The sequence below is a fragment of the Balaenoptera ricei genome, chromosome 13, assembly GCF_028023285.1.
Source record: "Balaenoptera ricei isolate mBalRic1 chromosome 13, mBalRic1.hap2, whole genome shotgun sequence".
NCBI classification, from domain to species: Eukaryota; Metazoa; Chordata; class Mammalia; order Artiodactyla; family Balaenopteridae; genus Balaenoptera; species Balaenoptera ricei.
Genome location: NC_082651.1, coordinates 15987233 through 16273540, shown reverse-complemented (window position 1 = coordinate 16273540; position 286308 = coordinate 15987233). Strand labels below are relative to the sequence as shown.

The 286308-nt window shown below is 46.8% G+C and overlaps 5 protein-coding genes across 13 annotated transcripts; 3 read left to right on the top strand and 2 right to left on the bottom strand.

Annotated features, from left to right (window-relative positions):
• The first annotated feature begins 50416 nt into the window (after nt 1-50416).
• TCF7L1 (transcription factor 7 like 1) lies at nt 50417-210865 on the top strand. 2 transcript variants are annotated; one of them, XM_059942380.1, is made up of 13 exons: nt 50417-50477; nt 51042-51164; nt 51248-51311; nt 51550-51677; nt 185572-185655; nt 203609-203741; nt 204703-204805; nt 205110-205193; nt 205943-206086; nt 206824-206983; nt 207070-207177; nt 208090-208165; nt 209452-210865. In XM_059942380.1, exons 4-13 carry the CDS (start codon nt 51612-51614, stop codon nt 209883-209885), a joined length of 1392 nt encoding a protein of 463 aa, XP_059798363.1. In that variant the 5' UTR covers nt 50417-50477; nt 51042-51164; nt 51248-51311; nt 51550-51611; the 3' UTR covers nt 209886-210865. The 2 variants fall into 2 exon arrangements, with proteins under 2 accessions (XP_059798363.1, XP_059798362.1); XM_059942379.1 differs by lacking the exon at nt 50417-50477 and having other exon boundaries at nt 50928-51164.
• Nucleotides 210866-217919: 7054 nt separating this feature from the next.
• On the top strand, nt 217920-226481 carry TGOLN2 (trans-golgi network protein 2). Of its 2 annotated transcripts, none has more exons than XM_059942174.1 (4): nt 217920-217993; nt 218229-218941; nt 220449-220532; nt 226122-226481. In XM_059942174.1, the coding sequence occupies exons 1-4, from the start codon at nt 217948-217950 to the stop codon at nt 226155-226157; spliced, it is 879 nt and encodes a 292-aa protein (XP_059798157.1). In that variant the 5' UTR covers nt 217920-217947; the 3' UTR covers nt 226158-226481. The 2 variants fall into 2 exon arrangements, with proteins under 2 accessions (XP_059798157.1, XP_059798158.1); XM_059942175.1 differs by lacking the exon at nt 226122-226481 and adding an exon at nt 221768-226009.
• RETSAT (retinol saturase) lies at nt 226392-238589 on the bottom strand. Its single transcript, XM_059942173.1, has 11 exons — nt 238326-238589; nt 237126-237308; nt 236558-236799; nt 235494-235695; nt 234711-234908; nt 232828-232947; nt 229318-229456; nt 228971-229083; nt 228729-228895; nt 228374-228533; nt 226392-228114 (listed from the first exon to the last, which is right to left on the bottom strand). Exons 1-11 carry the CDS (start codon nt 238492-238494, stop codon nt 227975-227977), a joined length of 1833 nt encoding a protein of 610 aa, XP_059798156.1. The 5' UTR covers nt 238495-238589; the 3' UTR covers nt 226392-227974.
• Nucleotides 238590-239702: 1113 nt separating this feature from the next.
• Nucleotides 239703-266914, top strand: ELMOD3 (ELMO domain containing 3). 5 transcript variants are annotated; one of them, XM_059942168.1, is made up of 12 exons: nt 239703-239867; nt 240962-241247; nt 245108-245185; nt 245676-245757; nt 249475-249543; nt 250520-250614; nt 251967-252090; nt 252325-252447; nt 255123-255253; nt 265021-265097; nt 265385-265512; nt 265900-266914. In XM_059942168.1, the coding sequence occupies exons 2-12, from the start codon at nt 241194-241196 to the stop codon at nt 266160-266162; spliced, it is 1224 nt and encodes a 407-aa protein (XP_059798151.1). In that variant the 5' UTR covers nt 239703-239867; nt 240962-241193; the 3' UTR covers nt 266163-266914. The 5 variants fall into 5 exon arrangements, with proteins under 5 accessions (XP_059798151.1, XP_059798154.1, XP_059798152.1 ...); XM_059942171.1 differs by having other exon boundaries at nt 239703-239879; nt 245688-245757; nt 265965-266914; XM_059942169.1 differs by having other exon boundaries at nt 239703-239879; nt 245688-245757.
• A 2147-nt stretch (nt 266915-269061) lies between these two features.
• CAPG (capping actin protein, gelsolin like) lies at nt 269062-283296 on the bottom strand. 3 transcript variants are annotated; one of them, XM_059942702.1, is made up of 10 exons: nt 283235-283296; nt 275865-275900; nt 275530-275702; nt 275270-275424; nt 274912-275079; nt 273010-273159; nt 272571-272663; nt 271943-272075; nt 269832-269920; nt 269062-269241 (listed from the first exon to the last, which is right to left on the bottom strand). In XM_059942702.1, exons 2-10 carry the CDS (start codon nt 275885-275887, stop codon nt 269176-269178), a joined length of 1050 nt encoding a protein of 349 aa, XP_059798685.1. In that variant the 5' UTR covers nt 275888-275900; nt 283235-283296; the 3' UTR covers nt 269062-269175. The 3 variants fall into 3 exon arrangements, with proteins under 3 accessions (XP_059798685.1, XP_059798687.1, XP_059798686.1); XM_059942704.1 differs by lacking the exon at nt 283235-283296 and adding an exon at nt 282381-282468; XM_059942703.1 differs by lacking the exon at nt 283235-283296 and adding an exon at nt 281971-281997.
• Between the last annotated feature and the right edge of the window lie 3012 nt (nt 283297-286308).

The window sequence follows — 286308 nt, the reverse complement described above, 5'->3', positions numbered from 1 at the left end:
ATTCCAACTTTCTATTATTCACCACTATTTTCCTATGTCTACAACAATGTTTCTGGCACATAGTAGGTGCTCCATAAATATCTATGGATGAAAGGATGACTATTGTGGGCCAGGTTCTGTTAAGAGTGGTTTTTTGGTTTTTTTTTTAAATAAATTTATTTATTTATTTATTTATATTTCTGTTTGGCTACGTTGGGTCTTCGTTGCTGCACACGGGCTTCCTCTAGTTGTGGCAAGTGGGGGCTACTCTTCCTTGCGGTGTGTGGGTTTCTCATTGCAGTGGCTTTTCTTGTTGCAGAGCACGGGCTCTAGGCACACGGGCTTCAGTAGTTGTGGCACTCGGGCTCAGTAGTTGTGGCTCACGGGCTCTAGAGCGCAGGTTCCGTAGTTGAGGTGCACAGGCTTAGTTGCTCCGTGGCATGTGGGATCTTCCCGGACCAGGGCTCGAACCCGTGTGCCCTGCATTGGCAGGCGGATTCTTAACCACTACGCCACCAGGGAAGTCCCAAGAGTGGCTTTTATGATTTGAAAGGTACACACCAATATAAAATACTCAGCTGCTGTGGGAAAGAGCTTGGCAGTTCCCAAAAGAATTAAGCATAGAGTTACCATATGACCCAACAATTCCACTCCTAGGTATATACCCAAGAGAATTAAAAACATTTGTTCATATATACACTACCAAATGTAAAATAGATAGCTAGTGGGAAGCAGCAGCATAGCACAGGGAGATCAGCTCGGTGCTTTGTGACCACCTAGAGGGGTGGGATGGGGAGGGTGGGTGGGAGGTGCAGGAGGGAGGAGATATGGGGATGTATGTGTGTGTATAGCTGATGCACTTTGTTTTAGAGCAGAGACTAGCACACCATCGTAAAGCAATTATACTCCAATAAAGATGTTAAAAAATAAAAATAAAAAATAAAAGTAAGACTCAAAAAGAAATAAATACAGCTGTAATTAACATATTTTTTGAAAAAAGATGTGACACATATATACAATGGAATATTACTCTGCCATAAAAAGAAACGAAATTGAGTTATTTGCACACATTTTAAATCAACTATGCTCCAATAAAAATTTTTTTCAAAAACCTGATAAAAATAAAGCAGTAACATGTAGACAATAAAAAAATTGTGCCAATAAATTTCAAGTTTAAAAATCAATTTTTAAAATGAGTTGGCATTATAATTATTTCAATAAAAAATCTGATCTTGAGTGTAAAAAATGTAAATGTTAAAATGTTTTCTTAAAGCATATTTGCCATTTTCTAATAGACTATAACTTTACTTCTCTAAGCCTTATTATATTATCACATTAGTTCTTAGTTCTATAAAAAATTTAAATGTTATAACCTTTCTTACTTAAAGCCAGAACCAAAAATAAAATTATTTTTAGAAAATCACAGAAAGTTTTATTGCCCAAAGATACTTTTGAGAAAGTTAAATGCAGTTCAAAGCAAGAATCTATAAATAAAATTACATCCTCTCTTGGCTAAAGTGGTCACAACTGTAGACATAATATAGTTTTAACTTTTTGCATTCAATAGACATTATCCATTAATCCCAATGAAATATATTTTCCCTCTGGGTTTTAGTAGTTCCAAGCAGAATCTTTAAGAAAACAGTATTTAATCTGCTATTTTGTGGTCTTATACTGTTTCAGCAGAGTTGGGCTTGAGGTCAATTGATATGGCAGTTATCAGAGGAACTAATTTTCTACTATCAGAAAAAAATATTTACCTATTCTTATCCAGATTGTATCATGATGTTCTCTTCAACCAATATCTATACTCTGGCTCCCAGTACATCCTATAGAACCATAGCTAAATCTGGGCTTCTGAACTCTTAACATTTTTAAGAACTAATTATGAGTAAGGGAAAAAATAAACTACATATCTGTGTATTAAAAAAAAAATTTGTTCACACAAAAATTTATACATGAGGGCTTCCCTGGTGGCACAGTGGTTAAGAATCTGCCTGCCAATGCAGGGGACATGGGTTCGAGCCCTGGTCTGGGAAGATCCCACATGCCGCGGAGCAACTAAGCCCGTGAGCCGCAACTACTGAGCCTGTGCTCTAGAGCCCGCGAGCCACAACTACTGAGCCCACGTGCCACAACTACTGAAGCCCGCACTCCTAGAGACCATGCTCTGCAACAAGAGAAGCCACTGCAATGAGAAGCCCGCGCACTGCAACGAAGAGTAGCCCCCGCTCGCCGCAGCTAGAGAAAGCCCGCACACAGCAACGAAGACCCAACACGGCCAAAAATAAATTAATTAATTAAAAAAAAAATTTTTTAACAGAAAATCAAACAAAACTTTAATAACATGTATACATGGAAGGGGCCCAGGAAAACTGAGTAACTCGCCGAAATGGCCCCGAAACCCCGCCTTAAATACCATCTTCTGCTAAAGACAAGAGAGGAGGTGGGGGTGTGATTCGTTCTTCTCTGACCTCCTCGAAATTTCTGCCTTAATCTTTATCACAACAAATTCAGAGTCAACTCAGAAAAGTCTCTCTGGGGACAGTTAGACAGTCATCCTTGGGAAAATTTGGGGTAGGACACTTAAAGCCACTTAATAACTTAGAAACACTGGCCTAGGAATACACATACATGTCTTTCTCCAAATTAGAAATTAAACTGGTAGCTTTCATGCTATATTTGAATATTGCCTCCAAAATTGCCCCTGCAGTTTCCAAAGGCTGGAGGTCATCACCCATTAGGAACATGGAGGTCATGGCATGTCACCTAGGCCTTCAGTTGCCACCCTGACCTTCCAGCTGCCTCTTCTGTCCTCGAGATGGACAAGCTTGGCTAATTCCTGTGAAGTAGAGGCAGCAGATCCTGAAAAGTTTCGCTTGTTTGTGGTCGAAGGGATCACTTCAGCAGTGATGGGAGGGATGGAGGTGGTGGCAGGGTTCCCATTCTTGATCTTCGAGGCTGGTGATCAGCCATCATGAACGGGCTCCATGCTGACAAAGAGGCAGGGAGGCCCGGGAAATGCCAGATCGGGGAATGAAGCTCAGCGTCGGGTGAGGTTGGGATTTCACAGTTCCCTTCCTCCAAGCCTGACTCTCCTGCTCTGAGACCCAGACGCTCAATAGCTTCCTCCCAGACCAGCTGTGTCAATGAGCAGATGTCACGTCTGTGAAATCACCTGGCAGTCTCACACCAAGAAGACTCCAACAACGGGTGCAGGGAGGAGAGGTTGGGGGCCAATCCATACTTCCATGACCCCAGCCATGGAGAAGTCTGTCCTTCCAGCTTTAAGAGCAGGAGGGCATTGCCTGGTGAGAGACTTCTGAACAGACCATCTCAGAATCAGGGATCTGGGCCCAAGCTGCCCATCATCTCAGCAACTTTTAACCTTTTATTCAACTGTGGTCGGAGTCAAGCCAGCAAGAACCAAGCTGAGCGTTTTTCAAGGAGCCTTGAAAAGGGGGTGGCCTTGTATTGACTATGGATTCTGAACATTTGCAGGTGACTTGGACCTCACGCGTTGCAGCAAAGGTGCCTCCCTTAGAGAGAAAGGAACTGAGCTTGCCGGCACCGTAGCTAATGTTTATTGGGCCCTTAGTTTGATCCAGGGATATAGTTGTAGTATTTCATCCTTTCATTTAATTCACGATCATTACCCCATTTTAGAAAGGACCTAACCCAGACCCGGAAGTGTTAAGTAACCTGCCCGGGGTCACGCTGGCGGGCGGGGGTGTGCCTCCCAGCAGGGTGAGGTTGGAGGGTCTCCATGACAGGGACAGAATCTGGAAAGCCTGCCGGCGTTCAAGAACAAACAAGGATGAAATTCAAGATGTGGCCACCTGGGGGCAGTGCATCAACACCAAATGGAAAGGCAACCCCCTGCCCAACCCTCTTGGAGGCCTCCAAGGGGTCCCTTTTAACACTTACAGGTTTCCGGAGCAGTAGTAGTAATTGGGTAAAAGTGTAGTGTTTCCTCCTCTGCAAGGGCTCACTCAACAATGGGCCAGGTAAGACTACAAAGCAATAGAGAACAGGTGGCAGCGCTTACCTACTTGAAGCCAGGGGCTTGCAATTATCACAGCAAGCAGCAATGTTGAAGTGGCAGCGGACAATGGGTCGGAGCAGAAGGGAGTTACGGAGATGGTGATAGAAACATCTTGGCATAACCACAGGCAAAATAGTTGCTTAGCCAGCAAGAGAGCTATTCAAATTGAACCATCAAAAGAAATCAATGATGGGACTTCTCTGGCGGTCCTGCGGTTGAGGATCCGCGCTTCCACTGCTTCGATCCCTAGTCAGGGAGCAAAGATCCCGCATGCGCTGTGGTGTGGCCAAAAAGTAAAAATAAAAAAGAAATCAAGGACGATGATGATGATGATGATGATGATGAAGCCACACCCCCTTACCTATTTCTACACTGAGCCAGTTTTCCAGCCCAGAATCCATTGACTAAAGAAGAGGCTGGCAGGAATTCCCTGGTGGTCCAGTGGTCAGGACTCGGTGCTTTCACTGCCGTGGCCCGGGTTCAATCCCTGGTGGGGGAACTAAGACCCTGAAAGCCGCTCAGCACGGCCAAAAAATAAAAGCAAAAAATAAATAAATAAATAAGAGGCTGGAACTCCAGGAGGAAGGACCCGGTGACACATGGCAACTGAACATGGTAATGATTCCTTCTGGCCTTCTCCCAAATGGGACCTAAGGCTATTAACTTGGGTAATTGAGCCTCAGGAAATATGTAAACATTTGGAGGTTATTTGCCCATAGACTCCCAGTTGACTTTGATAACCTGAGACCCAAAGAGTAATCATGGCCCCTTGTTAGGACAGGAGCATGTAAGGCAAGGGAGTAAATGGCATTAAATGGAGTTCTACCCAATGTCCAGTTTGCAGTAGGTCCACTGAGGTTTGTACTACCCTGTGGTCATTTCCCTTGTCCCTGGTGTGTGTTAGAAATAGACGTACTTGATACTTGGCTTAATCCCTAGAGTTCTTTTAATTATAGTGATTTGAATGGGTATATAATGGTATCTCAATGTGGTTTTCTTTTTTGTTTTGGGGGGGTTTTTTTGTTGTTTTTTTGGGGGGTTTTTTGGGGGTTTTTTTGGCTGCATCAGGGCTTAGTTGCAGCACGCAGGACCTTCATTGTGGTGCACGGGGCTCTTCGTTGCGGGACACGGGCTTCTCTCTAGTTGAGACACACAAGCTCAGTAGTTGTGGCGCACGGGGTTAGTTGCCCCGAGGCATGTGGGATCTTTGTTCCCTGACCAGGGATCGAACCCGTGTCCCCTGCATTGCAAGGCGGATTCTTTACCACTGGACCACCAGGGAAGTCCCTCAATGTGGTTTTAATTTACTCTTCTAAATTGACCAATGATATTCAGCATCTTTCATTTGCATATTAGACATTCATATATCTTCTTGGGTGAAATGTCTGTTTTGCCCATTTGGCTTGTTTTTCTTCTTACTGAGTTCAGTTCCTTACATATTCTAGAAACAAGTCATTACCACATATATGCTGTGTAAATAAGTTCTCCCTGTCTGTGGTTTATCTTTTCATTTTCTTAATAGTGTCTTTCATAGAGTGAAGGTTTTTATTTTGATGATGTATCATTTTTATTGATTTTTAAATTCACATAACATAAAATTAACCATTTCAATTGTTTTCCACAGCAGCTGCACCATTTTACATTTGCAGCAACAATGCACAGGGTTCTAATTTCTCCACATTCTCACCAACACTTGTTATTTTCCATTAAAAAAATAGCCATCCTAATTAATGTGAAGTGGTATCTCAGTGTGGCTTTGGTTTACATTTCCCTAATGACGAGTAATATTGAGCATCTTTTCATGTGCTTACTGGCCATCTGTATATCTTTTTGGAGAGATGTCTAGTTAAGCCCTTTGCCCACTTTTAAACTGGGTTGATTTTTTTATTGTTGAGTTGTAGGAGTTCTTTATATCTTTTGGATATTAATCCCCTATCAAGTGTATGATTTACAAATATTTTCCCTCATTCTGTGGGTTGTCTTGATAGTGTCCTTTGATACACAAAAGTTTTTAATGTTGTCTCTATAATCCACTTGACTTAATTTAAAAAAATAAGGCATGAAGTTAAATGAAGTTCATTTTTTTGACATATGGATGTAGAATTATTTCAATATCATCTGTTGGAAATATTATCCCTCCTCCATTGAACAAATGTCAAAAATCAAGTCTCCATTTTTCTGTGGACCAATATCTGGATTCTCTATCCTATTTCATTGATCTCTGTATCTAAATGTTCACCAATAGCACATTGTCTGGGTTACTTTAACTTTTAAATGGGTACTATAATTCCTTCCATTTCATTCCTCTTTTTCAAGATTGTGCTAGCTATTTTTTGCCTTTATTTATTAACTTTAGAATATCTTATCTAGGTCTATAAAAAAATTCTGCTGGGATTTTTTTGTTGGATTGAGTTTAATGAATTTAGGGAGAATTATTATCTTTATTATGTTAAGTCTGCCAATTCATGAACATGATACGCCTCTCTGTTTATTTAGGTCTTTGATGACTTTCATTAGAGTGTTGTAGTTTTCAGCATACGAATCCTGTACATATATTAGGTTATACCTAAGTATTTTATGTTTTTAGTAATAAATGTACTAATTTATAATACTAGTATTTAGTATTATAAATGATTTTTTTTTAACTTGGGTTTCCACTTGTACATTTGCTAGCATATAGAAATATGGCTTCTTTTTGTGTGTTGGCCTTGTATCCTGTGACCTTGCTAAATTCACTTATTAGCTCAAGGATTTTCTTTTCTTTAATTTTTATTTATTTATTTATTTTTGTCTGCGTTGGGTTTTCGTTGCTGCGCGCAGGCTTTCTCTAGTTGTGTCTAGCGGGGGCTATTCTTCGTTGTGGTGTGCGGGCTTCTCATTGCAGTGGCTTCTCTTGTTTTAGAGCACGGGCTCTAGGCACGTGAACTTCAGTAGTTGTGGCACGTGGTCTCAGTAGTTGTGGCTCGCGGGCTCTAGAGCACAGGCTCGGTAGTTGTGGCACACTGGCTTAGTTGCTCCGCAGCATGTGGGATCTTCCCAGACCAGGGCTCGAACTCATGTCCCCTGTGTTGGCAGGCGATTCTTAACCACTGTGCCACCAGGAAAGTCCCAGTTCAAGAATTTTCTTTTCTGGACACCTTGGGATTTTCTATATAGACAATCATGTCATCTGACCATAGAAACAGTTTTATTTCTTCTTTTCCAATCTCTGTGTCTTTTCTTTTTAAAGCTGTTTTTACTCATAAAACTTCTGACACCAAATGTGTGAGTTTTTCCCATATCAACAATCATCTCTGACACCAACTGGGTGTCCTACAATTCAAATCAATTCTGACACTAACTACCCGAAGTTAGCACAGACCCCACAGGTTAAGGGCTCAGTCCCACAAGATTGTCCTTCTCCCCCATCCCAGCCACAGATGCCAGTCACAAGTCCCAGCGTGCCACCTGTACTTCTGACAAACCAGCTATCAATCAGGGGTTTCCATGACCCCCTTATCAGGTTCAGATTTTGCTAGAATGGCTCACAGGACTCAGGAAGACACTTCACTTATTATTATCAATTTATTATAAAGGATACAACTCAGGAACAGCCAAATGGAAGAGACGCATAGGGCAAGGAATGGTGGAAGGGTCTTAGAGCTTCCCTGCCTTCTCCGGGTGTACCACCTTCCCACCTCGATGTTCTCATCAACCTGGAAGCTCTCTGAATGCCATCATTTTGGGGTTTTATGGCAATTTTGTGATGTAGGCACAATTGATTGAAACATTGGCTATGGTGATTAACTCAATCTCCAGCCCTTTTTTCTTCCCCAGATACACTGGGGAGATGGGGCTGAAAGTTCCAACCCCCAATCATGCCTTTGACTTTCTGTGACCAGTGATCCACACCACCCCCCCCCACAAAGCCATCTAGGGGCTGTTGAGAGTTGCCTTATGAAAACAAAAGATGTTGCTGTCTCTCCTACCAGGAAATTCCCTGGAAGCTGGGAACTCTGTGTCAGGAACCAGGGACAAAGACCAAATATATATTTCTTACTGTAACCTTTGTGGCCTGACTTCCACCTTGCGGGTGCCCTCTGGCTCTCTGACTCATAAGGAAAGGCAGCTGCCATATTGTGAGCTGCCCTGTGGAGAGGTCCCTGCGGCAAAGAACTACAGTAGGCCTCTAGCCAACAGCCAGTGGAAACCTGAGACCTTCAGGACAATAGCCTGGAAACAGCTATTTGAGAGAGTTTGGAAGCAAATCGTTCAGCCAGAGCCAAATATTGAGTGAATCCTCAAGTTCATCTCCATCTCCATAGCAGCAGGGTGGGGCTGAGAGAGGATGATGACAGAGCTTAGCCCTCAGGAGGGAACCACAGGCTTCACTGGCAGGGAGGGTTGGTCTTCACACCCAGCAAGGTAGGGAGGCTGGCAGAGGCTGGGACTTGGTCCTAGACCATGTCCCCTGGTGAGGGGTCAGCACACTGGGTGGGCTAAAGGCCTGGCATGGTGTTGTTGGAGGACCAAGCAGTTGCAGTCAAGGTTGGGGATGACAGTCCCAAGGTGGCCCCCGAGGGACAGGGAGGGGATTCAGTGACCCTGGGAAGTCAGATGGGAGGGCAGCTAGGGGAGGATGGCCTGTCCACAGACCCAAGGGTTGGGCTGTGGCCTGAGCCAATAGCTTGGAGTAGTAACCGGAACTAGCACCAATTCTGACACCTGGACCCTGGGGAGACGGGGCCCCAAGTGGGGTGGGAGAGACAGGAGCAGGGGCTGAGATGGGAGTCATTGGACCCTATGACTCGCCTGCCTTTCACTGGCAGCTGAGCTGAATTTTAAATTTGTATTTAACAAATATTTATTTTGGACATACTGTGCATCAGTAAGAACTTTTAAGTGTTTTTGTTTGTTTGTTTTTGCTGCGCTGCGCAGCTTGTGGGATCTTAGTTCCCTGACCAGGGATTGAATCCAGGTCCTCAGCAGTGAAAGCGTGGAGTCCTAACCACTGGACTGCCAGGGAATTCCCAGGACTTTATACACATTAACTCAATTAATGGCCCCTCTGCAACCCCCCTGATGGTTCAGGGCCCCTGAACAATCAGATCGTTTTCTTCACCACAACCCTCTGAGGAAGGAATGATTATTAATTTCCGCTTCATACATGAGAATTCTAAAGCACAAAGAGATAAAGTATTTTGCCCAAATTCACTCAGGAAAAGGATTCAAATACTGTCAGTCAGCATCCAGAGTCCTTGCTCTTGATCACCAGGAGAGAAAATAATGATCTTCCTAATTGGAGGTGTCTATTGTTCTTCCTGAGTCTGAAAGTAACAAAAGAGAAGAGACATAAAAATATTTGAACAACGTAAAGGGTATAAACAGAAAAGGAAAATTAGCCCATGTTTGGACATAGTCATGTCTACAGCTAGTTTTTAACACTATGTATCATAACCAGATCTTTGGAGATGAAATGAGCAAATCAAAACGATGACAGCCAGGCTCAGTATGGCGCAAGACTGAGAAATTGGGGAAGGAGAGGATTTGGATGGGGAGGAAGAAGAGTTGGGAGTGGTACAGAGTAGCTTGTGGGGTCTCTAGGATGGAAGGCAGTGAAGGGCATGTGCCAGGGGGTCTGAGGAGACCCACAGGCCCCGGGATGGGGAAGCTTTGGCACTTACGAATATTCCAGGCCAGCTGCTGGACACAGGTGGGTCTTGAGCTGGCAGGATGCAGAGGACATCCAGCCCAGGAGGACTGACCCCTCTCTCCATTCTCCCAGTCCATTGATGCGTCTGGGGTTGGCAGGGGAGAGCGAGGTCTCCTGGGTCCCCCATCCAGCTTCCCTTAACGAGCCCCATAGGAGCTCCAGCTGTCAATCACCCCAGCTCCCAGCCCAACCTTCATCTTAGGGAAGAGGCTGATGAGAAGAGATGCCAGGCATAGCAGCAGCAGGTCTGACCAGGAGGGTGGTGACTAAAGATTGGCAACGTTGCAGAGGGGCCAGTGACTCCCCCCAGTCCAGGGGATGAGGATCCTGGGCTCCAAGCACAGTCAGGGCCCCTGAACAATCAGATTGTTTTCTTTTCGTGACATTTCCAAGAAGGCCTAGACTGCTTTCCTCTTCAGGATTCCTGCCGAATGTAAAGCTTGCAGACCTAGGACAGATCAGGTGGTGTTCTCACGAAATGAGCAAAGGGAACCTGGGAAGAGGCATGAAGCCATCAGCTGAGTGGCTGGAGGAGAAGCAGAGCCGAGCAGGGTCTCCAGAGCCGCCTGGAGAGATGCATGGTCTGCTCGGTCTTTGCTCTTCTCGGGGAACCTGCTGCTGCAGGGCCATGAGTTGAACCACGACATCCTGGTCCATAGTGGCTGGCTTCAGTGCTGTTGGTTTCAAAAAGAGTCAATGGGTCCAGCAGCCCACATTCAAGGAGAGAGGATTACATGAGACATGAATACTCAGAGGCAGGGAATATTGAGGTCCCTCTTAGAAGCGGCCAACCACAGCCCACCTTCTGGCCCTCAAGGATTCAGGTCCCTATCACATGCAGAATACCTTCTGTCATTCCCAAGGTCCCCCAAAGTCTCCTCCCATCACAGCATCAGCTCAAAGTCCAGAATTTCATTATCTAAATCAGGTCCAGCTCTGGATGAAGCTGCTCAGGTGCAGTTCCAGCCCTTGAATATGGTTCCTCTCTCTGTGGATTTCTGAAACTGAAGAGATGAGTTATTTGAAACCCTCCCCTGCTCCCCCGCCACACAGTGGTGGGACAGACATGGGATAACTGCTGTAGACATTCCTGTTCAAAAATGAGAAAAGGAGGGCTTCCCTGGTGGCGCGGTGGTTGAGAATCTGCCTGCCAATGCAGGGGACACGGGTTCGAGCCCTGGTCTGGGAAGATCCCACATGCCGCAGAGCACCAAGGCCCGTGAGCCACAACTGCTGAGCCTGCGCGTCTGGAGCCTGTGCTCCGCACCAAGAGAGGCCGCGATAGTGAGAGGCCCGCGCACCGCGAAGAAGAGTGGCCCCTGCTCGCCGCAACTAGAGGAAGCCCTTGCACAGAAACGAAGACCCAACACAGCCAAAAAAATAAAAATAAAATTAAAAAAAAAAAAAAAAGATTAGTCCTTCTCTACCTTGGGATCCTGCTGGGGGACAGTGCTCTTAAATGTCCTAGAGATTCTATTGTTTGATTAGAGAGTATCTGAGAGGGACGCACTTAACCTCTTGAAATGGCTTTTTGACTGAATGACTGAATAATACTCTGATTCTTTAAATCTTTCTGAGGTCTTAACAATAGGTTGCATAGTCATAACCTTGCCTTTATTGCCATGTTTTTCTGGGAGTGCTCAGAAGTCATTTCTCAACTTTAGCGTAGTTTGCCATCTAGAGGGACTGAGAACTTTCAGAACCATCAAGTCCTGGCTCTTTTTTTTTTTTTTGCTTTGCTTTTTTTTTGGCCGCGCCATGAGGCATGCGGGATCTTAGTTCCCTGACCAGGAATCAGGGATCAGGGATCAAACCCGTGCAGTGGAAGCGTGGAGTCTTAACCACTGGACCACCAGGGAAGTCCCTTCATTTTTTTAAAATTGAAGTATAGTTGATTTACAATATTTTGTTAGTTTCAGGTATACAGCAAAGTGATTCAGTTTTACATATATGTATATATATTTTTCAGATTCTTTTCCATTATAGGTTATTATAGGATATTGACTGTAGTTCCCTGTGCTATACAGTAGGTCTTTGTTTATCTATTTTACATACAGTAGTGTGTATCTGGCTCCTTTTTGTTTAAAGCCCTTCCTTTGATTTATCCTTCTTCTCTTGCGTTCTACTAGAGCAGCAAGAAGAAACCAGGAAGCACCTTCTACATCTTGCTTGGACGTCTCCTCAGCCAGATCACCAAGCTCATTAGGCACACATTCTACCGTCCACATAATTGCAGATGACAGTATCACAAAGCTTTCTGCCATTATGCAACAACTACTCCCCTCTCTTTTTCTGTAGTTTCTAATAGTATTTTCCTCATTTCCTTTTGAACCTTCACTGGCAGCCTCCTCGAACTCCAGATTTCTATTAACAGCCTGTTCAAGGCAATTTAGGCTTTTTCTAATATGCTCCTCAAAATCTTTCCAGCCTTTGCTCACCACTAGTTTCCAAAGCCACCCACATACCTTTAAGTATTCGTTATGGCAGCCCCATCTTTCCAGATACCAAAATCTGCATTAGTTATCTGTTGCTACATAACAAATCACCCCAAAGCTTGGTGGCTTAAAACAACATTTATTACTGCATAGTTTTGGTGGGTCAGGAACCTAAGCATTGCTTAGCTGAGTTCCCTGGATCAGGGTCCATCACAGGGTCCAATCAAAATGTTAGTAGGGTAAAAAAAAAAAAAAAAAAAAAATGTTAGTAGGGTTGTGGTCTCATCTGAAGGTTTGACTAAAGAAAGATCCCGTTCCAAGCTTACCCACACAGCTGTTGATGGGATTCAGTTCCTCAGAGCATCAGTTCATCTCTAGCTGTTGACTGACAGTCACCCTCAGTTCCATGTCAAGTGGGCCTCTCCATAGGACAATTCAAGCTAGACAGAAGTCACATTCTTTTATAGCCTAAGCTGGGAAGAGACATTCCATCACATTTGCCATGTCCTTTGTTAGAATCAAGTGACTGTGTCTAGTCTATGTTCAATGGGAGGTTATTATACAAAGATATAAATACCAGGAGGTGAGGATCACTGGGGGCTATTTCAGAAGCTGCCTACTAAATAAGCATTCTTAAAATTCTCTTCTTCCATGGATTTGTAAACTCCCCTTGGCAGCCTTCAGAGATGTTGGTGGACCTCAGCTGTCTGCTTTTCTCACACCATACCTTCTCCCTCACTGAACTCAATCTCATTACTACTGGTGACTCTGGGGTTCGCTCCATTAGAAGGACTCAGAGGTACCAATATGGCTCGATGACAAGGCAAGACTTATAAAAAGATACAAAGAATAATAGGGTGAAAAGCCATGTATTCATCACGCAGTTTAAGAAATAAAACAATACTAATTCAGTTGAAGCTCTTGGTTCCCCTCCCCATTTATAGCCCTACCCTTCTTTTTAGAAGCAACTGCTGTTCTGAGTTTGGTGTTGATTGCTATTATGTATTTCTTCATATTCTTGTTATGTACGTATACATTACATAAGTCATATTTACTGTTGTTTTGCATGTTTTAGCCTTTATGCAAACATAATCATATTATATTTTTCTGCAACTTGCTTTTTTGCTCATATTATGAGCAAAAAGCATATATTATGTTTGTAAGATTTATTCATATTAATACATGTAGCTCTGGTTTGTTCCTTTCCATTGCTTCATAGCATTCCAGTGCCTAAATATACCATAATATATGCTCTTAAATGAACATTGTTTCCACTGAGTTCTCTTATAAACAGTGCATGACAGATGTTCTTATACTTGTATATTAGGACATGTGTGGAAGAGTTTCTCTAGAGTATATACCAGGAGTAGAATGTAGGAAATGTGCAACTTATGTTTTTCTAGATAATAACAACTAGCTCTCCAAAATGGTTGTCCCAATTTATGCTCCAACAACTAATGCATAAGGGTTTAATTTGGTCAAGTCCTCAACACTTGAAGTGTCAGGTATTAAAGTGTTTGCCAAAAAAAAAAAAAAAAAAAAAGTGTTTGCCGTTCTGACAGATGTGAAATGGAATCTGATTCTGCTGCCAGCACTGTGGTGGACTAGAAATTCTTAGATGACCTCCCACAAAAACAAAAACCATCGTTTGCGCTGCTTTTCTGGGTTTGCAAGAAATAGAGAGAAACCTTCAAAGGGGAAAATTCCTGAAAGGCAGAGTTGCCTGGACAGTAAATGCGGACAGAAGCCCTGCAGTCAGGAGATTGAGCCTTGGACCAGCAACAAAAGAGGTGTGTGGGGAGCTGGGTCTTAAATTTTAATGGGAGTGTACAAAGGCAGCTGAAGGGGCCCCAGGAGACTGGTTCTCTGACCCCCAGCAGAAAGAAATGTAATTCTACTTGGAGGAAATCATCCCCAGTGTAAGCCGTTGGTATTCCCCCAGATCAAGATAAGTAAATATGGGCTCACAATCTATTATCACTACAGAAACGAGAAAGCAACAAGAAATTGTCCATAACAGGGCAGTTTTTGAAGCAAACTAAGTAGAATGTTTAGAAATTAAAACATTTAATTAAATATAATTAAAAATTATAACTGTTGGGGTGGGGCGAGGGATAAATTAGGAGTTTGGGATTAACATATATACACTGCTATATATATAACAGATAATCAACAAGGACCTACTGTATAGCACAGGGAACTCTTCTCAGTATTCTGTAATAACTTATATGGTAAAAGAATCTGAAAAAGAATGATAATACGTATATGTATAACTAAATCACTATGCTGTACAACTGAAGCTAACACAACACTGTAAATCAACTATACTCCAATATAAAATTTAAATTTTTTTTAAAGTATAATTGATGAAATAAAAACTCAATAGGCAGACCAATAATCCTCATAAATACAGATGTAAAAATCCTTAACAAATATCAGCAAATAGAATTCAGCAACATATAAAAAGAATGGTGTCCCGTGATCAAATGGAGTTCCAGGGGTGCAAGGCTGGTTCAATACTCAAAAATCAATCAATGTGATCCACCATATTAACAGACTAAAGAAGAAAAACCACATAATCATATCAATTGATGGAGAAAAAGCATTTAAAAAAATTCAACACCCATTCATGATTAAAAAAAGAAATGCTCAGAAAAATAAAATAAAGGCATGAATCTCCAGAGAATTATGCTGAGCAGAAAAAGTTGATTCAAAAAGAATACACACTGTATGATTCCATTTATACAACATTCTTGAAATGGCAAAATTATAGAAATGGCGAACAGATTAGTGGTTGCTAGCAATTAAGGAGGGGGTAGAGGTGGGAGGGGAGTGGGCGTGGGTATAAGAGGGCAACCTAAGCAATCCTTGCATGATGGAGATGTTTCTACAGCTGACTGTATCAATGCCAGTACCCTGGTTATGATACTGTGTTATAGTTTTGCAGGATGTTACCATTGGGGGAAACTGAGTAAAGAGCACATGGGATCTTTCTATGTTATTTCTTAAAACTGCATACCAATCTACAATTACCCCAAAATAATAAATGGAAAAAAACTTAATGGAAGGGTTAAGCAGAGGTTATACAAAGATGAAGAAAGAAATTATCCAGAATGAAAAGAGAAAGAGGCAAGAGGATGGAAAATATGAAAGGGAAGTTACAAAACAGGAAGGGTAGGATGAGAAGGTCCAGCACATGCCTATCAGAACTCCAGAAGGGGAGAATACAGAGGATGGAAGAGAGGAATCTTAGATTTTATTATAATTTAATATAATTTTATTTTTAATTTAACTTAAAATGTATTTTTAATTTAATTATAATATAATATAATTTTATTATTTTTTAATAAAAATAGATTTTATTTTTAGAGCAGTTTTAGGTTCACAGCAAAACTGAACAGAAAGTACAGAGCGTTCCTATATATTTTCCCCCCACACATACACCAGAGTGGTACATTTTATTTTAAGATTTTTTTTTTTTTGATGTGGACCATTTTTAGTCTTTATTGAATTTGTTACAATATTGCTTCTGTTTTCTGTTTTGGTTTTTTGGCCACAAGGCATGTGGGATCTTAGCTCTCCAATCAGGGATTGAACCTGCACCCCCTGCATTGGAAGGCAAAGTCTTAACCACTGGACTGCCAGGGAAGTCCCCAGAGTGGTACATTTGTTACAATGTCTTTTCATGGCTTGATAGCTCATTTCTTTTTAACACTGAATAATATTCTACTGTTTGGATATACCACAGTTTGTTTATCCATCACCTACTGAGGGATATCTTGGTTGCTTCCAACTTTTGGCAATTATGAATAAAGCTGCTATAAACAGCCTTTGGCAGGTTTTTGTGTGGACATAAGTTTTCAGTTCGTTTGGGTAGATCCCAAGGAATCCAATTACTGAATTGATATCTTTTTTTAAGTAGCTTTATTGAAATATAATTCACATGACATATGATTCACCCATTTAAATTATACAACTCAATGTTTTTAGTATATGCATAAGGTTGCACAATTATGAACACAGTTTTATTTATTTATTTATTTATTTATTTTTATTTTAATTTTTTAAATTTATTTATTTTTGGCTGCATTGGGTCTTCGTTGCTGTGTGCGGGCTTTCTCTAGTTGTGGTGAGTGGGGGCTACTCTTCATTGCAGTGGCTTCTCTTGTTGCAGAGCATGGGCTCTAGGCTCACGGGCTTCAGTAGTTGTGGCACGCGGGCTTAGTAGTTGTGGCTCGCAGGCTCTAGAGCGCAGGCTCAGTAGTCGTGGCACACGGGCTTAGTTGCTCCGCAGCATGTGGGATCTTCCCGGACCAGGGTTCGAACCCGTGTCCCCTGCATTGGCAGGCGGATTCTTAACCACTGCACCACCAGGGAAGCCCCCAGTTTTATTTTTAAATTTATTTTATTGAAGTATACTTGATTTACAATGTTGTGTTAATTCTACTGTATAGCAAAGAGATTCAGTTATAAGTATACATAACTTTTTTTTTTTTAGTAACCACTGTTTTTTTTAAATTAATTAATTAATTTATTTATTTATTTTTGGCTGCGTTGGGTCTTCGTTGCTGCGCATGGGCTTTCTCTAGTTGCGGCGAGTGGGGGCTAGTCTTCATTGTGGTGTCTGGGCTTCTCATTGCAGTGGCTTCTCTTGTTGCGGAGCATGGGCTCTAGGCACGTGGGCTTCAGTAGTTGTGGCTTGTGGGCTCTAGAGCACAGGCTCAGTAGTTGTGGCACACGGGCTTATTTGCTCCGCAGCATGTGAGATCTTCCTGGACCAGGGCTCAAACCCATGTCCCCTGCATTGGCAGGTGGATTCTTAACCACTGCACCACCAGGGAAGTCCTATAATTTTTTTTTCATATTCTTTTCCATTCTGGTTTATCACAGGATATTGAATATAGTTCCCCATGCTATACAGTAGGATCTTGTTGTTTATCCATTTTATGTATAATAGTTTCCATCTGCTAATCCCAAACTCCCAGTTCATCCCTCCCCACCCCCTCCCCCTTGGCAACCACAAGTCTGTTCTCTATGTCTGTGAGTCTGTTTCTGTTTTGTAGATAAATTCATTTGTGCCATATTTTAGATTCCACACAAAAGTGATATCACATGGAATTTGTATTTCTCTTTCTGACTTAATTCACTTAATATTATAATCTCTAAGTCCATCCTTGTTGCTGTAAATGGAGTTATTTCATTCTTTTTTATGGCTGAGTAATATTCCATTGTATATATGTACCACATCTTCTTTATCTGTTCATCTGTCGATGAACATTTATGTTATTTCCATGTCACACTCAGTTTTAGAGCATTTTCATCCCCCCTAAAAGGAACTCCATACCCATTTTCTTCCTCTTTTCACCCCAGCCCTAAGCAATTACCAATATGCTTTCTGTTTCTATAGATTTGCCTATTCTGAACATTTCATATAAACAGAATCACATAATATGTGGTCTTTTGTATCTGGTTTCTTTCAGTTAGCATGTTCTCAAGGTTCACCCATGTTGAAGAATGTATCAGTACTTCATTTGTTTTTTTTTCTTTTCTTTTTTTTTTCTGAATAATATGCCATTGTATGGATATAACACATTTTGTTCATCCATTCATGAGCTGATGGACATTTAAGTTGTCTCCACTTTTTCACTATTATGAATAATGCTACTATGCACATTCATATATAAGTTTTTATGTGGAAATGTTTTAATTTCTCTTGGAGATATGTCTAGGAGTAGAATTGCTGGGTATGATAACTCTATGTTGAATTTTTTATTGAAGTATAATTACAATCTTATATTAGTTTCAGGTATACAGCATAGTGATTCAGTATTTTTACAGATTATACTCCATTAAAAGTTATTACGAGGGGTTTCCCTGGTGGCGCAGTGGTTAAGAATCCGCCTGTCAATGTAGGGGACGCGGGTTCGAGCCCTGGTCCGGGAAGATCCCACATGCCGCGGAGCCACTAAGCCCGTGTGCCACAACTACTGAAGCCTGCGTGCCTAGAGCCTGTGCTCTGCAACAAGAGAAACCACCGCAATGAGTAGCCCCCGCTCGCCGCAACCAGAGAAAGCCCATGCACAGCAACAAAGACCCAATGCAGCCAAAAATAAAAATAAATAATAAATAAATTTATTTTTTTAAAAAAGTTATTACGAGATAATAGCTATAATTCCCTGTGCTGTACAATATATCCTTGTTTCTTATTCTATGTTGAAATTTTTGATGAACAGCCAGACTTCTTTCCAAAATAACTACACTATTTTATGTTCCACCAGCAATATGTAAGGGTTTCAGTTACTCCACATCCTTGCTGACATGCATTATTGTCCATCTATTTGATTATTGCCATCTTAGTGGATGTGAAGTAGTCTGTTGTGGTGGTTTTAATTTGCATTTCCCTCATGATTAATGATGCTGAACATCATTTCATGTGCTTATTTGAAATGATCTCTTTAAAGTGCTAAGAAGAAAATAGATGTCAATCTAAAATTGTGTACCCTGCAAAGCTACCTCTCACGACTAAGGAAGAAATGGACAGTTTCAGGAAAACAAAAATGGGGAGAGTTGTATATCATGGACCTATACAAAAGGAACTTCTGTAGGATGCTGTCTTAGGTCAGAAACTCTTAGAACAGAGCCTGTGAGGGGGTCCTTGTACAAATGATTCATTGAGGTAGCGCTCTCAGGAGAAGTCTGTAAGGAAGTGAGAGAGCAAGTTAGGGCAGGAGAGGCAGAGAGAGTTTCAGCTGAATCTAGCATCCGACTAATCCCACGGGAAGCTCTGGAGTACAGATAGTCCTTCAGAGTTCTCCCACTTTGATATTTGGTTGATGTCCCCCCCACCCCCAGTAATTGGCAGTTCGTCATTGGCTGTGCCTCCTTAGGCGGGAATAATTTTCCAGGCCCCTCCAGGTAAGGTTGCTCCTCTTGGCTAAGGGTAATTCTCCAGGGCAAGATGCAGCTGTGGGCTTTTGGCAGCCAACACTCACAGCAGCCGTGGGAGGATGCACCAACCCAGGGAGATCTGAGTGGGGCACTGACAGTGTTTACTGCTATACTTCATGAAGAAGGAAAATGACCTGAGATGCAAAAAGAACTGGAGAGCAAAGAAACTTGTAAATATACAGGAAATCTGAACAAGTACTCTCTATAACAATTAATCATCATCATCATCATGCCTAATTTCTAGGGTTAAAAACCACAAAACTACAATACTGGACAAATAAACAAGATCCTTGGATTATTTCAGAAGGAATGTTAAGATAGTAACTTTAGGCTTCCTTTTGTAACATTTTTTGTATTGAAGTATAGTTGATTTACAATGTTATGTTAGTTTCAGGTGTACAACAAAGTGATTCAGATATATATAGATTAGATATAGATATAGATATATATTCTTTTTCAGATTCTTTTCCATTATAGGTTATTATAAGATATTGAATATAGCTCCCTGTGCTACTTTAGGCTTTCTTAAGTGTGCCTGTTGAACTTTCAAGTGTAGCTACTAACAGAATTTTTAAAGTGTATATAACTTGTCTACTAGCAGAAGGAAAAAATAGAATAAGAAAACAAAAAAATTTAAAAGTCATTGTTTTAAAGAGACAAAAAAGGGAAAAAAATAAAACAGTATCTTATTGTGCTTTTAATTTGGATCTCCCTGAATTTTAATGAGAAATGTTTCATATATTTGTGAGCCATTCATGGATTCCTGCTTCTATTTTTTTGCCCATTATTCTTTTGGATTCAAGTTTCCCCCCGCCATCTTATTTATCTGTAGGAGTTCTTTATATAGTTACCCTACAAATCTTTTCGTGGGTATATGTGCTGTGAATATCTTCTTCCTTTCTGAAATTCAACCAAGCAATAATGCTATTGGGTCAAACATTTTTGGAATTACTTTTGGAGGTTATGGGAGTTTTTTTTAAAAATCAAAGTAATATACACACATAATTTTAAGAGTCAAACAATGGCTAAAAGTCTGTACTAAAATCACTAGTCTGCTGGTTCCCCTCTTCTCTCCCTTTTGTCCCCTCTCCAACTCCCTAGAAGCAATCACTTTCAATTGTTTTCATTTTTTGTTAGCATGTACCTCTATATTTTTAAATAACATGCATGCTCTGTCATCTCTTAATAATCAGTTTTATTCATTATTCATTCACTATTCACTGACATCCCATTGTGGCAGAAAGGGACTTTAGCTCTCTCAAACCCACCCTCCCCTGAATTCCTCTACCCTTTTAATATATCACCATTTTTTGGTGAAATCGATAATCAGGTTTTCCATTATTATGCCTCTGAAATACTGTTCACAACTAAGCCAGGTAGAGTATTAAGATTACATTTCCTTTCTAACATAACATTTTGTGTTTGCCTCGTTCTTTCTCGTTTGTTTAGCTTTCTCCAAATCTCTGGCCAAGTCTTCCCCTGCATTCCCACAGCTCTATACAACGCCTCTTAGCACAATTTTCCACAGGGTCGAATGTATCCCGTCCATTGTTTTCACGGAGACATCCATCCCAGAGATCTCTGTTCTCTGCCCTCCAGTCTGAACTTGTTGGTTTCTAGGTGTGATGCACAGTAGCTTTCTGAGAAAGGACACATTTTTTTGTGTGATTATTTGCTGGCTGGTCCATTTTTTACTGTGAGCATCTGAAAAATGTCTTTGTTTCGTGGACACTTCATTGATAGTTTGGCTAGGCATGGAATGAGTTCTTGGGTTAAAAACTTCGTTGCTCAGAATTTTGTAAGTGTAACTCCATCGCCTTGGAGTTACGATCGGGGTCCATCTTTCAATGCTGTCACTCCTTGATAAAATGAAAGACTGTCATATTCTAACTTAATGAATGTAATATCTTATCTTTCTGAGGCTATTAATTACAATTTCTTTGAGATGTTCTCCTGCTCTGCCATCTTGAACTCAGAAGTCTCCTGTCCCACAATTAAAATTAAATTGTAAATAGGCATATATGTTGTTATTCAGCCTCAGGTCACCACCGTGGAGGCGCTTGAAATGATCCTCAAACTTTCGTGTCCATCACAATCCCCTGAGGAGTTTCTTAAAACTGCAGTCACTCCCTCCCACACCCAGATGTGCTGATACAGTGGGTCTGGGGCAGGGCTCAGGAATGCAGGCCCTCAAGGCATTTGCATCTGAGTGACTCCCCTTGGAAGGGGTCCTGCCTCCGGGTGTCATGGGAATGAAGTCAAATTATAGTTCTGGCTCCATCTCAGACCTGCAATTCACTTCACCTTTGTGGGCCTTAGTGACCTGGTCCTCAAAGCAGAGATAATGTCTGCCTGCCTTCCTCATCCTGTGTTATGTGGACCAATAGAGATGATTCTCAGAAAATCGTTGTAAACCACCCGGCCCTCTCGAGATGTCAGGGAGGTGACGATTCGCGCTGCATGACCAGCTGCAGAGTGTGTTCAAGTCTTACCACGGGCCATGTGATACCACGAGGCTCAGCATCTCAGATGATAAGATGTAGAGTTTGGACTCAGCGGTTCTCAACCTCGTCTGACCATCAGACTCACCTGCTGATGACAGGGGCCACCTCCGGAGATTCTGATCTAATCGGCCTGGAGTGGGGCCCGAGCATCCGTGTGTTTTAAGACGCTTCCTTCCTGATTCCTATGTGCAGCCTAGGCGGAACCACAGGCTAGGTGATCTGGAAGGCCTCTGTCAATTCTAAAAATAATCCAGGGCCTTCTGGGGCTTGCCAAGCCAGAGACACAGATGGTGGTACCGGATGGGCTGGGGCTACCACAGCAGTTCTTGGCTCTCCCATCTCTGCTCAACTCCAGCAGGACCCTCTCCCCGACCAGCCAGGCCCTCAATTTGCCATGGCGAGAGCAGTTCAAGCTGTAAGGGGTCACAGCTGTGCACCTGGCAGGCGGCCCTGAGACACAGTTCCACGCAGCTTTTGAGCCGAGGGGCAGGCAGCTGCAGGGTCACGGGATGGGGGTGTCAGCTGTCTGGGGGGCCAGCTTGGTGCTGAAGTGTTTGCAGACCTTGGGGAGTGAGGGGTTCCAGATGGGGGGTGCTGCATTTTTACAAAAGGTTTTAGAAAGTCTTTTCAATTCATTAACGTGACACATGATCATTATTTTTAAAACGTCAAAAATGCATAACAAGGTAAGAAAAAAAGGAAAACCAAAAATCACACATAAAAGTCACACATAATACTACCATCCAGCAATAATCTCTGTTAACATTTTGGAATATTTCCAGGGTCACGTTCGTGTCATGACCCTGACAGAGATGTGTTTATTCCACAGCAGGCAAAAGCTGAGCCTCGCAGGGATTACCTCGTGAGATCGTCACAGGACACGGCAGGTAAGTACTCCTGTGACTCTTGTTCTTACAGGTAATGAAACGAGCAAGGCACCTACCCAGGGTGCCCCAATCTGTCTGGCTCCAGTACCCTACTACTCACTCCCGACCACCGATAAAGCAGATGCAGGGCACATTAAAGGTATCCTTCAAAAGAGAAAGTTCTGTGTCCTTTTTTCCCTTAATATCTCCTGACATTTTACCCCAAATCATTGAAATGCTTCTTTAGTTTACAGGTAATCAAAGAAAAGCAAATCAAAGGAAAATACCATTTTTCACATAGCACATTGACAACACTTTAACATACTACACACATGCGTACGTTCAAATGCCTTGATTCAGTAATCCCATTTCTAGGAACCTATCTTAGGGAAATAGAGAGGCAGTGGAAGGTTTCGTTACAAAAGCATTCATTGCAACATTATTTAGAGCTGTGAAAAATGCTGTGGAAAATCATTTAAATGTATACCATGCAGGCTATTATTTCAGAAAATTATGCCAGCACTAAAAATCACATTAGAAAGTGTATTTACTGGCACATGAAAATATTTCCAGCATATGTAAAGCAAAAAAAGTATGATCCCAATTTGTTAACTTTGCAAAATGAATCCATATTAATTAAACAAAAGTTCAGTTCCCCCTAAAATTAAAAGGGGGCCACAGAGCCTCTCCAAACGTGCAGGGTATGTTTAGGATGGGCTGAATTCAAGTACAGGTTTATGGCATACTCAAAATTCCCTTTGTGGGTGTGAGGGTCTGACAGACAGTGCAGCGATAGGCAGCTAGACAAGTTCAAGGAGAGACCTGTGTGAGGGCCAGAAGGGACCTGCCCAAGTAAAATCCTGAGTCAGGGCAAAAAAAAACTGGTGTCAGACATGTGCCCCAAAGCCACAGTGCCAAGGACAGAGCCTCGGGGTTGCAAGTGCCAGTTTGCAAACAAGTTGCTTCTCCCACGGGTAACCGTGAGGTGCGGTTCCCTGGTGAGTGGCAAAAGGCTGTATTTGTGCAATTATGATTAATGACACCCTGAGCAATGCTGGACGGGCCAGGGTTTGCAAATATGTTCTCGGAACAGCCAAGAAGAATGGATCAATGTTACCAATTGTATTTCCGAGTGGGGGGATTGACCAATAATTTTATATTTTTGGTATCTCTGTATTTTCTACATTTTTAAATTTTGAATACATATTACTCTTATAAAATTCTGCTTAAGAAAAATTTCAAATATACCAAAAGTAAAGAGACTACTAAAATGAATCTTCATGTGTCCATCGCTCAGCTTCAACTACTCTCAATATTCTGCCAATCTTATTTTATCTATGCATACCCCAACTTTGTTTTTTCTGGAGTACTTTGTTTTATTTTATTTCATTTTTTGGCCATGCCTCACGGCTTGTGGGATCTTAGATCCCCAACTGAACCCGGGTCACAGTAGTGAAAGCACCGAGTCTTAACCACTGGACTGTCGTGGAATTCCCTTTCTGGAGTATTTTACAGCAAATTCCATCATTCCACCTCAGGCCAGTGGAAGCCCCTTCAGGTTGTCTCCTGTGCCCTTTTGAAATGGCTCCACTAGTCTTTGACAGCTTCTGTGCTTTCTGACACAATAAGATGTCCCTGCTTATGGCAGACTTTTAAAAACGGTCATAAATTCCTCCCATTCCTGTATGCATGCCCTTTTGTATATGACTTTGCAGCTTCTCCCATCAAGAGGTGGAATCCATTCTCCTCCCTTTGGAGATGGGCTTGCATCTGACTTGCTTTGTCACTGGGACATTATTGGCAGTGCACAGTGTACTGAGTTCATTTGGCTGAGTCCATCCTCAGTTTTGACAGAAAATAAGGGAGACTCCTAATAAAGCATGAACTCTGTATTATATGGAGAGGAGGATGGTAAGCTAATGATGTCAGCCCCAATCTGTATTTGTTATCTATTGCTGCATACAAATTGCTCCAAAATTTACAGCCAACATTTATCATGTCACAGTTCTGTGGGTCAAGAATTTGGGAGAAGCTTAGGTAAGTTGTTCTGCCTCAGGACCTCCCATGAGGTTGCAGTCAAGATGTCAGCTGGGGATTCAGTCATCTAAAGGCTTGACAGGGGCTGGAAGATCCACCCCCAAGATGGTTCCCTCGCGTGACTATTGCCAGAAGACCTTGATTCTTCATCATGTGGGACTCTTCACAGGGCTGCTTGAGTGTCCTAACAACTCGGCTGCTAGCTTCTCCCAGAGTGTGTGATCCAAAGGAGAGAGCAAGGAGGAAGCCACAATGCCTTGTGAGTCCAAATCTTGAATGTCACACACTGTCACTTCTGCCACATGATATTCATTAAGTGAATCACTAAAAATAACTCATACTTAAGGAGAAGGCAAGTAGGCTTCACCTTTTGAAGGGAAAAGTATCAAAAAATGTGTGGATGTCTTATAAGACACCATATTCTCCCACTCAAATTTCCTTCCCCAACTACTCCTTACATACTGCTCTCTTACTCATAGGGCAAATAAGCCTTACCAGTTTAACAGAATATAAAAGGGAAGATTTCATTCTGAAAAAGGAATTGTTAGTGCTGCAACTTAGCTGTCCACCCCTGTCATTTTGCAGTTGTTGTAAATATTGCAAAATGTGTATTGCGTGTGATAAAAGTGATGTGTATTGTGATGCATTCAGTATTTTTTCAGTTTTTTTGTGTAGGTATTTAATATATCCCTCCAGTTATATTACATATTGTGTTAGCACTAGCATTTGTGGTTTACAAACATGTTTGACAGTCCCCAAATGGTAACTTTTGAAGATGCAGTGTGAAAAAGAAAAGCAGGATTCTGGCCTAGGTTTATAAACATTTCTGATTAAGTTAATGATGAAGATTTTCAGTCTTCCAAGTCATTTCAATGCACTAAAGGACAATAGACATAAAAGGCTCATCTTTATAATGAAATATATTTATGAATGGGTTTTACATGGGCCAGTAATTTGAGGTGTTCTGTTCCTTTGTGCACTGTCTGAAGTGAACAACTTACACATTCAGCAAAGGCTCTGTCTTAGTCCATCTGGGCTGCTACAACAGACTATCATAAACTAAGTGGCTTATAAACAGCAGAAATTTATTTCTTACCATTCTGGAGGCTGGGAAGTTCAAGATCAAGGCACTAGCAGATTCAGTGAGACCCATTTCCTGGTTCATAGAGCTGTCTTTTCACTGTGTGGAAGTGAAGGGGCAAGGGAAGGGTCTCTCTTATAAGAGCACTAATCTCATGCATGAGGGCCCCACCTTCATGATCTAATCATCTCCCAAAGGCCCCACATCCAAATACCATCACATTGGGCGTTAGGATTTAACATATGAATTGTGAGGGAACACAAAATATTAGTCTACAGCAGGCTCCAAAATTGAAAGGCACTTTACAAATAACAGCTATTTGACAAGTAAAGGGGCTAATTATTATAAATGGCTACTGGAATCTCTAAACAGAGTAAAGTTTTCATTAAAAAAAATTATAAACAGTGAAAAAGCTCCAAAACCAGGAGCTTGTTGCCCAGAAATAAAAAGGTCACACTGTTGGTGAGAATCTAATAATACCAGATGTAAGACGGGAGTTAACTGAGCTCTAAAACAAGGTACAGTGTGAGAAAATGGAAAAATTCTGTTCCCCCAAAATACAATGAGGCACTGTGCTGATGACAGTCACATGATGCTAAAGACGTTTTATGTAATACACTAAAATCAACAACATCTCTATCCAGGCTGGTGAGTCAACAGACTTCACCAGTAAATATCACCCCTTAACATTTGTGATATTTGTAAATAATGGTGGAATTCAAGACGACTTTTTCTGCTGCAAAGAGCTGCTACATAATTCATTAACAGGATGTAACAATTATAAACACATATATAGCTAACAAAGAGCTCCAAAATATGTGAAGCAAAAAATGACAGAACTGAAAAGAGATATAGATGATTCTAAAATAATAGTTGGATATTTCAATACTCAATTTTCAATAATGGTTAGAACAAGTAGACAGAAGATCAACAAAGAAATAGAGGATTTGAATAGCACTATAAACCAGTTGGACTTAGCAGACATCTACAGAACACTCCACCTAATAACAAATGAATAGAACTTCTCCAATGCACATGGAACATTCTCAAGATAGACCACATGCTAGCCCATAAAACAAACCTCAATAAATTTAAAAGTGTGGATATATAAAGTATGTTCTCCAACCACAATGAAATTAGAAATCAAAAACAGAAAGAAATCTGGGACCCTCACAAATATGTGAAAGTTAAACAACACAGTCCTAAATAACAATTGGGTCAAGGATGAAATGAAGAGGAAAATCAGAAAATATTTTGAGATGAATGAAAACAAAGACATAGCAAACTAAGACTTGTGAGATACAGTGAAAGTTGTGCATAGAGAGAAATTTATAGCTGTAAATGCCTATATTAAAAAGTAGAAAGATCTCAAATGAATAACTTAATCTTCCACCTTACACACTAGTAAGAGAAGTGCATACTAAATCCAAAGCAAATGAAGGAAGAAATTAGCAAATATAAGAATGGAGATAAATGAAATACAGAATTAAAAAAATAAAGAAAATCAACAAAATCAAAGTTATTTTTTTGGCAAAGATCAACAAAATTGACAAACATTTAGCTAGACGACCAAGAAAAAAAAAGAGAAGACTCAAATTACCAAGATCAGGAATGAAAGAGGGGACATTACTAACAATCTTACAGAAATAAAAAGAATTAGAAAAGTACAAGTAATTATGTTCTGACAAACTGTAAACCTAGATGAAATGAACAAATTCCTGGATAGACACAAACTGCCAAAATGGACTCAAAAGAAATAGAAAATCTGAATAAACATATAACAAGTGAAGAGGTTGAATCAGTAACTTAAAAATTTCCAACACAGAAATGCCCAGAATCAAATGGTTTCACTATTGAATTCTACCAAGTGTTTGAAAAATTAACACTGACCTTTCTCAAACTCATCCCAAAAATAGAAGAGAAGGAATACTTCCTAACACATTCTACAAGGCCAAAATTACCCTGATACCAATGCTATACAAAGACATCACAAGAAAAGAAAACTTCAGACCAATATCCTCCTACAAATATAGACACAAATATCCATAATAAAACACTAGCAAACCAAATACAGCAATACATAAAAAGGTTTATACACATCGACCAAGTGGGATTTATCCCAGGAGTGCAAGGTTGGTTCAACAAATGAAAATCAGCTAATATAATACACCATATCAACAAAATAAAGGACAAAAGACATATGATCATCTGAATAGATTCAGGAAAAGCATCTGACAAAACTCAACACACTTTCATGATAAAAACACTTTAAAAACTAGGAATAGACAGGAATCTTCTCAACCTGATAAAGGCCATCTACAAAAACCCCACAGTTAATATCATACTTAATGGTGAAAAACTAGATGCTTTCCCCCTAAAATCAGGAACAACACAAGAATGTTCACTCTCACCAACTGCATTCAACATTGTACTCGAGGCTCTAACCAGGGCAATTAGGCAAGAAAATGCAATAAAACGCAACCAGATGAAAAGAAAGACATAAACTATCTTGATTAGAAGATCTTGCATATAAAAAATCCTAAGGAATTCACTTTAAAAACTATGAAAACTAATAAAAAGTTTAGCAAAGTTGCAGGATACAAGATTGACATGTAAAAATCAATGCATTTCTATATATTTGCGATGAACAAACTGAAAATAAAATTAAGAAACCATTCCATTTTCAATAGCATCAAAAAGAATGAAGTCCTGGGAATACAGTTAACAAAAGCATAGAGTTCATACTCTGAAAACTACAAAACATTGTTGAAAGAAACTAAAGAGAGCTAAATAAAGGGAAAGACATCTCGTGATCATGGATCAGAAGACTTAATATTATTAAGATGACAATATTCCCCCATTTGATCTACAGATGAAATGCAATCCCTATCAAAATCCCAGCTGACTTCTTTGTAGAAACTGACAAGCTGATTCTAAAGTTCATTTGGAATTGACAGAGACCCAAAATAGTAACAACGATCTTGAAAAAGGAGAACAAAGTTGGAAGACCTATACTTCCTGATTTCAAAACTTACTACAAAGCAAAAGTCATCAAGACAGAGTAGTACTGGCATAAGGATAGACATATTGATCAATGGAATAGAATTGAGAGTTCAGAAATAAAACCATTTGTCTATAGTCAACTGATTTTTGACAAAGGCACCAAGATCATTCAATGGGGAAAGAATTGTTTTGTCAACAAATGATGCTGGGACAACTGGATAGCTACACGAAAAGAATAATGAAGTTGATATCTTACCTCACACCATATATAAAAATTAACTCAAAAGGATCAAAGACCTAATATGAGAGCTAAAACTATTAAAGTCTTAGAAGGAAACCTAGGGGTAGATATTTATTACCTTGGGTTTGGCAATGTGTTCTTAGATATGGCACTAAAAGCACAAGCAACAAAAGAAAAAATAGATTAGTCTCCATCCAAATTTAAAATTTTGGTGCTTCAAAAAACACTATCAAGAGAATGAAAAGACAACCCACAGAATGGAGAAAATATCTGCAAATCATATGTCTAATAAGGGATTTGGGGGACTTCCCTGGTGGTCCAATGGTTAAGACTCTACATTCCCAATGCAGGGGGTGTGGGTTCGATCCGTGGTCGGGGAACTAAGATCCCACATGCCACACGGCATGGCCAAAAAAAAAGAAAAAAAAAAAAAAAAAAAGAATATATATATATATATATATATATATATATATATATATAAAATAAGGGATTTTTATCTAGAACAAATAAAGAACTCTTACAACTCAACTCAATAATAAAATACAAATAATCCAATTTTAAAATGGGCAAAGAACAACAATGTGAAAGTATTTAACACTACTGAACTGTACACTTAAAATGGTTAAGATGCTAAGTTTTACGTGTATTATACAACAATTTAAAAAAAATTTTAAATAGGCAAAGTTTCTGAACAGATATTTCTCCAAGGAAGATATAGAAATGGCCAATAAGCACATGAAAAGATGCTATGCATCATTAGTCATCAGGGAAATGCAAATAAAAACTACAGTGAGATACCCTTTCACACCCACTAATATGGCTGTAATCAAGAAGACAGATAATAAGTGTTGGTGAGGATGTGGAGAAATTGTAACCCTCATATACTGCTGGGGGTGATATGAAATGGTACAGCCACTATGGAAAATAGACTGGCACTTCCTCAAATGACTAAACATAAAGTTAACGTATGTAAACTTAAAGTGGAAACGTATGTAAACTTAACATAAAGTTAATTCCACTCCTAGGTGGAAGAGAATTAAAATCATATGTCCACATAAAAACGTGTACATGGGAATTCCCTGGCAGTCCAGTGGTTAGAACTCCGCGCTTTCACTGGTGAGGGCCCTGTTCAATCCCTGGTCAGGGAACTAAGATCCTGCAAGCCACGTGGCCAAAAAAACAAAACAAAACAAAACAATAATGACAACAACAAAAAACTTTTACGTGAATGTTTATAGCATCATTACTCATAATAGGAAAAAGTAGAAAAATCCAAATGTCTATCAACTCACGAATCTATAAACAAAATGTGGTATATCCATATTATGCAATATTATTAAGCCATCAGATGGAATGAGGTACTGATATATGCTACCATGTGAATGAACTAAGTGAAAGAAGCCAGTCACAAAAGGCCACACAGTAAATAACTCCACTTAAGAGATTAGTGGTTGCCTTGGGCTGGAGTGGATGGGAGAGAGTGGGGGTCACAGCTAAAGGGTATGGGATTTCTTTATGAGATGATGAAAATATTCTAAAATTGACTGTGGTGATAGTTACACATATCTGTGAATATACTAAAGACCACTGAATTGTACACTTGCAATGGGTGAATTGCATGGTATGTGAATCACATCTCAATAAAACTGTTTACAATTTTGTGAAAAGGAAAGAAATCAATTAATTTCCGAAAAGTTAAGCTAAGCTTACTTATTTTTTTTTTCAAGAGAGTTTGGCTATAAAGTCATTTTTTTATTTTAGTGGGGAAAAAACCCACATATAACACATACCATACCTCATTATTATCTTGTATAGTTGAAATTTGAAGTAAGACTTTAGATCTTTTTGAATAATGTAAAATAGTCATGTTGGACTTTTTAATTTAATTTTATTTTTTGGCCGCGCTGTGCAGCTCGCGGGATCTTAGTTCCCCAACCAGGGATTGAACCGAGGCCTTCAGCAGTGAACGCGAGGAGTCCTAACCACTGGACCACCAGGAAATGAAGGCTGAAAGTTCCTTTACCTACACTAGTGACTTGCATTGGAGTTGATATCCTTTGTGACTGGAGAAACCACAAAAAAAGAGTGTGCTAATAAGTTAAGCAAAATGCACACTCCACAGGGGAAAAAAAAATTCTCTACTCTAAAGAGCACTGTCAATTATTACTGGATGATTATATCTACATTTTACAAATCATGCTAATGTATCATGAGCTGTAGGTACAATTTTTATGCAAGGTTCCCTGGAACCTAAAAATAATTTCAAGAGTTCCTTTGGAGTAAAAAGATTGGGAAAGACTGCTCTGTAGGTAACCATTTATGCTTTCAATTTTTTCTTACGAAAATATCAGCAGATACATTTATATATTCATATTTCCACAGCATTCTTACCCAAAGGACTGCATACTGTGCACTATTGTGTACCTTGCTTTTTCTCATTTAGCAATATATCCTGGAATCACTGCACAGAGGTAGGTAGGTATCTTAAGCAGCTTGGGCTGCCATAACAAAATACTATAGACTGGGTGGCTTATACAACAGAAATTAATTTTCTCACAGTTCTGGAGGCTGGGAGTTTAAGATCAAGATGCTAGCATGGTGAGTTTCTGGTGAGAGTTCACTTCCTGGCTTGTAGATGGCTGCCTGATCACTGCCTCCTCACAAGGCAGGGAGAGTAAGCCCTTCTGTATCTCTTCTTAGAAGGGCACTAATCCCATCACGAGGGCCACACCCTCATGACCTCATGTAAACCTAATTAACAAAAGGCTCCATCTCCAAATATCATCATGTAGGGGGTTAGGGCTTCAACATAAGAAGTTTGAGGGAACACAATTCAGACAATAGCAACGGGGATTCTTCTCATTGCTTTTTACATCTGTATAGTATTCCATTGCACAGATATAACATTCAACCAGTCCTTATTGATAGTCCTTAAGATACACTCTTTATTATCACAAATAGTGCTGCAATGAACTCCTTGTTTGTATGTCATTCATAGTTTTACCTGTGACTCTTTGTGATAAATTCCTAGAAGTAGGATTGCTAAATCAAAGGGTAAATGCATATTTAATTTCGCTAGATATTGCCAGGTTGCCTTCCATAAAGATTGTATCACTTTGCATTCTGTGAGTAATGTATGAGAGAGCCTAACTCCCTACATCTCACCATCAGAGTATGCTGTCAACTTTTGGATTTTGCCAATCTTAGGGGAGAAATATTATCTCAGGATAGGGGAGAAATATTATTAAGGGAGAAATATTATCTCAGGATAGGGGAGAAATATTATTAAGGGAGAAATATTATCTCAGGGTAATTTTAATAAACACTTCCCTTATTATGAAAAAGATTGCGCATCTTTGCCATTTGCATTTCTTTGTCTATTATGTTTGTATATTTTTCTCATTTTAAAAATCAGGGGGACTTCCCTGGTGGCGCAGTGGTTAAGAATCCACCTGCCAATGCAGGGGACATGGGTTCCAGCCCTGGTCCAGTAAGATCTCACGTGCCACAGAGCAACTAAGGCCACGCGCTACAACTACTGAGCCTGAGCTCTAGAGCCCGTGCTCTGCAACAAAAGAAGCCACCGCAATGAGAAGCCCGCGCACCACAACAAAATGTAGCCCCCGCTCAGAGCAACTAGAGAAAAGCCCTCACACAGAAATGAAGACCCAACACAGCCAAAAATAAATAAATTAATTTTTAAAAAATTAAATTAAATTAAAAAAATAAAAATCAGGAGCACTTCATACATTAGGAGTATTAGCCTTTTGTGATACAAGCTGTAATACCTTTTCTCCATTTGTCAATTTGTCTTTTGAAAATTTATGGTATCCTCTTTCTCTCTGTCTCTTAATTTATCTCCCACAAAGCATATTTATATCTTTATAGTTAAAGTTATCAATCTTTTCTTCTATTTCTTCTGATCTGTGAAATTATGAATGTTTTCCCCTTTCCCAGGCTATAAAGAAATGCACTCAGGTTTTCTTCTAGTATTTATGTATTTTCATTTTTCACATTTAGATCTTTTACTCATTCATCATTTATTTTGGTATATTAAAAGCATGAATCTCATGTTATCTTTTTCTATATGGTCTCAACATCATTTGTTAAAAGTTTGTCTTTTCCCCACTGATTTGAGATACAACCTTTTCTTGTATGCCAAATTTCCTTTTGCACCTAGGTCCATTTCTGGATTTCTATTCAATTCCACTGGTCTGTCTGTTCATGTGTCACTTCTATGCTGTTTTAGTTATAAAAACTCCATAATGTTTTAGTGTCGTTGAGGGCTAGACTCTCCACTTTTCTCTTAAGAAATTTTACTAGCAATTCTTGCTTGTTTATTCTTCCTTTTTGGAAGAATAGACTTTATATAAAAAATTTGTTCAACCCTACAAAACAAACAATCAAAATCTGATGATAATTTCCATTGAGAGCATGACTAATATATCACTTAATTTAGGGAGAATTGACATCTTTACAACACTGAGTCTTCCAATCCAAGAACATGGTACATCTCTCTATTTGTTCCAGTTCATTTTTGTGTCTTTCATGTATGTTTCATAGTTTTTACTCACAGAGGTTTTGCACATTTCTTTTAGATCTACAACAGATATTTTATTCTATTTTTGCTATTTTATTGTTTTGTTTTTTGTTTGTTTGTTTTTTTTGTCTGCACCATGCGGCATGCGGGAACTTAGTTCCCCGACCAGGGATGGAACCTGTGCCCCCTGCATTGGGACCACAGAGTCTTAACCACTGGACCACCAGAGAAGTCCCTATTTTTGCTATTTTAAATGTATATTATTATTATATCTTCTAATTGCTTAGTGTTTGTATATATGAAGGCTATTGATTACTACATGCTAATTTTATATCATGATACTTTACTAAATTTTTTTATCATTTGTGATAGTTTTTCCTTCAATCCTTTTGGGTGTTCCAACTAAACAATTATCTGCAAAGAGAGATAGGGTTGTTGTTTGTTTGCTTGTTGCTGCAAAACATTATTGTTTCCATTTGGTCTAAGGCTTGAGAGAAAGTTCCAGGGTGGTTAAAAAGCTACCTAGTGGCTACAGAGACAGGCTCAGGCTGAAGCTCTGACATTGGGTGGGGAGCAGAGGGACCCCTCAGAGGCTGCTGGGCTCTGGCGGCTCCTGGTCCTGCTTCAGGGTGAGCCTTTCCAAGAGATACTCTCCCAGCTCAGACTAGGGGCTGGACAGCCTGCAGAAGTTAGTCAGGTGGTGGTCCAACTTCTTGATGAGTTTCATTTGTTTATCTAGGAAGTGGTTCTCCAGGAGGTCACAGAGATGGGGGTGGGGATTGTGCAGGCAGAGTCCAGGGCATGCAGATCCCAAAAAGCCTAGTTCAAGTTTTTCTCCAGGGCCACAGAGGCTTCCATGGTGTCCAGGGTTTTACACCTCTCATCTTGAGACAGCTTCTGCAGGTCCTGGAAGAAGGTACAGCCACTGTGCTGGTTTTCCATCTTCAAGAGACATGAGGAACGCTGGCACTTCTCCTGGTCAGCTCTCAGAAGAAGGGCCTCCTACCCTCAAAGCCACATCCTCATGGTCAGAATAGAAGCCCAGAAAGAAGTGGGTGTAGGAGGTCAGCAGATGCAGGTTGACCAGGCAGTAGACAATGGCCTCCATCTCAGAGGAATAATCCTGATGAATCTTGGAACTCCTTGTTGGTGGGCAATAAGGAGCTAACCTCTGCACTGGCTGGTCCCAGAGTCAGGGAATGGCCAAGAAGATGGTCCTGGAGGTTGTGGCTGGAGAGGAGGTTGGAGGGTGGTCAGAGGTTGGAGTCCTAGGTCTCTTCCCTCCAAACACTGTTGAAACAAGGGACAGATCCACAGGCCCACTGGGCATGCTGCTAAACAGAGGTCATTTTTATCTCTTCCTTTTCAATTATATTTCTTTTATTTTTTTAATTTTTTTTTTAGTTAATTAATTTATTTTTGGCTGTGTTGGGTCTTCGTTTCTGTGCAAGGGCTTTCTCTAGTCGCGGCGAGCGGGGGCCACTCTTCATCGCGGTGCGCGGGCCTCCCACCATCGCGGCCTCTCGTTGCGGAGCACAGGCTCCAGACGCGCAGGCTCAGCAGTTGTGGCTCACGGGCCCAGCTGCTCCGCGGCATGTGGGATCCTCCCAGACCAGGGCTCGACCCATGTCCCCTGCATTAGCAGGCGGACCCTCAACCACTGTGCCACCAGGGAAGCCCCTCAATTATATTTCTTATCTAATATGCTTTCCCTTGTAAAATATGTGTTGGCTAATACTGCCAAAATGATGGTAAGCCATAATGGAGATAGTAATTCCTAATTTCACTATTTCTACATTAATTTCACTATTCCTAATTTCAATATTTCTACATTAAGTAAGATACAATGTTAACTATTGGGTAGTATATAAAATCAGGTTTGAATTGTGTCAGGTGCCTTTTTACATTATCTTGTGGGTTCCCCTGAAAACAAACAAAAAGATTTTGTACAAATAGTTTTGGGAAAAGACAATCCCAGGGAATAAGAGGGAGTGAAACAGAGAAACAGGGAAAGCCAGTACACGGATGCATTAACAAATTGGCCACCATTATAGGTAACTAGTGCTTGATTCTGTGGGACCATCTGAGAAGCCATATGATATATTCTGAAGCGTTTACCAGGTAATGAAAGAGAGAAGCTTTTATCCACTGGCTTTTATCCCCCATTGACCAAGATACCTCACACTTCAGGGTTGCACATGCATGAATGCGGAGGTTTCTGCAGGCATCCCATGGCACCATGTCACAAAAGCCCTGGAGCAGACAATAATATTTATTATCTCACAGTTTCTATGGGTCAGGGATGCAGGAGTAACTTAGCTGGGTGGTTCTGGCTCCGGATCTCTCACGTGGTTGCAGTCAGGATATCCACAGATCCTGCAATCATATGAAGTCTTAATTAGGGTTGGAAGATTCACTTTCAAGATGACTCATTCATGGCTGTTGGCAGGAAGCCTCAGTTCCTTATCCCATGTGCCTTTCCGTTGGTTGCTTGCATGTCTGCTCACAACATGACCACTAACTTCCCTGAGAACAAGTGATCCACAAGGAAAGAGAAATTAAGCTCCACCTCTTGAAGCAAAAAATATGAAAGAATTTGTGGACGGATTTTTATTTATTTACTTATTTATTTATTTGGCCGCACCACACGGCATGTGGGATCTTGGTTCCCCAACCAGGGATCAAACCCCTGCATTGGGAACACAAAGTCTTAAACACTGGACCACCAGGGAAGCCCCTCTAGACATATTTTAAAGTCAGCACACTATCATAATATAGTCCAAATAGATTAGGACTATCTGAACATCCTGAAGAACATCACACTGGTCCATTATGTCAATAACATCATGTTTATTGGAGCACATTAGCAAGAAGTGGGAAGTATGTTGGTGCCTTGGTAAAATACATGCTCTCCAGAGAATGGGAGATAAATCCTAGGAAGATTTTGGGGCCCACCACATCACTTAAGTGTTTAAGGATCTGTTGAGAAAGAAGCACAATACTTGGTAGCTTCTTTGGGTTCTGGAGACAGTATGTTTCATCCTGGGGAAAACTGCTCTGACCTATTTATTGGATCACAGGGAGGGCTGACAACTTTGAGTGGGGCCCAGAGCAAGAATAGCCTCTGCAACTGGTTCACGTAACATTACAAGCAACCCTGCCACGCGGGCCATGTGATAGAGGAGACTGTGACAGTAGAGGTTTCTATAGTGAAAAAAAAGACATGTAAGGAGTATATGGCAAACCCAAGACAACTATATGCCACTGAATAGGCAGCTCCTGGTGTGCTCCTGGGCCACAACAGAGATGGAACATGTGGCTATGGGATATCAGGTGACCACATAGCCAGAACTGCCTATCATGAGCTGGTTTCTGTGAGACCTACCAAGTTACAAGATTGAGTGAGCCCAGCAACAATCCGTTATAAAATTGCAGTATTACATAGCAAGTAGGGCCAGAGGTCAAAGCAAGCCACACAAGCAATTGGCCTAGACCACTATGCCATCCTCCACTGTTGTACTGATGCGTCTTCCTAGAACTACTCGCTCATGGAAGAGGCAAAATTCCAAGGTTGATTCCTGGATGAACTGCCTTGATATCTGGTGTAAAAGCCAAAAGTGGGCTGCTGATACAGAAGTCTCACTCAGCGGTGACCCTGGAAGAGTGCTGAGGGGAAATCCTCCCAATGGTCAGAGTTTTGGGTGGCACATTCAGTCATCTACTTTGTGTAGAAAGAGAAGTGGCCCAAGGTAAAAATACATACAGACTTAACAGCAGTGGCAAATAGATCAAGGACCTGAAAGGAAAAAGAGTGGAAGATTGTAGACAGGAGATACTGGAGGTAGGTAGATCAAGAGTCTGCAAACATTTTCTGTGAAGGGTCAGAGCAAATATCTTAAACTTACTGACCATATGGTTACCATTGCCACTCTTCCACTCCACTGTTGTGCAAAAGCAGCCATAGACGACATGGAAATAAATGAGCATGGTTTTGCTCCCATAAACCTTTACTTATTTATTTATTTATTTTTAATTTTTTTTTTAACATCTTTATTGGAGTATAATTGCTTTACATTGTTGTCTTAGTTTCTGCTTTATAACAAAGTGAATCAGCTATACGTATACATATATCCCTGTATCTCCTCCCTCTTGCATCTCCCTCCCACCCTCCCTATCACACCCCTCTAGGTGGTCACAAAGCACGGAGCTGATCTCCCTGTGCTATGCGGCTGCTTCCCACTAGCTATCTATTTTACATTTGGTAGTGTATATAGGTCCATGCCACTCTCTCACTTCGTCTCAGCTTACCCTTCCCCCTCCCCGTGTCCTCAAGTCCATTCTCTACATTTGCGTCTTTATTCCTGTCCTGCCCCTAGGTTCTTCATAACCTTTTTTTTTTTTTTTTTTAGATTCCATATACATGTGTTAGCATATGGTATTTGTTTTTCTCTTTCTGACTTACTTCACTCTGTATGACAGACTCTAGGTCCATCCACCTCACTACAAATAACTCAATTTCGTTTCTTTTTATGGCTGAGTAATATTCCATTGTATATATGTGCCACATCTTTAAACCTTTATTTATAAAACAGGCAGTGGGTGGATTCAGTTTGCCAACTCCTGGTACTGATGGACCTAAGGAAGTGGGCAAAAGTGTGAATATCTTTGTATTACATTTCAATGACCACATGAGAACATCTATCCACAGAAGAGCCATCAGACAGAACAACTCAGTCAGGCGATGTCAGCCAGCCTCTGTTTTCACCCATCCAAGTGCTGGCACAATCATCTCAGGAATGGAATAGGCATTGTGGAAGGATTGGTGGCTATTAATTAGCCCAAAAGCATGAGCTCCCACCCACCATAGCATTACTGCTATGCAATGCCCAATCTGCCAGCAGAGGCCAATGCTGGGTCCCCAATATAGCACCATTCTTCAAGGAGACCAACCAGCCACTTGGAGCCAAGCTGACTATTGCACCCCTCTGGAAGGAGCATTGCTTCATCTTGACTGGAATTAACATATGTTCTAGATATAGTCTTGCTTTTCTGCCTGCGGTGCCTTCGGAAGCGCCCTATCTGATGACTTAAGAGTGATCTACCAGTAAGGAATTCTGCATAACATCACCTCTGATCAAGAAACCTAACTTACAGCAAGGGAGGTGGGGCAATCACCATATGACAATGGGATCCACTGATCTCATGCCACACATACCACAGCACTCAGAAGCTTCTGGACTACTAAAGTGATGGAACAGCCTTTTGAAGGAATAGCTGAGGTATTAGCTTAGAGATGATACTCAACAAGAATGGGACATCATCTTCCAGGATGTAGTATATACCCTAAATCAATGTTCATTATATAGTCTTGTATCCACAATAGACAGACTATATGAGTTTGGAAACCAAGAAATGTAAGTAGGAGTGGCCTCACCTACTATCACTCTCATTGGCCCACCTGGGGGATTTGAGCTTCCCATCCCCTCAATTTTATGTTCCAGAGATCCAGGTTCCCAGAGGGGATTGCTTCCACCGGAGGACATAGTAAGTGTTCCCTATACTACTGTCCATCATCTTGGGCTCCTTGTGCCAAGAAATCAGCAAAAAAGGAAAGGAATAACCATACTGTCAGGAGTAATTAAATGTCTGTGATCATCAGAAGGAGATGGGGTTGTTGTTACTCAGTGGAGGTGGGGAGGAATGCATTTTGCACCCAAGTGATTGATTCACTGAGAAATCTCCTGGTACTCCCTGCTCAATCTTTATGGTAAATGGACAGGGAAGCAGCCAAAGTCCAAGAAAAGTATGGTGACAATGGGCTCAAACTACCCAGTAATGAGGGTCTGGGCTACCCATCAGATAAGCCATCTAGATTGAAGATGAGAGAAATCTGGAATTTGAGACTAGAATGTGGCTAGACTAGAGATTGTGGCTTGAGACCAGCTGAAACAGTGAGGGCTATAGATGGTCCCACTAACCTTTCTCCCAAAAGTCTTCCCAGGAAAGAAGATTATTGAGAACCCTGGAGCTGTTCCCAGATGGAGTGAACTGACAATACAAAGGAAGCAGATCCAAGTGGTGCAAGGGGTAGACTGTAGTGAATGCTGTGGTGTGCCACACAAAGTTCCCTCTTTGGGACTGAGATACTCATTTCCTCAGCTGCCAGGAGTATTGGCTGCCAATGGCTCACAGCTGCATCTTTCTCTAGAAATTGCTCTGGGCTAAAGAGAGCTGTCTTGCCCTACTCTGGTGGCAGCCCATATTCAATGACTAGTCAATGTTTAAGAGTACAAAGTCTGCCCCTCGTCTCACTTGGGGGCAAGTCTAAAGGAATATTCCAGCTCTAGGGCTCCAGATCTAGGCATCAACTGAGTCCTCTGTTGCAACTACTTTGCAGTTCAACTTTTCCATCTAATTCAACCCTGCCTCCCTCCCTAACTTACCGATGTTGCTCCTAAGATCATCCCCTAACAAACCTGCACATAAATCTTCTCAGAATCTGTTTCCTGAGAGCCTAACCTAAGACTGCTCTTGTTGCTCTCACTCTCCCAGTCTCCCTCGCAGCTGTGATACAGGATATACAACCCAGGCTTTGACAAACAGACATGTTCACTTTGGAACTGAAATGAAGATGAAGGCAAAGTAAAGGCAACTACAGAAAACCGAAAACTTCGAGAATTTATTGCCAGCAGACCTCCTCTGGAAGAAACAAAGGGAATTTCTTTCTTTTTCTTTTTTTTAACTAATATTTATTGAACGCTTACTGTATAACTGGTATGGTGCTAAGCTTTATTAAATGTTTATGTCATTTAATCCTTACCATGACTTTATTCTGTGGGAACTTTTTTTTTGGCCGCACTGCCCAGCTTGTGGGATCTTAGTTCCCCGACCAGGGATTGAACCTGGCCCCAGGAGTGAAAGCACTGAGTCCTAACCGCTGGACCACCAGGGAATTCCCCAAAGGGAGATTCTTCAGGCAGAAGAAGAATGATCCCAAGTAAGAGCACGATAAAATAGGAAGTAATGAAAGGCACCAGCATAGGTAAGTATATGGGTAAATAAGTAGAAACGACTACTGACGTTTGAAACAATAATCTAATATTTGGTGTGGTTTAAAATATATGTAGAATTAAAATACATGACAGCAATAGCACAAAAGGCAGACAGAGGATAATGGAATTAAGCAGTACTAGGGTTAGCTGAGACATGGTAAAAGTACTAATTTAAGGTATACTCTAGTAATTCAAGGATGCATGTTGTCATCTCTAGGATGACGTTCACAGAATCATTAAAGAATGTATTACTAACAAAGAAATGAACAATAAAGGAGAAAAATATTAAAGAACAAACGAGAAAATAAATGCTTTAAGATGATAGATCAAAATCAAATGTATTCGTACTTTTACTAAATGTATATTACCTAAATACTCCAAACTTAAAGAATTCCCTGGTGGTCCAGTGGTTAGGACCCTGCACTTTCACTACTGAGGGTATGGGTTCAATCCCTGGTCGGGGAACTAAGATCCCACAAGCCACTCAGTGTGGCCAAAAAAAAAACAAACCAAAAAACAAAAACAAATTTAAAGATAAAATTCTTAAGATTGTATTTTTAAAAAGTAACTATAGGGGCTTCCCTGGTGGTGCAGTGGTTGAGAATCTGCCTGCCAATGCAGGGCACACGGGTTCGAGCCCTGGTCTGGGAAGATCCCACATGCTGCGGAGCAACTGGGCCCGTGAGCCATAATTACTGAGCCTGCGCGTCTGGAGCCTGTGCTCCGCAACAAGAGAGGCCACGATAGTGAGAGGCCTGTGCACCGCGATGAAGAGTGGCCCCCGCTTGCCACAACTAGAAGAAAGCCCTCGCACAGAAACGAAGACCCAACACAGCCATAAATTAATTAATTAATTAATTTTTAAAAAAATAAAAAAATAAAAAAGTAACTATAGGGACTTCCCTGGTGGCACAGTGGTTGGGAATTGTCTACCAATGAAGGGGACACGGGTTCCAGCCCTGGTCCGGGCAGATCCCATGTGCCACGGAGCAACTAAGCCCGTGCGCCACAACTACTGAGCCCATGTGCCACAACTACTGAAGCCCAAGCCCTAGAGCCCGTGCTCCGCAACAAGAGAAGCCACTGCAATGAGAAGCCCAAGCACCAAAATGAAGAGTAGCCCCTGTTCACCACAACTAGAGAAAGCGTGAGCGCAGCAATGAAGACCCAAAGCAGCCAAAAATAAATAAATTAAATAATTTTTTTAAAAAGGTAACTATATGCTTCTTACAAAAGCTACGCCTGTAACATGAGGATACAGTGGGTTGAAAGTAAAAGGATAAAAGAAGATAAAGGTGAAAACACTAACCTAAAGAAAGCTGATTCATCTATAGTAATATTAGACGAAGCAAACTTTAAAAAATAATATTACTAGAAATATGAGAGACATTTCATAATTAAAAAGAGAAAGATATAATAATTCAAATTTGTATTTACCTAATAACATAGCTTCAGAATCTATGCAGGAAAAAAAAACATAACTAAAAGGAGCAATTGACAAAAACTACAAATATAGCTGGCAATTTTAACATATCTCTTTCTCTAAGTGATAGAACAAGACACACAAAATCAACAAGGAAACAAAAGACTTGAACAATGCAATTCACAAACTTGACATACATAGAATATTGCACCAACAACTGCAGAATCTCCATGCTTTTAAGTGCACATGCAAATTTCAAAGAACTGCCATGCAGAGTATGTTCTTTGACCACAGCAGAGATAAGTTAAAAAACAACTTAAAAAAGGAAAAAGAAAATTTGAAAATCTCCAAATGTTTGGAAATTAGGTGATTTTTAAAAAATATTTATTTAGGCTGTGCCAGGTCTTAGTTGCTGCACACGGGATCTTTAGTTGCAGCATGCGGACTTCTTAGTTGAGGCATGCGAACTTCTCAGTTGCAGCATTCGAACTCTTAGTTGCAGCATCTAGTTCCCCAACTGTGGATCGAACCCGGGCCCCCTACATTGGGAGCACGGAGTCTTACCCACTGGGCCACCAGGTAAGTCCCCTAGATCAGGGGTCCCCAACCCCCGGGCTGTGGACTGTTAGCGGTCCGCAGCCTGTTTGGCACTGGGCTGCACAGCAGGAGGCGAGCCGCAGGGCGAGTGAGCAAAGCTTCGTCTGCCGCTCCCCATCGCCTGAACAATTCCGCCCCCCCACCCTCCACCCCCAGCCCATGGAAAAACTGTCTTCCATGAAACCAGTCCCTGGTGCCAAAAAGGTTGAGGACCACTGCCCTAGTTGATATATTTTTAAAGAGAGAAGGTATATCATAGTAGTGAAAGGGGAACATCAGACATTAAACCTATTGACATTTAAAAAGTAAGAGGATATTATGAAGAACTCTGCCAATAAGTTTGAAAATTTAGATGAATGGACAGATTCCTTGAAAAACTCAACTTATGAAAACTGACATAAGAAGAACTGAAAAATCTGAATAGTTTATTTATTTATTTATATTTATTTTTTGACCACGCTGCGTGGCTTGTGGGATCTTAGTTCCCAGACTAGGGATCAAACCCAGACCCACGGCAGTGAAAGCACCAAGTCCTAACCACTGGACTGCCAGGGAAGTCCCTGAATAGTTCTATTATTAAAGGAGTAGAACCCATAATTTCAAAATTTCCCACAATATAAACTCCAAGCCCATGTGGCTTCACTGATCAATTCTTTCAGACTTTTAAGGAAAAAATAATACAATTTGGGGGACTGTGTTCCCCCAAAAAGATATGTTGTTGTTCTAACCCCTTGTATCTCAAAGTGTGACTTCGTTTGGAAATAGGGTCATTGCAGATGTAATTAGTTATAGATGAGATCACATTGGAGTAGGATGAGCCCCTAATCCAATATGACTTGAGTCTTTATAAGAAGACAGCCATGTGAAGACACAGAAAATGCCATGTGAAGATGAGGGCAGAGATTAGATTGGTGTGTCTACAAGACAAGGAACAACAAGGATTGCTGGCCATCACCAGAAGCTAAGGGAGAAATGTATATTAGTTAGGGCTCTCCAAAGAAAACAGAATCAATAGGAATATAAATAGATATAGACATAGATAAATTGTTAGATCAATCGATCTCTCTATCTCTAGATAAATAGATACAGAGAGAGAGAAAAAGAGAGATGATTATGAGGAATTGGTTTTAGTGATTATCGGGGCTAAGACCCACCATCTACCATCTATAAGCTAGAGACCCAGGAAAGCTAGTGGTATAATTCCAATCCAAGTCTGAAGGCCTGAGGACTAGGGGAGCTGATGGTGTAAACCCCAGTCCAAGGGCCGGAGAAGGCCAATATTCTAGCTGAACAGGCAGGCTGGAAGGAACCGAATCCTCCTGTCCCCTGCTTTTTGATCTATTCAGACCCTCAATGGATTGGATGATGCCCACCCACATTAGGAAGGGAAATCTGCTTTACTGAGTCCACCAATTCAAATGCAAATCTCATCCAGAAATACCCTCATGGACACACCCAGAAATAATATTTAATCTGGGCACCCTGTGGTCCAGTCACGTTGACACAAAATTCACCGTCAGACCCAGAGAACAGACTCTCTCTCAGAGCCCTTAGAAGGAGCGAACTCTGCTGACACCTTAATTTTGGACTTCCAGCCTCCAGACCTGTGAAAGAATACATTTCTGTTGTTTTAAGCCACCCAGTTTTTGGCACTTTGTTAGGGCAGCCCTAGGATACTAATATACAATCTTATATAAACTATTCCAGAGAATAGAGAAAGCAGGCATAATTACCAACTCATTTTATAACACAAGATCAATATAACACAAGCTCAATATAACAAAAATCAACTGTATTTCTACATACCAGCAATAAATAATGAGAAAATGAAATAAAAGATACAATTTAGATAGTATTAAAATACAGCAAATACCTCGGAATAAGTTGAACAAAAGATATGCACATTTCTACATAGAAAACTACAAATTATCACCCACAGAAATTAAAGAAAACCTCAATTAATACGAAAAAGTAAAAATTTTCTGGTTTCATCAATGGGAAGACAATATTATAGAATATTAATTCTTTCCAAATTGATCAATAGATTCAGTATACAAAGCCAATAAAAAAATTCCAGCAGATTTTTTTTGTGGAAATTAACATGCTGATTCTAAAATTTATATGTGTATTAATCATGTTTTTTATTTTCTATATTTCATGACACTTTCATATCTTGGGGGCCTTGCTAATCCAGGAGAGACTGCCCTCCCAAGGCAAGCTAATTCCTAAAGATAGCAAATAACCCTCCTATGAATGAGCCTTTCATGTCCAAATCAAACAATCCAACACCCATACCCCCACAACTACCATCTTTACTAGGCTCTCACTGGGCTCTTATACACTAGGCCAATATTTCCTTGCCCTAATCACCCCAGAGCCAGGTACCAGATAACTCAAGACAGAGTCTATACACCAAAGCTTGCTGAAATTATTCAAGGAAGCCAATCTCAAACCTGCTTAGCCTGCTTACCCTGCCTCTCCCCTTCTTTCCCATGAAAACCACAAAAAAGATTCTTGCCCATGCTTTCTCCCTGTTCCTTCTGCCTCCTAATCAACCCTGGTGCTTCTCCATGTGGCCCTGTGTAGGCTGGCATGTCCCGCCCTCTTGGGACTGTGAGTAACAAACTATCTTTTCAAAGGAAGTCATCTCCTGATCTGTTGGCCTCACTATACATCAATAATAATAATAAAACCTACATTTTAAAACAATATGGCATTTAAAAGGCCAAAAATAGCATAGATGATCTTGAAGAACAGTCAAAGGACTTTCACTAAGAGATTTCAAGACTTGTTACACATCCATAATGTGTCATGGGTGCTAGTTTAGGCAGATAGACTAAGGGAAAAATCTAGAGACAGACCCACACTTACACTTATGATAAAGGTGCCACTGCAATGAAAGGGGAAAGGATGGCATTGGCAACCATACATGTGGAGGGAAGGACCGTGACCTCTAATTCAAGCCATACACAAAGATATATTTCAGATTGATTATAGATCTGAACTTAATGTAAAACAATATAGTTTCTAGGACATAATAGAGAATATTTTCATGACTTTGGTGTGAGCAAAGATTTCTTCAACAGGACCCAAAAGCACTAAAATAAAGGGAAGGAGTGATAAAGTGGACTACATTACACTTAAGATTTCTATTCCTCACATGACATCATTAGTAGAGTAAAAAGGCAAGCCACAGGCTAGAAGAAAATATTTGTATTAGACATGTCTGACAAGATCCTCATATCCAGAATATATAAAGAACTCATACAAATCCGTAAGAAAAAAACAGGCAACCCAAGAGAAAGATAGGCAAAAGTCTTGAACAGGTACTTCATAAAAGAAAGTATCCAAATAACCAAGAAGCATATGAAAAGGTAGTCAACAAAATTAGTCTTTGGGGAAGTATAAATTAAAATCATAATGAGTTACTAATATACACCAACCAGAACGGCTAAAGCTATTAAAATATATACTGACAATACCAGGTACGGACAAGAATGTGGAGGAATGGAACTATTGTATACTATTAGTGCAAGTGTAAATTGGTGTATGACCACTTTGGAAAATTCACTGGCAAAATTTAACAAAGCTGAACAAATGCCTATCCCAAGATAAAGCAATTACACTCCTAGGACTCAATGGAAGTGAGTATCCAACGATGTAGAGAACAATGCTCATAGCAGCATCATTTGTATTGGCCAAAAAATGTGAAAATACTCAAACATCCATCAACAAAACAATGGTTACGGAAATTGTGCTGTGTTCATATGACATAATTTATACAGCAACTCAAAAAAGAGAAGAAAAACTACTGCTACATGCGATGACATGGATGAATCTCACAGAAATAAGGTTATGCAAAAGAAGATAAAAATACTGTATGCTTCCTTTTATATGAAGTTCAAAAACAGGCAAAACTAATCTATGGTGATATGTATCAGAATCGGGACTACTTTTAGGGAAAGGTAAAGACTGAGAAGAGCATGAAGAGTGTTCTTAACGCTCTAAATCTTCATCTTGGTGGTGGTTACACAGACGTGTTCCATTTGTGAAAATTCATTCAACTGTGCACTTACACTTTTTTGCAGTTTTGTGCACATATTTTTAACTTCAATAAAAATTTACTTAATAAAAATCTTCCCTCCTTACCGATAACCCCAAAGCCCCTCCTGGTTTTCTTTAAATCAGTGACATATAGTTCTCTCAGTCATCCTTGGCTTAGAACCTGAGTCACACTAGATGATCCCCCTTTCCTCAGTATGCAAGTTCTTTTGACCTTTCCTTATAAATTTTCTTAGAGCCCCAGATCCCTCCCCTCAATCCAATCCCACTGGCCCACCGTAGTTCAGATCAAGCCAAAACAACTACATTAGCCCCTTAACTAGTCCCCTCCCTCTACTCACCCCTAGCCAATCTATCGTGCAATGTCCACTCAGTATAAGATTTGGCTCCAGAGGCAGCACATACATACATGAAAATATGATTCAGTTCAATATATATCAGTAAATGCCAAATTAGTGATACAGACAAAGGGACAAGAGTTGAGAGAAACCATAGTAGATTCTGAATAAATTCTCCCCCACTACAACATAAGTTCCATGAGGACAGGAGTGTTTGTTTGGTTTTGTTTGCTTGTTTGTTTTTTTAATTGAAGTATAGTTGATTTACAATGCCGTGTTAGTTTCAGGTGTACAGCACAGTGATTCAGATATAGATATAGATATAGATAGATTCTTTTTCAGATTCTTTTCCCATATAGGTTATTACAAAATATTGAGTATAGTTCCTTGTACTATACAGTAGGTCCTTGTTGTTTATCTATTTTATATATAGTAGGGTGTACATGTTAATCCCAACTTCCTAATTTATCCCTCCTCCCAGGGGGATTTGGTTTTGCTTTATTTTGTCCATTGCTGTTTCCAGTGCCTCCTAGCACAATACCTGACACGTAGTAGGTGAACAATAATTTGTTGAATGAATAAATTAGTGACTTAATATGGCCATTATTATTATTTCCACCATTCTATAACACCTCAGGACTTCCTCTAAGATGTAAGTTCATTTATACATTTGCTCATTAATTCAACATCTATTGATGAAGTGCTACATATGCACAGGATATGATTTATGCCCCAGGGAATTTGTAACCTATCAGGGAGGTAAAACAAGGACAGCTGTGACTACTGTGGTAGTGCCCAGGCACAGCATCAGCTGACCCTCATTCTTTTTTTTAAATTATTGACGTACAGTTGATTTACAATGTTAGTTTCAGGTGTAGAGCAAAGTGAATCATACGCACGTATGTGTATACATATATATTCTTTTTCAGATTCTTTTTCATTATGTTATTATAAGTTATTGAATATAGTTCCCTGTGCTATACGGTAGGTCCTTGTTGTTTATCTATTTTATATATAGTAGTGTGTATACGTTAATCCCAAACTCCTAATTTATCCCTCCCCCCCTTCCCTCTTTGGTAATCATAAGTTTGTTTTCTGTGAGCTGACCTTCATTCTTATCTTCCTCTGCCCCATCTAGTTCAACTGCAGATCCCGGGGAGACCTGCTGGCCTTCATGCCATGTTAAATAAAATATATAAAAATCATGTTAAATAAAATGATTTTATTTAACATTTCCTTATTTGGGGACCTTGAGGTTATTTCTAGCTTTTCACCGTGATAACGACACTTCTACAGGCTTCCTAGTGTACCTTGTTATTTCCTTAGTATAAAATCCTAGAAGCACAGAGGTGAGTCAAAGGGTTTACACTTCTTAAAAATTTTCATAGGTATTGCCAAACTTCCCTTCAGAAATGTTACACAAGAGCATGCCCAGCAGCTGTATGTTTCTCAGCACAAGGGCCAAAGCTGGCTGTTGCTATTCTTTTCTACCTTTGCCAATCTGATAGATGAAAAATGGTATCTCTGTGCTGTTTCAATTTGTATTTCTTCGAGGTTGATGGGTGTGGTAGGTTGATAATGGCTCACTCCCAAAGATCCGTGTACTAATCACTGGAAACTGTGAATATTACCTTAAAAGGAAATGGGGTCTTTGCAGGTGTGATTAAGTTAACAATCTTGATGGGGAGATTATCCAGGATGATCTGGGTGGGCCCTAAATGACATCACAGCGTCCTTCCTTGTAAGAAGGAGGCAGAGAGAGATTTGACAAAGACAAACGAGAAGGCCATGTGACCACAGAGGCAGAAACTGGAGTGATGAGATTGCAAGAATGCCGGCAGCTACCAGAAGCTGGAAGAGGCAAGGAGTATATTCTCCCTGGAGCCTCAGAGGGAACATGGCCCTGCCAACACCTTGATTTTGATTTAGTGAAACTCATTTCGGACTTCCGGCCTCGAGAACAGTGAGAGAATACATTTCTGGTGTTTTCAGCCACCAAGTTTGCAGTGATTTGTCACAGCAACCATGGGAAACTAATACAATAGGTTTTTCACATGTTAATGGGCCACGTGAAAAAAACCTTCTGACTTTCAAAAACTTGTAAAAATGAAATATCATGTAATAATATGAACAGTATAATTCTATTTTCGTGAAAGTAAACCTGAATAATTGTATATGTGTTTACATGTGTACACAACTGCCTAAGAAGATGTCTGGGAGGATGTACACCAAACTAATAACAGTGATTAACTGGAGGGAGGTGTGGGAAGGAGGTGGGGGAAAGAGAAACTTTTAGTTTTTTCTCAAGATGCATCTCTATTGTTTGAAGTTTTATGAAACTATATTCATGTACTAATTGTGTGAAAATATAGATAAGTCACATCTGCTTGCTGTAAACAATAAAATATGTAGAAAGTAGAAAACAAAACTGTCCCTCTCCTCTCAATTATCCCCCTTCCCAGAAATATTTATTGATCATTTGGCGTGCGTCTTCTCAGACTTTCTTTCCATGAAGAAGCAAACACAGGTATGTCATTTTTAGAGAACAAAAAAGAAGAGTGAGCACCATATACATTTTCACTTACGGGTGTTTCTCCAAAATCATTTTAGGATCCTTACGTGCAGGGGCCTCATTCTCCTGAGCTGGTTGTTGCACAGACTCTCACCGTAAGAAAGTCCCAGAACTCTTTTTTTCACCAACCTCCCTGCTGCTTTGAACTTTCTTGTATCTGTGAATTTGACCATATGTATACACATCCCTGGTAAAACTCCTCTGCCAGTCGCGTTTAAAATAGTTTTTTAAGTACTCCCATTCTGCCTTCCAGTCGGCTTTTAAAACGGACGCTCTCACCAGTAGTTCCCCACCGTGGAGGACACAAGATCCACTTTTTCAAACTTTCCTGAACTGGGTGGAGAGATGATATTTTAATGTTATCACAGGAGGCATTTCTTTAAGCATGAGGCTGGTCGGGCATTTTTCATACGCTCATTGGCTCTCGAGGCAGCTTCGTGAACGCTTCAAAGGTCACCGGGCAGACAATCTTCCCTCGCAACGAACCAAACCCGAACTCTTTCTGAAACCAAGACCGTGAGTTATTCGATTAAGGACCTAGTCCGGAACTATGGGGCGAAGGTGATCTTTGGGATTTCAGCGTGGGTGACTCTGGACACCCGAACAAAGTCGGAAACCTGAACCGGGGCGGGGGGCGCGTTGGAACCCCACAGGAAAGAGGAGCGGGAGGCCGCCCGGCATATTCCGGGGTGCCATACATTTCCCCAATCCTCTGCCCTACGCAGCCGGCGAGGGCGACCAGGCCGGGAGGGACCCAGCGCTGCGAGGACTCCAGGCACCGAGAGTGTCCCCGGCCGGTCTGTGGGTCCGAAGCTTTCCCGCAGGGGGCAGTGCCGCCCGCCAGCGCGCGGATCCGGTGGGAGGGGGTGTGGAGCCGGTGCGGAATTCTGGGGGTTCTCGGCAAGAAAGTTAGGGGATGCCTAGGGGTGGCGGCGGGACCCGAGCGGTCGGCCGGAGGGTGGGGACAGGGCCGCGGGGGTGCAGGGTAGGGCGCGGGGAGGGGGCCTGGGCGAGTCTGGGCGCGAAGGCGGTGCGAGCTGCGGGGAGGCGCAGCCCCGGAAGGTGTGAGCGAGCGGCAGGCGAGTGTGAATGCGAGTGTGTGCGCGCCGGAGCTCTCCGGGTTCTGCGAGGCGCGCGGGTGTCAGCTTGCAGCGGGGCTCCTCCCTCCGGCCCCCCTGGCCCGCGCGCCGGTCCCTCCTCCCTTTCCCCGCTCGCCCCTCCCCGGCGGGCCAGGCGCTGGGACACCCCGGCGGAGCAGGCGGCGGCGGCAGCGAGTTGGGGAGCCCCGGGCTCCGCGCTGCCGGTGGGGCCCGAGCCGAGCTGCCCCCGCCCCGGCCCGGCCGCGCCGGCCCAGCTTCCCTCCGGGCCACGCCCTGTCAAACTTTGTTGCTGCGGCCGCCGCGGCGGCGAGCGGAGCGGGCCGGCCAGCGGGAGGGAGGGAGGGGCGGGCGCCGGGCCGGGTGCGGGCGGCGAGGGGCTCCGAGAGCGGCGGCCCCGGCCCGCGGCCCCACCATGCCCCAGCTCGGCGGCGGCGGCGGCGGGGGAGGCGGCGGCGGCGGCTCGAGCGCCGGGGCGGCCGGCGGAGGGGACGACCTCGGGGCCAACGACGAGCTGATCCCCTTCCAGGACGAGGGGGGCGAGGAGCAGGAGCCGAGCAGCGACAGCGCCTCGGCGCAGCGGGACCTGGACGAAGTCAAGTCGTCCCTGGTCAACGAGTCGGAGAACCAGAGCAGCAGCTCGGACTCGGAGGTGAGAAGGCTTCCGCGGCCGCCCCCGGGGGACCCCAGCCCCGCGCTCCCTCACCCGCCTTCGCCTTTGTGTCTCCTCCGCAGGCGGAGAGGCGTCCGCAGCCCGCCCGGGACGCTTTCCAGAAGCCGCGGGACTATTTCGCCGAAGGTAAGTGCCGGCCCCGGCAGCCCCCACTCCCGGCCCCGCGGCGCTCGGCGCCTCATCTCCGGCCGCTCTCGGTACCCCTTACCCCCGTGGCCGTGCCCCTGCTCTCCGCCCCTGTCGGCCTCAGCAGTCCTGGGGCGCGCGTGGGGGGCGCTCGGGTCCCCGGTTCCCACTCCGGGTCCCCAGCCGCGGGGCTGTCCCGGGGACCCCGACCTCACCCCCTCCGTGGTCTTGCCCGCAGTGAGAAGGGCCCAGGACGGCGCGTTCTTTAAGGGTCCCCCCTACCCTGGGTACCCGTTCCTGATGATACCGGACCTGAGCAGCCCGTACCTCCCCAACGGACCCCTGTCTCCGGGAGGAGCGCGCACGGTGAGTGCCCGTCCCGCTGCGCCGGGGCGGGTGGGCGGCCGGGGCCCGCGAGATGCGCCCCCGGGCTCGGCGACAGGGTGGGGGATGGGGGATGGTGCCGTCCCGTGAGGATCCTGGGCAGAACTTGCTTACGGGGTTGAACTACTCTGGCGGTCGAGGGTTAGGCTGCGCTAGGCAGTGCCTGCATGAAAGGAAAGTGCAGGCACTTTCTCCCCTTTTGCTGGGGAGCGGCTTTGGGGTCCACTTCTGGGGTCCTCCTTGGTCTCCAGAATTCTTTGCTCGCACTAAAGGGAAACTTGGATTTGTGCCGGTTGGGCGGGGGTGTGTATGTGTGGGGGTCTCGCTTCCTTCCTGGAAATCGGTCAGCTTTCCCTGGCAGTTGGGCAGTGGGGCCGGGGGAGCTGGGTTGGGGACGTTGCCCCACGACTCCAGTTTCGCTGGGCGGCTGTGAGTTGGTTCCTAAGAAACCCAGTATTCGTGGCGGGTTATTCACACAGACCCCTCCCCACCCCCAGCCCTCGCGCGGGGGCCTCAACTTTTCTGTAAGGCTCGGGATTTTAAACTCGCCGAGATGATTTCGAGGGCGAATCGAGGCATTCTTCAAGTTGAGGAACTTGGCTTTTTCGCCCTTTGTTGCCGGCTTTTCTCATTTAAAGCGAGCGCTGCGACACTTTAAACCTGTTAATGGGCGCGCATTGTGTGCTGCGCGCTGGCATTTAGAGCCGTGATTAAGCAAATTGACCGGGCCCCAGACGACGTGCAAATGAGGGAGGATTCCTTCGCCCCCTCCCTGGCTCTAACTCCCGCCCCCCGCGTCGCGAGGGGCACAGCCCGGGGCTGACCAGGCTTTTTTTGTCCCCTGAGTTGCCACCCCACCCGAGGGGCCCCTGCCCAGGTGCTAGGTCCGATGGCAGATCTTGGGTGAACACCTGCCTACTATGCGCCAGGCTCTTGCGCGCTCCTGCTTGGGCGCCCGCACGCCGTAGTGGTTCTCTTTGCTCCCTGCCCGGTTTCCCAGTGCCCTCCAATTCGTGCTGTTTTGATTCGGGGTGGAAGGTGTTTGGCGCCTTAAGAACTGACCCGACAAACTCACTTTATGCTCAAGTTGTCCTTAAATAATAATCATAGTTAAAGGGCTGCCTGGGAAACGCTGGTGCTGAATGGACCATCCCTGCTGTCATGGTACAGCGGTCGGTGGAGAGTGGAGACATCTGCCGCCGGTGCAGTGGGGCCGCTCTGCCGGCCGGTTGGGGTGTGGGAGTGGAGGTTGGGGACTCTGGCCAACCGAGAGCAGAGTGGAGCCGCACAGCCCTCTCCTTTCAAGCAGGGAAGACCCTGCACCTTTGGCCCTGCCTTGGTGCATCCTGGGAACTCCCGAACGTAAGTCCTAAATATGAGCTGGATACGGGCATCTGGCTGTCGCTTTTTCTCATTCATATTAAAAGAAAAATGTGTGAGTAAAAGTTGAGCAAAACAAACTGCAGTAACGTTGTTCAGGTTTTCACAGATTATCTTCCGTGTTCGCAGATGTGGCTCAGTTCTGAAAGTTTTAGTAGGGTTTCTGTACCTGTGTGTGTGGAAAGGTAGGTCACTACACTATCAGAGTCCCTTTTCTCCATTTTACCTTTAGTTGTCTGGGAAAAGGAGTTTGGCATTTCTGTGAGTCAGCACCGATCCATGTCCTGGTGCAGATAAAGTCGCCAGAAATGTTCCAAATATGACCAATTATTTCACTCAAGCTAGCTGTTCCTTTCCCCTTTCTCACCAGGGCATTTTGATTCTTCCTCTTTGAATGGTGACAACTGCCTGTCTTCATATGCTGCTCTTCCCCTCCCCCTCAGGAGCCCAAATGGGACAGATTTTGTTTGTGTCAGTCCCCTACTTTCTTCTACCATCTTCTACCACCCTTCATTCTTTCTACCATCTTACATGTTCTTTTGCCTAAGAGCTTCCAAAGGCTGCTTCTTTTTCGTACTGGCGATTCCTGATTACTGCATCCAGGCCTGCATGGGATTTTTGGAGCCCTCCTTGAGGAAGCCAACCTTTCCCCTCTGCATGCTTTTGCCTGTCCCTGCTTATTCCTGCAGCTGTTCCCTGCCTGAGCCCATGTCACTATCCTCCTTTTTGAGCCTCCAAGAACATTCACCCTCTCCCTGTTGATCCTTCATACGGGACTTAGTATGTCCTGTCTCACTCTCCTGTTTCCATCTTGCCTCCCTGATGAATTGCCCTTGCAGAAAAGTAAGTTCAATGCCCCCATTGTTTCTGCGCCCCTTATGTGTCTGTCATTGTATTTTGACCTGCCTGGTTACAAAATTTATTGAAGTTTCCTGCAGTTAGATCAACTCAGTAGAACCTGCTAATTTGACTCTATCCTTGGGCGTCAATGACTGTTAGGAAAGCAAAGGAGGAAACACTTAAGCACTTGATTGTCTGGACTGTAGGATTGAGATGATGCTTTTCCTCTGGATGATTATATTAATGTAACTAATGTGATTCTTACTGTAGGCAAACTATAGGTGCAGACAGAGTGGCCCTCTGTAGGGGTCCCTGCCTGGTAAAAGGAATGTATTGATAGATAGATATGGGGGGGGAGAAGGGGGAGGAAGTTGGCTGAAGGGTGAGGGGGGTGGTGGATTATATGATCTGGTCTCTCTTTTAGCAGCCTAGGTCTTTTTTGGTTTCACGTCTAAATTTCACAACCTTAGTCCTTGCTGCTCTAAGGCCTATAAGTGGTATAAAATTGGGTGACCTTAGTTCTCTTATGCCCTAACACTTTCTGGAAATACCAAGCCAGAGGCAAACGTGAGGTTTGGCTGGAGTGTTCTCAGGGTATTAATTGACCCTAGGAATAGTATTAATTGATCCTAGGAATAGCAGCAGGGCTGCAGCACCCTCACCCACTGGCAAAATTCCTTCTGGGACAACTGGGGGCCGGCCAGTCCTCCAGTCTGGCCATCTCCTCCCCATGCGTTACCTTTGTCCTCCACTCTGGTTTGGCTGGGAGGCTGGGAAGTGGCTTCTTCCTGAGGCTCTTTAGAGAAGAGGTCCCCTTAACCCGGGGTGTGTGCCAAGCCTCGGAGCCGTGATTCATTCTCATCTGGAGCTCTGGGGAGAGAGGAATAACGGCCACAGATCACCTTTCACTCCTTACAGTAGTCACACGAAATTATACATTCATTCATGAAAAGCCTTCACCAGTTCACTAAACCACCTTGGTGCTGTTGACTAGAATTTTGTTAGGAAAATGTAAGTCAGCACAGAAGAAAACGGATGTCAAAAATAGTTGGACTAATCAGAGCCAAAAAGAAAATGCAACATGTGGTTCAGTGAGTGAGCAGCAAAGTGATAGGCGTTTGACCGTGACCACAGTGTGAGTGCTAATGACATTTTGGAAAAGAGCACTTCCAGGTAGAGTTGCTGAGGAAATCTATAGTTTTGGGTCCAGTGTATAAATTTTAGAGCTGCCGTGGTGCAGCTCAAGCACCAAGTTATTCATAGATTTCTCAGACCATCACAACTCAAATTTCTGTAGGAAATTACTCTGTCCTCCAAACATGAGCCTGTTTTTAAGTCCTTCGCATCCCACTGCTTCCCATGGGCAGTCCTGCTGATATCCTGGGTGCTCCTGTTTCCTTCCTGACACAAAGGAGCCCAAGCAGAAATCTTTGTGTACGTATAGAGAAGTTTTCTGGTTTTTAGGAGTTGTATGTAAAAGCCAAGTATTGATAAAACCTCTTCTTTTGGAAGATCAGTATAAACATGCTGCTTTTGGGAAAGTTCTTTTAAGCCATTTCATCTAAATATAACTTCTGTTCTATTTTTCTCTAAATATAACTCAGGGTTTAATGAGGGCTTTTCACATGGAATGAGCATTTACGAGGGCCCTGCCTGCGTTGCTGAAGTTTTGGCACTTAGATTTCTGGGGTGACAATTGATGACAAACTGTGGAGGGACTCAAACCCTGTCAGTCCTTTTTCTTTGGGTGGGTGGATCTGACAGAATACCTGCTTGCTCTGTTACAATTTTGGAAAGGTTTAGGTTGGTCTCATTCTTCAGTGATCTTACTTCTGGGGAATCTTGAAAAAGTAGGCCAGCACATGTACACACACACACACACACACACACACACCTAACCTTCAATACAGAGTGTTCCAGCCTTTACAGTGATGTGCAAAGTTACCCAAAAAATTGTGGCATAAAAAGGAATTTAAATGATTAACTCGTTGGAAAATCCATAACGTAAAGATCCTATATTCCAACTTAGAGTCAATTTTTACTTGCTAAAACTGGGAAAATTCAGATTGGCATCCTTAAGATAAAAGTCATAACTCCTTGACTTCATCTGATATTTATTGTAGGCCTATCATGGGCAATGACTAAGAGACTGTGAGAGTTAGGATGAATTAGACCCAGCTTTGCCCTGAAGGACTTAAAAATCGAGTTAGGAAGAAGTAATGTTAGTACAAACCACTATAACAGGAAGTCCACGTTAAGGGTCAATAAAATTCAGAGAAGAATTTTCAGAATAAAAAGAATAGAAAAATTGTCTTGGGCTGGCATGGTCAAGGAAGGCAGGTAAAGGAAATTGTTTTAGACTAGTCCCTGAAACTCATCACTCTTTAATTCAAAGTAATTTTTGTTAACTATAAAAAATTTAAACAGTACAATGGTTTTTAGAGTGAAAAGTGGAAGTCCTGCACGTACATCTGAAGGTAGAAGCCAGCACAGGGAGAGCAAAGGCATAGAGTGGGGTAGAAGTTCAGGGACATTTGGGGGTAATGGCAAGTTTTTCCATTTGCCTGGAAGGGTAAGGGGCCAGACCTTGAATGCCAGTGAAGGAATCTGGCCTTATTCAAGAAGCAGCAGGGTACCATCCAACGTTCTGCTGGGAAATAATGTGACTCGATAATAGTGATTGTGGGGAGAGGACCTGGAAGGAGCTAGAATGCTTGGGAGACTCACAGGAGTCCAGGGGTGAGGTGAAAGGGGCTTAAGAGCATCTGAATGGAAAGGAAGGGTAGGATGAGGGAGACTGGCATGGTTGCTTGAATTTGTGTGGGAAGAGGTGGTAGGTAGATGGATGGAAGGGAGGGAGGGAGGGAGGAAGGGGCTGATGTCACAGTTAACTCCTGGTGTCTGAGCCAGGGAGACTTGGGGTGTGACTTCTGGCAAGTGGGGCCCTGGCCCTCCATCTTTGCCTCCCCAGTGCTGGATAGATGCTTATGAACTATTTTAGCAATAACAGCCCACACGGTTTGTCAGAGGGTCTCACTTAGAGGAACTGCTAAGTCTCATTGGAGAGGCACTGGGTTTGAGGGGATATTGAGGGAATAGTTGAAACTTCAGCAACAGGATGATGCGAGGGAGCAGGAGAAGAAAGGAAGGGGATGCTCAGAGCAGAGAAGTCACTGAGGGAGGATGGAAAGGAGTCTCTGCCAAGGTGGGAGAGCTTAGGTGCTGCGACTGCACGGAAGCTGGAGGGGAGGAAAGGGGGGTGGGGTGGTCCTTAGTGTCAGATGCCACAGAGAGAGGGGAGAAGAGGATTGAGGAGTCGAAAGGAGCTTTGGGAATTCACTAATCAGGAAGTAATTGGTGCCTGCAGAGAGCAATATTCCAGGCAAGTGATGATGAGAAAGGTAGGCAGGCAGAGCTACTAGCTTCAGGCTTCTCCGTTGGGTGTCAAGGTGCTATAACCAGGACTGGTCCTGCCGCGTGGCCCGTCCCTCACTCCTCAGCCAGAACCCACACCCGACTCCCACACATGGAAGCAGCCTCCTACCTTACACATTTCACTTTCTATCTACCGTAGCCTGGAAGGTGTTGGAAAACCAGACTCTGGACAACCCATTTAAGAAGATGGGCTGTGGCAAAGAGAGGGATGGGAAGAGCTGCAGGCTCCGGAGAGGGTCCATGTACGATGCTGGAGTGGGAGCTTGTTTGTACCAGCGGTAGGGTAGGGCGGAGGGTAAATGGGGAAGAAGAGGAGGAAGAGATGAGGTTGAGAGCTTCGGGATGAAGGCAGTCTTCTTCCCTCATAGCTGGAGGATACTCCATAGCTCCATCCACAAACAGCAGGTATTGTTCTCCTTACTTTGCAGGTGAGCCCAAGCATTGAAGAAGGGGATGTAGAAAAATGCAGAGGTGGAGCTGCAGAAATTGAGGGGGAGTGCATTGGTTGGCTAGATGACTTCGGGATTATCAGTAAAAACCAAGAGCAAGTTGGCTGGGGTTTTGTTGGCAGTAGGGAGACCACAGGCCCTTCCTCTGTACCCAGTTATAAAGCCAAACTTTTTGGGAACCTTTTAGCTACATGTTAATAATGAGATGTTTGTGCATTGATTGAAAGATATGACACACTTGGGAAATTTTTCCTCTTTTTATTGTCTGGAGCTGGCTGACTTTGAAGGGGGATAGAGGTGAGGATCAAAACACAACTCATTTTCAGTCAGGGACAGATGGTGGCATGTGTTAAGTTACTGGGGATGGGAAAGGACTGAAAAAAAAAAAAGCATGTAGAGAATTGCCCCATGTTGGCTAATCTAATAATGTATTTTTAGAGGAGGTTTTTATATGTCCCATGTGTTACTGTTTTCTCCCAAACTGGATTGGATTTAGGGAGCAGTGAAATAATTGCAGTTTCCAAAACCTTGGCATTTGGGAATGAGGGGACATGGGTGGAGTGAAGGGGGCTTGCCTTTTCCTCTATACTCTGTGTGCTGCCCAGGGAACAACTCTGGGGCACTGGGCAGCTTCTTTCTGAGGTGCTGAGTTATCCCTCAATTGCCAGGTAGCTTTAAGGTTCTAAAGGTTTTAGGTTCAGAATCCTAAGTCTTTCCTTTTCATTATGTGTATAGCCTACAGATTTTCATGGGAAAATGACCTTTTAGCTTAGAAATACACTTCAAAGTTTGAAAATTAGATCATAAAAATGTTTTCTTGAACATGACCCTTTTCATGAGATTTTGTGGAAGTAGTAAGGGATGATAATTCCAGTTACCTGGAGTCCTCAGGACAGGAAATGAAGTCACACATACACTTTCAAACTGTTACAGAAGTTTAGAAATCTGTTTCATTCAAGAGGAGGAACAAGAAAGACTCCAAGTGTTCACCCCAATTGTGGAAAAAATAAGTGTAAACAAAAAATTCACAAAAGAAGAAACTACAAATGCCTACTCATTATGTGAAACTACGTTCAGCCTCCCAGGTAGTCAGAAATGTTAATAAAGATAAGCACTGTTTTTTGGCCACCAAATTAACAAAGGTTTTGTCTTACTAAGACTGTTCAGTGCTGGCAAATGTACGGTGAAGTGGGTGCTCTTAGTTGCTGTTCTTGAAGGGTGTTGACAGCTCACCCCATTGGGAAAGCACTTGGCAATGGTTGCTAAAACCTTAACATTTGTCATTGCTTCTGACCTAAGAAGTAGATACTTGCTATTCCCATTTTGCTGCTGGGCAGACAGACTTGTAGAGGTCAAGTATCTTGTTCAGGGTCACGCAGGTAGTCATCTACAGCACAAAGATTTTAACTTGGTTGTGAGTGCAAAGTCTGGGTCTTCCCATTTCACCCTTGTGACTTTCCACGCATGCCTGATGTCACTAGCTCCTCCCCCTCTTGGGAGAAGGGCAGCTGACCTTTGTCTCCCAGTTCAGAAATCCTGACTGTGAGTTACCAGTCAGGGTGGAGGGCAGGTAGATTTGTTCCAACTTTACACATCGGACCTGGGAAGGTACCTTCCCAAATAAACAGTTGTGTAAGTGAGTGAGCGGCTGTGGTTGAAGTTCTTCGTCCAGTACTATCCGTGCTCCACAGGCGTCAAATAACCTTCAGGTGGCAGCCCCAGGAATCTTACTGCCACATTACCTTCCTTCAGAGAAAAAGTGGTTATCCGCTAACGGAGACATGAACTTTTCTGAACTGGGGGACTGTTTTTTCCTGTTGAGATCGGTGAGGTTGGAAGAATACACAAGTGTGTCTTTGGGGTGGAAGGAGGCAGGAGGAGCAAGCTTGCTCGCTACCCCTGCAATTTGGATTACAGCGTAGTTCGGTTAACAAACCAAGCTCTGGTGAACCAAGTATGCAAATATTATTTCCTTATTGTGCGTTTTATAAAATATTTTATAAATTGGTTGCTTTTGTTAAAGTTCTTTATAAGTTAAAAATCAGTCCCAATCACCTGTAACTGAGTAAATTGACTGTTAAAGAAATAAATACTAAATTTTTACACACAGAATTGCAGAGAATGTGTTAGTCCCCACCACCACCCCTTTTCTGTGTGTGTGTGTGTGTGTGTGTGTGTGTAAGATAGTTTGAGATTAGGAATCAGGTAATTTGATACCTTTTTATTCACTTACCAAATTTATCTTCCAGGTGGTCTCTTTCTGAAAACAGTAGCATGCTGGAAAGAGTAATAAGGGGCTTCCAAGTATGGTTAATAGAAGTTGGGGAGGCGCCGGGGGTCCTATCTAAGCCCTCTTGGAGATCTGCGTATTACAGGGCATTAATCTTGGCGAGATAAATGTCTTATATACTTTATAACATGAATGGGGCCGTTATTTGTAGGAATATCTGTAGAAAGTGTGTTGTGTGGAAAAACAAAGATGTAAATCTGAGATAGTAACTGTGATTAAGAAGTAGATGGATCTGATGATAAGGAAGAAAAGCAAAAGAAGTAGGAATGAGCAGTATGAAAAGTTGTTTGTGATTGACATGTACACACTACTGTATTTAAAATAAATAATCAACAAGGAAAAAAAAAAGAGAAAAGAAAAGCTGATCAATTTACGAGTGCAGATTTGTTGGCAGCAGTGATTTCTGATATTTAGGACTATACTGTTTCCATAAATTCCAAAAATGATATACCAGAGTCACTAGAGTCAGCTGGATTTATAAGACATGCCTTCTAGGAGTGCATTGGGGGTTCCTCCCTGAGATTCTTGTGCAGGGACTCCACATGGGTACCCTGCAGCCCTCTGAGCTAGAAGGGACCATCCAGCTCACCCCAGTGGTGAGGAACACAAGCTCAGGGAGATTGTAGACTTGCCCAAGGTCAATTATGAGTGATGGAAACAGGACTAGAGTTCAGCCGCACCCCCTGGAGCTTTACCCTCTCCACTACTCAGGGAGATTCACAGCAACCCTGGCAGAAAGCCATGCTATGGAGAAGATGCACCTCAAAGTATTTCTTTATTAAACTAGAAGACCTGACCCCTGATAAATGATTCATAGACATTTGTTGAATGTTGACAGCATGAATATTTAAACATCAATATTTTAAAAAAACAGCCTTGTAGGCACCTGCAGTGTTCCAGGGTGCTATATCACACCATTTACAACTGTTACCACATCTGCTAGTACAATCTCTGTTTTATCCACGAGGAAGCTGAGCCTGAGAGAGTAAGCGAGGGGTCCAGAGACACCTCTCCAGAAGGTCGTAAAGCCATCGTTCCAATCACAATGCTGCAATCTCCCCTCTACTGAAAGTGGACAGCCAAATTAATGTGAAAATGCTATTTGGAGCAAGATACAAAGAGATGGTGTGCGAATAAAAAATGGCTAATGAGCAACATCTCTGCATTCATTCTCTTCAGTGGCCTTCCCAGCCCTTTAACAGGAGGAACTTTTAATCACTGCTTCTGCCTGGGGTAGAGTCAGAGCCTTAATGGTTGGTGTCTTTATAGTTCCAGAGATGGTATTTATTGCGATCTTAATCTTCCTTTGCTTTTCTGTGCTGTGCAGCTCCATGTAATCTATGTTTTTCCCCTTCAGTTTCCCTTGTGTTTTCTTCTGACATCTTGAGGTACTAAACTTGGATCCTTAGATACCACAATATGCAATATTGGTATGTGCATCTGTTGACTTGGTCTACTGCCTGCTTCCACTCCTGACCAGCCCCACTTGCTTGTACATGTGTGAATATTAGTTTGTATGTAAATTAGATACAGTCATTGCTTATTAATCATATCATCTATTTAAACATTTCCAGGTGGGATACATAGAGGAGAGGTATAGCGGGAGTCTTAGAGATTCGTGAGATGAAAACGCTTCGTACTTCTACTTTACAACATAAGCGTTTCTGTTAATTAAATGATTGTCGGGGAGAGAGACATTGGTCTGAAGCTTTGGAGTGGGAAAGAGATCATCCTCACGGGCATGTTCCCAGGCCCTCCTAAGGAAAGTTAATGCAGGAAGAGGAGGGGATGGGGAGAAAGTCCAGAGGTGGGGAGAACACCTTAGTAAGCTGCTCCTTTGAGCTTGCACCAAAAGAGAGGAGAGAGGAATGGTGGAGAGAAGCCCGAGGCTTGAGGGGTAGAAAAGCATATTCCACTGACCGCGATATTTGTGGCTAAGGGGTCTGGGACTAGGATTTGGCCACAGTCAGTCAGACCTTGGACCCTAGCCCAGCCATGGTTTGGCTGTGTACCCCTGTGCCCCAGGGCGCTCTTAGGCAAAATGGGGATAGTGGTAGTGTTTGAGGGTCACTGAATTACATTTTGGCTGAGTGCACTGTGTTTTAAAACCAGGATTTTTCCAAGGCTAAAACTAAATATCATAGGATGAATCTCTGAGATATAGAAAGAAATCAGAAATGTCATCAAAATAATTTACAGTATTATTACAACTTGATTAAGATGTTTAGTGACCAAAAAAAAATTTTTAAACACATTTTTTAAAATAAATTTATTTATTTTATTTATTTATTTTTGGGTGCATCGGGTCTTCGTTGCTGCACGGCCTTTCTCTAGTTGTGGTGAGCGAGGGTCTCTCTTTGCTGCCGTGCACGGGCTTCTCATTGCGGTGGTTTCTCTTGTTGCAGAGCACGGGCTCTAGGCGCGTGGGCTCAGTAGTTGTGGTTCATCGGCTCTAGAGCGCAGGCTTAGTAGTTGGGGTGCACGGGCTTAGTTGCTCTATGGCATGTGGGATCTCCCCGGAAAAGGGCTCGAACCTGTGTCGCCTGCATTGGCAGGTGGTTTCTTAACCACTGTGCCACCAGGGAAGCCCTCAAATGTCTTTTGTAGTTAAAAAAAAAAAAAACTAAAAAATTTTGCTGGGTCTGGGGGATGTCTGGAATGGCCCCAAGACCTGTGCTATACTTAGTTGTCATGTATCTTTAGTCTCCCTCAGTCTTTTTTTTTTTTTTAGAGATTTATTTATTCATTTTATATTTTATTATTGCTGCGTTGGGTCTTTGTTGCTGCACACGGGCTTTCTCTAGTTGCGGTGAGTGGGGGCTACTCTTCATTGCAGTGTGTGGGCTTCACATCGCGGTGGCTTCTCTTGTTGCAGAGCACAGGCTCTAGGCGCTCAGGCTTCAGTAGTTGTAGCATGCGGGCTTCAGTAGTTGTGGCGCACGGGCTTAGTTGCTCCGCAGCACGTGGGATCTTCCCGGACCAGGGCTCGAACCTGTGTCCCCTGCAGTGGCAGGCGGATTCTTAACCACTGCGCCACCAGGGAAGTTGTAGAACAGTTTTTTGATCTGTCTCTTGTGTTGACTTTTTAAGAATAATTCTTAACAAGAATTCTTAATAATTTTTAAGAATAATTCTTAACAAGAATTCTTAATAATTCTTAACAAGCCATTTACTTTGTAGGACCTTGAACATTTCTTTTTGTTTTTTTATGATGTTTCTTCAAGTAGATTCAGGTTGTTTATTTTGGGTAACAAAACTGCATAATTGATGCAGCATTGATGTCTTTCTCAATGCTTCTAAGAGGTGCCATCTGTTTTTCCCCATTTTGATCACTTGGTTAAAATTTGGTCTATCAGATTTCTCCAAGAGAGTTACTATTTTTCCTCTTTGTAATTAACAAGTGTCTTATGGGGAGATACTTTGAGACTATGTAGATATCCCATTTCTCATCAAACTTTCGCCTGCTGGTTTTAGCATCATCTACTGATGTATCTTGCCAAAAACAGTTATCACTGTGGTAGTGGCCAGATTGGTGGTCAGATTTTTTTGTTTTATTTATTTATTTATGTATTTTTTGCATTTTTTAGTTGAAGTATAGTTGCTGTACAATATTATGTAAGCTACAGGTGTACAATATACCAATTCACAATTTTTAAAGGTTATACTCCATTTATAGTTACTATAAAATATTGGCTATATTCCCTGTGTTGTATAATATATCCTTGTAGCTTATTTTATACACAGTATTTTGTACCTCTTAATTCCCTACCCCTATATTGCCCCTCCCCCTTTCCCTTTCCCTGCTGGTAACCACTAATTTGTTCTCTATATCTGTGAGTTTGCTCTTTTGTTATATTCATTAGTTTGTTGTATGTTTTAGATTCCACATATAAGTGATATCATGCAGTATTTGTCTTTCTCTGACTTATTTCATTTAACATAATGCCCTCCAAGTCCATCCATTTTTCTGCAAATGGCAAAATTTTGTTTTTCTTTATGGCTGAATAGTAGTCTCTGTGTGTGTGTGTGTGTGTGTGTGTGTGTGTGTGTGTGTATGGTGGTCGGATTTTTAAAGTTTGACATTTTAACACAGGAACAATTTCTCAGCTCTGTGAGGTGCTAGATTGTTTCTGTGCTTCTCTATAGCATATTTGTGAATACTGAATAAGATGAAGGAACAAGATATTTTTGGTCTTTTTTAAAAAATAATAGTTTGTTCTTCATAGTTTTTATGGCAGCATCAATCATAAATCAATGATTCATTAAGAAATTACGGTACATGATTTTGAAATCTTGTGGAATATTGAGGTAGCAGAGTTGACATTCTGTTCTGTGTTCTTCATAGGATGTAAAGAACTTCCTAATTAGGATTTTTAGGTTTTTATCTGATGACTGGAGTTTCTCACAGTCTGTCTGGATTTTGTTAAATGCAACCCCAGGGTTTCTTTAGACATGTGTTTCTGTCCCCTGTAGTTCTTGAAAATCATTAGCTGGATTTAGATTCTTGATCAAGCTTCACGGTTCTCTCTCTCTTCTTTAATTTATTTTATTTTATTTTTAATCTTTTTGGTTCTGTAAATTGACTTTTATAGACTTTATTTTACTTTTTAACTTATTTTTGCAAGACTCATTCATAGATGTTGTCCTTACACTGTGAGACAATTAAGGTCTGGTTGTCTCTCTGTGATACTAACAGCCACTGATGATCATCACCCACATCCATTGCTTCCTGAGCAGTTTCAAAATGGCGATAGTCTATTTGTATCGTTACTTCATCTATCAGCTGCAATATTTTTTTTTTTAAAGATAGTAGTCATCTTTTCTTTGTTTAAAAAATATTTATTTATTTATTTATTTTTGGCTGTGTTGGGTCTTCGTTTCTGTGCGAGGGCTTTCTCTAGTTGCGGCAAGTGGGGGCCACTCTTCATTGTGGTGCGCGGGCCTCTCACTATTGTGGCCTCTCTTGTTGCGGAGCACAGGCTCCAGACGCACAGGCTCAGTAGTTGTGGCTCACGGGCCTCGTTGCTCCGCGGCCTGTGGGATCTTCCCAGACCAGGGCTCGAACCCGTGTCCCCTGCATTAGCAGGCGGATTCTCAACCACTGCGCCACCAGGGAAGCCCCTGTAATATTTTTTAAAAGAGAAACTACCCCTCGGGACTTCCCTGGTGGTCCAGTGGCTAAGACTCTGCATTTCCAATGCAGGGGGCCCAGGTTCGGTCCCTGGTCAGGGAACTAGATTCCACATGACACAACTAAGTGTTCGAATGATGCAACTAAAGATCCTATGTGCCACAACTAAGACCTGGCACAGCCAAATAAATAAATAAATACTAAAAAAAAAAAGAAAGAAAGAAGCTACCCCTCATCAACTATTAGTTACCTTAGATCAGAGGTCAGCAAACTGAGGTCCACAGGCTAAATCCAACCCAATATTTATTTCTGTAATTAAAGTTTTATTGAAACAGCCATGCCCATTCATTTGCATATTGTCAGTGGCTGCGTTTGCACTGCAAGGGCTGAATTGAGTAGTTGCCAGTGAGGCCATAATTGGCCAACAGAGCTGAAAAGATCTGGCCCTTGACAGAAACAGTTTGCTGACCCCTGCTCTAGATCATGTGGAAAAAGCAATTTAAATATTTGATTCTTTCCCCAGTTTTCAGTTGGTTTCCAATTACCCTGCAAAGGTGACCACTGAAGTTATTTCTTGAAATATCGTTACAAATTCATGGACTTAAACCTATTTGGTATGTAGTTCAGTCGATTTACAATTATTATCTTTACTGAAACTCAGATTTCCCCATCTTTAGCCAGCGGGAGTCTCTTCAAGATGGCTCCTGAGTCTTTTTGTGTACACAGTCCTAGTGGTCTTGTGGTCTTTGATGCTTCCCTGATTACTGGTGTGGTTCCAAGTTCATCTTGTGGATTTCCTGCTCCAGACCTGGAATCAGCCATTTCTAGGAGCTCTGCTTCCTTTCAGTGAAATACGTTCTTTAGAGACCATAGTCTGAATGCTAAGGGTGCATGTATATATAGCTCCTAAAGGTTATTCTGTTTAATGTATGAGCATACCAAGCAATCAATAGAATTTAAAAGTAGAATATAATATGCATATTGTAATTTTAAAACAATCACTTTTTTTTTTTAAAGGAATTCCTTTATTTTTGTTATTTATTTATTTATTTATTTTTGGCTGTGTTGGGTCTTCGTTTCTGTGCAAGGGCTTTCTCTAGTTGCGGCAAGCGTGGGCCACTCTTCATTGCGGTGCACGGGCCTCTCACTATCGCGGCCTCTCTTGTTGCGGAGCACAGGCTCCAGACGCACAGGCTCAGTAATTGTGGCTCACGGGCCTAGTTGCTCCGCGGCATGTGGGGTCTTCCCAGACCAGGGCTCGAACCTGTGTCCCCTGCATTGGCAGGCAGATTCTCAACCACTGCGCCACCAGGGAAGCCCTAAAACAATCACTATTTTTGTTCTAAAAGTATGTAATGTTCTCTACTTTTAATGTACTTTTAGTCTTAATAATGTTAATTAATCCTCCTATTTATTTAGTAATTGTAGTTGTATGTTAGAATTGTTTTCTATGAAATTAACATCTTTCATGCTCATATTTTATTCTTTCAATAAAATATATACATATCTGCTTCTGCCAACTGTTAGCATTTCAATGGATAAAGCTCATAAGGAGATTTCCACTCAAATTACCTGTGGAATGCTTCCCTGTTCTGGAAAGGGCATGTTCAGATAGTGACAGCAAGGCCAAACATGCTTCATTTACTTATTTCTCACATTGTGACACTAATTAGATATGTTGGTCACCTCTGTGACCACGTGATCATCCATCATGCAGAAGTTCAGGCCTTCTGAAGACTGAAGCCACAGCTGAACAACAGATTTACATTGAATGCTGAGGCCGAGGCCATATTTTTATATTCCTGGAACCTACTTCATGGTTGCAAAGATTAAGTAAAGTTGTACAGGGGCACAAAGAACAACGCCTGGTACATAGTAAGGACTTTGTTAAGGTAAACTCATTATCAGCTTTGGGGGTCCTGGGTTTTCTGGCCTCCCTAGCCCCTGGGAAATGTAGTCTGTATATGGTACCATTCCCTGGGCAAGCACTTATGTTCATTTTTGTATTGCTGGTTTTCTAGAATCCATATTCTTAGCAATCCTGGCTGTCATATTTCCCTTTCGATTACCATTGCCCCAGCACAGTGCCTTGTACACAAAATCTGTACTGTGTGGATATTTGTTTAATTGCATTTCTCTCTTTTTAATATATCGTATATAATAAACAGCAAAAACCTGTCTTCCTCCTGGACATTTTTAGACTAACAAAGGAAATCATTTTTCACTTCTGAGATCTTTCAGGGCGTAATCTTTGATAAGTTGATCTTTGGTGAGTTGATCATTTTAATTTTAATTTTTATCAAGATTTTCTCAGTTAATCCCAGTATTCAGGCTGTACATTCTTTTAAAAATGAAGCAGATTTCTGTGCTGGAGACAGAGTGCCCACTGGTGTGTAGCTGTGGACAGTCAGTCTTTCATCTGTGATGCTGGGAGTATGTTAGCAGTTGTGGAAGCTATATGTTTTTAGGCCTTTGCCAAGGAAAATACTTTAGAATTACATTAGCAACTCCAAGGTATTTTGGCTGTTCTGAATGGACACATGATAGTTTTCCAATTACATAAACTAGAGCTTTTGTTTTATGCTGAACTTTCTTATAGGCTATGGGAACAATAGTGCCTCTATCAGCATTTCCCAGAGTAACATCCAGGGGATGTTAAGAGGTAGTCCTATTGCTTCATTTCTGCAAGACTTCTGGGGCCTTTAACATGCCAGTGTGCACTGCGAATCTCTTAGAGAAGAGTGTATTACGCAGGATTCCTTGGGCTTATTTGATCAAGGCTTTCCTTGTGTTTGGAATACTACCCTCCACCTGGCGTCCCCCACCCCGTGCGTAAGTCTCACTGCATACTCCCTGGCTCCCAGCCTTAGATGTGGTCCCTGCTGCAAATGCTCAGCTCCCTGTAATTGACCATGTTTCTTTGCTGGTAAATATGTGGCTTAACAATGACCTGATACACACTTGTCCTCTCTGGATCCTACCCTCACTGAAGAAGTCAGGGAGTGGGTCCGTTCTGTTCTCTACAGGATTCTCAGCATCAGGCATTTAGAATGGCCCTCCACAAGTATTTGTCGGATGAGTGAAGGGATGTAGACCCCTTTATTTCTGAGTAGCATCTCGCGGAACCAGAGTTCTGCCAAACCCACTTTGGGAACCGTAGCTCGGTCTTCATTTTCAGTGTGAATAACTAGAGTTCTGTAGACCTTCATAATGCTACTGAATGTACACAGTGTATCCAACTAGCAGGGAACTGTCAATACATCTAAAGATGAGGCTCACAGATGGCCAACAAACACATGAAAAGTGGCTCAACATCACTAATTATTAGAGAAATGCAAATCAAAACTGCAGTGAGGTATCACCTCACACCAGTCAGAATGGCCATCATCAAAAAATCTACAAACAGTAAATGCTGGAGAGGGTGTGGAGAAAAGGGAACCCTCTTGCACTGTTGGTGGGAATGTAAATTGATACAACCACTATGGAGAACAGTATGGAGATTCCTTAAAAAACTAAAAATAGAACTACCATATGACCCAGCAATCCTGCTCCCGGGCATATACCCAGAGAAAACCATAGTTCGAAAATATACACGCACCCCAATGTTCATTGCAGCACCGTTTACAATAGCCAGCTCATGGAAGCAACCTAAATGTCCATCAACAGAGGAATGGGTAAAGAAGATGTGGTACGTATATACAATGGAATATTACTCAGCCATAAAAAGGAACGAAAATTGGGTCATTTGTAGAGACATGGTTGGACATAGAGACTGTCATACAGAGTGAAGTAAGTCAGAAAGAGAAAAACAAATATGGTATATTAATGCATATATGCGGAATCTGAAAAAATTGGTATAGACGATCTTACTTACAAAGCAGAAATAGAGACATAGACGTAGAGAACAAACGTATGGATACCAAGGGGGAAAGAGAGGGTGGTGGGATGAATTGGGAGATTGGGATTGACATATATACACTATTGATACTATGTATAAAATAGATAACTAAGGAGAACCTACTGTATAGCACAGGGAACTCTACTCACTGCTCTGTAGTGACCTAAATGAGAAGGAAATCCAAAAAAGAGGGGGATATATGTGTATGTGTAGCTGATTCACTTTGCTGTACAGTATAAACTAACACAATATTGTAAAGCAACTATACTCCAATAAAAATAAATAAATAAATATGAGGTTCAGTGCTAGAAATAACTTGACTCAGTGGCACATGGTGAATCAGGTGGGATTGGAACCTTCTTTTCCTGATACCTGTCCCTGGGCCCAGTACCCACAGGCCGCCTGCAGTCCCTTCTCATGTTGTTAGTTACAGAAATGGGAACTCGTGTTCAGACTGGTGGGGGAAGGAGAAATCAGATGCCCCTTTGTGTACTCATTAATGCAGGTAGAACAAAAGGCCCAGCTTGGTTTTCAAGTTCAGGTTTGGCTCACATGTGGTCCTCAGTGAAGATTATGATCTTGGATAAATTAAAAACAAATGTTACAGAAGTCGTGATGAGGTAGAAAGGGAGTTCAAGATTCTCGTTTTTAAACACTGGGGTAAGCAGAGACCCCTCTTTAAAGCAGACATTCACCTCCCCCTCTTCCACTTTACCTCTCTGCCTATCATGATTACTGTTCATTTTCACTTAAATTAGCAAGGCGGGTAGGTGTGTACATGTGGTCTCACGTCCGTGTCCTCGAGTTTGTTCACCAAGCCCCTTGCTCTTCTGAACCGGGCAGACAGACGTTTAGTCAAATCCGTTAATGCATCCGGTGAAAAGGGAATTGCACATTTGGCAAAAACGCCTCCTTCCTTGGGCAAGACCCCCAGCAGCCTGCTGCCCCAGGCGGCTCCTTTTCCTCAAGCGTGCTCAAGGCCAGCGTGTGAGGAGGGAGCACACAGGGTCCCCCTGTATTCTTCTGCCTCAGGCTGAGCTCCCGAGCACATTCTTGATTGGAGCTGGGAAGTCCTGGGGCCCGGCGAGTTTGCGCACTAAATGGGACTCTGTATGTCTAAGCCAAATTAAGTCTGCGGGCAGTCTTTACAAGCACAGTAACCGTTTTACAGATGTAAAGAAGCTCAAAAGTACTGTGTTTGTAGTCTCAACCCCTGTAAAGTTTCCATGAGCACATTGCAAGGGCTCTGTACACGGAAATTTAGTTCCTCTGTTCTCACCCTGCTTACCTCTTCACTCTGTCAAAGCACGTGTCTTATTAATGTGTGTGTGTGTGTGTGTGTGTGTGTGTGTATACACATGACTAGTTCTCAACCGGGGGCAGTTTTGTCCCCCAGGGGGCATTTGACAATGTCTGGAGACATTTTTGGTTGTTACGACTTGGTGGGAGAGGGATACTACTAGCATCTCGTGGGTAGAGGCCAAGGATGCTGCTAAATATTTTAAAAGGCACAAGATAGTCCGTCACAACAAAAAATTATCTTTCCCCAAATGTTTGTAGTGCTGAGGTTGAAAAACCCTGGTGTACAAACACACATATCATACATGAATAAACCATGTGCATATGTGTTCATATGCATATATGAATATATGCACACATATGTGACTATATGTATACATATATGTGCACGTACATATATGTCTGTACACACACACATACTTTTTTTTAAGAAGGGACATTAGAGATACTGGTTGGATTTTAGTTACAGTTGAAGAAACTGGGTCCCGGACAAGCAAAGAGTTCCTCACCTCACAGAGCCAGTGAGAAACATAGCAGGGGAATTCCCTGGCGGTTCAGTGGTTAGGACTCCGTGATTTCACTGCCGTGGGCGCAGGTTCCATCCCTGGTTGAGGAGCTAAGATCCCGCAAGCCATGAGGCTGGGCCAAAAAAAAAAAAAGAGAGAGAGAGAGAAACATAGCAGGACTGCTACCTGAATTTCTCTTCTTTCTGAACAGTACTTTTTGCAGAGGTAACAGTCTCCTTCTTTGAGTGTTCTGTGTCCCAGAGGAATATTGTGTACATTAACTCATTTAACCCTCAGAATGACCCTGCAGGTGGGGACTGTGGTTATTCCTGCTTTACTCTGGAGGAAATCAAGCCTCAGAGAGGTCAAGATCCTTGCCTGAGGCCACTCAGCCATGCAGGGGCAGGGACTGGTATAGAGATCACATTTGCCTGGCTCTTCCCACCCGGCACCACCTCCCACCGGGCCACGTGGAGGCTTGTGTGAGCTTGAGGGACATGGCCTGAACAGAGGAGATGCTGAATGGGGTGGCCCGTGGGGCTCTGTCCAGCGGTTGTATTCTGAGGCTCCAGTTTGGAAATGGTTCGTAATGCCTGAGTGTTGTCTCTGAGAAGCCCTGAGCTTTGGAACCCACAGAATTTTAGGTCCCACAGCCCTCTGCTGGGTCCGCAGCACTGGGTTGGAGGCCTTTGTGGGGAGAGCAGGAGTGATGGTGGCAAATCGGTCTGCATGGACCCAGGGAGCTGAGTGGGGCAGGACTGGAGAGACCCTGATGGGTTTCCTGCCTTCCCCTCCTTTCTCCCTCCTTCCCTGCTCAAGGGAGGCCTGGGGCTTAGTAGGAGGTGAGGGGCAGTTGGTGGTAATTACTCACCGTTTGCACAGACGGTGGGCAGGGCTTGGTGCCTTCTGGGATAGAGGCTGGGGAGCTCTGTCAGAATGTTGTGTGGAGGACCGAGAGGAAAGCAGGCATTCTGTGGGAAGGAAGAAGGTTCAGAGTCACCTCCTAGGGAGGTCACTTCAGATCCTCAAGTATCCAAAGTATAAACGGTATAAACGAGGCACCAGGCGCACTGCCGTTTAAGCTCTGGCTGCGTGGGCAGCGGCTAGAGAGCTGGCGGCCACGACATCTGCCCAGCGGCTCTCTCAACCTGTCCTCAGGGTCTGAGGAGCTGACCATTGAGCACGCATTTTGCTGCTTTGTCCCCCCTGGCATGGGTGCTCTAGAATGTAGGCAGTCCATTCATTGCCCTCTGTCTGGGACCTCTCTGTCCTTCTGGGTTTGGTGTCTAAGAGACCATCTACAGACTCCATGTGAAGCTGAAACCCATCCAGAGCTCCAGGGTCCAAACTTTCCCGAGGGCTGTCTCAGCACTTTTTAGATGTGTTTTGTTGTGGGAAGGTAAGAACCTGTGTAAAAATAACGTCTTCCCAAACCCTGTGCTGAGAGAGGTTTGAGGACAGAGAGAAAGCCCGCATTGCAAGTCCTGAGGAAAAATCATTGCATTTGAATTGCCAAAATCACTATAGGTTAGGCTGGAGTAGTTTGGAGAGATGATAAAGTTTCCTGTCTCCTTTCGGGAAAAAAACACTCTGGGGTTTTCTGCTCTCGATGTATCTTTCATGCGCATGTCTTTCTTTAATGAAATGTTATTGTGCCTCTCTATAAGTGGATAATTGAGCAGAGCAGCAAGCTAATTTCTCTCTCAGTCAGGCTTGCGGTGAGACTGGTTCTTTGGAGATGGTCCAAAACCAAATAGCCACAGTTCACCTGCCGAAGAGCCTCCTGGCACCGGAACCCCCGCCACGCCTTTCTGTCTCTCCTTGGAAGGTTGTTCTCCACCCTAACAAAGATCTCCGTTATGGAAGGACCTCGCCTTTAAACCTCCATCTCTGGTACAAATTGTCTTCCCTTGGGCGAGTTTCTGTCTCCGAGTTGGCTGTGAGGATGTGGGAGCACAATCGGGCTTTGTGGTGGAGGAGGGCTTTGCAGCGCCCCGGAAGGTGGGATTCAGCCTTGTATAAATGAATAGCAGCAGGCTATCTCTTCAGGAAAAGGGGATTCCTGGAACAAGAGAGAGGCTGGTGCCCGAGACCAGAAACTCTTCCTGGTTGTTTCTGCAGCCTCTGCAGCTTCTTCTGGCCTCATGGTCCTTTCGAATGGCCTATAGGCAGCCCTGGAGCCTGTTCTCCTGGAGCAGCTCTGATTCCCTGAGCTCCTGGACCAAGCACTGACCCTCAGGACCCTGGTCTGCACCTCTTTTGTGGTCCAAAGAAAGACAACTTGCCCCTCGTAAGGCTTGGCCGCTGGGGGTTTCTCAGGAAGCAGTGGGCAGATGCCTGCCCCGCTTTGGCTTTTCTTCACGCTTTTTTTTTTTTTAATTAATTAATTAATTTGGCTGCATTGGGTCTTCGTTGCTGTGCCTGAGCTTTCTGTAGTTGCAGTGAGTGGGGGCTACTCTTTGCTGCGGTGCACGGGCTTCTCATTGTGGTGGCTTCTCTTGTTGCGGAGCATGGGCTCTAGGTGCACAGCTTCAGTAGTTGTGGCATGCGCGCTCAGTAGCTGTGGCGCACGGGCTTAGTCGCTCCGCGGCATGTGGGATCTTCCCAGACCAGGGCCTGAACCCGTGTCCCCTGCGTTGGCAGGCAGATTCTTAACCACTGTGCCACCAGAGAAGTCCTTTTTCTCACTCTTTACGTTGCCGTCATTGTCTGTGTGCAGAGATTCTGCCGTGATGGTCTCCGCACAAAGAACCCTGGAGGCCAAGAAGGGCACAGGTAGCTGCCTGCACTTTGGAGATCTTGTGGGGTATGAAGGGAGTCAGGTTTGGCTGTTCCTACTGCTTTCCACATCAGGGCCTGCCCTCTGACTAGTTTTGGGGCTGGGCCCTTTGCCATCAGAGAAGGGAGAGCCCTGAGGAAATTAAAGATCTTATTCAGGCTTTCTTGGCCCAAGGCCTGTGGAAACCTTGATGAAAGGGATGCTTAGGGAGAAGTGGGACATCTGGCTACTCTCCAAGGCCCCTCACAGCAGGCCTGGGCCTGGACCAGGTATCCTGCTGGCCACGCTGCTCTGGCAGCCTCCTCCTGCCACGGCGGCCAGTTTCCTTCTGCCCCTCGAAGTCCTTCTTTGCTTGCTTTCTCCATCGGCTGTTTAGGGGGGCCAGCTTCCTCCCAGAGCGTCTCTGCTGCTTCCCTGGCGTCTCGGCTCCCTCCTCCCTAGGTGCTCTGAGTGATGGTCACTTGGTTTCTGGGTTTTGGAGCCTGCCTGCCGTCCCAAGGAGAGCTTTGCTGAGTATCCGCACGTGCCCAGATGGACCCGGGGACACCGCCACACGAGGGAGGAAAGGTGTTACTTGCCATGTCCTATCTCTAGCCAACACTCTTCTCCCCTACCTAGAGTCTGTGTGGTTGATTTTTTTCTTTTTCATATTAAAAAATAATAACAGTTCTACACATTTTAACACATATAGATTCATGTAAATAGACTTGTGTAATTCCACCGCTACAGTTCCAAACCCCTAAAAACTCTGTGCCACGACCCCTTTGTTAGTCATGCTCTCCCACCCACCTCTTTCCCCGGCCACCACTGCTCTGTCCTCCGACGTGCTCCCCGAAGATCTGTGGTCCACGTTAACTGCATCGTCCCATAAATTTTACTGGTACCTACTGCCGTAAGTTAAAAGCATGAAAATGAAGTCCACTCTTCTGAAAGCCTTCCACCTTCCTTTGCTTTTGCACTTTATCATGACTGTGCTGAGCCCTGACACCTACTGAGCGCTTCTGCAATACGGACAAGTCAGCATTAACCCAGCCCTCTTCCTCCCCACCCTCAGCCGTGCCTGCACATCAGCATTTTTTATCTGTTGCATCCCGGTTTTCCTGCTCATCGTAAAAACGCCTCCCTTAGCCCAGTGCTTCAAAATTATGTGTAATAGGAAGAAACAGATGAAGTCTAAGTTTAAAAGAATGCTGTCTGTAACAATAACCCTCAGCTGGAGATTGCCAAGGGAGAAAGAGTTGGAAAAAAGTGCACAGGAAACTCTTGACAGTGGATTTGAGCCCATCTTTTATTTTTGAAGTCTTGGTACTTCTTTTTTTTTTTTTTTTTTTTTTAAGTTAAGAGGATTAATTTTATTCCAGAAGATCATTTGTAAGTCATTTGTAGCAAGAACTCACAAATCATTCCTGTTTAATTGGAGTAAGACAGGGTGTGGTTGTCAAGGTCGGGCTGGGCTCCCCAAGCCCGTGTGGAAGAATTAGGGCCACAGATGTGTTCCGTCAGCTCACAGACATATGAATGCCCTTACTGGGCTGGTTTTGGGGAACTTGCCAGTATCCTTCTAGCTAAGGATTTACCAACCACCTTGCCCTCAGAAAAAACTTCTACTTACCCTGCCCGTATCCTTCTGAGTACTGTGACAGCTTTGACTCACAGAGAGGTTTTTCTCATTTAATTAAGTGTTGACTCCAGAGTCTCCAGGATAAGTTGCAGTTGCCCAATTTCCTGGTAAGTTTTCAGATTCTCTGGTGGTTTGGAAGCGTGAATGAGCCCGGGATATTTTTCAGGGTAAATAAAGTCTGTAAAATGTGATCTGGGTGCTTGGTTTTCGGTGCCAGGGCTTGAAGTGATTGGCCCTTGTGAGAGGGGAACAGAGGACAGTCTGAAGGCTGTAGTTTTCTTTAAGGTGGGTTCTGAGCTGTGAGCGAGGGGAGATGTGCCCAGGTGTGTGGGGCTGGTTTCCTGAGCTCCAGGCTCTCCCTTTGGCCCAGGCCTTGCCCGCCTGCCTCCTGGGATGCCTGCCTCCTGGGACTGGATGGTTGACTGCGCAGAGAGGGGACGACTTCCGTGTGCAGAGAATGAATACACCCCTGTTGTCGTGGTCTCTGTGGGGAGCCAGGTTAACGTGTGAAGCACATGGGACATACAGCAGGTCCCGATTTGTACCCTTGTGCAAATTCAGCCTGTGTGAAAAGGTGAGAACAATGCCCCACACTGTGGGCTGAGGGTCTGTGGTGATTCACTTGGGCAGGGGGGTTGTACTCCGGGTCAGCCCCTTGGCCAGGTTGGTGCCAGGACCCTGGCCTGAGAGCAGGAGCCAGAGCTGGAAGGGCACTGGGCCTGGCCAGGTCCTTACAGGGAGAACTCGGGCTCCTGGGTCAGCCTCCCGGGTGGGAGCCAGGAGAGCAGTCCCACGTGGGAGACCGAGGCCGAGGGTCTAACTAGGCAGACCCAGCAAGGCAAGCCAGTGGTGGACCACAGGCCTGGGGGGCTGCCCTCACAAACAGGTTTGGAGATCAGAGCCGTGCGTGCCCATAAGATTGAGAATTACTGGCCCATCAGAATTCCAGGGAACCTGTGGTTTTTTTGGAAAGTTCATGTGCTTAACCCCTGTGCCCAGAATCTTTAGGTTATGGGGTCCTGGAACATGTATTATTAAGAGCTCTCCTTTAAATGTTAGTGCACAGCTCGTGTTGAGACCCCCTGCCTCGGGCAGCAGTGGGGTCCAGAGGCTGCTCTGTGGGTACAGACGGAAGCCGGGCCCAGATGGACAGTGAGAGAACAACAAAGTGGGGAGTGCCTTACCCAAGCCAGGCCACCCCTTCTTAAATCCCTGATTCACAGAGCAGTGGTCCTCACGTTTTCTTGGTCTCTGCAGATGTATCATCTCCTCTGTTCCTAGCTGAACAGTATGCTTTCAGCCCATCACGGATCAAGCCTTCCCATGCTCTTTTGTCCTCGTGCAAGACACTCTTGTTTCTCCTTTAAGATCATCTCCGGAGTCACCTTCTGTTGCTTTGGGGGTGGTGTCTTGACCCCCTGCTCCCTGTATGCACCTCAGCTGGGGTACTCCTCACTTCAACAGCTGTCTGCTTGTTTCTGGAATGAGACTGGGGTTCTGGAGGTCTAAGTATTGGTTTCTGATTCATCTTTGAGTTCCTGGCTCGTTAAGAGCTTCGTAACCAAAGCTTATGGAATGAATGTTTTAATGAAATGGCAAAAGGCATTTTAAACTCCCTCCCCTCTTTGCCACCGTCTCCCTGTTCATCAGAATTATTCATCCGCTCACACCCAGCAAAGGCGGCTGTAGCTGGGCCTGAGAAACCAGCCCCAGGCGGCCTCCAGTACGCTCCTGAAAACCACTAAGATAAACACAGAATGCACTCTCGCCGAACTCCGAGAAGGAAAGGCCTTCAAAGGTCATAGGGTCCAGAGGCTCTCAACCCGGGCTGCACATTAGAATCATCTGGGGAGCTTTTAGAAAATGCTCGTGCCCAGCACCCACCCCCAGAGATTTTGGTTCAGCTGGTCTGGGGTGGGACCCATGCTTGGGTGGAATTTTCTTAAATCTCCACATGGGCTTCTAATGTACAGCCAAGTTTGTGAACCACTGCACTAGGCCAGAGCTCCTCGCTGAATGTTTGAATGAAAGGATTAAAAAGGTCTCTGAGCGAGTTGATGGCTCCCCAAAAGCCCATAGGCTGGTGGTAAGTTCGCCAGCAGTGACCGCTGGATTCCCCAAGCCCCTCCATCATCCAGTCCTGTCATTCTTGATGACAGACTCGGCCTTGATCATTCCTCCTGCCCAGGGACCAGAAGCCAACTCTGAACAGAATCTAATTTCAAACTGATGAGTGGCACGTAAGAAGACCAGGTATGATGGGCTCTGAATTATGGCCTCCCTTTTTCAAGCCATGTATTTGAATATTAATTTGCTAGGGCTGCTGTCACAAAGTGCCACAAACTGGTTGGCTTAAACAACAGAAATTTATTGTGTCACAGTTCTGGAGACTAGAAGTCTGAAACCAAGGTGTGAGCAAGGTTGGTTCCTTCTGAGGCTGTGAGGGAAGGATCTGTCCCAGGCTTCTCTCCTTGGCTTCTAGATGCTGTCTTCTCCCTGTGTCTCTTCACATCTTCTTCCCTCTGTGTGTGTCTGTGTCTAAATTTCCCTCGTTTAGAAGGATACCAGTCATACTGGATTAGGACCCACTCCAATGACCTCATGTTAACTTGATTCCCTCTGGAAAGATCCTGTCTCTAAATAAAGTCATATCCTGAGCTTCTGGGAGTTAAGACTTCAACATATCTTTTGGAGGGACATCCCACTCAACCTCTAACTACTGCTCTCCAAGCTTTCCACCTTAGCTGCAGCTTTTAATGGGTAGAACCAATAGTATAGTTTTTTCTTTACATCTGTTCCCACCCTCAGATTGCTCAGAGCACAAAGCCTAGGACTGGTTGCTTCTCAGCATTCAGCACTAACTTGCCAAGGGACTGACATCTGGTCCCCTGGTTCTGGGTACACTTGGAGGATAAAGGTTTACATTCAGGCTCCCCCAGAGATGGACATATTTCCTGATAGTGGCAGGGGCAGCTGAGAGGCTGGAAGGAGAGGTGAGCTATGAGGGGTGGGCCTCCTTGTCCCAGGTAAAGGCTGGAGTCAGGTGCTGGTGTAAAACATCAGTCTGAGTGGATGCGTGAAAACTCTCTGGATGGAGGGCCTGTGTTGGTGGTGGTACTGCTTTGGAATGTACATACGTTAGCATTGGTGAGTGGTGAGGGAGTGATGAGGGTATAGACAGGAAGCGTGTTTCATGGCTTTGCAGGTCATACATCAGCTGCTCACTCCTGAGGTTCTTTTTTTGGATTTAAAATTTTTTTTAATTTTTAAAAAAATTTTATTGAAGTATAGTTGATTTACAATGTGATTCAGTTATATACATGTGTATATATATTCTTTTTCAAATTCTTTTCCATTATAGGTTATTACAAGATGTTGAATATAGTTTCCTGTGCTGTACAGTAGGTCCTTGTTGTTAATCTGTTTTATATATAGTAGTGTGTATCTGTTCATCCCAAACTCCTAATTTATCCCTCTCCCCACCCCATTCCCATCCAACGTCAATGTCAATGGATATTGACATTGGTACATTACTGTTAACTAGATTACAGACTTTATTCAGTTCTCACCATTTTTAACGTACCCTCATGGGAGGGGGGTGTGTGTGTGTGTGTGTGCGTGCGTGCGCGCATGCGTTTGTGCACTTCTATGAAGTTTTATCCCATGTAGAGATTTATGTAACTACCCCAACAGTCACGATACAGAACATGTTTTTGAAACCTGGTTGTGAGGCACATAGCGTAGTGAATTACTTGTCAGTTGTTCCATTAACCAGAGCACTGTCCATCAGCCTCAGGGCTGGAGGTAGTGATTTGACTTGTCCAGAGGCCTTGTAGCACTTGGACTCCAGTGCTAGGTGTGGTCGCCATTTACAAGGTCCATTCTGGCCCTGGAGCCCCACAGCAGGAGTCTTGGCTGGCGAAAGTGCTCGCAGTCTGTAGGCACAGCACCCTGTGTCCAGGGCCTGAGATCAGAGTGTTTCTCTGGGCTGGGTAGGGGGAGTAAAGCAAGAGAGAGGCAGGGAATGAGGGCAGCAGCCAGCTGCCTGGGGTGTTCAGGCCTCAGGGGGTGAGGGGCCAGGTAGAGACTAGAGAGATGCCTGGGCAGACATGGTGCGGGTTGTAGGGGAAAGTCATAGTAGCTTGGTGAGCATGGGGGTACCTGGGGGCATCCTTCCATGAGCCCCTGAACAGACTGTGCTGAGTACTTCCTCTGCTGGGCGTGGCTTCTAGATGGAGGATGGGAATGTTAGTTGCTTTGCTGCCATTGCTGTCATGAGGTCATGGTAGAAGAGAAGATACTTGATACAAATTCCAGAGCACACTCAAAGGTGGTAACTTTTTCCCCAAGCCAGTCATGTGTTTATTGTATCTTTGGCACTTCCCAGTTACAGGACATCTGATTAGGTGGAACACTCCATTCTCCAACCATGCAGCATAACAGTGCTCACTGTGTCTGGGTGTATGTTTTCAGCTAGCCATTTGGGGATATTGGCGCACATGTGTCTATTTTATTTTTTGTTTGCTGGTTTTTCCAGTTTCTTTGGTTAAGGTTTTCAGCCAAGTACTTAACCTTTATAGTCAAGAGATGGCACCCTGCTCCATCCCTGCAGACACAACCCCCGCTGGATGATTCCAGCATCATGGGGCTGCCTGGTGGTAAGAGCTAGTGCATGGTGCCAGACCACCTCCTGAGAGCAAGTGCTGGGACGCCAGACGGAAGATGCCGAGAAGGAGGGAGAGGGAAGTCTGGTTCAGACAGGCAGGCCCCACGCAGGCCCTGAGGGGGCTCCAGGAACCCAGGTGGAGGTGGGACCAGCACAGTGCCAGGGAACTGGGGGGGGCCTCGGTGCTGCCAGCCTAAGCACCAGCTGCTGACTGGCAAAGCTGGGGTTTAGACGGAACCTGGGAGCTGCAGCCCCATGCAGGTTGTCAGAGGAAGGCCGCAAATGCATGTGGAAATATAATCTTTGAAACCAAACTTAGGGCAAGAGACCAAGGTTGCTACCATCCCAGGAAGGAAATCTGATTGAGATGATGTCCCGCCTCCATTGCCTTCATTCAACTCACCTGCCCAATATTATCAGTTCCATTTTCCAAAACACCATCATCTTGTACCTTCATTTCTAGGAAAGCAGCAATTGCTCCCTTTCCCTTCCACGTCTGACCTCACCCCATCGTGTCAACCTTACTTCTAACCAGTCCCGTCATTCAACAGTCTCTGAACCCCGCCCCTTCCCCACACTTGGGGTGTCTCTGCTTCCCTTCTAGACTCCGTCCCGTAACATTCTGTCCCTTTTCTGACAACACTGGCTTTGATGAGCTGAACTCCAGGTTAGCCCGCTGTCATATTTTCTCCTATGTACCTCACAATCAAACACAATTGGTTTCTGATATAATGGTATTTTTATTGTCAACTTCTGTATGTTACTTATGTCTGTGTGATTAGTGAATAAAACAAAGCATACTGTGTTGTTCCCTAATTGTTGCCATATGTAGGCCTTGTCTCCTAACTAGGGGGAGGGCAGGGAGCCTGTGCTATATATTTTGTCCACCTTGGGCACCCCATGTGGCCATGTACATGTTCCATCAGTAGTTTGCTGAGTGATGGATACAGCCAGTCCCCATCATGAAGTGCCTGAGAGCTCTGGTCTGGGTCCTTATTCTTCAGGCTTTAACAAAGCAAACTGGGATTTATAACTACTGGCTCCCTGTTTTAGTAGTCATTAGCCTGGCATGCAAGGGGCTGGCAATCAGGATATTTTAAGGAATGGTTAGGTCTTATTTGAGTGTGAGATAGTCAGCTAAACTCCTTTTGAGATAACCGTGAAAGATCAGAATTGGACAAAAGAACAATATTTTCTTGGAGTTAAAAGTTGATGTAGCTGAAACCTGCTTTCTGCAAACTCAAGTCTAGAGCATGACAAGGTAGACTTGAAAGATAAGAATTTCAGAGGGAGGGAGATGAGATCCCAAGGGCCAACAGTTTGCTAACTCTCTGGAATGGCTCCCTCTGCCCAGTGAGTGGCGATGTCCACACCGCCTTCCCTTCGGTGTGGAGAGCTGACTTCGTTCTGCTGCGTCGTCTTAGGGTTGGGGCGGAGACCATGTGTTCCCTACGTGGGCTTCATTTTCAGAAGCATCAAGTCTAGCATGTTTAACAAAGTAAGCAATCTCTGACTATAGAATGAAGTCAGTTTGTTGCGGGGGAAGTCATGTATATTTATCAGAAGGATAGGGGAGTTCCCTGATGGTCCAGTGGTTAGGACTCGGCGCTTTCACTGCCGGGGTCCGGGTTCAATCCCTAGTCAGGGAACTAGCATCCTGCAAGCCGTGCAGTGCAGCTGGAGAAAAAAAAAAAAAAAGGAAATCGAGCCATATAGAAAATTGAGATATTAAAAACTTTGAGGAGCAAATAACTCTGCTCCTGGTTTGGAGTGCTGGTTGTTCCAGCTACCACCAAACTCTGTTCGAAAAACACGCCAGAATTTCCAATTATAGCCAGTAGCTCCTCCTTGGTTACTTTGCCACCACCTTCCTGTTGCTGTTCAGACTTCCCTTATCATGAACGGAGAGAGTTCTCTCTGATTCTTCTCACCTCTCTGTCTGCTAACTGGAGCAGACAGATCTTAGTACTGCACATCTCAAGAAAGAAACATGGCGCCTGGGAAACTCACCCAGCGTGGAGTTTTGAAAATTAGTTTTGCCCGTCTGCCCAGGAAGCCAGCGCACAGTAGGTGTGACGGTCTCGTTCCCTGACGGGACCCTCAACAGGAGGACATGCAGGCAACCTGTGGACAGAGAATTCCCTGGGGTTTTCCTGTCCAAGAGCATTTCAGAAAATGCACACCTTGAAGTTAGTTTTGTTTCCATTTGCCGAAAGAATAGTGAGGCAGTTGGGTTTTCAGACCTTGGGGGGAAGGATTGTGTCAGAGTGATGTGGGGCAGGGGGTGGGGAGCTGGGATTCTGTTTTAAAATGCAGCTGCCTGGACTTTGCCCCTGGATGTTCTGATTCAGATAGGCCGGGACTGGGCATCTGGAGGACTCCTAGGGTGATTGTGACGACAGGGACGCCCGGAAGCCTTGTGGTGTGTGCTCCCGACTCACAGGGCCTGACGGTAGACTTGAATGAGAAGCTGTGTCTCCTTTAGGAACCTTCACTGCTTCTGTCGTGGGTCACTATCAGGAGTTCAGGCCTCACTGTATGAAACTGCCCTTCTTACAGTTCAGAAATAGTTGATGATCAGCAATTCCCTATGATTGGACTGAGAGAAAGCCCACAAAATGAGGCCTACCTGGGCTTGGAGCCAAGCATCTCCCATCTGCTAGCCTCCAAGCTTTGGCCAAGTCATTTGGCCTTTCCGGGTCTCTGACTTATCACCTGTAGGATGGGGACTGTAACATCACCTTTGCCAGGTTATTGTAAAGGGTAGAGACCACGCATGCCGAGGGTCTCTGGTACACAGTAGCTCTGTTTTTACCCTCTTGGCATAACTTTCCCCACTTCTTGCTCTGAAACACATCCTTTACTACTGCTTGGGTCCTGGTGGTACCCTGGGGAGACCATTGGTCAGTCTTCACTACTCCCGTGTGTTCTCCTGGACTATCCAATGAGGCGGGTCATGCCATCCCGCAAGGCCTGTTGGAAATGTCTCCTGATGTTGCCTCCAGAAGGCAGATTCCAGTTATGTCTCCACCACAAGTGCCCTCGTGGTGCTTCCTACCCCAAGTCATGCTCAGCTGACTGTCCAGCTTGGTGTACCCAACAGCAGTGTATGACAGGCACCAGGAAATGATGTGGAGGTGATGAGCCGATGTTGAGGTAACAGTGAGGTGATAGTCAGTCCTTCTCTCACTCCAGGTAGAAGCCGGCATTCTTCCTACCTGAGCTGACCTCCCATGACCCCTCTGGCTCCGCCCCCTCACAGACCTTGTGCCATCCATACTTCTCGTTCCCCTCTGGGCTCTCTCTTGTCTCAGGCCCTTTCCACTTGCTCTGTGTACCCTTCACCTAGAATATTCTTCCCTATAACTGCGTGGCTCACTCCCCCCCCCTTCTTTCGTTTAATTGTCACCTCCTTGGTTTCCTGGCCACCCTGTTTCAAACCGCAGCCCTCTTGCTCCCCCTCCCCAGGTTTATTTCACTCCATGACACTCACCACCACCATCTGTCACCGTCCCTCTCCTCTCACTAGCATGTCAGCCCCACAAGGGCACATCCGCTGCTGTATCTTGGCACCAGAGCAGTGCTGAGCACACAGTAGGTGCCCAATAAACGGTTTTCAATAAATGAATAAGTGGTCACAGTATTTTAAAAGATCCAAATCTGCCTCCTTTCCCCACACAAACCTTGCTTCCAGAGAAAAATTAAAGTCATCTAATAAGTCTTCCTTTCCAAAGGAAAACGAAGACAACAGGGTGATATCCCCAGCTCTTTCTACTCAGGGTCAGCAGAGGGGCCTCATCCAGGGCCTGATTGAGACGATTCGCTCTGAGCTTCTGCACAATCAGGGACCTGCACTGAGATGCTGAGATGCGGGGAGATGAGACATCCTGACAGCGGCCAGGTTTTGGCTGACAGCCTGACAGCGAGCACTGGGGGCCCGAGACAGAAACCCAAAAAGGGCACCGTGCGGGGATATTGAGAAGCACTTTGGTGGGGGGCACGTTATTTTAATTGTAGCGCATGGTGCCCATGGATTGATCATTGAAACAGTGACCTTGAAATCTTAGTGAAGATTAAGTTGAATCAAATATACCCTGTGTATGAAGATAGAGGGATAGCAAATATACGTAGAAAAACTCCCGTCAAGCTAGTTTTTAAAGTAACATCTTTACTGAGACAGAATTCCCATATCATAAAATTCATCCTTTTAAAGGGTACATTTCAGTGGTTTTTATTTTTATTTTATTTAATTTATATTTTTATAAATTTATTTGTTTATTTTTGGCTGCGTTGGGTCTTTGTTGCTGCACGCAGGCTTTCTCTAGTTGAGGTGAGCGGGGGCTACTCTTCACTGTGGTGCGTGGGCTTCTCATTGCAGTGGCTTCCCTTGTTGCGGAGCATAAGCTCCAGGTGCACGGGCTTCAGTAGTTGCAGCACGCGGGCTCAGTAGTTGTGGATTGCTTAGTTGCTCCAGGCATGTGGGATCTTCCTGTACCAGGGCCCAAACCCGTGTCCCGTGCATTGGCAGGCAGATTCTTAACCACTGCGCCACTAGGGAAGTCCCGTGGTTTTTAGTATATTCACAGAGTTGTGCAACCATCACTGCTACTTAAATTTGGGACCTTTTTCATCACCCCATAAGCAGTCACTCTCCATCCTCCCTTCCACCCAGCCCTTGGCAAATATCTTCCTCTATGTTCTGGATGTTTCATATAAATGGAATCAGGCAACATATGATCTCTTGCATCTTGCTGCTTTAATTTAGCCTAACGTTCTTAAGGTTCATCTGTGTTGTAGCATGCAACAGCACTTTATTCCTTTTTATGGCTGAATAATATTCCATTGTATGGATATGTCATGTTTGGTTTATCCCTTCATCCATTGATGGGCATGTGGAATCTTTCTACTTTTTGGCTACCACTGAACCATGCTGAAATGTCATGAAAGGCTTGATGCCAATGGGGTTTCCTTGCTCCTAAACTGGAGGTGATGTGGCCCACCTCCCAGGTGGGTGTGAGGATCTGCAAAGCTGTAGACATCTCATCTAGCTGGTTTGTTGTCCACTCTGAAAGTGGACCTTTCTCCCTTCTGTGGCTTTTCTGTGCTGGTGTATGATGTGTGAGATTATCAAAGTGTTCCTCTTCTTTGACCTGTGAGTCAAATTTGAACTCAGTACCCCCACCCCCACCCCCACCCCTCCCTCCAATCTCCACTCCCGCCCACCTGGTTTCTCCACAGTCAGCTCCGAGGGCATCCAGCCCTCCCCAGCTGTGCCCTCCCCAGCTGTATCCCCCCCAGCTGTGCCCTCCCCCCACATGTGCCCTCCGCAGCTGTGCCCTCCCCTGCTGTATCCCCCCCAGATGTGCTCTCCCCCCACATGTGCCCTCTGCAGCTGTGCCCTCCCCAGCTGTATCCCCCCCAGATGTGCCCTCCCCCCACATGTGCCCTCCGCAGCTGTGCCCTCCCCAGCTGTATCCCCCCCAGATGTGCCCTCCCCCCACATGTGCCCTCTGCAGCTGTGCCCTCCCCAGCTGTATCCCCCCAGATGTGCCCTCCCCCCACATGTGCCCTCTGCAGCTGTGCCCTCCCCAGCTGTATCCCCCCCAGATGTGCCCTCCCCCCACATGTGCCCTCTGCAGCTGTGCCCTCCCCTGCTGTATCCCCCCCAGATGTGCCCTCCCCCCACATGTGCCCTCCGCAGCTGTGCCCTCCCCAGCTGTATCCCCCCCAGATGTGCCCTCCCCCCACATGTGCCCTCTGCAGCTGTGCCCTCCCCTGCTGTATCCCCCCCAGATGTGCCCTCCCCCCACATGTGCCCTCCCCAGCTGTGCCCTCCCCTGCTGTATCCCCCCCAGATGTGCCCTCCCCCCACATGTGCCCTCTGCAGCTGTGCCCTCCCCAGCTGTATCTCCCCCCACATGTGCCCTCCCCCCACATGTGCCCTCTGCAGCTGTGCCTTCCCCAGCTGTATCCCCCCAGATGTGCCCTCCCCCCACATGTGCCCTCCGCAGCTGTGCCCTCCCCAGCTGTATCCCCCCCAGATGTGCCCTCCCCCCACATGTGCCCTCCCCAGCTGTATCCCCCCCAGATGTGCCCTCCCCCCACATGTGCCCTCTGCAGCTGTGCCCTCCCCAGCTGTATCCCCCCCAGATGTGCCCTCCCCCCACATGTGCCCTCCCCAGCTGTGCCCTCCCCAGCTGTATCCCCCCCAGATGTGCCCTCCCCCCAGATGTGCCCTCCCCCCACATGTGCCCTCCCCAGCTGTATCCCCCCCAGATGTGCCCTCCCCCCACATGTGCCCTCTGCAGCTGTGCCCTCCCCAGCTGTATCCCCCCCACATGTGCCCTCCCCCCACATGTGCCCTCCCCAGCTGTATCCCCCCCAGATGGGCATCCTGGACATCTTCCACAGACACTGCAGGTGCCTGTGAAACCCGCCTCTCCTCCTCAGGACCATTATACTAAGCCAGCCCCGCAGGCCTTTTTGACATTACTACCTCAAACTGTTACCTATGTTTAAGTGTATGTTTTCTTGTTACTATGTATGGTTTTTTTCCTTTGATGTTTTTCTTGCCTCATGACCTCAACCAAACCAAACTGCAACACGGCCAGACAGTGTCTCGTAACGTCCTGTCCCCGGGCCCCCCAGGTGCAGCTCACAGCGAGTTCTCTGAATGCTGGCTGGTTGGGTGTCTGGGAGTTTCGAGCCCTTTGCCATGTAACTGGAGAGGACGGAAGGGTGAATGGAGGCACCTGCTCAGCTGTACAATGGTCTTGGAGGCGGGATCAGGTTTAAATCATTGTGAATCCTGTTTTAACCTCCCATTGTTGATTCCTGAAAGTGCATGGCTGAACTAGCTGAAAAGTAACCCGAATTTTGGTCAAAACTTTGAACCATGGGTTTTCTTGGTGACCAAGCCCATCTGTGCAAATTCTACAGAACAGCAACTGCTGCCCAGCCACCGTTCGGCAGGACCTTTGATAACTCCCGTTCCCTTCTCTGCTGGCCACAGACTTGAGCATTTAGTTAGGCTTGGGGGGCAGGGGGTGACTCGAGATAACCGCATCCATAACAACGAGGTCCGCCCGTTCTTTGTCCACTCCCGTTCTGTTCTCCAGAAGGATCAGGTAATCCACATTAGCGGGTATCTTAGTTTCTTCACTACCTCTCTGTTGCCTGCGTTCATTGTCTGCTGAGATAATAGTGAACAGAGAAAGAAGAAAGTTAAAATAGGAAGCTGGGAAGGGCAGGAAGAGAATCTGTAGGCCCGGTAAACAAAAGTTGGCTGTAACACGAGCCAGCATGTGGAAGTGTGACCAAGTACTTCTGACTATCTGGGCGCAGACCCTCTGCGCTTTCATTTTGGTTGGCTCGTCTCCCGTCTCTCTGTTACCAGGCATGTTTAGGTCAGCTGTTTTTGGGAACGGGGAGGTGGGGAGCTGTTGTTTCTGAAGAAAAGGAAAGATGATCAGATGGATCTCTTAAAATCAGAGTTAGAGACTGGACAGTTAGATGGGGCAGTTCCAATGAAAACAGACTTCCTTCTGATGAAATATTTACCAGCTTTTGTAGGAAGCCGTCTCCTCTTTGCCGTGGTGAGAGGCACTCTGAACCTTTCCCCCTCATGGCAAGGGTGTAAAATCATGGTATTTGTCGGGTGTACTGGGTTCAATAAAAAGGCTGGAGCCAACCGATTTGCCTCAATTGCCTCGGACATACCCTAGCCCAGTGTGAGGCCACGGACCACCAACTGATCAGAAGCTCTGGTGTATCGGTCCAGGTCCTGGGAGATCTGGGTGTGGGGCTCTGACCCTCCTCAGACTGTGTGTTTACCTTGAAGCAGACGGTGATGAGATCTGAGATGTGCAGGTCCCTGAGCCCACCAGTTCCTGCAGGTAGATGATTATTCAGTACCTTCCTCCCCACACATCTGCATGGTCAGGAGACAAGGGTTTGGCAGTTACTTCCGCTGTTGGACAGCTCCATTTCCAGGGGAATATCTTCCTTGTATTCAGCTATTATCTTCTCCATTCCTCGCTCTAGAGTCCCCCAGGGTAGGTCTCACCCTCCTCTGTATCCCCGGCTATTGGGCCGTGGTATCTCAGGGTAACTGGTCCTCACGTGGGCTGTGCCCTTCTCATCCCTCACCATCCTGTCAAATATGGTTTTCTGCAAGTTATCTGTTCCAAAGGAAGATCAGTGGATCCTGGAAGCCTGGTGTGTGTGTGTGTGTGTGTGTGTGTGTGTGTGTGTGTGTGTGTGTGTGGTCGATATCCACCACATTATAGAAGAAAGAAAAAGGATGATAATCCCGTCACCTAACAAACCTGTTTTCATTTGAGTATTTCCTTTGTCTTTAGTCTGATGAATCCAATTATATAGTTATAATCAGAGTACAGTATACAAAGTTTTGATGGTTTCTTCGTTCACTGTGCAATAATTTCCCCCACAATTCTAGGCATCGTAAGACAAAGACTAAAGAACACAAATATTTTGCGGCTCCAGTGAGCATTGGGATGGGTGCACCTCGTTCAGTGGAACAGATACAGAATTGTGACAGTGGCTAGACAGCAGATCAGTGATGTCGTGGGTCCCTGCCCCTGAGAGGAAGCAGGGGACCTGGAGGGGAGGGGAAGGAATGCGGTGTGAGGTAGGGTCACGTTCTGGGCTCCCAGGAACATCTCCATACGTAGGACAGTGAGCTCTTTAGAGAGGAAAGGAGTAAGTTTTGGAACCGTCTTAACCTTTTAGAAGAGGAAAGAAAACAGTGCCCTTTTTACGTACTTTTCAGAATTTCCTGTGTTTCATGGTAGCTGGTTACTGTTTTGGCTTCCTTTCATGGTAGTAAACACAGTCTGTTTTGTTGAGCAATTTCCTTCCTCCTCAAATACCATCCCTGATCAATTCTACCTTTCCCTGAGTCATACATTCACAAGTCTCTTTGCTTCACCTCTCTCCCCTTAATTCATTTATTGAGCCCCTGCTGTGCACTCAGGGTTCCAGAAGGAGCCGTGGTGGGTGTTGAGGAAGAAGGGGCAGCCTTGTAGCAGAGTGGTAGATGCTGGAATCCCAGCATCCAGATGCTTCCACCCACCTTCCCAGGGGGCTCGCTCCCTTGAGGCTCAAAACTCTGACATTTAATGAGCTCTTCCTAGATAGTGATTTGTCCATTTTATAGATAGAGAAATCGAAGCTGAGTTAGTCGCTAAAGTCAGAGGTCGGCGTGGCCTCACTAAAGCCCTGGGCTTGGCTGCAGTTGCCACCTGTCCTGCCTGAGCTTTGAGAGCCACAGACACAGACAGTCAGGGCTGCATTTTTAAACACTGTTGTCTTGAGTGTGTCAAGTAAGGGGTCACTGTGGAGGTTCAGTCAGCCCTGCTGGGGTCTGTTCTGGGTGAGTGGAGCTTGGGTGGAGGAGACAGACAAGAAGAGGGCTCAGACACCGTTGAGCTGCATTCCCTCCAAAGCCACCTGTGTCCTACGGGCATTGTCTTCTTTTGCTCTGTGACAGCAAAAAGAGAGTAAGTCGCCTTTACCGCCATGTTAAAAATCAATAGAGCCACTCACCTTGAACTCAGAATGATGTTGACCTTTCGAATGAAATTGGGAACACCTGGAGTTTGTTTCCTACCAAGTGGTCACAGAACAGTTTCTGCTTTTCCTTGGAATGAAACACAGCCTGAGTGCAAGAGTACCGGTGCTCCAGTGCATCAGCATCGCCTGCTGGTTAACGCTCATTGCTGGGCACCACCCCAGAGATTCTCACGGGGGTGGGGCCCTGAGAATTTGCCTTTCTAACGAGGTCTCCCGAGATGCTCATGCTGCCACTGCTGGGACCTAACTCCGAGAACCTCTGTACTAGGGCACATCTCAGATTTGGGCCTCTGCTCCCATCTTCACCCCCCAAGACCCAACACAGTAGGTGTGGTAGAGAGCCACTGTCTAGAAGAGAATTTTATTTTCTTGCAGCATAGAGTAGTCAAGAGACTTTGGCTGAGTCCCGGAGCTGCCCCCTGGCCCGGCCGCCAGCCCCCTTCGTCCCTCCCCTGAGGCTGAGCCCCTCCATTTACATGCCACCCCGTGCAGGGGTTAGAATAGGGCTGAGTGAGCTGGTGCAGAGAGGGCCCCCGCTGCGATGTTGCTTTAGCTCCTCTTAGCACGTGAAATTTGACGAGCTAAGCATTTTCCGTGGTAAGTGCATAAAAAAGATTTATCCTTTTGTGAAAGAAAGAAATACAGCATTTCTCTTGAGTCATAACTGTTGTTAGATGCTGAATGAGGGAAGACAGTTAATGCTCTGTTCTTCTAGACAATTTTCTCTGACTTTTGCTCTCAGAAGATCTCTGGAGTTAATTTTTAATGGCTTCGCCTGTGTGCAGGAGTCTCGCTCTCCTGTGAAGGATGTCTCTGGTCAGGACGCAGCTCAGCAAGGCCCCGGAACAGCTCCAAATGGGCCAGGAGGGGCACAGGGGCACCAACTGGGGAGAGGGTCAGGAGACCTCCTTTGGGTCGGGGGAGCTGGGGGGAGGGCGGCAAGAGAGAAGATGCAGGGCTGGGAACCTGGTGTTGAGCCCCGAGGCTGCCGGTCAGCAGAGTGCTCTTTTTGGTTGACTTTGGGGCCACAGCGTGTAAGCCATGGGCCTCTCTGCCAGTAGGGTGTCCGCTTGCCTGGCGCTCAGCCATCTCGGCCTCACGGCCAAACCCAGCTCGTTACCATCCCCTCTCAAGTGTACTTGGAATTCCCATCCCAGCGAGTCTTCTGTTGTCCACATCGCCTTCCCCCTTGGTCCTCACAACAACGACTCCCCGACCCCCCGGATCCCTATTTGTGTTCGTGCCCTCTGCCGCCTCCTTAGATTGCTCTCGCACCTTGCCTAGACTATTACAGTAGTTTGCAGCCAGCCTCCCCTTTCTCACCCTCCCTTCCTGCCCTTCCCACCACTACCATATTGCCATCCTAGAACCTGCTGAGCCCAGTCTGCTCCCCACTCTTCCAGGACTGCAAAACCCTTGATGGCTTCCCATGGCCCGTGAGAAAAATCCCATTTCCTTGGCATCAGAGTTTTCCTATTTGGCCCGTCCTGTCCGGCCAGAGTAAGAGCATGGATGCCGGTGAGGGTCTTGACAATCCCGATAGCTTCTGGCTGTTTCAGCTGTTGAAAGGAGTGTGTTTGACAAGTTGATGGCTTGCCAGAGCACAGCCTCCAGCAAGAACTTTTGCTGCTCTGACCCAAGTATGAAGGAGGAGGAGAATACCGGTGAAGTGGGAGGGAGAGGCCCATGTCATGGAGCAGTGGAGAAAGCCAGGGAGAAGGGCCCAGTCATAAGGACCAGGTTTCTCCGAGCCTGGCTAAGAAAGGCCCCCTTCTGTGCAGACCACCCTCATTGGGAAGACAGCTGGAGAGGCCTGGCTTCTGATGGTGCTCATTCTGGAGCCCCTCAGAGCATTCTGAGATGCTGACCCTTACAGAGCAGGCCCAGACCACTGATAGCCAGCTCTTCTGGATGAGGTTCCCAAATGAGTTGAGGCCTGAAAAACTTTGCTGAAGACAATAAATGGGCTTTTTAGTTTTGTTCTAAGTAGAAATTCAGTGTTCCTGATGCCTGGGATCTGTATGTCATTTTGATAGAGAACACAGGAGCTTCCCCGAATCTATCTCACCTTTGTAAAGGAGGGAAACGGAAACTAACACAGAGGGAACATGGTCTGGTCTGGGTCTGGGAGGACTGTTGGAGGGACCGCCAGAGCGTTCTCTTGCCCCATCAGATCACCTGGGGAAATACTGAGTCGAGGCCGTGACTCAGACTTTAAAAGGGTCTTAGACAACTGGAGGTTGCCTATGGAGGGATGGTCAGGGTGCCATGGGTCCTAAACCTTATCAGAGGAGAAGATGCTTTGCTGAGCTCTGGAGGGGAGGAAGAGAGGGAGGGGACAAGAGCTGGGCCTCGGAGTTGAAGGGTGTCACAGTGTGCAAATTTGGCTCTTTGTAAGGAAGACCAACCCAAAAATCAGACTGTCCAAAGGTGGACTAATAGCCCAGCATCAATAATAATAACAGCTTATTTTTATGGGATATTTTACAGTTTGCAAAGCACTTGCATGAGAGGTGGTAAGCCCTCCTTCTCTGGAGGGATTCAAGTTCAGGAAGGGATGTTGTTGAGCAGATTCAGGCCCTTCTGAGAGTTAGATGGATCCAGATGGGTGTTTTCCAAATGTGTATTAGAATTATGTGGGGTGCTTACAGGTATAGAGAACAAACTAGTGGTTACCAGTGGGGAGAGGGAAAGAGGGGGGCAAGATAAGGCTGGGCAATCCCAATACTGGTCATATACCCTGAGAAAACAATAGGTCAAAAAGAGTCATGTACCAAAATGTTCATTGCAGCTCTATTTACAATAGCCAGGACATGGAAGCAACCTAAATGTCCATCGACAGATGAATGGATAAAGAAGATGTGGCACATATATACAATGGAATATTACTCAGCCATAAAAAGAAATGAAATGGAGGTATTTGTAATGAGGTGGATGGAGTTAGAGTCTGTCATACAGAGTGAAGTAAGTCAGAAAGAGAAAAACAAATACAGTATGCTAACACATATATACGGAATCTAAGGGGAAAAAAAAGGCCATGAAGAACCTAGTGGCAAGACGGGAATAAAGACACAGACCTACTAGAGAATGGACTTGAGGATATGGGGAGGGGGTGGGGTGAGATGTGACAGGGTAAGAGAGTGTCATGGACATATATACACTACTAAATGTAAAATAGATAACTAGTGGGAAGCAGCTGCATAGCACAGGGAGATCAGCTCGGTGCTTTGTGACCACCTAGAGGGGTGGGATGGGGAGGGTGGGAGGGAGGGAGATGCAAGAGGGAAGAGAAATGGGAACATATTGTATATGTATAACTGATTCACTTTGTTATAAAGCAGAAGCTAACACACCATTGTAAGGCAATTATACTTCAATAAAGATGTTTAAAAAAAAAAAGATAAGGCTGGGGATTGAGATACAAACTATTATGTATAAAATAAACAAGCTGCAATGATACATTGTACAGCACCGGGAATATAGCCAATATTTTGTAATAACTGTAAATGGAGTATAACCTTTAAAAATTGTGAATCACTATGTTGTACACCTGAAACTTATAAAATATTATACAGCAACTATACCTCAAAAAATTTCACTGTGAAAAAGGAAAAGAATTATGTGAGATGCTTTAAAAATATTCAGTACCCTGGGGCTTGCTCAGACCTGCTGGATCAGCATCTTTCAGGGAGGGACCCAGGAGTCTGTACTGGGCTAAGGCGACCAGTGTGCCCAACAGCCCTAGGAGAACGTCCACCACACACAGCAGGGACCCCTGCCTGTCACATTCATCACGGGATCCCCAGTGCCTGCCCCACGGCAGGAGCATGACAAATGTTTGCTGAGTCCATGTGCTGACATTTGTCTATGTAATTGCCCTGATCTCTCCTACAGCCTTTTCACCATGTCATCTACAGTGTGGCCACCCCAGACTCCTTACCGCTCTTTCAACAAACACACCACATACATCAACTCTGCCCAGGCTTTGCTCACCCTGTGTCCTCAGCCTGGATAGCTCCTCTGCTTATTCTGCTACGCAAGTCCCACGTTTTTGTTGCACGCTCCATGCTAGATGCCACTAAGCCTTCTAGCCAGCCCGTCACATGCGCTCCCCTTTCAACGAGTCTTCCTTGAAACCCTCTCCACTGGGTCCCCTTAAAAGAGAGAGGTCCTTTGGGCTTCTCTCAGACCGTAACATTCTTGAGCATCTAGGTGACCTCCCTGATGTTGCTCAGTGAAGAATATTTGCAGGCTCAAAGATATCTATATGAATATATATACACATACATACTTTATTCAAAATAAAGAAATCTGCAAAATTGAACTGTGTTGGGGGCTTCCCTGGTGGCGCAGTGGTTGAGAGTCTGCCTGCCAATGCTGGGGACACGGGTTCGAGCCCTGGTCTGGGAAGATCCCACATGCCACGGAGCAACTGGGCCCGTGAGCCACAGTTACTGAGCCTGCGCGTCTGGAGCCTGTGCCCCGCAACAAGAGAGGCCGCGATAGTGAAAGGCCCGCGCACCGCGATGAAGAGTGGCCCCCACTTGCCGCAACTAGAGAAAGCCCTCGCACAGAAACGAAGACCCAACACAGCCAAAAATAAAATAATTAATTAATTAATTAAAATAGCTTTAAAAAAAAAAGAGGTAATAATTATTTGAAAAAAAATTGAACTGTGTTGACTTAAATTTAATGTTTTATTAAATGACTTCTAAATGGAAGGTCATCCTTGCCAGCTTAGTCAGTTGCTACTTGACTTAGCGCCTAGGTGCGGGATCAAAAGGATTGAGCTCCGCCCAGCATTATAATTGTGGAGTTTTCCAGATGCTCTTCCACGGAGGTCATAGGTTCTAGAGGGTTCTGTAGTCATGAGCTCCCCCTTGGCCTTTATCTTCTGGCTCACAGTGGTCTCTGCTCTTTGCCTTGCATATTTTCAGAGGTTAGTGACCTCCTGAAGTGAGGCTTGAGGAAATAATAACCATAATAAGAGTAAGAGCTGGTCCCTGAGGAGCACTTCCTATGCACCAGGCGCCGGTCCAAGTGTCTGTATTTATTCCCTTATGCAATCTCTGCAGCAGCCCTAGGAGGTCAGTGTTACAGGTGGGGAAACTGAGGAGCTCTGAGGCTTCGTGGTTTGCTCAACGTCATGCAGCCAGCAAACAACAAGCAGTTAGCCATCTGCCTGTTTGCTTGCAGGTCTGAAGCACTCGAATCCCAGACCCAGCCCCAGTCCCAGCTTGCTAAGGCTCCTCACAGCCCTTCCCCTTCCGCAGGCATGCGGAATAGCTGCTGCTTAACTGGGGCAGTCAACTGTTTCTCCTGATGGAAAAAGAGAAGAGGAGGCTGGTGGTTTCAGGTTTCATAAATTTCTGAGGCAGCCTGCCCTGTGGTCCTGCCTGGCTGGGGGCTTCTTTTGGGGGTGGGGGGTTGGGGACAAGACTTGCAAAAGAGAGAGGTACAGGGAGCAGGGGGCACCTGAGAGAGGGCTGGATCACCCAGGAAGCAGACCTGCCTAACAGGAGTGGCCAGCATGCATTTGGGGTGGGGGAGGGTGGAGGGAACGCATTCCTTGTCCAGTTTGGTGTGTGGCCAAAAACCTAAGTGTAAGTAAGTAAGCCACATCCTTTAAAATTGCCCAGGGAAAGTCCCTGCTTTGGAAGGTAGAGGACGGATGGGAGGCTCGCAGAGGTATGTGTGCTTCTGTACTGGGCCTGGGAAATAAATAGCTCATAGAAAAAAAGAGTAGATGGCAGGGAGAGAGTTCAGTATAGCAAGGCCAACCTCAGGCAGCTGAGGCTCTTTTATATGACTGAATAATCATAGGGGAGCAAGAGGCCAGCTGGAGGAGAAAGCCTGGGGTCACAGTGCGCCCCCAGCAGAGAAGCCTCGTCTGTGTCTCTGTATCTTACATCTAGGTTCATTGGGCCTGCGGGTATATGTACAGCATCGTCCGCGTGCTCACCTGGGGTTTCCGTTCTCCCCAAATCTCACCCATCATTCAGGAAGCAGGCATTTGGTGAGTGCCAGCGTGATACGAGTGCTCCGTGTCCAGTGCCACGTCTAGGGGTACGTGGGAGGCTTGCAAAAACACAACCCCCATCCTCAAGAACTGAGTTTTAATGGGAAGACACAGAGCTTTGTATAAAGCAGTTAAACAGCGTGGGTGGGCTCGGTGACGTCGAAGGCCACACTGAGAGTGTCAGACATAGAGGCTTCTAAGGACACAGGAGAAGGAGGAGCCAGCAGACTTGCGGACAAGGCAGGATGTGGGGGAGACCTTGAGGAATAAGTGAGATTTCACCTGGAGACGACAGGGAAAGATGGCAAGGAGAGACCAGTCCTCACAACTCAAATCGCGTGTCACGGATGGAAAGACAGCCATCCAAGCCTCTCTGGGCAGCCTGGGACCCGGTTTGTTCTGCCGCCACGGCTGCTGGCCTTGCAGGGGTGCAGGCACAGGGTCCCTGATATTCTCTGTGAATTCGGGCCCAGATGAGGGCTCTGGACGCCCTTAACGGACGAGCAGGCAGGTGCCGGCCTAGGGTGCCAGGAAGCCTGTGGCGGGCAGGAGGGCTGCGGGGCGGCAGGAATGTGTTAACACCAGCAGCTGGCTGCTATCTGATCCCGGCCCCGCGGCGACTTCCGCTTCCCCCATTGTTAACATACCAACCAGACTGTGAATGAATGAATGAGTGGGTAGCAAGGATTCCTGTGTGGGCTCTCACAGCGAGGTAAAATAACCCCAGCCTCCTGGCCGCCAGCCTTTGGCATTGGGAAACCCCAGGTGGGACATGACCCTAATGAGTAGACGGACCTGAAGCCCAGGATGGTTATTGTCTTAATTGGGATGCGAAAACTCCCCAAATGGCTTAACACAATACAGGCTTATTCCTATTCCCGCAAGCCCAGATCTTTCCATCTAAGAGCTCCGCCATCTTCTGGAGCAGTGGTTTCCCACTTTGAGTGTGTATCGAATCACCCGAAGGCTTATGAAAACACAGATTGCTGAGCCCCACTCCCACGGTGGTGGGCCTGAGAATTTGCATTTCGAACAAGTCCCAGCTGCTGCCGCTGCTGGTTCAGGGACCACACTTGGCAAACCACCATCCTAGGGCTTCTTAATTCCCCACTGAAGCTTCTGCATCCAGCCAGGAGCTGAGGGATGACAGGGGGCAGAAGTCAGTCACAGTGGCTGCACTCCAAGAGAGCCTGAGAAATAGAGTCATCTTGTGGGCCTAGGAGGAAGATAAGATGGCATTGTCTGTGCCACAGTCAAAAAGGGCAGCCCAGGTCCTGATCGCGCGGGTGTCTGCCTGGAACACTAGATTTCAAAATGCATGTGTGGAGCAAGTCGACCAAGATGTGCCTTTACTCATGGCACCAGGGCCTTTCAAGAAGGCGGAAAGGACCTTCATGGAGCTCATTATTGAATGTCTAACTGGTCCCACCATGCGAGTCATTTGAGACTCAGGTTCTGTGCTGGATGGTCCTTGGCATCCCTAGTCCAACCTTTATAGCTCAGGCCTAAGGAAGAAACTGCAAACCGCAGCCAAATTGTACATGGTGGGCTTTGCTTTGGATGTCCCCAGTTCCTTCTCGGTATTTGTCTTCATTTTTGTTGCCTGATGACTCTCAGAGCCTGTAACCCTGCTTGCTTGTATAGGGCAGGAGGTGTTTTTTAGTCAGAATCTTAGCCATGGTGAATAGGCATGTCATTTAGTTCAGGCCTGATTTGGGGTAAAATCAAAGAATGAATCAGCAGGTGTTGCATGCCTGTCTGTGCCGGAGGATTCAAGAGAACACGGCTCCAGGCCATCCTCAATGACCTTATCTAGTTGTAGAGGCCAGAGCAACCCAAATACAGGCATTCCTCATTTTATTGCACTTTGCAGATACTGCGGTGTTTTGGTTTTTTTTTAAATAACAGCTTTATTGGGATATAATTCACATATCATAAAATTCCCCCATTTTAAAGTATACAATTCAGTGATTCTTCCCCCCTAGGATTGTAATACATTTTTGTTCAGTTATACATATACATGTATCTATTTTTTTCAAATTCTTTTCCCATTTAGGTTGTGACATAATATTGAGTAAAGTTCCCTATGCTATACAGTAGGTCCTTGTTGGTTATCTATTTTAAATATAGCCGTGTGTACATGTCAATCCCAAACTCCCTAACTATCCCTTCCCGCCACCATTCCCCCCTGGTAACCATAGTTCGTTCTCTAAGTCTGTGAGTCTGTTTCTATTTTGTAAATAAGTTCATTTGTATCATGTTCATTTTGGTAATTCTCACAATATTTCAGACTTTTTCATTATTATTATACCTGTTCTGGTGATCTGTGATCAGTGATCTTTGATGTTACTACTGTTAATTATTTTGGGGCACCAGGAACCGTGCTCATAAAGAGACGGCAAAGTTAATCAACAAATGTGTGTGTTCTGACCGCTCCATCAACGGGTTGTTCCCCCGTCTCTCTCCCTCTCCTCGGGCCTTCCTGTTCCCTGAGACACAACAGTTTTGAAGTTAGGCCAGTTAATAACCCTACAATGGCCTCTAAGTGTTCAAGTGAAAAAAGGAGTCACACATCTCTCACTTTAAATCGAAAGCTAGAAATGATGAAGCTTAGTGAGGAAGGTGTGTCCAAAGCTGAGGTAGGCTGGAAAGTAGGCCTCTTGGACCAAACGGTTAGCCGAGTTGTGAATGCAAAGGAAAAGTTCTCGAAGGAAATTAAAACTGCTACTCCAGTGAACACATGAATGATAAGAAAGTGAAACAGCCTTACTGCTGATATGAAGTAAGTTTCAGTGGTCTGCATAGACGATCAAACCAGCCACAATATTCCTAATCCAGAACAAGGCCCTAACTCTCTTCAATTCTGTGAAGGCTGAGAGACGTGAGGAAGCTGCAGAAGAGAAGTTTGAAAGTGGCAGAGGCTGGTTCATGCGGTTTGAGGAAAGAAAACATCACCATAATATAAAAGTGCAAGGGGAAGCAGCAAGTGCTGATATAGAAGCTTCAGCAAGTTATCCAGAAGATCTAGCTAAGATATTGATAATTAATGAAAGTGGCTACACTAAACAGCAGATTTTCAATAGACAAAACAGCCTTCTATTGGAAGAAGATGCCATCTAGGCATTTCATAGCTAAAGAGGAGAAGTCAATGCCTGGCTTCAAAGCTTCGAAGGACATTCTGACTCTTCTGTTAGGGGCTAATGCAGCTGGTGACTTTAAGTTGAAGCCAGTGCTTATTTACCATTCCAAAAATCCTTGGGCCCTTAAGAATTATGCTAAATCTCTTCTGCCTATGCTCTGTAAATGGAACAACAGAGCCTAGATGACAGCATATCTGTTGGCAACATGGTTTACTGAATATTTTAAGCCCACTGTTGAAACCTAGTGCTTTGAAAAGAAAGATTCCTTTCAAAATATTACTGCTCATTGACAATGCACCTAGTCTCCCAAGAGCTCTGATGGAGACGTACAAGGAGATTAATGTTGTTTTCATGCCTGCTGACACAACATCCATTCTGCAGCCCATGGATCAAGGAGTCATTCCAACTTTCAAGTCTTCTTTTTTAAGAAATACATTTCGTAGGGCTATAGCTGCCATAGATAGTGATTCCTCTGATGGACCTGGGCAAAGTAAATTGAAAACCTTCTGGAAGGGATTCACCATTCTAAATGCCAGTAAGAACACTCGTGATTCATGGGAAGAGGTCAAAATATCAGCATGAACAGAAGAAGTTGATTCTAACTCTCATGGTTGATTTTTGAGGGGTTCAAGGCATCAGTGGAGCTAACTGCAGATGTGGTGAAAATAGCAAGAGAACTAAAATTAGACGTGGAGCCTGAAGATGTGAATGAATTGTTGCAATCTCATGAAAGAACTTGAATGGATGAGCAAAGAAAGTGGCTTCTTCAGATGGAATCTACTCCTGGTGAAGACGCTGTGAAGCTTGTTGAAATGACAGCAAAGGATTTAGAATATTATGTAAACTTGGTTGATAAAGCAGTGGCAGGGTTGGAGAGGATTGACTCTGACTTTGAAAGAAGTTCTACTGTGGGTAAAATGATATCAAACAATATTGCGTGCTACAGAGAAATCATTCGTGAAAGGAAGTGGCAATCAATGTGGCCGACTTTATTGTTGTCTTTTTTTTTAAATTTTTATTTATTTATTTATTTTTGGCTGTGTTGGGTCTTCGTTTCTGCGCGAGGGCCCTCTCCAGTTGCGGCAAGCGGGGGCCACTCTTCATCGCGGTGCGCGGGCCTCTCACTGTCGCGGCTTCTCTTGTTGGGGAGCACAGGCTCCAGACGCGCAGGCTCAGTAATTGTGGCTCATGGGCTTAGTTGCTCCGCGGCATGTGGGATCTTCCCAGACCAGGGCTCGAACCCATGTCCCCTGCATTGGCAGGCAGACTCTCAACCACTGCGCCACCAGGGAAGCCCTATTGTTGTCTTATTTTAAGAAATTGCTGCGGTCATCCCAACCTTCAGCAGCCACCACCCTGATCAGTCAGCAGCCCCCAACATTGAGGCAGAGAGCCTCCACCAGCAAAAAGATGATGACTTGATAAAGGCTCAGATGACAGCATTTTTTAGCAATAAATAGAGCATTTTAAAATTGGGGGGGGGGTACGTAATGCTGTTGCACACTTAATGGACTACAGTATAGTGTAAACATAACTTCTGTATGAACTGGGAAACCAAACAATTCGTGTGACTCGCTTTATTACAATATTCGATTTATTGCAATTGGCTAGAACCAAACCCAGAATATCTCTGAGGTCTGCCGGTGAGACAAGTGAAGGCTCAGTGAGGGCTGTGTGTGTCCAGTGGTCAAATCAGAGAGTCCAGCTCAAGGTAGAGAATGGCCCCAACAGCTCAGTCCTGCTCAACCCACTTCTGGAGCTTCTGGCTCAGTTCTGGGAGCTGCAGTGTCAGCAGGCCTTAGACAAATAGATGATCGGGGAGGGGTCTGCGGGAGGCCCTGGCCTGGGGAGGATGGAAGATGATGCAGCAGGTTGGCCGTCATGAGCTGGGAAAAGTTGGGCTGTAGCTGTAGGAGCAAAGCTGACGAAGGGTGCAGTTTGGGGGGAGAGCTGGAGCTAAGTGGGCGCTAGACAGAGTGAGGGCGATCTTTGACTCGGGGTGTGGAAGGAGAACTTCCACACCGTTGTGGCAGTTCGAAAGCACAGCGCACTACTGCCTTACACAGCACCAGAACTGTTCACGTGGAGTGGGTCAGATTCCACATTCAGACGATGGCTTTGGGAGAGAAATTGGACTAGAAGAAAAACGAGATGTCTCTGGAGGCTAGAAATCTGGAAGGACCGTTTTTGTGGAGCTGGTCTTCAGGCAAGCTATGAAGGCCAGGCAGGATCTGGGTGGATAGAAGAAAGGGAGGGTTTCACAATATATACGTGCATCAAATCATCGCATTGTACACCTTAAACTTACACAGTATGTCAATTGTATCTCAATAATGCTGGAGGGAAGGCCTTCCAGTCAGCAGATGGGCATTGAGGGTGGGCCAATGCCCACCCAAAGGAGAGGGCCCGAGGAATGGGCCAAGCAGGCCTTGACAGCAGGGAAGGGGGGCTGGACCAGGCCTGGCAGAGCCAGTGTTCTGGAAAGTGGAATCCGGCTGAGGATTGTGGGATCTTCCAGGGTAAAGGTGACCTGGAGGTGGTTTTAGAAGTTTGGTGGCGAATGTCCAGATTGGGTTTTGATGGAGAATATAAGGGACAGTGGTTGAATTTAAGAGCCAGCTTATGGGGAAAAGGTCTGTGGACTCTCGCGTGAGTCCTCCCTTCTGATCCCCACAGCACCTCTGCAAGGCAAAGTCTCTCACCATCTCAGAGAGGTCAAGGGCCTGCCCCAAGGTGTCACAGTCAAGTTGAGTGACGGGTCTGCCTGTGTCTCAGTTTCCTGACTTCACATCTGGAGTTTGTTCCAGCTTTCGGCATCCTTCACAGCCCTGAAGAATTTCACATTCCTTAAGAATGCCCCTGCCTGGGCAGAGACTAAGAGATGCCTGGGAAATCAGCTTTAGGCAAGTGCGTGCTAGGGTAATAAGTGAAATCGTGATGACCAGCCTGTACTGAGGGCCAGGCCTGCGTATTGACTCGTGAATCCGTGTCACAGCATTTTACAGACGAGGCAGCTGAGGCACAGAAGGGCGAACTAGGTTGCCTGGCCCCGAGCAGGAGCCAGATGCCAGAGCCCTCACACTTAACCTCGGGGCAGCCGGGGCCCTCACAGAAGCTAGCTTGGCTCAGAGTGGCCTCAGCTCTGGAGGGGGTTGTCCTGTCTGTGCTTGTGCGTTTTCTCCGGAGGCTGCCTTGAGGGAGGGAATGACTGTGTCTCAGCCTGAGGTGCCACCTGCACTAAGGTTGTGGCAGCTCGTGGCCTATGGTGGGCTTTTGTGACTAGCTGGGAAAGGAAGAGTTGTAGAACGGGGAGGCCCTCCTTGTACATCGTTTGTTGAGGCCCTGCTTCCTGGTCTGTTTTCGTGTTCTGCTGCCTCATTTTAACTTGAGGGTCATATCCTCTGAGCAGCCTGGCCAGGAGATAAGCGTTTACCTGCCAGTCAGGAGACAATACAGGGGAAATGGTTTCAGGGCCCAGAGTGGCAGGTTAAAGCTCAGGGCTTGCTCCAAGCAACTGTGGCTCCTCCTTGCCCTCAGGGGGCGCCATTGAGACCCGATGCCTCCTCTCTGAACGTTCTTCCCACATGGATGGGATAAGCAAGCAATGGCCCCTTATAGATCTCATGGACCACACTTCCTAACTGTTGTTTTTATATGCGTATTCCTCAGATTATATGACATAAATTTATCGTTTGGTAAATATGATTTCATGACCCTGTGGCTTTTATGGTGCCTTCTGAATTAGCATAGGTGAAAATTTTGTTTCAACAGAGTTTTAGAGTTAAAAGCATTTAATTAATGGAAGTTGGTGATATGCTCACTGGATCTGTAACTAGAATTCTTCAAGAACGAGTTCCTCAAAAGGCATTTGCCTAAGTAGTTCCATTAAATATCTATATAAAGAAATAATAAACTCAGGAAGGAAAATACTAGATGGATAGTAAATGCATCTTCCATACCATTGTCTTGCTTGGAATATAAATTCCTTGTTTTGCACGAGAGTCATGCTGTACTAATGAGGGAACATCAACAAGCCCCCATCCTCTTATACCTATATATACACGCTATCCTTTTCTTTGCATATACATTGGTAGTTACCTCATATGGATATCTGCTCTTGTTGGGTGGGTGTAGTTTGGTGAAAACCCATCATCACCACCACCACCGCCAATGATGCCAAACCAGATAGAGATTTTGGAGGAACTGACCTTGGTGTTGTCAAGCAGGTGGAACTTGTAAGAACATTATTATTTTCCTCTGACTCCTTTTCATGTTCCACTATTCTCCAAGCACCTAGTGCCTTTTTCATTTCAATTCCTTTTAGAGCCTCCTCTCAGCTGTCAGCTGGAGAGTTCTTGATACTCTGATTCACCCCAAGATTTAAAGCTCATATCTTATCTCCCAAAGGAATTTTGTGGATGAGCCTCTAAGCCAAAGGTATGACTGTCTAATAGTGGAATTTCAGTCATTTGGAACAAACCAGAGGAGATGTAGTGAGAGGCACTTCCTGGTGTTCTATGAATAACTGAGCTCAGATATCTCCATATTTCCTGCTTTTTTCTAAAAGTTTAATAGTGTATGTTTTACATTTAAGTCTGTGATCCATTTTGAGTTACTTTTTGTATAGATGTGGAATTGAAGTTGATATATTTTTTCATGTGGATGTCCAGTTGCTCTAGCATCATTTGTTGAAAAGGCTACACCTTCACCATTGAATTCATTCATTGCACAGTATAAAAAAATCACCTGGGCATATTTGTGTGGCGCTAATTGTGAGTTCTCTGTTCTGTTCCATTGATCCATGTGTCTGGACTTCAACCAGTACCACGCTGTCACAATTACTAGAGTTATATAGTAATCCTTAACATTGAGAAGAGGGATAACTTTATTCTTTTTCAAAATTATTTGGGCTCTTTTAGGGCCTTTCATTTATGTTTACAAAAAAACTTATACATGAATAGTCATAGCACTATTGTTCAAAATAAGCACAAACTGGAAGCTACCCAGATGTTCTTCAGTGGTGAATGTTTGAACAAACCGTGGTACATCTACACATACATGGAACACTACTCAGCAATAAAAGGAACAAATGATCAATACGTGCAACAAGGTGGATGAACTTCAAGGAAATTACACTGTGTGAAAAAGCCAATCTCCAAAAGCTACATACTGTACTATTCTGTTTATATAACATTCTTGAAATAACAAAATTACAGAGATGGGGAGCAGCTTAGTGGTTGTCAGGGGTTAGGGTTGGGGTAGGTGATTGGTGTCCCTATTAAGGAGTAGCATGAGGGAGTCTTGTGGGATGGTACAGTTTAGTGTCTTGCTTGGTTACACAAAGTTGCATGGACACACACACACACACACACACACACACACACTTCCCTGGCAGTCCAGTGGTTAAGACTCTGCGCTTCCACTGCAGTGGGCACGGGTTCGATCTCTGGTCAGGAAACTAAGATCCCACATGCCTCGTGGCGTGGCCAAAAATAAAAATGAAAGAACATTTATAAAAATATAAAAAGTAAATTGAATAAAATATGTTCACATGTATTTTTTTTTTAATAAATTAATTTAATTTATTTATTTATTTTTGGCTGCGTTGGGTCTTCATTGCTGCACACGGGCTTTCTCTAGTTGTGGCAAGCGGCGGCTACTCTTCGTTGTGGTGCGTGGGCTTCTCATTGCGGTGGCTTCTCTTGCTGCAGAGCATGGGCTCTAGGCGCGCGGGCTTCAGTAGTTGCGGCACGCGGGCTCTAGAGCACAGGCTCAGTAGTTGTGGTGCACGGGCTTAGTTGCTCCGTGGCCTGTGGGATCTTCCCGGACCAGGGCTTGAACCCCTGTCCCCTGCATTGGCAGGCGGATTCTTAACCACTGTGCCACCAGGGAAGCCCCTGTTCACATGTATTTAAAAAAACAAAAACAAAAACAAAACAGCACCTGAAGCAGATATGACAAAATGTTTGGGATGATGGGTTTGTTAGTGTTGTCATGTTTTCTCTGTCCTTTTTTAAAAAAAATATGTCTGAATTATTCCATTATTTAAAAAATAAAATAAATGTAAACAAAACTAATAATTATGCCAGGGTGCATGTCTGTCTCCATGTTATCTTGATCTGTTCACTGAATTGGTCTGAACATTTAATGTTTCCTTACTAAAACTTCTTAGTCCCAGACTTCTCCCTTCTTCCTGTGAATTACTAACTCTGGGTCAGGAAGCCTAAGAACGCAATCCATCTTTGTTATTATGACAAGCTAATTTAATTTTAATTGCTCATTATAGAATTGCATTATGAGGAGGAACTGTCTTTAATTATCTTTTGGGGGGGTTGTTTCTGAAGTACTGTGATCTGGGGAGCTGAGAATCATCCTTTCCCAAGTAGCCACCTGACAATGAGCTTAAAATATTTGTGTACAACAGTGTAAATAGACTTCTCTGCCCCTCTGACTGGCAGAGCCTGCCCTCCCCTTGAAGCAATTAAAAGAATTCCAGGTGGGTGGTTCTCCCCTGCCTGGTCCTATTTAAAAATACAAGTGTCATTTCCGAGATTTTTTTTTTTTTCCTGGAAAACACGAAGTGAGTGACACAAGAATGGGACCATGTCTCTCCAATCCTCATTTAAATATTGGCCGTGTCCTTTCGAGATCATTTTTTCTTGGGGACATGTTCAACAATCTCAGGTCAGCCAGAGTCCTCGAGGGTCACCGTGGGTGTCAGGAATGCAGCCTTAACCAATGTACACGGCAGGCGTGAGGAGGCGCCCTACAGCCCCTCTGGCCCAGAGCCCCATCTCTGTTTATTAAAAGAAAAGCCTACTCTGTTTATTTGTTGTTTGTTGGATTTTCATTTCTGCCTTCAGCGATCGCTGCCTTCTCTGCGTAGTGCCATCCTCTGCTGCCGTCGAGGTGGGGTGGTGGTGGCATGCGGTTGGCGCCCAGAGGATGCCATTGAAAACGCAGAGACGTCTTCACACTGCTCTTTGTGGTGTGACGGCTTCCCTTCCCGTGGGCAAACCACTGGGGAGCCCTCCCGGCTGCCCAGTGCCTTTTGTGTGTGTGCAGCTTTCAGCTCCTGTCCATCAGCCTGAATGGGCCCATTCAGGGGCATTCATGCGCCTCGGAGACCCCGGCCGCCTGGACACAATCAGCTGAGAAGGGCGCCGTGGGCCCCGCACATGAGAACGCGCCGGCTGAGCCTGCCACCAGGAGCCCCCGATTGTTCAGCGGAGCCCGGGGCCCAGGAGTGAGCCCAGAGGGGTGATGCTGGACAGCCACTGGGGGCTCATTCATTCTGTGCACTTGGGGGCTGTGGTAGCGAGGGGGAGGAATACCTTGCCACGAAGGAGGAATGTGCAAGCTCCGGCCTGCTTGAGCTTATCTCTGGCTCTGACCTTCAGCCTTTATCTTTGTGTACCACCCGTCTGATCCCCTGCTTAAGAATGGAGACCTTGCCATTTTTTATCGTCACAGCCGTACATACCGGAGGCCCTCAATAAATGCTTGAAGAGTGAACTGAGGCTGTGCTCCTTCCGTTTAGGCCCAGGGCACACTGATGCTGGAGATGTGCGCTGCTGTTCTCTGAAGAGGCTTCAGGGTGCTCTGCCCCTGGGGTGCGGGCAGCCTACAGGAAGAACTGGGCTCACCTCATGTTTGGAAGGACAGTAGATTTGAGACCCTGAAGGGACAAAGGACGTATTCAAGGTGGGACGTGGCCATAGAGAAGGGCCCTTTGGCTGCTAGGGACCTGCATCTGGAATTTGAAAGGCTGTGCAGGGAGTGGCCCGAGGCCTCTGCAGAGGTCAGCCTCAGGCCCTTTGCAGGAAGGGGCAGTTCCTTGGGCTGACTTGGAAGAGGTTAGTGGTAAACGTGGATTTGGGAGCTTGGACTTAATTGACTCCCTGTGGCTTGTGCTGTTTGGCAGCCGACACTGTCAAAACCTCTGGCCCTCAGCTCCAGCTTGTGCTCTCCCCGAGGCTCAGGCACCCTAGGACCAGGCTGAGAACATGGGGGGAATGAAAAGGACCGGCTAAAATGCCAGGGAGCCTTAGTGTTCCCCAGCTTTACAAAACTGTTTGGTGAAAACTGCAAACAGTTGCAGTAGTAGGCAAAGAAACAGTAACATCTTCTATTTACTGGGAATTTACTGGGTTAAGTGCTTTGTATATAACACTTCATTTGATTTAAGCTATTACGCTGTTGTGTACGCACCCACACATTTGTAAAATATATACATGTATGCATTATAAGTGCTTTAAGTATTTTAAGATTATTATTCCCATTTACAGAAGGAATAACTGAGGCTCAGAAATAGTAAGTGGCTTCCCAAGGTGTGAGTGTCAGAGCTTCAGTGGAAACAAGAGCTCAGGCTCTTAGCGGTGAAGGTGTTGGCCGCTGCAAACATTACTCTGGTGCAGTGAACCAAGTTATTGTCATAATTTTTACCTCCATTGTAAGTGCTAATCAAAACAGAAGAAAAGGAAACACACACTTTTATTGGGACCATGATATTCAAAAAGTAGACATCTTAAGAAGAATTAAGAGCCTCACGATTTAGTTGGGGAAACGCAGCACACAAACATAGAAACACTTTCCAAACTGCCAGCAGCCAGAGTGGTGGCAGCATCTGTGCTGAGGACGGGAAGCGAAGAGCTGTCCCGTGTGTCGCGTAACCTGGGGAGGTGGGCACGAACCCACTGGCGCAAATGCATGGGCTTCTTTCCTGAGGAAGGAGTAGATTAGCTCCGTGGCTAATGGAAGGATGTGGATTCGCTTACCATGATGCCAGCTTTAAAACATCTGGCCCTGACAGCTTGTCCTGAAAGGCGCAGGCACTCTGTGAGTTCTCACAGACCTGGGTCCAGGGCCAGCTCAGCCTGGGGCGGGTCACGGAACCTGGCTGTGAAAAGGGATCCCTCCTACAGTTAGTCAGCATTGGAGGCGTAGTGTGTGCTCATTACTCTAATACTTAGTGCATTAGAAGGTGCTTTCTTCATTGGATGTGGCCAACTTCCCATGACAGGACGAGGCTTCATATTCAGCTCCATAGGGAAAAAGCTCTTCATAGGAAGGGGACAAAATTCAACTCCAGGCCACCAAGAGAAATCGTCTTGCAGCATAGAACTAGGTGTAGTTTTGTTTCCACTGTGGTCCCAGAATTCGTTTCCTCTCTTCCTGTGCTGCATCTGACCGGAGTGTTCCAGCGCCATGGCCTGGTGGCCTCTGCAGCCTTGGTGGTCTCTATTCAGAGATTCTGCTTCCCTCTAATCTAGGGGACTTATTTCAGGCTAGAGAAGACTGGTCAGATTGCGAATGGCAAGGTGTGTTTTCTTCCCTCCTCTTTTCTGCGTTTAAGCATTGAAAGACCTTGAGCAAAAGACCTTGCCCTTAACCCCTAGAAACTCAGTTTCTTCATCTGCAAAATGGGGATAACAGTGGAAACAGTGGGGCTTAGGTGAGATCATGCATGTAAAACAGGTACAGCACTGACACCTAGTAATAGCTCAATAAAATTAGCTTTTCTTTTTTCAGTTGAATGAATATGTCCTTGCCTGGGGAAGCTGTGACCCACCCTGGCTGATCGCCTTTGATATACAGAGCAGTCACTAAAGGCTTCTCTGTCCTTTTATCCTGTCATGGGTGAAGGAGGGTGGAGCCCAGAGAGGAAAGTGACATGTCCAAGCTGTCCAGTCCAGTCTGAGCATTGTTCAGGTTGGACTGGATCCTGGACCATGGGTTTGTTCTATCTCTTTCTTTTTTTTTTTTTTCTTGCTCTAAAGGACATTATTGGGACAATTGGCAACATTTGAATAAAGTCTGTAGATTGGAGGATAGTATTGTATCAATGTTAATTTCCTGATTAAATAATTAATGTGGTAATGTAAGAAAATGACTTTTTGAGGAAATGTACACTGAAGTATTTAGAGGTAAAGGGGTATCTTGTGTGCAGCTTAGTCTCAAATGGCTCAGAGAAAAAAGCCATATAAAGACAGAGAAAAGGATAAATGGAGTGTTAACATTTAGGGTATTTAGGTGGAGGGAGTTGTTTTTGTTTTTGTTTTTTTTTTACCATTCTTGCAACTTTTCTTTAGGTCTGAAATTATTTCAAAATAAAAAAGTTAAAAATAACCCTCTTGTGGTTAGGGCTCATGTAAAGTAATAGCGCTTGGGTGTCAGAGTTATTGCAGAATAGACTCGTGATCAAGGCATTGTTTCTAGAAACATTTGCCCTGGTGGGGGTGTTTGTGGGAAAGGACGCGGGTGGGGCGTCCAGGACCGTGGCCCTTGGGAGCTGGGGGATGAAGACCATCTGAGGGATGAGAGAAGAGGGTGAATAAACTGAGAAAGAGAGAAACGGTCCCTGAACGTGGGATCTTTCCACCAAAAAAAGGAGGGACTACCCTCAGAAATGATGCAGGCAGAGACTAGGAGACAACAAGGCTGCCAGGAGAAATAGCTCTGATTTTGGCCCTGGAGAGTGAAAATCATGAGAGAGCAAGGCAGGGTGGATGGATGGGGCGGTGGGATGGATAAGTCAGAGAAGATCCTGTGAGGATGGCTGGGACCACATGCTGCTCGAAGACCATCAAGCTTCAGGAGCGTGTGCAGAACACGGGCTCCCCAGGTGCCCTGGAGCCCAGGGTAAACAGCTTGTGTGAGTCACACAACTAGTGGTGTGTGCCCCATCATAGTAGATACCTCAGGAGGGGGTTATCACAGGAGAACCAGCAGAAAAACACTGGCATGAGATTTGGGGCTGAATCCTCAAGTCCTTGGCTAGTGGCAGCAGGAAGCCGCCACAGCAGCAGTGCACACACCCTGGTTCAAGTTTAATCACCCCAAATGCTGCTTTATCTGAAAGTAGCACATGGATGGCTCTTGTTGCGAAAGATTCAAACCAAACAGAGGCAACGCGTCACAGGCCTCCTTCAGCGGCACCCACCTCCCCAGTCCAATCCCAGAGGTGAGGGGTGTGGACAGTTTGTCTCCCTGCAGTCCTTTTTCAGAGTACTTGCAGTATCCTGTTTGCATGGCGGTAGGATTGTGGGCTCTGGCGGCAGACCTCCTGTGTGCACAAACTCCCTCCACTACCTCCAAGCTTTGTAACTCTGGGCAGGTGACTTACCCCCTTTTCTGTGCCTCCATTTCCCTATTTTAAAAATCTGAAGAACAGACTGGGTTGTTGTAAAGACTAAATGAATTGGTACATGAGAAGAGCTTGAAACAGTGCCTGGCACATAGTTCAGTGCCCAAGAAATATTAGCTATTGTTATCTACTGATATATAAGGACCTATGTCTTTGAGTTAAAAACCAGAGTCCTACTCTGAATATTTTTATCAGTAGGGTTTGTAGTTGCAAGCAATAGGTGTCAACTGACTGATGTCAGCAGAAAAGGAATTTCTTTAAGGGACATCAGGGTGGTTCCCAGACTTGCTGGGAAGACTGTGGACTCAAACTGTGGAAACTAGGTAGCAGCCCAGGCCATGGCCACAATGATGCCACAAAACCGGAATGGCGAGGACACTGCCACAGTTGATTGGCAGCCTTCAGAGTGAGAGGTGGATCCTGCCTACTACCAGGACTCATAAGGGTGGCAGAGATTGCTAAATGGGGGAAGGGAGTTTAGATGCCAGGGGGCCAAATGTCTCCCTGAATAGTATATTATTCATTCATTCACGTCAGCATCCACAGAGACAGATCTTGTTCTTTTTCGTGGATGTGTAGTATTCCCAAGATGGTCCTTGACTCATTGGACCACTCCGCTGGTGACAAACTTCTAAGTTGTTTATGCCTTTTGCCCCTATTGCAACATGCCCCGCTGAACATCGTTGTACATGTATCTTTACACAAATGTGCCATTTCTGTCGGGTAGATTCTTCGAAATGGAAAAGTATAAATGTATTCATTATTTTTCAAGTTAACATTTCTTATATTCTGTGGACATTGAAAGACATTGTGAATATAAATAAACAGTATTTTAAGCAGGTTTTTTAAATTGTGGTAAAATACCCATCACATAAAGATTACCATCTTAACCATTCTTAAGTGCACAGTTCAGTTAAGTTTATTCGTATTGTTATTCGACCATCACCACCATCCATCTCCAGGACTTTATCTTCCCACACTGAAATTCCACACCCATTAAACAGTTAACTCCCCAACCCCCTTCCCCAAGGCAACTCCTTTCCTACCTTGTGTCTCTATGAATCTCGCTGCTAAACAGTTTTTATAGTTTTTTCACAGAAATCATCTGCACAGGAATGATGGTTGAAGGGCTAAGAGATATTTCTGATAGGGAGCTTGAGCGTTTTTAAAGACGGTGGGAGGGAGGACTGAAGACACCACCAATGGTAACAGCTCATATTTTTCTAGCACATCCCTTGGGCCTGGCATTCTGCCAGTGCTCTGCAGGCAGTGGTTGTCACCCCAGCTGTAAGTTAAAATCACCTGGGAACTGTGACTTTCGGACGCCCAGGCCAGGCCAGGTGGTGAGACTCAGGCATCAGGACTTTACAAGGCTCCAGGTGATTCCAGTGTGTAGGCAAGGTCAAGAACCACTGCTTCTAGAGGACAGCTGCATTTCATCACCACCCCCACCTGGAATAGGCGTTGTGATTATTCCTAATCGACAGATAGGAAACCAAGTCACAGTGAGTGAGGCATTCTCACCACCCAGCACACACCCCTAACTGCAGTGATTTCACTGCTGCCTTCCTGGATGACAGGGTGGTGGGGAGAAGCAAGCCCCTCCATGGAGGAGGCCGCTGCCTCCTCCTCAGCCCGCCGTGTTCCCCGGCCTCACCGGCCTGCCTTCAGGTTGTCCAAACCCAGCTGTCCCAGGGAGTCACGCTTGGGGTTTGAAGCAGCATGTGATTATGTACGTATCTGTTTTGATTTCCCAGCTGCTGGCACTTGGTAGGCATTTGCTAAATAAGAGGTGAATGAATGGGAATAAAGCAGCAATGAACAGAAGCACACGCACAGGTGGAGAGTCGAGAACTAGTTCCCTTCTCTGACGGCGGTGAAGAGTAAGAACACACATACAAGTGGCGAATATTTCAGGTGCGCGTGAGGTGCTTGGACCAGCTAGACGGGATCCTGCTCGGAGTTGGGTTAACTTCTGAAAATGGAGACAAGCAGGACCAGAACTGTAGCTCTCAAGCCCAGCGCGCACTTCGAAATCACCTGGGGAGCTTAGGAACCAGCACTGGCTGGTCCCCGCCCCCAGGCTCAGATTGAATCAGGTCTTTGGTGGGAAGTGAGGCTGCGGGACAGGGATTGGAAGGTCAGAGGGGTCAGGGGTGAGATGCCACAGCAGGAGCTGGTGCTGGGACCTCACAGGAGGCTGGATTGAGACCGTCCCGGCTTGCACGAGCAGCGCCGTCGGTCAGACCAAGAGCCCTGCAGGGTCATCGGTCGGTTCAAATTCTTTGCTATGGGTCTGGTGCTTTGAGAGCTGCTCAAACGTTGGACTTGATTTTTTTTTTAATTCTCTTTTTACAAGTAACCAAAGTAAAACATGGCTGATTGAATATCCCACATTTCAACGTACTGGAGACCACTGGTGCACTGATGGAGCTGCCGGGGTGGCTCATGTTGGGACGGGTGAGACCCCCTGCTACTTTCTGTCTATTGGAATTTCTTGTAAATGTGGTCTTGGTTAGGAAGCTTGTAGTCCAGCACCAGTGTTGTTCAGCGTTCAGGCACACACAGTCTGCTCTCTGGCCGTTATCCAGACACTCGCACATGCCGTTGGTGAGGTTGGCTTGTGTGTCTTCGCGGCTCAGTGGCCAGTTCACTAATGTGTGATGTGTCGCCTTGTGGAACTGTCTCCTGATGGATGGTTTCAGGCTTATTGCACGTTTGGGGTGCATCTTGCTTGATTTTTATATGTGTGATAAGGACACGAGGAGTCGTTCAGTAGTGCGGGAAGCCAGCGTTCCCTAGTGGGCCAGGGTGTGGAGCCGGGGCGTGAGTCTCAACTCTGCCATGGGCCGCCTGTGTGGTCTTGGGCAAGTCACCTAATCTCTCTGTGCCTCATTTTCTTCATTTTTAAAATGAGGAGGGAATTCCCTGGCAGTCCACTGGTTAGGACTCAGTACTCTCACTACCAGGGCCCCTGGTCAGGGAACCAAGATCCCGCAAGCTGCTCAGCGTGCCCTCCCCCAACAAGTGAGGATAATAGTAATGGTATTACAAGGCTTAAATAAGTAAAAAAAATAAGTGCTTAGAACAGTGTCTGGCAGGGCTTCCCTGGTGGTGTAATGGTTAAGAATCTGCCCACCAATGCAGGGGACACAGGTTTGAGCCCTGGTCCGGGAAAATCCCACATGCCGTGGAGCAACTAAGCCCGTGCGCCACAACTACTGAGCCTGCGCTCTAGAGCCCACAAGCCACAACTACTGAGCCCGTGTGCCGCAACTTCTGGAGCCCGTGCACCTAGAGCCCGTGCTCCACAACAAGAGAAGCCACCGCAATGAGAAGCTCGCGCACCACAACAAAGAGTAGCCCCCGCTCGCTGCAACTAGAGAAAGCCTGCACGCAGCAACGAAGACCCAATGCAGCCAATAAATAAATAAATAAATAAGGACAGTGTCTGACAAATAATAACTATCACATAAGAATTTTCTATTATTGTTTCTAATATTATTATTTTAACTACTCTTTGAAACAAAAATTTTCTACCACCGTTTCAAGATTTGGATCCATTGAACTCATGCATTCTCAACCAGAAAGGTATTGTCCCCAAGGAGGTGAAAATCTGGTTGTGGTGATAGTGCATGACCCTCCAAAGGGTCACTGTACATAAACAGATGCCCAGGGATTCGTGGAAGAGGGGAGGGCACAGTGCGGCAAAAATGCCTTCCAAGGTGCATGGATGGTGGGGGCAGGTAAGAATGAAAGAAAGGCCGAGAAACACTCGGTTAACTAAAGACTATTTTAAGATCCAAAGCCAGTCTCCTAAAAGCCTGTTAGCATTTGCTACCACTTATCTGTGGAAATCAAGATTTTTCTCAGCGCTTTGCAGTTAAAAACAAGAATCAGAAATAAATTACTGGGTGATGTGGCAGATAGAAGACAGCCCTCAACCATGTAACCGTGGATGTCAGGACACAGCAGAACACCTTTGTCCTTCCCGCTGATTTATCTGGTTTTCACGTCAAGAATTTGCATGCTCCTTAACCAGAAGGTTTCCTCCCCCTGCGGGTCTGAGCTGCCTCCCGGTTGTGCTGCCTGGGTGGGTGACACGTAGGAAGCGGAGCCCGCAACGGGGCAGGGGGTCCCTCCCGCTGGCTCTTGTGGAGGTGGCTGCTCGGGCGAGCAGAGCTGGGGACCTCTGCCCAGAGCACTGGCGGGGTCACAGGCGTAGAGAGGGGCACGCAGTAGTCCTGGGTCTTTGCAAGGCTGTCTGCAGGACTCCACGTTCAGTGCGAGGAAAGACAAAGGCCTTCTTTATCGGAACAAAGGCGGGTGGCGGGACTGAAGCCCCCAGATGGTGTACAAGCCCAAAAACCCAATCAGGTTGACCAACAACCTTAGGTTACAGTCATGTGGCATCTCCATGACTCCTGAATTTCCCGTTTGGGGTTTTATTAGCTTTTAGTCAAAGGTGACATTGTGAAGAAACCCAGATTAGAATTCAACTTACAAAACAGCTGAGTGAGAGAGAAATCAGGGCGGAAGGGCCAGGGAACTGCATAGAAAATCATCGAGAGGTTCCTCAACAAAGTCAGAAGCCAGACAGCCCCTGTGTGTGTGCGTGTTCCTTTCGAGTGTAGGAGAGGTGGAGGCGGCCCCCTTGTTCCTGGTCTCAGTGGGCCTGGTGGGTCCTCGGATTGGGGAGGAATTTCCCACAGGCGGGGGCTGCACGGGTGCCCGGAGCGCCTCCCACAGATAGGCTAATGGACAACACGCACTGGCTGTGATGTTGCCAATTGGAAACAGCTTTGGGGCTCCAGAACGAACGTGGAGACTAATGCGGACCTGACGTGGGTTTCACCAGCTTATGGGAAAATAATGAAAATCAGACAAGCAGTGTTCTAGGTAGATGAGCACTTGGGGGTGGCTGACCTGAGGGTGAGGAGGTGAAATAGCCTCATCTTCCCAGCCTTGTAAGAAAAACTGTTTGTTGTCGGGGGAGGGAGAGGGGTGGTTCCATTTTACCAAACCCGAAGGTGAAGTTGGTGGACTTGAGCCTTTGCAGTGTTCCCAGACGGGGGCTCCATCCAGCCTTTCTGCTTCCTGTGCCAGCAACACTTGTGCCGAGTGGATGTTCCTAAACAGTTCAATGGGAGTAACTAGGAGTAAGTTATGTTCCCAAGGACTCAACTGTAATTTGATCCCCACCCCAGCTCACTGTGGTGACCTCAGTGTGTGTCTTAGCCATTTTGTACTTCAGATTCTCTGTCTGTAAAATGGCAACCTACGGATCTTTTTTTTTTTTTTTTTTTTTTAATGTGGAAGAGACAATAAAACAAAATCCCAGTTCTAACAACCAGAAACTTCAAGCCATTTAAATTTTTGTTTGTCTCTTGTTTATGAGAAAGGATAAAATAACAGATATCTAAACCAACACCAGGGACTCTTTTGAAAGCTGAGATTCTAGGGCAGCCAGTTCTCAGTTCTGTCTGCACATTAGAATTAACAGGGGAGCTTTTGAAAAACACTAGTCCCCAGGTCCCACCCCAGATCAATTAAATCACAGCCTCTGGGAAGGAGGTCCAAGCATCTGTGTGTTTTTAGAAGTTCCCTGGGTGAGACTAATGGGCGGCGGGGATTGGGGACCATTGTTTGGGGTATGCCAGTTGGATGTAAAGATTCAGGCTTATTTCCAGAAATGTTGTACCGATAATTTTTTTCTTTCATTCTTTTAATGGCTTGAAAATAAATCCTATTTATTTTATTGAGCTATAATTTACATACCGTAACATTCACCCTTTTATTAAAGCAAACAATTCCATGGTTTTAGTATGTTCACAGAATTGTGCAACCATCACCACTATCTAATTCCAGGCCATTTTCATCACTCCAGAAAGAAACCCCAAGCCGTTAGTAGTCACTTTCTCTTATCTCCTCCCTCTAACCTCTGGCAACCACTTGCCTACTTTCTGTCTCCATGGAGCAGCCTATTCCAGACATTTTGTATCAATGGAATCATATACCATGTGGCCTTATGTAATTGGCTTCTTTCACTTAGCGTAATGTTTTCAAGGTTTATTCAATATTGCAGTGTGAATCGGTGTACGTTCCTTTTTTTATGGCCGAATAATATTCCACTGGAGGAATATACCACATTTTGTTTTATCCATTCATCAGTTGATGGGCATTTGGATTGTTTCCACTTTTTGGCTATTAATGAACAGTATTATGAATAGTTATATTTGTGTATAATTTTTTGCATGTATGTTTTTAATTATATTGGGTGTATACCTAGGAGTGGAATTGCTGGGTCACATGATAACTCTGTTTAAACGTTTGAGGAACTGCCAATCTGTCTTCCATTGTGGGTCCACTATTTTACATTGCCACCAGCAGTGTATGAGGATTCTAATTTCTCTACATCCTCACCAACACTTGTTATTGCCTGTCCTTTTGATTATAGCCATCTTAGTGGGTGTGAGGTGGTATCTCATTATGGTTTTGATTTGCATTTTCCTCATGGCTAATGCTGTTCAGCATCTTTTTAATGGCCATTGGCATGTCTTTAGAGACATGTCTATTCAAATCTTTGATCTTTAAAAATTGGGTTATTTGTCTTTTTATTGTTGAGTTATAAGAGTTCTTATGTATGCTGGATACTACATCCTTATTAGACATATGATTTGCAAATATTTTCTCCCATTCTCTGGGTTGTCATTTCATTTTCTTGATAGTATCCTTTGAGGCACAGAAGTTTTGAACGTGGATGATTTAGTTTTTCTTTTGTCATTTGTGCTTTGTATGTAATATCTATTTAAAAAACCATTGCCTAGGGGCTTCCCTGGTGGCACAGTGGTTGAGAGTCTGCCTGCTAATGCAGGGCACACGGGTTTGAGCCCTGGTCTGGGAGGATCCCGTGTGCCGCGGAGCGGCTGGGCCCGTGAGCCACAACTGCTGAGCCTGCGCGTCTGGAGCCTGTGCTCCGCAACAAGAGAGGCCGCGATGGTGAGAGGCCCGCGCACCGCGATGAGGAGTGGGCCCCGCTTGCCGCAGCTGGGGGGAACCCTTGCACAGAAACGAAGACCCAACAGCCATAAATAATAAATAAATAAATAAATAAAGAGTGCATCCTAATATAAATAGGTAGACTTAAAAAAAAAAAAACCATTGCCTAGGGGCTTCCCTTGTGGCTCAGTGGTTAAGAATCCACCTGCCAACGTGGGGGACATGGGTTCGATCCCTGGTCCAGGAAGATCCCACATGCTGCGGAGCAACTAAGCCCGTGCAACTGCAACTACTGAGCCCGTGTGCCTAGAGCCTGTGCTCCGCAACAAGAGGAGCCACCGCAATGAGAAGCCCGCGCAACGAAGAGTAGCCCCCGCTCGCTGCAACTAGAGAAAAGCCCGCGCGCAGCAACAAAGGCCCAACACAGCCAAAAATAAATAAATAAGTTTATTTAAAAAAACAAAACAAAACAAAAAAACAACCATTGCCTAATCCTAGGTCATGAAAATTTATGCCTGTGCTCTCTTCTAAGAGTTTTGTAGTTTTAGCTCTTACATTTGAGGTCTTTAGTCAATTTTGAGTTAATTTTTCTATATTGTAGGGGGTAGGTTTTATCACCCCTGAAAGTTAGGGGTACAGCTTCCTTCTGTGCAAAGTAGTGTGATAATCTTAGAATGATAGAGCAGGCCATGGGATTTGGGGGCTCCAGCCTCCTTACTGTAATGGTGAGGAATTTGAGGTACTGAGTTATTTCAATGGAGGGGCAAATAGTAACCCTAGGATCCTATAGAAATCTAAAATCCTCCCTGACTTATGAAAGGTTAGAGTATAGTCTCCATGTTCCGTGAATTTTAATAGCATTTCTAACATTTGAAAGCTAGCACTTCTTTCTGAGGTACTATGTGCATCTTGACACCAGATTGACTAAAATGACCGGAACACTGTATCGCCCCTACCACAGATGAGATGCCAACTCAGTATCATATGTTTAAAGATATTAATTCTTGAGTAGTTAGACAGTCGAGAGCAACTGAAACGCAAGTTCAGATTACGGATACATCAGACGCAAATTAAATGGGAAATTAAATCATGAAAGAAAATTAATTCCAAGTGGATTAAAATGTTACGAGGTTAAAAAATTAAAAGGCACTTTAAAAAGCTTTGCGGAAGATGTGAAAGCATCCTGTAAGACTGCAGCAAGTGATAACGATGTGCTAATAGACCGAAAGAGCAGAAGAAAGAACTCAAACAGGCTCAAGCACATATAGAGGAAGGGATGACTTGGAAGGGGGAGTTAGGTCCCTAACCTCATGCTGAATTCAAATATATCAACTGGATTAAAGATTTTGTTTCATCATTCTTTTTAAATTTAAGAGAAGAATGTATGCTAATGGTAGTAGAACATTGAAACAATGCAAGTGAAATGAAGTTATATCTTGACCTCTCCTTTCTCTCTCCCTGCCTAACCTACACGCCACACTCTTAGCTGTTTGGTGTGTGTCCTCCCAGACGGGTTTGAACATGTACATACTGTTGTCCCTCTGTATCTGCAGGAGGTTAGTTCCAGGATACCCCGTCATGGATACCAAAGTCCGAGGATATTCAAGTCCCTTATATAAAATGGCATACAGGCATACCTCATTTTATTGCGCTTTGCTGTATTGCACTTTGCAGATTTTTTACAAATCGCGTTTTTTTACAAATGGAAGGTTTGTGGCAACCCTGCATTGAGCAAGTCTTTTGGCGCCATTTTTCCAACAGCATTTGTTCACTTTGTGAACAGATGTGTTTCAGTGTCACATTTTGGTGATTCTAGCAAGCTTGCAAACTTTCTCATTATTATATTTGTTTTGGTGGTCTGTGATCAGTGATCTCTGATGTTGGTATTGCAACAGGATTACAACCCACTGAAGGCTCTGATGATGGTTAGCAATTTTAGCAATAAAGTATTTTTAAATTAAGGTATATACATTGTTTTTTAGACATAATGCTGTTTCACACTTACTAGACTACAGTATAGTATAAACGTGGCTTTTATATGCATCGGGAAACCAAAAAATTCACGTGACTTGCTTTATTGTGATATTTGCTTTATTTATTGAAAGGGTCTGGAACCGAATCACAATATCACCAACGCATGCCTGTAGTATTTGCATATAACCTATGTGCATCCTCCCCTATACTTTAAATCATCTCTAGATTACTTATAATACCTACTACAATGTAAATGCTACGTAAATAGCATTTGCCGGTTTGTGGCAAATTCAAGTTTTGCTTTTTGGGACTTTCTGGAATTAATTTTTTCCCCGGAATATTTTTGATTCGCAGTTGGTTGAATCCATAGATGTGGAACTCAAGGGTATGGAAGGCCAACTGTACCTGTACTATTTGTATTATTATTTTGTACTATGTATTAGTATTTTGTAATACTATTATGTATTATTTTGTATATTTTTTAACACAAAGAGGATCATATTATTCATACTCAGTAGTGTGTGTGTGTGTGTGTGTGTGTGTGTGTGTTTCCACTTAGTGTATCTCAGAGACCTTTCCAGATCAGTACATATGGTTCAACCTCATTCTTCTCAGCTGCTGTGTTGCATTCCACAGTAAAGATTACCTTGAAACCATTCCCATTTTGATAAACATTCAAAAAAACCCTTATACATGTCTCTGTGTGCCCACAAGTTAGTCTTTCTCTAGAATAGATCCTAATAGCAGATTTACTGGGTCTAATGGTATGTGTGCATTTTAAATTTTAATAAATTAGGCCAAAATGCCATCTGCTAGAAAAAGGCTTTCTGTAAATGGACATGTGAATAGAAATTACACTTCCATTAACAGTATGGCAACGACTTTCCATACTCTCAACAACTGTTTAAATTTAAACTAATTCAATGGGCAGAATTTGTACCTCATTTTTTTGGTTTTCTTTATAACAAAGAAAAAAAATCTTTAACCTTTGCATAGAGAACTACCTGGGAATGAATGGGATTGGGAGAACTTTTCATTTTCTAAATTTGAGTCATGTTTCATGTTGTTTTAAAATAATAAATATATTTTAAAAATATATATATATATATTGCTTTTGTAAATTGAAAAACAGTAAAGATATTTTTTTAAACAATATCAAACAACTCACCCCCCCCTTAAATAACGTAGTTTACTGTCCCCATTTCCGTCTCAGTATAGAGCTGAGGGCAGCAGGAAAGTTGTGTATTAAAAGCCCTTTGTTTTCCTGCAACAAAGATACCACACATCTGTAGGACCAATTGGCAACCAAAGGTTGAGTATTTCGAGTCTTTGAAATGATGGATTCCTGTCCAGATAGATTGTTGTAAGCCTCTGCACCCTGGGACGATGGCTATATTCATAGAAGACTTTGGGGGCAGCAGACAGGAGTGTGTCAACTCACATCCCTTTTTTTTTTTTTTGGCTGTGTTGGGTCTTTGTTGCTGCACGCGGGATCTTTCATTATGGCGCGGGCTCTCCGTTGTGGCGCGAGGGCTTCAGAGCACACGGGCTCTGTAGTTTGCAGCACGCTGACTCTCTTGTTGAGGCGTGCCAGCTCAGTAGTTGTGGCGCACGGGCTTAGTTGCCCCGCGGCATGTGGGATCTTTGTTCCCCGACCAGGTTGAACCCACGTCCCCTGCATTGGAAGGCGGATTCTTTACCACTGGACCACCAGGCAAGGCCCTCAACTCACGCCCTTTATCCCAGTTTTTTTCATATAATAATTTCCAAGTGGCTTTCCCAACTCCAATGGGTTTTAAAAACAGTGGACATTATGTAAAAATTAAATGTTACCACTTTACTTGGATCCTGGGATTGATAAATCATCAAGGACTCACCTACTTGGATGCTTTCTTTTCTTGGTATGATGTCCACAGTCGACCTCTTACTATTGACAAAGAAGGACAGTTCCAAGTGAATGTACAGCCACCTGGGGAGCATTAACTCCCTCCTGTTTGGCTCTTGGACCCTGGCAGGAGGGTTTTGGGGCAGAGGCCATGGTGGAAAATGAGGGCATGTGGCCCAAGGGTGACTTCCTTGTTGGGATTGCATCCAGCTTGTGGGAAAGTTGGTGGCCTTTCTCCCACCCATGCCACACTGACTTGCCTTGTTGGTGGCCCTTTTATCACTGAGACCTTTTGTATTGATATTAGTTTTTGACCAGACAGGTTGCATTCCTCTCTGGCCCTATGGGGCTGTATGACCACAGAATGTGTCAGTGGGTTAGTGGTTTTGTGCCAAGTTAAGATTCAGATAGACACTTAAGATGACAATGCAAAAGCTACATGAACAGTCATGGTTCTGTTTGCATTTTAGGGACAAAACAGTAATCCCTGCCACTTACTGATTGACTGCCAAGTTTCAGGCTTCAAAATGGGTGCTCTTCATAAGTCATCATTTCATTAAATTTTCTGGAAATCAGTTCCAGAGCCTGAAGTCCTACAGCTAGCATGAGGCAGACACCGAATTGAGAACAGGATTTGTGCTAAGCCAGACCAGGCAAAGTCTTTAAACTGAGGCTCTTTCATCTCTCTAAACTTGTTTTAAGGCTCTTTTCTGGGCCAGGCACTAATCTTGGGGCTGGGAATCCAGAGTTAATGCCTCCCTTCAAGGAGCTCATAGTTCAATGAAGAGATCCTCTTTCATTTTGTGCAACATAAAATTGTTCCATGTATTGTAATTTTAGGAGGAGAAAATAAACCCCAGGAAACAAAAAAATTATAAGATATTTTGCTCTAGTAAAAAAGAAAATCCAATCTTCTAAGGATTTGCCTTTAAGACTATGCACCTTAAATCCAGTCCCCTGAACCTGAATGTGGACTCCACTCTCCAGCGAGAAACATCATTCTGAACGACAATGTGAAGGGGTGGTATTCTGTCACCAGAAAATGTTTAGCTACATTTACTCCTCATTCCAAGGTTTTCTCAAACATTTAAGAAGCACCTTCACTGATGCAGAAACAAATGAGGATTTCAACCCATATTTTAATAATTAATATTAGTACTCTTTTATAATTGGTGTGACAGACATTTCAAGTTGTCTGTTCCCTGCTTTTATAAATCTTGTAAACAAAGTCGATGCTTGGGACTTCCCTGGTGGTCCAGTGGTTAGGACTCTGCGCTCCCAGTGCAGGGGGCCCCGGTTCGATCCCTGCTCAGGGAACTAGATCCTGCATGTCGCAACTAAGACCCGGCGGAACCAAATAAATAAATACATATTTTTAAAAAGAAAAAGAAAAAAATACTCAGTTGTTTAAAAAAAAGCAAAAACAAAGTCGTTGCTTGATTGTCACGGATTCAATTCCAGGTGACCGCCTGTCTGTCTGCCAGATGTGGTCTTTTTCTTGTTCTTCATGCCACTTTCTCGCTCATTCACATCCACCAAGCTCTCCACCCTGGATCTTCCTGAGTGCTTCCCATTCACCCCACTATTCATCTGGGTAACCCCCTCAGCCTCCAGGGCTCGGCTTCAATGTCCCTTTCTTTGGAGAACTTCCCTGATCCCCTAAACGTAAATAGGTCCTGCCCTTTTTGTTCTCCTAGCACCTTGCCCATCCTTTTCAGGCACTTACCTCAAACGTAGCTTTGTATTTTGTATACACACCTCTGCCTGGTATCTTTCTCTCCAAGAGCAAAAACCACATCTGTCTCACGTCTGTCTCTGTCCCATTACACAGCACCCATCATGGCGTCTAGATTGTGGTTGGCATTTACTAAATGATGGGGAGATGTTTGGGTGGGTGGATGGACTGATGGGCAGACGGACGAGGTCCTTCACTGGGTACACTGACATGGCAGGCGCTTTCAAGGTACTGGGCATATAGCAGGGAAGAAAATGGCAGCTTTTAAGTTGCTCACCTTCTGGTTGGGGAACGAGACAGTGAACAAATATACAGTGTCAGGTATTGATGAGGAAAATAAAGCAGAGAAAGAAACGGAGAGAGTAAAGATCGGGATACTGTTGTATGATGGTGTCAGGAAAGGCCTCACAGATGTGACGTTTGAGCAGAGACCTGAAGGAAGTGAGGGGGCGAGCCACATCTAATTCATGGTAGAAAAGCTAAATTCTTACCATTACATATTTTCCGAGTGATTTCTAGATGTGTGTTTATCTTGTCACACACGCAGTTTTAGTTTTTCCGCACATCTGGAGCCAAATATAGCTGGCCTTCCGTATCCGTGGGTTTCGAATCACAGGTTTGACCAACTTCAGGTTGAAAATATTCAGGGGGAAAAAATTCTAGAAAGCTCCAAAAAGCAAAACTTGAATTTGCCACACAGTGACAACTGTTTACATAGCATTTACATTGTATTAGGTGTTACAGTTAATCTAGAGATGACTGAAAGTGTACGGGAGGATGTGCCTAGGTTATATGCAAATATGACACCGTTTCATATAGGGGGACTTGAGCGTCCGTGGATCTGGGTCCTGGAACCAATCCCCTGTGGATACCGAGGGAGGGCTGAACACCAAGTCCAGTGGAGGGACAGCCTCTGGAATGCTAGGAACTCCCTTTTTTGTGGAACAGACAATTCCAGGAAGAAGAAAAAAAAAGAAAAAGATGTTTATAGGCCACATTTTTGCTATCTTCAGTTCATTTTTTATTATCTTGAGGAAGTGATGGATTATAAAAAACTGAATTTTTTTCTTCTTCCCCTTGGGAGTCAATATGAAATTAATACGAAAAAGTTAAAGGTTATTTTTCAAAATATTCTGGGCTTGGCAGGTTCAGCCCCATTTGTATGTCATTGATTTCTTTTTCCTCCCCATCTTTTGTAGATTTTACAGGAGTCATTGAAAAACAGGGTCAGGTATTTCTCTTAATCTAAAAGTGCCACAGGGTGAACAGGTAAAGAGGGTGGTGTAGTTAGGAGAGTTTTCTCCAAGTGGGACAGATGAATGTGTGTTCCCAAGCCACCCAGGAGAAGGGCCTGGGGCGTGAATAAGGAAGTACATCCCCAGGCAGCAGTGCAAAGGAGGAGGGTGATTGAGGACCCCAGTGTAGGGCCCACAAAGGCACAGAAACCCATGGGACGTCTTCTCCTTCCTTTGCTTGAGGCTGTGACCAGAGGTGCGTGTGAAGCCAGTGGCACTTGAATGAGACGAGAGCCTAGTTGGATGTGCTGTGGCCCCATCCAACCTCCGTAGTTGGGGGTGAGGGCCGCAATGCCAGGAGTCGCTGGCCAGCCTGCTTCTTTTCCTGTGGTCTGCTCATCGCCTGTGCTCCCAGAGGGAGCTGCTCGAACCCTGAATGTCCAGATGGGCCTCTTGGGTCAGAGGAGGGAGTAGAGAACTACAGGGAGGATACTCAGGGGCTTCAAACCTGCAGAACCCTCAGGACAGTGATTCTCAAAGTGTGGTCCACGGACCTCTGCTTCCGAATCGTCCCGGCTGCTTGTTGAAATGCAGATTCCTGGGTCATCCCAAGGAGCAGAAGATGCAGCATTGAGACTGAAGGCTGACACAGGGAGTGGGTGATGGGAAGAAACACCTTTGCACAGAAACCTACTGCTGCAACTACTGCATTTCCAAATTATGAGATGATTTCCCCCCCACCCAAATGGGACCGATACGTCCAGTCCTGGGGCGTCTAGCAGACCTAGGGTGGTTCCAGACAGGGAAATCAGTGAGTTTGGTTTTTTGTTTTTTGTTTTGGATGCACTATGCAGCATGCGGGATCTTAGTTCCCCGACCAGGGATCGAACCTGTGCCCCCTACAGTGGAAGCACGGAGTCTTAACCACTGGACCGCCAGGGAAGTCCCAGTGAGATTGCTAATGAGTTAGGAAACTGTTTATCTTCTTTGAAGTGATCTCCCACTTGAGACATAGGTGTCTCTTGGTAAGAAAAAAGGCATTTCGATCTCCATGTACCTAAAATCCTGGAGAAGGAGAGGCTCTAGAAGGACCTGTCCTAGGTTGTGTCCCTGGGGACAGGACATAATCTTCACAGGTCAGTGTTGATTCAGCAGTACTTCTTGGGCCCCAGCCCTGTGTCAGGCTCTGTGGGGGACACTCCCCGCGATAGGACCATTGCTGGGTCCTTCTAGTGACCTCAGCTCTGCCTCTCCCCTGCCTCCTGAGAGGTCCCCCCTCCTGCCTAATCCCTGCTCCACACACACTGAGTGTCCCCATCTCCATTCCGGCTTCTCCCAGGAGCTGCCTGCCCTGATGGGGAGGCCTAGGACCTCGCACAGCCGCAGCCTCTCACTAAGCCCTATGGCTTCTCCCCTTGGCAGGCATCTGTAGCGGTGCCTCCCGGTCATTGCCTGGTAGGCGAGATAGACAGGCTTTCTTGTTTGAGTGAACAACAAATGTGAAGAGCTAGGAAGGGAGAGAGGGGTTGCATTGACACAGTAGCCGAGACAGTAAAGATTGGAAAAGAAGAAGTAAAACGATCACTGTTTGCTGAGTGAAACCCACTGTAAATAATGAGACACAGCCATGACTCATCCAGAGGAGGAAGAGTTTTCAGTAGACCATCGAAGGGAGCATCAGATGACAGTGCAGAGGGCTGGGTTCGTCCAGGCTGTTCCCAACGCTTTAACCTTGTCTCTTAGGGCCTGTTCCTTCCATGGGGGTGTGACAAAGGTGGCATGGCCCTGAGAGCTCTAAGAATTTAGGTGTCCAGGGGTCCAAGTGCTTTATTATTTACAGAGAGCCTCTCAAACATAAACATTACATTACATTACGTAAACATAAACATTAATTAAGGAATTGATTTCCCTGCCTGGAACCACAAGAGATAGAGCACATCAACAATTACTTACAACTTTCACGAGCTGGAAAGAGCATGCGTGGGGCTGCCATCAATGCCCGTGCCTTTAGGTAAGAGACTCAGTGCCTCTTAACCCTTCACAATCTGCCTTTGTTTAAAAAGAATAAGCTAGGTCAGTATTATCGACCCAGCAGGTGAGGATTGCATGAGCTGATACATGGAAGGGTCTAGAACAGCTTTGGCATGTAGTAGCGTTTCCGTAAAGGTTAAGTCTCTCCCCGCTTTTTCCCAGGAGGGCAAGATGCTATAGAGGATTTTGCAAAACATGATGAATTCTAAGACCTGCTCTCTGTCCTTACTTAGCTTGTAAATTAGGGAAGAAGGGCTGTCTGAAACCACAGACACTGAAATCAGGATTCCAGGCCTGGAAGGAGAGGTCCCACAGGACTGTGCTTGTTCAGGTGTAGGATGCGTTGTTCATAGCAGGCACAGCCTGTGCCCACTGGCGCAGTTCTGTTTCAGACATGATTTGGGGCTAGAACAGTGATTTTACAAAGTTTGAAAATGTCACGTAAAAATCCAGACTTCCAGCTTCTCTTGAAAAATCAGCGCCATAGCAAGGCTGGGCCTGCATGGTAACGGTCGGCGGCCCCCCTCCGATGGGCCATGCCCACCCCTCCAGCAGAGCCATGTTGTGTCGGGGCTGAGAGCAGGGCTAGATTCAACCCTGGCCGCACCACTTAGCCAGGGCCCCACCCTGGCCCCATGGCATGACCGTGAGCTGGTTACTTGACCTCTCTCGAGGTCTGGGCAGCGGCAGTACCTACCTCATAGGAAGCACCAGATCATTATTATTGTGGCTTCTGGTTTTTTTTTTTTTTTTTTTTTTGGCTGCGAGGCTTGTGGGATCTTAGTCCCCTGCCCAGGGATTGAACCCACTCCCCCTGTGTTGGAAGCGTGGAGTCTTAACCACTGGACCACCAGGAAAGTCACTGTGGCTTCTGTTATTATCAGGACTACTCTCTGCCTGGCTTTGGGAAGTGTTCACGCGTTTGACCTGTGGTTCCGAGGAAGGAAGGCTCATTGCAGTCTGGGGTCTTGATGTTTTTTGCGAGGAGTTCCCTTTTGAACTGGGTCTGAACTGGGAGAGAGAGGAGAGGATGCCGGGCAGGGGGACAGCAAGAGTAAAAGCTTGGAGGTAGGAGCGTGCATGCTACTTTAAGTGGCTGCAAACACATACAGCTGTCCTTCCATCACCGCTGAGAGTTTTCTCACCTGCTTCCGTGTGCCTTGCACAAGGTTTGGAGCTAGGTGCACCTCCGTACCTTCAACCCCTGGGGAAGGATGTGCTCACTCACAGGTTGGGCGTGGGCACTCCTCCTCTGGACCACACCCCCCCCCCACCCCCCCACCCCCGCTCAGCCTGTTGTGCTCAGGGTCACCGTTGGGGTCCCAAGAGAGGCATGGGAAAGGTCAGAAGACTCTCCCGTATCAGTTACTGAATTAGGAAATAGACTGGCATTTAGAAACCCCCAGGACTAGAACAGGACAAAACTCATCTCCCAGGACAAGAGAATCTGTTTGATTCCAGGAGGAGTCCTGGAAGTTGGTGGGGTAGGTGGTGAAGCAGAAGAGTGGTGTACGGGCCGAGACTGGGGAGCCCAGGAAATTCCTTGAATGTGAAACCTCCTGTTTCCCTGCGTGCCGGGGGACAGGGGTGTTGGGATGGGCCCCAGCTCCTTTTTGGACCCGAGCGGCAGTGACGGAAGACTGCATTGGGCTTCAAAATGCTGAACTTGGGAGTGGCCTGCGTCTATGTCAATTTTAAGTTCTGAAATTTTCTAGCAGTCCTCATCACAGATACTCAGACATATGCCTACAAGTCAAGCATATGCTATCAGGGAATCCCCTGGCGGTCCAGCGGTTAGAACTCCGCACTTTCACTGCTGGGGGCCCAGGTTCCATCCCTGGTCAGGGAACTAAGATCCCGCAAGCCGTGCGGTATGGCCAAAAAAAAAAAAGAATATACTATAATTCCATATTTCCATCTCTTCAATTGTTTCTTGCATCTAGAAGTTATACCCAAAAATATCCTTTTGTGGCATCCCATGCCCTGCAGTTTTATTTGGAAGGTAGGTCACTGTATTTATATGTCAGCCATAAACGCTTGGATGAGAGTATGAATTCCTAAGGATCTGCCACTTCCGGCTGGTAGCATTAGATCCTTTGGAAGTATCCTGTGTCATAATATGACAACAGATTGAGAATTTTAAAACGTTCATGGAAACAAACAGGTGCTCAGAGCAGCTAAAAATAACCACCCTGGGAAGTGAAATTGGGGCAGTGCCAAGGAGTTAAGGTGAGCAGCACTGCGTTTCGGGAGGCGGGGGGGGGGGAGGTCAGGACGGTGGGGAGAAAGCCAAGAAAAGAAAATCCTGCCCCTGCCAGCTCTTTGCTTGGGATCCCTTCCTGTTGTGCTGGCCTTTTTGCATCATCTCCACGGAAACTTCTTGCAGCTCCACCCCCTCCCCGCATAGCTTTCCTGCCCAGGTTTCTAAGTGAAAGGCCCAACCCTACAGGGGGCCCATGTGCGTGGATGGCGAGTGGGCGGCCTCCTCTTGCCCCAGTGGGCGGTGAGAGGTGTGAGGGACAGCCCGAACTGGAGGGCACTCAGCCCGACCTGGAGGGCACTCAGAGCCCAGCCCTTCCCGCCCGTGTAGCCCTGCTCTTCCCCAGCCACGACCTCCCTGCCCTCCTGCACTTCCTGAGGAGTGAAAGATGGTGGCCGTCAGCGGGTGAAGGATGAAGGTGACAAGCGGGGTAAACACAGCTTGTTAGTACCAGATTCAGTTACCAGCAGCGCTCGAAGACAAATGGCCAGGCGCTTGTCCACCCCGTGAGGACAGGGCGTCTTAGACACCACGAACAGGGTCCTGGCAAGAGGAATTCCAAGTGTCGTGGAATTGTCTTGCACAGCTGGTATAGCGGACAGGACTAGTTGTGTAATGTCGGCTTTTCGTTGTTGGTAGTTTTGAATTGGGAGCCCGGGTTTGACCCTGAGAATAACCAAAACTGTGAAAAAGACATGTCTTTACACCAGAGACACACTGTGTGATTCCACGTGCTCAAAAACAAGCAAAGCTATCTATGGTGATAAAGGTTAGAATAGTGGCTACCTTGTGGGGTGGGGGCAGAGGAATGTTGGCTGGGGGGGGCATGTGAGAAACTTCTAGAGTGGGTTCTAGAATGTTCCATATCTTGATCTGGTGGTGGTGACACACAGTTTTGTCCATATGTAAACATTCATTGAGCTGCACATTTAAGATGTGTGCATATCACTGCATGTATCTCTTAATAAATAAGTTAAAAAATTAAGACGTGCATAAAAAGGAGGCCTGTGAAGAGAAGCACCTTGGCAATATTTGAATAGCCTAGCTTTTACCACACTTGGAGTTTGCTGTTCCATGGCCCCAGGTCCTAACAGTTTGACTTGGTTCAGTCCAGAAATTTAAAACGCCAGCCACTATGGAGGAATAAAATAATGACAAGTCTCTTCCAAGTTTGACAGTCAAGAGAGTAATTTGGAAACTGCCAACCCCTCACCCTGAACCAGAGTCTCCATCCCTCCACAATTTAATGAGGGTATTGGGGCATCAGTTTCAAGCTGACCCAGCTTAGAGTTGCTACTCTGCCTCTTACCAGCACTGGAGCCTTCTAGAAAAATGTTGCCCCTCTCTGAGGCTCAGTTTCTTGGTCTGTAAATGGACTGATCTCTTAAGAGTGTTCTTCGATGAGGGAGGACCTATAAAGTACTCACGGGGTGCTCAGTACTTCACAAGTGATAATGAATATCAATGCTGCTGCGGCTGATTGTTTTTTGTCGCCACTGTCAGCAAATTGTGCAAAGTTTCAGGAAACTCCGGGAGCCACGGTGCTCACCAGTGAGAGCGCCGGGCACCTCTGCAGTGGCTCTCACACGAACAGTTCCCACACGACCCAGCTTTTCATACAGTTGGGCCAGCTACAGGGTGCAGAGGCCCCCTCTGGCTTGGCAGGATTCTCTGGCTGGAGCCTCTGCCGGTTCTCAGAGGAGGAGCAGGGTTGAGCTGGACAGCAGCGTACCCACGTTGAAGCAGCTGTGGTGAACATCTGGCTCTGATTATCTGGCTGGGAATGGCCGGGGGTGGGAGCTCTGTGATTTATAGATTGCTCCTCTGGCTGTAAATCCCATATGTAATTGTGACTTCTCTGTCCCTAATTGTTTGCAGAGAAGAGAGGAGCTCCATGGCTTACAGTCCCTGGCAGGGCCGGAGGCTGCTGGGGGGTGAGGTTTGTTGCTAGGACACCACCGTCTTTGTTTTGGTCCCTGCTCAGCAGTGTTTTTAAGGCCCTGTATACATTTCTCTGTATTGTTAATGTAATTTGTTCAGGCAGTGAACAGCCAAGTTCAGCCCAAGGAATCCGATACTCATAACAGAAACACCAGAGGCCAGGTTTTTGTGGTCAAATTAGGGTTTTGAGGCCTAGGAAGAGAATGAACCATTTGAGCTGGGCCAGGGGGACAATCTGCCATTCTCTCCTGTGCTAACACTGGCCGGGGTTCAGCTTCCTTGCGGAGCTTGGCTTGGGGGGCTCCGAGTCCGTCACATTCAGCGCTGTGTTAGGTGGGGAGTAGGGCTTCCTTCTCCGAGAAAAGGAATGCAGACTTTATTCAAAAGGGATGAAAGGAGACTAACAAAGTATGGGCAAGTTTGGGCCCTCTCTGCCCAGCCTTCCCCTCACCCTGGCTCCAGGTACCTTTAATCTACGCCCGCCCCCGCCCCTGAATCACTTGACTGGTGCGGAAATCCTAGTTGGGATCTGCTGAGAAGGTATGTGACTGTGCAAAATGCAATTTGCCCGTTTCCGTTGCCCGTGAAGACCTGACAGCCCACTTGCCATCTGGGAACCTCACGTCCTGCTGTGCTTGGAGTTTTCGGAAACGATGGATTCCGAACAACTTTCAGTGAGTGGTCAGTGATGTTAACTCAGTTCGTTTTACCCGCTTCACTTTGCCTCAGAAAATAAAACAAATCAAAACAAACATACCGGCCCACAAACATTTTCCATGCTTTCCCCTGCTTCGCGAATGTATACATGTTGTGAAATTAATCAGCCCAACATTATCAACCCCCTCCCTCCCCGCCTGCCTTAGAAGCATGCCTGGTGTGCATGCATCCGTCCATCCATTTAACCATTACGGAGCACCTTCTGGGGTTACCAGGTAGAAGCCGACAGGGTCCCAGCCCGTGGGAGCTTGTAGTGCAGGGAGACAAACAGGAAAACCAGTCCTTACGGAACTGATAAAGTAGAGTAAAACGTCACCTGGAGCAGCTCAGGCTCGGAGGAGTGAGGGGAGGCCCTGGCAAGGAGGTGTGCGAGCGCAGAGCACTGCAGGAGAACACAAAGCGTCAGTTCTAGTAGTAGCCGGGGTCCCGCTGGCTTGCTTCCATTCCAGTGACGGCAAGCCCCCCGGGGAGGGGAGAGAGTTGCCGTCTTCTTAGTGATCCTGTTGTCTGTAGAATGCTGGGGATGCACCAGAAGTCTTCAGAGGCTAACCGTCTTCATTCAGTAGGTGAATTGCATGACTCGTGGTGTAGACACCTCCTGCCCTAACTCCTTCCAGACACTGACATCATCTTAGAACAAGCTTGATGCATTAGGGGCCATATTCACTCAGCAGTAAATGTTCATAAATGACTGGACCCGATAAGCCAGCGAACTTCCTATTCTTGATCATGATTGACTTCTGTACCCCCCTTCCCCCAGTAGCCTATACTACAATTAAATAGTACCAATCAGTTTATATTAAAACAGTTGTTTTCTTGTTTGTCTCCTCCATTAGATCATTAATTCCTTGGCATCAGAAATGGTGTTCTTCTCTCCCCATGCCTAGAAGAGTACCCGAGAGGTGTTCACTGTGTATTTATGGGGTAAAAAATTTCGTGTATATATGTCTTTTATCCCTTAAGAAATTTGGTTTTCCAGACAATAAATGCTTGCTTTTCAAAACGCTAGAAGTAACTTTAGCCATTTTTGATGGGAATATTCTAAAATGCATCCTACCCTTTTCTAACGTCTTAAATAATGAAGATAGAATCTTTCTTGTTTTGTTTTTGATGACTCAGGATCAGTTCTGTGAACTCCAGTTTTGACTAGGACCAAAGTAAAATGAATTTTTCAAAGGCTTTTATGTAGAACCATTGAGTGTTTGAGTTGAAAGAACAAAAATTTTAAGCCATCTAGTTGATCTCCTTTTATAGACCGGGAAAATGAGCTGGAACCACAAGCCGGGTCTGACTCTCAGCTGAGTGTATTTCCCATCATCACATGCCTTCTGCCCATCTTCTTCTTCCGCCCTGTCCCCTCCTGAGTAATTGAAGTGAGGCTGCTTCCTTTCACCTGCAGTTAAGCAACTCAGGCTGGAGGGCTGCACACCTTTCTGTTAAGGGGAGATGGTAAGCTTTCTGGCCTCTTGTCTTGTCCATTTTTTACTAGTTCCCAGAGTAGAGAGTTTATACTACTTATCTAGATACTATACGTCTACTGATTTCAAACATCTGTATTCAAATCAAGAACTAGGAACTATGTAATTAAAATAGGCCCTTGTTCCACTGAAACACTCGTCATATTGTCCTTTACTAGAGTTCTTGCTCTTTAATCTGTAGGCGGGGTCCCTGGGCCTTTATCCAGGATTTTACTGACTTGATTTAGGAACACCACTTGGTTACTAAATGGCCTGATCACCTGCCGATTAAAATGGCAGCTGACCATATAGGTCAAGGGAAAGACATGAAATAATACTGCAGGAAGGTGCTTTGTAATGGAGGGTCATGATGGTGACATAGAATGTTCAGAAGAGGTTCAATGTGTTCTATACTTTCCGTTTAAGAGAAGAAGCAGGGTCAGGGAAATGCTAATTAAAATAAAGAGATGGCAGAAATTAAAGTCTGAGAGTACAGGTGTTGGCGAGGATATTGGTTAGTAAATGATTCTTAAATTAGTATAATACTTTCAGGACTGATTTGGCACTATCTAGTAAAATTGTAGATGCCCGTATCTTATGACCCAGCAGATCTCCTACACGTGGCACAAGGGACATGACCAAGAATAATCATTGCTTCCCCGTATGCAGTAGCACAAACTGCAACAGTGTATGTAGCCATCGATACATTAAATAAACAGATGCAGTCATATGGTAGAATACAGTGAGTTAACCAGATATATGAGTATTAACATGAATAGATTCCAAAAGTCTAATGTTGATTGGGAAAAACAAGCTGCTAAAGGATACCTAAAATGTAGTGCCATTTATATGAAGGTTTAAAACTCTCAGGAGAGTGTGATTACATAGGAGAGTGTCCTGGTGCTTAGGGTAAGGTGTCACGATGTCTACATATTACTTTCAAATGGTTCAGCAAAATGAAAGTGTGTGTGTGTGAGTGTGTGTGTGTGTGTGTGTGACATGTATAGGGAGGGAGGTAAACATAAAGCAAATTTGGGAACATGTTAATGAAGATTAACCTGGTTGAAGGGCAAATGGGTTTTCATTGTTCTCCTACAGTTTTCCTGTAAATTTGGAGTTTTTCTAAATAAAAAGTTGGGGAAAACACCCAAATTGAATCTGTAAATTGTGAAAATACATATGTAATGAGTGTAGAAATACGCAGAGGAATGATAAACAGCACGTTTGGGCGATAGTTACTTCTGGGGAGGGTGGGGGAATGGATGGCTGAGATTGGGTACTTTAGCTGCATATCAGTAACACTTTGTTTCTTTTCTTCTTTTTTTTAAGTCGGGAGAGCTCTGAGATCACTATGGGAAAATGTTAAATTATTCAGTATGGGTAATGGGTCCATTAGTACTTCCAGTTATTTTCTCTACTTTTAAAAATATGGATAATAGTATTATTTATAGGTAGTTGGTTCTATAACTAAAAGTAACATTTTTTTAAACTACAGAGAAGTGGGTAAATGATTTAGATTTATTTATTTATTTAAAAAGTTAGGGTCCCGTACTTGGAGGGACTGCATTTCAAGTGGCGGGAGCGGGGGGACAAATCAGTGGCCATTTACATGCAGGGACCTTATGCTGGGGAAGGACAGCCAGAGCCAATGTGGAGTCCAGCCTGCCTCCTAGGGGGCCTTGAAGGAAGGTTGGGGAGAAGTGGGTTGGGGTCCCCTTCAAGATACACATCTTGACTTGAGGTCCCTGAGGAGTGCCGAATGGTTTGAATTTAGTGAGAGTGAGCAAGGAAGGAGAGGCTGAAATGGGCTGCCAAGGCAAGATAAATCTTAGAAATTAGGACCTTATTTTAAAGGAAACTGAGGAGCTATTGGGAAAAGTGTGATATAATACCAAGTCTGTTTAAATTTTTAAAAAAAAGAATAAGAAGAAGGAGGAAGAAGGGGGAGGGGGTAAGGAAGAGGAGGGAAGGAAGGATGGAAGGAAGGATCAGAAAGATATGAACGTGTGCGTGTTTGTTTATATATGACTGTACGTTCTTGAAAGGAGATGGGGAAGATTCACCCCAGATGGTGGGCAAGCACATACAGAGGGAATATTTCCTTGTGTTAATTGAGCTACTCGAAGAGAGAGAAAGGGAGAGAGAAGCATGTTTATGAAAGAAAATTTGGAGATTGGGGGAGGATTTTTTTTTTTAATGTCCCTGAGTCCTGTCATCCAAATATAACCATTTAATTATGTTGGTCCAGTTTCTGCCAGACCTTTCTTCTGGTGTGTGAATTATGTACTTGCTTCTCTTTTCAAACATCAGTGTCTTCGTACTGAGGTAGAATTTGGTGGCTTGCTTTTTTCACGTAATATTTTATCACGAGCTTTGTCTCCAATTGACACACTTAACCATTCCCCTTATTTTTAGAAACTCAGATTTTTCTGGTATTTTACTCTTATAAACAATAGTCCAGTGTATGTCTTTTGTGTGTAAAGATTTTTATAAGTTTAGGATTATTACCCTAGTGTTGATTCCCAGACTAGGCTCATGGAGTGAAAGGTTAGAAGCGTTTTGAAGCTCTTCATCATGTTACCAAATTTCCTTACAGTGGGCTCAACCAGTTTATACCTGGGGCTACTGTAAAGTACCCCTTTCTCCTACACCCCTACATGGTACTCCTATTCTGTGGGACAGAATCAGTGGTATTACAAGTCCTTTTTAAAAAAAAAAAAAAAAAAAATGTAATAACTTCAAGTTGTTGCTGTTTTTACTGGTTTTCCCAGGCCGTACATCCTATACAGTCGACTTGATTGTGTCGCCAGAGAAAAAGCCTGAGGGGGGTGGGTGGATATCACCTTTTAATTTGCTGTTAGTTTGTCATAAAGGAGAAAATGTCTTAAACTTTCCAAAACTTAGTCTAAGCTTGGATAGATCCCTTAACTTTTGAAATCTTGGTTTTCTCAGGATTAATGCTCTATTTTGGGGGGAAGAACATATAAATGTTCCCAAACACATTATAGGGTGTATTGAAAATCCTTTGAAACACACAAATTTAATCCAGTAAATTATCTTAAGAGATCTGTCCAAGCATAATTTTGGCTCTTATTTGTAGAAAACATATTTTAAGATGGAAAAAATAATCATTATGAAGCATAGAGAGCTTTCAACCATTTCTTTGGAAATGCATCTTGATAATAGCAACTGTTCATCATAATACAAAACAGAAAGAGGATTAATTTGCTGTCGCATAAGAAGTCCCGCCAGTTCCTAAATGCTCTAAATAGTTTCTTGGAGATTTTTACAGTGTTCAGGCCTCAAGGAAAACCAAAGCTCCACCTCCAGGTTTGGTAGCAAACAAACTCTGCTTCTCAGGCGCTAAGCTTTGATTGCTTCTCTGGTAATAAGCTTCGCGCACATTTGCTAGGAAGCTGGACAGCTTGTCAGCAGTTACTGTCGATACAATGCAGGAAGGACGCTTGCTGATGGACGGGGTGGGTAAGCCGTCAGGAGGAACGCCTCTGCCATGAGCTCTGCTGCTTGCCCGCCCTTGGGAAATGGGGTGTCTAGATGCCCTGGACTGCAAGGTTGCACCCCGACCCAGCCACACATGACACCTCTCCTCCGCTGTCTGCTGCCTCCTCCCAGCAGCCTGGTTTGCATTTCTTCTTCGAGTTGGAACGGGGCTTTTCCATTCCTCACTCACTCTCGGAGACCTGAGGATCACTTCGCATCTGAGAATAATTCATCATTGGCTGAGATCAGAGGGTTATCTGGTGCCACAATTTGTTGTCTGGCCTCTGCCTGGACACCTGCAGTGATAGGGGCAGAGCAGAGCAAACGGAATTCCTCCCTGTCCACGTGACAGCCTTTCACGTTCAGAAGACAGCCGTCTGTTGTCTTCTCTTCACCGACTCTCTCCGGACAATACAGTTTTGAATGTCCTTGGGCCGCCGCTCTGCTGTGGACCAGAACACCATTCCCTGGGCACTGGGGAGGAGCATCAGACAGTGAAGCAGCCTCCTTTTTTGGGCACCACAGGGCAGAATTGACTCCGCCAAAGTTATTGTCATATGTGTAGCTGTCAGTTCAGCCATATCGCCCTTCCATGCCCTTCCTACCCTTAGCAGTGGGATGTCTGTGAGTGTAGGGCTTTATCTCTGTGAACCTCTGTCTTCATGGGTTTATCCCATTTTTACAGTAATGTAGGGGTTATACGTGCAGACCCTCAGGTCAGGGTAGATTCAGATCCCACCCTGGGCTAGTCTGATAGCTTCCTTGTGCCTCAGTTTTCCCACCTGTAAAATGGGACCAACAGCTCCCACCTCAGATGATTGTTGTGAAGATGAAGTGAGTTAATGTTAATAAACAGCGCCTGGATGTTGTTTAAGGCAATGGAAATGTTCGCCCTGTTGAGACGCTTTAGGATCTTCACTGTGTTCCCTCCAGGTCTGCCCAGGGAGCCTCCCAGGTCAGCAGCCAGCATGGCAAACAGGTCTGGGCTGAGTAGCTCAGGGCTAGAGAGTTAAGGCTCCCATACCATTCATTCTGGCCTCTGTATGCCTCTGTCTTCTCTGTTGGGGGTTTATTTTATGTGGTGTTTTTTGTTTTTTGCTTTATGCGTGTTTGGTTTTGTAATTGTTATTTTTTTTTAAATTTATTTATTTTATTTATTTATTTTTGGCTGTGTTGGGTCTTCGTTGCTGTGCGCAGGCTTTCTCTAGTTGCTGAGAGCGGGGGCTACTCTTCGTTGCGGTGCATGGGCTTCTCATTGCGGTGGCTTCTCTTGTTGTGGAGCACGGGCTCTAGGCGCACGGGCTTCAGTAGTTGCAGCGCGCGGGCTCAGTAGTTGTGGCTCATGGGCTCTAGAGCACAGGCTCAGTAGTTGTGGCGCGTGGGCTTAGTTGCTCCACGGCATGTGGGATCTTCCCGGACCAGGGCTCGAACCCCTGTCCCCTGCATTGGCAGGCAGATTCTTAACCACTGCGCCACCAGGGAAGCCCTGTAATTGTTATTTTAAATCTCTCTCAGCACACTTCCTAATACTCAGCTTGACTAAATGATCTGTGTAAATCTTCCATGTATTTCTTTCTTTCTTTTTTTTTTTTTAAATTTTTACTGGCGTATAGTTGATTTACAATGTTGTGTTAGTTTCAGGTGTGTAGCAAAGTGAGTCAGTTATACATATACATATGTCCACTCTTTTTTTTTTTTTAAGATTCTTTTCCCATATAGACCATTACAGAGAATCGAGTAGAGTTCCCTGTGCTATACAGCAGGTTCTTTTCCATGTATTTCTTCTCCTTTTCTCTCTAATCAGATTTTCTTCTCTGAGCTCCTACCTCAGATTTACTCATTACTCAACAAATACTGACTATACATATTGTTGTATGCATGTGGGTGGGTGCCATATTGTCCTGGCCACTGGGGCCACTGCAGTGATATGAGTGTCCTGGTGAAGATGCCATTCCAGGGATCTGGGTAGACATGTGTATGTCTCATCTTCTAAGACTGGGCGACCTCTGTGAGGTCACAGTGACCCTCTGCACGAAGACCTTGAATTTGTTCACCCCAGTTCAGCATACGGGCACTAACCCACTTGAGACCGTAACTATTTTCTTTTCATCCTCTTTCCATTATTTTCTCTCCTGCTTATTAAGGAATGTCTCCTCCACTATTATTTTTTTCTTCCCAAATCATACTCAGGAAGAGCAAGGCCTCAAAAAACAGAAACAGATATGCTTCAGTTCTTGACTATATTCCTCTTTACCTTCACCTTGTTAGAGATAACAGCAACCGGAATCATAAAGAGTATTCTGCACTTAGATCTTGGCAGGTCTGATTTAGGAGAACAGAGCAGATTCTTTATTGTTTTATCCTGGCCTGGAGAGTCAGTATACTGTTGCCTTACTTGTTCTCTAAAAGACTTAATTCAGAGATTTTTTTTTTTTTAACATAGTATAAAATTCACTCTTTGTGGAGTTCTATGGATTTTGACAAATTGTACCACCAAAGTCACAGTATAGAACAAGTCCATCCGCCACCAGATTCCCCTGGGCGTCCCCTTGTAGTCAACCCCTGCCCTGTAATCACTCCCAAATCCTGGGAACCACTGATCTGGTCTCCATCCCTACGGTTTTGCCTTTTCCAGAATGACATATAAGTGGATTCGTACAGCGTGTAGCCTTCTGAGTCTGGCTTCATTCACTTAGTAGAATGCATTGGAGATTTATTCTTGTCACTGCCCGTATCAGTGTTTCCTTTTCATTACTAAGTAGTATTCCATTGTATGGATAAGCCGGTATTTGCTGATCCATTCACCTGTCAAAAGACATTTGGATTGTTTCCAGATTTGGATGGTTATACATAAAACATTCATCTAAAGTTTTTGTGTGAGAGAATAATTTTTTTCATAGGGCTTTTTATTTAGTCATTTTACTTCTCACCTCTATTGTTCCACTCTGATTGAAAGGCTGTGGGAGTTTTGGTAGAATCTATGTCTGATAAATTACAGATGGCAGTGCATTTTGTGAAGGAATGCTGCCCCCATTCTTTCAGAAAAAAAAAAAAAAAACACCGGGATTTCAAGAATTCCCAAACAAATGCCAAGGACTTCTCACCTCTAAGAGGTACTGGTTTTGAACCACATTCTCTATCCACTGGAATTTATTTTATGCTCAAAGTGGATCGCCTACTTAAATTTTTGTTCTTTGCCTTTGGGTTGATATCTTTCTAAATCACAAAAATACAGCGATGCTGAGCAAATGAAGAAGATGCTAAAGGTCTGGGAATCTCAGAACGAGGGTTTGTCCTCAACTTTGGACACGTGGGAAGAAAGGTGAGGTGAGCAGGAGAGCATGGACACTGGCATTATCCCAGTACAAGGGACGGGTGTTGGGAATGGGATCAGGCCTGGAGATTTAACTTGCTTCTGAAGGACATTCCCAAATCCTGCTCTGGGATAATTCCCCAACTACCATTTAATCAGCTCCATTAAACCCTGCCCTGTCTAGTGCACTGTGCTCCAGACACAGCTCTCCTGGGCTCTCAGTAATAGCTCAATTGTGTGTAAGTGGCTGTGAAGAGGCTCTGTGTGCTGGATGAATAGGCCCCATCTCCATGGAAACCAGCTCTGGCTGAGGGGCTGACCTTTGACCCACTTGTTGCCACCATACTGTTAACCACTGGTGCCTCTTGGGTGGAGAAAGAAAGCAAGGAAATGGCTGTCAAAGTTGTTTTCATTTTCCCTTAGTTTAGGCCTGGGTCCACACTAAGTTGAAATAACACACCAATATTAATCCAGAGCACTTAGATATTATGAGTTTAATTTAATTACAGATTCTGTCTGTCTTCCCTTGTTCTCCCCCAAGCATTTTCCTTATCCTACAAAGCAGAACTCAGCCCTGGTGACAGGATTGGTTTGTCATTACCGCTCTGGACATGCCCCGGAATGTAGTTCCTAAGGGGCAGACCCATGTCCCTGGAGTCACTGTGGTGTGACCATGGGCCCATTCCCTCATTTGTACACAGAACTGATGCACTACCTGTAACCCAGAACCCTGTGAAGGTCAGTGAGAAGATGTGTACCTGTGAGGCTCTCCACTAGCCTAGGCATTAGGATCTCAAGTGCAAGGGTAAATCATGCACCTTTTTGGTGATGATAAAATCTTGGCCACAGGACAACCTTGCAGATCGGCCAGGATGGCTTTAGCAGCCCTATAGTGATTCCGCAGCTTGTGCCCTGTCTGTATCAGCAAGTATTTTAGTCCCCGTGGCACTCTGAGTACAAGTAGATTTTTTTTTTTCAGGCTCCGTCCTCTGCTCTGAGCTGACTTGGGTTGTCATGGTTGTCCTGGACCCCATGAAGACATCACAGACAGAATCAGGCCTGTCATCCTCAGGTTTCCCTGCAGAGGGGCCCCTGGCTGGGGTCAGACCCCCGGGGCTCCTCTCCTAGGTGTGTAGCGGAGGCTTCTGGATGGGATAGTGTAAACGTGCTGCTTTGTCCCTGAAGCCCAGAGTGTAAAAGTGAATATTTCAAGAAAAAGCTGATTTGTCAGGTTTCTGGCTGGGGCCACCCCATCAGACAAGTTAGGTCATCTCTTGAAAAGGAATCTTTTTATTCCATAAGTGGGAGAGGAAAGTGACCTTTGGTTCCTGCAGTACTAAGACCTGGGATGGAGTAGGGGAGGTTGTATGTATTTATTCCTCTGAGAATGTGTCAGGCCGGGGGAGGTGGGAACACAGGAGGTAACAAGAGCCCCAGACTAGTTCCTTGGAGAAAGTCAGAATGCAAAGTAAGAATCCTTCTTCAGAGACAGGAGTCTCAAAAGTTCCATGGCTTTCCAGGAATTACAGGAATTGTATTCTTCAGACCTCAAGTCACTATCTTGAGTTTTTTTAATTTGTACTTTGATCTCATATAATCCACATCAGTCTGGGAGACCTCCATTACTACAGAGGTTAATGGGGGGTGCTTTCAAGATGTGTCTGGTTTGAGTTTCCCGCCTGGCCTGGAGTATGGTCAAGGAGGTGATCATCTGGGGCACCTCTGAGGATTGGAGAGGTCCAAAATACTTTCCAGGACTTTAGTTAGTTAGTTTACTTAGTTTAGTTCTAAGATATTTGGACAACTCGTCTAGTGGGGACTTTTTCTTTTTTCCTGCAACTTGCCTGCAACTTGGTCAAGCCTTGGATTCTATGATACTCAAGCAAGGATGCCCACTGCAATTGTCCCTGGCCGGACCCCTGGTCACCTGGAGGTCTACGGTGTGCGCCTACCTTTCCGTTGCTTATTTTATGGGACTCAGATGGTGCAGAACAGCTGCTCGCGTCTTGGGCCGCGGAAAGGCAGCCTGCGTGGGCGTCCACGAGATCATTTACTGTAAGCGGTTCAGCACGCTTTTCCAATCCCCAGAAAGAGCCATTATCAGAGGACGGACTATTCACAGGAGACTGGGCTGGAGTAGCAGTTCCATTGCCCCAGGTTGTGGGGAGCCGGAAATATACATATATTAACCCTGGGTTTGGGGAGGGGAGAAATGAGCGTCCCCTTCATTCTGCAGCTGTGTAAACAGTCCAGGGGGAGAGGGGCGAGCTGCGGATAATGGGGGAGGAGGGAGGGTGCCCGATCGAGGGGCCTCCCTGGGGGCCCTGGGAGGACTCTGAGCCGGGTGGGGGAGGGGCGGGTAAGAATGTGAGGCATAAAGAGGGGGAGTTACGGAGACTCTGGGCTTTTCGCATACGGAGGACACAAGTAGGGGTGATGCGAAGTGATGAAAAGCCTAAGTGGTCTGGGCCTACTTGACCGAAAGAGAAGGAGCGATAGGAAAGTGATTGGGGAAGAAGGTGATGGGGGAAGGCCAGACAGAGGGGGCGTGGCAGATGACAGGCTCTGCGCCTTCGGGGTCAACGTCAGGAAGGGCTCTCCTTCTCGACTCAGTGGCTTGTTCCAGCAGCCAATGATTATTGGGTTCCTGCCGTATACCGAGAACAGTTCTGCGCAGTGGCAGCGGGCAGGGGGTGGAGATTCCTTTGTAGGACATTGGCCCTATTCACAGAGAGTCCCTAAGCCTGTGGGGAAGAAAAGCCAGCACACGAATGACCCCCCTCCTGGCCCTTTGTGTCCTGCAAGGGGGTGTCGGAGGAGGAGGGGGCGGAGGCAGCAGGAGCACTGACGGTGGTCGGAGGGTTAGCGCCTTGGCTGGGGCCAGGTACTGGGGGAAGAGCTGGAGCAGAAAGGCTAGAAACAGGGAGGAGCAGGGCTTTGGAGCCGGGTCTGGGTTTGAACCTCAGCCCCCACTAGGCACTGTCTGATCTGGACTCTTCCATCGCCTCTGACACGCAGATGATGGCAGCTCCCAGGGCGGGGGATTAGACGCAGTATTTTACCAAGTGTGTTGCGTGTATACATAGTAGGAACTCGGCCATCACGCACTGCCGGGGGCTACTACTCACTCCTACTTCATTCAGCGCTAGTTTATGGGTTGCCTTCTGGAGCCAGTCCCTGTTCTAGGATCTGAGACAGGCTGGCTTTCTGCCCTCAGGGGCATCACATTCTACTGGGGGAGACAGATAAAACACCACCAGTAATGATGCGCTGGGCAGAGAACTAAAACAGGGCGGCATGTAGGGTTTGAGGAGCTACTTCAGATTGGTGGACAGGGGGGCTGTTGAGATAGAGAAGTTGAGATGATGAGAGTGACAGGGAGATCCAGGTGAGGGTGTACCGTTCGTTAAAAAGGCCACGGGGTGGGAAGTGGGAGCCGGAATCAGAGACGAGGGCAGAGGCCAGACCAAAGTGTAGCGATTGGATTTTACTCCGTGTGCAGAGGAATTGATTGGAGGATTTTAAGTAGGGGGGTGTGACTTCATCAATATAAATTTCAAAAGAATTCTCCAGCTACTGTGTCCAAAAGGGATGGAAGGAAGGGACAGGAGTTGGGTCCATAGGGGGTGCCTAGTTTGCAGGTGCGTGCACCTCACCTCCTTTGCTGGACCTGGCCGCCAGGCTGAGGTCCCCCTGCCACCCCTCTGGAGGCTCCTCCCCAGGCAGATGGTCAGGGCCCGCCCTCTCCGGGTTCCTTGTACCCTCTTCCCCCTGCTGCTGTGAGGGTTGGAGCCCTGCCCTGCCTTGGACGCAGACAGGCGGCACCCTTCCCCTCCTTCCTGGGCACAGTGCAGACCATTTCCCATCTGTGTGCGAGGCCCTCCCCAATTCCTCAAGCCCTGGGAAACTCTATGCCTCCCAGACGCAGTAGGAACAATGGATCTAACCCAGGTTTGCCCCTGGTCCAGTGGATGACTTTGCACCAAGCCCTCTAGGGCAACGCTGCTCAGTAAAAATGTAAAGTGAGCCCTAGGGGTAATTTAAAAATTTCTAGTAACCACATTTTAAAAAAAAATTAAAAAGGGACTTCCCCGGTGGCCCAGTGGTTAAGACTCCACGCTTCCACTGCAGGGGGCACGGGTTCGATCCCTGGTTGGGGAGGTTCGGCATGTGGTGCGGTGCGGCCAAAAAAAAAAATAAAAAGAATTAAAAGGAAACAAGTAAATTAATTTTAATGATGTATTTTATTTAACTCAACTTATCAACAATATTATCATTTCAGCATGTACTCAATATAAAAAGTTATTCCCAAGGTGCTTTATGTTCTTCTTCCATATTGAGTTTTTGACATGTGTTTTACATGTGCTGCACCATCATTCCATGTGCTCTGAAGCCACTTGCGGCGAGCGGCCACCGCACTGCACGGGTGGCTCTGGGAGCCTCCCTTTCCTCTTCTGCACAATGGAGATGAGTCCCTCCCTCACAAGGCTGTGGTGAATACAAAGGAGAGGAAGCCTGAGGACTGCAGTGGAGATTTAGGATCTTCATAAACTAAGCTATCATCCCAGAAGGTGTGGATGGGAAAACCGGAGGGGGACTAAGAGGGCTGATGTGGGAATTTTCCTCCTGATTCTAACAGTCACCATTTTATAAGCAAGAGATAGCAGAAACACGCACAGACAATTAAAACGATAAATTGCCTAAAATAGTGCATATACTTATGGGCTAAATTACGTGGGGGCAGAATTTAGTGTCTTACTGAAATTTAAAAAGGTAATCTTTCAACAAAAGGAAAAAAGAGAGAGAGAGATGTATTTTTTTCCCTAAACCGTGGTATCGGTAAACATGTGTGATGCTTTTTGTTAACTTGTATTTTAATGGAAATATTAAATCTGTGGCTTTTGTTTTTGTTTTTAAGGAAATAGAGAAAGGAAGGAAGCTGGAGGGTTTAAATTCGTTATGCTAGCTTTGGATTCTGCAGAATCAGGAAATCAGAAAGTACAAGTTCTCAGAGCAGTGACATTTAACTGGATTGGGAAGGGCACGCCCAAGGTCACCCATTTAAAGGGTTTGTCTTCCTTTTTCAACATTTTTCACAGCATGTCTTTTGGAGCTCAGCATTTTTTTTGGTTTTTCTTTTTCAGTGTGGGAACAGAGTTGGAACACTAGGGTTTTCTCACTTGACTGTGCGAGTGCCCTGTCCTCAGTGCTTCCTGCATGATAGCACTCAGTGGAAGTTTGTTGACTGACGCGTAGATCGTGCCTTAAGGATGGGGAGCAGTAGGGAAGATGCTCTTTCCATTCTTTGGCCTGGGGGACTGCATGTGTTTTTAAGCAGTCCTTGTTCGTGTGAGATAATTCAGGCCCCAAGTATATTTTTATTTTATTGGCTCCCTTAGAAACATTTAAAAAAAGAAGTTAAATACAGCCACTGTTTATTTTTAGTATTTTAACTAAACTCTCCTAAGCTTTAGAAGCTGGACAGCTACATAGGTCTAGGAATAGTTTGTTTCTATTTCCCCATAAATATTCCTTTCAGTTTTCTTTTTGCTTTCTTTCTTTTTTATGGCCAGGGAAGTTTTTTAATTACCCAGATTCTAAAAACATGTAGCTTTAAGAAACTGATGAGAACGTCTTCCACTATCTGGATCACTTCAAACCAAACCAAACATTTACCTGCAGGACCCCAGAGAGAGGGAGACCTAGATGTCCTCCAGCAGGTCTTTTCCTTTTTTTAAAATTATTTATTTATTTATTTATTTATTTATTTATTTTTTTTTTATTTATTTATTTATTTTTAATTACTTTTTTTGTTGGCCATGCAGCAAGGCGTGTGGGGTCTTTGTTCCCCGACCAGGGATCGAACCTGTGTCCCCTGCAGTGGAAGCGTGGAGTCTTAACCACTGGACCATAGGGAAGTCCCCCCAATAGCTCTTTTCCATCTCTGACACTTACGATCCCATAGTTCTTCCGTAGGCACCTTGAGGTTTGGAAACCTCATGGCTGCTGGCTTCCCTGGGACATTCCTGCTACCCCTGTGCTGCCAGCTGCCAACATAGAACCCATGTCACATAAAGCGCAAGTCCAGTAAAATGCCAACAGCCGGCCAAATCCACACTTGTCCATTTGTGAACACATAAGAATTTCGTTCCCTTTTGTTCCTGCAGGATGCCTGAAAGAATGTCCTACACTTGGTCCTTGAGGTTTTGTCAGCTTAACTTTCTCCTCCAAGCCTGACCACACTATTATAACAATACAAACCCAAACCCCATGTCTCTGGACCTCAGAAGCTGCACTCGGCTCTGCGTCCTCCTTCTTGAATGGGCTCCATGTCACAGTTTGTGGATGGCAAGCCTGAAGCCTTGTCCCCGGGCTGTTTGCTTCCTGCCCTTTCTCCTCTTTGAAAATCTCTAGTTTTCTGTCTCCTGCAAGAACTCTCCCCCGACACCTCTGTCTCCCTCTTTCTCAGCCTCCCTATTGTTAGAAGCAGCTATTTTGTCTCGGACTTTCCTGGTATGCTGCTGCACTTTTTTTTTTTTAAAGCTCTTGAATGAGAGGGCATGTTTTTCTTTCTCCACTTAGATGACAGACCTCTCAAGGTAAAGCCTCCTACAGTTCTTACAGACCTCCGTGCAGCCAAGTATCAGCACACAGTAGTTATTCAAAAATAAGTAACTTGAATTGGCTTCTAGTTGAACCTCATGTATCTTGGTCAACATGGGCAAAATGGTACGCATTCAGCTCCAGTAAAATTGGCATACTATTGCAAAAGAACTCATTCTATAAATCATGATGGCTGCTCCTTGGGATCAGGAAGTGCTTGAGATGCCCTTGCTCTCTCTTCGTGTCTTGATGGAGGGGACATTGAGGCCAGCTATCGCCCAGAGGTGGGTACAGAAGACTGAGCGTTTATAGCTCATTGCCAGGAATGGTGAAGCTGAATGGAGGCTTTTCAGTAGCTCACGTGGGGCTTCACACTTTGTTTTGAGTTCCTCAAGGGCCATTTTGTGTCTTACATTGAGGCGTTTGTGACACGGTGTCCACCTCTGCACCAGATTTGAGTAGAAAGGGATGAAGGGGGCAAGCGTGGGGACTGTACTCGGGGACGCTGTGCTTACACGTTATTCACAGGGACCCAGTTGTTTGAGTAGAGAGATATAACCCATTTCTCCTGTGAAACCATCGTCTGTGTCTAAACAGAAGAGGTGTGGGAAGCGTAGCAAGGAAAGGGAGGGAGCCAGACCAGTGAGAGCTGGCAGGGCTGTGGGGTGGGGAAAGGAGAGCTCCCTGGCCAAAGAGGCAGGATTCTTGTTCCACGAAATGTGAGGCAGTGTTTGGTTCACCCATTCATTCCGGAGATACACGTTGAGCCACCCACTCTACGTGCCCTGCACCAGGTGAGGAGTCAAATATACATGTTAGGACGCACAGGATGCACAGTTCCCATTCTCAGGGAGGGACAGGCCAGTGGAGTTGGCCCTCAGAGACAGACCCCCTCCCCTGCCAGTCATGGACCACAGTGGGAACAGCACCCCCTGGAAGTGTGAGATGCCATGGGCAGAGGGTTCCGCATCCAGCCCCAGGGAAAGAAGTAACGGGGACAAGGCAGACTGTGGGGTCCTGGCCCCTCAGGGAGGGTTCAGGGCAAAACCACCAGTTCATTTGTTCATTCACTCATTTAACAACTATTTATTGAAGGCCTCACTGGGGGGGTGACTTTTCAGTAAAGACTGAAGGTGGGAGACTTCCCTCGTGGTCCAGTGGTTAAGAATCTGCCTTCCAGTGCAGGGGACATGGGTTCGATTTCTGGTCGGGGAACTAAGATCCCACACGCCATGGGGCAACTAAACCCGTGCGCCGCAGTTACTGAGTCCGTGTGCTCTAGAGCCCGTGCGCCACAACTAGAGAGACGCCTGCACACTGCAATGAAAGATCCCGCGTGCCGCAACTAAGACCCAACACAGCCAAATAAATAAATTTTTTAAAATAAATAAATAAATAAAGGGGAAGCGGCAGAATTTGCTGATAGGGTATAAGAAGAAGAAAAGAGTCAGGGATATCTCCTAAATGACAGGAAGGATGGAAGTGCCATTAACTGAAATGGGAAAGACTGTGGGACGAGCAGATATGGGGAGGAAGTCACCCGGAGCTCCGTTTAGGACGTGTTGCATATGAGCTGCTTTTGGGACATCCAGTGAGGATAGCGATGGGCAGTAGGGTGATTGATTTCAGGGAAAAGGTCTGGGTTAGAGAGAGAGAGAGACCTTAGAGTCATTGGCACATTGCTGGTACCCAGACAGGAGATCCCTGGGGGATGAGGGCTGAGAAGAAGGTGAAGGGCTGATCCCTGGCACTGCAGCTTTCACAGATTGGAGAGAAGAGCAGGAATTGACAAGGGAAACTGAGGGGAGCCGCCAAAGAGCTAGGAGGAGAGCCTGGAGGGTCCGGGGTCCCTGAGCCAAGGAAGGGAGTATGTGAAGGAAGAGGGAGGGACCACTGGAGTCAGGTGCTGCTCAAGGGCCAGGTAAGGTAAAGGCTGAGCTAATGGAGGTCATCACTGTGCTCAAGAACGTGGCTGGCATGGAGTTCCCGAGGGGGACATGGCACTCTGCTGGAGAGCAGGACGGGCTCCAGAATGGGGCATCCAGGCAGATGCTGGGGCAAAGGAGGCTCCTCTCCAAAATGCCAGTCATGCCTGGCCACCGTGGGGCCTCCGGAGAGTCCCTGGAATCTGCGCTGAACTCCCTGATCTGGGGAGATTGGTGTCATCGGTGGGTCGGTGTTGGGCTCCCACAATGAAAAGGACCGAAGCTGCCTGTGGCCCAGGACTGGCTCAGGAGCGTGGGATCTAGGGGACTCCTGGGAATCGAGGGCCTCAGTCACCACTCCCTCTGCCGTCTTAGATGGAGTGAATAGCTGAAGAGGCTCCCGGCTGGACACAGCGCAAAGAAGGAGCCCCAGATGGGCGACCAGAAACCACAGTGGGAAATCTTGGAGCTCCAGGATCAGGCCCGGGGCGGGGGGGGGGGGGGGGCTCTTTAAAGTGAACCAGCGACTGTCATACACTGAAAGGGGTTTGTCAGATGGACTCTGATAGAGGGCAGCCATGCCCCTCGGGGGCAGAGCGGCGCTGGCCCTGGTTCTCGAGTGACTGGCCAGCCTTCCTTCCCCCGGGAAGGTCTCCATCTGAGAGGCAGCCGGGCATTCCTTCTGACCAGTGGCTCAGGGCAGGACCGTCCACACTGCTGACTCGATGCAGTGGTGTTATTTGTGCTGCCACTAGTCAGGGAGGCTGGCTTGGCTCTGGCCTCCAGAGAGCTTAAGTCTCGCGGTGGAAGAAAATTGGTGATGGGCTTCTCAACACAAGAGAGTGGGGTGGAGTTCCAGCTTCCAATTACTCATAAGCTTCTCAGGCTTAGAGGAACCTTAAGCTGCCCTCAGAGGAAACTCAATTAGATCAAAACTGGATTTAATTGCTTAATGAATTCTAAATGTGTTAAAATTTAAAGGCAAGCTTGTCTGGGGGCCTGGGAGGGGGAGGTACTATGAGGAGTGTTACATGCCTTTTCTGACATTGAAGAACGAAGCTCACCCCCAACACTCCCAGCCTCGCCCACGGATGTTCCAGATCATCTCATAGGTGCTTGGGTTCCTGGCTGATTGACGTACCTAAGGACTCACATCCATTGTCGCATTTGATCCTCAAAATAGTTCTAAGAATTAAGTGCAGCTGCTATAATCACTCCTATTTAATAGGCGATGGGCTGAGGCTTATCCAGGTGATGGATTTGCCCCTGGCAGGGCCACACTTTCCACCCGGTTCTCCTGATTTCCACATCTGGCCATTGCCTGGCAGGGCAGAGGGAAGAGGAAAGGAAGTAGCCCCTCCGACAAGTGTATTCACGGATATTGCCACTGGCATTTATTAAGAACAGATGGGCCAAAGCTTCAGCAGAGTTGCAATCCTAAGGACTCCTCAGCATTTAACTCTCAAGACATTTTTTTTTTAATCTCATGAAATCATGCCGTCTAGTCATGATCTGATACATGCACCCCAAGGAGGGTTTGACCCACATCTGCTTGGTGTATGGGGATGAAAAACAACCTTCCTTCGCTCTTGGTCACTTGTAGGACCAGAGCGTTGGCCTATGGCTGTTGTCACCATAGGCCTTGGCTACCCACCATTCTCTGTAAAGTATGAATGCCAACAGCTTTCAATGAGATATATGCCATTTGAGTGGGAGGGTTTTGTAGCTATTTCCTTCATAACTGAGACAATTAATTGACTATGCTCTTACCAAGTTCTGTTTATTTGCCCCACTGGGTTTACATCCAGACAGGAGGCCCCTTCTGTCTTTTTTTTTTTTTTTTTTTTAATATTTATTTGGCTGCACAGGGTCTTAGTTGTGGCACGCAGGATTTTAGTTGTGGCATGCGGGATCTTACTTGCAGCATGTGGGATCTAGTTCCCTGACCAGGGATCGAACCCGGGCCCCCTGCATTGGGAGCACGGAGTCTTAACCAGTGGACCACCAGGGAAGTCCCAGGAGGCCCCTAATGTCTTTTTGATATTTGATATTTGAGCAAGTACACATGCTGTGAGTGGTTCAATAGACTCCATATTGAACTTGATAAACTGATAAAGTAAACAAAGCCTCCCAGGACCTTGTTTCCCCAAAGATGGCCAAATTCGCACCCTACCTGTTGTTATTATAGTATGTTATGTATTACATATATCATAGTATAAGTCATATATGACTATAGTATAGCAATATGACCACTAGTATTAATAGCCTCTCCCTCCTACACACCCACATTCATTCTTATACATCCTATTTCAGAAGATTTGTCTTCTTAAAGGCTTGTTTTACACTGAAAACAAGTCTAGAAGGCCAGAAAGCAACAGCTAAGCTAGAACCTAGTCCTAAAATTCCGGTGCCTTATTAGAAGAAATCTCTTCCAATTAGACCATTTTTCTTTCTGTGCCAAGGCGAGTATTTTGAGAAATCTGATCAAATCTATTCAGATTTTTGGATTTAACTTACAAAACTTAAACAAATGGATTTTTTGGGCACGGTTTCAGGATTCACAGAAAATAAAATAAAATCCAGTCTCCTTCTCAAGCAGCTAAATTTGAGTTTTAGGCAAAATCGTGAGGGGTTGAAAATGGGCTTTAAACTGTGAGGTTGGTTGTTCGTGAATCCTATGGCTCTGTAGAATGAAGCGTTAATGTTGCAGCTGGATTCCATTCCTTTGTGATCATGCAAATTAACAATCTTCAGTGGCTCCCTCTGCCTGCATACTTATATTCCAGTCTCCAAACGTGTTATTTGTTATTAAAATCACCATATTTATGTGCGGGGGTTTGCGGTGACTTCCCCAGATGCACTGACCCTAATTGTAACCATACAGGTTATTCAAACATACTTGGATATTTAAAAAAGAAGAGAACCTAGGCCAGCATGCACTGTTCGTCGAGTGTAATACAGAAGTGTGAGGGCGCCGTGTGGGCTGCCGTTCAGTTCTGTTCGGCTCCAAGAAGGTATCTTCCAATCTTGATTAAACAAATATGTAATTGACCTGGAACCTTCCAGGTGACTTATTTTTAAATCAGTAGTCATAATATCGTTACAAATCTTTAGGCTTTCCTGATATTTGCTTCTTTGTGAACAGAAAATCTAGGGAACCTGCTAACTGGCCCCCTGCAGTGTGGAGGACAGGTGTCCCCCAAATGTGACTTTGGGGGGATCTGCGGCGTTTAACAGCAGCTGCATGGTTATCTGGTTGGTGCCTTTCAGACTTGCACGTGCGTGGGAATCCCCTGAGGAGCTTGTTGATTTCATGCAGAGTGCTTCCACAGGTCTGAGGTGGTGCCTGAGACTCTGCATTTCTAACATAATGCAGATGGTGGTGATGCCGCTGGTCTGAGGGGCACACTTTGGGTAGCAAGGCTCTAGAGCCAAGTAAATGCGACCCAGTTTCCAAACTCGAGAGGGTCAGGCCCCCAGAAGGCTGTTCCTGTCGGCCCTAGATTTTCCTAGCCTCTCCCCTCTAGCGCATACACGTTTACATTTGCAGAGGAGAAAATCATGAACATCTGACAACATTTGTTTAATTTTGATTGCTGTGGGGCCCTTTGGGAGTTGGGAGAAAGAAGAGCATCTCAGCCAGCCGCCAATCCCCACCCCAGAACCATCAAGATTGTGAGCGTTGTGCTTGTATTTTTCCAAAAATGTGCATGATCATGGCGGATCCACCCATTTGGCCTTACAATCTCAGAGGCCGCTCAGCCAGAAGGGAATGATTGGTCCAGAATAAACCCACCCAGGGTGGCAGTCAGTTCTTTACTGCTCTGTTTAGACCTGGCCTGAGGATTGACATTTCCTTTTACTGTCTCAAGTGAGAGCTATCCTGGGCTTCTTCCAGCAACCCACATCTCCTCCCAAACTCTGCAATCCTGTGGTTGCTCCATAAATAGTTGTTGACTGACTTGACTCATTCCCTAGGCAAAAAAAAAAAAAAACCGCAAGGCAGGAGGAAGGAGGGAAAGGCGGGAGTGGATTTGGTTTTCTGTCTCTCCTTAGTATCCTAAGGAAAGGCCCAGCCCACTGTCTGATTGTTTGCAGGATATGGCTATTTTCATCTTATGAAGTAGCATTAAGAAATGTAATTTCTGTTATTCGCTAATTGCAGTTTCTTTCTTTGGATGCTTAAAGGCAGAAAGCAGTTCCCTCCAGAATTTCCAACTGGGAACCCAGCAGGAAAACCAGCTGCCGCCACCACCATGACTGCTTGGAAAATATGGCCCCTTGCTGTCCGGTGGTGATATGGGCCCTGTTTCTTGCAGTTACCCTTACAGGGGTGAGCAGAGACCTTCAGGGTGTTTGCTCTGGCGACCCCCAGGTTCTGGATGCTTTAAGGCTTGGGTTTTCCCCCAGTTGTTCAGCTGTGAGAATCCAAGGACGTGTTTGTTCTCTCATAATTGCGTACTGTGCCTTCTTCCTTTTCTCTCCTCCAGAATTGGAAGGGGTTTCCCTGGCTTGACAAAGTGAGCCAGGAGAAGGGGGCTTTGTGACAAGGAGCCTGTTGTATTGCAAACACCCCTCTTCTCAGGCTGGCCTGAACTGTCACTCCAGTGCCTTTCCTGGGGTCTCTGGAACCTTCCTCAGAACTTACATAATCTTTGTCACTTCCAAGAACCCTTCCTGGCACAAGGCCTCCATAAAAATCATTTGCTTTTGAGTCTGAGCTCTGGTGGAGCCTTTCTCTGAGTTTTTTGCACCTAGGCGGCACTTAGGCCTTTTCACGGGACAGTAGAAAACCCCTGGGCTCCAGGGGTGAGGAAGAGGCTCAGTTTCCAAATCTGTGGAAAAGAAAAGATAAGATAATGGTTCTTGATCCACACTGTTGTCTTAAGGATTAAGTGAGTTTGCATTTGCAAAGATTTAGGGCAGTGCTGGGCACAGTAACTTAACTGTTATTATTGTGGTTTTTGTGTGGCGTTTGCATTGTTTTTTTTTCTGTAGTACGAGCTTATTCAACTCATCTTTGGGTTCCAGTGTCTAATGTACTAGATTGTATGTTCAATAAATGTTTCTTTTAAGTGAATGATGGGAAGGATGAGTTACAAGCATGATATGCTGGTAGATGTTTAACAACTGGCTCTGGGGGTGGGGGGTGCCCTGATTTGTAGTGTTTGTCATTTTCCATGGTGTAAAAACTCCCACCATGACCGATTTCAAGCTACCAGTGTGGCGACAGTGAACACTGGGTTAGGAAGAGATGCTGATAATCCAGGGCCAGCTGGCTCTCCTGCACCGCTGGGAGGCATCTGTGATAGACAGAAACCATAAGGCTGTGGCCATCCCCGGCCTCTCCCCCTACCACACATAGGAATTGGTAATTTGGCCTTTTTATTTGTTTGTTTGTTTTTATTTTTGGTTGCGCTGGGTCTTAGTGCAGCATGCGGGATCTTTAGTTGTGGCATGCAGAGTCTCAGTTGTGGCATTCATGCAGGATCTAGCTCCCCGACCAGGGATCGAACCCGGGCCCCCTGCATCGGGAGCGCGGAGTCTTACCCAATGGACCACCAGGGAAGTCCCAATTTGGCCTTTTTAAAAAGCACTCAATGATAAGATCTTAAACATAAACTAGTTCAAAAGTGGGATTTTTAGGGGACTTCCCTGGCAGTTCAGTGGTTAAGATTCTGCGCTTCCACTGCAGGGGGCACGGGTTCGATCCATGGTCGGGGAACTAAGATCTCGCATGCTGCGTGGCTCGGCCAAAAAAAAAAAAAGTGGGATTTTTAATAAGCGTGTGCAAACTTCATATTACACTACTTTGTGTTTTGTGTATGTTCAAAGCCCCCAGGTTGCGCTGTCCTCTCTGAAGGAAGCCCTGCATTCAGGGAATTCAGCACATCTGGGGGACAGATAAATAACCTTTGACAGACCTTTCAGAGCCACTTAGAAAAGGGAAAGCAGAAAATAGAGGCCCCGGAGGACACTTAATGTTCAATCTGAGGAGCAAAAAGGTGGTAAAGGAGTAATTAGCACGTTTCTAAATAGCAGCTAAGAGTTAGGGGCCAAATGTGGAGAGCATAGCCTGAGGCCACCATAGGGGGAGAGAGCTCCACCAGCCCCTGTGTCGGGAGTGAAACAGATGTTAGTACCAAGGTCCTACTTTGTATTTAGGAGGTTTGTGTGGTTTGTTTGTTTTGGGGCTTGGGTCTAATTGAACAATTTAGGAGTAGAAAGAAAAATTAAGCAATTTCTCATGCTGTCTGAATAATGTGTTGGAATAACCAAGAAGAGGTTAGTGTAACAAGTGGGTAGGTCATGGCCCCGCTTAATGACCCATATCTGGATAGGATTATTGTCCAGAGTGATGACCAGCCCTCGTTCTCATCACACACAAAGAGAAGGCTTAGGGGAAAGAAATAAAAAGCCTCAGCCTTTTATTGTGCACAGCATATAGTGTAAACAGTGGGTGCTTAATACTTGTTTGTTTCAATAAAGGCTTTTTCTAGCAGCTGTGCCCAGCAAGGGGCGGGACCTGCCTGAGGTCACACGGCTAATGGGGCAGAGTTGACCAAACCCAAGTCTCTGGCCCCCCGCCTGATGCCGTTTACTTCTGTCAGCACCTGGTAAGGGACCAGCTGGACATAAGAGGCACTGGGGGAGAGGACCAGACAACAGCTTCATGTCAGATGCCCCCTCTTCTTCTCTAGGATCACTCTGGCAAGTCTCTGCTTCTTGATTGTTCCCTGTGACTCACATCTATGTCTGCTTGCCCCTGAAACTCGCGGACAGTTTCCCATTCTAGTTCAGATTGCAGTTAAGAGACATTCTAGACGCTTCCCTGCTGGACATGCTGTGTCTCTGGGTGTGTGTGTGTGTGTGTGTGTGTGTGTGGTGGGGAGACGGGAGTGACAAGAGGGCAGGAAGGAGGTAGTGTAACAGAAAGGACTAAAAGAGTGACTGATCACCCAAGGATACGGGGAACCCTGGGCTGGTCTCCCCTCCACACCCACCCGCAACAGGTTTCACCTGCACCTCTGGTTTCCAGTGGTTCTCAGCTGAGGAACACTTGCTCCCTTCTGTTGAAGCCATAGCCATGGGCCTGAATTGGCCGCCATAGGGACTGCCCCCTGCACAGTTGCAGGACTTCTGGAGAGTTCAGAGACACGGTTACAGGCAGTCACATCCTTGTCATAACATGCCGACAGCTCTCCAGGCAGGCTGCACACACTGGGTGTGCACTCTGTCTCCTTGCTCTTACACCTGCTCCAAGCCCCAGTGGGACCCCTTGGCATGACCCCTCTAAAAGAGGTCCCTGCCCAGCACTGCTCTTCCCTGCGGGCTTGGCGAGTCGCTGGCTCCAGGGAGGGAGTGGCCGAGCAGACCCTGAGAGTCTGTGTGTAATGAAGCAACTGTCCGCTCCAGCCCGTTTCTGAGGAAGAGCTCCAGAAGTGTTTACGCACAAACAGTGTCACCTGAGTAAGCGGTGGTTCTGGAGTCAGCCTGCACCGCAAGCTCCCCCAGGACCCTGGGCCTCTGCCTACCCAGCCCTGCCTGGGGAGCCCTACCGCACCCCTACTCCGCCACTAGTATCCAGCTCCACGGGCGGGCTTTCCTCAGAGCTAGTCCTGCCCCTCTTGGGGCCCAAAAGGGCAGGCTGAAACTTCTCGGGCTCAATAGATGACAGCTCAAACAAACGAAAGTACTTACTGATTTTAAAACCTCAGAAAACCTAAAAACTTCATCTTTGTTGCCTACTCTAGGAAATTAAGCCTGGGGAAAACAGCACAGCAGTTTCTCAGAAGGCCTAAAATTAGACCAACACCACCCCAAATGAGATAGTCCTGTCCAACCAAAGTGTGTCACAGCCTGGGAGAAGGTGGCCCCTGACCTTATGACAAAACAAGGTGTAATATAGGGACAGTGCAATGAGACTGTTGAACGATGCATTCTGAGCCTTTGTCACATTGAATATAAACTTCAGGGATCCGTGCTTTTTTTTTTTTTTTTTTTTTTTTTTTTTGGCCCCGCCATGCGGTATGTGGGATCTTAGTATCCCGACCAGGGATCAAACCCGTGCCCCCTGCAGTGGAAGTGGGGAATCTTAACCACTGGACTGCCAGGGAAGTCCCTAGGGATTCATGCTTCTGAAAAAGAATCAGGGGCCTCTGAAACTACAGAGGTTAATGATCCTACTCATTGTGTAGCTGACATATTTACTGTTTGATTTTTTTAAAATAGTGTTGGTGGTCATTTTCATGAAGAATTTGGCACCAGGGCAGAAGTGCAATTCCTGTTTCACCGTTGTGCCTAAGGACAGAAACAGCACCTGCTTACGGTGGGAGGGAGGTCTGGTTTGTGCTACCACTGGACCCACCTGGTCATGGGGTCCGTGCTTTGTCCTGTGTTGGCTGGTTCATGCTGGAAAATCAGTGCAACAAATAACCACCAGCTTCCTACTGACTGCAGGCATTGGGTTGAGCATCTCGGGAGGTTTAAAGATGAGTAAGACCGTGACCTTGGACTTCCTATCTGCCCATCTATCAGGACAACAAGACTAGTAGCTGAACTGACCTCAAGGCAGAGAAAGGTCAGTGTCTCAAGAGAATGATATGCTTTGGAGCCTCAAAGAAGGAGAGGTGCAAGACCAACTCCCCCACCTTAAAAAAAAATCCCATTTCTTATTATCATTATAGGAGCCAGCCCCTATGCTTGCTAAACTTTAACTCAGTTACACCTCAACACAACCTTATGAACTGAATTATACTAATACCTTTTTAACAAGTGGGAACTGAGGCTCAAAAAGGGTAACTTTAGACCAAGGTAATACAATTCATAAGGGGTGCAGTCAGGATGTAATCCTAGCGCAGCCAGACCCTGCGATGGTCTATGACCTTGCAGGGGAACAGGGAATGGCAGCAGGAGCCCTGGGGTTTTGGGGACATTTTACCCTTTAGAACAGCCTCTTGCTGTTCAGAGCCCGCCAGAGGGCTCATCACCTGGAGCCAGGTGGAAGGGCAGAAAGCCCTGCGGAGCACCGGGTGGCCAGATGAGCGCTTTATTTGAGGTTGCTCTTACATCATCTTGTTTTGATAATCATTTGTAGACTTGTTGCCACTGCAAACCGTAAACAGCCATGACCATGAAGTGATTCCCCTAGCAGTACACAGGGGCCCGGGCAGCACTGCCTGGAAACACGGTTGATTCGGTCTCAGGGTGGATGTCGGTGTGGATTAGGGAGTCTTCTGAATTAAAAAACCTTTCTAATGGAGCACAGGTTTATTGCATGTGAACTTCGCCAGAAACTTGGGCCAGGCTGGCAAAGGGCTCCTGGAGCGAGGGTCTGCATGTGTCCGTTGCAGGTCAGTGGTGCCCCCGCCTGCATCTGGGGAGCTCGGAAGTTGTTTCACAGCCTTTTAAATATCCCCCGTTGCAGTCTTGTTTGCAATTAATTTGTACTATCTGTAAAGAAGGGGTTTGCCCAGTAAAGGTAAACTCCGGCACCCTGACCCACCCTAATGAGTTTTGCCTGTGTAAACCCTATTAACTGTGGCTGTTGCTTTTTAACTGTCCTTAAATTTCTTGTATGTGCACTGCCCCAGGGTTTCTGTTTCCGTTGGGGCTGTATTCGCACCCCAACCCCCAAAAGTCTCACCAATCTGCAGCTGCACTCACCCACCCCCTGTCTGGTATTAGTACTATGAATGAAATGAAGGTCAGAAAAATGGTCTCGTTGGCCTAGACCAGGAGCCACGGGCATGTGAGGAAAACAGGAGTGGAAACCCAATGGTTTTTCTCAAGAGGGCCAGGAACTTCCAGGTCAAGAGAAGAGAGACTTTAGATTGTCGTGGGGTCATCTCCATGTAAGGAAGGACTCCAGCAGCGCTGTGCACAGCTGGGACAACTGCTCTGGGTGTGGAGAGGATTCAGTCTCCTGGTGAATGTGGTGTCAGTCTTAGTGCCTCGGACACAAAGCGTGGTCCTCAGACAAGCATCCCTCAGGAGCTCGTTAGAAATGGAGCATCTCAGGCCCCACCCCAGACCTGTTGCCCCAGAATCTGCATTTAATGAGATCCCAGGCTAATTCCTGTGAACAGAGGCACTGCTTCAGGACAGGGTTGCATTAGAATCACCTGGAGTAGAATTTTTGAATACTTAGGACAGGCCTTTATCTTGCAGCCGGAGCTGAGAAGCCACTAGCCTGGAACATTTAAGAACCATTTCTACACCTAATACTCTGGTTCTCTCCCCTCTCCCTCCCCTCCCCTCCCCTCCCGCTTCTTTTCCAAGTTCATGCAGGTGTGCGTACCTGCACATGAGAGTAAGAAGATGGCATTGACATGGCGTAATGTCTACTGGTTGCCTCTGTCAGGGCTTAATGAGAGAACAGGCAAGCTTCCCTGAGAGCCTTGGGGCAGGGGCCAGAATCTCCTGCTTCCTGCTGCTGTATCCCCTGAGAATCCAATTTTGCCAGGAGAAAGGGGAAAAGCTAAACTTGGTGGGCTGGGTAACCAGGTCTGCCCGAGGGCTCCCCATCCCAGCGATTTGGTCCCTGGTCCCTGCAGGACTCTCCTAGGAGCTGGGGTTTCCTTTCAGGCCTGAACTCAGTCATCACAAGGCCAGCACATTCAGATCCGGACTGAGTGGGGGTAGCTCCCAGTTAGGACCTTGTTATAGGAGCACAGCCAACCCTCAGGAGCCCCACCGCATGTGGGCAGTGATTACTGTGCAGTGATTGACTGGGCCTGGGGCCCGGAGCCTTTGTCTGAGCCCTTGTCTGAGCCCCTTGCATCCCTCCCCGGAGGCCATTGTCTGGGTTGGAGGGTGTTAATCCACAGCCCCTGAGAAGCTGCCTGGCAAATGGAAGGTTAATGCGCAAACAGCAGGGAGCGTTGTCAGTGTGTGTGAAGCTGGACACCAAGTGGAAGGGAAATAGTTAAACCTCCTGTTCACGGTCCCAGAGAGGAGGGAGGGGTAGGCTCAGGAGCAGGCCCGGGCCTTGTGCTAATCTGGCTGGAATGTAACCAGTTCGGGCAGTTTCTGGCTTAGACGTGCCTCCACCTCTCAGGGGCTGGCGTCCCCCCCCAGTCCCCTCTACCTTGTGTAGGCCCAGCAGCCCAGGCCCCCGGGGGCCGCTCTTTGTTTGCAGCAGCCAAGCTTCAGAGGGGTCCTGGTTAGACTGCTTTAAGACAGGAGGATGGGGAGAGGTCCCTGCGGCCCTCACCGCCCCCTGACACCGCAGGAAGGAGCTCGGGAAGGCAGCTGTGCTCTCCTCAGTGGGGGAACCACAGGCTCTCTGTTGCAGGAATTGCATGGGGGGTGGGGTGGGCAGAAGAGAATGTTGTCGGAGAAAGACCCCAAACCTGTTTGGCCGGGCTGCTTTGCTGTCTGAAGGCCTGGGAATGCTGAGGGGAAGCCCCTGCTTCCGGACACACTGAATTATAACAGTGGGGCCTTGTGTGTGGAGGGGAATGCTGTGAGGCGGTGGCCAGAGGGGGGTCAGCTTACGTGTGGTGTGGAAATGCTTTACAAGGAGAATGTGTTCCTGTGCTCACTTCTGCCATTTACAATCAATTTTTTTTTTTAATTGCGGACTTGGGCAAATCACGTAACCTCCCACCCCCCCCCCCAATTTCCTCATCTTTATTTATTTATTTATTTTACAGATTTTTTTTTTTTTTTGATGTGGACCAGTTTTAAAGTCTTCATTGAGTTTGTTACAATATTACTTCTGTTTTTTGGGGTTTTTTTTAAAACATTTATTTATTTTTGGCTGCGTTGGGTCTTCGTTGCTGCGTGTGGGCTTTCTCTAGTTGCGGTGAGCGGGGCCTACTCCTCGTTGCGGTGGTGGGCTTCTCATTGCAGTGGCTTCTCTTGTTGCGGAGCACGGGCTCTGTAGTTGTGGCTCGCGGGCTCTAGAGCGCAGGCTCAGTAGTTGTGGCGCACGGGCTTAGTTGCTCCGCCGCATGTGGGATCTTCCTGGACCAGGGCTCGAACCCATGTCCCCTGCATTGGCAGGCGGATTCTTAACCACTGCGCCACCAGGGAAGCCCTTGCTTCTGTTTTATGTTTTTGTTTTTTGGCCGCGAGGCATGTGGGATCTTAGCTCCCCGACCAGGCATCGAACCCGCACCCCCTGCATTGGGCGGCAAAGTCTTAACCACTGGACCGCCAGGGAAGTCCCTACAATCAACTTGTAAAACATTCTCTATCTTTGTCTGGGTGGTGCTTACATAATATTGTACATATTAAAAATACATCGAGCTACACACAGGTTTCAGGCACTTCCCTATATAAAATGTATACCTCCGTTTAAAAAGCTTTTAAAGATCAATTTTGAAAAAAGAAAGAAAGACAGAAATCCTCCTTCCCAACCTGCAAGGCTTTGTCTGGCTGGCACAGCTGCAGGGAAGGTGGGGACAAGGGTTCTGGGCCCAGCGCGTGGGCATGCAAGCACCCGGAGCGCTGTGGATGTCTGAGCTCCCACAGCGACGTTTGCAGACAGAATGAAGTTGCACAGCAGCCGGATTCTCGGGCTTCCCCACCGCAGCCCGCCACTTTGCTCTCGGGATTTGGAGAAAACATCAAAGCAGCAATTTGAGGAAGAACTCCCAGGGGCCTGCTTGGACTGAGTCACCTTCCCAGCTCACAGAGGGCCACGGAGATGGCTCTGGACAGGACATGCCTGCTGGACGGCCCTGGCCACCTGCTGGCCCCAGGTGGCTTCCCCCCACCCCTGGGGAGCCTGTGCCCAGTGCACAGAGGGGATGATGGTCCAGCAGGCAGAACCCTAGATTCTTCTTCTGCACTGCCCACCGGCAGATCCACACTGGGAGGATTCATCCATAGTGAATTTCATGGTTCCTTCTGTCTCTGATTCCATGATTCAGGATCGGGAAATGATTTTCCTCTGTATTTTTAGGCCACGAGACTCAGTCTAACATTCGAATCTTGGCTCTGCCACCCCTAGCTGTGTGGCCTTGGTAAAATTAAAATCTCTCTAATCTCAGCCTCCTCATATGTGAAAAGGGAATAAAAACAATACTGAACTTGTAGGCTTGCGAGAGGATTAGGTGAAAACCAATGTTGTTGTATTCATTATCTGGGATAAAAGTTAGCCTCTAGCATCATCGTAACCAAAACCACAGGACACTGTGCCTCATCGTCCCGCAAATCAAATTCTTCCCCGTATTCGGTGTCACCCTTAGGCTGAGCAGGAGGGGCCCCTGCCTTGGGCCCCCCGCTGTAGGGGGCCCACTGTGCCACCAGCGCCCCCTGTCTTCCCCACGGTGTAGAGCATCCGTGGGCCCAGGAAGTAGGGGGTGTTCTGAGTCCAGGGCCTGCTCCAGTCTCTTCCTCAGGTCCCTCCTCCTGGGTGTGCCCTGAGTATGGTGTGCACACCCCTACACTGGGGGGGCCAGGGGACTGCTTGCTTGCCTGGGGCTGAGGTGTCTGGGTGTTCCCCTGTGTGGTCCTGAAACCTTATGGTACAGGATGGAACTGGGGATAGAAGAGAAAGGAGGGGCCCTGGGTCAGGCTCCTCCACCACCACATTCTGGTCCAGAACTCAGAAGTCTAGGAATTCTAAATTTGAACCTAGCCTTTTCGTAACAATTAGGAAGGCATATTTGTCAAGGCAGGAGGATAGGATATACTTAACAGTTTGTTAGCTTGAGTTTTAAGTTTTAAATATGTCAGCACATGGGCTTTCCTCTACACTCTTGTCATGGGCCCCGCAGATCTTAGGGGTGGGCCTTCCTGGGTGCCCCCTTTTCCCCAGTCACAGCCACTGACCTCTGAGGCCCCCTCCATAGTTGTCTTTAAGAAAACATTGGGGGCTTCCCTGGTGGCGCAGTGGTTGAGAATCTGCCTGCCAATGCAGGGGACACGGGTTCGAGCCCTGGTCTGGGAAGATCCCACATGCCGCGGAGCACCTAGGCCCGTGAGCCACAACTACTGAGCCTGCGCCTCTGGAGCCTGTGCTCCGCAACAAGAGAGGCCACGACAGTGAGAGGCCCGCGCACCGAGATGAAGAGTGGCCCCCGCTTGCCGCAACTAGAGAAAGCCCTCACACAGAAACGAAGACCCAACACAGCCATAAATAAATAAATAAACCCAAAAAGTTAAAGAAAAAAAAAAAAAAGAAAACATTGTCCCAGATCCTTTCCATTCAGAACCTTTGCATATTTATTAATACACTAGTTCTGGAATAGAGCCCCCGCTCTGTGTAGATTGTCCAAGTGGCAACCCAGACTCTCCATTCTTCAAAGTCTAGGTCAAATCCCACCTCTTTGCCTGCACTACCCACTCACATGTATCACTCAGGGCACAAGGCCTGTCTTCCCTATTGGGCTGAGGCCATCCCAAGCCACAGTCTTTCTGTCCCCGTGTCACCGCACAGAGCGCTTGAGCCCGGTAGGTGCACAGCAAGTATTTGTGGAATGAGAGGTGAGCAGACTAATTAGTGTTCTGTGGACCTGTGTTGATTTTCTCAAACTGCTGTGTCAGTAAGCTCCTCCCACCCCATGTAAACATATTCAGACCCTAAAGAAAATCAGGCAACCAGCCTTTAACAAGCCCAATCAACCCAATCCTCGTTTTTATTATCTTTCGGGTGGGTTTGCTTGGGAATTTGTATCTGTAGAAAATCTTAGCGTTCGCTGCTGTAAGGCAAATTTTTTGCATTCATTTATTCTGTCAGTGGTTTGGCTCTATAAAGCAGAGGGCCAGCCTGAGGGAGAATTGTGAAAGAATCCGAGTTTGTCTTTGGTGGTAGGAATTAAACAGCTTCTCCAGGCCTTGCCCTCAAACTTCAGCCCAGTTTACTATTGAAAATTGTGTCTCAAGGGGTAAGGAGAGCCGTGGGATAATGGAGCCTGAAAATTTTTGAGATATAGCCATTTCGTTGTCTTTTTTTCCTCGGAGAATAGTCTTTTGGGAAAAACTTGGATGGAGACCTTTAGAACCACACAATTTTTTAAGTTGAATTCAAGCCTCAAGTCATGGCTTGATTCATTTTTTTCTGAACAATGGACAATAAATGCTGGTGGAGAGCTGTGAAATGCCGGGAAAAGAAGGGAGGGCGGGTTGGCTGGGTGTTCCTGGGCATAGGCCAGGTCACCAGACATTGTGCACGTGTGAGGGAGGGGCTTCAGAGAGGGATGGTGCCCCCCCCCAGCCGACCTTCCGGGGCCTGCCCCAAACTACAGGATTATCTGGCTTCTCCATTTCCTGGACTGCACATTGAAGCACCTGGAACTAAGACATCCCCAGGAATCCCCTGGCGGTCCAGTGGTTAGGACTCCGCGCTCTCACTGCCGAGGACCTAGATTCGACGCCAGGTCGGGGAACTCAGATCCCACATGGCCGTGCAGCCAAAAAAAAAAAGACGTCCCTGGAGACAAGCCTTGCAAACTCACCCTTATTTATTAAGGCAAACACTGCTCTGTCCACAGTGTCACAGTAACATCAACAAGAAGAAACGATGCTGGTGGCTAATGGCTATTGAGTGCTTACAAGGCACTAGCGCTTGACGCGCATTCCCTCACTTAATCCTCAGTATAGCTGTGTGCAGTAGACAGTGTTGCCAGCCTTGTTTTACAGGTAGGGAGGCCAGAATTTAAACTGAAGAAGAGATGTCCATGTTTCCGATTCATCATTTAAACAAACATTGTATGTGACGGGCCTGGCCATTTGTCAACACCTGTTGAAAGACGTTTCAGTGGTCATTTGACAAAAGATGTGTTGAATATCATGCTGTGACCTGTACCATAGTTAGAGGTACATCTAAGTGGTGAAACCCCGAAGTAGCAGTCCTCAACTCTAGGATGTAGAAGTAGTTCTGTTGGGATTTGGGGGTTGCGTTACAATTAGTAAGCATTTGCTCACCCTCGATCATCGTTATCTTCTTGTGACAAGCCCTATATACGTCTTCTGAGTTCCTTCTTGCCAATAACCTTTCTGCCATTTCTAATTAGTATCATTGTGGTTTATAGTACTGGGTAGTTGACTGTGTACTCAAGAGCATTGTTATAGTTCTTGACTACTTAAGGGATTATTGCTGGTGTGTGTGTATTTGTGTGTGGGGGTGTATTCCAAAGCCAAAGCTGTAAAATTTACTTTTAATAATATTAGTAGAATTATTTAATCCCCTCAAACCCGCCATAAAAGTTAACTAGAATACCTGAAGGCCCACAAGCCTGTATATGAAGGTATTTGGTTTCTACTAAGACGCATCACACAGGCCAGACCTCTGGATTCCCGCTCCTGTGGCCACTCTCTATGCAGGCGTTAAAGGGAAGGACGTTTTCAGTGGGTTTGGGATTATGAAGCACGTGAGCTCGGGCCCATGGACACCTCCCTGCCCGCGTGGAGAGGACGTTGTGAAGTGGGCGCCATCTCTGATTCCACCAGCACCCACGTGTCTTGACAGAGTTTGTAAGGACAGGAAGATAGGCATTAGCTGTGACCAAAAGCCAACCTAAGCGATCAGGGCAAGTAGAAGTAGGTGTTGTCGAAGCTACAAAGAATATGCTGTGAGCTCGGGGCCTCCTCTCGGGAGGAAATCTCTCGGTTCCCTGGAGCCTCTGACAATCCAAGTGGAGTAAGGGAGAAAGTGGTCTGCAGGCCTCAGGGACGTGACTCGGAAGAAACTGTGCCTCGAGTGCCCAGTACAGATGTGGGTCGTTCAGGCACTTTCATCGAGGACTTGTTAGAGATCCAGGTTTGAAGACTCCCGGAGAGAGTATTGCCAAAAGAGAATGAGAATAAACTGCAGAAGAACGAGCCATTATACACATGGGGGTACCCGGCAACCTTAGGGTCTCTTGGGAACCCCGAAAGCAATTCGAGAGCAAGGGTAAGGGTTGTGGTCCCTGGAGCCGATGCCTAATACTGCCTTCTAGCAGGTTCCCTTGGGATTATGACTCAGGGACCGAGGGAGTATTACTCCTGAGGGTGGGGAACTGGAGAATAATGCTAGGTATTTGTTACTGCTGTGGCTTCAACTATACCCTGTCCTCACCCCAAACTTGGAATTCCAGAAATAACAGGAGGCCACTAGCAGGCCTGTCTGCCCTGTAACAAGGGTCTCAGTTGCTCTGTCTCATGTACCTTGTGACGGCTACACATCCTCTGGATGCAGCTGGGGGGAGCTGAGGTCCCTCAGGGGTGCCTTGGTCCAGCCCCTGGAAAAGCATGGCAGGGTTTTGCCAAAAGCACGGGGGCCTGACAGTGAAGCACTCGGAGAACAGAGTAAGGCGAGGTGGCTAGAGCATGGGTGGAGGTTGTTGCTGGAGGTCTGGGGCAGGTGGCTGGCAGTGGGAAGGGGGGGCTAGGGTCTTGATGCCCATTGAGCAGGCAGGTTTTATTCTGCAAACAACACAGAGCCGCCAGAGCTCTCGGCAAGGCAGTGAGGCGAACAGTAGCATGACGGATGGGCTGGCCCGAGGAAGGGCTACAGGCAGGAGGAGGTCAGTTGGGAGTCTTTGCAGAGGTCCAGGGCAGTGAGGAGGAGAACAGAGGAAAGGGAATGATTTGAGAGACAGTCCAGAGTTAGAAGGACAGGACTTGGTCCTCCGTCAGATGTAAGGATGAGGGAAGGAGAAAAGACTGTCCCCAGGTTTGTAAAGTAGTCAGTGACCTTGCGTCCTGGTTCATATCTGTTGTCTGATGTGTTAGGGTTCTCCAGAGAAACAGAACCAATAGGGGTGTGTGTGTGTGTGTGTGTGTGTGTGTGTGTGTGTGTGTGTGTGTGTGTGTGTGTGTGTGTGTGTGTGTCTACGCAAGTATAGAGGCTGGCAAGTCCCAAGAACTGCAGGGTGAATCAACAGACTGGAGACCTAGGAGAGTCGATGGTTTAATTTCAGTCTAAGACCAAAGACCTGAGACCCAGGAGTGCCAATGATGTAGTTTCCATCTGAAGGCTGACAGGCTCAACGCCCAGGTAGAGCTGATGTTTCTGTTTGAGTACAAAGGCAGAAAAAAAAAAGCTGATGTCCCAGTTCAAAGGTCATCAGGCAGGAAACATTCTCTCTCCTTCAGGAGAAGGTCAGCCTTTTTGTTCTACTCAAGCCTTTAACTGATTGGACGGGGGCCCACCTACCTTACAGAGGGTGATCTGCTTCACTCAATCTACCGATTCAAATGTAATCATCTCACCCCAAAACACCCTCACAGAAACGCACAGGATAATGCTGACCGAATATCTGGGCACTCCGTGGTCCGGTCAAGTTGACCTCTAAACTAACCATCACACCTGGTATAATTGTTAAAATGTTCCCCTTTGCTTTAAGAAGAGCTCTGGTTTGTAGGAGGTTAGGAAACTGGATCAGGGCTGGGTTTCGCTGAGTCTGTGTGGGATCGAGCTGCCTGTGTCAAGGTGCAGAGGAAGCTGTTGGGAATGAGAAGTGAGGTTACGGGCAGCCACAGGGCGTGCCCACCACTGGGTCCTGACCGGGGTGGACAGGCTTACGCAGGGAGGAGGATTGAGAACACAGCCTTCGAGGGGTGGACCCGACACCAAGGAGTAGTGGGAGGGGAAGTGGAGAACCAGCCGAAAGGGGGGTCCCAGAAGCTGAGGGCCTTCTTCGGGAGGAGAGCTGGAAGATGACATTGAATTTGTAGTTAGAGGGTCAGCAGTAACCTTCCAGGAACAGTGTCAGTGACATGGAAGCCAGATGGCAGTGGGATGAGGCTTTGGGAGTGGAAGGGACAACGTGGGGTGTTTTGGGGTTTTTATAAAAAGCCTATTATATATATACAATTTTTTCTTTTTTGGCCATGTCCCACGGCTTGTGGGATCTTAGTTCCCCAACCAGGGATTGAACCTGGGCCCATGGCAGTGAAAGCGCCAAGTCCTAACCACTGGACTGCCAGGGAATTCCCCCAAAGACTATAATATAAGGGAGAGATGGCAGCAGCACAGGGGCCCACCCAATCGTGGGACGCTGGCCAACTGCTCTGATTTTCCTTCTTTGGGGAGGAAAATGGAAATTGAGAAGGAAGAAATTAATGACCCATTCAAACCATGACTTTGAGTTTAATTCAGCATGTATTTGAGTATCCCTGGCCTCAAGGAATTAATAAGTAGTGTGGGACATCTACGAATGTAACATAGAAAATAAAGGTGGATCAAATAGAGAATTTGGCCGGTGACTTACCAAAAGCGTTCAGATGAGCCGCACTTAGCCAGTCTGGCTCTGTGTGCATCACGGATCCCGGGACATGGAGATGGAATTCTCACTCATTTCAGGGATCACCTTTCAGAGTCAGTGGATGGGAACCAGGGCCTCAGGAAGGAAGTGGCAGAAATGTGGAATCTTGGGCTCGTCAGATGCGGGCCCTGAACAAGGCCTGATCACCTCCCAGCCCCGCTCCCCAAACAGCTGCCTATGAAAGTTCAGTTCCGCAAGCAGCCTCATGCCCAGGCTAGAGTAGGTGTGCTCCTGGGTCACTTGGGAAATGACATGAGATTCAAGAAATATTTTTAGGACTTCCGTGCTCTGAAATGTATCCCCCTTCCCCAACCTAACTAGCCTAGCCCAGATGCTTGAAATTCCATAAAGACCAAGCCCTCGATTTGGTTGGAGAGGTCGGGGAATGCGCTGCGATTTGGTTGGAGAGGTCGGGGAATGCGCTGCGGCCCCTCTCCCAACCCAGAAATAAGGCATGTCTTGTGCTGACGCCAGTAGGAATGTTAAAGGGATACTGGTTGTGATGGTGAATTTGCCCAGTGACATTAGCAGGAATCATGGTGCAGGCATTTCCTTTCTAACTTCCTGATGGTTAATTTGTGAGACCCTGCAAAGGATGCTTTCAGGTTGTGGATTCTCCATATTTCCTGGACACTTCCACTTTGAACTTTATCCATATAATGGTTTCTCTGTAATAAAGATAGTGTTCTGAGTAAGCATTTAGGCAGGGGCGAGACATGGGACCTGGCATACAATAAGAAACACTTAAAAATGTTTAAAGGGTAAGTGGGTGAATGCTTGCTCTGGGGGATAAGAAGAGTGTCAAAGGGACAGGATCAGATCCATGGAGGTCATCTTTGAACGAGAAGCCCAGTGGGTAGAAACGGTGGAAAGTTCTTAGGGGGAAGGGGTTGTTAGCAGCTGAAGAAAACTCTTGAGTGCACTTTAGCATCACCTGGGGAGCTTTAAAAAAGAAATAAGGATACTCTAGTCCTACCCTAGAACATGATAGGGAGGGGAGACAGGAATCAATGTTTTCAAGCTCCTCCAGGCAGGTCCCAGGGAGGTCTGAGCTCCTGTAGACTGGGTTATCTCCACAGCCCTTCCCCTCTGGTCGAAATGGTACGCAAACTTGCCCCCTTTGGGGCACCCATCTGTGTTCAGTTGGGGAAGGAAAACAGCTGGAGTAGCGTGTCAAAGGGCACTGCCTGTGGAGTGGGGCTGAGTGCAGCTGGTGGTCACTGCTGGCCCAGCGCATCTTGCCCAGAGACAAGTAGAGATTCTCGAGGGGCTGATATCACCCCTTTTCAGGCCCTAGTGGCGACGGTGGGGGAGAGTTGTCAGTGGCAGGACACACCACTCGAGGAAAAATAGCCCTTAGAAATTCAGAAATGAGAGACTGGAGATTTGAATATAGACTTTACTGATTTTTTTTTTCCCCCAATCAGTTTTATCTGTCTTTAAAACTTCTAATTAAAAAGCGATTCCCATTGCCTATATTTGTTTTTATACTTTAAAAGCAATATATGTGTAGCCAAAAGAAGAAAATTAAAACACCCATAATCTTGTCATCCAGAGATAAGTTCAGTTCACCTCCTGATGTGTATCCTTCCAGACCTCTCTTCTAAACATATATGAAGGGCTTCCCTGGTGGCGCAGTGGTTGAGAATCTGCCTGCTAATGCAGGGGACACAGGTTCGAGCCCTGGTCTGGGAAGATCCCACATGCCGCGGAGCAGCTGGGCCCGTGAGCCACAACTACTGAGCCTGCGCGGCTGGAGCCTGTGCTCCGCAACAAGAGAGGCCACGATAGTGAGAGGCCCGCGATGAAGAGTGGCCCCCGCTTGCTGCAACTAGAGAAAGCCCTCGCACAGAAACGAAGACCCAACACAGCCAAAAATAAAAAATAAATAAATAAATAGTTAATTAATTTAAAAAAAAATATATATATATGAAGACATTTTTTCAAAAGTGGGATGCTATACATGTTTGGTATCCTGCTTTTTCATTTTAACAGTATACACACTTTTCCACGTCTATAAATATTCACCTACTTCATAAGTTAGGATATCATATTCGTAGCGTAAGGTACTGAATAGCTTTCAGCTGTAATAAACAGCTCTTCAGTGAGCATTCTTGAGCTATATTTTGCTCACATCCTTAATTATTTCCTTAGGATACATTCCTAGGGGTGGTAAGCCTTTGGAAGACTTGATACCTACCTGCAAATTGCACAAGAAAGCTTTACTAATTTACTTTCCCACCAACAGGGTATGAAAAGGTGCCCATGGTAACTAAAGAAGGGGAAAGCCTTAGCCAATATGACAGACTGAAAGTATTTAACTCATTACTGAGTTCATAACTTCTTTACCTCAAATTCTGCATACAAATGGAAGTGGAGCCCAGAGATTTCCCTTAACTGTTTGAGTAAGTACCCAGACCAAAGGATCTTTACTGCCTCTGGGATTTCTGAGGCCTTTCCCTGATGTGGTTTTCAGTACACATGGCATCTATCCTGATCCAAAGTCTTTGTTCAGGCTAGTCCTTGGCCTGGCCTGCTCCCCGTGTGTGCATGGGAACCACCAGGGGGCAGTGTGGAGCTATGGCCACACTCAAAAACTCTTCTGGATTCTCCAAAACAAAATCTTGAATAATACAATCATTCCTTTGTTGTGTGTTATATGACTTCTGCTGTTGGCATTCATAATATTGCTTTGTTTAGAGCAATATTTCATCCCCTTCCAATTATTTTTATATTTTCCCCTATAAGTTATATGTTGGTTGAAAAAAATAACCTGATCCACACTAGCTCTTCGGCAACCGGGGGCCAGGATGCCTAGGTTGTTCTAATCCCAGCTCTGCCAGGGGCCTGAGTGCCCTTACCTGAGAAATGCCAGGATGGACTGGAGGAGAGGTGTGGTTTATTTCTCTTCCAACACTAGTATAATGAAAGGGTTAAGAGTGTGGCCTTTGGGATGAACAGGGCTTGGGCAAGTTACTTAACCTCTCTGTTCTACTCCTCTGTTAAATGGGGACAATAATAGCATCAATTTATAAGGCTACGGGACTTCCCTGGCAGTCTAGCAGTTAAGACTCTGTGCTTCCATTGCATGGGGCATGGGTTCGATCCCTGGTCGGGGAACTAAGATCCCGCATGCCACATGGCGCAGAAAAAAAAAAAAAATTTATAAGGCTATGAGGGTTAAATGAAATAACACATGGAAATACAATAGTTTGGTACAGTGCTTGATACAAGGTAACTGATCAGTAAATGTTATTTTTTTATTATTAAATTTATTTATTTATTTATTTTTGGCTGCCTTGGGTCTTCGTTGCTGCGGGCGGGCTTTCTCTAGTTGCGGCGAGCAGGGGCTACTCTTCGTTGCAGTGCGTGGGCTTATTGCAGTGGCTTCTCTTGTTGCAGAGCATGGGCTCTAGGCGCGTGGGCTCAGTAGTTGTGGCTCGTGGGCTCTAGAGTGCAGGCTCAGTAGTTGTGGCGCACGGGCTTAGTTGCTCCGCGGCATATGGGATCTTCCCGGACCAGGGCTCGAACCCGTGTCCCCTGCATTGGCAGGTGGATTTTTAACCACTGCGCCACCAGGGAAGTCCCAGTATATGTTATCTTTAAAGACATTTGTTTACTCTTCTATGCAGACAGTTCGCTATCCTTGGCTTTTGCACCTACTTACCTGCTTACCTAAATGGTAATATCAGACAGAACATGAATTCCAGAAATGCTGTGTTCCACAGCCGTGCTGGGCAGCACAAGCCTGGTGTCATCATCCCCCACCACCAGCCCTACAGAAGATATACCACGTTATTTGTTGTGGTCAATACATAAACTATATGGTGAAATGTTAAAATAGTTGGAAGCAGATATGATATCAGTGAATTTTTTTTATTTGATCAGTCTTATTGTATTAAGTAAATGGAGTCTTTATCGGCTGTTAGACCACCCACTACCAGTAGATGGTCCCACTGGCTCTATCCACTGCCTGCCCAGAAGGCTGTGGTTATCACTGCTCTTGCCCTGGGCCAGCAAGGGTAGGGTCTCTGGTAATGACCGCAGGAGCATAGCCACTGATTGCCTTTGACCTTTAGATGCATTTCCACCTAGAACTGGCTGGGAAGCAACACCTAGAGGGTAGAAGCACTTGTGTCTCTGATTCTGTTGACTCTGAAACACCCTGCCGTAGTCATCAAGCAGCTCTCAGATGATGTGCTATGCCAAGGGCTGTGGCAACCCAAGGCACGAGTAAGTGGTTCCTGAGCCCAAGAATCTCCAGGGGAGATGAGGGGGGATCCGCGAGCCTGGCTATGAGCAGGGAAGTCAGTGGGGCAGCAGGATGTGTGCATGACTTGCAGGAGGAACTAGGAAGCCATTGCAAGGTCAGGGGTGGTAAAGATGAAAAAAATACCGGGGGAGCCCATGGACAGGACTTAGCCAGCGGTGAGGGAGAGGGTGGAGGGAAAGATTTCTGAGGTTTTGACCTGGGAGTGCACAAGAGGATGGTGGGTCTGGGTGAGAAGCATTTGGGAAGAAAATAGTGGTGTGTCTTGGGACATGCTGACTTTGGGGTTATGTCTGCAGACCTCTCCCAGTTCCTAGGGATGCCACCTGTAATTTGCTGTAGCCTCTGGATGACCATACTAAACACGTGAGTCTACAACAGCGTTCCTCAAATGTCCCTTATGTACATAATCTTTGCCACATAGCACCACCTATGGCATCTACTTAACATTTTTCTTTGAATTGACTCACTTTATTTCTACTTTTTAAAATGGAACTTTATTGAAAGCAACAGTGTCCAAGAAAGCAGTTTTCCATATATATATGTACACACACACACATATATTATATGCTAATGCCTACTAAAGTATTCATTTTAATACTAAAAATAGGAGATGTTATTTAATAGAATTGAGATGGGAATTGGGAATGAGGTGCAGTACCCTTTCATGAAGTGAGGAGGGGACTTCCCTGGTGGTCCAGTGGTTAAAACTCCACGCTTCCACTGCAGGGGGCACAGGTTCGATCCCTGGTCAGGGAAGTAAGATCCTGCATGCCACATGGAGTGGCCAAAAAGAAAAAAATTAAAAATAAATTTAAAAATTAAATAAATAAATTTTTAAAATGAAGTGAGGAGGAGGAGGCATGAGCTTGGTGTGATAATGCATATAAAGTATCAACATACAATGTACCCACCATAAACGTTACTTTCTTAGCCCTTCCACTATCCTATCCTAATTTCCTGCAGCCTCGCTTCCATATGAATGTAGAATCTTTTTTGGTTCCCTCTGCGTGACTAACCCACTCGTGCACAGAAATTTGCATACACAGCAGCATCGGATGCAGGAACCTGGACTTTGGACTCCGTTATCAGGAGTGACAGCCCTGTGTAGAGATGGCTAGTGTGGCCTTATTCTCAGCATCCTGTCTCGCCGGTGGGATCCAAGATCTCTCCCAGAACTGCCCACCTATTGAGGGACCTCGTCAGACATTTCCCATTTCCTGGTGCCCAGGAGTTGTTGACTTTGGCCACTGCTGGGCCTGCGGGAGCCACGGAGAAGGCTTCTGGAGAGAGGCCCTCGGAGCTCCATGCACTGGGAGGCAGCTCCAGGCCTCCTGGCTGTTCTTTTGTGTTGTGTGCTTTACTGGCCCCAGATAAGTGCTTCCTGTTCCCCATTGATTATCCACAGATCCTGCTTCCTTTCTCCTCAATACCTGGGATGCCTTCCAGCTTCTCCTCCCACAGGGGAAATCCATAAACTTCAGAATTCCCAGGCCTGCTTTTGGTCAATGGGCTTTGCAGTCATTACAGGTTTTGCTATCCAGTCACATTCTCCATGGCTTCTTCCCCTCTGTCTAGAAACTTAGTTCCTCACGTGCCAGCCAGGAGGGAAATGTTCCTGAGGCCTGGTCTCACCTCTCCTTTTCGCCAGCCGGAATATCTGTATCTACTTCAGGCTTAAATCAGAATAAATAGCCTACACCTCACAGATCAATTTTAACCAACTATTAGTGGCTGCCTGGTGCACTGGGTTGAGAATTCTGAGGTCTTAACCCAACATTAATTGGGAGAAGTCCCATGATCTATTAGCATGTCTGCCATGGGTCCACCAGGGGAGTGTGGCAGCACCCATGCCCGGTATTTGCTATCCCAAGATTCCAGGATGAAATTGAAGCTTCTAGAAGACAGAGAGCATGCCCTCGTACCCTCTGAGTCATACCATAAAAGTCCAAAGCCCCATATTCCCGTGCCAACTGGACCATCAACTAGTTCATGACCCTTGTGTAAATCCGAGAGCTTCCAGCAGGCTCAGTTGCCCCATCTTTAAAATGAGCATGATAATATCTGCTTTATCCATCTTTAGGGGTCAGTAAGATCAAATGAGGTAATCAAAGTGCTTTCAAAAGTAAATGACTACAGGCACTTCCCTGGTGGTCCAGTGGGTAAGACTCTGCATTCTCAGTGCAGGGGGCCTGGGTTCGACCCCTGCTCGGGAAACTAGATCCCACGTGCCACAACTAAGAGTCCGCATGCCCCAACTAAGAAGTCTGCATGCTGTAACTAAGACCCAGTGTAGCCATAATTAATTAATTAATTAATTTTTTTTTTTTTTAAAGAAAGTAAATGACTACAGAAGTGTATTCTCCCTGTGTGACCCAGCTCAGATGCCACCTCCTTTGTGAAGTCTTCCGGTCTTTCCGCGAGACTCCTGCCCACTGCAATCCCTCTCTTCTCTGAACCTGTCATCTGCTGACTTATATTCTAGTTGTTTATATGGCTTTTAAAAAATCTCCCCTGTGGCATATCATGCACATAAACCGCCACCTGATAGAGGAGGTACCCATTAAACATTTATGGAGTGTTCTGTACAGAGCTTTCACTGCCTCTTGGTCAGTTTTATAAGTCTAAGTAGGCAGTTCTGTAAGAATGGGAAGCCACCTGATAGCTTTAAATAGGGTAGTTTTATGTTTTAGAAAGATGTTTCTGGGAGCCAGTAAAGGGTGGACGGGAAGAGATGGGGAGAGAGACAGAAGCAGTGGTGACACTGTGGAAGAGGATTGGGACCCCTTAATCTCCATTCACCACGCTGTTCTTTGATATGGACAACAGACGTTTTGTCAATCTGAGGCCAAATGATCTGCAGCCCACCCCCACCCCCTTCGAACTGGGTTGCTCCCCCCAAGTGCCTCCGGGATAGTGTGGAGCAGACACTGAACAGGAGCCAGGAGACCAGCTGCAGGTGCTGCAGTGGCCCAGCTGTGAATAGGGAGGACCTGAATCCCTAGAATCTAGAAAGATGCCCAAGATCCATGGAACTTGGTGGCCAACAGGAGGTAGGGCAGGCAGCTGAAGACATTAAGGTGGTAGATTTTGAGGTTTCTACTTGGGAAAACTGAAGGCACAGGTTGGGGGGGATGAAAATAATTAACCTAGGGTTGCTGTTATTTTAATAGCTTTGCTTACTGTTGCGATAGTACGCTACACAGTCATTGTAAAAATTTCAAATGAATAAGAAAAGCGCAAAGAAGAAAGTAAGAGAATTGCCCCAAATGCTAAAACCCAGTGAGAACATCTTGGTGACTGTCCTTCCGGGTTCCGCCGTAACTGGCTTTTCTCACTGAAGAGTTGGTCCGAGACATTTATGCAGGTCAATAAATGCAGACCAACCAGAGGCCACACAGAACCTGGAACCACAGGAGCCAAGGCGGGAGAGGGCTTCCGGGCAGGAAATGTGTTTCCCCAGAGATGCCTATAGGATTTGGCAGGTAAAAGGCCAGTTGCCTTTATTTTCTTTCTCGAGTCATCAGGGGCCTTGCAGTCACAGAGACGGGTGGGACGGTGGTGGGAAGTGGAAGCAGCAGTGACTTCCTGGGCTCCCCTCTCCCTCCGCTCACGTCCATGCCCCAGGCACCGTGCCCTCGGCTCCTATCACGTCTGCCCTTTTGAAGGTCAAGTGCAGTAGAGGCTGCACAGTCCTCTGTAACTATGAGGAACCCCAGCGACCCCTCTCACTCACTCTCACCCTTTCCCTGCCGCCCCCATAGACTGTAAGCCCTTTCGGCTACACATCTTTTTTCTGTCCTTCAACCCAGTACCTGTACTTGTGACAATTCCCAACCTCACTTACAACAAGAGAAATGTGAATTGAAACTACAGTGAGCTACGGTTTTTCACCTGCCCATCTGGTAAAGATGGTTACGTTGAATAACACTGTGTGGGCAAGGGCTTGGGGAGATGAGCGCTCTCGTGTGTTGCTGGTAGCGAGCAGTGTAGACTGGGAGGTCTTCGGTAATACTTCTCAAAAAGCTAAGTGTACATACCTTTAACCTAGCGGTCCCCTCACAACTGGAGATGGGTCCTACAATTATACTCAGACGTGAGCAAAATGATGAGGATATTCATGGCGGCAAAAGACTGGGAAGCACCTGTATGTCTACGGTTATGGGACTGTTTAGTAGATTATGGTACCTCCATGCTGCGGTTACTGTGAGGCCGTTAGCAGAATGAGGCAGCTCCCTATGTACTGGTGTAGGGTCAGCTCTAGGTGCACACGTAGTGCAAGGGCAGAGGCCACAGCGGGGCCAGGACAGGTGATCGTACGTGATAGCAGGGGTGTACCGTCAGTATACGCCAGACATGGCCACGACAAGGCCGGAGCCAGAGGGGAGAGGAGGACTGGTCAGGCAGGGGTCCGCCCAGGGAAGGAGGGCCCGGCATCCAAGGCCAGTTCCCGTGAAGAAGCTTCTCTATGGTGTGTCCATTGTCAGGCAGTGAGCGCAGAAACTACCTGGGCCCAGCAGACCCAAGTTCAAAGCCACTGCAAGAGGCTACATAGGACTCAGGAGGCCTGTAGCTCCAGGCTTCGAAAATGAGGACCCAAAAGCAGTTTGTTTAACTTTGACTTTTCTGGAAAGCCCAGGTCTCTGCCCCAGAAGTCCCTTTACCACAGAGCGGCTGTACCCAGAGCTCTGGGGACAGAGGTCCCCTGCTCCTTCTGAAAGGAGCACACAGCGGCCAGGAAGACACGCTCGGCCAAGTGTCCAGCTCTCCCTCAAGACCACACGTGTCAGCCTCCAGCCATCTGTGAACACAGCCAGCAGTCCCAGCAAGTCGGGGCAGACCTGAGACCCCCTCAGCTCCCGCCTACACTCACTGGTGTTGCCCCAGCCAGTTACGAGCATCTCTTCCCAACGTTGCCATCGGCGACTCACTGCGGGAGCTTGCAATCAGCCACGGTGGGAATATTTACACCGTGAATCCCAGCAAATGCTGCAAAGCAGGGCTTATCTTTTTGTTTTTGCTTAGAGAGCCAGCTGTTAAACATTTACCCACGCAGGACCTCTCCCCACGAAGCACCCAGAGATGAGTGAGGAGCCAAAGCCTGTTAATGAGCTGTCCCTGGGAGAAGTGCAGGTAATGCTCACTGAGCAACAATAACTAAGTTTTAGTGACTAAACACACATTTCCCGAGAGCTTGCCGCGTGCCCAGCTCTTGGTCCTCTCCGAGGGATCACCCCTCTAAATAAAAAACCCTTTATTCCCATGTTACAGGTGAGAAAGCAGAGGCTCTGAAAGGTCAGGTCACGTCCTCAGGTCCACAGCTCGGAAGTGGGGATCAGCTAGGACTCCTGGTTCTGTATCCAGGGAGCACCTCAACCCAGGCTCCACTCCTAGGCATCCACTGTGCTTTAGAGAAACAGCTGCCTTTGATTTTTCTTCCATAGGAGGCTGGCTGATCCAGGTCCCGGCCTTCAGGCTGAGGAAGTAAAATAGCCCCATTTTAAAGGTGAGATGATCTAGTCCAGAGAAGTTAGGAAGAGCCTGGAACCCTGCTGTGTCACCTCTGTGCTCTGTCTTCCACCACTAGAAATTGGCCTCTGGCGGGGGAGCCAATTTTAAAAACAACCCTTTCATCAAATCTGGTAGGCAAAATGGCCAGATTCTCTGAATTGGGAGGGGAAGAGAGTAGTTTGAGGCCATCCAGGAAAGAAGGGGAATTATTGGGGGGGAAGGGGAGGAAATGGGTGTTTATGGGGAAACTGAAACCCAGCCATCCCACTCTTTTTTTTTTTTTTCTTTCTTTTGGCTGTGCCACGCAGCATGTGGGATCTTAGTTCCTGGACCAGGGATGGAACCCGCGCCCCCTGCAGTGGCAGCACGGACTCTTAACCACTGGACCACCAGGGAAGTCCCCAGCCCAGTCTTATTTTTGAGTTTACTCTTCAGTCGTGGAATAATCTTGGAGACCCTCTGCTGCCAGTACACAGAGGGGCTCCAAAAATATTTGTTGACTAAGTTGCTGTGACAGGTGCTAGACAGACAAAAGTCACTTCATTGGTTTAAAACACTACCAAATTGTGGTTCTAAATAACTTTTCCAAGGAAAATTGTGTCTGTTGTATCAAGTTGAATAGTCACTTATTATAGGGCTTTGTGGATTTATTAATTGGATTTATTTGTAACAACTCACCTATCAACAAAACCTCAAGAAGGAACCCAGGGAACTTCCGTGGTGGTCCAGTGGTTAAGACTCCGTGCTCCCAATGCAGGGGGCCCAGCTTCAATGCCTGGTCAGGGAACTAGATCTCACATGCTGCAACTAAGACCCGGCACAGCCAATAAATAAATAAATAAATATTTTTTAAAAAGAAGAAGAAAAAGGAACCCAGCCTTCTACACTTGAGCAAAACAAAGAAGGTGATTGTACTTGGGGGTTAGTGCCATTCATAAAACTAAGCAAATGCAGAAACTACTCATCTTTAGAAAAAGGTAATAAGGGATAAGGGTGTAAACCTTGTTTTTTATGCTTTTGCTCCTGGAGTTGTGTCTAATCCATCGTGTTTGGGAACCAGTTCTTCTAATACTTTCATTTTATCTTCCTCAGCGACTTCTGAAAACTAAACGTTGTTCCCACTTGGGAAAGCTGTTCTGTCTCCTCACTAATGAGTTCATTACTCAATGTTGGTACGTTTTCAAATTTAGATCAACATGTCCATTTTGATAGAAGATAGAGGACTTTAAGAAGCCTCCAGGAACAGGCAGGGTTGGGTATCACAGCCTCCAGGCTGCATTTACAAATTCTCGGCAATACTAAGCCAACTGAAGTGAGGACCAATCGCTTAAGAGTGAAAGGGGCTCCATTATGTGTGTCTCATGTCTCTAAAGGATTCAGGAAGAGGCTGGATGACCCATGTTACAGATGTGGAAACTGGGGCTTATGAGATTGGTAACATGCTTAAGCTCAAGGTGGGACAGGGTCTGGAGGCATCATGAATGTTGGCTTCTGGGCAAGGAATTGAGGATGCGGACGTGACCGTTGAGGAACTGACGGTTCAAAAGACAGGCAGAATTTGCAAACGGGTAACAACAGCAGCATACTGAGTGCCATGGGAACACCAAGCACAGCTGGGGCCCAGAGGTGAGTGTGACTGGCCATTGTGTGCCGCTGGAGAAGCCTTGTCAGGGAAGGTGACCTTGGTGCCAGGTTTTAAAGGAGGGGATAGAGTTTCCCACGAGTAAAGGATACACCAGGCCAAGAACCAGTCGAGCAATATGGCACAGTCAGAGTGCATTAAGAACTTTAGTGCAGGGACTTCCCTGGTGGCGCAGTGGTTAAAAATCCGCCTGCCAGTGCAGGGGACACGGGTTCGAGCCCTGGTCGGGAAGGTCCCACATGCCACGGAGCAACTAAACCCGTGAGCCACAACTACTGAGCCTGCGCTCTAGAGCCCACGAGCCACAACTGCTGGAGCCCGTGTGCCTAGAGCCTGGGCTCTGCAACAAGAGAAGCCACTGCAATGAGAAGCCCGTGCACCACAACAAAGACCCAACGCAGCCAAAAATTAATTAATTTATTTTTTAAAAAAAAGAAAAGAACTTTAGTGCAGCTGGTGTGAGGGGGTGTGGGGATGGTGAGGGTTGGAGCCAGAGGATAGGTTGGCCCTAGATTGCTGGTGAGTATCCCCTGACCCAGCAACCACCCAGGAAAGGATTTTCAGCCAGAGAAGAGATCTGGTAGGTTGGTTTTTATTTTTTTATTTATTATTTATTTATTATTTTTTTAAATTTAGTTGAATGTCAGTCAAATCAACTGTTTTATTTATTTATTTGTTTATTTATTTATCTCTGGCTGCATTGGTCTTCGTTGCTGCGCGCGGGCTTTCTCTAGTTGCGGCGAGCAGGGGCTGCTCTTCGTTGCGGTGCGCGGGCTCTAGTTGTGTGGGCTTCAGTAATTGTGAAACATGGGCTCAGTAGTTGTGGCTCGCAGGCTCAAGAGCGCAGGCTCAGTAGTCGTGGCGCACGGGCTTAGTTGCTTCGTGGCATGTGGGATCTTCCCGGACCAGGGCTCGAACCCGTGTCCCCCTGCACTGGCAGGCGGATTCTTAACCACTGCACCACTAGGGAAGTCCCTAGGTTGGTTTTTAGAAGTCTGAACTCTTGTAGGGTCTGGGAAACCACTGCAATTGTCCCAAAGAACAATTTCATCCCCGACTGTGGCAGAATGGAAAGTAAGGAAAAACTGTGATAGATTGTTCACATTTTTCATTTATGATACGATTCTTGATGTTAAAGATCGTCTTTAAAAGGAAGTGGAGAGCATTTTGCACGATGTCCTCGTCGCTGTGGGGTGGACGGCCATCTGCCTGTGGGGCTGGGTTTCTAGCCTGTGCCCCTGGGTGGCTGCCGCACCACATGATCTCCTGGGAGGGAATCCTGGGAAGGCCTTTTCTCTATTCATGGGGTCCCAGAATCTCCATTCACCACTGGGGACCAGAGAGGCAGGAAAGACTGGTCACCTAAACTGGTAAGCTTCTGCTCTGAAGCACAAAAACCACGAGACAGGAAAGGTAGAGAAAGGGGCCCCTTCTGTGTGCACCAGGCCTGTCCCTCCCACCAAGGAGAAGCAGAAGGGATTCTGTGGAGTGGGGTCTTCTCACCTGGGCATCTTTTGGAGCTGATTTGCTTCCTGACTTCCAGCTGTAGGGCACCCCCCCTCTGGGAACACTGCGATTTGAGTCTGTAACATGAGGCTTTGCTTCCTCTCTTGCCCGAGCCCTGCTTAAAGGGTTTTCTGTGAGAACCTATGAGTGGGGAGAATGTGGGCGTTCCCAAGAGTCCTGGAGACTCCTGTCTCCAGCAAAGCAAGCTTGGAACTGGGGGGCCTGGCTGGGGGAGGGGCCGTTCCTACCTTCTGGGAGGCGGAGGGTTAATCTCCAGAGCTCATTGGCAGTTCTGCCTCTGGACAGGGCATGCTGGGATTTCCTCCCAGCTGTTTTACATCATGAAGATTTGTATGTTGGGGAAATTCCAGGGCACAGCTGCAATTAATCTGCTGCACAGTCTCCAAGCTAAGCGGGATTCTGTGGGCCCAGTGCCCCACCTCCCTGCAAGAAGAGGGCTCTGGCTCTCCAGTGAGAGACGCTGCAGAGGGACCCTTCCCTAGGCCCAAGTTGAGCGGAAACAGCCCACCTGGCCAAGGGATATCCCCAAGGAGGGTACTGGAGGGGGGCCCAAGAGACCCAAAAGGGACCCAGAACATTAAGAAAAAGAGCAGCAAGCAGCACCCGTATACATGATAAAGCCAAAATAACACTGATAGCAACATTTGATAAAGACGTCACCAAAAAAAGAAAGAAAACTTGTTCACTCTTCGGAACGTAGAAGTATGAATCTTAAAACACTCATGTGTAGCATTCCACAATATATACAAGAACGAACAAGCCACCGTGACCGAACAGGGTTTACCTGGGGAATACAAGGTGCTTCAGTGTAAGAAAATCTGTTACTGTGTATCCATCTCATGTCCGAGGCAAATAAGAGAAACCACCATTTTGGTGGATTCTGAGAGAATTCAACAACTGTCCCAGGGAAAACGATTTAAAAATAGGAACAGAATCATCCTTCCATAACAAGGTAAAAAGACAGGTTCTAAACCACAGCCTCACTATACTTAACTGTGACCCACAATAGCAGAACTTCCCAATATATATGTATGTATGACTGAATCACTGTGCTCTACACCTGAAACTAACATGACATTGTAAATCAACTATAAAAAAAAAGTGGGGGGAACTTCCCTGGTGGTCCAGTGGTTAAGACTCCGAGCTTCCATTGCAGGGGACGTGGGTTCGATCCCTGGTCAGGGAACTAAGATCCCGCATGCCACGCGGCGTCGCCAAAAAAGAAAAAAAAAAAAAAAAGGACTTCCCCAAATGCATTCCACGGAACTCCAGTCCCACAAAAAGAGTTTCCCAGATTCAGTAAGATTGGGAAACTGCCTGTCTGGCCTGTCTCAGAGGGTCACCGCACACAGCAGCATGTTGTTCAGTAGCATTTGTAAATCGAGGGTTAACAGTCCTCACCATTTGGGTTTAGTTTTTTCTTTCTGTTTTTTGAGAATCAGAAGAGAGCGCTTATCCCATAAGTGGTGGCTGTTGCTGTTGCTCGGCCGTCAGTGCATTGATGCCACACGGGTCCCATGCGGTCCATCACGGTGAGCATCCCCCAGGAGGGAGGTGCTGAAGTCTGGCCATGATAGACTGGTCAGGAGCCAGTTGTGGCCAGTTGGATGGAGCCTAGCCTGGGCTTGGAGAAACCAGCAGTTTTAATTTGCCCACATGCCATTACTGTGCAGAGAATCTAGGCTTAGCCACACATCTCTTAATCCACAGGAACATGTTCCCCACCAATGAGTGATTAGCCCTGTGGGGCTGGCCGCACATGAGAATTACAGCCAAGAGAGATTTATTTCAGCTGAACATTGGGCTGAGCCACCTCCAGATTTCTGGGAAGGAGGTTGGGAAGGGTTATAAGTGGTGTTGCTGGCTCCTTCTGCCCCAACTGATGGTTCTGGGAAGCTCAGCTGTCCCTTTAGAATGCCCCTTTCCTCAGAATTACAATCCAGAGGCCTTCCATGACTAAGCTGCAGGGACTCCAACTCTTACAGGTCTTCTCCCATCCCCTGCTCCCACCACTGGTTTCAAAATCTTTAAAAAAAGCAGAAAAGTGGAAAGGGGGAAGTGACAACCCTCCACTTCCCTACGACTCGGAATGAAGCCCTCTCTGAACACAGGCACACCCCTCAGCCCCCGTCATCGACTGGAGCAGGAAGGGTCCTGGGAAGACACACACTATTCCCAGAACCACCTCTCCACGCCTGTCTTATCTGTAAGGAGCCAGACTTCAGCAGTGGACGGGGCTCAAAATTTTCACCCACCCTCCAAGCCTCCAGGTTTCAGTTAAAATTAGTGAGTGAGAGTGGCCCCTATGTAGAGAAAAGGGAACCCTCCTACGCTGTTGGTAGAAATGTAAATTGGTGCAGCCACTATGGGAAACAGTATGGAGGTTCCTTAAAAAAAAAAAAAAAAACTAAAAATAGAGTTACCATATCATCCAGCAATCCCAGTCCTGGGCATGTATCTGGAGAAAACTGTAATTTGAAAAGATACATGCACCCCTATGTTCATAGCAGCACTATTTACAATAGCCAAGACATGGAAGCAACCTAAAGGTACATTGACAGATGAATGGATAAAGAGGATGTGGTACATATATACAATGGAATATTACTCAGCCATTTAAAAAAGAATGAAATAATGCCATTTGCAGCAACATGGATGGACCTAGTGATTATCATACTAAGTGAAGTAAGTCAGACAGAGAAAGACAAATATCATATGATATCACTTATATGTGGAAATCTAAAATATGATACAAGTGAACTTATTTACAAAACAGAAACAGACTCACAGACATAGGAAACAAATTTATGGTTACCAAAGGGGAAATGGGGTGGGAGAGGGCTAACTTAAGAGTTTGGGATTAGCAGATACAAACTACCGTATATAAAATAGATAAACAAGGTCCTACTGTAGTATAGCACAGGGAACTATATTCAATATCTTGTAATAACCTATAAAGAAAAAGAATATACATATACATATATATGTATAACTAAATCACTTGGCTGTGCACCAGAAACTGACATTGTAAATCAACTATACTTCAATTTAAAAAAAAAGAGTGGACCCTAAGGGGAGAAGAGGCCACTGTGGTTTCCTCCCATCAGAAGCCCAGACGTCTTGGGGGGTACATAACCACCAAGCACATGATACACAATCATAAATAGTAGCTACTACTAAAAACCCTTATTATGCGTGTGTGTATGTGTTTATATGTATGTTTGTACATTGATCGCCCCAGTACCGAGGCATATGGACCCTCATGCATCTTATAGTATAGTGGGTACCAGCTCCTCAACCACTAGAGCAGTGGTTCTCACTGGGGGGCAGTTTTGCCCCTCCAGGAGATATTTAGCAAAGTCTGGAGACATTTTTGCTAATCACAGCTGGGCCGGAGAGTGGGAGCTACTGGCAGGGATTTTTAGCAGCATCCCTGGATTCTAGTAGGTAAAGCCAGGAATGCTGCTAAACATCCTAAAATGCACAGGACAGCCCCACGACAAAGAATTCTCTAGCCCAAAATGTCAATAGTGCCACGGTTGAGAAACTCTGTGCAAGCACCCTGCAAGCCTGCTATGTCTAACAGCCCATAAGGTCAGCGGATAGTATTCTTAAAGACCCAAAACCGCAGCACTGTCCCAAACCAGGATTCAGATTGATTTCTCTGGGCCACCCTTACATGGTCTAAGAGCATTCCTGGTAAGCAACAAGAGTGAAGAAGTGTTCAGTGTGGATCTTTGTGACTCTAAATAGGGACTCAGATGCTGGTAGAGTTGATGGATTTTAGGAACACTTCTTTTGTGTTTCATGTGGCGAGGGGTAAATTTGGGACACTTCTCTTTAGCACCTGATATGGGTTGTAGAGAGAAGAGTGTGATGGTTAGCACTCAAGGGTAAGTAAGCTCCAGCCACCTCAAGTGTCCCTACAGGAGAACATGGCCATGTATGTATGTATTCATTCAGCTTCTGGGTGGCCAACCCTGTGCGAGACGGAAGAGGAGAGAGAAAAGGCCATCAGAGCAGAGGCTGTGGGGAGCAGTGGAATGTTCAAGAGGACAGTGTTAGGAAAAGCTTTATGACTCATGTTGTGGTGAAGAGTGTGGGATTTGAAGTCAAGAGACCTCAGCTCCACCTCCTCATAACGTGGGCAAGTCACTTACCCTGAATTTACCTCCATTAGCTCGTCTGAAAATTAGGACAGTCACCCTGACTTGTCGTAGCAGGGGTGCTGTGGAGATTAAACTGGTTTACGTGTGTTAAGTCTGCTTTGAAAACTGCCAGCGTAGCACAAATGTTGTTCACTGAGGAAATGAGTTTAACTCACTAGACCGATGTTTGTCCAGTGCTATTAACTTGCCAAAGGCATTTAAATCGCGGTTAGTTCATCTAGGAAGTGTAGGCTCCTGGGAAGGGAAATAGGTGAGTGAGGTTGTGAAGGAAGGAAGCAGATAGGATCAGCAAAGCACAGGGATAGAGATGGCATTCATTTGGGGGGAGGGGCAGGGCACCAGAGGGTCCCGAGTGGAACTGTCCTTATTCATTCCCACCTCCCATGGCCAAGCATCCTTGGCCCATCCCAGCTGCTGTCTCTGCCACTCGCTGGCCCTTGGCAGATGTGTCCTTGGGTTATTATTCCTGCCTGTGGATACCTTTTGGAAAGCCCAGCCCCTGCCCTCTCAGTCAATTTTTGTGGTTGATGGAGAGCAAAGGGGCACTGCCCATCCTCCTTTCCTGACCTGTGCTCAGAGCTCAAGGCCAAATCATGATTTTTATCCCCCTCCCCTGAAATTGAATGACCAGAGCAAGGGATGATTCAAAGACTTCTTTCTGTCTCCTTGGGAAAACTCTTCCTGGAGCCACCACATTCTATTAGAGCTCGAATTTTCAAAGTGGCCTCAAGAATTCTACAAAGAGGCTGCATGGCTGGTCTGCTGCCCAGAAGCACCATATCAGTGTTGACACTCAGACAACATGTGTATTTTGCTCCTGGCAAAGACTAATGGTTTGCTTATGAAAATAATAGCTGCCATTTATCAAATGTCTTCCACGTGCACAGCACTGTGTTCAATACTAGACATTGTCCCTAATCCTTCTAACAACGTGTAAAGTTAATGATAATCGCCTTGCTTTATGGATGAAGAAACTGAGGCTCAGAGTTGTTAAGACACTTATCCAGGGTCACACAGCATAATTGGCAGAGTGAGAACCTGAACCCACGAACACTCAGCTCCAGAGCCTGTCACTGCCTCTCCACCCATTCTCTCTCAGACTCTTGCCCAAGACTCTGCCATGCTGGGGTTGAGGAGAGGCTTTTCATTTAAAGACAACGTGTGTGTGTGTGTGTGTGTGTGTGTGTGTGTGTGTGTGTGTGTGTTGGGGGTTTATTGTTCGGTTTGGTTTTTTTGCAGTAATACATGGGAGAGGGTAGGGTACTGGAAAATCTTTTCAAGATCGAGAAACACTACAACGAAGTAAAGATCCACATCCTTGAATATGGACAGATATTACTCGTGACCCTGGAAGTGTCAGGCAGATGGTTTTTATTCATTCATTCACCAGATAGTTCTGGAGAGGCTGTTTATTTCCTGGGGAGTGTTGTGTGTGATGCTGTAAGAGATGGAAATGAACAGGCAGGGTCACCATCTGGGAGCCCTGGGTCCCTTGATGAGCCTTGCTTGTCCCACCACTAAAGACCCTCACCAATAGGGTCTTTGAATACTTTGGTCAGTTGTGCTGTCATGTTTTTACCCCAGAATGACGGAGGGGCTGGTGGCAGTAGTGGTTGTCAATGTATGCTCTACACTCTTCTGATCTCTGGCTATTGACCCAGTAAGGAGCGTGCAGGTAAAATAAGCCACAGTCGTCCCCCCACCGCAGAGCACCTCCCTGCTCACTTGGGACGCACGAGAGGCCCCCGCTCACCAGCTGCATTGTTTTCTGTCCCCTGTGCAGTACCTGCAGATGAAATGGCCCCTCCTCGATGTCCCCACCAGTGCCACGGTCAAGGATACCAGGTCACCGTCCCCAGCACACTTGGTAAGTCTGTTTCTCCTTAAAGCGTGGAAGGGACACTCTCGCTGACTTATCCCATGTCTCTGCCTCCACCTTCCCGCAGTTCTAGCAAGTACTGCCCCAAGTGTGTGAGCCGAACGGTCAGGGGCACAGCAGTTAGGGTGTTGCCCGTGCACGCCCCCATCACTGCCACCTCGGCACACGCTCATACCACCCGGGATGTTGTGCCATCGGAAATGCCAGCCCTGCCCCTGGCTGGTGACCCCGGTCCTCCCCTGCCGCTCCTCCACCTGAGCAGCGACGTTCTCCATTCTCTCCTTTCTCTCCCGCTGGAGCTCGGTCAGCAGGCCCCGATTCTCCTGTAGAGCTGCATGGCAACAGTTGAAGAGGCTCTTCTATAAAGGATGTTAGAGAAAAGAATTAAATTAGGGCTTCCCTGGTGGCGCAGTGGTTGAGAATCTGCCTGCCAATGCGGGGCACACGGGTTCGAGCCCTGGTCTGGGAAGATCCCACATGCCACGGAGCAACTGGGCCCGTGAGCCACAACTACTGAGCCTGCGCGTCTGGAGCCTGTGCTCCGCAACGAGAGAGGCCGCGATAGTGAGAGGCCCGCACGCCGCGATGAAGAGTGGTCCCCGCTTGCCACAACTAGAGAAAGCCCTCGCACAGAAACGAAGACCCAACACAGCCATAAATAAAATAAATAAATAAGCCCTCCTTCCTCCTTGATAGTCTTAAAAAAAAAAAAAAAAACGAATTAAAACATAGGCAAACAAAAATCCCGAGGGGCAACTGAGGCCTTCCTGCCAAGGTCCGAGGCAACACAGCCACAAAGGAAGGTCTGGAGCGTCCTGGGAGGAGGGGCCATGGGATCTGACAGGTCTCCTCACCTCTGGGCTTGCAACAGACTGAAATCGTTAGGATAAGAGATGTTCCCAGCCGGGACCCTGCATCCCCTTTTCCTGGACTTTCTTAAGAGCTTGGGGCAACCCATGTGCCCCACAAGCTAACTGATGTTGTCCCCTGTGCAGTGGATCTCAGAAACACAGAGGGTCCAGTTAGAAGGAACCCCAGCTGGTGTGACTCATCCATTTTACAGACAGGGAGACCTGGGAATACATGATGCTTCTAAAACTTTATTAGGGAAAATTTCAGTGGTTCCCTTCACCCACACTGGGTTGTTTTCAAGCAAATCCAGACGTAGTATTTCGTCTCATTCAGGATATTTTAAGATATCCTCATAGTCCTTTTTCGTTAAAAGCTTAGAGCCTAGTTGAGGAGAAGGAAGGTATACATAGAGAGATACATAATGGCACGGTGAGCCCGTATGATTTCCAGGAATCATGAGACCAGCTTACAGTGGCAGAGCCCTTGGTAGTTCACAAAGCAATGTCATGTGTAGTTCTGAGGTGACTGTCACAGCCATCCACTGGGGAGACGGGTGGGGATTGCTGTTTCACAATCTCTAGGAGAAACCAGTGAGCAGCAGGGCCAGCCGTCCTGTGCAGGCTGCCCTGAGAGGTCTGCGGCCAGTCACCAAGTCCTGAGTAGCCCGTAGGGCCTGTGGCCCTCCAGATTCCAGGACAGCTCGGGATGGCCGAGCGCGAGGTGCAGGCGCCCTCTAGTGGTCAGTCATTGTGGGGGACATGGCATCCCAACCCCCGTGCCACAAAGTTGGCTTGTCCCCTCCCAGCACAGCTGTCTCTGTTTCAAATCTTTGCTCGCACCCCACCCATCCTGTGGCATCCCCCAGCCAGTATCCTTCACATACTGTCTACGTATCTTCTAAAATCTTCATTTACATTTAGAGGAAGTGAATTCTCTTTAAAATTAACACATGGACTCTTTGAGTTTCCCATCCTCCCCGTTGCACAGAGCAATCCAGCTCTGAAAAATGAAATAAAAAGCCTGTGTTGTGTATGGCCCTCCTCCTCCTGTGATGCATCATCTTATTTCCCTTCTAATGTTCACCGCCCAACTTCACACAAGAGCTAGACCTTCCACCTCCATCCCCGATGCATTTGCCATCTAATACCTAGTCCAGTCATTTGCCCAACTTTTTCTCAACCCTCTGCTTCCTGTAATTCTTTCATTGGCTCTGGGAGACTGTATTAATAGACATTATCAAGGTTTTTTTGCCCTCTCTAAGCTTCCATTTTCCTTCTGGATTCTTTTCCTTAAATAAATCAGCTACTCATCCTCACTTATTATCTCAGTGTAAGTGGCATGAAAATATATGAAATCCCTAAGCTCTTAACAAGGTTCTCTACCCATAGTTCCCACTGCCAGGCAAACCTACAGCCGCTGCAGATGTGTGTTATACGGATATGATCTCAGGACTGTGGTGGAGCAGGGGCTCATGTTTTGTCTGAGAGTGGAAAACCGGGAACAGTGGATACATTACATGGTAGATAGCAAAATGGATACTTTTCTAGTAAGTTGTATATTATTATACTCTGCACGCTAATATAGATAAACAGAAACAGACCTCAAAAACTTAAAGAACATTCATGGGAGAAAACCTTAACATTAACTTGAAATTCTGTAGACTGGGAGAAGACCACCATTTTCCATTTTCAAGTCAGAGCTTCTCATTCTAACTTCTGAGATACACGTGTGTATGTGTATGTAGGAGCCAAACCTGAGATGCCTGTGTGTTGGAGGTTGTTTAATAAAGTGGGCTTGAATCCCAGCCCCACCTCTTCCTACTTGTGCAGCTGCAGGAAATTACCTCATCTCTCTTTGCCTTGGTTTCCTCATCTATAAAACAGGAATTAGAAGAGGACTTGACCTCAGAGTTGTGTGAAAATGAGGCCATGCATTGTAATGAGTTTAGAATTGTAACTTGCACAGAATAAGACTCAGTGCTGGCTAGCTTGCTGCTATCACCACCACCACCACTAGCACTGCTTTGATGAAGAGAGGGAAAGAACAATTAAAATACTGTTCATTTAGCAGACTAAGAGGTGATGAAGGCTCGAATTGCTAGGTACCAGATCAAATAGACACATTGCAAAGGTAATGGAGGTAATAAGCCTGTAGAATTTAGCATCTGCCCTCTCAAGGATATGATTTAACTGGTCTGGGGTGGGGCTGGTATCTTAGTTTTCTAAGCTCCCCGGAAGATTCTAAGGGGCAGCCAGAATTGAGAATCACTGCCCTCAGCGCATATCAGAGGCAAAAGGGAAGGAGGGGCCAGAGACCATCCCAGTTTATTAGATGCTGGATTCTGTAGGCTGCAGGCATAAGCAGAGAAGCAGGTTACCGGAAGTAGTCGGAGGTTTGGACGCTGGCTTTTTTTAATAGAAAAATGAAAACACTTGATTATGGAATTCCTTTTGGAATCATGAGCAAAATATTTTAAGATGAGTTTGGCCCTGGGAGAAGGGCAAATGGAGGAAACAGCCTGCATACTTGGAGAGATGCAGTGAGTCATGTCGAAGCTGCCTGTCAGGGAAATGTGTATAAATAAGCCGTAACTGGGCCAGGGTGGGGATGGAATTACGTGTTATTACCACTTGAATTTTTATGCCTTCGAAACAAGCTCTTAAAAACTAAGTATCCCTGCGTGTAGACTGTTACCCTGATCCCTCACCGTGGCCCACGTGCCTGGTCCCTGTCATTCCCTCCACCCTCTCCCCGGAACGCTGTGCCCAACCACACAAGACAAATGTACGCGCTTCCAGAGTATAACCAACCCAAAGATAGGACTCTCGACTGTTTTGTTCACATTTGTTTACCTAGCATCTGTCATGATGCCTGGCACAGAATAGGTACTCAGGAAGCATTTGTGAATGGATGGAGAATCAGTGATCTGGGGAAAGGTCGATGCCTGCTTCTGAACCCCTCTCTGCCCCTGAGTCCAATTCCTCTTCTCGTTCAGGATTTTTAATTAAATCTTTTTTTTTAAATTTTTTTAATTTTTTGTCCACACCGTGTGGCATGTGGGATCTTAGTTCCCCGACCAAGGATCGAACCTGCGCCCCCCTGCGTTGGAAGCACGGAGTCTTAACCACTGGACCATCAGGGAAGTCCCTAATAAAATCGTTTTTGAAACCAGAAAATTAATGCATGTGTGTGTCGAACACTTGGCAAAATGCAAACGTACACAGAAAAAACCTGTAATCCCACAACCCACAAGCATTTTATTTCAGTCTCTTTTCTGTGTGTGTGCACACCTGTAACTTGCTTTCTAGATGATGACTGAATGCTTCTTTTAACCATAGTGAACACCCTGTTTTAGCACTAAGCTTTGGGCCACGCTCAGAAGCGAGGCGCAGAGCTTTGCATCCAATGGCTAATGGAAGGCAGGGCCTGGAAGCCCTCCTAAAGGGTGACTGTCTTCACTGCTCCGAAGAAGTAGCTGAGCTGAGAGCTGAGAAGCCTGACTTTGCTCAGCATGCCAGTTCTCGATTAAAAACATTCATCGAAGTTTCCCTTTTTAAATTGTATAGTTTCTCCATCTTATAAATATACCCGTGTAGACCCCAAAACTCACCATATAGCCCGTTGCTGCTCCATTCTACCTCCAGTGCTGATTTCAGTTCCTCCTGCACAGTATTCACTTTTTATCTGGATATAAGTTTAAACTTTCAGAAAAATTGCAAGAATAATACAGTGAACTCCCATATACTTTTTATCTAGATCTAGAGATTTTGCCCCATCCCTTGCCCACCCCGCACTCCCTCCCTCTCCCTCTCTCTCTCTCTCTATCTCACACACACACACACACACACACACACACACACACATGCAGTATATATGAGTTTTTCTTAACAATTTGCCAGTAAGTTGGAAACATTGTGTCCCTTTACCCCTAAATACTTCAGATGTATTTCTTAAGAAGAAAGACAGTATCTTACAATGACCACAGTACAGTTATCAAAATCAAGAAATTAACATTTCATATTATCTAACCCACAATATATATTCAAATTTCAGTAAATGTCCCAGTAATGTCTGTTAAGCTGTATGTGTTTCTTGGTCCACAGTTCAACCCAGGATCACAGGTTACATTTCGTTGCCGGTCCTTTAGTCTCCTTTAATCTCGCAGAGTTCCTTATCCTTTCTCTTTCCTGACCTTGACATCTTTGGGGAAGTACAGACCAGCTATTTTGTAGAATGTCCCTCCATTTGGGTTTGTCTGAGGTTTCCTCATGGTTAGATTCAGGTTGTGCGTTTTTGGCAAGAACACCACCGCACTGATGTGCGCCTCTCCGTGCATCACGTCGGGAGTCCGATGTCCATTTGTTCTTATTTATTTATTGTCCATTTGTCCCAAAGTCGGTGATGTTGGCTTTGATCGTTTGATTCAGGTGGTGTCTGACATGTGTTTCCTCCGTGAGGTTATTCTTTCCCTTTGTAATTAATAAGCGCTCCGTAGGGAGAGGCTTTGAAGTTACATAAATGCCCTGTTTCTCATCAAACTTGCACCCATGATTCATGGCAGGCATTGAAGATTATCGACCTCCATCATTCCTTTATTAGTTTCTGCTACTGAGATTTAGCTTTTGGGAACCCTTACTTGTGTCTCCCAGCTCATGGACATCGTGACAAGTCAAGTCTGTGCACTGATGACACAGATGAAAAAGATGATGATAGAGGACAGAAACTAAAAACCAGTCTACAAATAGTGTTCCTGAAGAAGAGACCACACAACCAATAAAAACAGCAGTGGGCAATAAGAAAGTGAAACTGGGCTTTAAAAACAAATACTAGGGACTTCCCTGGCGGTCCAGTGGTTAAGACTCCGAGCTTCCACTGCAGGGGGCATGGGTTCCATCCCTGGTCGGGAAACTAAGATCCCACATGCTGCACGGCATGGCCAAAAAATAAAAAACAAGTAAATAAATGAATAAAAACAAAAACTCAAGTGTATAGCTTGAAAGCACTCACCTGAATTCTACAAAGTAAATGAAAATTGACATTTACCTAGACACGTCCTGGCAACAGTCTGAATTGTAAGGGTTTAATTTGTTTTGGTTTTTTTTTTTTCCTGCAAGCATCTATGCAGGAAGGAAAAGGCCAGTGTCAAAGGAACAAAAATAAAGGTAAACTCAGGATTCTCTCTTGCTGCCTTTAATGCCAGCAAACAGTAGAAAAGGGAGAGTCTTGATAAAGAAAGATTTATCCCAAGAATTTTGTGCCCAGTCCAATTTGCAAAGACCTCAGAAATGTACCACTGCTTCCAAGAAGGACCTAAAGCACGTTCTAATTCCCTGCAGCATTTTCTCTCTGCTGCTGCCCTACAGAGACCCTGGATTTATCTTCACATCTTTCACAGCCTTCAGCTTACTGCTTGCCGCCTGTGAGGAGCTCAGAGAGTATTTGTTAGTACGTTAATATAGACTCTCATCCCGTCATTTTCTTCTCTGCGCTCCAGTCCACTGGCTTCCTGGGGGTTCCTCAAACACGCGGAGCGTCCTGCCCACCTCGGAGCCAATGCGCTGGGTGCCTTCTGCCAAAACACCCTTCCCTCTCATGCCCACACATCTCACTCCACTGCCTTCGTGTATTCATTCAAAAGTCATTTTCTCATTGAGGCCTTCCCTGGTCAGCGTGTGTAACTTATAACCCACACCTGCCTCGCTTCTTATCTGCCGTCCCTGACTTGGTTTTTCTCCTTAACATTTATCACTATCTAATATTTTAGTTATTTATTTATTTGGCTTACTGTCTGTCCAATTAGAATGCACCTACCGCAAGGATAGGTATTTTTGTCTAAAAAGACAAGATTCTCTAGTGCCTTTTCACGAGACCTAGAACTGTGCCTGGCACATAGTTGATGCAACATAAATACCTGGGATCCGTATTTTCTGCAGGGCCAATTAGATCAGCAATCCAGCCGTGTCGTCAGAGACCCAGGTTCTTTCCACCTCTGCTTGTTGGCCTCCAGCCCTTTGACTGCCCAACTCGGTCCCTGCTGTGTAGACAGTCTCCACAAACATTTACCCAATAAATAAAAGTGTGAATTTCCATTTCTCTCGAAAATTCTGTATAGGAGACATATGTTCAAATTTCCTTTCTTTAATAGGATACGATGACAGAATTGGCAAAGAGCTTACATTTTGCCTTTAAAGTGGTATTTGTTAGAGAGTGGTGTGTGCGTGTGCACACACAGAGAGAACTGGGAGTTTTTTCCCTCAACTTTAATTAAGTTCCTGTTTGCCCCTGCTTATGTTATAAATCCACCGCTGTGACTGGACTGGTATTTTAGGAACAAACCAGTTTGCTTTTTCCCACAAGTCCTGCATTTAAGCACATAATCTCCTGAAAACAGTTCTGGCCCGCTAGAAGAGAAGGTTTTCTCAATCACTAAACAGACGATTGATTGTGGATAGAGCATATTTCTTAAACATATAAAATCAGGTACAGTTAGCAACCTGTGCACCTGTGAGGATCTTTTCTGGGCAGCCTGTTGGGTGGTCTGTGTCTGCTTTGTAGGTGATACCACAGAATTAAGGCTCCTCTTTGCCTGATCTGAAAAACGTTATCCTTCTGATCGCTGAAATTCAGATCGGGAAGAGAAGGAGATAGTGAATGAACACTAGGAGCAGGAGGCTTTGTGAAGGCCTCAAACCAGTTGCTGAGAGAAGCAGGTGGTGGAGAGTGGCAGGGCCTCATGGAAGGACGGTTTGTGGAGAGGTGGCTGGTCCATCTGCGGTGGAGCGTTGGCTTTACTTAGAGCTTGGAAGAAAGTCATGAACAGTAGAAGAGAGGATGAATTGCTTCCTCAGGACCAGGAGTTTCAAGGAGAACTTTGGCTTGGACCGACCCTAGAAACAGACCAAAATAGACAAGAAAACACTTGAGCTGGGAAAGGGGTGGGTCTGCGTGATGGGCTGGAAGGATTCAGGTCCAAGGCGGCTCTGAGATGCTCTTCTTTGGATAAAACTGGACTCGGCTACCTTGTCCAGGGAACACCTGTACCCTGGGTGGGGCGTGCTCTTTGCACAGCAGGCTGTCCACTGAGAGGTGTGTGGTGGTTCTCAGAGTTCCTGCCCTTGGCCTGGGTTTATGCTGTGGACATCCTGCCCCTGGGGACAGCGAAGGAGCAAAAAAAGCGGGAACTTTTCTTGGGATGGTAGCCTCCTAGGAGAGCTTTCCCGGAGTCAGCCCTAAAGAGAGTGATCTTTGCTAATCAGTCCCAGAGGCCTCGTCTTCCCAGCCTGACCAAGGAAAAGTCTACCTTCCTCTTTCTTTCTGTGAACCCACCACTTTCCAGTCCATTTTTTGGGAAAATGATGCCACCTAATGGGAACCAATAATAATAACTCATGGAGTGTTAAAGTGAGGGACCTGCATTTTCAAATATAACTCACATTTCCCTGCTTTGTACTTAACTCTGCCACCCATTCGGTGCTGTTTGTCAGTTTCTTTTTAAAAATTTTATTGCAAAATTTTTCAACCATATACAAAACAAGACAGTGCAAAGAAATCCCATGTCCCCATCTCCTAGCCTTAACAACCATCAGTATTCTGCTGTGTTTATTTCATCTATCTTCCCAACACCCCTTCCCTTGATTTTTCTTTCATTTGTTATTCATTTTTTTTGAATTTTTAAATTTAATTTAATTTTTTAATACAGCAGGTTCTTACTAGTTATCCATTTTATACATATTAGTGTATATATGTCAATCCCAATCTCCCAATTCATCACACCACCACCATCACCCCCCGCTGCCACTTTCCCCTGTTGGTGTCCATACGTTTGTTCTCTACATCTGTGTCTCAATTTCTGCCCTGCAAACCGGTTCATCTGTACCATATTTCTAGGTTCCACATATATGCATTAATATACGATATTTGTTTTTCTCTTTCTGACTTACTTCACTCTGTATGACAGTCTCTAGATCCATCCACGTCTCAGCAAATGACCCAATTTCATTCCATTTTATGGCTGAATAATATTCCATTGTATATATGTACCACATCTTCTTTATCCATTCGTCTGTCGATGGGCATAGAGCTTGCTTCCATGACCTGGCTATTGTAAATAGTGCTGCAATGAACATTGGGGTGCATGTGTCTTTTTGAATTATGGTTTTCTCTGGGTATAGGCCCAGTAGTGGGATTGCTGGGTCATATGGTAATTCTATTTTTAGTTTTTTAAGGAACCTCCATACTGTTCTCCATAGTGGCTGTATCAGTTTACATTCCCACCAACAGTGCAGGAGGGTTCCCTTTTCTCCACACCCTCTCCAGCATTCGTTGTTTGTAGATTTTCTGATGACGCCCATTCTAACAGTTGTGAGGTGATACCTCATTGTAGTTTTGATTTGCATTTCTCTAATAATTAGTGATGTTGAGCAGCTTTTCATGTGCCTCTTGGCCATCTGTATGTCTTCTTTGGAGAAATGTCTATTTAGGTCTTCTGCCCATTTTTGGATGGGTTGTTTGTTTTTTTAATATTGAGCTGCGTGAGCTGTTTATATGTTTTGGAGATTAATCTTTGTCCATTGGTTCATTTGCACATATTTTCTTCCATTCTGAAGGTTGTCTTTTCGTCTTGTTTGTAGTTTCCTTTGCTTTGCAAAAGCTTTTAAGTTTCATTAGGCCCCATTTGTTTATCTTTGTTTTTATTTCCATTACTCTAGGAGGTGGATCAAAAAAGATCTTGCTGTGGTATATGTCATAGAGTGTTCTTCCTATGTTTTCCTCTAAGAGTTTTATAGTGTCCGGTCTTACATTTAGGTCTCGAATCCATTTTGAGTTTATTTTTGTGTATGGTGTTAGGGAGTGTTCTAATTTCATTCTTTTACATGTAGCTGTCTAGTTTTCCCAGCACCACTTATTGAAGAGACTGTCTTTTCTCCATTGTATATCCTTGCCTCCTTTGTCATAGATTAGTTGACCATAGGTGCGTGGGTTTATCTCTGGGCTTTCTATCCTGTTCCATTGATCTATATTTCTGTTTTTGTGCCAGTACCATATTGTCTTGATTACTATAGCTTTGTAGAATAGTCTGAAGTCAGGGAGTCTGAGTCCTCCAGCTCCGTTTTTTTCCCTCAAGACTGCTTTGGCTATTTGGGGTCTTTTGTGTCTCCATACAAATTTTAAGATTTTTTGTTCTAGTTCTGTAAAAAAAATGCCATTGGTAATTTGATAGGGATTGCATTGAATCTGTAGATTGCTTTGGGTAGTATAGTCATTTTCACAATATTGATTCTTCCAATCCAAGAACATGGTATATCTCTCCATCTGTTTGTATCATCTTTAATTTCTTTCTCAGTGTCTTATAGTTTTCTGCATACAGGTCTTTTGTCTCCCTAGGTAGGTTTATTCCTAGGTATTTTATTCTTTTTGTTGCAATGGTGAATGGGAGTGTTTCCTTAATTTCTCTTTCAGATTTTTCATCATTAGTGTACAGGAATGCAAGAGATTTCTGTGCATTAATTTTGTATCCTGCAACTTTACCAAATTCATTGATTATCTCTAGTAGTTTTCTGGTGGCATCTTTAGGATTCTCTACATGTAGTATCATGTCATCTGCAAACAGTGACAGTTTTACTCCTTCTTTTCCTATTTGTATTCCTTTTATTTCTTTTTCTTCTCTGATTGTCGTGGCTAAAACTTCCAAAACTATGTTGAATAATAGTGGTGAGAGTGGACATCCTTGTCTTGCTCGTGATCTTAGAGGAAATGCTTTCAGTTTTTCACCATTGAGAATGATGTTTGCTGTAGGTTTGTCATATATGGCCTTTATTATGTTGAGGTAGGTTCCCTCTGTGCCTTCCTGGAGAGTTTTTATCATAAATGGGTGTTGAATTTTGTCAGAAGCTTTTTCTGTATCTACTGAGATGATCATATGGTTTTTCTTCTTCAATTTGTTAATATGGTGTATCACATTGATTGATTTGCGTATATTGAAGGATCCTTGCATCCCTGGGATAAATCCCATTTGATCATGGTGTATGATCCTTTTAATGTGTTGTTGGATTCTGTTTGCTAGTATTTTGTTGAGGATTTTTGCATCTATATTCATCAGTGATATTGGTCTGTAATTTTCTTTTTTTGTAGTATCTTTGTCTGGTTTTGGTATCAGGGTGATGGTGGCCTCATAGAATGAGTTTGGGAGTGTTCCTTCCTCTGCAATTTTTTGGAAGAGTTTGAGAAGGAGGGGCATTAGCTCGTCTCTAAATGTTTGATAGAATTCAACTGTGAAGCCATCTGGTCCTGGACTTTTGTTTGTTGGAAGATTTTTAATCAGTTTCAATTTCATTACTTGTGATTGGTCTGTTCATATTTTCTATTTCTTCCTGGTTCAGTCTTGGAAGGTTATACCTTTCTAAGAATTTGTCCATTTTTTTCCAGCTTGTCCATTTTATTGGCATAGAGTTGCTTGTAGTAGTGTCTTAGGATGCTTTGTATTTCTGCGGTGTCTGTAACTTCTCTTTTTTCATTTCTAATTTTACTGATTTGAGTCCTCTCCCTCTTTTTCTTGATGAGTCTGGCTAATGGTTTATCAATTTTGTTTATCTTCTCAAAGAACCAGCTTTTAGTTTTATTGATCTTTGCTATTGTTTTCTTTGTTTCTATTTCATTTATTTCTCCTCTGATCTTTATGATTTCTTTCCTTCTGCTAACTTTGGGTTTTGTTTGTTCTTCTGTCTCTAGTTCCTTTAGGTGTAAGGTTAGATTGTTTATTTGAGGTTTTTCTTGTTTCTTGAGGTAGGCTTGTATAGCTGTAAACTTCCCTTTTAGAACTGTTTTTGCTGCATCCCATAGGTTTGGATAGTCGTGTTTTCCTTGTCATTTGTCTCTAAGTATTTTTTGATTTCCTCTTTGATTTCTTCAGTGATCTCTTGGTTATTTAGTAACGTATTGTTTGGCCTCCATGTGTTTGTGTTTTTTACGTTTTTTTCCCTGTAATTCATTTCTGATCTCATAGCATTGTGGTCAGAAAAGATGCTTGATATGATTTCAATTTTCTTAAATTTATTGAGGCTTGATTTGTGACCCAAGATGTGATCTATCCTGGAGAATGTTCTGTGAGCACTTGAAGAAAGTGTAATCTGCTGTTTTGGGATGGAATGTCCTATAAATATCAATTAAATCTATCTGGTCTATTGTGTCATTTAAAGCTTCTGTTTCCTTATTAATTTTCTGTTTGGATGATCTGTCCATCAGTGTAAGTGAGGTGTTAAAGTCCCCCACTATTATTGTGTTTCTGTCGATTTTCCTCTTTTAGAGCTCTTAGTAGTTGCCTTATGTATTGAGGTGCTCCTATGTTGGGTGCATATATAATTGTTATATCTTCTTCTTGGATTGATCCCTTGATCATTATCTACTGTCCTTCCTTGTCTCTTGTGACATTCTTTATTTTAAAGTCTATTTTGTCTGCTATGAGTATTGCTACTCCAGCTTTCTTTTGATTTCCATTTGCTTGGAATATCTTTTTCCATCCCCTCACTTTCAGTCTGTATGTGTCCCTAGGTCTGAAGTGGGTCTCTTGTAGACAGCATATATATGGCTCTTGTTTTAGTATCCATTCAGCAAGCCTGTGTGTTTTGGTTGGAGCATTTAATCCATTCACATTTAAGGTAATTATCGACATGTATGTTCCTATTACCATTTTCTTAATTGTTTTGGATTTGTTTTTATAGGTCCTTTTCTTTTGTGTTTCCCACTTAGAGAAGTTCCTTTAGCATTTGTTGTAGAGCTGGTTTGGTGGTGCTGAATTCTCTTGGGTTTTGCTTGTCTGTAAAGCTTTTGATTTCTCCATCGAATCTGAATGAGATCCTTGCCGAGTAGAGTAATCTTGGTTGTAGCTTCTTCCCTTTCATCACTTTAAGTATATCATGCCACTCCCTTCTGGCTTGCAGAGTTTCTGCTGAGAAATCAGCTGTTAACCTTATGGGAGTTCCCTTGTATGTTATTTGTCATTTTTCCCTTGCTGCTTTCCATAATTTTTCTTTGTCCTTAATTTTTGCCAGTTTGATTACTTTGTGTCTCGGCGTGTTTCTCCTTGGGTTTATCCTGTATGGGACTCTCTGCGCTTCCTGGACTTGGGTGGCTATTTCCTTTCCCATGTTAGGGAAGTTTTCAACTATAATCTCTTCAAATATATATGTTCTCGGGTCCTTTCTCTCTTCTCCTTCTGGGACCCCTATAATGCAAATGTTGTTGCATTTAATGTTGTCCCAGAGGTCTCTTAGGCTGTCTTCATTTCTTTTCATTCTTTTTTCTTTATTCTGTTCCACAGCAGTGAATTCCACCATTCTGTCTTCCGGGTCACTTATCCGTTCTTCAGCCTCAGTTATTCTGCTATTGATTCCTTCTAGTGTAGTTTTCATTTCAGTTATTGTATTGTTCATCTCTGTTTGTTCTTTAATTCTTCTAGGTTTTTGTTAAACATTTCTTGCATCTTCTCTATCTTTGCCTCCATTCTTTTTCTGAGGTCCTGGATCATCTTCACTATCATTATTCTGAATTCTTTTTCTGGAAGGTTGCCTATCTCCACTTCATTTAGTTGTTTTCCTGGGGTTTTATCTTGTTCCTTCATCTGGTACGTAGCCCTCTCTCTGCCTTTTCATCTTGTCTATCTTTCTGTGAATGTGGTTTTTGTTCCACAGGCTGCAGGCTTGTAGTTCTTGCTTCTGCTGTCTGCCCTCTGGTGGATGAGGCTATCTAAGAGGCTTGTGCAAGTTTCCCGGTGGGAGGGACTGGTGGTGGGTAGAGCTGGGTGTTGCTCTGGTGGGCAGAGCTCAGTAAAACTTTAACCTGCTTGTCTGCTGATGGGTGGGGCTGAGTTTTCTCCCTGTTGATTGTTTGGCCTGAGGCGACCCAGCACTGGAGCCTACAGGCTCTTTGGTGAGGCTAATGGCAAACTCCGGGAGGGCTTATGCAAAGGAGTACTTCCCAGAACTTCTGCCGCCAGTGTCCTTGTCCCAACGGTGAGCCACAGCCACCCTCTGCCTCTGCAGGAGACCTTCCAACACTAGCAGGTAGGTCTGGTTCAGTCTCCTATGGGGTCACTGCTCCTTCCCCAGGTCCCGATGCACACACTACTTTGTGTGTGCCCTCTAAGAGTGGAGTCTCTGTTTCCCCCAGTCCTGTCGAAGTCCTGCAGTCAAATCCCGCTAGCCTTCGAAGTCTGATTCTCTAGGAATTCCTCCTCCCGTTGCCGGACCCCCAGGTTGGGAAGCCTGATGTGGGGTCAGAACCTTCACTCCAGTGGGTGGACTTCTGTGGTATAATTGTTCTCCAGTTCGTGAGTCACCCACCCAGCAGTTATGGGATTTGATTTTATTGTGATTGCACCCCTCCTCCCGTCTCATTATGGCTTCTACTTTGGATGTGGGTTATCTTTTTTGGTGAGTTCCAGTGTCTTCCTGTCGATGATTGTTCATCAGTTAGTTGTGATTCCGTTGCTCTTGCAAGAGGGAGTGAGCGCATGTCCTTCTGCTCCACCATCTTGAACCCGAGCCTTCCAGACCTTTAGTCCTGTTTGTCAGTTTCTGATGAAGCCAAACTCAACAGCACATGGCCAGTCAGGATTCATAATACTATTAAGTATTTTAAGATGGCTCTATGTACATATATCCAATCATCACATAGTACACATTAAATATATAACAATCTTATTTGTCAATTATACCTCAATAAAGCTGAAATTTTAAATTTAAAAAAAGATGGCTATAAATGATATAAATGAAAAACAGATGTACAAGAAGTCTAAATGAATGGAGATATGCCAAAATGATAATAGTGACTGGGTTAGGCTAGTGTGATTATGGAGTTTTTTTGGTTTGTTTTTTTGTGTGTGTGTGATTGTGTTTTCTAAATGTTTTATAATATAGTTTATATTTCTTTCTTAGGAAATTTGTGTTCATCATAAGTATAGTTTTAAGTAGGTAATAATTAAATTGGAAAATACAGAAAGGGAAATAAGAAAAACAAAAGCACCTGTAGTCCCACCACTCAAATATACTTACTGTTTACATTTTGGTGTGCTTCTAGTCTTTTTGTTAGTTTGTTTGTTTTTTCTTCCACTGCGCTGCACTGCTGGTGGGATGGGATCTTAGTTCCCCAACCAGGGATTGAACCCCAGCCCATGGTAGTGAAGCACCGAGTCCTAACCACTGGACCACCAGGGAACTGCCTCTAGTCTTTTTTTTAAATCATAGAATTTATGTGTTTTTTAAAAATTGTAATCATTCTGTGTAATTCTTTTTATCATTTACTATCACTTTAGTAATAATTCTATTGCTTTTATGATACTAAAAATCACCCTTTAGACAAAGCTGTTTCCAGGAAACCTCAGTGCATCATTGAGTTGCATCAGGATCCTAGAAATATGACCTTAAAATAATTTTTTTATACTCTTATTTGTGCGGAATGTTCATGTACGTGGAGACCTCTTCAAAAGCCAGTGAGGGAACAGGTGAAAACAGTAAGAAGAAAAGAATTTTAGAATTTATTGTGCAACGTCAAATGTGCCCACTGAAGGTGGTGATAGGAAGTTGTTCAAGGTGAGGTACCCGCAGGGTCCAGCCGTGTGCCAGCGCCACCTAGTGGTTTTGGTTATGAACCATCTGCATTCTTGGTCTCACTTCTGTGAGTCTGAGAGCTGGGCCCCTGGGTTCTAGGCCTTGCTGCAGGACTCTGCCTCTCATCTCTGCTTAGCCCACTGAAAATGGAGCAAGATTACTGTCAGCACACGAATGCCTAGGAGATGTACATATAGTTGCTTGCATGATGAGCACCCAGGGGGCACTGAGTAAAATGCAGAAGGGCTCAGGAATCTATGAAACGAAACATTCAACTGGGAAGACAGAAGTTTGGAATTCTGGCCCCCTGAGATGCCACCAAATCATCATCCTTTTTACGAATCTCTTTTTTAATAAATCTCTTCTCCACTTGTAACTCATTTACCTTATTATCCGAAAAAATGTGTGTCAGTCCTTTCTCTGACAGATGTTTTGATTAGGCTGTTGAGGTGCCAGGTAGTGCAAGAGAAGACAGCCTGGTGTGTTAGAGCCATAAAGGGCTGATAGGAATCCAGTTCTACCACTTACTAGCCCTGTGGCTCAGGCTAAGTCACTTAATCTTTCCCCACTCAGTTTCCTCATTCCTCAAATGAAGATAATCATAGCTTTTTTGCTAGGTTATAATAAGGACGATAGCTATTTTTATAATAAAAATCTTTATTGTTAAGTCAGACAGTGTCAACACAATTAAAAATTAATTCAGTTTACTAATTCCAGGACACACAGGTTTTTCCCTTTTTTAACATTTCTGAAGCAGGATGTGTCGGTGACATGCCAGTGTTTTTGCTTTCTTAACAGTTACGTAAAATGTGCTCCTTACACTCTCTGGTGTTGTAAATGAAATGTGATAATTAGGTCAGCAGAGTGTTTGAAACTCTCCAGGGAGAACTGTTTTAAGTGCTCTTGGTGGTGTCTGTAAACCCTGAACATGACAACTGGTTATATGAGGTCTGATGGTGACAGTTCCCTCACTGCTCTGTTACCAGTCTCAGATGTGAACCCATGAGCTACCCTTTCTAGGAGGTTCATTTGGAAAGCGTGTGTTGAGGGACTTCCCTGGCGGTCCAGTGGTTAAGACTCCGCGCTTCCGTTGCCGGGGGCATGGGTTTGATCCCTGGTCGGGGAACTAAGATCCCTCATGCTGCACGATGCAGCCAAAAAGAAAAAAAAAAAAAAAAAACTGAAAAGGAAAGCGTGTGTTCTGAAGTCCCTGAGATTACACAGAGCACGGTTCATAATTCAGCAGCCTGTAGCATTTAGCACCACACAGTACACATGAAGTGAGTGATGGTGGGCTGTTTTGAAGAGGGTACGTAGGAGGGTGGATGTAAATCCCTTCTCTAATTCTGTTGGTTCCTTCTCTGCTGTATAGACCGCTGCTTTCTCTCAAGTACTCTTCGAGGGCTGAATGGGATGTTGCATGGAAAATACCTGGTACCTATTCAACCAAGTACATAACCACAGGTTTTACAGGCATATCTTGTTTTATTGTACTTTACTGTGCTTCGCAGACATTGCATTTTTTATGAATTGAAGGTTTATAAATATCTTGCATCCAGCAAGTCTGTCGGCATCATTTTTCCAACAGCCTTTGCTCACTTTGTGTCTGTGGGTCACATTTCAGTAATTCTCGCAATATTTCAAATTTATTCATTATTATTATATTTGTATGCTCATCTGTGATCACTGATCTTTGATGTCACTATTGCAAAAAGATTACAACTCACTAAAGGCTCAAGATGATAGTTAGCACCTTTTGACAATAAAGTATTTTTAATTAGGGTATGTGCATATTTTTTTAGACCTAATGCCATTGCACACTTAACAGACTACAGTATAGTGTAAACATAACTTTTTTTTTTTTTTAATTATTAGCACCTTTAATTAATTAATTAATTAATTAATTATTTGGCTGTGTTGGGTCTTCGTTTCTGTGCGAGGGCTTCTTCTAGTTGCGGCAAGCGGGGGCCACTCTTCATCGCGGTGCGCGGGCCTCTCACTATCGTGGCCTCTCTTGTTGCGGAGCACAGGCTCCAGACGCGCAGGCTCAGGAGTTGTGGCTCACGGGCCCAGTTGCTCTGCGGCATGTGGGATCTTCCCAGACCAGGGCTCGAACCCGTGTCCCCTGCATTAGTAGGCAGATTCTCAACCACTGCACCACCAGGGAAGCCCCAAACATAACTTTTATACGCACTGGGAGGGACTTCCCTGGCGGTCCAGTGGTTAAGACTCTGCTCTTCCACTGCAGGGGGTGCGGGTTCCATCTCTGGTCAGGGAACTAAGATCCCACACGCTGCACAGCACAGCCAAAAAAAATTCTTTTTCAAAAAAAAAAAATAGATTTATGCACCGGGAAACCAAAAACTGTGTGTGATTTGCTTTACTGCAGATAAAGCAGTAAACGGAACCTGCAGTATCTCTGAGGTCTGCCCGTACCCTCCATCTCCTTGGCAACTGTCCCTAGTCTTTTTCTCTCTGTCTTTCAGTCTAATAAAGTTCCTGTTGTTCAGCACCCGCACCACATGCATCCGTTGACGCCCCTCATCACCTACAGCAACGACCACTTCTCCCCTGGCTCCCCTCCCACACACCTCTCCCCAGAGATCGATCCAAAGACAGGTGAGTCAGCGGCTGCTCAGGCTGGACCAGCTCCACAGCTCCAGTGGGGGTGGGCTTTTCTTCTCGGGGAGTATTTCAGCCCTGGAATCAGACAGACCTGGGTTCAAACCATGTCTCCAGCTCTGAATTGTCTCTAACCCTGCCCACTAAGTTTAGCCTTTTTGCTAAAAAGTTTCGCCAGTTCGCTCATCAGTGCCTTACGTGTCCCTTCTGCATCACTGGGTCATCGTGAGGATGAAAGGAGATTAAACGAGATGATGCATAGGGCCTGGCTCTGCAGCAAGCATTTGGTGTTGCTCTGCAACTGCTTCTTTTACGTTAGAATCTCTTAAAACTTTAAGATTGGAATGACCTGGAAGGGGAAAAAAAAAATCTCCTTTCTCATTGAGTTTGAAGTCTAGCCGGCTGCAGGCCGTGCCTCCTTAAACCAAAACCTATGCCCTAAACTGAACATAGGGAAGTAAACAGTCTAGCCAGACATAAGTATAGCTATAAAGCAGTAGACTGAGTTGGCTTGTTGTTTTTAACTTGCTCACCCAAACTCCATCCCAGAGGGAGCCATAGTCTTCATAAAATTCCCATAGAGTTTCCATGGGTCAAAAGCATTTTTGGAGCTCCTCTTTAGAGAAATCACAGCTACTACAAGTTACAGATAATGAGGAGGACAAATGTGGAACAGAGATCCAAAGTTTATCTTTCCATGAATGAGGCAGCTTTTCTAGCTGATGACTCTGGGGATATCTTGGGTCTCTCGGTCCAAAATTTCCTGCCTGTGTCTTGGACGACTCCTGTATGAGCAGCTGGAAGTTACTGGTGACAGAGGGCAGGGATAATGAAAGAAAGAGCCTTCCAAGCTCCAGGGCACCTGGGAATATAGGGCAAGGAACCTCCTGTTTGATATTATTTTAAGGTGTTAATGTAGGGCCAAGGAATTGTCTGACACATCTCTCTTTGGAAGCAGGAATCCCCCGGCCCCCTCACCCATCTGAGCTGTCTCCGTATTACCCACTGTCTCCCGGAGCTGTCGGGCAAATCCCCCATCCCCTCGGCTGGCTCGTCCCACAGTAAGGAAACTTACAGCCTTTCTTACCCTCCCTTCTTCCTTATGCTGAGTTCTAACTTCTGTACCTCCAGCCGGTCCTGGTGGCCCGTATACAGATGCCCCACCCCCCCACGTGGAGCCCTCTCACCAAAGCCCAGGACTCAGACCTCCCTGCTCTCCCCAGGGCAGTGTCCCCCCAGCTCTTCCTTCCTACTTCCTGCCTTTACTTATCATCCTTTCTTCCCAACTGCCTCTCCTTCCCTGTCCTGAACATTCCCATTTTAGCCAATTTGCTGACCAGATTTCCTTGCTCCTGGCCCTTATAGGCAAGGACAGCCCATGTACTCCCTTCCTCCTGGCGGCTTCCGGCACCCCTACCCTGCCCTCGCCATGAATGCCTCAATGTCCAGGTGAGTCCTGGGGCTGGAGCTGTGAGCAGGAAGTGGCAGTGCAGGGAATGGTTGTCTACCAGCGTCCCTGCCATTTCTGACCGTTACACAGCTTTCTCTTGGCAGTAAGCGAGGAGGCAGGTGCTCACCTTTCCTCCCGCCTCTCTGATAAGGTGGGGATGGAGACCATAGGCTCAGCTCGCTCTTGCCCCATCTCTCTAAGAGAAGCATTTCAAAGCCCTCGCACTCAACCCTCCTGCACGTCCCCTCACGGGCTGGGCTGGGCTTTGTGGCACTGAAGCATTTTGAGTACGTCACTCTGAAGCCAGAGGCTGGGAGATTAATTGTTCCTGCAATGATGTCAGGAGAGGGGAACAGTGAAAGGGGATTTCTGTCTCAGTGGCCGATCTACCTGACAGTGGTACCGCCAGTGACAAAAGAAGTGCAACCCACAGCCTAAGCCCTTCTTTCCCCCCTGTGTACCCTGGCCTCAGACCCGCTGCATCTTCTTTTGTGTTTTTCATCCTACCTGCTTTCAGCACCAGATATAGGAAACCTGCGCGCTTGTGGGGGAAGGGAGGTTTGTTGGGTGTTTCCCAAACCGGTTCTGTCGAGGTCAGTGCATGGCCTTCCGTTGCTCCAACGCTGCCACAGCAGAGGTAAAGTTTACATGCCTCCGCCATCAAGACTGGGGGCCTGCCACATCCTCTGTGGGTGATAAGCATTCTGCCTGAATCCCTCTGTTGTCTTTGTTTCCATCTGGTACATAGCCTGGTTTCCAGTCGGTTCTCCCCTCACATGGTGGCTCCGGCCCATCCTGGTCTGCCCACCTCAGGGATCCCCCACCCCGCCATCGTCTCCCCCATCGTCAAGCAGGAACCGGCGCCCCCCAGCCTGAGCCCGGCCGTGATCGCGTGAGTAACAGGCAGCCTGATGGGGGGTGGCCAGTCTCTGAGCAGCGAGTGCCATTGGTTGCTTTCTTGGGGACATTCAGCTGGCAGCCCGGCAGCTTCCTCAACTACACCCTCTCCCTTGGGAACTGTTCCCTTTGACCCCTGGAGTTCCCATCCTCTCAGAGACACCGTGCATCTCTTCTCACATTCAGGAAAGTTTTACAACCAGGACTTTGAGGCTGCAAGAGAACCTGAGAGAGCTTTTAGCTTCCTTCTCCCCCTCCCACCCCCCCCTCCCCATACACTCGAAAATTGTAAGGCCCCAGAAAGGAGAATATTCTCAAGGTCACATGGCTGACCGGTGGCAGAGCTGTGCCCAGCACCAAGGCCTGTGCTTTGTCCACTGTGCCATAAAGACAGCAGGAAAGCCAAAGTCGGTGCCTCGTAGCCGAGGAGACCTCCCCTCTCCGTTTCTGCCTGAAGTGCCCTGCCCCCCTCCTCTTTCTCACCTGCGGCCAGTGCATCCCAGCTCTCACCACCACCCTCCACTCCTTTGTCAGGAGGTTGTCCTTTCCTAGAACATGGCCGGAGGTCTGTCAGAGGCTAGGAGCTAGGTGCTCAGGCTCTGAAAGCAACCCCGGGCAACCTGCATTATCATCCAAGCGACAGCCTCTCCCCTCCCCAGAGGCAGACAGCGCTTAGCCTCCTAGAGAGATGACAGCTGACACCAGCTAACCTACAGCCTTATGACTCCCCAGGAAATCACCCGTCACGGTGAAAAAAGAGGAAGAAAAGAAACCCCACGTGAAGAAGCCTCTTAACGCCTTCATGTTATATATGAAGGAGATGAGGGCCAAGGTGGTGGCCGAGTGCACCCTGAAGGAAAGTGCAGCCATTAACCAGATCCTGGGGAGAAAGGTAAGGCCTGCCCTCGTGCTCCGGGCTGTGCGGCTCAGCGGCCCCCGCGCTCACCGCTCTGTGCTCGCTGGTCCTCTCTCCCGCAGTGGCACAACCTGTCCCGAGAAGAACAGGCCAAGTACTACGAACTGGCCCGGAAGGAGCGGCAGCTTCACTCGCAGCTCTACCCGACCTGGTCAGCCCGGGACAACTACGTACGTGCCCATCAGACACCAGGCGCAGCCTCTGCGAGAGGAAGAGGGGGAAAGGAAGCTGACTCCGGTGACAGAGGAGCCTGTCAACGGAGTCAGCTTCCAGGGAGGCCAGGGAGAAGTCTATATTTCTCTGGAGATAAGACATTTTAGTTCTCAGGAGGGCAACAAGGCCATGGTTTGGTATCCTGAGGACAGACTCCAGTTTGTGCCTGTCCCATTGGAAGTGGACTCAGCCTTTAATTCCATAATTCAGGGTGCAGTGTGAGCTGTGTGCTAGCTCTGTGGTCAGTGTCTCTAGCCAAGGGTTCCCAACCTGGGGCTCAGAGACCAATGCGTAAGAGACCAATGCTCAGAGACCAGCCACTGCCCGCGTTTCTGATAACTCCCTGAAACTGGGAAGGTTTTTGTATGTATGTTCTTACTTGCTTTTTTTTGTGCTAAAAGGCTGCATAGCTACGTTAGTTTTTTGGGGGTTTTGTTTGTTTATTTGGGGTTTTTTTTGCCGATTGAACCCACGCCCTCGGCAGTGAAAGCACAGAGTCCTAACCACTGGACAGCTGGGGAATTCCCAGCTGCATTAGATTTTCAGTGAGACCTGGGACCCCTCAGAAAAGATCAGGAACCTTACACTGTTCTAGGGAGAGAAATGGAAAAATAAGCCTGAAGGGCAGGGAAAGAATGAGGCCTTCCGAGAAAGCCAGGGCACCGGAGCTGGAGGGAAGGGATCCAGTGGGGGAGGGAAGCGGTGTTGCAGGAAGGCTCACTGTGCCACCTTGTGAGGCTGCCGTGGGGAGTGTGATCTGGGTGCCCAGTACAGGAAGTATCCTGTCTCCCCACTTGATAGCTGGGAGTCCCGCAGAAAGCCGGTTATTCTGTCCCTGGTTACCTCTTCCTTTGGCTGTTATCTTTCAGGGTAAGAAAAAGAAGAGGAAGCGAGAAAAGCAGCTTTCCCAGACCCAGTCCCAGCAGCAAGTCCAGGAGGCAGACGGTGAGTCTTCAGGAGGGCCCTGCATCTTTACTTCTTTTTCCCACTATCCCAGCTACACCTGCCGGCACTTTGTACCCGGGTCTCTGATGGACACGGTGACAATGCCGTATTATGATAGCTGCCATTTTCAAGGCCTCAGCCTTATGTACACTCAGGGGGGGTGTTATTATTATCCTCTTTTTGGAGATGATCTGTTAAGAGGCTCGAAGAAGTGAAGGGATTTTTCCAGTCACTCTGCTTGTTAAATGGTCCAGCACTTTGTCACTTGGAAGGCTCTTTTCAATTCAGTTGAGTTGTGTCTTATTTGAGGGTTAGGTTCTAAAATCAATGCATAAGGTAAAAACTGAATGTCGCTGAAATGATCCTTGAAATTCCCTTAGGAAGGCAGCCCATTAGAGATTGACATTATCACCTATCAGTGAATCCAGTAGAATCAGGTTTTCCTCCAATGTTTGTTTGGTCGAATATCAGAAATAATTGTTCACTTGGATTGGGGGGGCCCCTTTGTGCCACAAATATGTACTGTATCTTTTTACGCCAGAATCACACCCAGCACAGAGATGCTCACACTGTGACCAGTATTTCAGTCAAGCCTCCCATCTCATGCTCACTCCAGGACAAGTGCAGAACTTGTTTAGTTCCGTCTATAGTGCTTTTTGGGGGGCGGGGGGCGGAGAGGGAGCTGCGCCACCCGGCTTGTGGGATCTTAGTTCCCTGACCAGGGATCAAACCCGGAGCCACAGCAGTGAAAGCGCCAAGTCCTGACCCCTGGACCGCCAGGGAAGTCCCCTAAAGTGCTTTTTATCACCTTGCTTTTCTTTTCATCTCCTTTCCTACCTTTCTAATATCTGTATAATTTGCATATTCATCTCCATAGGAGTACATGTAAGTTAACTATGTATATGATGCAAAATCCACTGTATACCACGTTGCTTAGCAGGTGCTATACTATCTCTGACAGCACCATAAACCAAAGATCTTAAAGCAAATTGAGTGGAGATCCATCCCCAGAATGATGAGCTTTCAGCAGGAAGACGATGATGTGATAGGCTGAGCTATTTTCCTTCCAGGCAGGTGCTGAATGGGTCTTTGGCATTTGGGCATTGCCCCTTGTCTGTGCTCTAGGTGTCTTGAAAGCCATAGCCGTCATTTCAGGTTCTCACGTCCCTCCCTGTACGCATTCTTGTTTCCGGAGTTGATGTGTACAGCTGGGCTTCCTCGGCAACCTCCGCCTCCCCCTGTGCTCCTAGCTGCTAACTCTTTCGTGTGGTTTTTTTTCCCCCTAGGTGCTCTGGCCTCCAAAAGCAAGAAGCCATGTGTCCAGTACCTGCCCCCTGAGAAGCCCTGTGACAGCCCTGCCTCCTCCCACGGCAGCATGCTGGACTCGCCGGCCACCCCCTCCACGGCCTTGGCCTCCCCGGCTGCCCCGGCCGCCACCCACTCGGAGCAAGCCCAGCCCCTCTCCCTCACCACCAAGCCAGAGACCCGGGCCCAGCTGGCTCTCCACTCGGCTGCCTTCCTGTCAGCGAAGGCTGCCGCCACCTCCTCTGGCCAGATGGGCAGCCAGCCCCCCGTCCTGTCCCGGCCCCTCCCCCTGGGGTCCGTGCCCACAGCTCTGCTGACGTCCCCCCCTTCCTTCCCAGCCACGCTCCATGCCCACCAGGCCCTCCCCGTGCTCCAGGCCCAGCCTCTTTCCTTGGTTACCAAGTCTGCCCACTAAGCTGCCCCCTGACCTATGCAGGCTGTCACGTGACTCATCGAGTAGTAATGATGCAGAAGAAGAAGAAGAAGAAGAAAAAAAAAAAAGGAAACTTTATTGGTCAATATTTGACCACTCTGGACTGTTCTGTAAAGTGACTGGTAACAGCAGCACTTTACGTTTTGTAGATGTAACCAGTAGCTGATCTTAAGGCTTTTTTAAAAAACAAAACAAAACAAACAAAAAAAATCTTTAAAAAACAAGAACTGAAAAGTAGTGTGTTATTCTTCCTGTATGTGCAGCGGTGGATGGACCTGGGCAGAAGGCACCTCTGTCTCTACCTCCTGGACTCTCTGCCCTCCTCCCTCTTCCCATCGTCCCCCCGCGTCCCGGCTTCCCCCACCCAGCCTGCATGTTGGCCGTTGCTGCCATTTCTAGCCCGCAGCCTCTTCATCTACATCCCACTCCTGGACATTCCCTTTTAACTTGGCCCACGTTCTTCTCCTTTGCTCAGCTCCATGGGTTCTTGCCTTCATCTTCATTCTCTGGCCGGTGTAAGGCTGTCACCATGTGTGAAGACACCTTGGCCTCGTTTGTCTCCACCAGCATCCCCTTCCCCTCAGTGGCCCTAATGCCCCAGTCTCCAGCTTTTGGTGGGGGAAGAGGTCCTCTGCAGTGGTTCTTTCCCGCATTTAAAGGGACTCAAGGTGCCTGCCACTTCCTCAGTGAAGAAGCCTGTGTACCACCCCCTTACCAGTCGAGATGTTCCCTCACAGCCCCAGAGTGGCAGACAGGAGCTGGCTCCAAGGTCTGGCTCCTGTCACCCGGGTCCGTGCTAGCACAATCTGCCAAAGCTCTAAAGACCCTCCTCCCTCCCCCATCACCTCACATGCTTCTTCTGTGTGTATTTCTTTTCATTTTTATGGGGTTTTTTGGAGCAATTTAAACTCCCAGTTGTTTATTTTCACAAAAGAAAATAAAATTGCAGTTGCAAGACCTTTTCTGAGTATTTTAGTCCTTTTCTTGAATCAAGCCCCCTTCTTCACACCAAGCCCTGTGTGAGATTTTTGCAGACATGCAAAGGAGGAATGCTGCTTACTGGAAGGGGATATACATCATGCCTGACACGACTAGGAAAATTCAACCCAGTTTCCAGCCTCGAATGTGCACAGACCAGTCAGTATAGATAAATGAGATACAAAGGGATGAATCTTTTTATTTTCGTTTGTCTTCTTGTAATTGCCAAGATAGGAGAGGTATCCTTGGATTGCTTTGCATGTATCTAGCACTGCAATTAATTTTTTTTGTTGTTACGGTGTTATTGAGGTATAATTCACATAACATACAATTCACCCATTTAAAGTGTACAATGCGGGACTTCCCTGGTGTCGCAGTGGTTAAGAATCCGCCTGCCAATGCAGGGGACATGGGTTCAATCCCTGGTCCAGGAAGATCCCACATGTTGCGGAGCAACTAAGCCGTGCGCCACAACTACTGAGCCTGTGCTCTAGAACCCGTGAGCCACAACTACTGAGCACGCGTGCCACAACTACTGAAGCCCGCGCTCCTAGAGACCGTGCTCCGCAACAAGAGAAGCCACTGCAGTGAGAAGCATGCGCACCACAACAAAGAGGAGCCCTCGCTCGCCGCAACTAGAGAAAACCTGCGTGCAGCAACGAAGACCCAGCACAGACAAAAAAAAAAAAAAAAAAAAACACGTAAAGTATACAATTCAGTGGTTTTGACTGTTCAAAGTTGTGTACCCATCATCACACTGGACTTCAGAACATTTTCATTACTTCAAAAAGAATCCCCGTACTCTTCAGAACTTACCCTCCACTTCCTCCTCCTCACACCCCCATCCCCACCTCCAGCCCTAAACAACCATGAAGCTACTTTTTTTTTTTTAACTTCTTTATTGAAGTGTAATTGCTTTACAATGTTGTGTTAGTTTCTGCTGTATAACAAAAGTGAATCAGCTATACATATACATATATCCCCATATCCCCTCACTCTTGCGTCTCCCTCCCATCCTCCCTATCCCAGCCCTCTAGGTGATCACAGAGCACCGAGCTGATCTCCCTGTGCTTTGCGGCTGCTTCCCACTAGCTACCTATTTTACATTTGGTTGTGTATATATGTCAATGCTAAATCTCTCATTTCATCCCAGCTTACCCTTCCCCCTCCCCGTGTCCTCAAGTCCATTTTCTACGTCCATGAATCTACTTTCTATCTCTGGATTTTTCTGTTCTGGACATTTCGTTTAAATGGAATCATACACTATGTGGTCCTTTCTCACTGACTTCTCTCAGCAGAGTATTTTCAAGATTCATCCATGTTGTAACCTGTACCGGCACATCATTCCCTTTTTTTTTTTTTTTTTTTTTATGATGGTAAAGTAGATAAATAACAAAATTCACCACTTTAACCATTTTAGGTGTACAATTCAGTGGCTTTAATTACCTTCACAGTGTTGTGCAACCATCACCACTATCTGTTTCCAAAACTTTTCATCACCCCAAACAGAGTCTCTATAACCATTAAGCAATAACTTCCTCATTCCCCTCCCCTCAGCCCCTGGTAACCTCTAATCTACTTTCTCTTTCAATGAATTTGCCTATTCTAAATATTCCATATAAATGGAATCATAAAACATTTGTCCTTTTGTGCCTGGCTTATTTAACTTAGCATAATGTTTTCAAGGTGCATTCATGTTGTAACGTATCAGAATTTCATTTTTTTTAAGCCTTGTCTTCCTTTACCTTTTTTTGAGTACTTGCCAGATTTTTTTACCCTACTCGGACATAAAGCTTTTTAAATTGTGGTAAATATAAAAAATATAAAATATATATATTATATATTATATATATATATAAGTGGACAATCTAAGTACATTCACAATGTTGTGCAACCGTAACCACTAACAACTTCCAGAACTATTTCATCATCCCAAACAGAAACACCATACCTATTAAATATTAACTCCCCATTCCTCCCTCCCCCCAGACTTTAGGAACCTGCAATCTACTTTATATCTTTATAAATTTGCCTATTTTAGGTACCTCATATAAGTAGAATCATACAATACTTGTCCCTTCATGTCTGGCTTATTTCACTTAGCATAATGTTTTCAAGGTTCATCCATATTGTAGCTTGTATTGATATCAGAACTTCATTCCTTTTTATGGCTGAATAATAGTCCATTGTATGTATAAACTACATTTTGTTTATTCATCTACTGATGAACACGTGGGTTGTTTCCATATTTTGGCTATTGTGAATCGTGTTGCTGTGAACTTTCACATACAAATATAACGTTTGAGTCCCTGTTTTCAATTCTTCGGAGTTTATATGTAGAAGTGGGATTGCTGGGTCATATTGGTAATTCTATGTTTAACATTTTGAGGAATTGCCAAACTTTTTCAAAGCAGCTACAACATTTTACATTCCAATCAGCAATGTCTGAGGGCTCCAATTTCTCCACATCCTCACCAACATATTATTTTCTTTTTTTTTTTTTTGAATACAGTTTTTAAAGATTACACTCTATTTACAGTTATAACAAAATACTGGCTATATTCCCCATGTTGTACATTATATCTTTTAGCCTATCTTACACCCAGTAGTTTGTACCACCCACTCTCCCACTGGTAACCACTAGTTTGTTCTCTATATCTGAGTGTGCTTCTTTTTTGTTATATTCACTAGTTTGTTGTATTTTTTAGATTCCACATATAAGTGATGTCATTCAGTATTTGTCTTTATCTGTCTGACTTATTTCACTTAGCATAATGCCCTCCAAGTCCATCCACGTTGCTGCAAAAGACAAAACTTTGTGTTTTTTTTATGTCTGAGTAGTTTTCCATTGTATATATACACCACATCTTCTTTTCCCACTCATCTGTTGATGGACACTCAGGTTGCTTCCATATCTTGGCGATTGTAAATAATGCTGCTATGAACATTGGGGTGCATGTATCTTTTCGAATTAGTGTTTATGTTTTTTTTCAGATATATAGCCAGGAATGGAATTGCTGGGTCATATGGTAGTTCTATTTTTAGTTTTTTGAGAAGCCTCCATACTGTTTTCCACAGTGGCTGCACAAATTTACATTCCTACCAACAGTGTACGAAGGTTCCCTTTTCTCCACATCCTCACCAACATTTGTTATTCGTGGGGTTTTTTTGATGATAGCCATTATAGCAGGTGTGAGGTGATATCTCACTGTGATTTTGATTTGCATTTACCCAACTAATACTAATGATGTTGAACAACCATTCATATGTTTATTAGCCAGTTATCCCAGCACCGTTTGTTGAAAACACTATTCTTTCCCCCGTTGAACAGTCAGCACCCTTGTCAAAAATCAACTGACCATAAATATATAGGTTTATTTCCTGACTCTCAATTCTATTCCATTCATCTATGTATCTTTATGCCTGTACCACACTGTCCTAATTACTGTAATTTTGTAATAAGTTTTAAAATTGGGAAATGAGAGTCCTTTGATTTTGTTCTTCTTTTTCAAACCTGTATTGGCTATTCTGGGTCTCTTGCATTTTCGTATAAATTTTAGTATCAGCTTGTCAATTTCTGCAAAGAAGCCACCTGGGATTTTTATAGGGATTGTGTTGGTAGATCAATTTGAGGAGCACAGGCATTCTAACAATTATGTCTTCCAATCCATGAATATGGGATGTCTTTCCATTTATTTAGGGCTTCTTTAGTTTTTTTTAGTAATACTTTATTGTTTCAGAGTGTACGTTTTGCATTTCTTTTGTTAAATTTATTCTTAAATTTAATTTTATTATTTTTGATACTACTGTAAATGGAATTTTTCTTAATTTCATTTTTAGATTGTCTGTTGCAAGTGTATAGAAATATAATTGATTTTTATATATTGATCTCACATCTTACATCCTTGCTGAACTCGTCCTAATAAATTTTTAGAAAATCCTCAGGATTCTCTTTATACAAGATCATGTTATCTGAAAACAGAGATAGTTTTACTTCTCCCTTTTCAACCTGGATGCTTCTTATTTTGTTTTCTTGCTGAATTGTCTTGGCTACTTACAGTACAAAGTTGAGTAGAAGTGGTGGGAGCAGACATGGTTCCTTATCTCAGGAGGAAAGCATCTAGTCTTTTACCATTAACTATAATGTTAGTTGTGAGGTTTCTGTACATGCCCACTTCAGGTTGAGGAAGTTCCCTTCTTTTCCAAATTTGTTGAGTATTTTTATCACGAAGAAGTACAAGGAAATTTAAGATTTATTCAAGTTGCACCCTACCATTCCCTTAAACCAAAATTGGTGTGAGTTAGGAGTTAGTGCTAAAATCTGCCTTCTCTACTCCTATTCTAGGTAGCAGCACTTCCTGGAGAAAAACCACACACCTGAAATAGTTGCCACAGTAGATTTGTGCCTCACATAAGCCAGGCCTATATCCTATATCCAGTCTGTTGGTATTACCTCCCAAATTTATCTTGAGTCCAACCACTTCCCTCCATTCTCAGTGTCCCTCTGCTAGTCCTACTAGGACTATTGCAACAGCCTCCTACCTGATTAACTTCTAAATCCACTCTTCTCTTCTCACCACCCCAAGAGTAGATTCTTCACCCTACGACCAGACTAATCTTCAAAAATTCCCAACTCTGGGGACTTCCCTGGTGGCACAGTGGTTGAGAATCCGCCTGCCAATGCAGGGGACACGGGTTTGAGCCCTGGTCTGGGAGTATCCCACATGCCGCGAAGCAACTAGCCCTTGCGCCACAACTACTGAGCCTGCGCTCTAGAGCCCACGAGCCACAACTACTGAAACCCACGTGCTCTAGGGCCCACCTGCCGCGACTACTGAGCCCGCATGCCACAACTACTGAAGCCCACGTGCCAAGAGCCCATGCTCCACAACAAGAGAAGCCACCGCAATGAGAAGCCCGCGCACCGCGACGAAGAGTAGCCCCTGCTCGCTACAACTAGAGAAAGCCCGCAGCAACGAAGACCCAATGCAGCCAAAAAAAATAATAATTCCCAACTCTATCTTTCCCCTACTTAAACAGCTTTAATGGCTTCTCGTTAATGTTAAGATAAAATATAAAACCCTGGACATAGCCCACAAACTCTGTATGATTTGGACCCTTATTTTCTCTCCTGCCTAATAATATGGACACAAGGTCAGGCTTAATAACTTGCCATTCCCCTACGTACATGCACAGACTCAAGCGCACACAAATGCACACACGAGTGTACCAAGCCAATATCCTTTTTTTTTTTTTTTCCTTTTTTTAAAATTGAAATATGGTTCATGGACAATATTGTTAGTTTCAGGTATACTATATAGTGATTTGACATTTGCATACATTACAAAATACACCACGATAAGTCTGGTAACCATTTGTCCTAAGCCAAATCCTTTAATGTTAGTCAAGTATTTATTTAGGGGAGGTGGAGAGAATTTTAGAAACATTCATTTACCAGTTCACTTCCTTAAGCCAGAGTCACAGTTCTGAACTAATTTGTAAAAGATTTCTCACTTCTCTTTGATTCTTATTCTCTCCTTAGTAATGAGGGTGTGTGTGAGAGATTCTCTTACAACAGAGAAACACTGAGAAGCATATCAAAGGGTTTTTTTTTTAGATTATTTTAATTTTATTATTTTTACTTTTGGCCGCGCCCCTTGGCTTGTGGGATCTTAGTTCCCCAACCAGGGATTGAACCCCAGCCACTGCAGTGAAAGCGCCGAGTCCTAACCACTGGACTAAAAGGTTTTAAAGTAGCAAAACAAAGTACTTGTTCCTGAAAACTATATTTACATCATATACTAGTCCTTAAAATTCTTCAGAAATTCACCTGACTAGAACTGCATGCCACATAACCCAAATATTGTACTCAGACTGCAGAAGAGTGTTATATCTCCTGGCAGCTGTAATCCTTTTTGGTAGGATTACATTTCAACCTGTGTTAATGGGAACCTAGATCATTTAATACTTAATCTGGCTGGAGGCTCTGCTCCAGTCTCAACCCCCGCCATTTTCTTTTTTCTTTTTATAAATTAATTTATTATTTATTTATTTTTGGCTGTTTTGGGTCTTCGTTGCTGCACGCGGGCTTTCTCTAGTTGCAGCGAGTGGGGGCTACTCTTCGTTGCAGGGCACGGCCTTCTCATTGCGGTGGCTTCTCTTGTTGTGGAGCATGGGCTGTAGGCGCGCAGGCTTCAGTAGTTGCGGAACGCGGGCTCAGTAGTTGTGGCTCACGGGCTGTAGAGCACAGCCTCAGTAGTTGTGGCACACGGGCTTAGCTGCTCCGCGGCATGTGGGATCATCTTGGACCAGGGCTCGAACCCGCGTCCGCTGCATTGGCAGGTGGATTCTTAACCACTGTGCCACCAGGGAAGATCCCTTTCTTTAAATTTTTATTGGGTATAATTGAAATTGATTTACAATATTGTGCCAGTTTCAGGTGTACAGCAAAGTGAATCTGCCATACAAATACATATAAATGATGGACTTTTTAGAAAAGATCTTTGGCGACCTCGGAGGGCACAGTTTCCGTGGGGTCAGGAGAGAGGGGAGCAGGGTTGCAAAGGCTCCCGCTACAAAGGTGATGTGGTGGGTTTCCGTTTCCAGATTTCCACACATTTGTGTACGGCAGGGAAAGAACCGCGAGAGAAGGAGAAGGTAGAACTGTAGGCAGAAGATGGGGCGAAGAGGCGCTGGGCCACAGCGACGTCAGTCCCATGGGATAGTCCGCGGGCCAGGGAGCTCCTGCTCTGCCTATATTGTCTCATAAGTACGAGGGCAAAGAAGAAAAAGGGGGAGTAACGGTCTGTAGCGGCTGCTATGTAGCAAAGAAACCAGAAAAAGGTGGATACGCCTTCCACAGGGGACAATAGGGCGCCGACAGCAAGAAAAGAAATCATCGCCGAGAGAACAGCTGAACCACACACAGCCCAATCTTTCCCCAAGCCCCGCCCCTCGCCCGGGTATGGCTGCGGGAGACGCACGCAGGAAGGGGTGGGGCATGAGCGCTGAGCCCGCGCGCTGATCTCGCGAGAGCAGTAGAGGGCGGAAGCGCAGTCTGTGCAGGATGAGGTTTTGGGTTGTGTTCGTTTTGCTGAGCGTCGCAGCGGCGGGTAAGACCATCCACCCCCCACCACTCCTCGACCCGCCTCCACTAATCCCACTCTCGCCCCCAGGCCCACCATACTCACCGTGGCCGGTCGCCACCTGACCTCACTTCTTCCCTGCCCGACCCTCGCCACCTCTCCGCTCGCCATCACCCCCTTCCCCTGTTTGCCCGTTGCAACGTTCTGAGGATTCCTTTCTCCCCGCCTGCCTCTCTTCAGCCAGACGGTTTCTCTATTTCAGGCTCCGGGCAGTCCTCTTCTGAGCTAGTCACCACAACACACGCTCCGGTGACAAGTCCGGCTTCTACAAGAGTCTCCAAGCAGCTCATCTTGACCCCGCAGCCTGAGCAAGAACACAGTGACAGACCCTCTCTGAGTCCGAGTACCACGAAAGCCGTCCCTGGCAGTTCGGAACCCGAGCGGCACACCGTGAAAGCCGTCACTGGCAATTCGGAATCCGAGCTGCACCACAAGAATGACAGCCTTGGCAATTCCTCCAGAGACCCGTCCACCAACTCGGTCTCCAGCCCATCTTCTGATAACAAGGAGCCAACCAATCCTGATTTAAACACACGAGCTGACAAAGCTCTGCAGGCTTCCAGAACTGAATCTGGGGAAAAAGGATTGCTAGAGTCTGACCCCTCTTCTACCCAGCAGGAGGGAGAAGGTAAGTCTTTAGAACCACCTGAAGATGAGGAGCCCAAGGAGACTGAAGAAGGGGATACAGAGCCTGAAGAGGGTGCACCACCCAAAGACGAGAAAGAAATGCCTGGCTCCGCCTCCAGTGAGAACCGTGAAAGCACAGTTTTGAATCCCTGGAGTAGGGAGAAGGATGACCTTTATAAGGATAATCTTGGAAGTTCCAGTGCAGAGAGCAGCCACTTCTTTGCATATCTGGTGACAGCAGCCATTCTCGTTGCTGTCCTCTATATTGCCTACCACAATAAGCGGAAGGTAAGTCAAGAGTTGCTTTAAGAGGAGGGATGGGATTTCCTCCACCCTGAAAGCTTGGTGTGTGGGTATCCATCACTCATCTGCCTGTAAGCACTAGGAATTTAAAAACAAACTTCATTTTTTTCTGAGACCCTGCTAGGGTCCTTTATTCTTCTTTTAGAAATCATGTATTTTCATGTCTGTTTCCTCTGAGTGCCTTCTGCTGTTGCGTCAGGTGCCAAGTTTAGGACGTTATTATGCTCTGACCCAAATTAGGGTCTCCTCCCGTAATCTTGGAATTTACAATCCATCAGAGCCTGAGAGGACCTGGGTATGTGACAGTCTGTAAGTAGTTAGAGCCCTTATCTTCCTGATTCCCCTCTCGAAAAGACAGTGCTTCCTGTCTTATTATCTCTAGCTTCCTTTCCCAAGCTTTTGTTTTCCATGTGCAGTGGCAGAAAGAATGGTTACATAGTCTTCAACACCAACAGCAGAGAGCCCAGGGACTATATTCTGCAGTCAGTTGAGTTTCTGATTAGACGAAAGGCCAGAAATTGCATGGATACACTCATCTTTTACTTCAGCAGGGTTTGTTGTGTTGCTTAGTAACCACTCTAAGGACAAAATGATTGCATTCCTTTTTTCTTTTTTAATTGAAGTGTAGTTGATTTACAATGTCATGTTAGTTTCAGGTGTACAGCAAAGTGATTTAGTTATATGTATATATATTCATTTTCAGATTCTTTTCCCAAAATGATTTCATTTCTTATTGAGCCCTAAGAATTTAGTAGTTTCTGTAGGCTGGTTAAAATTGAAGGATTCAATTCATGATAGCCATAAGGTCTAGGGCTGTGAGAAATGAGGGAAGACATTTAGTAAAAGTGGTATATTCCTGGGAATTCCCTGGCAGTCCAGTGCTTAAGGCTCCGCACTTTCACTGCAGGGGGCACGGGTTTGATCCGTGGTCAGGGAACTCAGATCCTGCATGCCTCACGACACAGCCACAAAAAAAAAAAAAAGTGGTACATTCCTTATTCTACATCCAAGTGCTCCTCATGGAGAGTAACCTTAGGTATGAAATGAGAGTGGTAAGGTTAAGATGAAGTGAAGTGTGGGGTGAAAGAGTACGTTTGCAGATAAGATAATTATCTTATCTGCAAATTAATTATTGCTTAATATTAAAATAAAAGGAGGGTGGATGACTCAGCCTGGAGGAGGCTAAGTTGGGGAGGAGTTGGCGGTTCTTTTCACCAAGTGCTCTTGAGTAAATCATATAGACCACCACAAGCTAGAGCCCAGAAGAGCCCTCCTGCATCTGTCATTTCCTGTTTAGCAGTATAAAGGATTCTGATGTAACTAGGCCCTGTCCTCCTTACAGTTGTTAATAGGGCCTTTTTGTGGATGTCCTGCTCTTTTTACTGTCAGGGTCATTAATAAATGGGCCACCAGGTGATTACCTCTGATTTCAGAGACTGAAATATGTCTTTAGAGAGTCACTTGTTCATCGCTGTCTTGTTCCTTTCCCCAGATTATTGCTTTCGTCCTGGAAGGAAAAAGATCCAAAGTTACACGGCGGCCAAAGGCCAGTGACTACCAGCGTTTGGACCAAAAGGTAAGGAAGGAAGGAGGGATATGCAGTCTCAGATGGGCCCAGCAGTGGGCTTGTGTTTGGCATGGCGGCAGCAGCAGCTGATTCTGGGGGTGCTGTTGCCATTGCCCCGCCCTTTTCAGACCACAACATATAGACATCCACATGAACATGTCTGCAATGTTCGAGCTAGAAGAGATTCTCAAGGCCTCTGCAACAGCTTCTTCCTTCAACAGATGAGGAAGCTCAGGCCCAGAAACATTATGATTTTTTCCCCTAAGTTCCCACTACAAGTTCCTGGCAAAATCAAGACCTGCGGGCAACTCCCTTGGCTCCCGGCCTGTACTTTTCACACTCCATCAGCACTTCACAAGTTTTCATAGGCATATGAGTCACCCTAGGAATTGTGATTAAAAAAAAGAGCAAACTCTGTATGGGGTGAGCCTATGCTTCTTCGTTTCTAGGGAGTTTCCAGGTGACACCACAGGCTGCTGGAACCACACTCCGAGTAGTAAAGCACTAGACTACACGCCCTGAAAGCAAACAAATCCAGAAATGTAGGATCTGGGAGCTTCCAGCTCCCTAGATCAGCCCTGCAAATAGACTTCCTGAGTGCGGCCAGCCCAGGCCTCTGCCAGAAAGCAAAGCCCTCCTTCCACCCCAGAGGCAGCCTGCCTGCCTGGGGACACACTGCCTTGCTGCCAGCATGCACCCTCCCTCCCTCTGCGCAGCCACAGCCAGGACATTGGTAAAGAGTAGTTGGTGCCCGACTTCCCACAGGGAACACAGTCCTCATACCAGTTACAAAATAAGCCGCACAGCTCAGAATCTCTTTGTTAGCTAGCCCAGTAGGTCAGCTGCACAATGTAACTCTGGCCTAGAACCTTCCCAGATAATTGAGTTTAAGGATTTCTTTTCCCCTTTGTTATAATTTTTTTCTGATTAAAAAAAAATGTGCATGTAAACAATTCAAAACAATACAGGATGGTGCAAAGTAGATGCCAAGATTCCCATATGCCCTCCACCAAGTATGTATCTTTCTAGTGTATGTTTTATTTCAAACTGACTTTTAAAATAATCTTATGTGCTTTTGTTTTATCAGTTGAAGTTTGTATGGTGGAGGGTCAGTTTGTCTTAATTTTGAATTTTTCTCCTGAACTGCAACTCCCCCCACCTCCCACCCCAAAATCATAGCAGTGAGGTATATTCCTCTGGAAAAAGATGAATGTTACCAATAGATTGTGTTGCTCTTGTTTCAGATTTGATTTTTCTGTTCTTGAGAACCTTGTCCTCCCTGCTGATTTGTTTCTAAATCAAGAAAAATGAAGAGAAAACTACTGTGACCTAAGAGACACACCCCCTCCTCTAGGGTTTGGTGGCAAGTCGGGGCTGGCAGAGGCAGAGGGGATTGCTTTGGTTTTTGCACCTGCACTTTGGCGAACTTGTCCTCCTGTGTTCCCATTATTTATGCTGGTGTCTTCCAGCCTGTCCCCCTCTGAGTGTGAGTAGGGAAGCATGTGGGCGCACCCCGCTGTGACCAAAGGGAGATCTCAGCCCCGGGCAGGTGACTGCTGCTGACTGCCCTCCCTCGGGTCTTGGCCCTGTCGTAAAGTTAGCCCTTGAAAACAGCATTGCACTCGCCACTACTTACCTTCGTGGACCTAGGAGAAAACTACAGGTTGTGGTCCGTTTCTACCAAGTCCTCTCCCTTTGGGGAGATGTGCCCTACAAAAGACGTAGAAGGTGGTGAATGCTGATGGGCAGAGGGCTCCTTTGAACACGATTCTCTTCAAAGGCTTCAGCAGCAAACCAAAACAGCAGCTGAAAAACATGCTTTATTGCCTGCGAGTCCAACCTGCCTAGTGCAAGCTCTTCACGTTCTTCTGACATTTTCATATTATTTAAGACAAAGTGAAGCCACTTCCATTTAGTTGTACTGAGCAGAAAACTGAACTTGGGGGTTCTGGGAGGAAAGCTGTAAAGCCACTGTGCCCATCACAGAGGTTTTAAAAATCACAGTTATGATTATTGAAACATTGTGTTTATCCCTACTCACCATCATTACAGAAACTTTTTGAAGTAGGGTGAGTTCATGCTTTGGGCAAGAAAGCAAGGACTGTTTGGTTTGGGTCTAAAAATTTCGAAGGACTTTTATGAAACAGGTTTCCCACAAACTCTATTTTGCCTTTGTTGCCTAAAATAGACATATTTACAAACTGACTATACTCCCTCCTTTACTAAATCTAGTTAATGGTCCTCTTATCTGATATAAAACGCCAATGCTAATTAGTAAAAATTCTCCTTCTGTCCCATGTCAGGGGTTATTAAAATTTAAGAAACTCAGGGGACTTCCCTGGTGGTCCAGTGGTTAAGACTCCACGCTCCCAATGCAGGGGGCCTGGGTTTGATCCCTGGTCGGGGAACTAGATCCCGCATGCTGCAACTCAGACCCAGTGCAGCCAAATAAATAAATAAATATTAAAAAAAAAAAAAAAAAGAAAGAAACTCAGAGAGTTCCCCTGAGGTAACTGAGGGTAGTGTTGTGTATCAGATTATTGTTTTATTTAAATCTCTTCTAGTTGTGCTACCCTATTATCAAGAGCCTAAAGAGAGTTGTTTCTGGGGAAAAAAGCCCAAAAAAACAAAACAAAAAAAACCTGAAAGAGAATAGCTGATCTCAGGGAAATGCAAAGAATGTGGGAAGTGAGAGGAATAGGATGAATTCTAGGCTATCGAAGAAGTCTGGCGGAAGAAGGGGCCATCCTGTTTGTCATGGTATCTTCCACCTCGCTTAAAACAGCCGGTGACTTTTGAGTTGAAATTTTCATTCTCTGCAGGTAACATCTGTAGAGGTAAGGAATGAGGACTCTTCTTGGCATTATCCCCTCAGACATGGTTATTTTATTCCCTTTTCTGTCTCCCCTTTCCCTGCCTTTCTTCCTCCCCTCTAATGTTTTCTCTTTCTTCCTGTCTCCACTAGCCCCTTTCCTTCCATCTTCATGCATGCCCAGATTCCCCTGCTCCCATCCATCCTATTTGTGGTCCATTCTGCTGTTCAGCTTCTCCAAAAAGTGTTGCTTCCATTCCCTTGCCATTCATCTTCCTCATAACCTTTACAAAGTCACTTCGTTCCTTGTCTTCCTGCTAATAATGTTTTCCCAGAGGTTCAGATCACCAAATCCAGTGGCTTGTTCTCAAAGCTTAGTCTTGTGCCTGATAGAATTGGACAGTTAGACCGTCCAAATCGAACTTCCCCTCTTTTGGTCTCTGTCCTGGCTTCTGAGAACTCCTTTGTTTTATCCTGTGCTGGTGGAGGAGAAGGCCCTCAAAGACAGGTCTTTGTCTTTGTCTTTTCCTTTGTCTCCTTAGAAACTCATCCATTCTTTATCCTCTGAGTGAGTGACTCCCAAGTTTTCATCCGTGGCCTAGTTCCCAAAGAACCCAGTCCTGCCGTGTGCTGGATATCTCAGCTTGGTCATCCAGTTGTCACTGAAACGGAGTTTCTCTCTTCTGCCCATTAAGCTGCCCCTCTCAACTGCCCAATCTCTTTATTCATCTCAACTTCAAACTGCAGACTTGTGCCGTTTTTATGTCTTGTCACGAAAGTCCTATCCATTTTTAGAAAACCATCTCCAGCTACAGTCTTCCCATTTTCCTTGTTTCCCTGCCCCACACCGCCACCCGTTCCACTTCTCTCCTAGATTTTTTTTTTTTTCCAAGAGCCACCTTAATTGGTCTGCTGTCCGTGATCTTTCCAGAGTGCTTGCCGTGATCTGAAGCGTCTGTCTCGTGGCTTCGAGAATCAAGTTCGTGGACCCTGGCGTTCAGGACTCCGCAGGCTGGCACTGTCCTGCCTGTCTTCCCCTGCATCTGCGCTGGGCCAAAGGTCCCTCTTGTCGGGCCCATCCAGGCCTCTGTGCCGTTTTGTCCTTGCTGCGTCCTCCAGGCCCTGGCTTCTGGTGGCTGTTTTTCAGTTAGGGCGCGTCCCCCCACCTTATCTTCTTTCCCTTGCCTCCCCAAAACCTGTTTCTTCAGGGCCCAGCTCACGTTTGCCCATGCACCTTCCTGACTCCCCCGGCCCGCATGACTGACTCTTTCCATTTTACTGTAATAGCTCCTGATAATGCCACTCACACATTTTGGAACTTGAGCAAAACAGGGCAGCCGGTATCTGCCATCTCTGTCTGGTCTCCCCAAGAAAATGAAGCTCCTTCCAGGAGCACCCAGGGCACCATCTGCATATCTGCCTAACACGGGACAGTCCCTGGGGACTTGAGTTCAGTTTCTTCTTGCAAAGGAGACATGTTCTTTGTTCAGGACATGTGGCTGTGACTTAACTGAGGTCTCTCACACGGCTCTTTCTGGCTACTGCTTGCTGCCCCTCATTGATGGATATTGCTAGTAAGGAGGAGAGCAGAAAGAAAGGTTGGTTTCAGGCACCAAGAGGGTTGGCACCAAGTGGACACATAAGTATTGTTGTAGAGTCCGCATAGCTTCACTTTTTGAGCCTCTGAGAAGTATAGTTTCTTGTGTGAAAGAGTACAATAGAATTTAAGTTTCACTTTAGAAATTGCACTGACAGAAATCTCCCACAACAAAGGAAAAGTTGTTTTCTGGGTAGTTGTCTTTTTGAAGATAGACTCTTTGAAGCATGTTTTCCTAGAGATTGTGCAGATGAGGGTGAGCTGGTGGGGGAGGGGAGGATCTCTCCAGCTGGTGGGGGTGCGGGGGGTGGGCATGAGAGGTGCCCTATCCAGACGGCTCTGTGCTTCCTTTCCTGGCCCCAGCTTTTGGTCGCAGGGTGGTTTCTATTTGCAGGAATCTGTGCTTCAGAATTATTTGAAGAGTCCACCTCTGGACTCGGGGGGAGTGGAAGGCTCGTCTACCTAGAAAGGCTAAGATAACTCAGAAAGAACTGACAACTAGCTATGTACACACTGACATTTCTTTTCACATAATGGCTTTCAATGAAACTTTTGGTGACAGAACTCTAAACCTCTAAAATTCCCGATAATGATTCTCATTTTCTTCTCCCATTTCATGTCATTTAATTCAAAAGCCTGCCCCTCATTTTTGCAGGGTAACTTGTTATGTAATGCTGCACGTGTGATGAAAGCTAGCACGCTTTGCACATGTTCTGAATCATTTGAACAGGGAAGAGAGTATGCCATACACCAGACCCTGTACTTTTGCCAGCTGTTTTCTAAAAACTCTTGCTGGGACAGTTGCGTTTGGCATTGCCTTGCTTAAGAAAGAATCCTGGGAAGAGATTCTCAAGTTTAATTGAACCGTACATCCAAGAACCAAGGCTGAATCTCACCTCAGTTTCTTAAGTCATGTGTGAATTTCCTAAATATCCCAATCTAGAAACTCCTCTGTAAAGGCATTGGGTCTGAGCTGTATAGTGTTTCAAGCTGCCAACAAAGTCAGCTTCCTTACACTTGTCGATATTCCTTTAATTCAGAAGTCTAACATGTTCAATAAATGGTTGATTGTTGAAATTGTTTCCCTTCTTTTTTTGTTTACCCAATTAGCAGGATACTACTGTTTTGCAGTGTTTTGTATTTCTACCTTGTAACTTAACGATAATCACTTAATTTTATTTCTTTAAAGCTTATTTGGGGACTTCCCTGGTGGTCCAGTGGCTAAGTCTCCGCGCTCCCAATGCAGGGGGCCTGGGTTCGATCCCTGGTTAGGGAACTAGATCCCACATGCCGCAACTGAAGTTCCCACGTGCCACAACTAAAAAGATCCAGCATGCCGCAACAAAGATCCCACACGAGGCAATGAAGATCCTGCATGCTGCAACTAAGACCCGGCACAGCCAAATAAAAAAAAAGGCAAGCCTATTTGGTCTAATGACAAGTATTTTTCCATATATAATGTTTTACCTAGCTTTTATGAATGCCGTCACCACGTAGTTTTGTATCTGCACAGAAACCAAAATAAATTTCAAATGTTAAAGCTCTAAAATCATTAAATTAAATTTTCTCCTTTTTTTTTAAAAAGCATAGTCGATATACAACATTATATTAGTTTCAGGTATACAACATAGTGATTCGACATTTGTATACATTACAAATTGATCACAGTAAGTCTAGTAACCATCTGTCACCATACAAAGTTATTTCAGTATTATTGATTATATTGTACCTCTTAATCCCCCTCTTAATAAATTTAATAGTACTGTACTGAAATTGATTAAAATAAGGCCTAACGTAAGTGGAAGGTCATTTTTTTTTTAAACCTTTAGCCTTCACTCACCTTCCCACCCGATCCCCATGTAAGTACCAATACACTGGAAACGCATTCCCAGGCTTTGCACACGTTCTGTAATTTTCCACGTTCTGATTGACTGACTGCCAACCTCGCTCCTCCTCCTCACGAGGCAGCCCTTGTCCTAGGTTGGGAGTAGCTGGGCTTCTTGTCATAATACACTCGTTACCTCTCGGCTTGTCCTTTGCTGTACCCTTGGCTTGAAAGCTCTCTCCACCTGCATCAACCCCAGTGAAGTTGTCTTTCCAGGCCTCTGCCCTGACTGCGAACGCCCGTCTCGCTGTGTATTTTAGGAAGCTAAGTCTTGAGGCTCAGGCCCTGAGGTCTGGGAGGGTAGCTTGGTGCTGGCATGGTGAAAACCCAATTTAACCCCGATCATAAGGAAGACGAGCCTAGGCCCTGGCTGCATGCGCACTGGATGTTCTGTAACATACACCTCGCTAACTAATGCGTCCTGTCAGCTCCCTGCCCCCACGTCCACATGGACCCTATCACAGGCGTTTCCCCACCTGCTGAAAGCCAGTGGAACGAGAAAAAATGGGATCTGGAGCCTCTGAACCTATGGAACTACAACCCAAACCATGCTCATCAGGTACCCTCTCTCCACTGCGTAGAACTCCCGCGGAGAGGCACTAAGGGGGAATGGGAGGAGATGCCTCGGGCCCATGGGACCACCCTGCTTCAGCCGACCAACACTCTCAAGGGTTCTAGCCGCCTGACAAAAGAATATTTGGTTTGATGGCTCAGAGTTAGGAGGTGTGGGTGTGGGATGCAGAGCGCTGCATGATGAACCATTAAAGTCACCCAAGTCAGTAGCCCACGCTGGGCCTTTCATAGAGACAGCGTGTTGTAAAAGGTATGGAAGATTACCACCTGCCTGGCTGGAAGAGCTTCAGTTTAAGAACCACCATCTAGGCACCTCCCTGATGGTCCAGTGGTTAAGACTGCACTCCCACTGCAGACGGCAGGACTTCAATCCCTGGTCGGGGTAAGATCCCACGTGCCATGCAGCACAGCCAAAAAAAAAAAAAACAGGCACCATCTATGCTACACTTGTGTGTCGGACCTCTTATTCAGAAATCAAAAACGAGTGCTTTACGTGATCGAGGAGCTAATGCAGAAAGACATGGGTAAGTCAGGGGCTGTGCCAGAGCACTGGCCAAATTTCCTCTGACTCATCCCTGACCAAACTAATTCTTCTTCTTCTGTGCCTGGACCCTTGCGCCAAGCTTCTGAAGGTCTGAGTACAGGTTCCGCTTCAGGATGGCGCTGCTGCACAGCAGGGCCCCTTGCAGGGCTCCCATCAACCCACAGGTGAAGACATCCTGGCCTAGGAGACAAAAGCAGAGGCCCGTGGGCATCGCTGCCCCCCCCCCCAAGTGGGGGACAGGGCTGGACAAGGGCCCCTGGGCCAGGGCCACCCAGAGATGGCTTCAGACCAGGACCAGGGTCCACAGCTGCCGAGGCAGCCCAGCTCAGGCTGTGGGAGGCTGCAGGGGGCAGCAGGATCTGAGGACAAGCATGGAGGACTCTGGGTGACAGGGAAGCCCAGGGTCTCAGGTCCTGGCAAAATGCGGCAGTCAGCGTACCTGTCAGGTAGAGGTTGGGGATGGGGCTCTGGGCCCTCATGGAGGCCATCGCACCAGGATGCAGGCGGCCCAGGTCATGGTCAGCCCCGTAGCAGGCCCCCCGGGGAGCTGCCAGGTAGAACTGACTGGTCAACGGGGACCCTCCAGTCACACTGTCCACCTGAGGAGGCAAAAGAGGCAGCTGAAGAGTGGGAGTGGGACCTTGTGAGACCCTCACCTCCTTGCCTGCCCCTGCACGAGCTGCCTGCCGGCACGGGCTCCCTATCCCTTCCTGGAGCTCAGTCAGCCCGGGCCTCGTTCCCCTGCCCCAAAGAAAGGGTAGAGATGCACCAGCCACAGGAATCTGCCCTCCTACCTTCCCCTCCAGCTGTGGGAACAGCTTCAGGATGACCGACAGAGCGGCTTCAACAAAGGAGCTCTTGAGGGTCTCGTAGCTGCTGCTCCGCTTTCCCCGGGGCTCGTCCCGCCACTCCTCGAACCATTCATAGGAGGTGGGCACCAGCACGACCCCTGTGGAGCGGCCTGGGGACGCAGGGCCGGGTCACTACTGCTGCCCCTCCCCCGCCCAAGGCCCCGCCCCAGAACCTCCAGCCCCACCTGAAAACCGGTCCTCCCACGTCGTCGGGTCCTTGGCCGACGGGAAAGCAATGAAGAGAACGGGCACGTGCTCTACAGCCTTGTCCGCAGGCAGAGAGAGGTAGTGCTCCATTCTGGGGGAGGAGAGGGGCTGTCGGTCCCGGCCTTGTTCCCCGCAGCCGCCAGCACCACCCCGAGGGCAGGACACCCCCAGGGCCCCCGAAGGGATGAAGCCAAGGCACAGCCTCGGTAGGGAGAAGCCCTTCGGGAGTAGATTGTTGCCCATCTCCTCCCATCCTGCATGCTGCTGCTTCTCCCCCAGCATCAGGGGAGGACACCCTCCCCACACACGCACACCCACGCCTTACGCCGTGTCCATGTCTGTGTCAAGATAAATGTAGTAGTTGGTAGACGGCAGCCCCAGGTCCTTCTTGGAGCCTCGGAGGCAGATGAAGACAGAGAACATGCTCAAGCCGGGCCGCACCATCCCCAGCTGCCGCTTCACACCTGCAGACAGGCGGCAGGGCCGCGTGAACAAGGCCACCAACTGCTGCCCCTGCCCCGGGAACCTGCGGACGCCCGCTCACCTCATCTGCAGCCTCAGACGTTTGGACAACTCGACCTGGCAGGGGCCTGCTCTTCGGTCTCCTGCCTGTGAAGGCCACGGCCTCAGACTTCTGCTCTGAGCGCCTTGAGGAGCAGTGAGTGACGCCCGGCTCTCTGAGCCGCTCACTGCCTCCCATCGTCCCCTTAATGTCTCAGTTAGGAGCGGATGACGGGGCTCTGCACTACAAAGCCCACGGCTAGGAACAGTATTTGGTTGTAAGCCTTGGCTTCGGTATTAAGTTGAATACAAACCATCTAATGACTGAATATGCATAATTCCTCCTGTGCTGAACAGTCAGCACAAGGCCTTAAAATGGTAAGTGATGCAGATGAACAGATGCGAAATGGCATCACTGGCACTTGGCATTTCAGGGTTCATCTGGGGAGGAGGGAAGAATAGCACTGAGGAGGAAGGCAGCAGTCACCGTGGGAGCCTTTGGATGTCCCCTGGACCGAAGCCACTGGGCATTCCCACCTCTCAACAGCTGAGCCCAGACCGGTTTTCTTGAAATTGCTTCCACAGAGTCTTATCCTTTGTTCCCATTCCCAGGACCATTGCCAGCCCCTGCCTGAGGGATAAGTCGCCACTGGCTGCTCTGCTTAATTCATGTAACAAATATTTGTTGAGGACCTGAAATGCGCTGGATCTTCTGCGAGGCCTTGGGGACACTGCAAGGAATCGGACGTGATGCCTGTCCCCGGTCCACTTTCCTGAAGAAGCTGGCTCTCCTATTAGAGGCTGCAAAGACCTGAGTGCTACGGGTAGGGTGACCATAAAACTTATCATCCAGAACAGGCCACTTCTGAGAGTGAAGGGGGCGTTGTAACAATTACAGCAGGACAACGGGCATGAGACTTCCAGACACCCAGCCGCCCAGCTGTGGGAGCGCCGAGGGGGGCAGGGGATGTGGTGAGGAGTAGTAATTGCCCTGGAAAATCAGGAGCACCTTCTCCCCTGGGTCCCAGCATCGTGGGGGAACCACAGCTGCGGGCACCCCCTTTCCAGGTGGGGCAGGGTGGGCACGGAGAGAACCAGGGGCCCAGGAGTGATGCCCCCAGGTCTTCAGAAGCCCCTTAGCACAGCCATTACCTCCACCCAGCCCCTTCTGTCCCTTTCCCCAGCTAGAAGGAAGGGGTCCAGGAGCCACCCACCTGGCAGAAAAATAGAACCTTGGGTCTCAAATCAGGCACACAACGATGAGACCAAGCCCTGCTTCTCCACACCAGCCTTAGCTCCCCTACTGATTTTGTCAAACTAGTCTTCCCTACTCAAAACACCTCTCCAAACTACCCCCAGTAACCTCCTCAAAGCTCAGCCCTGGAATTTAAGAAAGGCGCTCCTATTCACAAAGCCTCCCTCTGCCTGACCACCCCACCTCCACCCTCGACCCCAACTAGCACTGCCTGTCCCCAAGGCCACCAGATATCCCGTTCCCATCTCTGAGAGGGAGACAGAACTGTGAGAATCTCTACCCCCAAACAGCTGGAAACGAAGGAATGCCAGCACCTGGGGTCTCTGAGTTAAGCATCACTGCTGCCACTGTCTGAAATGCTCTCAAACTGGGATTCATCCAGCTCGCACTCGAGAGAGGCAGCTGGTCCTTCAGGCAGGTAGGGGCTGGCACATGAGACTGTCTTCAGGGCTGAGATACGTAAGAGCAGTGGAAGCTGCTTCCGCCAGTGAAGGGAGGCAAGCTCAGCAGCTAAGTCTGCGGCGTTGCTGCCTGGAGAGAAGGCGGGCCCGGGGGAACACCGGGCCCGTCAGGGGACAGTGTCAGGGTTCAGAGGTCCTGGGAGAGAGGGAGGCACGAAGTACCAAAGGCCACTGGGCAGTCTCTGCCCCACCCCACTCAGCTCACCCGGCCTGAGAGAGGGGAGGCCCCTGCTGGCAGCAGATGCCGGCCGAGGCCCAGCTAAGCGAGGCAAAGGGCTGAGGAGGCCAGTTCCCGGGAGCACATGGCCTGTACCTCAGAGACAGTCATGACGGCCACCCACCCTCTCGCCCACCAGGAAATCCAAGGCCTCGCTTCTCTACTGAACCCGCCTCCCTGGGCCCGCTCTCCGGGGCGGAGCGCTCTTTCCACTGCTCTCTGGGCTCCTCCCCGGGCACCAGTGAAGTCCACCCCAAACTCATCGTGAGCGGCTCCCTACTCCCCACCTCCCACCCCAGCCAGAGGCCTTTACGCAGATGCCGCTCCCTCCCTCCTGGATCGCTGGTCCCCTCCCAGCCAGCGGCCTCCTCCCCTCAATCACATCGGGAGCTGCCAGCTACCTTTCCAAATGGTGGCGTCCCACCTAACCTTGGCTCAGCCACTCTGTGCCTTGTGGGCCGACCTGCTCTCCTGCCCCTTCGAGTGAGGCCTTCTCTCTGGAAGCCCCATGCTTCCCAGCCCAGAGGGGGCCAGGAGCCCAGGCTTAGGAGTCAGACACACCAGCCTTCTCCTCTCAGCTCGGCCACCTCCAGCTGGGTGGCCTTGGGCAGTTATTCACCTGTGTGCCTCTGTTTCCCCAGCCATCAACATTAGGATGACGAGCTCTCTACCCAGTGGCTGAGTATAAAAGGCAAGGACAAAAACAGGCTTTTATTTCTGGACACGGCCTATCAGTGGAGACGACTAGACTGAGGCTTATTTTGAGTTCAGGGCTCAAGCGGCAGAGGATACTCCTGCAGCCTCAGCACCAATACGGAGCTGCTTCCTAAAGAGGCAGGAAAATAAGGCCCACAACAATATTATCAAGACCTTCCTTCTTCTCCACGCCAGCCTTAGCTTCCCTTACCAACAATGTCAGATCAGGCTTCCCCACTCAAAATAAGTGAGAAATTAAGGAAGGAAGCAGGATTCATACGGCAAACTCAGTGAAAATCCAAGAAACGTCCCTTGAGGACTCAACCCACCAGCACTGATTATCAGAGAGATGATCTAAGATCTAGGGAAACTGGAAATGGGCAACTAGGACTGGAGACTTGAAAGAGGAAAGGGAAACATGGTTGAGGTGATAAGGGGAAAGGGAGTAAATATGCCAAGAATGAAATGAGAGATAAGGACCAAAGGGTCTTTGGGGAGGATGTGATACAAAGGAAGTTGAGCCCACCCCCTAAACAGAGGCCTGCTGGGAACGGATGTTAGAAACCGGTGTGCTCACCTTCTCTGCTTATGGAGGGTCAAAGGGCAGCGCCAACGCTGGGGGAAGCACCAGCCAGGTTGAGCCAGCTGGTTGCAGAGGGCAGGCCTGGGGCACTTGGAGGACAGTGACGCAGCCCAGTAGTTTACCTGGCAGACAGCGGGCCTTCTCTGGCAACAAGTACTCATAGGTATTGAATAATCCTGCGTTGGAGATCACGATGGGGCAATAGATGTTCACCAGCTCCTGACCCTCCTTCACAGTGACACCTGCAGGCACAAGAGCTTGGCTGAGGTTCTGTAAGCTCCAGGAGGATGAGAAAGGTCCCTGTTCCCCACCCTCCAGATCTCTCCCACATTGACCTCGAGCGGGCAGGCCCCAGGCCAAACTGCAAAGTGAGGGAACCATCCTGAAGCACTGCCCTCTTGGCTCACGGTTCCCGCACTGGCTTCCTACCTCTCTCCCCACCCTGCGTGGGCGCTCTTCTCTTGAGCAACCCACCAAGCTTCACACGAACCCCGAAAGAGCCCATGGGCTGAAGGCCTTCACTGGAATCCTAGACCCTTCTTCACAGCTGCCAGAGTTCCCGTTCCAACACGCTCTTTTTAAAATCCTCCAGTGACACCTAACCTCTACTTAAATTCCAAGGTCTTGTCTCAGCCTTCCCTGATGGGGTCCCTTTCGTGCGTCCAGCCTCATCTCTGGCCATTCTCACTAAACTATTAGGCAGGACTGTATGAAATAGCTGATAGTCAACCGTTTTTTTAACCTATAAATGTGGCAGTCTCTTATGATTCCACCTAATATTTTCAGATGCCTAAAAATACTCAGCTCTTTCATACCTCTGTGCCTCTGCACATTCTGTTCCCCCTGCCTGGAATAACCACCCTTCCCCTCTGGCTAGCTTCCTCTCACCCTTCATGACCTCCCTCTGAGGCCTTCCCTGTTCCACCATCCTCTGTGCCACCTCCATCCTTGGTGCCTGCCTCTTTGTGGCACTTTAATTATATCGCAGTCATCTTCCCTGTGAGACTGGAAACTTCTTGAGTTAGAGATTAGGATTTACTTATCTTTTATCACCTAGCACGTGAAAAACACAAATAAACGTATCTGCAACTGAATTTAATTGAACTGATAAACCCACCTTGGTTCACAGACCCCCTGACGGCTGGAAGGAGAACTTGCTCATGAACATGAGAGAAAGTCTCACACGTCGGACAGCCACCCCTCTCTCACCACCGGGAACTTCCCAGTCTCTTCTACACATATGTCCTTGCAGACCGCTGACGGCCTTTTCTCTCTTGATTTTTGCGTGCCCTGGGCTACCCACTCACCACCTCCTCCTTGAAAGACTCCTCTGGTGAATTTACTGTCACACCAGTTCTATTTTCCCCAGGCCTCTCTCTGCCCCCTTAGCTGATGCTTCTGAAGCACCCGCAGCCTGGATGGCCTGTTCTGTGTACCAGAGTCCTTCCTTGCATAGAGCCTCTCCTCACAGAGTTCATCCACGGTGGGATTTTGACTCTCTGTGCAGGTGACAGCAAACACCTGAGCCGGGGTAGAGTCTGGGTCCCACTCTGCCATTTACAGATTGAAGGCAGGGCATCCTGCCGGCCTCCACACCACCCTACAAGCACCCAGGTTACGTACTCCCTCCATCAGTCACTGAACAAACACTTACTGGGCTCTATTATGTGCTAAAGTCTATAGACACAAAGATTAAAAAGACACAGCCCCTACACTCAGGAGGTCCTAGATTACCAGATAACTATTTTTATCTATTGAATAAATGATGAAATACTGTTCTCTGGGAACCATGCCACCCTTTATCCTTCCCGCATCCTTTTTGCTTCCAGGCCAATCGCTATCCCCGGGCAGCCCCAGCTTGGGGCAGATTCCAGCCTTCAACCCCCAACTTGGAGGTCAGTTCTTCTACACCTTCTGCCCTCAGTGCTTTCTTTGCTCTGCACCCAGAGACCCCAGGTCTCTGCCACCCCGGCCAGGGACTGTGAAGACAATGCAGGGCTCTTACCGCAGGCTTTCCCAGCTGAGTCCAGCAAGATGCTCTGCACAGGGGCCCTCGTCAAGACAGCACCCCCGGCCCGCTGAATCACAGGGATGGTGTGGAAAGCGATTTCACTGGAACCCCCTCGGGGATAAAAGGCCCCTTTTATGTAGTGGTCAACCAGCAGAGCATGCATGGCAAAGGTGGTGTGGCTGGCGGTCACACCTACAGAAGGAAGGAAGGGGTGATGAGGCAGGAGGGGCAGCGGCACCTTCGTTCAGAAAGGAACACGGGTTCCCATCAGAAAACACGCAGCCTTTGGGAATTCCCTGGCGGTCCAGTGGGTTAGGACTCGGTGCTTTCACCGCCAGGGGCCCGGGTTCAATCCCTGGTTGGGGAACTAAGATCCCGCAAGCCGTGAGGCATGGCCAAAAAAAAAAAAGAGAACACGCAGCCTGAGTCTATGCATCCCAGGATCCAAGTGATCCCCAGGGCTCAGGGCAGCCAGAGGGCCTGTTTCCATCCAAATGTGGGGAACGGGGAACCTTACAGGTCTTGGGGCCAGTGGGAATGTCCTCCCTGCAAACTGCCATGCTGCCAGGGAGGACAGTGTTGGTTGGAAAGGAAAGTCATCCAGGGCGTGGGTGAAGGGAATTTTTATCAGTGTGTCCAGCAGGGAGGTGGACAGACATCTCCTCCATAAGCTCCAGAGGGCCTGGGGTGTGTGCTGTTCCATTTCAGTCAGCCAAGCAGGCTCAGGAAGAAAGACTGAGAGCCAGGAGCTGCCTGGGGCCCAAGGCCAGTACCCACCATAAGTGGGGAAGATGTAGCTGAGCACGGCCTGGAGCTCCGGGGAGGCTGGCAGCTCCCGCAGGACCTCGGCCAGGCTCTGGGTAGATGCATGGAGGAACGGAGAGAAACGGGTGAGCAGCCCACACTTGTTGAGGGCCTGAACCATGGGCAGCGGGAGGATCTTCAACAAGATGGCATGAATGACTCCTCTGGATACCACCTGGGGGAGGGAATGAGCAGGGAGGAACAGGTCTCATCTCCTGACTCGCCTTTCCAACAGCCTGCATAGCCCGAGGGCCCAGCAACACTTAGCCCTGGCTGAACTTGGCTGAATTTGGATTTTAAAACTCTGTACTTGGGACTTCCCTGGTGGCAAAGTGGTTAAGAATCCACCTGCCAAGGCAGGGGACGCGGGTTCGATCCCTGGTCCGGGAAGATCCCACATGCCACGGAGCAACTAAGCCCGGGCGCCACAACTACTGAGCCCGGGCGCCACAACTACTGAGCCCGCATGCCACAACTACTGAAGCCCACTTGCGTAGAGCCCGTGCTCCGCAATGAGAGAAGCCACCGCAATGAGAAGCCCGCGCACCGCAATGAGTAGCCCCAACTCGCCGCAACTAGAGAAAGCCCGTGCACAGCAATGAAGACCCAAAGCAGCCAAATATAAAAAAGTAAATAAATTTATAAACAAAAAAACAAAAAACTCCGTACTCTGTGAATTTTTCCCATTCTACCCTCAAGTGAGTCCTTTTTTGCTTCTCAGTTTCCGGCCCAAATTCCTTTTGAATAATCCCAATCAGATGAAGTGAAAAAGAGTGGTGATATGACCACAGGGAGGCCAGCGTGGTCAGGGAGGAGAGCCGAGCGCCCCCCAGAGGCCAGAGTGAGAGTGGCAGCTGCGGAGCCCAGGCTCCAGAGACAGAGGGCCCACCGGGGCACAGAGGCCAACTCCGGTGGAGGCTGAGTTCCAGACAGACAGGCCTGTTCCTCCTTCCTGCCTCCCTTACCCGTCACTCCGCTAATGAGGAAGGTCAGCCTTGTTGGGAATAAGCAGGGGGTCCTCAGCATGTCCGTGTTACCTTAACCAGCCTTATATACTTGTCGATGGCAGCTTCTTCCTGGGGAAACTTCTCCTTGAGGCCCTGTATGTAGGCTTTCTCCCCACTGTACATGGGAAACTCCTTTCGGCCATTGGGCCCTTCTAGTACCATGATGTCAAAGGGAGAGGCCGTGGGAGCCCAGTCCAACTGCCCCTCAGTGATCTGGTCCAAGATAAAACGGCCAAAGCTGCCCTCCTGCATGCGCCCGATATAATGGATTCCTGTTGGGAGACAGAAAAACAAAGTGTCATAGGGATATGGGGATTGAGCCCTGGAAAAGCTCCAACAAGGAAGCAAGGTGAAAGAGGTTGTCCTGCAGGGCTGAGTCTGTGCCCAGAGGGGGTACCCACCCTTTCTGTAGAGGGGAGTTGCAGCAGAAACCACCAAATCCCTGCCCAGTTCAGCTGCCAGCGGGTACAGCTGTCAGACAAGGAAAGCGGTGCCCAGGGAGAAGACGGGGCCTCCAAAATCACAGAAATGCCCAGGATCGTCCCACCATGGCTGCTCCAAACCTCCTGCTCCCAGCCCTTTTCCACAGAAGCCTTACCCGTGTCAAATTCAAGGCCATGCTGTCCAAAGGTATGACAACAGCCTCCCGCCTTGGTATGTTGTTCCAGCACCAGAACTCGCTTGCCAGCTTTGGTCAGGATCGCAGCTGCCGCCAGGCCCCCAAAGCCACTGCCTATCACCACCACATCCAGCTTCTCTGGCACTCGGCTGGCTGAGAAAGCTGCAGCAGATGGAGGAGATGGAGGTGGGGGCTTCTCGGGGGGGGGGGGCAGTGAAAGGGCAGTGATGTGGAAACCAACGCAGAATTCTCTAGCTTGTACAACGCCAGAAAACTCTAGAGCAGTTTGGCAAGGAGCTCCTGACTAAAATGTAAAATGTTAGTTGCAACCCATTAAATTGATTTCATGACCCACTAAGAGATCACAACCTGGTTTGAAACACAGTTAAACTAGTCATCTCATTTTTAGACCAATCCAGATAAATGGAGTGACTTGCTAATGGTTTCACAGCAAATTAGTGACAGAGTCCAATTAAAACTCTGATCACTTAGAACAATACTGTCTCCAACTGTGTTGCAAGACTTGTTGCACAGAATACTAAAATTTACAAGTGAACAGGTGAGAGAGATCTCGGATATCAACAGGTTATTCTTTTTACAGGTTATTCTTTTTTTTTTTCTTTTTTTCTTTTTTAAGCAGCAGAACTCTTTCTTTAAACCTTAGAAGAAACTCGCAAATACTTTTTAAAGATGACAGTGCAGGTCAATGGAAGAGCAGCTCTGAGCCTGAGGCACCCTGTTGAGCCTCGTTTCAACCACAAGAGATGGGAGCAGGCATAACCAGTCAAATCACTTGATGGGCCAAATGCAATTTCCTATAAAGGTTTCTGTGCAGCTCTCCCAAGTCCCTGAACCCGTGGGGAAGATAAGTGAAAACGTTAAGGTCTTACAGCAAAGTAGGGGAAAGGTCTCCTCTTGTTTATCCGGTTAGCCACCGCTATACTAAGTGGCAGGGCCTGAGCGTGGCTATGCCAAAAACGTGGCTCGCCGAGGACGATGCCCGCGCCCGTGTGGCCACGATTCCCCGGGCCTGCGGGGACCAAGGCTCTCGCCAGTGGCGGACTCTAAAGCGGGTGCCTCCACGTGCAAAGAAGCCCTCCCATCACTCTGCATCTGGGGAACGCTAACCCGCGAGGATGCCCGGGCGCAGCCTCGGACCCCGGGGTCCCTCCCGCTCACCTTGCTTGAGAACCTTCTTCCTGGCCTCCTTGTCGGTCACCAGGGGCGCGGGTGGCCGCTTGACATCCTCGGAGAAGGGGTTCGGGGAGCTGCCGGAGAACAACCCCTTGCAAACTTTGCCGAGGACGGCCAGCAGCAGCGCAGCCAGCGGCAGCAGCAACAGCCACATCGCGCTGGCGTGGGAACCCGTCCGCTCCGACTGCGCCCGGGCTCTGCGGCCGCGGCTCTGCCCAGTTAGCTTATCCTCGCACCCGGAAGGCAGAACCAACTTTGGCCACTGCTCAGCCAGGCCCTTTTTGGCCAGAAGCCAAGTCTCCGGCGGAGATTGACCCTCGCGGCTCGTCGTACTCACGTCTCTGGCGGCGCGGAGGGCCGTGCGCATGCGCGGAGGAGGTCCGGAGGGGCTGAGGCACCGCAATCGCGAAAGCTCTGGGAACTTGGGGACTCCGCCGGCGAGCCCCGGGGGTCCGAGGAGAAGGGATGTGGGGCGGAAATGGTCGCCCTGGGGCGAGACACGGCTGAGAGTTGCAGAACAGAGAGAGACTCCCTACTGGCAGACCGGAGACCTCGGTTGTGGTCTCGCTGGATGACCTGAGGCAAGTTGCTTTCCTGTTTTCCCCACCGAGAAAGTTTCTGTCCGGAGTCCCCACCCTCTCTGGCTGGGTGTCTCGATGGACTGAGATCTCTGTTAACATACGCGCATCGCAGCCGGCGAGCACCGGGATCTGTGACCCCAAATTGGCCAGTAGTTTTGGCCGCGGCGCCCCCCTGGGATGGTGATGCCTGCGGCGGAGGCCTGGTCGGGGCTGGAGGGGCCGGGGAGGCCCCAGCGACAAGGCCGATGAAAGAACTGGCATACCTGTGTGCGCATTTGTATTTAAGGTGTGGACCCAATTTCTAGATTAAATACCTATTCAGAGAGTTTAAGCTCCAGCAAGCTTAAACTTAAAACCATTCCCCTTAATGTAGCTCATTGCCTAAAGTGGGTGCACCATAAAAATAAACAAGGACCTACTGTATAGCAACAGGGACCTATATTCAATATCTTGTAATAACCTATAATGGAAAACTATCCGAAAAAGAATATCTACATTCAGATATATATTATATATATAATTGAATCACTGTGCTGTATACCTGAAACTAACGTGACATTGAAAATCAACTCTATTTCAATTTTTAAAAAGTTTTTTAATTAAAAAAGTAAAGTGGGTGCACTATAAATACTGAATTTGGAAAGGATGCATCTTTATAGGAAGGCCATTTCTTCAGGCCCAGCTATGAGGAACTTGCCTAATATTGGTAGGAGTGACTTTGTGACTTCGAGTACTTGCTTGTTTGACAGTTTCTGCTCTTTTCTTTCTCTGTTACAGATAGTAACTGTCCCTGTTGAAGCCCCCAGCAGGGCTGCAGCCAGAACTGAGGCACTAGCAGGCATGTAAAGCTGGTCATGCATCTACGCTGCTTGATACATTTCGAGCCCAGTAACAGAAGAGCCTTCCTGAGATTGCTGTCACCATACTTGCCTGTCACCTTCGCAAGGTTGGCCAGTGTGTGAGTGTTTGGTCATATGCTGTCATGGAGGTCAAGGAGGAGGGAAAGGAAAGGGAGGCAGATGCTGAGACCCCAGAGAGAGCTAGTTCCTGAGGAGCCATGACTTCCCCTCCATTACAGTGAGCCAAATGTCTAGCCCTAGAGTTGAGAGGTGTTCCTGGTCTTGGTGTTAGGAATCAGTCAGTGCGTCCTGCCCCCTGACAAAGAGTCCATCTTGTTACTGGCAGCCAGTTTGCAGGGAACCCAGATCATATTCTCTGGAGGGCTGACCTCAGAGCAGTGCCACCCTCCTTCCTTAGTCAACCAAGTCCGGGGAATTTCCTGGCGGTCCAGTGGTTAGGACTTCACGCTTTCACTGCCAAGGGCCCGGGTTCAACCCCTGGTCAGGGAACTAAGATCCTGCAAGCCGTGCAGCGTGCCAAGAAAAAAAAAAGTCAACCAAGTTTGTGAGGTATGACTGCCAGTCATCTATGTACTTATCCAGATTCTTGTTGTGACAGACATCCATGGTGTCCACTTCCCCCATGATGAGGTGTGGGCCTGTCCAGCCCTCTTGCTAAGGTGGACTCATGAGAGGAAGGGCTTAGAGCTAGCCAGACTGGCTAGGCAGCTGCCACATGTACAATATTGGTGCTAACTGAGGAAGGGTAGGCACAGTGTTGCATTTTGAGTTTCTACCGTCATAGGAACCAAATCTGGTATTAGGCCCAACCTGCGTCTGAGACCTAAGCAAAGCCTGAGCACTTCAGCTAAGACCACGCACCAACGTGTCACTCTAAATTAGCCTCAGCCCTTTGAGATGCTGCCCCAGATCTCAGTAACTTCATCGTCAGAAACAGATCCCCACCACTTACAGTGGTGCTGCCTCCTGGGTACTGATGGTCCAGCCCTCGGACTCCTGCAGGGACCCCTTCTTTCCATCCAGTGACATGGATAGTAAGAGGCAGGCATTTGGCTAAAGCAGCCTGTTTATTCAGAATATGTTTACAGCTGCTTGAAGATTTTTAAAGTCAGTTCTTAACAGAAGCATAACTGAATGACGGAACCAGTTTTATTCTTTAATTTTTTTTTTTTTTTTTCAGGGCTGAGGCTCCAGAGAGCTCAGGAACCTCTTTCGGGACTCACAGAAACCTACACCCTGGTGATGGCACACAGGGACTGTTTTCTTGTTCTTAGTCTAAATGGCTGCCAAGAAGGAAGGCAAAGGTAGAAGAGTCGGATCTCGGGCTCTCCCCAGAGCTTCTAATCTCAGACCTTATTAAACTCCTTTCTGAACCCAAGGACAAAGCTCACTTGAACAAATGATTTTGAGTCATGAATGAAAAGTCTTGCTCTTTCCATAATGAGAAAGAATTAAGAGATGGACAGGTAAGCAAGCACTTCTGTTTGGGAAAGAAGGTGTTGGTTTGGGTTATGTTGTTAATAGTAATAAGACAGAGCATACATCAAGAGGGTGTGGAGGTTTAGAAATGTGTAGGAAAAATCCTCACTATAGTTCTCTTTGTTCTATTAGAAGACGCTTCTAGTCACTTCTGGGTCAATTGCCTTTCCTGACAGCTTATTTTCTAAGTGGGCTATGGGATTTTGGTCTGGATTTGCTTGGGTGGGAGGAGAATTTCAGGCAGAATCCCCCAAGAAATGTGTATTTTATCAATTTGGGTTGTTTACCTTACTGGCCCTTTCTCTCTCCAACACGTGTTTTGGCCTGATTCTTGTCAGGACCCCTGATTCAATGTGCTATGTCTTTTTTTTTTTCTTTTCGGCTGCACTGGGTCTTAGTTGCAGCACGCAGGATCTAGTTCCCCGACCAGGGATCGAACCCAGGCCCCCTGCATTGGGAGCGCAGGGTCTTACCCACCGGGCCACCAGGGAAGTCCCCCAATGTGCTATGTCTTTGTGTGAGCCTGGTGGCTTACCCTGCATTCCTTACCTTTTTCACTACCTTGCCCAGAAACAGTCTTAAATGGAGCCTGTGGGATTCAGTGGCCAGAATGGGGACAAAGCCTGTGCTTTGGGAGTCCAGGGAGGTTTTTGTCACTGTTCTAAGATAGGTGAACTGTTCTTCCAGAGAACATCCATCTTTGGACACTAGAGGGGACTGAATTGGAGAGGGAAAGGAAGGATAACATGAGTCCTGAGCACACAGACTTCTCCAGGGAGCTGTTCAGCATGATGAATTACCAGATATTTTTGAGAATGTATCTTGAGCCTAGTGCTGTGCAAATGGTCTAAGAAATATAAAACAAGTATACGAGAAGGTCCCTGCACTCAAAGCGGCAGAGTCTGACTGGGGAGACGGGTCTTTTGCACAGGCCCTTGTGCCACATACAGAGGGGCTATAAGACTTAGAGACGTGAGGGACCACTGTAGCCCCAGTTGGTAAGGTCGGCCACCCCGAGGAGGTGGAACTGATCTTGAAGAGACCAGAAAACACTGAGAAGGTGGAGGAGGGGGCGGATTCTGGAGGAAAACCACATGACCCAAGGGCTGGAGGTGAGAGGAGCTGCAGTGAATATGTTCATTGGATCAAAGTGGGAGACAACAGTGCTTAGGCATCGTGAGGCCAGTTATGGAGGAGTTAGCTCAGCTGTGGTGTGTTTAGGTGTCCATTCTTGTGTCCCAGGGAAAAAGAAATCAAAAAAATCAAAGCTGTGTTTAAGGAGTGTTAGTTGGCAAAAATATGTGGAAGGGATTAGAGTAACAGGACAATCTGGGATTCTCGGGCCTTGACGTAAGCAATGATTCCTTTAATTATTATTTTTTCTTTTATCTATTTTAGAGAAAATAATTCTGCAGATGGTTCAAAATCCAAAAGTACAGAGGATGTACATATAGTGAAAAAACTACCTTGCACCCTTGTCCCCCAGCTACCCAATTTTCCCGATGGAGGCAAAGTTACTACTTCCTTGGATATAATTCTGGAAATAGTCTCTGTAAAGACAAGCAAATATATTTATGTGTTTTTTAGAAATTCAAATGGTAAAATAGTGTATATACTCTGCCCTTTGTGTTTTCACTTAATATATCATGAAGATTGTTCCAAGTTGTCCATAAAGCACTTTCTTACTCTTTTTTATGGCTGTATAGGATCTCATTGAGTGGATATGCTTTAATTTGTTTAAAATTAGTCCATTAGTGACAACTAGATTTATCATGGCGATCATTTTGAAATGTATAGAAATATCAAATCACTGTGTTGTGCACCAGGAACTAACATTGTTGTAGGTCAATTATACTTCAAAAACAAACAAATAGGGACTTCTCTGGTGGCACAGTGGTTAAGAATCCGCCTGCCAATGCAGGGGACACGGGTTCAATCCCTGGTCCGGGAAGATCCCACATGCCACGGAGCAGCTAAGCCCGTGCACCACAATTACTGAGCCTGCGCTCTAGAGCCAGCGAGCCACAACTACTGAAGCCTGCGTGCCTAGAGACCATGCTCTGCAACGAGGAGCCACCGCAGTGAGAAGCCCACACACTGCAACAAAGAGCAGCCCTCACTCGCCACAACTAGAGAAAGCCCGCACGCAACAACGAAGACCAACGCGACCAAAAATAAAAAAATCAAAATAAAAAACAAACAAACAAAAACAAACAAAGGAACTCATAGAAAAAGAGATCAGATTTGTGGCTACCAGAGGTGGGGGTGGAATTGGATGAAGGCAGTCAAAAGGTACAAACTTCCAGTTATAAGAAAATAAGTACTAGGAATGTAATGTACAACATGATAAAGATAACACTGCTGTATAGTATAAATGAAAGTTATTAAAAGTAAATCCTAAGAGTTCTCATCACAGGAAAAAAAAATTTTTTTTCTATTTGTTGATGTTGAATCTATGGGAGATGATGGATGTTCACTAAACCTATTGTAGTCATCATTTCATGATGTATATAAGTCAGCTCATTATGCTGTACACCTTAAACTCATACAGTGCTGTCTGTCAGTTATATCTCTAAAACTGGGGGGAAAATTATATAAAGTATAATAAAATAAAAAGTCCATTAGTGGACAGTCAGGGCTTTTCTAGCTTTTTGTTTTTATAAACAGTACTACCATGAATAACACTGTAAGCATGTCATTTGTACATGGATGACTGTATGTGTTAGATAAATTCCTAGAATGAAATTGCAGGCCCCAAATGTGCACAGCATATGTGATTTCATCGGGTATTGTCAAGCCAGAGAGGTGGTACCAGTTCACTCTCCAGTGTCTTATAACTCTTGGTCATCTAGCCAACACAGTGTTACCACACTTTTTGATCTTTGATAATAGGATAAATGAAAAACTTCTCAGAGTAGTTTTATTTGACATTTTTCTTGTTATAAGTAAGGTTGAGCATTTCTTCACATGTTTAAGAACTATTTGTGTTTCCTTTTATGTAAACCATCCATATCCGTGCCAATTTTTCTACTGGGTTGGTTTTTTTCCTTACTGATTTGTAGGATCTTTTTTTTTTTTTTTTAACATATTAGGAAAATTAGCCCTGTGTTGGTGATATGAGTTGCAAAAAGTTGGTCAGATGGTTTTTTAAGCTCCAGTAGGGGGAAGGTTTGGCTGAGCAGAAAGGCCAAAAGTGAGGAAACTGCTTCGCTCAACTTTACTTACTCAGAGCCCTGAGACCTTGAACGGAGCCAGGAAATCTGTATAATATTATATTAACACTGGGCTTCCCTGGTGGCGCAGTGGTTAAGAATCTGCCTGCCAATGCAGGGGACACGGGTTTGATCCCTGGTCTGTGAGGATCCCACATGCCACAGAGCAACTAAGCCCGTGCGCCACAACTACTGAGCCTGCGCTCTAGAGCCCGCGAGCCACGACTACTGAGCCCACGTGCCACAACTGCTGAAGCCTGCGCACCTAGAGCCCGTGCTCCGCAACAAGAGAAGCCACCGCGATGAGAAGCCCGTGCACCGCAACGAAGAGTAGACCCCGCTCGCCACAAGTAGAGAGAGCCCACGTGCAGCAGTGAAGACCCAACGCAGCCAAAAATAAATAACATTAAAAAAAATTTTTTTTTAAAGATCATATTAACATTAACTAAGCTTTTCGCGGTTTTTTTTAAGACCGATTAAACAGGAGTTTTCCCTTACAGTATTCCTTGTAGTTGACTTCTCGGGAGTTCATCCATTTTCTGTGTGTGCGTTACTGGAAAAAGGTGTGACGTTTAAGCTGTCATCTTTGAGGGACTACTACGTGCCCAGGAGACTGACTTTGGTTTGTCTTGCAGGTTGAAAGTGTGTCTGCTGGGTGTCTTCCACCATGTGACGAGGACAACAGTGCTCTTCTGGCTTTCAGGGGAATTCCTGTACGTATCACCCACACCTCAGTGCTTTCTGTCGGTAGAAGCTTGTGTTACTTGCTGCTGTGTGGTGCCAGGCACCGGGACACAGGGTGGCACAGACCCTGCCCTCCAGTAGCTCACACTTTGGGTGGGGGGGTGGGTGGGGAGGGCACAGACATGCAAAACAACCTCTATCTAATAAGATAATTGTTACAATGAGGCAGAATATAAAGTGCAGCGGGAATACCGAAAACACACCTCTGTCTCAGTTGAGTGGATTTTTGTCTGTTTGCTCTCCAAGGAGGGCATATATTCATACTTGTCCCCACATCACCCAACTGCTCCATCATAGTTGGCATTTTCCGGGTGCTTTGCTTTACGATTGGCTTTAACCAACCCATGTGGGAAGACTAGATTCTTCTGGCCTCCAGTTTCGAGGACACTCGGTACAGCGGGTGGGACTTGTTTGTGTGGGTGGGGGGGACGTGGACTCCGCCCTCACACTAAAGGTCAGCTGCCCTTACAGATCTCAGAGTTGAAGAACCACGGCATCCTCCAGGCCCTGACGGCAGAAGCAAATGGCTGGGAGCCGGCTGGTAAGTCCCCCTCGGAGCCTGGGTGGGACTCAAGGCGGAGCTCCCTGTGGGTCTGCTTTTCCTCATTTGAATTTCTCTCACTACTTTTCCTGTAGAATTTTTTAAATATATATATTTATTTATTTATTTATTTTTGGCTGCGTTGGGTCTTGGTTGCTGTGCACGGGCTTTCTCTAGTTGCGGGGAGCGGGGGCTACTCTTCGTTGCAGTGTGCGGGCTTCTCATTGCGGTGGCTTCTCTTGTTGCAGAGCACGGGCTCTAGGCACGCGGGCTCAGTAGTTGTGGCTCGCGGGCTCTAGAGCGCAGGCTCAGTAGTTGTGGCACACGGGCTTAGTTACTCCGCGGCACGTGGGATCTTCCGGGACCAGGGCTTGAACCCATGTCCCCGGCATTGGCAGGCGGATTCCTAACCACTGCGCCACCAGGGATGCCCCTCCTGTAGAACTTCATAGATTTATCATCCTTCAAGGGAAGTTAGAGACCTGAGTTCTAATTTGGCCCCACAAGCCCTGCTGGTAGCTTGCTGTGCGCCTTTTGGGCAAATCATATAAACTCTGTGTCTACAGTGGAAATATTAGTACCTCCTGTGTCCTCAAAGGGATGTTGTGATAATGAAATGAGACAGAGTGGGTGAAAAGCCTTTGAAAAGTTACCCTGTTTTATCTCCTTGACATGGCTTTTCCCATACTGTATTTAAAGCTCATTCTACTTGCTAATTTATTACACAGAAAAGCACACTTACCAATTCAGAAGAACCAGTTCTGGTGTCAGATATCTCTGGCCTAAGTCCTGGCTCTTTCATCCATCAGCCCTATGACCTTGAGCAAGTCACTTAATCTTTCTGACCCTCACTTTCCTCATATATAAAACAGGGATTATATCAGAACCTGTATGATAGGAATTGTGTAAGGATTAAGTGAGATAATGTAAAGTGCATAGCACACAGAATGTAAATCATAGTGAGCGCTCATTGGTGTGTATTGTTATCTTTAAATTCTACAGACTGAAAACGTAACCTCTAAGAATATGGGGTCTGTTAAAAATATTCCAATGTAGAAAAATTATATGGAGGTCTGTAAAGTATCTTTTAATTGAATTTTGTCTTTACCATGTGGTGACAAACCTAACATTTATTAGAGGTGTTGCCTTAAATGCCAAAATATTTTCTATTTCAGTACAACTGGCATTTATGTGCCAGATATTTTTTTAAAATTTATTTTTATTTATTTTATTTTTTTGGCTGTGTTGGGTCTTCGTTTCTGTGCGAGGGCTTTCTCTAGTTGCGGCAAGTGGGGGCCACTCTTCATCGCGGTGCGCGGGCCTCTCACTATCGTGGCCTCTCTTGTTGCGGAGCACAGGCTCCAGACACACAGGCTCAGTAGATATGGCTCACGGGCCTAGTTGCTCTGCGGCATGTGGGATCCTCCCAGACCAGGGCTCAAACCCATGTCCCCTGCATTGGCAGGCAGATTCTCAACCACTGCGCCACCAGGGAAGCCCTCTGCCAGATATTTTTAATCATATTAAACAACTACAATTTTTTCCCCAGATTGCTCTCAGCTAATTTAAACTAATAGGCCAACTAAATCAGCTGTGCTGTTTACTATGTGAATAAGTAGAAGAGGGCCTAAATAAAGGAGGCAATCGACAAAAGGAAAAACGATAAAGAGCCGTACTAACGTGAGCTGGGTTTGTTATCCTGGAGATTTGTGTTTTGGCTCCTCGTTCTTCTGTCAGTGTAGGGGAAAATTAGTATTTATGTCAGGATCATCTTCAGAGGTGGGAGTCCTAAAGGAACCAGGAAAGGAGAGAGATGCTCTTACATGGGTTGGATCTTGGTCTCCAGTTTGGGCACCAGATTGCGTTGCTGCTTGAGACCTTGGACTTTCTCTTGACTACCTTGCTGTCACAGTAAGCTCCCACACCTTTGCCTGTGAGGTTTGTGCTCCTGGCTCACAACCTTTCATCAGCTCGTTTGTAGGTGAAGGTGTGTGGGGTGAAAGATTGATCGAGTTGCTTATAATGATCTGAAGGGTGACAAGTCAGTGAAGCTGGCTGTGGATGAGGGGTGAAGGGTGGGGAGCTTCTTCTCAGCGTCGTGATGAGCATCCATGGCTGCTGTTCCGCTCTTCTTGTTTCGCCACTTTGTCCCTCTTTTTCATCTCCCACGGGTCCAGCATGCTGGAAGTAAGTTTTATTTTCTTCACTGTCCCAGGTTGAGTGTTCTGTATTCTGTTGAAGTTATCTAGTTTGGAAGCCCTAATGTAGTCTGCTACCCCGGGGTGGGGCTGGCAAGATTGAATGTCCTAGAGGTCCAGGATTCAGGACCCCGGACCCATCTCATCTGCTCCCACCGTCCACATCCCTGCCAGACCCGAGCCCACAACTGTGTCAGTGATACTAGCTGCTGTTTATTGAGCAGGTGGCCTTTGGGCCACATACTCCCCTAGAATCTGAAGAGTTACGTCATCCTCACAATAGTTGGAAGAGTGATTACAAATGGTTAAGTAACCTGCCCAAAGAAGTACAGCTCGTGAGGGACAGAGATGAAAAGTTCACGAGCTATTTGGCTCTACACTGTGCTTTCGCAACTGTCCCCTCCAGCGCCCCAGCAGCCTCCTTGTCCTCATTATCCTTTAGTGTTTTGAGTTTTTGGTAGCTTTTTCTTTCATTTGCAAGTATACTTCCAAAACAGTTCACCGTCACGTGATGTCCTCAGCCCGGATTGCGAGGCAGAGGGGAGCTGTCCTAACCTGCTTTCACCACCCAGGCTAGAAGGCTCATGAGTTTGGGTGTCAGACAGAGGTCTCTCCATCCTCCCCACTGTTTGCCAGTGTCCTCTGTAGCAAATGGAAAAAGCCAGTGATGGGCCATGCTGCCAGCAATTTGGGCCAGAGAGTGGCAGCTGTGGTGTGGAGAAGAGGGCTGTGTGGTGGTTATAGAGCGCCTGTCCTGCTGCTTTTTTCTTCTGTTTCCCCCGCTTTTGTTGTGCTTTCATTCATTCATCACACGTTCATTGTGGGGAATTCCCTGGCAGTCTAGTGATTAGGACTCTGCACTTCCACTGCAGGGGGCACGGGTTTGATCCCTGGTCGGGGAACTAAGATCCTGCATGCTGCAAAGTGCGGCCAAAAACAAAACAAACGAACAAAAAACAACAACAACAAAAACATTCATTGTGCACCTGTCATGTGTCAGGCGCTGAGAACCCTACCTTCCTGTGGCTCCCAGTGCAGTGGGCAAGACAGTTACAACATGGTGATAAGCGTGGGGTGTCGGGGTCTCTCATGGAGCAGCTCCTAACACAGATTACAGAGGCTAAAGAAGGCACCCAGGTGAGGGTGATACCGGAATTGGCTGAAGGATGAGATGGAACTGCGCCAGAAGGGGCTGGAACTGAAGGTGGGAGAGTGGGGTGTGCAAAGGCACCCAAGGGGGGTGTTGAGAGACTTCAGGTACTTCTGGATGCCCTAGGACAGAGCCAGAGAGGTAACAAGGCTCCCGATTGTGAAGAGTTGGGGTTTCATCTTGAGAATTATGGAGAATCCCTGGAGGGTTCTGGGCAGCAGGCTGACGTCAGATCTGCCTTTTTGAAAGCTCACTCTGGCATATCAGAGGGCAGCGACAGGGCCCAAGGCAGGCAGGTGAGGCTGGGGGCTACGACAGCAATCCGGACACACCTAGATCTCAGAGGGTCTCCTTTTCTCACTATTGCAGTTATGAATACAGAGGTGCTCCGAGCCCAAGAAGAATGGGAAGCTGTGGACAGTATCCAGCCAGAGACAGGTAACCGCAGGGATGGCGCCGCCTCCTCACAGCCCGCTGCTGCTAAACACACGATCCACCCGTGCGGCTCATGTTCTGTGCCTCTGGGATTAGGATACAGAATTCCTGGGTCTTATTGTTTTCAATACGTGACATAGGATAAAATCTCTTTTCCCAATTCAGAGGTGATGCCATCGACCTCGGGAGGGAATGGGGATGAATGCCATGGGGAGAGGGCCGCTGGCCATGAGAGAAGACAGGGAGGACCTTGGTCAGGGTCAACTTCTGCAGGGTGATGAGGTCAGGCAGAGGATGGAGGCAGGCAGCCAGGACCCCTGTGTCAGGTCGAGCAGGTTGTTCACTATACAAGGAAGTCCCTGGAAATGGGGGCTGAAGCCATCTGCTGGAAGCCTCTGAGGGCTGCATCAAAAACTGTCTCTCGTGCCTTTCAGGAGGTTTGGATGGAGCTGTGGGAGGGGAGAACTGGGACCCAAATCTAGCCTGAGCCCCACTTGAGCTCCTGAAGAGATGTTAGAGTGGACTGTATCAGCCATCACCTGTATTGCGGACTGATGAGTCAGTACCCTGTGACGAAGGCTGGATAGGGGATCATTCGTATCCAGGGCGTGAGAAGGGGCAGAGTAGAAGATAGGAAAGGCCCCTAAACAAACCTGTAGCATGCTCCTACGTGGGTACCTCCTCCGGGCAGTGACTTGCCCCGGCTCACAGATGAGTGGACATTAGGGACCCCTGCAGATCTATCCCCACTCACTTCAGGGCTTAGCCTACTCAGCCTCTGCACAGCCGAGTCCGAAAGGGAGTCAGCCCAGCAGATAACGCCACCCCCTTGACAGAGGGTTGGTTGTAACTGTAGGTGTCTGACGTTTACAGCTGAAAGTCAGCGCTGGGCTTAGAGGTGACAACCAGCGGCCCTCAGTAAATGTCTGCTGATAGAATGACTACTGTTACAAGTGCCAGAGTGTCTTCCCTTTTGCAGCAGGGAGCCGGGCCAGCTCAGACCAGCCTGGGCAGCTAATCTCTTTCAGTGAGGCCCTCCAGCATTTCCAGACCGTGGACCTCTCTTCCTTCAAGGTATGACAGTAGGGAGGTTTGGGGGTCTCAAGCAAAGCACTTTCTTCCCAGGAGCCAGGCTTCTTCCCCACCAGGATAGGGCACTGGGCAAGCAAGATGGAAACTTCCAGGTGAGGGCTCTGTCTCAACTAAGAAATCTCGGGGCACAGGATCACAAGTGGCCAAGGACCCACATGTCGTGGGCCCCGGCAGCCTTTCAGGGACTGTGCCCCCGGAGCCCTAGTGGCCCTGTCTTATAGGGGCCCGTGGAGCTGCTCCCGCTCTCCCCTCCTAGGGATGGGGAGGTCTGCAGTCAGATGCTAGAGAGTTCCTTGGGGAAGCAGGGCAGCCTGTCCAGAGAGCTGAATAATTCACTGCCACCGTAGGAAAATCTTCCATCCCCTGGAGGAACAAGAAGTTATTTGGGAATTTAAAAAATATGTGGGGTTGGAAAAAGAAAGAATATTAAGGAGAGTAAAAGCTGACAAGCTTTCTGGGGAATCTTGAGTGACCAGTAGTAAGTTTAGAGAACTGTGATTTCAGATCTTCAACCTAAAGCCTGGCTCAAGGAGAGAGGCTAAAAAGATAGGAATCAGATTGGTTTGTAGGACCCAGAGATCCAGAGGCTGCCGAAATCAGAGTATCCTAAGCCCTGCGGCAATGGCTGTGAACAAGGAGAAGTCAGCAGGAGCTGGTTTAGGCACTGCTGCTGTGGTGTGGACAGACGGCGCCAGCTCCCCTCAGGGGTATCCTGCTCCAAAAAAGTGCCCACTGACTGTTTGTTTGTTTGTTTGGCTGTGCCACATGGCATGTGGGATCTTAGTTCCCCGACCAGGGATTGAACCAACGCCCCTTGCATTGCAAGCGTGCAGTCTTAACCACTGGACCGCCAGAGAAGTCCCGCCCACTGACTGTCTTATCTTAGAAGTTGAGAGGGCTGTTAGACTTTATATTTATGTCCTTTACAGAAAGAGACAGAGACAGACATACAAAGGGTAGAAGCAGCCCTGCTGGGAAACTTGGCCTGGCATCTGTGAGATGCCAGCCCCCATAGCCAGCCACCTCTAGCTTCCTTGGTAGTCAGTGACATAGCTATTTCTGGAAAAGCCCAGAGGACCAAATGTAGACAACCGGTTGATAAGGCCTGTGCTTGGGGACATCTCTCTCTACTTACAAAGAGCCTACGAGCTGGAAGAGCCTGTCTCCAGAGATTCGCAGTTGCTTCACAGCTTCTGCCCCATTTCCCTGGCCCAGAGGCCAGCCAGTTAGTTGGGAGAACCACTCCTTTCTGCAAGACCAGTCCTGTACTGAGCCTGATGGTAAGTTCATTAAAGCAAATGAACACAACACAACACTCTGCCTATTGCCTGCAGAAAAGAATCCAGCCAACGATCCGAAGGACCGGGCTTGCTGCCCTCCGGCACTGCCTCTTCGGGCCTCCAAAGCTCCACCAGGGCCTCCGTGAAGAAAGGGACTTGGTCCTGACCATCGCTCAGTGTGAGTGCACGGGTGCTGCCACAAGGCAGGCGCTGCGTGAGTGGTCAGACAGAGAGCACAGTTTGCCTACGCGGTTGCTGAGACTAAGCCAAGGCTATTGCATTTACCATGTTGGGGGGAGAGCAGAGTGTCTGGAGCACCGGCCAGGTCTGTCTTGGCTGTACCGTTCTCTGGGAAGCACTCAGTCCTCCCCTGAGGGCCAATCCAACAGAGCATGGGTGTGTTTTGGGGCAGGTGGCCTGGATAGCCAAGACCCAATGCACGGCCGAGTCCTCCAGACCATCTATAAGAAGCTGACCGGCTCCAAGTTTGACTGTGCCCTCCACGGAGACCACTGGGAAGATCTGGGCTTTCAGGGTAAGAGAGAGAAATGGTTCATCTTCTCCCTGACTCCTTATTCCAGGAATAGAGTGAGAACTCAGACAGTCCTCTTCCTGTCATGCCAGCACCATGAGACAGGATATCTGGGGCAGAGCATTTCAGGAAGAGGGTACAGCAAATGCAAAGGCCCTGAGGTGAAATGTGTGTAACTCTTTCTGAGAAATAACAAGGAATGTGGCTGAAGTGGAGAAGGAGAATAGTTCACTTGGGGTCTTGCAGGCCAGTGTAAAATATTTACTCTAAGTGAGATAGAAAGCATGGGAGTGATAGGATTTAGAATCCAGTGTTTTCTTTTTATTCTTTTCTTTTACTATCAATGAAAATTTTATTTATATTATTTCATTTTTTTGAGTGAAACAAAATGATTTCACCTGTTTTGGGACTGTACTATTTTTTCAAAATCATATCAAGTTACATTTGTATAGAATAGGAAAATATCTTAATTTAAAAAGGAAACTTTATATACTCATAATTAATTGGTGCTCTGTTGGTACTGACAATGTGTTTAAGTCCCTTTACCTTCCTTCATCTATAATATAATTGTCCTAAATATTCCCTCTGTGTACATTGAGAATCACATCAGTGTTATGATTTTTGTTTCAACCATTAATTTAAATAACTCAAGAGGAGAAGCAAGGTCTGTTGTATTTACCCATATATTTACTGTCTCCATTGTTCTTTCTTCCATTCTGATATTCTAAGATTCCTTCTTTTATCACTTCCTTTCTGTTTCAGGAACTTCCTTTAGCCATTTTCTAAAGTAGGTCTGCTGGCAATAAATTCTTTAGCTTTCCTTCATCTGAGAATGTCTTGATTTCCCCTTCACTCCTGAAGGATAATTTCTCTGAATGCAGAATTCCAGGTTGACAGGTCTCTTCTTTCAGCACTTGAAAATAAATGTGCTACTTCCTTTTGGCCTCCATGGTTTCTGATGAGAAATCTGCTGTCACTTGAATTATTTCTCCTTGTTAGATAAGAAGTTGTTTCTCTCTCCGCTTTCAAGATCTTTTTTGTTTGTTTTTTTTCTTTTGTTTGCAGGAGTTTGACTATGATATGTCTTAGTGGGGATTTCTTTGGGCTTATCTTATTAAGGGTTTGCTCAGCTTCTTGAATCTGTAGGTTTATGTGTTTGGCCAAATTTGGTAAATTTTCAGCCGTTATTACTTTGAGTACTTTTTTTCAGCCCTGCTCTTTCTCCTCCCTTGTACAACTCTGATGACACAGATGCTAGATCTTCTGTTACTGTTCCACAGGTCCCAGAGGCTCTGTTCATTTTAGGGGGATCTCTGTATAGCTCAGAGGTCTCCAAGGCTCTGTTTATTTTGTTTTGTTTTTTCTCTCTATTGTTCAGATGCGCAATTTATATTGTTCCATCTTCAAGTTCACTGGTTCTTTCCTCTTTGGTCTCTATTCTGCTGTTGAGCCCATCCAGTGAGTTTTTAATTTTAGGTATTATATTTTTCAGTTCTGAAGTTTCTGTTTGGTTCTTTACATCTGATATTTCTTTACTGAGACTTTCTATTTTTTCATTTTTTTCAAATGTTTGTATTTGCTTATCAAAGGCATTTTTATGATAGCTGCTATAGTAGTTTTCTATTGTTGCTGCAGAAAACTACCACAAATTTAGTGGCTTAAATCAACACAGATTTATTATCTTCTAGTTCTATAGTTCAGCAGTCTGACACAGTCTCACTGGGGCAAGATCAAGGTGGCAGCAGGGCTGCATTCCTTTTTGGAGGCTCTAGGAGAAAATCTATTTCTGTGCCTTTTCCACCTTCTAGAGTCCGCCCACGTTCCTCCTCCTTCAGAGCCAGGAACACAGCATCTCTCTGAGCTGATTCTGTCCTCACATCTCTTTTTCTGACTCTGTGCTTCTACCTCCCTCTCTCACTTTTAAGGATTCTTCTAACTACATTGGGCCCAGCCAGATAATCCAGGATAATCTCCCTATCCTGATTAGCAACCTTCATTCTAACTGCAATCTTGATTCCCCCTTGCTGTGCAACAGAATGTACTTGTAGGTTCTGGGGATTAGGACGTGGATATGTCTGGAGGTGCCGTTATTCTGCCTAGGACAGCTGCTATAAATTGCTTATCAGGTAATTCCAACATATGTGTGATCTCAGTGTTGCTATCTGTTGATTGTCTTTTCTCATTCAAATTGAGATTTTCCTAGTTCTTGGTGTAATGAGTGATTTTTTATCGTGTCCTAGATATTGTGGGTATTATGTAATGACAGTGTTGATCATCTTTAAATCTTCTATTTTAGCAGGCCTCCTCTGACACTGGGCAGTGGGGGAAGGGTGATGTCACCTCATTACTGCCAGGTGGGGATAGAAATCCAGGTATCCCACTTGACCTCCACTAATACCACTGGCTGGGTGGGGCAGGGGTGCCTCATTGCTGTTCCCATGTAGCCTCCACTGATGTCGCAGAGGGTGTGGTGGGCTCCTTAACACTAGAGAAGGATAAAAGTCCCAGCTCCCCGCTTCTTTGACTGCCTTTGCAGAGCTGAGGGGCACCTTGTTACAGTCAGGCAGGGGAAGTCTAGGCTCTCCACTTGGACAGTGATTAAGGTAACCAAGTCATTGAATCTCACAGAGCAGGGATTTCATTAAGCACCCTGAATTTCCTCTTGGTTTTTGTTTTAGGAACAAATCCAGCCACGGACTTGAGAGGAGCAGGCTTCCTTGCCCTCCTGCATCTCCTGTACCTGGTGATGGACTCAAAGACCTTGCTGATGGCCCAGGAGATTTTCCGCCTGTCTCGTCACCATATCCAGGTGGGGCTTTGGTGGGAAGCCAGCAGAGAGGGCTGTAGGGGCTAGGACCTGGGCACAGGGCTCTCCTTAGTAACCATGACAGCTTTGCAGGTAGATCTCCAACTGCTGAGGGCCCTCAGGACAGCTGAGGCAAACCAGGCCTGGGCATCCCTGTCACCCTGACCTGGCTGGAATCTGAGCTCCACCACTCATTAGTGTGTGTCTCAAGCAAGTGCCTCAACTCTTCAGAGCCTTGGTTTTCTCATCCATAAAGAGGAAATCATGGAAACATCAGCTGGATAGTTGGGAAAATTAAATGAGGTAACGTACAAAAGCACTAGACACAACTGTGGTACCCGTGTCTCAGCTCACTGCCCTCCCAGTATTGGCAGGTTCTCCTGGCCCTGGAGGAGGGGGGTCAGCCTTTATTTGCCCAGAGAAGAAGGTTTGCCTCCACGTGTCAGGTGACACGTGGACTTGCTGAAAGGCCAGAAGTGGCTCCTGTAACCCTCAGGTTCTTTCCAGGCCTGCTCTCCAGGGTTGGTTTGATGGTTTTCCCCTGTAGTAAAAGGTGGTAGTCCCTCCATTTTAGAAAACACACTTGACCTGTTTCCTGCCATTCATCTGTCCCAGATTCATGGGGCCTGGAATTCATTCATGTACTAAACAGGTATTTATTTAGCATTCCCTGTGCTACTTATTGTTCCTGGTACTTGGGAAACATCAGTGAGCAAAACAGACAAAGATCCTTCTAGCAGAGAGGACAAGACAGGAAGCCTAATACATAAATAAATTATAGAGTATGTTAAAGGTGGTAAGTGCTAAGTAGGCAAGGTTAGGAGAATGTGGGAGGATTACAGTTTTATGGGGTATTAGGGTAGCTGTCATGAGAGGGTGAGACTTAAACCAAGCCTTGAAGGAGGTGAGGATGTTAGCCAAGCTTGTATTTGGAGGAAGAGCATTCCACACAGAGGGGGTGGCTAGAGCAAAGGTCCCAAAGGAGGTGTATGTGTGGCACGTGCAGGAACGGCAGGGAGGCCAGCTGGAACAGAGGAGCAGGGAGGGCGGTAGGAAGGAGGTGATGGGGTAACAGGGAGCAGACGGTGTCGGGCCCAGTAGGCTATGATGAGGATGTTTGCTTTTACTCTGAGTCAGATGAGGGTTTTGAACAGCCTGGAGTGACACAATCCAACTTACCTTCTTAAATGGATCCTACCAGCCGTTGGGTTGAGGGTAGTCTCTGGTGAGGGCTTTTGTAATCAAGTTAGAGATGATGGTGATCTGGACCAGGGTATTTTCAGAGGAGGCGTTGTGAAGTGATCAGATTCTGGATATAGAATCTTGAGTGTATGGGCTGTAGAGAATAGAGCCAGCATATTTTTTGGATGGTTTGGGTACAGGTGTAAGAAAAAGAGGCATTAATGGTGATTTTTAGCCTGAGCAGCTGGAAAGACAGAGTGACCACCAACTGAAATGGAAAAAAAAGAGCAAGGCTGGGGGTGGTTCCATCTGCCACATAAATTTTAGACTGAGGTTATGCATTTGTTTGTTTGTTTGTTTCATAAATTTATTTATTTATTTATTTTTGGCTGCGTTGGGTCTTCGTTGCTGCGCGCGGGCTTCCTCTAGTAGCAGCGAGCGAGGGCTACTCTTCCTTGCGGTGCGCGGGCTTCTCACTGCAGTGGCTTCTCTTGTTGCGGAGCACGGGCTCTAGGCACACGGGCTTCAGTAGTTGTGACACACGGGCTCAGTAGTTGTGGCTCGCGGGCTCTAGAGCGCAGGCTCAATAGCTGTGGTGCACAGGCTTAGTTGCTCCGCGGCATGTGGGATCTTCCCGGACCAGGACTCGAACCCATGTCCCCTGCAGGCGGATTCTTAACCACTGTGCCACCAGGGAAGCCCCAGGTTATGCGTTTTTGACAACTACAGAAGTGACGTACCTCATGTCAGGAGTACCCATGTCAACATGTCTTATTCCTGGTGAAGTTAACCTTGGGCACATGGTTAAGGCGGTATCAGCCAGGTTTCTACGGTGTAAAGTTACTGTGTTTCCCTTTGTAATTAATCACTGTCTTGGAGGAAGATACTTGGAAGCTATACAAATATCCTGTTTTTCCTCAAACTTGGTTCTAATAGTGATTTTGTTTCCATCATTCCTCCTACATTTATTAATTTTTAAATTTATTAATTGGAATTCTTCTGTAAGAATGAATTGTCTTTGCTATTTATTGATTCAGGTACTTTTTATATCCGCATGGACTCAGATATTTATTTTATTCTATGGGATATAACCCAACACTTTTATTATTTATTTTGTTGCTAAAATTGTTCCCATGTCGACCATTTTAAGAGCTCTTTCAGGTGGTACCTGTGCCCTTTCAGCATGCCCTGTCCTTTTTTGAGCACTTTTCTACTTTCTGGATCCTAAAGATGCTCTAGGCTCTTGTATTTTCCCTGAATGATTCCCAGCCCTGAGATCAACCACTTCTCCAAAGAGCGCTTGTTCTTTAGTTGGAGACTGATATTTGGAAACCAAGATCTGAGTGCTGGTTGTTCTCACTGGTATTAAGATCTCACTGCTTCTAGGCCCTCTCAGTGGCCAGCGCTTGGAGAATATATATGTGTCACTGGTTCCCTCCTGACTCGGAAAGGAATGGTCTCCAGTGGTGAGCAGACCTGCCCAGGCCCCAGCAGCAGTTCACAGAGAACAGGAAGGGGGTGTGATGCTGCCTGAGGGAGAGGAGCTGAGAATGAGTGGCTGAAGGTCAGACCTGCAGCATTTTCTTCAGATCATTGTGTCTTAGAGCTGGAGTCAGGCCAGCCTGCACTGCAAAAACAGACTGTTCCAGTAACTGTGTTGTTGGTCATATTAGTTAATTCTCAGAACCTCAGCTTCTTCCTTTGTAACATGAGAAAATAATCCCAACTCTGTACACTTATTCTGAGTTGGAGAAAAACTGTGTAAAGTGCTAAGCACATTAGTCATTCAAGGAGTGTTAGTTATCAAAGTAACTTTTGATTGCTGTGAGCAAAAATACATTTTATATACATCTTACGGATAATACACGCATACGTAAATACATCTTGTGTTTTCAAAGTCATATCTGCGCTTGCGCCTGCACACACACACAGAACACATACATCCACACATGTACACACAGCCATTGTAAAGTAAGATAGATCCATTTTGAATCTAAAAGTTCTTGACTACAAAACAAATAGTCACACAGTTCCTGCCACCTGGGCAGTTTTTCATTTCGTTCACTGCATATCTGTGTTACCTTTGAGGAAAAGTACCCATTAAACCTGACGGTTTCACGTACGCCCATCTCTTCCAGGAGACACTGGAGGAGGCAAGAGGGGACTTTGTGAGGATCTGGTCTTGAGGTATATCAGGACCCATGAGTTGAGAATGTGGGCGTATTCTGTGCTCTTCACGATGCGGGGAGGTAATATCTGGGTCAAGTTTGAGAACCGGACCAGTTAGCTTTTGAAACAATGCGGTCTCTTGTAGCAACGCTGCTTTGTTATAGGAGGCCCAGAGGTTGAGGCATATCTTAGCAGTCACTGGGCCAGCCCCTTGTTGTACAGACAGTGAAGACCCAGAGAGGGGAAATGGCTTGCCCAAGGTCCCCCAGCTAATGAGTATTTCCTAGAAATCATCTCTGACCTCAGTGCTTCCCTTCTTGTGGTTTTTGAAGGCTCTCTTGTAAGACCTTCCTGCAGAAATATGGAAGCCAGGGTAGAGGGTTAGTGCCAATTGAGCATCCCTCATTCGTTTTCAAGGACAGGCTTGACTGAGGTGAAAGGGTAGGTCATTGGATATCTGAGGGAGGAACGTCCCAGGCAGAGGGAAGAGCAAGATGAGAGAGGATGCCCTGGATACTTGATCTGGGTACGGACCAGCCTGACCACTTTGACCAACCTGTTCCTCATCCCTTCACCTGCTGGCGTTTGTGGAATTCATTGTGGATTTATATTTACTCCACAACATGCACGTCAGACAATAAGAAGGAATAGCAGCTTAAAATAATAAAATAAGAGGGCTGGTGTAGGTGTCAGGAAACTAGATCCTAGTTCCATTTGCAGTATCATTACTTAGCTGTGATTTGAGGCAAGTCACCTAGCCTCTCTGGGCCTCACTTTGCTGTTTTATGAAATAAGAGATATGGCCTAAATGATTCTAAGGTCCCTTCTGGCTTTATGATTCCTTGAACTCTTAAGTAACTCCAAGGTTTAAAGGAAAACTTCACCTCAAGCCCTTATGAATCTTGAAAATGCAGTTTTCCATGAGGCATGTAGGAGACCAGAGTAACAGCTGGGGGACTCAGACCTGCCGGCAGCCAGTCCTGTCTCTTTCCTAAGGAGAGAGCTGAGGTCTCAGGTACCTGTGGTACATCCTACTAAAGGGGAATTGGCCAGAAACTACAGATGCTGGGGGAACCCAGGACTCCATGGAAGTGCATGGTCCACGCTGTCCTGAGGAGGAGGAGTGCTACAGTTCAGAGGCCGAGATGCAGGCCCCATCTGGCTGATTGCTGGCAGGCAGGGAAGCCCCTCACAACAGTAGTTACTCACAGACAACAATTTGTATAGCTTTCCTTGCAATTTCCGTCTGTTATTTCATTCCATCAACATGACAAGCCTGCGAAAAGGTAGGGCAGAGATGATCCTCGTAAATCTTCATTTCCCGGCAAAGGAACGTGAAGATATTACAGACCAATATCACTGATGAATATAGACGAAAAGATCCTCAACAAAATACTAGCAAACAGAATCCAACAACACATTAAAAGGATCATACACCATGATCAAGTGGGATTTATCCCAGGGATGCAAGGATTCTTCAGTATACGCAAATCAATCAATGTGATACACTATATTAACAAATTGAAGAAGAAAAACCATATGATCATCCCAATAGATACAGAAAAAGCTTTTGACAAAATTCAACACCCATTTATGATAAAAGCTCTCCAGAAAGTGGGCATACAGGGAACCTACCTCAACATAATAAAGGCCGTATACGACAAACCCACAGCAAACATCATTCTCAATGGTGAAAAACTGAAAGCATTTCCTCTAAGATCAGGAACAAGACAAGGATGTCCACTCTCGCCACTATTACTGAACATAGTTTTGGAAGTCCTAGCCACGGCAATCAGAGAAGAAAAAGAAATAAAAGGAATACAGATCGGAAAAGAAGAAGTAAAACTGTCACTGTTTGCAGATGACATGATACTATAAGTAGAGAATCCTAAAGATGCCACCAGAAAACTGCTAGAGCTAATCAATGAATTTGGTAAAGTTGCAGGATGCAAAATTAATGCACAGAAATCTCTTGCATTCCTATACACTAATGATGAAAAATCTGAAAGAGAAATTAAGAAAACACTCCCATTTACCATTGCAACAAAAAGAATAAAATACCTAGGAATAAACCTACCTAGGGAGACAAAAGACCTGTATGCAAAAAACTATAAGACACTGATGAAAGAAATTAAAGATGATACAAACAGATGGAGAGATATACCATGTTCTTGGATTGGAAGAATCAATGTTGTGAAAATGACTATACTACCCAAAGCAATCTACAGATTCAATGCAATCCCTATCAAATTACCAATGGCATTTTTTACAGAGCTAGAACAAAAAATCTTAAAATTTATATGGAGACACAAAAGACCCCAAATAGCCAAAGCAGTCTTGAGGGAAAAAGACGGAGCTGGAGGAATCAGACTCCCTGACTTCAGACTATACTACAAAGCTACAGTAATCAAGACAATATGGTACTGGCACAAAAACAGAAATACAGATCAATGGAACAGGATAGAAAGCCCAGAGATAAACCCACGCACCTATGGTCAACTAATCTATGACAAAGGAGGCAAGGATATACAATGGAGAAAAGACAATCTCTTCAGTAAGTGGTGCTGGGAAAACTGGACAGCTACATGTAAAAGAATGAAATTAGAACACACCCTAACACCATACACAAAAATAAACTCAAAATGGATTAGAGACCTAAATGTAAGACTGGACACTATAAAGCTCTTAGAGGAAGACATAGGAAGAACACTCTCTGACATAAATCACAGCAAGATCTTTTTTGATCCACCTCCTAGAGTAATGGAAATAAAAACAAAAGTAAACAAATGGGACCTAATGAAACTTAACAGCTTTTGCCAAGCAAAGGAAACTACAGACAAGATGAAAAGACAACCTTCAGAATGGGAGAAAATATTTGCAAACGAATCAACGGACAAAGGATTAATCTCCAAAATATATAAAGAGCTCATGCAGCTCAGTATTAAAAAAACAACCCAATCAAAAAATGGGCAGGGGCTTCCCTGGTGGCGCAGTGGTTGAGAATCTGCCTGCCAATGCAGGGGACACAGGTTCGAGCCCTGGTCTGGGAAGATCCCACATGCCACGGAGCAACTAGGCCCGTGAGCCATAATTACTGAGCCTGCGCGTCTGGAGCCTGTGCTCCGCAACAAGAGAGGCGGCGATAGTGAGAGGCCCGTGCACCGCGATGACGAGTGGCCCCCACTTGCCACAACTAGAGAAAGCCCTCGCACAGAAACGAAGACCCAACACAGTCAAAAATAATAAAAAAAAAAAAAAAAAAAAAAAAATGGGCAGAAGACCTAAATAGACATTTCTCCAAAGAAGACATACAGATGGCCAAGAGGCACATGAAAAGCTGCTCAACATCACCAGTTATTAGAGAAATGCAAATCAAAACTACAATGAGGTATCACCTCACACCAGTTAGAATGGGCGTCATCAGAAAATCTACAAACAACAAATGCTGGAGAGGATGTGGAGAAAAAGGAACCCTCTTGCACTGTTGGTGGGAATGTAAACTGATACAGCCACTATGGAGAACAGTATGGAGGTTCCTTAAAAAACTAAAAATAGAATTACCATATGACCCAGCAATCTCACTCCTGGGCATATACAAAACTGGGCAGCTAGTAAGTGGTGAAGCTGGGGCGAGGACCGCCATCACCTGACAGCTCGCCCAGCAGTGGGCTCCTTACAGCGGGGTTCTCAGCCAGCAGCCCGCCTTAGAGTCACCTGGGGGAATGCAGGTGCCCAGGCCCCTCCTTCCCCAGAACTACTGAATTGGAACCTCCAGGAATGGGGCCATGTCGGCAGCAGCCGCAAAAGACAATCTGGTTTTCTTGCTTCAGTGTTCAAAGGTGTTCAATCCCAACTGTGAGGCGTGAAGAGAAATGAAATTTTAAATGGAAGCTCAGAAGTGTCCACGTCTGATTTCCTCTGCTGTCTTTTTAGTCAGTTCCCTAAACACAGCCTCAGTGTGGTATTTTAGCTCAAAGCCACACTTTTCAGGTCCAAGGGAACTGCTGAAGGAAAGGAGATATTTCTATCTGAATTCCAGTTTTTCACTGCTTTTTAGTAAGTAGGCTTTTATAAAAATATTCGTGAGAATGAATGAACACTCAGAATGAATGAAGTTCAGATCCTCTGTTAATTATGTTGCTACCATGTTCTTGTCCCCATATTTATTTTTAGACTGAAAGAAATCAAGGGAAGGGATGATATTATACAAATATTATGATAATTAAATAGGCAATACCCGAAGGTAGAGATGCATTGCTGCTGACCTCAGCTACCCACTGAGGCGCAGATAATAATTATGAACGTTTGTTAGCACCTCCTCAGGCCAGTGCTGCACTTAGCATTTTGCACATGTGATCTGAATTACTCCTTAGAGCAGCTCTGTGAGGTAGGTTGTGGGATAATAGAAAATGTAGACTGTGGATAATAAAAGCTACCCTGGGGAGTTTTTGTAAGGATTAGCGAATTGACTCCACTCAGCATGGTGTCGGGGTCCCCAGGACCACTGGGAGGACTCCCAGGATTTGGTGTATAGTTGTACTCTCAGCTGTGATTTACTGCAGCAAAAGCAAAATCAGCAAAGGGAAGAAGTGCATGGACAACATCCATAGGAAACCAGGTGCGGGCTTCCAGGAGTCCTCTCCCAGTAGAGTCACACAGGACGCACTTAATTCCTCCAGCATCGAATTGCGTAACACGTGGAATGTTGCCAACCAGGGGGCTCGTCAGAGATTCAGTATCCGAGGTTTTTACTGGGGGCTGGTCACGCAGGCACCATCTGTCTAGCACGTACCAAAATTCCAGAATCAGAGCGAAGGCAGGTGTTCAGCATTAACCGTACGGTTTGCACAGTTTGGGTACAGTAGTCAGCCTGAGGGAATGGTGGGAACCCTCTCAAAATCCAAGTTCCCAGATGCCAGCCTTATAAGCAGGCCTTTCTAAGGATGGCAATCTCAGGCCTGCTGTGTTCACTCTTTTTTTTTTTTTAACATCTTTATTGGAGTATAATTGCTTTACAATGGTGTGTTAGTTTCTGCTTTATAACAGAGTGAATCAGCTATACATATACATATATCCCCATATCTCCTCCCTCTTGCGTCTCCCTCCCACCCTCCCTATCCCACCCCTCTAGGTGGTTTTGAGAGACAGGAGAGCCGAGTCTCACAGAGTTTGGGTGGCCTTCCTAAGGATACACAGCTGGCAGGTGGCCAGGCCAAGATCTGGAATCCAGGTGTCATGGAAGGCCCTGAGAAAAATCCTTGTGGAGCCAGAAGACCTTCTACAGTTCAGTGCTGGCCACTAGAACTTTTTGCAATGAAGGAAATATTCTCTATCTGCACTGTCCAATGTAACAGCTCCTAAGCAAGAGTGGCTATCGAGCACTTGAAATACGGCTAGTATGACTAAGGAGTTGAATTTATAATTTTACTTAATTTTCAATTAATTAAAATTTAAATAGCTACACGTGGCTAGTTGCTATAGCACTGGACAGCACAGTTCTACATCACAATGTAACGGAGTTTTCTTCTCAAGGGAAGCAGATGGGATAAATAGACTTTGGCTCTTGTTCTGAGCTAAGGAACGCACTGGTCTATGTGTCCCTCTCAGCCGATGTCCTTGTGTGGGTTCAACAGTGGAAACTAACATGCAGTATTTGCAAATCCCCTGGGGAAAGCCTCTTTTCATTTGCTTGGGTTTTTGTTGTTAAAGAATAGGAAGGAACTGGCCCCTCCAAAAAGAAAGCATTCAGGTGGATGCTATAGGGAATTTGGAGGCCCTTCCTGGTAAAGCAGCCCTGCTGGACCCAGTCTGCCCCGCTCGGGAGTGGGACCTGCACAGCCCGTTCTCAGGCCTCTGTGTTACTAAGAGATGGGGTGCGCCCTAAGTCAAGGCTGACTTTTTACCTACTTGTACCTTCTCTGTCTGCTTTTGGGTGAAAAGCTTATGAACAAATAACCAGAAGCCCAGAGAAGGGGAGAAGAAATTTTAAGAACCTATAGAATTGGTTAGATAACTGAGCCTCACTCCTCTTGTGTCCATCCAACCCCAGGGGGTGATGTGGTCCACAGGCAGCGCACGGGGCAGGCCTGGTGAAGGCCAAGGAGAGCTGATGGATCGGATGTTGAAGAGGCTGGAGCACTAGCACAGGGGTTTGTGCACCAGCTTCCAAGTGAATCGACCTCAGTAGGAATCTTGGTTCCAACACCTTAGGAAGGTTATTTAAGGTCACTGACCCTCAGTTTCCTCCTCTGTAAAATGGGAAGATTATTGTGAAAATTAAATGTAAGCATCAGTAATACCAGCTGCTTGCCTCTGGCTGTGATTGTTGTCTCCCGCAGGCCAGGTTGGGTTGTGGGTGACGGGAAGCACAGAAGGTGAGAGCCTGGATTGCCACTGACCCGGTACCCCCTCCATTCCAGCAATTCCCCTTCTGTTTGATGTCCGTGAACATCACCCGCATCACCATCCAGGCCTTAAGGGAGGAATGTCTCTCCAGGTGAGTCCCCACGCTGTTCACCCTGCCCTCCCCGGCCAGCAGAGCCTGGATCCCTCCCACCCCCCAACCCCCCTGCCTCATCCTCCCAGCTCGCTTCCTCACTTGCTGGTTCCGGGGTACCTGGACAGATCCCCGTGCACCAGCCTCGCAGCCCATCTCTCCTCCCCAACCCTGACCTCAGATGTGAGGGCTGCTTGGGGAAAGGCTCCCCTTGGGGACGGGGCGGGAGGGCCCCCAGGTGTCAGCCTCTGTCCACTGCTGAGCAGGTGACCTCCCTCGTCCCGCAGGGAGTGTAACCGGCAGCAGAAGGTGATCCCGGTGGTGAACAGCTTCTACGCCGCCGCTTTCCTCCGCCTCGCGCACGTCTGGAGGACGCAGCACAAGACCATCTCTGACTCGGGCTTTGTCCTCAGAGGTGTGCTCGCTCGCTCTTCTGGGGAGGCCTAGGTCCCCGGGTTCAGGGACCCCAGGGTGGCTGCTAGACTGGTTTTGGGTGCCCTCCTTTCCCCCCACCCTCCATTCATGGCTTCTCAAGTTCCAGCTTCGCCAGGCCTCCAATCCCACCCTCGGGAGCCTGCCGCTCTCCTTCCTCTGCCGCCACTCTCCTCCCTTTCTGGCCCTGTACATCGGGTGACTATATTTTCTGAATCAAAAGCCGGGCCCAACAATTGGACTGGCTATTCGAAGTTGAGACTGTCCTGGACAGGGTAGAGCGTGTGGTCCCTGTGGCCGAATCTGGTTCCTAGGTCTCCCTCTCTGGTGAGCTCTCCATCTTAGACGACTCCTTCACCCTCCTCTCCAGAGCCTCTGGGTTGTGCATTCCACAGCCCCCACAAGCCTCCTGCTCCCCAATCCTCTCTGTTCCAGACTTGGAGGTGTTGGCCAAGAAGAGCCCCAGACGGCTGCTCAAGACCTTGGAGATCTACTTGGCTGGAGTGTCAAAGGGACAGGCCTCCCTGTTGGGGGCGCAGAAGTGTGCTGGGCCACAAGCCCCTCCCTCCAAGGATCTCACTTTCACAGGAGTGTGTGACCTGCCACCACACTCCTCTGAAGGCACATGGCTGATCTGACCAACCCCAGTGAGCGCCGCCGGATCAAAAGCCTTGAAGGGGCTTTGTACCCTGGCACCGTTCTGCCCCTTGCGGCCCTAGCAGAAGGGATGTAGGAAGCCTGTCGGGGGAGCCAAGGACCCTCACCTGCATGAGACATGAGGGGCTGTTAAATTTGACCCACTCCCCGCAGACCTTCCTACAGAGCAAGGAAAACGTTGCCATAATCTTAGTTGGGCTACAGCTTCCAGAGTTGGGTCCTAGGTAATTTCAGTGACAGATCATGAGGTGGGAGACCCCATCTGGATGTTCCACACAGCCCTACATCAAAGATATTCCCAAGGAGAGGTGCCGGAATTCTGACTCCCTGGCAGCGGGGCTTTCAGGCCTCAGGGGTCCACGGGACAGGGACCAGACATGGGCTGAGTAGTTAGAATGCGAAGGGAGATGGCAGCGGTGGCAGCAGCTGACAGGGGGCAGCATGAACCAGAGAGTGGACATGGGCCTGCCTTCCTCACCATCCCCTGGGGTCTCTGGCCTTGCACTTATCCCGCCCTCACCTCTCCCCATCCCTCCTCCCCACTGCTTGTGACACAGAGCCAGGCGCTGGGCTAGGTGTCTGCTGCCACCCATCCTAACCGCCCACCAGCTGGGCTACCCCCGTGGAGGCCGTGCAGGCCCCATCAGGGATGGTTCTCTGGCCTGGGCGAGGGAAGGAGGAAATTCACGTACCAGCGGTTTTTAAATAAAAGAATTCTTCTGGGTTAAGAGTCTCAAGTGTTCTCCTTCCAGACAAGCTCTGTGCCTTCCTGCGGCCCTGTTACCCCAGGGTCCCCTTTAGAGCCAGGCACTCGGCCGGGTGACGTCCTGGTTGTCTCTGGTGCTGGTCATGGGCCCAGGAGAGGTCGCTGTGCCCTGGCCACACTCCCGCCAAGTTCATATACACTGTCCAGCCTCACCCTGCTGCACGTACAGACCGGGAGACTGCACGCTGTAACCAGTGGGCAAGGCGGCTCTGGCTCTTGTTAGAGTTGCCTGGTGTTTGTCCTATATTTGCTTCTGGGGAAGCCGGCTGTTGTCGCTCCACTCACAAAAGGGCCTCCAGGGCTTTGGCGCTGGGGAGCGGGGGGCAGGTGAGAGCCCCACTAGGCTGCTCTCCCGTCCTCTGACCTCCCTCAAGTAGAGTCATGGAAGACAACTGTCCAGCCCCGCAGGCCTCTCCAAGCCTGCCCCATGCAGGGGGAGGCCCATCACAGAGGTGGAGACAACAGATGGCCACCCAAGTATGGAAGGGACTCCTGTCAGCAGGACGCCTCAAGGGTGGGGCTGGTAATGGACCCTGCTGTTTGCCTTGTGTCGTCTCTGACCTGAACTAATCCTCTGTCCACCTCCTTCATCCTGACGGGGTGCTTAGCTGACCAGCAGAGATGGCAGCAAGATTACTGGGCCTGGTGGGGTTAGAACGCAGCCCAGCCTCCACTTCGGAATGTCAAGTTCAATGGTTCCTTTCCTGCAGATTTCTTTCCCTCGCTCAGACCTTGAGGCCAGCAGACCTTGACCGTGAGTGCTCAGCCCACAGCACAGCAGGGACCAGCACTCGGGGGCCTCTAGCTGGAGGGGAGGCCAATGGCCTCTGCAGAAGCCTGTCCCACATCACCCTTGGTGGGATGCTCTCCATACAACTTTGGACCTGGGAACATTCGCAATAACAGTCCAGGGATTAAGCTGCAGTTCTGTTGATGGATTGGTTGCGAGGGACGTCTAAATGCTCTGAAAGTAGATGCAAAAATCTTAATCTGTGCATTTTTCCTGGGAAAGGCCTTCCAAGGCCTTTCATGAGAGACTTAAAATGCTTCACAGCCCTAAAAAGGTCAGAACCATGGATTTGGTAAAACCCTTACTCTTTCCCCTTTTAAAAGTCATCCCTGGCACACACTCTTTGCAGAGGCTGTCCAGTGGACTCCCGGGATATCTCTGTGTGGAGAAAAGAGCAGGGGGACACACAGGGAGCTGATTTTTCTATGCTTCTTAGCACAAAAATCACTGAGATGAACTTGATCAGAATTTCTGTTTGGGACGGAAGATCCAGCGTGTCAGAGCTCAGAAGCCACAGAGCCCTGAGGGCCCGGGGTGAGGGTGGCTCAGGACAGCTGCAACCCTGCCAGGCCTCGTGGACTCCAGTCCTTCTGGTCTGGGCTCCCGCAGCTACCGCCTTGCTCATATCCCCCCGCCAGGTCATGTCCCCCAGGGTGGGACTGCTTTGGGGCTACTCCATTCTCTGCCTTTTTAGCTACCTAGCCTCTTTGCTATTCCAGCCACTACCCCGTTACACAAGAGAATGAACTAGGGCCTAGATGAGGAAAAGCAACTTGCCCAGGCTCAAACAGAAGCAGGTGAGAACCAGAACCCGTGACACTCGGGCACTAGCCTGGTGCTTTTCCCACGGCCCCACGTGGCCCTGAGCTCATCAGCCGAATACCCGATGCAACGACGTGCCAAGCCAGCCTCCCGCACAGAGGTGTAGAGCCGTGCTCTTGCTTGGTGATCATACATCACTTGGAAGCTGCCCTGCAGTGGGTTATTGGGGCGCCTGAGGAAGTACTGGCTTGAATGGGGGTGCATCCCATACCCGCCGCCACAACCTTCTCCCAGTCGGGAATGTGAGACTGAACCGAACCTCGGGCTGAAAGTGATCCTGAGCCCTGGCCCTGTGCCACCTCCCTATTGGGTTCACAGCAGCGCCTGCCAGGCCCACTGGGACTCCTGGCCCCTCTGCCTCATCAAGCAAAGCCAGCTCTGGCCTCTCACGGGTTGTGGAATTGTCCCCTGGGTCCGACTCCGCCCAGCATGAGGAGGAGCCAGGTGACTAGGTGGGGCGGGAAGAACTAGCCCAAGGCAGGCAATGCAGGCAGAGAGCAGGAAGAGCACTGGTCTCCTTTATTGATCATCCGCGGGGGCCTCTCGGCGCTGACCAGGCAGCTGGAGGAGAAGCAAGCGGGCAGCAGGTGGGGGCAGGGAGACGCCCGCCCTCATTTCCAGTCCTTGAAGAATTGCTTGAAGATGGGACTCTCGCGGCCCTGGGGCAGAATCTCCACCTGCGGGATGAGCAGGGGAGGAGTCTGGCTCACAAGGTTGCCACCTCTGCCTCTGCGGGGGAGGGCCGGAGCCAGGGAGGAGGGTGCTGGGCACCAGGCCCGAGTCCATATGCCATCCAGGCCAGGGATGCTCCTCCAGATCAGCCAAGAGACGAGAAAGATTACAGGGACGCGGGCTGAGAAAACAGATTGCTTCAAGGACTCAGGTGCAGTTTCACAGATGCACCAATTATACATGAGCCTTATCAGCTCCCCTCAGGATGACCTGTGGTGTCGCCGTGTGCTGGGATGAGAAGGGGCAGAACCAGCTAGGGACCTCGGCCCAGAGGAGGTGCACAAGCTGCCCAGAGGCGCACCCGACTTGCTGGGCTCCCAGGGGAGCACTGCCCAAACATCCTCTTAGAAAATAACATGTATTGTAAAACTTGGAAGGATTGACAAGCGCTTTCCCACAGGGTGGGTCTGGGAGGGCGGCCTGACTGCTTCTGACTGTGCCCCAGGCTTTCCCGCCCTTCTTGTCCAGTCTGAGAGGCAGGAGGCCAGGGAGGAGCCCGAGGGGGAGGGCGCTGGGGGGAAGGGAGGCTCCGCACCTGAGTGTTTGGGGCGTACCGCATGCGGGCGATGAAGTCCTCAGCCACTTGCAGGGCCGCCTGCCGTTCCTTCTCGTTAGCTTTGCGCCCTGGATCATAGGGAGGAGACTTTAAAAATTTTTTTTATTTCTTGGCCGCTCCGCGAGGCTTGCAGGATCTTAGTTCCCCCAGCAGTGAAAGCCCAGAATCCTAACCACTGGACCGCCAGTGAATTCCCAGGAGGAGATTTTGTAAAAGAGAAGGTACCCTCTCTAGCCCACATCCCACTTCTCTCGAGGAGACTTAAGGGGGTTCAGAGAATAGCTGGCTCCTTTTAAAATAAATGGAGCAGGAGGCACTAAGAACACTCAGGGGGCTCTTTGGAGGTGGGAGGTTAGCCCCTCCCAACCTGGCAGCTCCAGATGAAAACTGCCCTCTGCTCGCTCCAATCATCAAAGCCCTCTGCTCGGGCCAGGGCCCCAGGGATATTCAGGGAGAACTAATGTCTCCCTGGCATCAGACTCTCAGGGCCCTCTCTCCCACTCCAGGGCTCCTCACCTTTTGAGTCCGTCAACTGCACTGTTATCAACTGTTTTTTTGCAAAATGAAATTGGACCAAAAAAAGGATGTGATTGACTGTGATCTTACTCCCACAAAGCCAGATGCCAACATCGGCCTAATAGTTATGCCAACTAAGAGCCGATAAAAAGGGAGAGCAGCGTCCTCCCTTCCTGCCTGCAGGCAGTCCCTTTAACCAAACTGCGCTCCAGCTGGAGGCGCTTTTCCTAGGAAACAATGCTGTGAACTGTGGTTGGCTCTCCAGCCAGGCTATGAAAATCTAATTCGCGACAACGTGTCTGAAATTAATGTGCTGTATCCTTCCTTTGTGATTACAAAATACTTCTCTTCCTAGCTCCCAAGTTTCCTGCTTCTCCACTGGTTTCTTGGTTCTTTTTTTTTTTTTTAATATGCATTTATTTGGCTACGCCGGATATCTTCGTTGCCACGTGCAGGCTCTGTAGTTGCAGCGTGTGGGATCTAGTTCCCTGACCAGGGAGCGAACCTGGGTCCCCTGCATTGGGAGCGTGGAGTCTTAGCCCGTGGACCACCAGGGAAGTCCCGGTGTCTTGGTTCTTTGCTTGGGGTTAAATACACTTCCGTGGGCATCTGGGAGCACCACGCCCACCCCATTGGTTCTGTGGGAAGGTACCCAGAGGCAGGAGGGAAAAGGCAGCCCCAGAAGCACAATGCTCCCCCACCCAACTGCCTTACTTCTTAGAAATCTGCCCTGCTGCTTGCCACTCCTGGCCCTTCCCTGAGGCAGGAGTGTTACTGCCTAGTAGCTGCCAAGTTAGAACACCTATCGTTTCTCCATCCTCCTGGCTGGGAATTTCTCTTGGCCTTGGTTGACCCCACAAATATTTTATTGAGCACATGCTATCTCGTCAGGACACTAGAGACCATATGGTTCCTGCTGTCAAGAGGTTTATAATCTGGGCGGGGAGGTGAGACACGTTCAAGAAAAGACAAGCACAGAGAAATAAGGAGGCTCCCGGTACCGCTCAGAGACTCAGAGCTTTGTTGCATTTTCAGAGTTGGATCTAGCAAACAGGCTTCCGCACAACAGTGTTTCATTCCCAGCCAACCCAATCTCTTGGAAAAACAAGTTTTACCAGTTCGCTACCCACTGCATAAGGTGGGATTTCATATCTAAGATTGATCTCTCACACCCCAAGGCAGAATGGCAGGATCAGGGGTCCCAGCGGTCAAAGGCCTAGGACAGCTCTGTGACAGTGGCCCTAACACGCAGGCCCTGGGCCAGCAGCAAGGCCTGGGAACTGGTTAGATGTGCAGATTCTCAGGCTCTGGTCCAGACCTCGTGAATCAGAATCTCAGGGGTGGGGTCCAGCTATGGGTGTTAACAGGCCCTCGGGTGATTCGGAGGCAGACTAAAGGTGCAGAGCCCTTGCCTGGAATTAACGGGCTGGGCACAGGAAACCCTGAGAAAACCCACAGCCGCGGAGGCTCCCTGAGTCAGCCGTCTCTGGGTCGGCCGAGCCCTCCCGCGGGAAGCCTTGCCCGGTCAGAGTGGCTGCAGGGGTCTCAGGCTGGGGTGCAGAAGCCACACGTACCCTTCCAGATGTAGATCTTGCTGCAGAGCCCGTTGTCCAGCACAAAGCAGTCGTCGGGTATCAGCATCTCGGGGGCAAAGGGGCTGGAGTCGGCCACCTTGGTCAGGCTCATCTGTCCAGTGGCATCAGAGACCTGGGGGAGGATGGGCAGTGCCGTGTCACCCTCCTCCCTGCAGCACAAAGTCCTAATCTCCACCAAGGAGCAGCTGCCTCTCCAGCTGCGGCACCTCCCACCGCCCCAGGCCAAGCAGCAGACCGGAGGTGGAGGGAGCACGACAGGCAAATCCTGGGCGACCCCCAGCCCTACTTCAGGCTCAATCACCGCCTCACAGAGCCCCAGAATCCATGGAAATTAAGTAGACTCCAAATTAACGAGTGAAGGTAAAGAATTCCACAAAGTAAAGCTCAGCGTGGGCTTGTTTCAAACCTTCTCCAAGAATGGGCCGGAAGCGAAGTGGCATTCATCTCCTCCAACATCCGTTCACTTCCCATCCTACCCTCACTCCAAGCCCTGGAAAAACCACCCTGGTGGCCGGCCCAACCTCCCACTGCTTTCTCCTCTCCTTTCAGCCCCACAAGCACCACGCTCGTACCCAGCCTGGTCCTAGGGCAGGCCTGGGGCGCCCACCTTATACAGAGCCGCAGCCTGGGCGTTTGTCCGGTCAGCTGTGAGGTCTTCCTCAGGGTCGCCCTCCTTCAGCGCGGGCTTGGGGCCCAGGACCTGCAGGGGTCAGGGCGGGCCACGTTTCCAGGGATTCCTGGGCACTCAGCCTGGACCTTCCCAGCCCATCACACCCAGGGCCACCGCCCCAGTGGGACAAACTCTGTCTGCACAAGGGCGCCGGGCACAGGTGGGGAGGGCTAGGTCCTCCTGCCCGGCCACCAGCCCCTCCGTCCCGAGGGGTACTTGACTCTGAATCCCACCAAGGCACCCGATGAGTTAGCCAAGCCCTGAGCAGCACCGCAGATGCCCTCACAGCCCTCCACCCGTCGCCCTCGTGCCCCCAGCTGATCACTGCCTCTCTCAGGGGCTTCCAAGCAGAGCTACCCTCCCCACAGCTCTCCACCTGGATCATGTCGGCAGGCTCCTCCCCATCGGTGACAATCTCCACCCGGGCCTTGCCCTGGCGCTCGCTGTCCCGAATGGCCAGCGCCAGGTCCCGCGCCTTGTTTCGCTCCAGGATGTTGGACTTTGCACCACACCAGGTGAAGATGTTCTGGAGGGAGGTGGGGAGGCGCGGGTTAGAGCCGACAGCCTGCATCCTGCCCTTCACAGGGTCCGCAGAACTGCCTTCTGAGGCAAGACGATCAAAGACAATCAAGAAGGCAGAGGGGAACCAAGGCCTCTCTGGGGACGGGAATGACAGTCTTTCGCAAGAGCGATTCTCTGCCCCCGCATCCCCATCTTTCTCCACATTACTTGTGTCATATATTGAAACATCTTTATCTTGTTTATAATCTATCTTCCCTGACTAGAAAGTAAGCCTCCTTAGGGCATGAGTGTTTTGTTTTGTTTGGCTTGGCTTGGCCCACTGCTGTAGGCCCAGTGCCAAAACAGAAATGGGCACATCGTTAGGCCCAGAATAAATAGTTATTGAATGAATGAATGGGTGAGTGACATCCCTGGGCCCAGTATCTCACACACCTCTGCACCCCCGCCGGGCACGGCCCTCATCAGCCCTCCTGAACGGGTCCCCTGCCTCCATCTCACTACTTCCAGTCCTCCTTCCAAACAGCATCTGGGTTGCTCTTCCTGCCCCAAATCTTTAGCACGACAGATGCGGTCCAGACCCTCAGAGAATCAATCTCCTCCTGCCCTGGATCTCAGCTCCTTAGCCATTTCCACTCCCACCGCTCCTGTTCCCACCCTGGGTCCCGGTCAGGCTACATCCTTCCCTGCTGTCGACATGCATGTCTGCACCCTTATCTGTCTCAGTGCCTCGGCTTACCCATCATCTTCGCCTGGAACGGCATTTCCCCTCCGTGAGGGTCCAGTCAAATGGCGCCTCCCTGGGACAATGGCTTGGGCTTGGGCTAGAAGGCCTCTCCCTGCCCCCAGCTCCCCCAGCACAGGCCACTGCCCCTAAGAGGGCCCTCATCACCTCCTGCCGTGGGTTACAGCCAGTGACAGGCCCGTCTTGGCTGCCTGCCCTGGGTGAGCAATTTGTGGTCCCCGTGCTGGCTCAGAGCAGGCACATAGATTCACGGAGGGAAGGGATGAGTGAAGTGATTAACGCATGGGCTGGGAGGCGGCTTAACTCGGAGCTACAAAGGCTCCAGGAGAAGGAGAGAGTAGGCTCCAGTGTTAGAGGCAATGGCCAGACAGCAGAGGGAGGTTTCTGTCCTAAGAAGTACAGGGATGTCTTGTAATGGCTGCAGCGACCCCACTTGGAATGGGTTTAGAGCTTCTCAGCCCCTCTCCCTTTGCCGTGGCCTCCTGGTCCCTGACCTTTTAAAACACAGTGCCAGGGGGCTTTCCTGGTGGCGCAGTGGTTGAGAGTCTGCCTGCCAATGCAGGGGACACGGGTTCGAGCCCTGGTCTGGGAGGATCCCACATGCCGTGGAGCAACTAAGCCCGTGAGCCACAACTACTGAGCCTGCGCTCTAGAGCCTGTGCTCCGCAACAAGAGAGGCCGCGATAGTGAGAGGCCCGCGCACCGCGATGAAGAGTGGCCCCCGCTCACCGCAGCTAGAGAAAGCCCTCGCACAGAAACGAAGACCCAACACAGTCATAAATAAATAAAATAAAATAAAATAAAATAGTATTAAAAAAAAAAAAAACACAATGCCAGGGAGTTCCCTGGCAGTCCAGGGGTTAGGACTCAGCGCTTTCACTGCTGTGGCCCCGGGTTCAATCCTGGTTGGGGAACTAAGATCCCAGAAGCCTCAAGACACGGCCAAAACACACACACACACACACACACACGGTGTCAACACAGGTGGGTGCTCAGTCAACCCTGCCTACCCACCTGGCCCAGGTCCAGGATGAAGCAGTCCCCTGTGTTGAAGCTGTCCCAGCTCAGCGCCCGCTCGGTGGCACGGATATTCTTCTTGCCCTTCACCTGGTAGAGTTTCTTGATGGCAGCCGGGGTGGCCAATGGGGAGCTCTTGTGAAATGCTGACTCCACGCCGCCTTCCTACAGCCCAGATGGCCCGCCTGAATGGAGGCCCGAGCGCTCCACACCCCATCCCACTGGGAGGCAGGCAGAAAGGTGGGGAGGACCCAGCCCCGTGTGGGCCTGCGACTTTTGCAGGGTAAGGACCAGCTGGAAGGGGTCCCGACTCTGAGAGCAGCCGCGGGTTGGGGTACGGGAGGTGGGCTCTGACCTGGTACTTAAGGCCACGTGGGAAGTAGCTCATGAAGAGGTCGGACTCATTGCCCTGTACTTCTCGGTGCTGCACAGGCCGCTCCCCAAGCAGGGTGTTGAGGTGCACGGCCAGCACGGCGCAGGCCCCCTGCTCATCCCGGGACGACTGCTGGCCTGGGGCGAGTGGGAGGTGGCAGGGCACGGCCCGTGAGACCCTTGCCAGCCCCGACCCCTGCCCGGGCCAGTCCCCCCACCAGTCCTCCCAGCCGCTTTACTTACCTATCCACAGGTGCAGGTCGGAGAGCTCTTCCGGGCCATTGTGCAGCACTAGGTAGGAGTCTCCCGAGAAGAAGATGCCCTGGTTCTCAGGGGCCACGGGCACCGGCTTCAGCTTCTCCACCCGCCATATGTGCAGGCCGGGATCCTGCACCGAGGCTGGGAACGGAGAGCCACTGCGGGAGGGGGGAGGGTTGGTGGTGGCCGGAGCCCACAAGTGGTGGAGGAGACAAGCAGAGAGACCTGGGCAGGCCTGGGGACTGTGGTGTGGGGGTGAGGAGGGGCAGCCCTTGGAAGAGAAGAGGGGAGGGGTGAAGGGAACGGGGTGCATAGCCTACCTCTGGGGGATGGGTGAATACATGCTGTCTCCGGATCTGGAAAGACACAAGAAGCCATTCTTATTACAAATGTCATGACAACCAGCCTTCACACTGGTCTGGGGAGGTCCTTCCGGGTGGCCAAGTGCTTTCATACTCAACTAATTCATCTCCAAGAGCTCAAGAGGAGATTATCCCTGGCTCCATTATGCAGGCAAAGAAACTCAGGCTCAGAGAGTCTAAGTCCCAAATCACACAGTGACTAGTGAAAACGACTAGGAGTCTCTGGCCCTGGGCCGGTGTCTTCCACTTGCTATGACCTCTTCTGCTTCCAGACTCCTAACTCTGGGCATTGCATGAGGCTGGGATACATCTCTCTAAGCAATAACTGCTTATATTTGAAAAGTCTAAAGTCAATGACTTAAAATCAATAAACCAAAAACCAAAACAACAGAGAAAATCAATGAAGCTGGTTTTTGGACAAATCAATAAAATTGATGACCCTTTAGACAAACTGATTAAGAAAAGACTCAAATTTCCAATATAGAAACAAAAGAGATGACCACCACTACAGATTCTACAAGTATTAAAAGGATAAAGAGAATATTACAAACTTTATGCCAATACATTTAACAATTTACACGAAATGGGCAAAGTGCTTGAAGAACACAAATTATGCAAGTTCACTCAAGAAGAAATAGATTACCTGAAGAGTTCTAATATCTATTAAAGAAATTGAAATTGTACTTAAAAACTCCCCCGTCCCAAAAAAATTCCAAGTCCAGATAAATTCTACCAAAAACTTAAGGAAGGGGCTTCCCTGGTGGTGCAGTGGTTGAGAATCCGCCTGCCAATGCAGGGGACACGGGTTCGAGCCCTGGTCTGGGAAGATCCCACATGCCGCGGAGCAACTGGGCCCGTGAGCCACAACTACTGAGCCTGCGCGTCTGGAGCCTGTGCTCCGCAACAAGAGAGGCCGCAATAGTGAGAGGCCCGTGCACCGCGATGAAGAGTGGCCCCCGTTCGCCGCAACTAGAGAAAGCCCTCGCACAGAAACGAAGACCCAACACAGCCAAAAATAAAATTAATTAATTAATTAATTAATTTAAAAAAAAACTTAAGGAAGGCATAATACCAATTCTACACGAACTCTTCTAGAAAACAAGAGAGCACTTCCCAACTCATCCCATGCTGCCACCATTCTCCTGATATAACAAAACCAGATAAATACATTATAGAAAAGAAAATTAGACCAAGATCCCTCATGAACACAGGAAAAAAATATTAACAAAATTTTAGCATATGGAGTTCAGAAATATATAAAAAGATAAAACATCATGACTAAATAGGGTTTACTCCAGGAATGCAAAGTTGGTTTAACATATGAAAATCAATGTAATCCACCCTATTAACAAGCCATATAAACAAACATAAAATCATCTCAATAGATACAGAAAAATTATTTAGAAAAATTCGATATCCATTTTTGATTTAAAAAAAAAAAGCTTTTAGCAAACTAGGAATAGAAGGGAACTTCCTTAACCTGATAAAAGGCATCTACCAAAAGCAAACAAAAAAATCTCAGAAAAACAAAAAAACCTACAGCTAACATTAGACTTAGTGCCTTCTCTAATACTTAACTCCCTCCCTAGGGAATTTCCCCCAGTCCCAGGCATCAGCTATCACTTTTTTTTTTTTTTTAATTAATTTGTACTGGCATATAGTTGCTTTATAATGTTGTGTTAGTAACTACTGTACAGCAAAGTGAATCAGCTATTCGTATACATATATCCCCTCTTTCTTGGATTTCCTTCCCATTTACGTTACCACAGAGCACTGAGTAGAGTTCCCTGTGCTATACAGTAGGTTCTCATTAGTTATGTATTTTATACATAGCATCAATAGTGTATATATGTCAATCCCAATCTCCCAATTCATCCCACCCGCCCCCTTCCCCCTTGGTGTCCATATGTTTGTTCTCTACGTCTGTGTCTCAGGTATCACTTCTGTACGCCCAGCTCCCCTCAAATGCCAGGATGATGAATATCATCTTTATTCTGTAGGTCAGTAAGAGCAACCTTTTTTGGACAGAAGTTATTTAGGGAAAAAAAAAGTGCTAAAGGCAAGCATTTTAAAAAAATACTATCGTTTAAAAAATTTCACAAGTGTAGTAGCTGTAGCTTCACTCACTCTCTTTCCTGTGTTCCCATGACTAGAGGGTTTCTTTCTTTGGCTGAAAATGCAGAGCCCACACCAGCAAGCACTGCCACCTAGTTCATGCTATGCAGCTAACAGGGAGCCCCAGCGGTGCAAGGGAAGGACCTGGGGAACTTCGGGGTTAAAAGGCACCCTGAGGAGACTCTTGGGGGCTGGGGAAGCAGGAAGGGCAAAGGGCAATCTTTGGGGGATGGACGGGAGAGCAGAGGATGTTGAGTCTGAGTAGCAAACAGAGGGGGAAACAGGAGCAGTGGCCATGGGTGTAAAATACCAGGTGAAAATGACTTTCCTTTTCCTTCCTAACTTAAAACATAGCTGAAGGCATTTTTTGGAACCACACTTCCCCAAGGTAGAGGGGAGGCAGTGAGGGGGAGGTTTGGGGGAGGGAAGCTTTAACGGTTCTCCATCCCACACAGGGTCACATGCTGTGCCCACATCCCTTGTAACGGACAGCTCAGCCTGCGACTCAGGCCCGAAGTGGTGAGGTGGCCACCCCCGAGACCGAGCCGGTGGGGAGAGTTCGTGGACAGAGATGGCGTGAACAAGTGGGCCAACTGTGAGCTGTCTAATTTTTTTTTTTTTTTTGGCCGTGTCACACGGCATGCAGGACCTTAGTTACCCATCCACCGATCGAACCCGCACCCCTGCAGTGGTAGCGTGGCATCCTAACCACTGGACTGCCAGGGGATTCCCATATTTTTTTGTTCTGTGTCCTGACCTGAGAGCTCAGGCCATAACTCAAAAGCAGGCAGCCCACTTGTGGGGCTACAGGCCTCCGAGAACCACTGCGGTGTTTTGGTGAGGGGGGTTGGCTGCCTGGCCCTCATCACTTTGGCTTTCCAGCCCGGCCGCCGGTTAGAATTACCTTGGGATCTTATAAAAACATCGAGGCCCAGGCCTGAAGAGTTTGATTCCACGGATCTGGAGTGAGGATGGGCATCTGCATCTTGAACTATGTTCTAGGTGGTTTTATGCTGCCAGTTAACTCTGTCCAGAACAGCATCTCACACCTGCCTGCACATCAGAGTCACCTGGGGGCTTTAAAAAAATCCCAATGCCAAGGCCAGTTAAAACCGGACTCTAGGGACTTCCCTGGTGGTGCAGTGGTTAAGAATCCGCCTGCCAATGCAGGGGACAGAGGTTTGAGCCCTGGTCCGGGAAGATCCCACATGCCGCGGAGAAACTAAGCCCGTGTGCCACAACTACTGAGCCCGCGTGCCACAACTATTGAAGCCTGTGTGCCTAGAGCCCGTGCTCCGCAACAAGAGAAGCCACCGCAGTGAGAAGCCCACGCACCGCAGCAAAGAGCGGCCCCCGCTCGCCGCAACTAGAGAAAAGCCCGCGCGCAGCAACGAAGACCCAACGCAGCCAAAAATAAATAAATAAATACAATTGATTCTTTAAAAATAAAAACCAGACTCTCCAGGGTGGAGCCCGATGTCAGTGTTGGAGAAGTTCCAGATGACTCTAAAGCTGCCCGCCAGCCTCCTGCTCACAGCTCTCCCCCGCAAGCGCCCACTGCCATTGGCCTGTCACTCCTCGCCCTCCAGCTCCTCTGCCCAAGCCCGCAGCTCCTCAGCTTCCTCAGTGTGAACCTCCACCTCACGTCCATCCAAGCCCCACCACCCCTCCGGGCCCATTTCAAGCCGCAGCCATCTGAAGAGGCTTCTAGGACACTGGGTGGCCTCGGCCTTCTCTGGGAGTTCTCCCAGCCCTCTCACCTAGGAGCACACCCTTCATTTCCTGCTTACAGGCTGTCTTGGAGCATGACCTGACAGCTCAACCAGAGCAGGGGACATGCCCGGTACTCCTGCATTCCTTAAGCAGCCCACAACAGGGTCTATTCAATTCCATTCAGGGTCTATACTGGGAGCTTGGCACTGGGCAAAATGAGGGCGGAGGGACACAGAAATAAAGAACAACCCATGCGAGTCTCAAGGTCTAGCTGATGGGGGTGGTGAAGCAGGAAGCCATCACATGCAAGGGACCGCAGACAAACTTCCCCTACGTGGGGAATGTCACAGAATCACAGATGTTGGCATTAGAAGGAGCCTTAATACTTAGTTAATCCTACTCCACATCTGCCTCCTAACATGCACCTAAACACGCACGGTGCAGAAATCCCTACATCCCTCACCATCCTCTTCTCGAACACTTCCAGTGATGGGGAACTCACCACCTCAAAAGGCAGCTGCTTCTGTACCTCTTATGTTAAAGCCTTTACTTTTTCCCACTCTGCCACAGTGTGCTGCGTTATGGGCCTGGCCATCTCCCCCACTAGACTATAAGGCCTTTTGAGGGGGAGCCATATTTTGCCTCTTTGGATCGAGCTGGAACCTCACACTGTGCCTGGCACCCTGCAGGCACTCAGAGAATGTATTTGATTAACTGGACTTTCTCCAATTATTATACCAGATGGAGCCTAAGAGGTAGCACAGGAGGGCTTCCCTGGTGGCGCAGTGGTTAAGAATCCGCCTGCCAATGCAGGGGATACGGGTTCGAGCCCTGGTCCGGGAGGATCCCACATGCCGCGGAGCCACTAAGCCCATGCACCACAACTACTGAGCCTGAGCTCTAGAGCCTGCGAGCCACAACTACTGAGCCCACGTGCCACAACTACTGAAGCCTGCGCGCCTAGAGCCCGTGCTCCACAACAAGAGAAGCCACTGCAATGAGAAGCCCGCGCACCGCAACGAAGAGTAGCCCCTGCTCGCCACAACTAGAGAAACCCCGCACGCAGCAACGAAGATCCAACGCAGCCAAAAAAATAATAAATATAAATAAATAAATTAAAAAAAAAAAAAAGAGATAGCGCAGGAAATCAACAGGCAGGAGCAGCCCTGGAGGCACAAAGCAGAGGCTATGGGTAGGGGCAGGATGTTTGCCCTGCAGGCTGTCCCAAGGTCCCGCCCGACTCAGGAAGGAGCCGGCCTTTGAGGACACACTGTGAAGTGGGGGGTCAGTTACGCAGACCTTTGCGGCAGTGCTTGCCAGCTGTCAGAATGACAGGTCCTCCCCGCTATCTGTGCCCTCCTCAGATCCCGAGTCCACTGATGCCCAACAGGTCCCTTCACCGCACAGTCCCGGTTTGCCCTTAGGTGTGAAATGCAACAGCCCCTACCCTCCTCCCCTAGAAAGAGTAAGGGGCGAGTGTCAGCACTAGAAATGACACCAGCTCCTCCCAGCCTGCACCCTGGACATCTGCAGGAGCTGCTGGGCCCAGAGGCCTCGCCTGGAAACTCCTCAGCCAGTGCTCTCTCCCTTGACACCAAGCAAGACTCCTACCCTTTCCTGGCTCCACCTTCGCCTCCCTCACCCACCCCCACCCTACCCCAGGCAGCTGGCTGGACCGTGGGCTGGGGTCTTCTTGAATTTGCAAAATAATGGACCGTGCCACGAGTGGTTAAGACTCCACGCTTCCACTGCACGGGGCACGGCTTCGATCCCGGTCAGAAAAAAAAATGGACCGTGCCACACAGTTTAAATTCAAATGCGAGGCCTGCCCACCTGCCCCCAGCCATTCCAGCCCACCTATCTACCATCACGCCACCATCCTGTCTTAGGAACAAGTGTCCTCAAATCTGAATGCACCTCCGGGCTGTCTGAGGGCCTTCAGGTGTCCGGTCACTCAGTGTGGTGGCCTCTGTCAGGAGGTTGGGCACCACTTCTCCACAAGCCAGGACAAGCCCCGGCCCAGGAGTTCCTTATCCGTATGGTGAGCCCAATCCACCCGTTGCCCGGGCAGCTGAGGCTCCAGTGACTGGAAAGGACAGCAGGTGGGGCACACCAGTCCTGGACAAAGCGGCTTCCAGAAACATGAGCCTCTGTTTCTGCCCTCTCCTGCCCACCTAAGAGGGTCCCGGCCAGCCCATCCCACGCCGATCCTCCCTCAGCCTCCCTCCACTTTCACCTCTCCGTGCAGCTCTGCTTCCTCCCACTTCTGCTTTTCAGGCTCTGCTTCCTTCCAGCCAGCCCCACCCCACCCCCCCGCGGCCTCTCCCTTCCCTCTGCTATCTCCTGATATTCCCACCCATCCGCCCCACCCCTGGGATCCTTCCCCAGGTGGTGCCGAGGGAAAGGGTAGACGGTGCCGGGCGGGCAGGCAGTCCCCGACGGAGGAGATCGACATTGGGGGCTGGCAGGGAGTGCGGCCAGGCTGGCTCCTCAGAGACCCCCATAGGGAGGTGGCGGCCCACGCCAGCTCGGAGCCCCGTCACAGTGGCCTCCGCCGGCTGCAAGCCAGGGCTGGCAGCTCTGAGTCTGGGACCTGTGAGGGAAACCACAGGAAAGCCAAGACTGCCTATGTTGTTCCCCACTCACCAGACTGAGGCAGGCACGTCTGTCTGCCTGGCCCCAGCCTCTGCTGGGTTAGTCACATTTCCTGGGTGGGGTCACTGGCTCTGCACCACTTTTTCCTCCTTCTCGACTTGCCTTTCTCCTTGCCTGAATGCATACATTTGATTTTTTTGTTGCTGTTGTTAAAGCTCAGTTCCCAGGGAGTGGCTGAGGCCGGGAAAACATTCTTTGCTGTGTCCTGCATGCTGGATGCCCCTCAGATCTACCCTTGCTCAGCTTCTCATTCACCAGATGTTGACTGTCACACAGTCTCGGCCCAGGGTGCTCTGAGGGACAGCAATAAAAATAAGCATGGTTCTGGCTCAACCCAGGGGCCATCTTGCCTCCATCACATCAAAAGGCCCTGGAGCTAGACTGGTCCAACTCGCTTGTCCGCTTTCCAGAGGAGGATACGAAGGCCCTGAGAGCACAAGTGACTTGCCTGTGATCACACAGGGAGCAGGAGACAGAGCAAGGGAAGCTTCCACGCCCTCCTGAATCCGTGCAAGAGGATGCAGCGGAGTCCAGAACTCTGGCCCACCTGTCCTGGACACAGGCCAGGCCTGACCCAGGGTTGATCAACAGGCTAGTTAAGAGATAAGGCTCAGCCTTCAGGGTCAGGCCCCACCCAGGGGGCAGCAGTGGAAGCGAATCAATGCATGTGTTAGAATTTCTGGACCAGAACAAGATAAGTTGAGGGTCTTCTTCAAAGAACACAAACGCTAGCTGGCACCTGAGTGTCTCCATGGCCTTAAAAAGAGGGTCTTGTCCTCACGAGAGCCAGAGGCTGGGCAGATAACGTGACAGAATGGGAAGAGTTGGACAGTTTGGCTACTTACTGGCTCTGCTTCCTCCTGCAAGTGACTTAACTTCCTGGAGCCTCCCTGTGCCCTACCTGTAAAAGGGGCATGAAGACAAAAGTGAAGATTAAATGAAATGGTATAATTAATGAGCAAATTATAGACGCTCAATAAACCTAGATGGCTTTCTCTTGCCAACACAGAATTTACCATGGGACCCCAGCACCTCCCGAAGCAATGCCCCTTCCCTCTCCCTTCACGGTTTAGCAGAGGGATGGAAAGTTAAACCCCACATCACCTCTCCTCGCCCTGCCCCCCACCCGGCCCCAGCGAGGTTCGTCGACGCTGGTCTGCACTGGTGCAAAACCCGGGTGACTCTAGGGCTCTGGACTCTGCAGGGCACAAGCAAGGGCACAAGGATGAATGGGAGTCACTGCTCTCTCTCCACACTGGACCCTCACCTGGCTAAAAAGGTGGCCCCATCACCACGGGGTGGGTGCGGGGTGGGGGGGGGGGAGACGTTTGCGAACGAACAGCGAAACAAAAGAGCAGGTCAGTTAAAAGAGTCTAGGACTCTCTAGAGCCTTGGAACTCTAACAATAACTAACGTTATTAATCACAGTATCTGGTAACCAGACTCTAAAAGTTGTTTTTTAACAGACTCATTTTTCCTCCCTCTCCGGTCTCCCCAGCAGGTATGCTCAATTTGTCCCAAATGGAGGAAAATAAAGCATTTCTTTAGCACTGACTCACCCCCTCCCGCCCCTCCTTACGGGAAACGAGGAGACCTGACTAGACACGTGGCTGTGCCCCTAGGAGAAGAAGGGGGAGCCGGGCGCGCAGAGGAGGGGGCCCGCGACCAGCTGAGCCCCTCCGACCCCTTCAGGGGGAGCCCGGGCGCCGGGTGGTCAGACCCCAAGCGCTACTTGCCTGCCTGCGCCCTGCTGCCTTGCTCCGGCCACTGTCTCTGCCGCCCTCCCCTCCCCTCCCTTCCCCTCCCCGCTCCCGCCCCCGACGTGACCGGCTAAAAGACGCCCCGAGTGAATCAGAGGGAGGGGCCTGAGCTGGCTGGGGGCGCTGCTGAGCCCGCCCCTCGCAATAGTCGTCTCCTCCGCACCCCCCGCCCTTCCCCCCCACCCCCCAGCCATGGGGGAGACTCGGCTCCGAAACGAACCTAGAAGTGGGGCGGGTATTCGGGAAACTAACAACAGAACTCTGCGGAAAACTTGGTGAGAGCAAGGCAGTGTTCACAACCCACTCAACTGTTAGATTTTTGGCCTGGATTAAGCTGTAACAGCTACTCTCCCTTGAGTGCCTACTATGTACTCAGTGCTTTAAACGTGACCTCGTTCAGTCTTCACAACTATTTGTCATTATGCCGCTTAATAGATGAAGTCTCCCGGAGGCTCAGAGAGGGTAGGTAACTTGTCCAGGGTCACACTGCTAGTTCAGTAGCAGAACCAGGATTCTAGGCTGGTCTGGCCTCAAAGCCGGTGCTAGAACTGGAACTCCTCACCCTTCTCGTCTTTTTTTTCTTTCTTTATTTTAAATTTTTTTTGGCTGCGTTGGGTCTTCGTTGCTGCACACCGGCTTTCTCTAGTTGTGGTAAGCGGTAGCTGTGGCGAGCAGGGGCTACTGTTCCTTGCGGTGCACATGCTTCTCATTGCAGTGGCTTCTCTTTGCGGAGCATGGGCTCTAGGCGCGTGGGCTTCACTAGTTGTGGCGCACGGGCTTAGTTGCTCCGTGGCATGTGGGATCTTCCCAGACCAGGGATCAAACCCATGTCCCCTGCATTGGCAGGCGGATTCTTACCCACTGCACCACCAAGGAAGTCCCACCCTTCTTGTCTTTATTCAGAGGAAAACAGGCCAGCCAGTGTTTGCGCCCAGAGGCTAGGCCTTCCAGAAGTGAGCAGGACAGCAAGTGGTCCACACTTCCATTTTTGCTTCTGAATGGAGCGAGCCCTGCACCGCAGGCAAACCCCGGCAAATGTCAGCTGACGAGAGGCATCAGGATTAGGACATGGCCCCTTGATGCAGTGGTAAGAGGACTTTTCCTTTCTTGGGAAGCAGCTTGGAAAATCCCAACCAGCATGACTTTCTCCAAGGCCCAGTGATGGGGCCTGGGGTAAGGGAAGGAATTCAAAGCCTGGTTCTACCCCTTTCCATCTGGGCAACAATGAGCGACTACACTCCATTCCTGAGTAATGCTTAGAAACCGCCCCACATGTCCACCCTCCTCTGACCAACTGGTCACCGACACACTCAGCCTAAATATCCCTCCTCGAAATGTGCAGTAATCCCTGACTTCCTCCTTAGTCCTCCCTGGGTGCTCTGGGCATCAGGCCACTGGGCCATCTGAGTCTTCAGACTCCGTGGGAAAACTTTTCAGCCATACCCCAGGAGCAAAGATGGAATTATATCCATGGGCCACCTAGTCAACCCCTGGCCCGCTTCTGGACAGCTGAGCCCCACCAAGACCCTACTTGGCATACTGTATGCTATGCTATGCTAGGCAGAACATTTCCATTTTCTGCATTTTTAAGGTAAAATTTACAGTGAAAATCATAAGTGTGCATTTGAATGAGTCTTCACATATGCAAACACTCATACAACCCACATCCCTACCAAAATATAAAACACTTCTACCACCCCAGAAAGTTCCCTCACCACCCCTTTCTCTCATCTGCCATGTGTGCCTTCCCCATCACACTGTTAGCTCCTCCAGCCCAGGGACCGTATCAGGTCATCCTTGTGACCCCAGCACCCAGCAGAGCATTCAGCAGGTAAGAGACACTCCAAAAAAAAATTTTTTTTTTTTTTTTTTTTTACTGAATTAACAGAGAGCAAAATCCTCAAATTCTAGCAATGCCCTAGCCTCTGTCACCTTGGGAAAGTCACTTAAACCTTCTGAACCACAGGTTCCTCACATGTGAAACAAGTACAATTACCCCAGCCCTCCTACCTTGAGGGATTGTGGGGGTCCAATGAGATGACCTATGGGAGCCTCTTTGAAAAGAATAAAAGCCTAGACACATGCAGGCTGCCGTTACCATTATTATTAATAAACTCCTACTTCTAAAACAAACATCTGGCTGAAATAAACCAGGAGAG

Coding starts and splice junctions, on each gene's coding strand:
- TCF7L1 (XM_059942379.1), top strand. CDS start 50,928: ATGCCCCAGCTCGGCGGCGGCGGCGGCGGGGGAGGCGGCGGCGGCGGC. Junction 205,194..205,942: donor ATGAATGCCTCAATGTCCAG/GTGAGTCCTGGG, acceptor TCTGGTACATAG/CCTGGTTTCCAGTCGGTTCT. Junction 208,166..209,451: donor GCAAGTCCAGGAGGCAGACG/GTGAGTCTTCAG, acceptor TTTTCCCCCTAG/GTGCTCTGGCCTCCAAAAGC.
- TGOLN2 (XM_059942174.1), top strand. CDS start 217,948: ATGAGGTTTTGGGTTGTGTTCGTTTTGCTGAGCGTCGCAGCGGCGG. Junction 217,994..218,228: donor GCTGAGCGTCGCAGCGGCGG/GTAAGACCATCC, acceptor TCTCTATTTCAG/GCTCCGGGCAGTCCTCTTCT. Junction 218,942..220,448: donor CCTACCACAATAAGCGGAAG/GTAAGTCAAGAG, acceptor TCCTTTCCCCAG/ATTATTGCTTTCGTCCTGGA.
- RETSAT (XM_059942173.1), bottom strand. CDS start 238,494: ATGTGGCTGTTGCTGCTGCCGCTGGCTGCGCTGCTGCTGGCCGTCCTC. Junction 237,309..238,325: donor GAAGAAGGTTCTCAAGCAAG/GTGAGCGGGAGG, acceptor CATCTGCTGCAG/CTTTCTCAGCCAGCCGAGTG. Junction 236,800..237,125: donor TGGCCTTGAATTTGACACGG/GTAAGGCTTCTG, acceptor GTCTCCCAACAG/GAATCCATTATATCGGGCGC.
- ELMOD3 (XM_059942168.1), top strand. CDS start 241,194: ATGAATGAAAAGTCTTGCTCTTTCCATAATGAGAAAGAATTAAGAGAT. Junction 249,544..250,519: donor CAGTATCCAGCCAGAGACAG/GTAACCGCAGGG, acceptor TCCCTTTTGCAG/CAGGGAGCCGGGCCAGCTCA. Junction 265,513..265,899: donor CTCGGGCTTTGTCCTCAGAG/GTGTGCTCGCTC, acceptor CCTCCTCTCCAG/AGCCTCTGGGTTGTGCATTC.
- CAPG (XM_059942702.1), bottom strand. CDS start 275,887: ATGTATTCACCCATCCCCCAGAG. Junction 275,703..275,864: donor TATTCACCCATCCCCCAGAG/GTAGGCTATGCA, acceptor CCCCTCCCGCAG/TGGCTCTCCGTTCCCAGCCT. Junction 275,425..275,529: donor CGACCTGCACCTGTGGATAG/GTAAGTAAAGCG, acceptor CACTCGCCCCAG/GCCAGCAGTCGTCCCGGGAT.